General features: G+C 31.1%; 1 protein-coding gene and 1 long non-coding RNA gene across 5 annotated transcripts; one reads left to right on the top strand and one right to left on the bottom strand.

The window, feature by feature from the left end:
• Positions 1 to 77,875: 77,875 nt before the first annotated feature.
• Positions 77,876 to 94,564, bottom strand: LOC129959087 (uncharacterized). Of its 2 annotated transcripts, none has more exons than XR_008783392.1 (4): positions 93,852 to 94,564; positions 90,325 to 90,596; positions 81,706 to 82,374; positions 77,876 to 80,621 (listed from the first exon to the last, which is right to left on the bottom strand). It is a non-coding gene; the product is annotated as an uncharacterized LOC129959087 (long non-coding RNA). The 2 variants fall into 2 exon arrangements; XR_008783393.1 differs by lacking the exons at positions 90,325 to 90,596; positions 93,852 to 94,564 and adding exons at positions 83,449 to 83,607; positions 83,732 to 86,069.
• Positions 94,565 to 102,646: 8,082 nt separating this feature from the next.
• On the top strand, positions 102,647 to 214,982 carry LOC129959560 (sterol O-acyltransferase 1-like). Of its 3 annotated transcripts, XM_056072470.1 has the most exons (14): positions 102,648 to 103,090; positions 105,243 to 105,334; positions 109,924 to 110,015; positions 187,718 to 187,848; positions 190,446 to 190,508; positions 192,207 to 192,314; positions 194,395 to 194,546; positions 197,826 to 197,953; positions 201,132 to 201,207; positions 203,545 to 203,582; positions 208,303 to 208,401; positions 208,963 to 209,092; positions 212,096 to 212,238; positions 214,490 to 214,982. In XM_056072470.1, the coding sequence occupies exons 2-14, from the start codon at positions 105,250 to 105,252 to the stop codon at positions 214,553 to 214,555; spliced, it is 1,311 nt and encodes a 436-aa protein (XP_055928445.1). In that variant the 5' UTR covers positions 102,648 to 103,090; positions 105,243 to 105,249; the 3' UTR covers positions 214,556 to 214,982. The 3 variants fall into 3 exon arrangements, 2 of the variants coding, with proteins under 2 accessions (XP_055928446.1, XP_055928445.1); XM_056072471.1 differs by lacking the exons at positions 212,096 to 212,238; positions 214,490 to 214,982 and adding an exon at positions 205,659 to 205,834 and having other exon boundaries at positions 102,647 to 103,090; positions 203,545 to 203,644; positions 208,963 to 209,087; XR_008783456.1 differs by lacking the exons at positions 208,963 to 209,092; positions 212,096 to 212,238; positions 214,490 to 214,982 and adding an exon at positions 205,659 to 205,932 and having other exon boundaries at positions 102,647 to 103,090; positions 203,545 to 203,644.
• Positions 214,983 to 288,358: the final 73,376 nt, after the last annotated feature.

The following is a 288,358-nucleotide window of genomic DNA, read 5'->3' as shown; positions in this document are numbered from 1 at the left end:
TTAATATAGAAATATTTTGAAAATAAATTTTATTTTAGTAGTATAAGATTTGGATATGTTCGTAGTAAGTGTGTAATAATGGATAAAAATATCTAAAATAAATTTAAAAAATATATATATATTTAAAAATTTCACATTTTCCAGACTCGAACTGAATACCAGCAAAACCAGGTGGCTCGCGCTGCCGATCTTTCCACGACTCTTCTTACCAACAGTGCGTCTGAATGGTGTAACAATCTCATCATGATTATAAACTAAAAGTTTTAACATGGTGTCAATCTGGTATTAGAGCACAATGTTTTTTATAGGAATGACTTCTGCGCATGTGCATGAACTTGACTCCTAAAATTTCTCTTGAATATAGAAATATTTTAACATAAAATTTTATTTTAGTAGTGAAAGTTTTGGAAAAGTTCATAGTAAGTGTGGGAATAATGGATAAAAATATCTAAAATAAATTTTTAAAAAAAGAAAAGAACAATATATTGAAAATGTTCTCAGTTTCGAGACTCGAACTGAAGACCAGCAAAACAAACAGACTGGTGATGCCGATCTGGCCACGAAGCTTCGCACATTCAGAGCTTCTGAATGGTGTAAGACTCTCATTATGATTATAAACTAAAAGTTTTAACATGGTGTCAATCTGGTCTAAGAGCACAATGATTTGAATAGGAATGAATTCTGCGCATGTGCATGAACTTGACTCCTAAAATTTCTCTTGAATATAGAATTATTTTAACATAAAATTTTATTTTAGTAGTGAAAGTTTTGGAAAAGTTCATAGTAAGTGTGGGAATAATGGATAAAAATATCTAAAATAAATTTTTAAAAAAGAAAAGAAAAATATATTGAAAATGTTCTCAGTTTCGAGACTCGAACTGAAGACCTGCAAAACAAAGAGACTGGTGATGCCGATCTGGCCACGAAACTTCGTACACCCAGAGCGTCTGAATGGTGTAAGACTCTCATCATGATTATAAACTAAAAGTTTTAACATGGTGTTAATCTGGTCTAAGAGCACAATGTTTTGAATAGGAATGAATTCTGTGCATGGACGTGAACTTGACTCCTAAAATTTATCTTGAATATAGAAATATTTTGACAATAAATTTCATTTTAGTAGTATAAGATTTGGAAATGTTCATAGTAAGTGTGGGAATAATGGATAAAAATATCTAAAATAAATTTTTAAAAAAGAAAAGAAAAATATATTGAAAAAGTTCTCAGTTTTGAGACTCGAACTGAAGACCAGCAAAACCAGGTGGCTCGCGTTGCCGATCTGGCCACGACTCTTTTTACCAACAGTGCGTCTGAATGGTGTAACACTCTCATCATGATTATAAACTAAAAGTTTTAACATGGTGTCAATCTGGTCTAAGAGCACAATGTTTTGAATAGGAATGAATTCTGCGCATGTGCGTGAACTGGACTCCTAAAATTTCTCTTGATAATAGAAATATTTTGACAATAAATTTTATTTTAGTAGTATAAGATTTGGAAAAGTTCGTAGTAAGTGTGGGAATAATAGATAAAAATATCTAAAATAAATTTTTAAAAAAAGAAAAATATATTAAAAAAATTCTCAGTTTTGAGACTTGAACTGAATACCAGCAAAACTAGGTACCTCGTGCTGCATATCTGGCCACGACGCTTCGTACCCGCAGTGCGTCTGAATGGTCTAAGACTCTCATTATGATTATTCACTAAAAGTTTTAACATGGAGTCAATCTGTTCTAAAAGTAGAATGGTTTTCTTAGGAAAGAATTCTGCGCATTTTTCATGCACTTGAGTGCTAAAATTTCTCTTGAATATAGAAATATTTTGACATAAAATTTTATTTTAGTAGTGAAAGTTTTGGAAAAGTTCGTAGTAAGTGTGGGAATAATGGATAAAAATATCTAAAATAAATTATAAAAAAAGAGAAGAAAAATATATTAAAAAAGTTCTCAGTTTCGAGACTCGAACTGAAGACCAGTAAAACCAGGTGGCTCGGGCTACCGATCTGGCCACGAAGCTTCGTACCCGCTAAGCGTCTGAATGGTCTAAGACACTCATTATGATTATCTACTAAAAGTTTTAACATGGTGTCAATCTGGTCTAAGAGCACAATGATTTGAATAGGAATGAATTCTGCGCATGTGCATGAACTTGACTCCTAAAATTTCTCTTGAATATAGAAATATTTTAACATAAAATTTTATTTTAGTAGTGAAAGTTTGGGAAAAGTTCATAGTAAGTGTGGGAATAATGGGTAAAAATATCTAAAATAAATTTTTAAAAAATAAAAGAAAAATATATTGAAAATGTTCTCAGTTTCGAGACTCGAACTGAAGACCAGCAAAACAAAGAGACTGGTGATGGCGATCTGGCCACGAAGCTTCGTACATTCAGAGCTTCTGAATGGTGTAAGACTCTCATTATGATTATAAACTAAAAGTTTTAACATGGTGTCAATCTGGTCTAAGAGCACAATGATTTGAATAGGAATGAATTCTGCGCATGTGCTTGCACTTGAATCCTAAAATTTCTCTTGAATATAGAAATATTTTGACATAAAATTTTATTTTAGTAGTGAAAGTTTTGGAAAAGTTCATAGTAAGTGTGGGAATAATGGATAAAAATATCTAAAATAAATTATAAAAAAAGAGAAGAAAAATATATTGAAAAAGTTCTCAGTTTTGGGACTCGAACTGAAGACCAGCAAAACCAGGTGGCTCGCGTTGCCGATCTGGCCACGGCTCTTCTTACCAACAGTGCGTCTGAATGGTGTAACACTCTCATCATGATTATAAACTAAAAGTTTTAACATGGTGTCAATCTGGTCTAAGAGCACAATGTTTTGAATAGGAATGAATTCTGCGCATGTGCGTGAACTGGACTCCTAAAATTTCTCTTGATAATAGAAATATTTTGACAATAAATTTTATTTTAGTAGTATAAGATTTGGAAAAGTTCGTAGTAAGTGTGGGAATAATAGATAAAAATATCTAAAATAAATTTTTAAAAAAAGAAAAATATATTAAAAAAATTCTCAGTTTTGAGACTTGAACTGAATACCAGCAAAACTAGATACCTCGTGCTGCATATCTGGCCACGACGCTTCGTACCCGCAGTGCGTCTGAATGGTCTAAGACTCTCATTATGATTATTCACTAAAAGTTTTAAAATGGAGTCAATCTGTTCTAAAAGTAGAATGGTTTTCTTAGGAAAGAATTCTGCGTATTTTTCATGCACTTGAGTGCTAAAATTTCTCTTGAATACAGAAATATTTTCACAATAAATTTCATTTTAGTAGTATATGATTTGGAAAAGTTCGTAGTAAGTGTGGGAATAAAGGATAAAAAAATCTAAAATAAATTTTTAAAAAAAAGGAAAGAGAAATATATTTAATAATTTATCATTTTCGAGACTCGAACTGCCGTCCAGGAAAACTAGATGGCTCGTGCTGCCGATCAGGCCACGACGCTTCATAACCGCAGTGCGTCTGAATGTTCTACGACTCTCATTATGATTATCCACCAAAAGTTTTACCATGGTATCAATCTGGTCTAAAAGCACAATGTTTTGAATAGGAATGAATTCTGTGCATGGACGTGAACTCGACTCCTAAAATTTCTCTTGAATATAGAAATATATTGACAATAAATTTCATTTTAGTAGTATATGATTTGGAAAAGTTCGTAGTAAGTGTGGGAATAAAGGATAAAAAAATCTAAAATAAATTTTTAAAAAAGAAAAGAAAAATATATTGAAAATGTTCTCAGTTTCGAGACTCGAACTGAAGACCAGCAAAACAAAGAGACTGGTGATGCTGATCTGGCCACGAAGCTTCGTACATTCAGAGCTTCTGAATGGTTTAAGACTCTCATTATGATTATAAACTAAAAGTTTTAACATGGTGTCAATCTGGTCTAAAAGCACAATGTTTCGAATAGGAATGAATTTTGCGCATGTGCTTGAACTTGATTCCTAAAATTTCTTTTGAATATAGAAATATTTTCACAATAAATTTTATTTTAGTAGTATAATATTTGGAAAAAATTGTAGTAAGTGTGGGAATAATGGATAAAAATATATAAAATAAATTTAACAAAAAAAAAGAAAACAAAAATATGTTTACAAAGTTCTCATTTTCTGGAATCGAACTGAAGACCAGCAAAACTAAATGACTCGTGCCGCCGATCTGGCCACGACGCTTCATAACCGCAGAGCGTCTGAATGTTCTAAGACTCTCATTATGATTATCCACCAAAAGTTTTACCATGGTATCAATCTGGTCTAAAAGCACAATGTTTTGAATAGGAATGAATTCTGTGCATGGACGTGAACTTGACTCCTAAAATTTCTCTTGAATATAGAAATATTTTGACAATAAATTTCATTTTAGTAGTATATGATTTGGAAAAGTTCGTAGTAAGTGTGGGAATAAAGGATAAAAAAATCTAAAATAATTTTTTAAAAAAAAGGAAAGAGAAATATATTTAATAATTTATCATTTTCGAGACTCGAACTGCCGTCCAGGAAAACTAGTTGGCTCGTGCTGCCGATCAGGCCACGACGCTTCATAACCGCAGTGCGTCTGAATGTTCTAAGACTCTCATTATGATTATCCACCAAAAGTTTTACCATGGTATCAATCTGGTCTAAAAGCACAATGTTTTGAATAGGAATGAATTCTGTGCATGGACGTGAACTCGACTCCTAAAATTTCTCTTGAATATAGAAATATATTGACAATAAATTTCATTTTAGTAGTATATGATTTGGAAAAGTTCGTAGTAAGTGTGGGAATAAAGGATAAAAAAATCTAAAATAAATTTAAAAAAAAGGAAAGAGAAATATATTTAATAATTTATCATTTTCGAGACTCGAACTGCCGTCCAGGAAAACTAGTTGGCTCGTGCTGCCGATCTGGCCGCGACGCTTCATAACTGCAGAGCGTCTGAATGTTCTAAGACTGTCATTATGATTATCCACCAAAAGTTTTACCATGGTATCAATCTGGTCTAAAAGCACAATGTTTTGAATAGGAATGAATTCTGTGCATGGACGTGAACTTGACTCCTAAAATTTCTCTTGAATATAGAAATATTTTGACAATAAATTTCATTTTAGTAGTATATGATTTGGAAAAGTTCGTAGTAAGTGTGGGAATAAAGGATAAAAAAATCCAAAATAAATTTAAAAAAAAGGAAAGAGAAATATATTTAATAATTTATCATTTTCGGGACTCGAACTGCCGTCCAGGAAAACTAGTTGGCTCGTGCTGCCGATCTGGATACGACGCTTCATAACCGCAGAGCGTCTGAATGTTCTAAGACTCTCATTATGATTATCCACCAAAAGTTTTACCATGGTATCAATCTGGTCTAAAAGCACAATGTTTTGAATAGGAATGAATTCTGAGCATGGACGTGAACTCGACTCCTAAAATTTCTCTTGAATATAGAAATATATTGACAATAAATTTCATTTTAGTAGTATATGATTTGGAAAAGTTCGTAGTAAGTGTGGGAATAAAGGATAAAAAAATCTAAAATAAATTTAAAAAAAAGGAAAGAGAAATATATTTAATAATTTATCATTTTCGAGACTCGAACTGCCGTCCAGGAAAACTAGTTGGCTCGTGCTGCCGATCTGGCCACGACAGTTCATAACCGCAGAGCGTCTGAATGTTCTAAGACTCTCATTATGATTGTCCACCAAAAGTTTTACCATGGTATCAATCTGGTCTAAAAGCACAATGTTTTGAATAGGAATGAATTCTGTGCATGGACGTGAACTTGACTCCTAAAATTTCTCTTGAATATAGAAATATTTTGACAATAAATTTCATTTTAGTAGTATATGATTTGGAAAAGTTCGTAGTAAGTGTGGGAATAAAGGATAAAAAAATCTAAAATAAATTTTAAAAAAAAGGAAAGAGAAATATATTTAGTAATTTATCATTTTCGAGACTCGAACTGCCGTCCAGGAAAACTAGTTGGCTCGTGCTGCCGATCGGGCCACGACGCTTCATAACCGCAGAGCGTCTGAATGTTCTAAGACTCTCATTATGATTATCCACCAAAAGTTTTACCATGGTATCAATCTGGTCTAAAAGCACAATGTTTTGAATAGGAATGAATTTTGTGCATGGACGTGAACTTGACTCCTAAAATTTCTCTTGAATATAGAAATATTTTGACAATAAATTTCATTTTAGTAGTATATGATTTGGAAAAGTTCGTAGTAAGTGTGGGAATAAAGGATAAAAAAATCTAAAATAAATTTTAAAAAAAAGGAAAGAGAAATATATTTAGTAATTTATCATTTTCGAGACTCGAACTGCCGTCCAGGAAAACTAGTTGGCTCGTGCTGCCGATCTGGCTACGACGCTTCATAAGCGCAGAGCGTCTGAATGTTCAAAGACTCTCATTATGATTATCCACCAAAAGTTTTACCATGGTATCAATCTGGTCTAAAAGCAAAATGTTTTGAATAGGAATGAATTCTGTGCATGGACGTGAACTTGACTCCTAAAATTTCTCTTGAATATAGAAATATTTTGACAATAAATTTCATTTTAGTAGTATATGATTTGGAAAAGTTCGTAGTAAGTGTGGGAATAAAGGATAAAAAAATCTAAAATAAATTTTAAAAAAAAGGAAAGAGAAATATATTTAATAATTTATCATTTTCGAGACTCGAACTGCCGTCCAGGAAAACTAGTTGGCTCGTGCTGCCTATCTGGCCACGACGCTTCATAACCGCAGAGCGTCTGAATGTTCTAAGACTCTCATTATGATTGTCCACCAAAAGTTTTACCATGGTATCAATCTGGTCTAAAAGCACAATGTTTTGAATAGGAATGAATTCTGTGCATGGACGTGAACTTGACTCCTAAAATTTCTCTTGAATATAGAAATATTTTGACAATAAATTTCATTTTAGTAGTATATGATTTGGAAAAGTTCGTAGTAAGTGTGGGAATAAAGGATAAAAAAATCTAAAATAAATTTTAAAAAAAAGGAAAGAGAAATATATTTAGTAATTTATCATTTTCGAGACTCGAACTGCCGTCCAGGAAAACTAGTTGGCTCGTGCTGCCGATCTGGATACGACGCTTCATAACCGCAGAGCGTCTGAATGTTCTAAGACTCTCATTATGATTATCCACCAAAAGTTTTACCATGGTATCAATCTTGTCTAAAAGCACAATGTTTTTAATAGGAATGAATTCTGTGCATGGACGTGAACTTGACTCCTAACATTTCTCTTGAATATAGAAATATTTGACAGTAAATTTCATTTTAGTAGTATATGATTTGGAAAAGTACGTAGTAAGTGTGGGAATAAAGGATAAAAAAATCTAAAATAAATTAAAAAAAAAGGAAAGAGAAATATATTTAGTAATTTATCATTTTCGAGACTCGAACTGCCGTCCAGGAAAACTAGTTGGCTCGTGCTGCCGATCTGGCTACGACGCTTCATAACCTCAGAGCGTCTGAATGTTCAAAGACTCTCATTATGATTATCCACCAAAAGTTTTACCATGGTATCAATCTGGTCTAAAAGCAAAATGTTTTGAATAGGAATGAATTCTGTGCATGGACGTGAACTTGACTCCTAAAATTTCTCTTGAATATAGAAATATTTTGACAATAAATTTCATTTTAGTAGTATATGATTTGGAAAAGTTCGTAGTAAGTGTGGGAATAAAGGATAAAAAAATCTAAAATAAATTTTAAAAAAAAGGAAAGAGAAATATATTTAATAATTTATCATTTTCGAGACTCGAACTGCCGTCCAGGAAAACTAGTTGGCTCGTGCTGCCGATCTGGCCACGACGCTTCATAACCGCAGAGCGTCTGAATGTTCTAAGACTCTCATTATGATTGTCCACCAAAAGTTTTACCATGGAATCAATCTGGTCTAAAAGCACAATGTTTTGAATAGGAATGAATTCTGTGCATGGACGTGAACTTGACTCCTAAAATTTCTCTTGAATATAGAAATATTTTGACAATAAATTTCATTTTAGTAGTATATGATTTGGAAAAGTTCGTAGGAAGTGTGGGAATAAAGGATAAAGAAATCTAAAATAAATTTTAAAAAAAAGGAAAGAGAAATATATTTAGTAATTTATCATTTTCGAGACTCGAACTGCCGTCCAGGAAAACTAGTTGGCTCGTGCTGCCGATCGGGCCACGACGCTTCATAACCGCAGAGCGTCTGAATGTTCTAAGACTCTCATTATGATTATCCACCAAAAGTTTTACCATGGTATCAATCTGGTCTAAAAGCACAATGTTTTGAATAGGAATGAATTCTGTGCATGGACGTGAACTTGACTCCTAAAATTTCTCTGGAATATAGAAATATTTTGACAATAAATTTCATTTTAGTAGTATATGATTTGGAAAAGTTCGTAGTAAGTGTGGGAATAAAGGATAAAAAAATCTAAAATAAATTTAAAAAAAAGGAAAGAGAAATGTATTTAATAATTTATCATTTTCGGGACTCGAACTGCCGTCCAGGAAAACTAGTTGGCTCGTGCTGCCGATCTGGATACGACGCTTCATAACCGCAGAGCGTCTGAATGTTCTAAGACTCTCATTATGATTATCCACCAAAAGTTTTACCATGGTATAAATCTTGTCTAAAAGCACAATGTTTTGAATAGGAATGAATTCTGTGCATGGACGTGAACTTGACTCCTAACATTTCTCTTGAATATAGAAATATTTGACAGTAAATTTCATTTTAGTAGTATATGATTTGGAAAAGTACGTAGTAAGTGTGGGAATAAAGGATAAAAAAATCTAAAATAAATTTTAAAATAAAGGAAAGAGAAATATATTCAATAATTTATCATTTTCGAGACTCGAACTGCCGTCCAGGAAAACTAGTTGGCTCGTGATGCCGATCTGGCCACGACGCTTCATAACCGCAGAGCGTCTGAATGTTCTAAGACTCTCATTATGATTATCCACCAAAAGTTTTACCATGGTATCAATCTGGTCTAAAAGCACAATGTTTTGAATAGGAATGAATTCTGTGCATGGACGTGAACTTGACTCCTAAAATTTCTCTTGAATATAGAAATATTTTGACAATAAATTTTATTTAAGTAGTATAAGATTTGGAAAACTTCGTAGTATGTGTGGGAATAATGGATAAAAATATCTAAAATAAATTTTTTTAAAAAATATATATTTAAAAAATTCACAATTTCTATACTCGAACTGAAGACCAGCAAAACTAGGTGGCTCGCGCTGCCGATCTTGCCACGACGCTACGTAACAACAGTGCGTATGAATGGTGTAAGACTCTCTTTATGATTATCCACCAAAAGTTTTAACATGGTGTCAATCTGGTCTAAAAGCACAATGTTTTGAATAGGAATGAATTCTGCGCATTTGCATGAAATTGACTCCTAAAATTTCTCATTAATATAGAAATATTTTGAAAATAAATTTTATTTTAGTAGTATAAGATTTGGATATGTTCGTAGTAAGTGTGTAATAATGGATAAAAATATCTAAAATAAATTTAAAAAATATATATATATTTAAAAATTTCACATTTTCCAGACTCGAACTGAATACCAGCAAAACCAGGTGGCTCGCCCTGCCGATCTTTCCACGACTCTTCTTACCAACAGTGCGTCTGAATGGTGTAACAATCTCATCGTGATTATAAACTAAAAGTTTTAACATGGTGTCAATCTGGTCTAAGAGCACAATGATTTGAATAGGAATGAATTCTGCGCATGTGCATGAACTTGACTCCTAAAATTTCTCTTGAATATAGAATTATTTTAACATAAAATTTTATTTTAGTAGTGAAAGTTTTGGAAAAGTTCATAGTAAGTGTGGGAATAATGGATAAAAATATCTAAAATAAATTTTTAAAAAAGAAAAGAAAAATATATTGAAAATGTTCTCAGTTTCGAGACTCGAACTGAAGACCTGCAAAACAAAGAGACTGGTGATGCCGATCTGGCCACGAAGCTTCGTACACCCAGAGCGTCTGAATGGTGTAAGACTCTCATCATGATTATAAACTAAAAGTTTTAACATGGTGTCAATCTGGTCTAAGAGCACAATGATTTGAATAGGAATGAATTCTGCGCATGTGCATGAACTTGACTCCTAAAATTTCTCTTGAATATAGAAATATTTTCACAATAAATTTTATTTTAGTAATATAAAATTTGGAAAAGTTCGTAGTAAGTGTGGGAATAATGGATAAAAATATCTAAAATAAATTTTTAAAAAAAGAAAAGAAAAATATATTGAAAAAGTCCTCAGTTTCGAGACTCGAACTGAAGACCAGCAAAACAAAGAGACTGGTGATGCCGATCTAGCCACGAAGCATCGTACACGTAGAGCTTCTGAATGGTGTAAGACTCTCATCATGATTATAAACTAAAAGTTTTAACATGGTGTTAATCTGGTCTAAGAACACAATGTTTTGAATAGGAATGAATTCTACGCATGTGCATGAACTTGAATCCTAAAATTTCTCTTGAATATAGAAATATTTTAACATAAAATTTTATTTTAGTAGTGAAAGTTTTGGAAAAGTTCATAGTAAGTGTGGGAATAATGGATAAAAATATCTAAAATTAATTTTTAAAAAAGAAAAGAAAAATATATTGAAAAATTTCTCAGTTTTGAGACTCGAACTGAAGACCAGCAAAACCAGGTGGCTCGCGTTGCCGATCTGGCCACGACTCTTTTTACCAACAGTGCGTCTGAATGGTGTAACACTCTCATCATGATTATAAACTAAAAGTTTTAACATGGTGTCAATCTGGTCTAAGAGCACAATGTTTTGAATAGGAATGAATTCTGTGCATGGACGTGAACTTGACTCCTAAAATTTCTCTTGAATATAGAAATATTTTGACAATAAATTTCATTTTAGTAGTATATGATTTGGAAAAGTTCGTAGTAAGTGTGGGAATAAAGGATAAAAAAATCTAAAATAAATTTTAAAAAAAAGGAAAGAGAAATATATTTAGTAATTTATCATTTTCGAGACTCGAACTGCCGTCCAGGAAAACTAGTTGGCTCGTGCTGCCGATCGGGCCACGACGCTTCATAACCGCAGAGCGTCTGAATGTTCTAAGACTCTCATTATGATTGTCCACCAAAAGTTTTACCATGGTATCAATCTGGTCTAAAAGCACAATGTTTTGAATAGGAATGAATTCTGTGCATGGACGTGAACTTGACTCCTAAAATTTCTCTGGAATATAGAAATATTTTGACAATAAATTTCATTTTAGTAGTATATGATTTGGAAAAGTTCGTAGTAAGTGTGGGAATAAAGGATAAAAAAATCTAAAATAAATTTAAAAAAAAGGAAAGAGAAATATATTTAATAATTTATCATTTTCGGGACTCGAACTGCCGTCCAGGAAAACTAGTTGGCTCGTGCTGCCGATCTGGATACGACGCTTCATAACCGCAGAGCGTCTGAATGTTCTAAGACTCTCATTATGATTATAAACCAAAAGTTTTACCATGGTATCAATCTTGTCTAAAAGCACAATGTTTTGAATAGGAATGAATTCTGTGCATGGACGTGAACTTGACTCCTAACATTTCTCTTGAATATAGAAATATTTGACAGTAAATTTCATTTTAGTAGTATATGATTTGGAAAAGTACGTAGTAAGTGTGGGAATAAAGGATAAAAAAATCTAAAATAAATTTTAAAAAAAAGGAAAGAGAAATATATTTAGTAATTTATCATTTTCGAGACTCGAACTGCCGTCCAGGAAAACTAGTTGGCTCGTGCTGCCGATCTGGCTACGACGCTTCATAACCGCAGAGCGTCTGAATGTTCTAAGACTCTCATTATGATTGTCCACCAAAAGTTTTACCATGGAATCAATCTGGTTTAAAAGCACAATGTTTTGAATAGGAATGAATTCTGTGCATGGACGTGAACTTGACTCCTAAAATTTCTCTTGAATATAGAAATATTTTGACAATAAATTTCATTTTAGTAGTATATGATTTGGAAAAGTTCGTAGTAAGTGTGGGAATAAAGGATAAAAAAATCTAAAATAAATTTTAAAAAAAAGGAAAGAGAAATATATTTAGTAATTTATCATTTTCGAGACTCGAACTGCCGTCCAGGAAAACTAGTTGGCTCGTGCTGCCGATCGGGCCACGACGCTTCATAACCGCAGAGCGTCTGAATGTTCTAAGACTCTTATTATGATTGTCCACCAAAAGTTTTACCATGGTATCAATCTGGTCTAAAATCACAATGTTTTGAATAAGAATGAATTCTGTGCATGGACGTGAACTTGACTCCTAAAATTTCTCTGGAATATAGAAATATTTTGACAATAAATTTCATTTTAGTAGTATATGATTTGGAAAAGTTCGTAGTAAGTGTGGGAATAAAGGATAAAAAAATCTAAAATAAATTTAAAAAAAAGGAAAGAGAAATATATTTAATAATTTATCATTTTCGGGACTCGAACTGCCGTCCAGGAAAACTAGTTGGCTCGTGCTGCCGATCTGGATACGACGCTTCATAACCGCAGAGCGTCTGAATGTTCTAAGACTCTCATTATGATTATCCACCAAAAGTTTTACCATGGTATCAATCTTGTCTAAAAGCACAATGTTTTGAATAGGAATGAATTCTGTGCATGGACGTGAACTTGACTCCTAACATTTCTCTTGAATATAGAAATATTTGACAGTAAATTTCATTTTAGTAGTATATGATTTGGAAAAGTACGTAGTAAGTGTGGGAATAAAGGATAAAAAAATCTAAAATAAATTTAAAAAAAAGGAAAGAGAAATATATTTAGTAATTTATCATTTTCGAGACTCGAACTGCCGTCCAGGAAAACTAGTTGGCTCGTGCTGCCGATCTGGCTACGACGCTTCATAACCGCAGAGCGTCTGAATGTTCTAAGACTCTCATTATGATTGTCCACCAAAAGTTTTACCATGGAATCAATCTGGTCTAAAAGCACAATGTTTTGAATAGGAATGAATTCTGTGCATGGACGTGAACTTGACTCCTAAAATTTCTCTTGAATATAGAAATATTTTGACAATAAATTTCATTTTAGTAGTATATGATTTGGAAAAGTTCGTAGTAAGTGTGGGAATAAAGGATAAAAAAATCTAAAATAAATTTTAAAAAAAAGGAAAGAGAAATATATTTAGTAATTTATCATTTTCGAGACTCGAACTGCCGTCCAGGAAAACTAGTTGGCTCGTGCTGCCGATCGGGCCACGACGCTTCATAACCGCAGAGCGTCTGAATGTTCTAAGACTCTCATTATGATTATCCACCAAAAGTTTTACCATGGTATCAATCTGGTCTAAAAGCACAATGTTTTGAATAGGAATGAATTCTGTGCATGGACGTGAACTTGACTCCTAAAATTTCTCTGGAATATAGAAATATTTTGACAATAAATTTCATTTTAGTAGTATATGATTTGGAAAAGTTCGTAGTAAGTGTGGGAATAAAGGATAAAAAAATCTAAAATAAATTTAAAAAAAAGGAAAGAGAAATATATTTAATAATTTATCATTTTCGGGACTCGAACTGCCGTCCAGGAAAACTAGTTGGCTCGTGCTGCCGATCTGGATACGACGCTTCATAACCGCAGAGCGTCTGAATGTTCTAAGACTCTCATTATGATTATCCACCAAAAGTTTTACCATGGTATCAATCTTGTCTAAGAGCACAATGTTTTGAATAGGAATGAATTCTGTGCATGGACGTGAACTTGACTCCTAACATTTCTCTTGAATATAGAAATATTTGACAGTAAATTTCATTTTAGTAGTATATGATTTGGAAAAGTACGTAGTAAGTGTGGGAATAAAGGATAAAAAAATCTAAAATAAATTTTAAAAAAAGGAAAGAGAAATATATTTAATAATTTATCATTTTCGAGACTCGAACTGCCGTCCAGGAAAACTAGTTGGCTCGTGATGCCGATCTGGCCACGACGCTTCATAACCGCAGAGCGTCTGAATGTTCTAAGACTCTCATTATGATTATCCACCAAAAGTTTTACCATGGTATCAATCTGGTCTAAAAGCACAATGTTTTGAATAGGAATGAATTCTGTGCATGGACGTGAACTTGACTCCTAAAATTTCTCTTGAATATAGAAATATTTTGACAATAAATTTTATTTAAGTAGTATAAGATTTGGAAAACTTCGTAGTATGTGTGGGAATAATGGATAAAAATATCTAAAATAAATTTTTTAAAAAAATATATATTTAAAAAATTCACAATTTCTATACTCGAACTGAAGACCAGCAAAACTAGGTGGCTCGCGCTGCCGATCTTGCCACGACGCTACGTAACAACAGTGCGTATGAATGGTGTAAGACTCTCTTTATGATTATCCACCAAAAGTTTTAACATGGTGTCAATCTGGTCTAAAAGCACAATGTTTTGAATAGGAATGAATTCTGCGCATTTGCATGAAATTGACTCCTAAAATTTCTCATTAATATAGAAATATTTTGAAAATAAATTTTATTTTAGTAGTATAAGATTTGGATATGTTCGTAGTAAGTGTGTAATAATGGATAAAAATATCTAAAATAAATTTAAAAAATATATATATATTTAAAAATTTCACATTTTCCAGACTCGAAATGAATACCAGCAAAACCAGGTGGCTCGCGCTGCCGATCTTTCCACGACTCTTCTTACCAACAGTGCGGCTGAATGGTGTAACAATCTCATCATGATTATAAACTAAAATTTTTAACATGGTGTCAATCTGGTCTAAGAGCACAATGATTTGAATAGGAATGAATTCTGCGCATGTGCATGAACTTGACTCCTAAAATTTCTCTTGAATATAGAATTATTTTAACATAAAATTTTATTTTAGTAGTGAAAGTTTTGGAAAAGTTCATAGTAAGTGTGGGAATAATGGATAAAAATATCTAAAATAAATTTTTAAAAAAGAAAAGAAAAATATATTGAAAATGTTCTCAGTTTCGAGACTCGAACTGAAGACCTGCAAAACAAAGAGACTGGTGATGCCGATCTGGCCACGAAGCTTCGTACACCCAGAGCGTCTGAATGGTGTAAGACTCTCATCATGATTATAAACTAAAAGTTTTAACATGGTGTCAATCTGGTCTAAGAGCACAATGTTTTGAATAGGAATGAATTCTGCGCATGTGCGTGAACTGGACTCCTAAAATTTCTCTTGATAATAGAAATATTTTGACAATAAATTTTATTTTAGTAGTATAAGATTTGGAAAAGTTCGTAGTAAGTGTGGGAATAATAGATAAAAATATCTAAAATAAATTTTTAAAAAAAGAAAAATATATTAAAAAAATTCTCAGTTTTGAGACTTGAACTGAATACCAGCAAAACTAGGTACCTCGTGCTGCATATCTGGCCACGACGCTTCGTACCCGCAGTGCGTCTGAATGGTCTAAGACTCTCATTATGATTATTCACTAAAAGTTTTAACATGGAGTCAATCTGTTCTAAAAGTAGAATGGTTTTCTTAGGAAAGAATTCTGCGCATTTTTCATGCACTTGAGTGCTAAAATTTCTCTTGAATATAGAAATATTTTGACATAAAATTTTATTTTAGTAGTGAAAGTTTTGGAAAAGTTCGTAGTAAGTGTGGGAATAATGGATAAAAATATCTAAAATAAATTATAAAAAAAGAGAAGAAAAATATATTAAAAAAGTTCTCAGTTTCGAGACTCGAACTGAAGACCAGTAAAACTAGGTGGCTCGGGCTACCGATCTGGCCACGAAGCTTCGTACCCGCTAAGCGTCTGAATGGTCTAAGACTCTCATTATGATTATCTACTAAAAGTTTTAACATGGTGTCAATCTGGTCTAAGAGCACAATGATTTGAATAGGAATGAATTCTGCGCATGTGCATGAACTTGACTCCTAAAATTTCTCTTGAATATAGAAATATTTTAACATAAAATTTTATTTTAGTAGTGAAAGTTTTGGAAAAGTTCATAGTAAGTGTGGGAATAATGGATAAAAATATCTAAAATAAATTTTTAAAAAAGAAAAGAAAAATATATTGAAAATGTTCTCAGTTTCGAGACTCGAACTGAAGACCAGCAAAACAAAGAGACTGGTGATGCCGATCTGGCCACGAAGCTTCGTACATTCAGAGCTTCTGAATGGTTTAAGACTCTCATTATGATTATCCACTAAAAGTTTTAACAGGGTGTCAATCTGGTCTAAAAGCACAATGTTTCGAATAGGAATGAATTTTGCGCATGTGCTTGAACTTGATTCCTAAAATTTCTTTTGAATATAGAAATATTTTCACAATAAATTTTATTTTAGTAGTATAATATTTGGAAAAAATTGTAGTAAGTGTGGGAATAATGGATAAAAATATATAAAATAAATTTAACAAAAAAAAGAAAACAAAAATATGTTTACAAAGTTCTCATTTTCTGGAATCGAACTGAAGACCAGCAAAACTAAATGACTCGTGCCGCCGATCTGGCCACGACGCTTCATAACCGCAGAGCGTCTGAATGTTCTAAGAATCTCATTATGATTATCCACTAAAAGTTTTACCATGGTATCAATCTGGTCTAAAAGCACAATGTTTTGAATAGGAATGAATTCTGTGCATGGACGTGAACTTGACTCCTAAAATTTCTCTTGAATATAGAAATATTTTGACAATAAATTTCATTTTAGTAGTATATGATTTGGAAAAGTTCGTAGTAAGTGTGGGAATAAAGGATAAAAAAATCTAAAATAAATTTTTAAAAAAAAGGAAAGAGAAATATATTTAATAATTTATCATTTTCGAGACTCGAACTGCCGTCCAGGAAAACTAGTTGGCTCGTGCTGCCGATCAGGCCACGACGCTTCATAACCGCAGTGCGTCTGAATGTTCTAAGACTCTCATTATGATTATCCACCAAAAGTTTTACCATGGTATCAATCTGGTCTAAAAGCACAATGTTTTGAATAGGAATGAATTCTGTGCATGGACGTGAACTCGACTCCTAAAATTTCTCTTGAATATAGAAATATATTGACAATAAATTTCATTTTAGTAGTATATGATTTGGAAAAGTTCGTAGTAAGTGTGGGAATAAAGGATAAAAAAATCTAAAATAAATTTAAAAAAAAGGAAAGAGAAATATATTTAATAATTTATCATTTTAGAGACTCGAACTGCCGTCCAGGAAAACTAGTTGGCTCGTGCTGCCGATCTGGCCGCGACGCTTCATAACCGCAGAGCGTCTGAATGTTCTAAGACTCTCATTATGATTATCCACCAAAAGTTTTACCATGGTATCAATCTGGTCTAAAAGCACAATGTTTTGAATAGGAATGAATTCTGTGCATGGACGTGAACTTGACTCCTAAAATTTCTCTTGAATATAGAAATATTTTGACAATATATTTCATTTTAGTAGTATATGATTTGGAAAAGTTCGTAGTAAGTGTGGGAATAAAGGATAAAAAAATCTAAAATAAATTTTAAAAAATAGGAAAGAGAAATATATTTAGTAATTTATCATTTTCGAGACTCGAACTGCCGTCCGGGAAAACCAGTTGGCTCGTGCTGCCGATCGGGCCACGACGCTTCATAACCGCAGAGCGTCTGAATGTTCTAAGACTCTCATTATGATTATCCACCAAAAGTTTTACCATGGTATCAATCTGGTCTAAAAGCACAATGTTTTGAATAGGAATGAATTTTGTGCATGGACGTGAACTTGACTCCTAAAATTTCTCTTGAATATAGAAATATTTTGACAATAAATTTCATTTTAGTAGTATATGATTTGGAAAAGTTCGTAGTAAGTGTGGGAATAAAGGATAAAAAAATCTAAAATAAATTTTAAAAAAAAGGAAAGAGAAATATATTTAGTAATTTATCGTTTTCGAGACTCGAACTGCCGTCCAGGAAAACTAGTTGGCTCGTGCTGCCGATCTGGCTACGACGCTTCATAACCGCAGAGCGTCTGAATGTTCAAAGACTCTCATTATGATTATCCACCAAAAGTTTTACCATGGTATCAATATGGTCTAAAAGCAAAATGTTTTGAATAGGAATGAATTCTGTGCATGGACGTGAACTTGACTCCTAAAATTTCTCTTGAATATAGAAATATTTTGACAATAAATTTCATTTTAGTAGTATATGATTTGGAAAAGTTCGTAGTAAGTGTGGGAATAAAGGATAAAAAAATCTAAAATAAATTTTAAAAAAAAGGAAAGAGAAATATATTTAATAATTTATCATTTTCGAGACTCGAACTGCCGTCCAGGAAAACTAGTTGGCTCGTGCTGCCGATCTGGCCACGACGCTTCATAACCGCAGAGCGTCTGAATGTTCTAAGACTCTCATTATGATTGTCCACCAAAAGTTTTACCATGGTATCAATCTGGTCTAAAAGCACAATGTTTTGAATAGGAATGAATTCTGTGCATGGACGTGAACTTGACTCCTAAAATTTCTCTTGAATATAGAAATATTTTGACAATAAATTTCATTTTAGTAGTATATGATTTGGAAAAGTTCGTAGTAAGTGTGGGAATAAAGGATAAAAAAAATCTAAAATAAATTTTAAAAAAAAGGAAAGAGAAATATATTTAGTAATTTATCATTTTCGAGACTCGAACTGCCGTCCAGGAAAACTAGTTGGCTCGTGCTGCCGATCGGGCCACGACGCTTCATAACCGCAGAGCGTCTGAATGTTCTAAGACTCTCATTATGATTATCCACCAAAAGTTTTACCATGGTATCAATCTGGTCTAAAAGCACAATGTATTGAATAGGAATGAATTCTGTGCATGGACGTGAACTTGACTCCTAAAATTTCTCTGGAATATAGAAATATTTTGACAATAAATTTCATTTTAGTAGTATATGATTTGGAAAAGTTCGTAGTAAGTGTGGGAATAAAGGATAAAAAAATCTAAAATAAATTTAAAAAAAAGGAAAGAGAAATATATTTAATAATTTATCATTTTCGGGACTCGAACTGCCGTCCAGGAAAACTAGTTGGCTCGTGCTGCCGATCTGGATACGACGCTTCATAACCGCAGAGCGTCTGAATGTTCTAAGACTCTCATTATGATTATCCACCAAAAGTTTTACCATGGTATCAATCTTGTCTAAAAGCACAATGTTTTGAATAGGAATGAATTCTGTGCATGGACGTGAACTTGACTCCTAACATTTCTCTTGAATATAGAAATATTTGACAGTAAATTTCATTTTAGTAGTATATGATTTGGAAAAGTACGTAGTAAGTGTGGGAATAAAGGATAAAAAAATCTAAAATAAATTTAAAAAAAAAGGAAAGAGAAATATATTTAATAATTTATCATTTTCGAGACTCGAACTGCCGTCCAGGAAAACTAGTTGGCTCGTGATGCCGATCTGGCCACGACGCTTCATAACCGCAGAGCGTCTGAATGTTCTAAGACTCTCATTATGATTATCCACCAAAAGTTTTACCATGGTATCAATCTGGTCTAAAAGCACAATGTTTTGAATAGGAATGAATTCTGTGCATGGACGTGAACTTGACTCCTAAAATTTCTCTTTGAATATAGAAATATTTTGACAATAAATTTCTTTTTAGTAGTATATGATTTGGAAAAGTTCGTAGTAAGTGTGGGAATAAAGGATAAAAAAATCTAAAATAAATTTTAAAAAAAAGGAAAGAGAAATATATTTAATAATTTATCATTTTCGAGACTCGAACTGCCGTCCAGGAAAACTAGTTGGCTCGTGCTGCCGATCTGGCCACGATGCTTCATAACCGCAGAGCGTCTGAATGTTCTAAGACTCTCATTATGATTATCCACCAAAAGTTTTACCATGGTATCAATCTGGTCTAAAAGCACAATGTTTTGAATAGGAATGAATTCTGCGCATTTGCATGAAATTGACTCCTAAAATTTCTCATTAATATAGAAATATTTTGAAAATAAATTTTATTTTAGTAGTATAAGATTTGGATATGTTCGTAGTAAGTGTGTAATAATGGATAAAAATATCTAAAATAAATTTAAAAAATATATATATATTTAAAAAGTTCACATTTTCCAGACTCGAACTGAATACCAGCAAAACCAGGTGGCTCGCGCTGCCGATCTTTCCACGACTCTTCTTACCAACAGTGCGTCTGAATGGTGTAAAAATCTCATCATGATTATAAACTAAAAGTTTTAACATGGTGTCAATCTGGTATAAGAGCACAATGTTTTTTATAGAAATGAATTCTGCGCATGTGCATGAACTTGACTCCTAAAATTTCTCTTGAATATAGAAATATTTTAACATAAAATTTTATTTTAGTAGTGAAAGTTTTGGAAAAGTTCATAGTAAGTGTGGGAATAATGGATAAAAATATCTAAAATAAATTTTTAAAAAAAGAAAAGAAAAATATATTGAAAATGTTCTCAGTTTCGAGACTCGAACTGAAGACCAGCAAAACAAAGAGACTGGTGATGCCGATCTGGCCACGAAGCTTCGCACATTCAGAGCTTCTGAATGGTGTAAGACTCTCATTATGATTATAAACTAAAAGTTTTAACATGGTGTCAATCTGGTCTAAGAGCACAATGATTTGAATAGGAATGAATTCTGCGCATGTGCATGAACTTGACTCCTAAAATTTCTCTTGAATATAGAAATATTTTAACATAAAATTTTATTTTAGTAGTGAAAGTTTTGGAAAAGTTCATAGTAAGTGTGGGAATAATGGATAAAAATATCTAAAATAAATTTTTAAAAAAGAAAAGAAAAATATATTGAAAATGTTCTCAGTTTCGAGACTCGAACTGAAGACCTGCAAAACAAAGAGACTGGTGATGCCGATCTGGCCACGAAGCTTCGTACACACAGAGCGTCTGAATGGTGTAAGACTCTCATCATGATTATAAACTAAAAGTTTTAACATGGTGTCAATCTGGTCTAAGAGCACAATGTTTTGAATAGGAATGAATTCTGCGCATGTGCATGAACTTGACTCCTAAAATTTCTCTTGAATATAGAAATATTTTGACAATAAATTTTATTTAAGTAGTATAAGATTTGGAAAACTTCGTAGTATGTGTGGGAATAATGGATAAAAATATCTAAAATAAATTTTTTTTTAAAATATATATTTAAAAAATTCACAATTTCGATACTCGAACTGAAGCCCAGCAAAACTAGGTGGCTCGCGCTGCCGATCTTGCCACGACGCTACGTAACAACAGTGCGTATGAATGGTGTAAGACTCTCTTTATGATTATCCACCAAAAGTTTTAACATGGTGTCAATCTGGTCTAAAAGCACAATGTTTTGAATAGGAATGAATTCTGCGCATTTGCATGAAATTGACTCCTAAAATTTCTCATTAATATAGAAATATTTTGAAAATAAATATTATTTTAGTAGTATAAGATTTGGATATGTTCGTAGTAAGTGTGTAATAATGGATAAAAATATCTAAAATAAATTTAAAAAATATATATATATTTAAAAAGTTCACATTTTCCAGACTCGAACTGAATACCAGCAAAACCAGGTGGCTCGCGCTGCCGATCTTTCCACGACTCTTCTTACCAACAGTGCGTCTGAATGGTGTAACAATCTCATCATGATTATAAACTAAAAGTTTTAACATGGTGTCAATCTGGTATAAGAGCACAATGTTTTTTATAGGAATGAATTCTGCGCATGTGCATGAACTTGACTCCTAAAATTTCTCTTGAATATAGAAATATTTTAACATAAAATTTTATTTTAGTAGTGAAAGTTTTGAAAAAGTTCATAGTAAGTGTGGGAATAATGGATAAAAATATCTAAAATAAATTTTTAAAAAAAGAAAAGAAAAATATATTGAAAATGTTCTCAGTTTCGAGACTCGAACTGAAGACCAGCAAAACAAAGAGACTGGTGATGCCGATCTGGCCACGAAGCTTCGCACATTCAGAGCTTCTGAATGGTGTAAGACTCTCATTATGATTATAAACTAAAAGTTTTAACATGGTGTCAATCTGGTCTAAGAGCACAATGATTTGAATAGGAATGAATTCTGCGCATGTGCATGAACTTGACTCCTAAAATTTCTCTTGAATATAGAAATATTTTAACATAAAATTTTATTTTAGTAGTGAAAGTTTTGGAAAAGTTCATAGTAAGTGTGGGAATAATGGATAAAAATATCTAAAATAAATTTTTAAAAAAGAAAAGAAAAATATATTGAAAATGTTCTGAGTTTCGAGACTCGAACTGAAGACCTGCAAAACAAAGAGACTGGTGATGCCGATCTGGCCACGAAGCTTCGTACACCCAGAGCGTCTGAATGGTGTAAGACTCTCATCATGATTATAAACTAAAAGTTTTAACATGGTGTCAATCTGGTCTAAGAGCACAATGTTTTGAATAGGAATGAATTCTGCGCATGTGCATGAACTTGACTCCTAAAATTTCTCTTGAATAGAGAAATATTTTCACAATAAATTTTATATTAGTAATTTAAGATTTGGAAAAGTTCATAGTAAGTGTGGGAATAATGGATAAAAATATCTAAAGTAAATTTTTAAAAAAAAGAAAAGAAAAATGTATTTAAAAAGTTCTCATTTTCGAGACTCGAACTGAAGACCAGCAAAACTAGGTAGCTCGTGCTGCCGATCCGGCCACGAAGCTTCGTACCCGCTAAGCGTCTGAATGGTCTAAGACTCTCATCATGATTATAAACTAAAAGTTTTAACATGGTGTCAATCTGGTCTAAGAGCACAATGATTTGAATAGGAATGAATTCTGCGCATGTGCATGAACTTGACTCCTAAAATTTCTCTTGAATATAGAAATATTTTCACAATAAATTTTATTTTAGTAATATAAGATTTGGAAAAGTTCGTAGTAAGTGTGGGAATAATGGATAAAAATATCTAAAATAAATTTTTAAAAAAAGAAAAGAAAAATATATTGAAAAAGTTCTCAGTTTCGAGACTCGAACTGAAGACCAGCAAAACAAAGAGACTGGTGATGCCGATCTAGCCACGAAGCTTCGTACACGTAGAGCTTCTGAATGGTGTAAGACTCTCATCATGATTATAAACTAAAAAATTTAACATGGTGTTAATCTGGTCTAAGAGCACAATGTTTTGAATAGGAATGAATTCTACGCATGTGCATGAACTTGAATCCTAAAATTTCTCTTGAATATAGAAATATTTTAACATAAAATTTTATTTTAGTAGTGAAAGGTTTGGAAAAGTTCATAGTAAGTGTGGGAATAATGGATAAAAATATCTAAAATAAATTTTTAAAAAAGAAAAGAAAAATATATTGAAAAAGTTCTCAGTTTTGAGACTCGAACTGAAGACCAGCAAAACCAGGTGGCTCGCGTTGCCGATCTGGCCACGACTCTTCTTACCAACAGTGCGTCTGAATGGTGTAACACTCTCATCATGATTATAAACTAAAAGTTTTAACATGGTGTCAATCTGGTCTAAGAGCACAATGTTTTGAATAGGAATGAATTCTGCGCATGTGCGTGAACTGGACTCCTAAAATTTCTCTTGATAATAGAAATATTTTAACAATAAATTTTATTTTAGTAGTATAAGATTTGGAAAAGTTCGTAGTAAGTGTGGGAATAATAGATAAAAATATCTAAAATAAATTTTTAAAAAAAGAAAAATATATTAAAAAAATTCTCAGTTTTGTGACTTGAACTGAATACCAGCAAAACTAGGTACCTCGTGCTGCATATCTGGCCACGACGCTTCGTACCCGCAGTGCGTCTGAATGGTCTAAGACTCTCATTATGATTATTCACTAAAAGTTTTAACATGGAGTCAATCTGTTCTAAAAGTAGAATGGTTTTCTTAGGAAAGAATTCTGCGCATTTTTCATGCACTTGAGTGCTAAAATTTCTCTTGAATATAGAAATATTTTGACATAAAATTTTATTTTAGTAGTGAAAGTTTTGGAAAAGTTCGTATTAAGTGTGGGAATAATGGATAAAAATATCTAAAATAAATTATAAAAAAGAGAAGAAAAATATATTAAAACAGTTCTCAGTTTCGAGACTCGAACTGAAGACCAGTAAAACTAGGTGGCTCGGGCTACCGATCTGGCCACGAAGCTTCGTACCCGCTAAGCGTCTGAATGGTCTAAGACTCTCATTATGATTATCTACTAAAAGTTTTAACATGGTGTCAATCTGGTCTAAGAGCACAATGATTTCAATAGGAATGAATTCTGCGCATATGCATGAACTTGACTCCTAAAATTTCTCTTGAATATAGAAATATTTTAACATAAAATTTTATTTTAGTAGTGAAAGTTTTGGAAAAGTTCATAGTAAGTGTGGGAATAATGGATAAAAATATCTAAAATAAATTTTTAAAAAAGAAAAGAAAAATATATTGAAAATGTTCTCAGTTTCGAGACTCGAACTGAAGACCAGCAAAACAAAGAGACTGGTGATGGCGATCTGGCCACGAAGCTTCGTACATTCAGAGCTTCTGAATGGTCTAAGACTCTCATTATGATTATCTACTAAAAGTTTTAACATGGTGTCAATCTGGTCTAAGAGCACAATGTTTTGAATAGGAATGAATTCTGCGCATGTGCATGAACTTGACTCCTAAAATTTCTCTTGAATAGAGAAATATTTTCACAATAAATTTTATATTAGTAATTTAAGATTTGGAAAAGTTCATAGTAAGTGTGGGAATAATGGATAAAAATATCTAAAGTAAATTTTTAAAAAAAAGAAAAGAAAAATGTATTTAAAAAGTTCTCATTTTCGAGACTCGAACTGAAGACCAGCAAAACTAGGTAGCTCGTGCTGCCGATCCGGCCACGAAGCTTCGTACCCGCTAAGCGTCTGAATGGTCTAAGACTCTCATCATGATTATAAACTAAAAGTTTTAACATGGTGTCAATCTGGTCTAAGAGCACAATGATTTGAATAGGAATGAATTCTGCGCATGTGCATGAACTTGACTCCTAAAATTTCTCTTGAATATAGAAATATTTTCACAATAAATTTTATTTTAGTAATATAAGATTTGGAAAAGTTCGTAGTAAGTGTGGGAATAATGGATAAAAATATCTAAAATAAATTTTTAAAAAAAGAAAAGAAAAATATATTGAAAAAGTTCTCAGTTTCGAGACTCGAACTGAAGACCAGCAAAACAAAGAGACTGGTGATGCCGATCTAGCCACGAAGCTTCGTACACGTAGAGCTTCTGAATGGTGTAAGACTCTCATCATGATTATAAACTAAAAAATTTAACATGGTGTTAATCTGGTCTAAGAGCACAATGTTTTGAATAGGAATGAATTCTACGCATGTGCATGAACTTGAATCCTAAAATTTCTCTTGAATATAGAAATATTTTAACATAAAATTTTATTTTAGTAGTGAAAGGTTTGGAAAAGTTCATAGTAAGTGTGGGAATAATGGATAAAAATATCTAAAATAAATTTTTAAAAAAGAAAAGAAAAATATATTGAAAAAGTTCTCAGTTTTGAGACTCGAACTGAAGACCAGCAAAACCAGGTGGCTCGCGTTGCCGATCTGGCCACGACTCTTCTTACCAACAGTGCGTCTGAATGGTGTAACACTCTCATCATGATTATAAACTAAAAGTTTTAACATGGTGTCAATCTGGTCTAAGAGCACAATGTTTTGAATAGGAATGAATTCTGCGCATGTGCGTGAACTGGACTCCTAAAATTTCTCTTGATAATAGAAATATTTTAACAATAAATTTTATTTTAGTAGTATAAGATTTGGAAAAGTTCGTAGTAAGTGTGGGAATAATAGATAAAAATATCTAAAATAAATTTTTAAAAAAAGAAAAATATATTAAAAAAATTCTCAGTTTTGTGACTTGAACTGAATACCAGCAAAACTAGGTACCTCGTGCTGCATATCTGGCCACGACGCTTCGTACCCGCAGTGCGTCTGAATGGTCTAAGACTCTCATTATGATTATTCACTAAAAGTTTTAACATGGAGTCAATCTGTTCTAAAAGTAGAATGGTTTTCTTAGGAAAGAATTCTGCGCATTTTTCATGCACTTGAGTGCTAAAATTTCTCTTGAATATAGAAATATTTTGACATAAAATTTTATTTTAGTAGTGAAAGTTTTGGAAAAGTTCGTATTAAGTGTGGGAATAATGGATAAAAATATCTAAAATAAATTATAAAAAAGAGAAGAAAAATATATTAAAACAGTTCTCAGTTTCGAGACTCGAACTGAAGACCAGTAAAACTAGGTGGCTCGGGCTACCGATCTGGCCACGAAGCTTCGTACCCGCTAAGCGTCTGAATGGTCTAAGACTCTCATTATGATTATCTACTAAAAGTTTTAACATGGTGTCAATCTGGTCTAAGAGCACAATGATTTCAATAGGAATGAATTCTGCGCATATGCATGAACTTGACTCCTAAAATTTCTCTTGAATATAGAAATATTTTAACATAAAATTTTATTTTAGTAGTGAAAGTTTTGGAAAAGTTCATAGTAAGTGTGGGAATAATGGATAAAAATATCTAAAATAAATTTTTAAAAAAGAAAAGAAAAATATATTGAAAATGTTCTCAGTTTCGAGACTCGAACTGAAGACCAGCAAAACAAAGAGACTGGTGATGGCGATCTGGCCACGAAGCTTCGTACATTCAGAGCTTCTGAATGGTCTAAGACTCTCATTATGATTATCTACTAAAAGTTTTAACATGGTGTCAATCTGGTCTAAGAGCACAATGTTTTGAATAGGAATGAATTCTGCGCATGTGCATGAACTTGACTCCTAAAATTTCTCTTGAATAGAGAAATATTTTCACAATAAATTTTATATTAGTAATTTAAGATTTGGAAAAGTTCATAGTAAGTGTGGGAATAATGGATAAAAATATCTAAAGTAAATTTAAAAAAAAAAGAAAAGAAAAATGTATTTAAAAAGTTCTCATTTTCGAGACTCGAACTGAAGACCAGCAAAACTAGGTAGCTCGTGCTGAAGATATGGCCACGAAGCTTCGTACCCGCTAAGCGTCTCAATGGTCTAAGACTCTCATCATGATTATAAACTAAAAGTTTTAACATGGTGTCAATCTGGTCTAAGAGCACAATGATTTGAATAGGAATGAATTCTGCGCATGTGCATGAACTTGACTCCTAAAATTTCTCTTGAATATAGAAATATTTTCACAATAAATTTTATTTTAGTAGTGAAAGTTTTGGAAAAGTTCATAGTAAGTGTGGGAATAATGGATAAAAATATCTAAAATAAATTTTTTAAAAAGAAAAGAAAAATATATTGAAAAAGTTCTCAGTTTCGAGACTCGAACTGAAGACCTGCAAAACAAAGAGACTGGTGATGCCGATCTGGCCACGAAGCTTCATACACGCAGAGCTTCTGAATGGTGTAAGACTCTCATCATGATTATAAACTAAAAGTTTTAACATGGTGTCAATCTGGTCTAAGAGCACAATGTTTTGAATAGGAATGAATTCTGCGCATGTGCATGAACTTGACTCCTAAAATTTCTCTTGAATATAGAAATATTTTCACAATAAATTTTATTTTATTAATATAAGATTTGGCAAAGTTCATAGTAAGTGTGGGAATAATGGATAAAAATATCTAAAGTAAATTTTTTAAAAAAAGAAAAGAAAAATGTATTTAAAAAGTTCTCATTTTCGAGACTCGAACTGAAGACCAGCAAAACTAGGTAGCTCGTGCTGCCGATCTGGCCACGAAGCTTCGTACCCGCTAAGCGTCTGAATGGTCTAAGACTCTCATTATGATTATCTACTAAAAGTTTTAACATGGTATCAATCTGGTCTAAAAGCACAATGTTTTGAATGGAAATGAATTCTGCGCATGTGCGTGAACTTGACTACTAAAATTTCACTTGAATATAGAAATATTTTGAAAATAAATTTTATTTAAGTAATATAAGATTTGGAAAAGTTCGTAGTAAGTGTGGGAATAATGCATAAAAATATATAAAATAAATTTAACAAAAAAAAAGAAAAGAAAAATATATTTAAAAAGTTCTCATTTTCGAGACTCGAACTGAAGACCAGTAAAACTAGGTAGCTCGTACTGCCGATCTGGCCACGAAGCTTCGCCCCCGCTAAGCGTCTGAATGGTCTAAGACTCTCATTATGATTATGCAATAAAAGTTTTAACATGGTGTCAATCTGGTCTAAGAGCACAATGATTTGAATAGGAATGAATTCTGCGCATGTGCATGAACTTGACTCCTAAAATTTCTCTTGAATATAGAAATATTTTCACAATAAATTTTATTTTAGTAATATAAGATTTGGAAAAGTTCGTAGTAAGTGTGGGAATAATGGATAAAAATATCTAAAATAAATTTTTAAAAAAAGAAAAGAAAAATATATTGAAAAAGTTCTCAGTTTCGAGACTCGAACTGAAGACCAGCAAAACAAAGAGACTGGTGATGCCGATCTAGCCACGAAGCTTCGTACACGTAGAGCTTCTGAATGGTGTAAGACTCTCATCATGATTATAAACTAAAAGTTTTAACATGGTGTTAATCTGGTGTAAGAGCACAATGTTTTGAATAGGAATGAATTCTACGCATGTGCATGAACTTGAATCCTAAAATTTCTCTTGAATATAGAAATATTTTAACATAAAATTTTATTTTAGTAGTGAAAGGTTTGGAAAAGTTCATAGTAAGTGTGGGAATAATGGATAAAAATATCTAAAATAAATTTTTAAAAAAGAAAAGAAAAATATATTGAAAAAGTTCTCAGTTTTGAGACTCGAACTGAAGACCAGCAAAACCAGGTGGCTCGCGTTGCCGATCTGGCCACGACTCTTCTTACCAACAGTGCGTCTGAATGGTGTAACACTCTCATCATGATTATAAACTAAAAGTTTTAACATGGTGTCAATCTGGTCTAAGAGCACAATGTTTTGAATAGGAATGAATTCTGCGCATGTGCGTGAACTGGACTCCTAAAATTTCTCTTGATAATAGAAATATTTTAACAATAAATTTTATTTTAGTAGTATAAGATTTGGAAAAGTTCGTAGTAAGTGTGGGAATAATAGATAAAAATATCTAAAATAAATTTTTAAAAAAAGAAAAATATATTAATAAAATTCTCAGTTTTGTGACTTGAACTGAATACCAGCAAAACTAGGTACCTCGTGCTGCATATCTGGCCACGACGCTTCGTACCCGCAGTGCGTCTGAATGGTCTAAGACTCTCATTATGATTATTCACTAAAAGTTTTAACATGGAGTCAATCTGTTCTAAAAGTAGAATGGTTTTCTTAGGAAAGAATTCTGCGCATTTTTCATGCACTTGAGTGCTAAAATTTCTCTTGAATATAGAAATATTTTGACATAAAATTTTATTTTAGTAGTGAAAGTTTTGGAAAAGTTCGTATTAAGTGTGGGAATAATGGATAAAAATATCTAAAATAAATTATAAAAAAGAGAAGAAAAATATATTAAAAAAGTTCTCAGTTTCGAGACTCGAACTGAAGACCAGTAAAACTAGGTGGCTCGGGCTACCGATCTGGCCACGAAGCGTCGTACCCGCTAAGCGTCTGAATGGTCTAAGACTCTCATTATGATTATCTACTAAAAGTTTTAACATGGTGTCAATCTGGTCTAAGAGCACAATGTTTTGAATAGGAATGAATTCTGCGCATGTGCATGAACTTGACTCCTAAAATTTCTCTTGAATAGAGAAATATTTTCACAATAAATTTTATATTAGTAATTTAAGATTTGGAAAAGTTCATAGTAAGTGTGGGAATAATGGATAAAAATATCTAAAGTAAATTTAAAAAAAAAAAGAAAAGAAAAATGTATTTAAAAAGTTCTCATTTTCGAGACTCGAACTGAAGACCAGCAAAACTAGGTAGCTCGTGCTGAAGATATGGCCACGAAGCTTCGTACCCGCTAAGCGTCTCAATGGTCTAAGACTCTCATCATGATTATAAACTAAAAGTTTTAACATGGTGTCAATCTGGTCTAAGAGCACAATGATTTGAATAGGAATGAATTCTGCGCATGTGCATTAACTTGACTCCTAAAATTTCTCTTGAATATAGAAATATTTTCACAATAAATTTTATTTTAGTAGTGAAAGTTTTGGAAAAGTTCATAGTAAGTGTGGGAATAATGGATAAAAATATCTAAAATAAATTTTTTAAAAAGAAAAGAAAAATATATTGAAAAAGTTCTCAGTTTCGAGACTCGAACTGAAGACCTGCAAAACAAAGAGACTGGTGATGCCGATCTGGCCACGAAGCTTCATACACGCAGAGCTTCTGAATTGTGTAAGACTCTCATCATGATTATAAACTAAAAGTTTTAACATGGTGTCAATCTGGTCTAAGAGCACAATGTTTTGAATAGGAATGAATTCTGCGCATGTGCATGAACTTGACTCCTAAAATTTCTCTTGAATATAGAAATATTTTCACAATAAATTTTATTTTATTAATATAAGATTTGGAAAAGTTCGTAGTAAGTGTGGGAATAATGGATAAAAATATCTAAAGTAAATTTTTTAAAAAAAGAAAAGAAAAATGTATTTAAAAAGTTCTCATTTTCGAGACTCGAACTGAAGACCAGCAAAACTAGGTAGCTCGTGCAGCCGATCTGGCCACGAAGCTTCGTACCCGCTAAGCGTCTGAATGGTCTAAGACTCTCATTATGATTATCTACTAAAAGTTTTAACATGGTATCAATCTGGTCTAAAAGCACAATGTTTTGAATGGAAATGAATTCTGCGCATGTGCGTGAACTTGACTACTAAAATTTCACTTGAATATAGAAATATTTTGAAAATAAATTTTATTTAAGTAATATAAGATTTGGAAAAGTTCGTAGTAAGTGTGGGAATAATGCATAAAAATATATAAAATAAATTTAACAAAAAAAAAAAGAAAAGAAAAATATATTTAAAAAGTTCTCATTTTCGAGACTCGAACTGAAGACCAGTAAAACTAGGTAGCTCGTACTGCCGATCTGGCCACGAAGCTTCGCCTCCGCTAAGCGTCTGAATGGTCTAAGACTCTCATTATGATTATGCAATAAAAGTTTTAACATGGTGTCAATCTGGTCTAAGAGCACAATGATTTGAATAGGAATGAATTCTGCGCATGTGCATGAACTTGACTCCTAAAATTTCTCTTGAATATAGAAATATTTTCACAATAAATTTTATTTTAGTAATATAAGATTTGGAAAAGTTCGTAGTAAGTGTGGGAATAATGGATAAAAAGATCTAAAATAAATTTTTAAAAAAAGAAAAGAAAAATATATTGAAAAAGTTCTCAGTTTCGAGACTCGAACTGAAGACCAGCAAAACAAAGAGACTGGTGATGCCGATCTAGCCACGAAGCTTCGTACACGTAGAGCTTCTGAATGGTGTAAGACTCTCATCATGATTATAAACTAAAAGTTTTAACATGGTGTTAATCTGGTCTAAGAGCACAATGTTTTGAATAGGAATGAATTCTACGCATGTGCATGAACTGGACTCCTAAAATTTCTCTTGAATATAGAAATATTTTAACATAAAATTTTATTTTAGTAGTGAAAGGTTTGGAAAAGTTCATAGTAAGTGTGGGAATAATGGATAAAAATATCTAAAATAAATTTTTAAAAAAGAAAAGAAAAATATATTGAAAAAGTTCTCAGTTTTGAGACTCGAACTGAAGACCAGCAAAACCAGGTGGCTCGCGTTGCCGATCTGGCCACGACTCTTCTTACCAACAGTGAGTCTGAATGGTGTAACACTCTCATCATGATTATAAACTAAAAGTTTTAACATGGTGTCAATCTGGTCTAAGAGCACAATGTTTTGAATAGGAATGAATTCTGCGCATGTGCGTGAACTGGACTCCTAAAATTTCTCTTGATAATAGAAATATTTTAACAATAAATTTTATTTTAGTAGTATAAGATTTGGAAAAGTTCGTAGTAAGTGTGGGAATAATAGAAAAAAATATCTAAAATAAATTTTTAAAAAAAGAAAAATATATTAAAAAAATTCTCAGTTTTGTGACTTGAACTGAATACCAGCAAAACTAGGTACCTCGTGCTGCATATCTGGCCACGACGCTTCGTACCCGCAGTGCGTCTGAATGGTCTAAGACTCTCATTATGATTATTCACTAAAAGTTTTAACATGGAGTCAATCTGTTCTAAAAGTAGAATGGTTTTCTTAGGAAAGAATTCTGCGCATTTTTCATGCACTTGAGTGCTAAAATTTCTCTTGAATATAGAAATATTTTGACATAAAATTTTATTTTAGTAGTGAAAGTTTTGGAAAAGTTCGTATTAAGTGTGGGAATAATGGATAAAAATTACTAAAATAAATTATAAAAAAGAGAAGAAAAATATATTAAAAAAGTTCTCAGTTTCGAGACTCGAACTGAAGACCAGTAAAACTAGGTGGCTCGGGCTACCGATCTGGCCACGAAGCTTCGTACCCGCTAAGCGTCTGAATGGTCTAAGACTCTCATTATGATTATCTACTAAAAGTTTTAACATGGTGTCAATCTGGTCTAAGAGCACAATGATTTCAATAGGAATGAATTCTGCGCATATGCATGAACTTGACTCCTAAAATTTCTCTTGAATATAGAAATATTTTAACATAAAATTTTATTTTAGTAGTGAATGTTTTGGAAAAGTTCATAGTAAGTGTGGGAATAATGGATAAAAATATCTAAAATAAATTTTTAAAAAAGAAAAGAAAAATATATTGAAAATGTTCTCAGTTTCGAGACTCGAACTGAAGACCAGCAAAACAAAGAGACTGGTGATGGCGATCTGGCCACGAAGCTGCGTACATTCAGAGCTTCTGAATGTTGTAAGACTCTCATTATGATTAAAAACTAAAAGTTTTAACATGGTGTCAATCTGGTCTAAGAGCACAATGATTTGAATAGGAATGAATTCTGCGCATGTGCTTGAACTTGACTCCTAAAATTTCTCTTGAATATAGAAATATTTTGACATAAAATTTTATTTTAGTAGTGAAAGTTTTGGAAAAGTTCATAGTAAGTGTGGGAATAATGGATAAAAATATCTAAAATAAATTATAAAAAAAGAGAAGAAAAATATATTAAAAAAGTTCTCAGTTTCGAAACTCGAACTGAAGACCAGTAAAACTATGTGGCTCGGGCTACCGATCTGGCCACGAAGCTTCGTACCCGCTAAGCGTCTGAATGGTCTAAGACTCTCATTATGATTATCTACTAAAAGTTTTAACATGGTGTCAATCTGGTCTAAGAGCACAATGTTTTGAATAGGAATGAATTCTGCGCATGTGCATGAACTTGACTCCTAAAATTTCTCTTGAATAGAGAAATATTTTCACAATAAATTTTATATTAGTAATTTAAGATTTGGAAAAGTTCATAGTAAGTGTGGGAATAATGGATAAAAATATCTAAAGTAAATTTAAAAAAAAAAGAAAAGAAAAATGTATTTAAAAAGTTCTCATTTTCGAGACTCGAACTGAAGACCAGCAAAACTAGGTAGCTCGTGCTGAAGATATGGCCACGAAGCTTCGTACCCGCTAAGCGTCTCAATGGTCTAAGACTCTCATCATGATTATAAACTAAAAGTTTTAACATGGTGTCAATCTGGTCTAAGAGCACAATGATTTGAATAGGAATGAATTCTGCGCATGTGCATTAACTTGACTCCTAAAATTTCTCTTGAATATAGAAATATTTTCACAATAAATTTTATTTTAGTAGTGAAAGTTTTGGAAAAGTTCATAGTAAGTGTGGGAATAATGGATAAAAATATCTAAAATAAATTTTTTAAAAAGAAAAGAAAAATATATTGAAAAAGTTCTCAGTTTCGAGACTCGAACTGAAGACCTGCAAAACAAAGAGACTGGTGATGCCGATCTGGCCACGAAGCTTCATACACGCAGAGCTTCTGAATTGTGTAAGACTCTCATCATGATTATAAACTAAAAGTTTTAACATGGTGTCAATCTGGTCTAAGAGCACAATGTTTTGAATAGGAATGAATTCTGCGCATGTGCATGAACTTGACTCCTAAAATTTCTCTTGAATATAGAAATATTTTCACAATAAATTTTATTTTATTAATATAAGATTTGGAAAAGTTCGTAGTAAGTGTGGGAATAATGGATAAAAATATCTAAAGTAAATTTTTTAAAAAAAGAAAAGAAAAATGTATTTAAAAAGTTCTCATTTTCGAGACTCGAACTGAAGACCAGCAAAACTAGGTAGCTCGTGCAGCCGATCTGGCCACGAAGCTTCGTACCCGCTAAGCGTCTGAATGGTCTAAGACTCTCATTATGATTATCTACTAAAAGTTTTAACATGGTATCAATCTGATCTAAAAGCACAATGTTTTGAATGGAAATGAATTCTGCGCATGTGCGTGAACTTGACTACTAAAATTTCACTTGAATATAGAAATATTTTGAAAATAAATTTTATTTAAGTAATATAAGATTTGGAAAAGTTCGTAGTAAGTGTGGGAATAATGCATAAAAATATATAAAATAAATTTAACAAAAAAAAAAGAAAAGAAAAATATATTTAAAAAGTTCTCATTTTCGAGACTCGAACTGAAGACCAGTAAAACTAGGTAGCTCGTACTGCCGATCTGGCCACGAAGCTTCGCCCCCGCTAAGCGTCTGAATGGTCTAAGACTCTCATTATGATTATGCAATAAAAGTTTTAACATGGTGTCAATCTGGTCTAAGAGCACAATGATTTGAATAGGAATGAATTCTGCGCATGTGCATGAACTTGACTCCTAAAATTTCTCTTGAATATAGAAATATTTTCACAATAAATTTTATTTTAGTAATATAAGATTTGGAAAAGTTCGTAGTAAGTGTGGGAATAATGGATAAAAATATCTAAAATAAATTTTTAAAAAAAGAAAAGAAAAATATATTGAAAAAGTTCTCAGTTTCGAGACTCGAACTGAAGACCAGCAAAACAAAGAGACTGGTGATGCCGATCTAGCCACGAAGCTTCGTACACGTAGAGCTTCTGAATGGTGTAAGACTCTCATCATGATTATAAACTAAAAGTTTTAACATGGTGTTAATCTGGTCTAAGAGCACAATGTTTTGAATAGGAATGAATTCTACGCATGTGCATGAACTTGAATCCTAAAATTTCTCTTGAATATAGAAATATTTTAACATAAAATTTTATTTTAGTAGTGAAAGGTTTGGAAAAGTTCATAGTAAGTGTGGGAATAATGGATAAAAATATCTAAAATAAATTTTTAAAAAAGAAAAGAAAAATATATTGAAAAAGTTCTCAGTTTTGAGACTCGAACTGAAGACCAGCAAAACCAGGTGGCTCGCGTTGCCGATCTGGCCACGACTCTTCTTACCAACAGTGCGTCTGAATGGTGTAACACTCTCATCATGATTATAAACTAAAAGTTTTAACATGGTGTCAATCTGGTCTAAGAGCACAATGTTTTGAATAGGAATGAATTCTGCGCATGTGCGTGAACTGGACTCCTAAAATTTCTCTTGATAATAGAAATATTTTAACAATAAATTTTATTTTAGTAGTATAAGATTTGGAAAAGTTCGTAGTAAGTGTGGGAATAATAGATAAAAATATCTAAAATAAATTTTTAAAAAAAGAAAAATATATTAAAAAAATTCTCAGTTTTGTGACTTGAACTGAATACCAGCAAAACTAGGTACCTCGTGCTGCATATCTGGCCACGACGCTTCGTACCCGCAGTGCGTCTGAATGGTCTAAGACTCTCATTATGATTATTCACTAAAAGTTTTAACATGGAGTCAATCTGTTCTAAAAGTAGAATGGTTTTCTTAGGAAAGAATTCTGCGCATTTTTCATGCACTTGAGTGCTAAAATTTCTCTTGAATATAGAAATATTTTCACAATAAATTTTATTTTAGTAATATAAGATTTGGAAAAGTTCGTAGTAAGTGTGGGAATAATGGATAAAAATATCTAAAATAAATTTTTAAAAAAAAAAAAAGAAAAATATATTGAAAAAGTTCTCAGTTTCGAGACTCGAACTGAAGACCAGCAAAACAAAGAGACTGGTGATGCCGATCTAGCCACGAAGCTTCGTACACGTAGAGCTTCTGAATGGTGTAAGACTCTCATCATGATTATAAACTAAAAGTTTTAACATGGTGTTAATCTGGTGTAAGAGCACAATGTTTTGAATAGGAATGAATTCTACGCATGTGCATGAACTTGAATCCTAAAATTTCTCTTGAATATAGAAATATTTTAACATAAAATTTTATTTTAGTAGTGAAAGGTTTGGAAAAGTTCATAGTAAGTGTGGGAATAATGGATAAAAATATCTAAAATAAATTTTTAAAAAAGAAAAGAAAAATATATTGAAAAAGTTCTCAGTTTTGAGACTCGAACTGAAGACCAGCAAAACCAGGTGGCTCGCGTTGCCGATCTGGCCACGACTCTTCTTACCAACAGTGCGTCTGAATGGTGTAACACTCTCATCATGATTATAAACTAAAAGTTTTAACATGGTGTCAATCTGGTCTAAGAGCACAATGTTTTGAATAGGAATGAATTCTGCGCATGTGCGTGAACTGGACTCCTAAAATTTCTCTTGATAATAGAAATATTTTAACAATAAATTTTATTTTAGTAGTATAAGATTTGGAAAAGTTCGTAGTAAGTGTGGGAATAATAGATAAAAATATCTAAAATAAATTTTTAAAAAAAGAAAAATATATTAAAAAAACTCTCAGTTTTGTGACTTGAACTGAATACCAGCAAAACTAGGTACCTCGTGCTGCATATCTGGCCACGACGCTTCGTACCCGCAGTGCGTCTGAATGGTCTAAGACTCTCATTATGATTATTCACTAAAAGTTTTAACATGGAGTCAATCTGTTCTAAAAGTAGAATGGTTTTCTTAGGAAAGAATTCTGCGCATTTTTCATGCACTTGAGTGCTAAAATTTCTCTTGAATATAGAAATATTTTGACATAAAATTTTATTTTAGTAGTGAAAGTTTTGGAAAAGTTCGTATTAAGTGTGGGAATAATGGATAAAAATATCTAAAATAAATTATAAAAAAGAGAAGAAAAATATATTAAAAAAGTTCTCAGTTTCGAGACTCGAAGTGAAGACCAGTAAAACTAGGTGGCTCGGGCTACCGATCTGGCCACGAAGCTTCGTACCCGCTAAGCGTCTGAATGGTCTAAGACTCTCATTATGATTATCTACTAAAAGTTTTAACATGGTGTCAATCTGGTCTAAGAGCACAATGATTTCAATAGGAATGAATTCTGCGCATATGCATGAACTTGACTCCTAAAATTTCTCTTGTATATAGAAATATTTTAACATAAAATTTTATTTTAGTAGTGAAAGTTTTGGAAAAGTTCATAGTAAGTGTGGGAATAATGGATAAAAATATCTAAAATAAATTTTTAAAAAAGAAAAGAAAAATATATTGAAAATGTTCTCAGTTTCGAGACTCGAACTGAAGACCAGCAAAACAAAGAGACTGGTGATGGCGATCTGACCACGAAGCTTCGTACATTCAGAGCTTCTGAATGTTGTAAGACTCTCATTATGATTAAAAACTAAAAGTTTTAACATGGTGTCAATCTGGTCTAAGAGCACAATGATTTGAATAGGAATGAATTCTGCGCATGTGCTTGAACTTGACTCCTAAAATTTCTCTTGAATATAGAAATATTTTGACATAAAATTTTATTTTAGTAGTGAAAGTTTTGGAAAAGTTCATAGTAAGTGTGGGAATAATGGATAAAAATATCTAAAATAAATTATAAAAAAAGAGAAGAAAAATATATTAAAAAAGTTCTCAGTTTCGAAACTCGAACTGAAGACCAGTAAAACTATGTGGCTCGGGCTACCGATCTGGCCACGAAGCTTCGTACCCGCTAAGCGTCTGAATGGTCTAAGACTCTCATTATGATTATCTACTAAAAGTTTTAACATGGTGTCAATCTGGTCTAAGAGCACAATGTTTTGAATAGGAATGAATTCTGCGCATGTGCATGAACTTGACTCCTAAAATTTCTCTTGAATAGAGAAATATTTTCACAATAAATTTTATATTAGTAATTTAAGATTTGGAAAAGTTCATAGTAAGTGTGGGAATAATGGATAAAAATATCTAAAGTAAATTTAAAAAAAAAGAAAAGAAAAATGTATTTAAAAAGTTCTCATTTTCGAGACTCGAACTGAAGACCAGCAAAACTAGGTAGCTCGTGCTGAAGATATGGCCACGAAGCTTCGTACCCGCTAAGCGTCTCAATGGTCTAAGACTCTCATCATGATTATAAACTAAAAGTTTTAACATGGTGTCAATCTGGTCTAAGAGCACAATGATTTGAATAGGAATGAATTCTGCGCATGTGCATGAACTTGACTCCTAAAATTTCTCTTGAATATAGAAATATTTTAACATAAAATTTTATTTTAGTAGTGAAAGTTTTGGAAAAGTTCATAGTAAGTGTGGGAATAATGGATAAAAATATCTAAAATAAATTTTTTAAAAAGAAAAGAAAAATATATTGAAAAAGTTCTCAGTTTCGAGACTCGAACTGAAGACCTGCAAAACAAAGAGACTGGTGATGCCGATCTGGCCACGAAGCTTCATACACGCAGAGCTTCTGAATGGTGTAAGACTCTCATCATGATTATAAACTAAAAGTTTTAACATGGTGTCAATCTGGTCTAAGAGCACAATGTTTTGAATAGGAATGAATTCTGCGCATGTGCATGAACTTGACTCCTAAAATTTCTCTTGAATATAGAAATATTTTCACAATAAATTTTATTTTATTAATATAAGATTTGGAAAAGTTCGTAGTAAGTGTGGGAATAATGGATAAAAATATCTAAAGTAAATTTTTTAAAAAAAGAAAAGAAAAATGTATTTAAAAAGTTCTCATTTTCGAGACTCGAACTGAAGACCAGCAAAACTAGGTAGCTCGTGCTGCCGATCTGGCCACGAAGCTTCGTACCCGCTAAGCGTCTGAATGGTCTAAGACTCTCATTATGATTATCTACTAAAAGTTTTAACATGGTATCAATCTGGTCTAAAAGCACAATGTTTTGAATGGAAATGAATTCTGCGCATGTGCGTGAACTTGACTACTAAAATTTCACTTGAATATAGAAATATTTTGAAAATAAATTTTATTTAAGTAATATAAGATTTGGAAAAGTTCGTAGTAAGTGTGGGAATAATGCATAAAAATATATAAAATAAATTTAACAAAAAAAAAAGAAAAGAAAAATATATTTAAAAAGTTCTCATTTTCGAGACTCGAACTGAAGACCAGTAAAACTAGGTAGCTCGTACTGCCGATCTGGCCACGAAGCTTCGCCCCCGCTAAGCGTCTGAATGGTCTAAGACTCTCATTATGATTATGCAATAAAAGTTTTAACATGGTGTCAATCTGGTCTAAAAGCACAATGTTTTGAATAGGAATGAATACTGCGCATGTGCGTGAACTTGACTCCGAAAATTTCTCTTTAATATAGAAATATTTTGAAAATAAATTTTATTTAAGTAATATAAGATTTGGAAAAGTTCGTAGTAAGTGTGGGAATAATGCATAAAAATATATAAAATAAATTTAACAAAAAAAAAAAGAAAAGAAAAATATATTTAAAAAGTTCTCATTTTCGAGACTCGAACTGAAGACCAGTAAAACTAGGTAGCTCGTACTGCCGATCTGGCCACGAAGCTTCGCCCCCGCTAAGCGTCTAATTGGTCTAAGACTCTCATTATGATTATGCACTAAAAGTTTTAACATGGTGTCAATCTGGTCTAAAAGCACAATGTTTTGAATATTAATGAATTCTGCGCATGTGCTTGAACTTGACTCCTAAAATTTCTCTTGAATATAGAAATATTTTGAAAATAAATTTTATTTTAGTAGTATAAGATTTGGAAAAGTTCGTAGTAAGTGTGGGAATAATGGATAAAAATATCTAAAGTAAATTTTTAAAAAAAAAAGAAAAGAAAAGTATATTTAAAAAGTTCTCATTTTCGAGACTCGAACTGAAGACCAGCAAAACGAGGTGGCTCTCGTTGCCGATCTCGCCACGACGCTTCGTACTCGCAGAGCGTCTGAATGGTCTAAAACTCTCATTATGATTATCTACTAAAAAATTTAACATGGTGTCAAATTGATCCAAAAGTGCAATGTTTTGAATAGGAATGAATTCTGCGCATGTGCGTGAACTTGACTCATCAAATTTCTCTTGAATATAGAAATATTTTGACAGTAAATTTTATTTTAGTAGTATAAGATTTTTAAAAGTTCGTAGTAAGTGTGGGAATAATGGATAAAAATATCTAAAATAAATTTAAAAAAAAGAAAATAAAAATATATTTAAAAAATTCTTTTTTTCCAGACTTGAACTGAAGACCAGCAAAACTTTGTGACTCCTGCTGCCGATCTGGCCATGAAGCTTCGTACTCGCAGAGAGTCTGAATGATCTAAGACTCTCATTATGATTATGCACTAAAAGTTTTAACATGGTGTCAATCTTGTCTAAAAGCACAATGTTTTGAACAGGAATGAATTCTGCGCATGTGCGTGAACTTGACTCCTAAAATTTCTCTTGATAAAGAAATATTTTGAAAATAAATTTTATTTTAGTAGTATAGGATTTGGAAAAGTTCGTAGTAAGTGTGGGAATAATGAATAAAAATATATAAAATAAATTTAACAAAAAAAAAGAAAAGAAAAATATATTTAAAAAGTCCTCATTTTCGAGACTCGAACTGAAGACCAGCAAAACTAGGTAGCTGGTGCTGCCTATCCGGCCACGAAGCTTCGTACTCGCAGAGCGTCTGAATGGTCTCATTATGATTATCTACTAAAAGTTTTAACATGGTGTCAAATTGATCCAAAAGTGCAATGTTTTGAATAGGAATGAATTCTGCGCATGTGCGTGAACTTGACTCATCAAATTTCTCTTGAATATAGAAATATTTTGACAATAAATTTTATTTTAGTAGTATAAGATTTTTAAAAGTTCGTAGTAAGTGTGGGAATAATGGATAAAAATATCTAAAATAAATTTTAAAAAAAAGAAAATAAAAATATATTTTAAAAGTTCTAATTTTCCAGACTCGAACTGAAGACCAGCAAAACCTAGCGGCTCGCGTTGCCGATCTGGCCACGAAGCTTCGTACTCGCAGAGCGTCTGAATGGTCTAAGACTCTCATTATGATTATCCAATAAAAGTTTTAACATGGTGTCAAATTGATCTAAAAGTGCAATGTTTTGAGTAGGAATTAATTCTGCGCATGTGCGTGAACTTGACTCCTAAAATTTCTCTTGAATAAAGAAATATTTTGAAAATAATTTTTATTTCAGTAGTATAAGATTTGGAAAAGTTCGTAGTAAGTGTGAGAATAATGGATAAAAATATATAAAATAAATTTAACAAAAAAAAGAAAAGAAAAATATATTTAAAAAGTTCTCATTTTCGAGACTCGAACTGAAGACCAGCAAAACTAGGTAGCTCGTGCTGCCGATCTAGCCACGAAGCTTCGTACTCGCAGAGCGTCTGAATGGTCTCATTATGATTATCTACTAAAAGTTTTAACATGGTGCCAAATTGATCCAAAAGTGCAATGTTTTGAATAGGAATGAATTCTGCGCATGTGCGTGAACTCGAATTCTCAAATTTCTCTTGAATATAGAAATATTTTGACAATAAATTTTATTTTAGTAGTATAAGATTTTTAAAAGTTCGTAGTAAGTGTGGGAATAATGGATAAAAATATCTAAAATAAATTTAAAAAAAAAAGAAAAGAAAAATATATTTTAAAAGTTCTAATTTTTCAGACTCGAACTGAAGACCAGCAAAACCTAGCGGCTCCCATTGCATATCTCGCCACGAAGATTCGTACTCGCAGAGCGTCTGAATGGTCTAAGACTCTCATTATGATTATCCAATAAAAGTTTTAACATGGTGTCAAATTGATCTAAAAGTGCAATGTATTGAGTAGGAATGAATTCTGCGCATGTGCGTGAACTTGACTCCTAAAATTTCTCTTGATAATAGAAATATTTTGACAATAAATTTTATTTTAGAAGTATAAGATTTGGAAAAGTGCGTAGTAAGTGTGGGAATAATGGATAAAAATATCTAAAGTAAATTTAACAAAAAAAAAAAAAAAAGAAAAGAAAAGAAAAGAAAAATATATTTAAAAAGTTCTAATTTTCGAGACTCGAACTGAAGACCAGCAAAACTAGGTAGCTCGCGTTGCCGATCTGGCCACGAAGCTTCGTACTCGCAGAGCGTCTGAATGGTCTAAGACTCTCATTATGATTATCTACTAAAAGTTTTAACATGGTGTCAATCTTGTCTAAAAGCACAATGTTTTGAATATTAATGAATTCTGCGCATGGGCGTGAACTGGACTCCTAAATTTTCTCTTGATAATAGATATATTTTGACAAAAAATTTATTTTAGTAGTATAAAATTTGGAAACGTTCGTAGTAAGTGTGGGAATAATGGATAAATATATCTAAAATAAATTTAAAAAAAAAGAAAAGAAAATTTTTTTTAAAAAGTTCTCTTTTTCCAGACTCGAACTGAAGACCAGCAAAACTAGGCGACTCGTCCTGCCGATCTGGCCACGAAGCTTCGTACTCGTAGAGCGTCTGAATGGTCTAACACTCTCATTATGATTATCTACTAAAAGTTTTAACATGGTGTCAAATTGATCCAAAAGTGCAATGTTTTGAATAGGAATGAATACTGCGCATGTGCGTGATTTTGACTCCTAAAATTTCTCTTGAATATAGAAATATTTTGAAAATAAATTTTATTTCAGTAGTATAAGATTTGGAAAAGTTCGTAGTAAGTGTGGGAATAATGGATAAAAATATCTAAAATAAATTTTAAAAAAAAGAAAAGAAAAGAAAAATATATTTAAAAAGTTCTCATTTTCGAGACTCGAACTGAAGACCACCAAAACTATGCAGCTCGTACTGCCGATCTGGCCACGAAGCTTCTTCCCCGCTAGGCGTCTGAATGGTCTAAGACTCTCACTATGATTATCCAATAAAAGTTTTAACATGGTGTCAAATTGATCTAAAAGTGCAATGTTTTGAGTAGGAATGAATTCTGCGCATGTGCGTGAACTTGACTCCTAAAATTTCTCTTGAATATAGAAATATTTTGAAAATAAATTTTATTTCAGTAGTATAAGATTTGGAAAAGTTCGTAGTAAGTGTGGGAATAATGGATAAAAATATCTAAAATAAATTTTAAAAAAAAAGAAAAGAAAAATATATTTTAAAAGTTCTAATTTTTGAGACTCGAACTGAAGACCAGCAAAACCTAGTGGCTCGCATTGCGTATCTCGCCACGAAGATTCGTACTCGCAGAGCGTCTGAATGGTCTAAGACTCTCATTATGATTATCCAATAAAAGTTTTAACATGGTGTCAAATTGATCTAAAAGTGCAATGTATTGAGTAGGAATGAATTCTGCGCATGTGCGTGAACTTGACTCCTAAAATTTCTCTTGATAATAGAAATATTTTGACAATAAATTTTATTTTAGAAGTATAAGATTTGGAAAAGTGCGTAGTAAGTGTGGGAATAATGGATAAAAATATCTAAAGTAAATTTAACAAAAAAAAAAAAAAAAAAAAAAAAAGAAAAGAAAAATATATTTAAAAAGTTCTCATTTTCGAGACTCGAACTGAAGACCAGCAAAACTAGGTAGCTCGCGTTGCCGATCTCGCCACGAAGCTTCGTACTCGCAGAGCGTCTGAATGGTCTAAGACTCTCATTATGATTATCTACTAAAAGTTTTAACATGGTGTCAATCTGGTCTAAAAGCACAATGTTTTGAATATTAATGAATTCTGCGCATGTGCGTGAACTGGACTCCTAAATTTTCTCTTGAATATAGAAATATTTTGACAATAAATTTTATTTTAGTAGTATAAGATTTTTAAAACTTCGTAGTAAGTATGGGAATAATGGATAAAAATATCTAAAATAAATTTTAAAAAAAAGAAAAGAAAAATATATTTTAAAAGTTCTAATTTTCCAGACTCGAACTGAAGACCAGCAAAACCTAGCTGCTCGCATTGCCTATCTCGCCACGAAGCTTCGTACTCGCAGAGCGTCTGAATGGTCTAAGACTCTCATTATGATTATCCAATAAAAGTTTTAACATGGTGTCAATCTGGTCTAAAAGCACAATGTTTTGAATAGGAATGAATTCTGCGCATGTGCGTGATTTTGACCCCTAAAATTTCTCTTGATAATAGAATTATTTTGACAATAAATTTTATTTTAGAAGTATAATTTTTGGAAAAGTGCGTAGTAAGTGTGGGAATAATGGATAAAAATATCTAAAGTAAATTTAACAAAAAAAAAAAAAAAAAAAAAAAAGAAAAGAAAAATATATTTAAAAAGTTCTCATTTTCGAGACTCGAACTGAAGACCAGCAAAACTAGGTAGCTCGCGTTGCCGATCTCGCCACGAAGCTTCGTACTCGCAGAGCGTCTGAATGGTCTAAGACTCTCATTATGATTATCTACTAAAAGTTTTAACATGGTGTCAATCTGGTCTAAAAGCACAATGTTTTGAATAGGAATGAATTCTGCGCATGTGCGTGAACTTGACTCCTAAAATTTCTCTTGAATATGGAAATATTTTGACAATAAAATTTATTTTAGTAGTATAAGATTTGGAAAAGTTCGTAGTAAGTGTGGGAATAATGGATAAAAATATCTAAAATAAATTTTAAAAAAAGAAAAGAAAAATATATTTTAAAAGTTCTCATTTTCCATAGTCGAACTGAAGACCAGCAAAACCTGGCGGCTCGCATTGCCGATCTGGCCACGAAGCTTCGTACTCGCAGAGCGTCTGAATGGTCTAAGACTCTCATTATGATTATCCAATAAAAGTTTTAACATGGTGTCAAATTGATCTAAAAGTGCAATGACTTGAGTAGGAATGAATTCTGCGCATGTGCGTGAACTCGACTCCTAAAATTTCTCTTGATAATAGAAATATTTTGACAATAAATTTTATTTTAGAAGTATAAGATTTGGAAAAGTTCGTAGTAAGTGTGGGAATAATGGATAAAAATATCTAAAATAGATTTAAAAAAAAAGAAAAGAAAAAAATATTTAAAAAGTTCTCATTTTCGAGACTCGAACTGAAGACCAGCAAAACTAGGTAGCTCGTACTGCCGATCTGGCCACGAAGCTTCGTCCCCGCTAAGTGTCTGAATGTTCTAAGACTCTCATTATGATTATGCACTAAAAGTTTTAACATGGTGTCAATCTGGTCTAAAAGCACAATGTTTTAAATAGGAATGAATTCTGCGCATGTGCGTGATTTTGACTCCTAAAATTTCTCTTGAATATAGAAATATTTTGAAAATAAATATTATTTCAGTAGTATAAGATTTGGAAAAGTTCGTAGTAAGTGTGGGAATAATGGATAAAAATATATAAAATAAATTTAACAAAAAAAAAAAAAAAGAAAAGAAAAATATATTTAAAAAGTTCTCATTTTCGAGACTCGAACTGAAAACCAGCAAAACTAGGTAGCTCGTACTGCCGATCTGGCCACGAAGCTTCGTCCCCGCTAAGAGTCTGAATGGTCTAAGACTCTCATTATGATTATGCACTAAAAGTTTTAAGATGGTGTCAATCTGGTCTAAAAGCACAATGTTTTGAATAGGAATGAATTCTGCGCATGTGCGTGATTTTGACTCCTAAAATTTCTCTTGAATATAGAAATATTTTAAAAACAAATTTTATTTTAGTAGTATAAGATTTGGAAAAGTTCGTAGTAAGTTTGGGAATAATGGATAAAAATATCTAAAATAAATATTAAAAAAAGAAAAGAAAAATATATTTTAAAAGTTCTCATTTTCGAGACTCGAACTGAAGACCAGCAAATCTAGGTAGCTCGTACTGCCGATCTGGCCACGAAGCTTCGTCCCCGCAAAGAGTCTGAATGGTCTAAGACTCTCATTATGATTATGCACTAAAAGTTTTAACATGGTGTCAATCTGGTCTAAAAGCACAATGTTTTGAATAGGAAGGAATTCTGCTCATGTGCGTGAACTTAACTCCTAAAATTTCTCTTGAATATAGAAATATTTTGAAAACAAATTTTATTTTAGTAGTATAAGATTTGGAAAAGTTCGTAGTAAGTTTGGGAATAATGGATAAAAATATCTAAAATAAATATTAAAAAAAAGAAAAGAAAAATATATTTTAAAAGTTCTCATTTTCGAGACTCGAACTGAAGACCAGCAAAACTAGGTAGCTCGTACTGCCGATCTGGCCACGAAGCTTCGTCCCCGCAAAGAGTCTGAATGGTCTAAGACTCTCATTATGATTATGCACTAAAAGTTTTAACATGGTGTCAATCTGGTCTAAAAGCACAATGTTTTGAATAGGAATGAATTCTGCTCATGTGCTTGAACATAACTCCTAAAATTTTTCTTGAATATAGAAATATTTTGAAAATAAATTTTATTTTAGTAGTATAAGATTTGGAAAAGTTCGTATTAAGTGTGGGAATAATGGATAAAAATATATAAAATAAATTTAACAAAAAAAAAAAAAGAAAAGAAAAATATATTTAAAAAGTTCTCATTTTCGAGACTCGAACTGAAAACCAGCAAAACTAGGTAGCTCGTACTGCCGATCTGGCCACGAAGCTTCGTCCCCGCTAAGTGTCTGAATGTTCTAAGACTCTCATTATGATTATGCACTAAAAGTTTTAACATGGTGTCAATCTGGTCTAAAAGCACAATGTTTTAAATAGGAATGAATTCTGCGCATGTGCGTGATTTTGACTCCTAAAATTTCTCTTGAATATAGAAATATTTTGAAAATAAATATTATTTCAGTAGTATAAGATTTGGAAAAGTTCGTAGTAAGTGTGGGAATAATGGATAAAAATATATAAAATAAATTTAACAAAAAAAAAAAAAGAAAAGAAAAATATATTTAAAAAGTTCTCATTTTCGAGACTCGAACTGAAAACCAGCAAAACTAGGTAGCTCGTACTGCCGATCTGGCCACGAAGCTTCGTCCCCGCAAAGAGTCTGAATGGTCTAAGACTCTCATTATGATTATGCACTAAAAGTTTTAACATGGTGTCAATCTGGTCTAAAAGCACAATGTTTTGAATAGGAATGAATTCTGCTCATGTGCGTGAACTTAACTCCTAAAATTTCTCTTGAATATAGAAATATTTTGAAAACAAATTTTATTTTAGTAGTATAAGATTTGGAAAAGTTCGTAGTAAGTTTGGGAATAATGGATAAAAATATCTAAAATAAATATTAAAAAAAAGAAAAGAAAAATATATTTTAAAAGTTCTCATTTTCGAGACTCGAACTGAAGACCAGCAAAACTAGGTAGCTCGTACTGCCGATCTGGCCACGAAGCTTCGTCCCCGCAAAGAGTCTGAATGGTCTAAGACTCTCATTATGATTATGCACTAAAAGTTTTAACATGGTGTCAATCTGTTCTAAAAGCACAATGTTTTGAATAGGAATGAATTCTGCGCATGTGCGTGATTTTGACTCCTAAAATTTCTCTTGAATATAGAAATATTTTGAAAATGAATTTTATTTTAGTAGTATAAGATTTGGAAAAGTTCGTATTAAGTGTGGGAATAATGGATAAAAATATATAAAATAAATTTAACAAAAAAAAAGAAAAGAAAAATATATTTAAAAAGTTCTCATTTTCGAGACTCGAACTGAAGACCAGCAAAACTATGTAGCTCGTACTGCCGATCTGGCCACGAAGCTTCGTCTCCGCAAAGAGTCTGAATGGTCTAAGATTCTCATTATGATTATGCACTAAAAGTTTTAACATGGTGTCAATCTGGTCTAAAAGCACAATGTTTTGAATAGGAATGAATTCTGCTCATGTGCTTGAACTTAACTCCTAAAATTTCTCTTGAATATAGAAATATTTTGAAAATAAATTTTATTTTAGTAGTATAAGATTTGGAAAAGTTCGTATTAAGTGTGGGAATAATGGATAAAAATATATAAAATAAATTTAACAAAAAAATGAAAAGAAAAATATATTTAAAAAGTTCTCATTTTCGAGACTCGAACTGAAGACCAGCAAAACTAGTTAGCTCGTACTGCCGATCTGGCCACGAAGCTTCGTCCCCGCAAAGAGTCTGAATGGTCTAAGACTCTCATTATGATTATGCACTAAAAGTTTTAACATGGTGTCAATCTGGTCTAAAAGCACAATGTTTTGAATAGGAATGAATTCTGCTCATGTGCTTGAACTTAACTCCTAAAATTTCTCTTGAATATAGAAATATTTTGAAAATAAATTTTATTTCAGTAGTATTAGATTTGGAAAAGTTCGTAGCAAGTGGGGGAATAATGGATAAAAATATCTAAAGTAAATTTAAAAAAAAGAAGAAATGAAAAATATATTTAAAAAGTTCTCATTTTCGAGACTCGAACTGAAGACCAGCAAAACTATTTAGCTCGTGCTGCCGATCTGGCCACGAAGCTTCTTACTCGCAGAGCGTAAGATTGGTCTAAGACTCTCATTATGATTATCTACTAAAAGTTTTAACATGGTGTCAAATTGATCCAAAAGTGCAATGTTTTGAATAGGAATGAATTCTGCGCATGTGCGTGATTTTGACTCCTAAAATTTCTCTTGAATATAGAAATATTTTGAAAATAAATTTTATTTTAGTAGTATAAGATTTGGAGAAGTTCGTATTAAGTGTGGGAATAATGGATAAAAATATATAAAATAAATTTAACAAAAAAAAAGAAAAGAAAAATATATTAAAAAAGTTCTCATTTTCGAGACTCGAACTGAAGACCAGCAAATCTAGGTAGCTCGTACTGCCGATCTGGCCACGAAGCTTCGTCCCCGCAAAGAGTCTGAATGGTCTAAGACTCTCATTATGATTATGCACTAAAAGTTTTAACATGGTGTCAATCTGGTCTAAAAGCACAATGTTTTGAATAGGAAGGAATTCTGCTCATGTGCGTGAACTTAACTCCTAAAATTTCTCTTGAATATAGAAATATTTTGAAAACAAATTTTATTTTAGTAGTATAAGATTTGGAAAAGTTCGTAGTAAGTTTGGGAATAATGGATAAAAATATCTAAAATAAATATTAAAAAAAAGAAAAGAAAAATATATTTTAAAAGTTCTCATTTTCGAGACTCGAACTGAAGACCAGCAAAACTAGGTAGCTCGTACTGCCGATCTGGCCACGAAGCTTCGTCCCCGCAAAGAGTCTGAATGGTCTAAGACTCTCATTATGATTATGCACTAAAAGTTTTAACATGGTGTCAATCTGGTCTAAAAGCACAATGTTTTGAATAGGAATGAATTCTGCTCATGTGCTTGAACATAACTCCTAAAATTTTTCTTGAATATAGAAATATTTTGAAAATAAATTTTATTTTAGTAGTATAAGATTTGGAAAAGTTCGTATTAAGTGTGGGAATAATGGATAAAAATATATAAAATAAATTTAACAAAAAAAAAAAAAGAAAAGAAAAATATATTTAAAAAGTTCTCATTTTCGAGACTCGAACTGAAAACCAGCAAAACTAGGTAGCTCGTACTGCCGATCTGGCCACGAAGCTTCGTCCCCGCTAAGAGTCTGAATGGTCTAAGACTCTCATTATGATTATGCACTAAAAGTTTTAAGATGGTGTCAATCTGGTCTAAAAGCACAATGTTTTGAATAGGAATGAATTCTGCGCATGTGCGTGATTTTGACTCCTAAAATTTCTCTTGAATATAGAAATATTTTGAAAACAAATTTTATTTTAGTAGTATAAGATTTGGAAAAGTTCGTAGTAAGTTTGGGAATAATGGATAAAAATATCTAAAATAAATATTAAAAAAAAGAAAAGAAAAATATATTTTAAAAGTTCTCATTTTTTAGACTCGAACTGAAGACGAGCAAAACTAGGTAGCTCGTACTGCCGATCTGGCCACGAAGCTTCGTCCCCGCAAAGAGTCTGAATGGTCTAAGACTCTCATTATGATTATGCACTAAAAGTTTTAACATGGTGTCAATCTGGTCTAAAAGCACAATGTTTTGAATAGGAAGGAATTCTGCTCATGTGCGTGAACTTAACTCCTAAAATTTCTCTTGAATATAGAAATATTTTGAAAACAAATTTTATTTTAGTAGTATAAGATTTGGAAAAGTTCGTAGTAAGTTTGGGAATAATGGATAAAAATATCTAAAATAAATATTAAAAAAAAGAAAAGAAAAATATATTTTAAAAGTTCTCATTTTCGAGACTCGAACTGAAGACCAGCAAAACTAGGTAGCTCGTACTGCCGATCTGGCCACGAAGCTTCGTCCCCGCTAAGTGTCTGAATGTTCTAAGACTCTCATTATGATTATGCACTAAAAGTTTTAACATGGTGTCAATCTGGTCTAAAAGCACAATGTTTTAAATAGGAATGAATTCTGCGCATGTGCGTGATTTTGACTCCTAAAATTTCTCTTGAATATAGAAATATTTTGAAAATAAATATTATTTCAGTAGTATAAGATTTGGAAAAGTTCGTAGTAAGTGTGGGAATAATGGATAAAAATATATAAAATAAATTTAACAAAAAAAAAAAAAGAAAAGAAAAATATATTTAAAAAGTTCTCATTTTCGAGACTCGAACTGAAAACCAGCAAAACTAGGTAGCTCGTACTGCCGATCTGGCCACGAAGCTTCGTCCCCGCTAAGAGTCTGAATGGTCTAAGACTCTCATTATGATTATGCACTAAAAGTTTTAAGATGGTGTCAATCTGGTCTAAAAGCACAATGTTTTGAATAGGAATGAATTCTGCGCATGTGCGTGATTTTGACTCCTAAAATTTCTCTTGAATATAGAAATATTTTAAAAACAAATTTTATTTTAGTAGTATAAGATTTGGAAAAGTTCGTAGTAAGTTTGGGAATAATGGATAAAAATATCTAAAATAAATATTAAAAAAAGAAAAGAAAAATATATTTTAAAAGTTCTCATTTTCGAGACTCGAACTGAAGACCAGCAAATCTAGGTAGCTCGTACTGCCGATCGGGCCACGAAGCTTCGTCCCCGCAAAGAGTCTGAATGGTCTAAGACTCTCATTATGATTATGCACTAAAAGTTTTAACATGGTGTCAATCTGGTCTAAAAGCACAATGTTTTGAATAGGAAGGAATTCTGCTCATGTGCGTGAACTTAACTCCTAAAATTTCTCTTGAATATAGAAATATTTTGAAAACAAATTTTATTTTAGTAGTATAAGATTTGGAAAAGTTCGTAGTAAGTTTGGGAATAATGGATAAAAATATCTAAAATAAATATTAAAAAAAAGAAAAGAAAAATATATTTTAAAAGTTCTCATTTTCGAGACTCGAACTGAAGACCAGCAAAACTAGGTAGCTCGTACTGCCGATCTGGCCACGAAGCTTCGTCCCCGCAAAGAGTCTGAATGGTCTAAGACTCTCATTATGATTATGCACTAAAAGTTTTAACATGGTGTCAATCTGGTCTAAAAGCACAATGTTTTGAATAGGAATGAATTCTGCTCATGTGCTTGAACATAACTCCTAAAATTTTTCTTGAATATAGAAATATTTTGAAAATAAATTTTATTTTAGTAGTATAAGATTTGGAAAAGTTCGTATTAAGTGTGGGAATAATGGATAAAAATATATAAAATAAATTTAACAAAAAAAAAAAAAAGAAAAGAAAAATATATTTAAAAAGTTCTCATTTTCGAGACTCGAACTGAAAACCAGCAAAACTAGGTAGCTCGTACTGCCGATCTGGCCACGAAGCTTCGTCCCCGCTAAGTGTCTGAATGTTCTAAGACTCTCATTATGATTATGCACTAAAAGTTTTAACATGGTGTCAATCTGGTCTAAAAGCACAATGTTTTAAATAGGAATGAATTCTGCGCATGTGCGTGATTTTGACTCCTAAAATTTCTCTTGAATATAGAAATATTTTGAAAATAAATATTATTTCAGTAGTATAAGATTTGGAAAAGTTCGTAGTAAGTGTGGGAATAATGGATAAAAATATATAAAATAAATTTAACAAAAAAAAAAAAAGAAAAGAAAAATATATTTAAAAAGTTCTCATTTTCGAGACTCGAACTGAAAACCAGCAAAACTAGGTAGCTCGTACTGCCGATCTGGCCACGAAGCTTCGTCCCCGCAAAGAGTCTGAATGGTCTAAGACTCTCATTATGATTATGCACTAAAAGTTTTAACATGGTGTCAATCTGGTCTAAAAGCACAATGTTTTGAATAGGAATGAATTCTGCTCATGTGCGTGAACTTAACTCCTAAAATTTCTCTTGAATATAGAAATATTTTGAAAACAAATTTTATTTTAGTAGTATAAGATTTGGAAAAGTTCGTAGTAAGTTTGGGAATAATGGATAAAAATATCTAAAATAAATATTAAAAAAAAGAAAAGAAAAATATATTTTAAAAGTTCTCATTTTCGAGACTCGACCTGAAGACCAGCAAAACTAGGTAGCTCGTACTGCCGATCTGGCCACGAAGCTTCGTCCCCGCAAAGAGTCTGAATGGTCTAAGACTCTCATTATGATTATGCACTAAAAGTTTTAACATGGTGTCAATCTGTTCTAAAAGCACAATGTTTTGAATAGGAATGAATTCTGCGCATGTGCGTGATTTTGACTCCTAAAATTTCTCTTGAATATAGAAATATTTTGAAAATGAATTTTATTTTAGTAGTATAAGATTTGGAAAAGTTCGTATTAAGTGTGGGAATAATGGATAAAAATATATAAAATAAATTTAACAAAAAAAAAGAAAAGAAAAATATATTTAAAAAGTTCTCATTTTCGAGACTCGAACTGAAGACCAGCAAAACTATGTAGCTCGTACTGCCGATCTGGCCACGAAGCTTCGTCTCCGCAAAGAGTCTGAATGGTCTAAGATTCTCATTATGATTATGCACTAAAAGTTTTAACATGGTGTCAATCTGGTCTAAAAGCACAATGTTTTGAATAGGAATGAATTCTGCTCATGTGCTTGAACTTAACTCCTAAAATTTCTCTTGAATATAGAAATATTTTGAAAATAAATTTTATTTTAGTAGTATAAGATTTGGAAAAGTTCGTATTAAGTGTGGGAATAATGGATAAAAATATATAAAATAAATTTAACAAAAAAATGAAAAGAAAAATATATTTAAAAAGTTCTCATTTTCGAGACTCGAACTGAAGACCAGCAAAACTAGTTAGCTCGTACTGCCGATCTGGCCACGAAGCTTCGTCCCCGCAAAGAGTCTGAATGGTCTAAGACTCTCATTATGATTATGCACTAAAAGTTTTAACATGGTGTCAATCTGGTCTAAAAGCACAATGTTTTGAATAGGAATGAATTCTGCTCATGTGCTTGAACTTAACTCCTAAAATTTCTCTTGAATATAGAAATATTTTGAAAATAAATTTTATTTCAGTAGTATTAGATTTGGAAAAGTTCGTAGCAAGTGGGGGAATAATGGATAAAAATATCTAAAGTAAATTTAAAAAAAAGAAGAAATGAAAAATATATTTAAAAAGTTCTCATTTTCGAGACTCGAACTGAAGACCAGCAAAACTATTTAGCTCGTGCTGCCGATCTGGCCACGAAGCTTCTTACTCGCAGAGCGTAAGATTGGTCTAAGACTCTCATTATGATTATCTACTAAAAGTTTTAACATGGTGTCAAATTGATCCAAAAGTGCAATGTTTTGAATAGGAATGAATTCTGCGCATGTGCGTGATTTTGACTCCTAAAATTTCTCTTGAATATAGAAATATTTTGAAAATAAATTTTATTTTAGTAGTATAAGATTTGGAGAAGTTCGTATTAAGTGTGGGAATAATGGATAAAAATATATAAAATAAATTTAACAAAAAAAAAGAAAAGAAAAATATATTAAAAAAGTTCTCATTTTCGAGACTCGAACTGAAGACCAGCAAATCTAGGTAGCTCGTACTGCCGATCTGGCCACGAAGCTTCGTCCCCGCAAAGAGTCTGAATGGTCTAAGACTCTCATTATGATTATGCACTAAAAGTTTTAACATGGTGTCAATCTGGTCTAAAAGCACAATGTTTTGAATAGGAAGGAATTCTGCTCATGTGCGTGAACTTAACTCCTAAAATTTCTCTTGAATATAGAAATATTTTGAAAACAAATTTTATTTTAGTAGTATAAGATTTGGAAAAGTTCGTAGTAAGTTTGGGAATAATGGATAAAAATATCTAAAATAAATATTAAAAAAAAGAAAAGAAAAATATATTTTAAAAGTTCTCATTTTCGAGACTCGAACTGAAGACCAGCAAAACTAGGTAGCTCGTACTGCCGATCTGGCCACGAAGCTTCGTCCCCGCAAAGAGTCTGAATGGTCTAAGACTCTCATTATGATTATGCACTAAAAGTTTTAACATGGTGTCAATCTGGTCTAAAAGCACAATGTTTTGAATAGGAATGAATTCTGCTCATGTGCTTGAACATAACTCCTAAAATTTTTCTTGAATATAGAAATATTTTGAAAATAAATTTTATTTTAGTAGTATAAGATTTGGAAAAGTTCGTATTAAGTGTGGGAATAATGGATAAAAATATATAAAATAAATTTAACAAAAAAAAAAAGAAAAGAAAAATATATTTAAAAAGTTCTCATTTTCGAGACTCGAACTGAAAACCAGCAAAACTAGGTAGCTCGTACTGCCGATCTGGCCACGAAGCTTCGTCCCCGCTAAGAGTCTGAATGGTCTAAGACTCTCATTATGATTATGCACTAAAAGTTTTAAGATGGTGTCAATCTGGTCTAAAAGCACAATGTTTTGAATAGGAATGAATTCTGCGCATGTGCGTGATTTTGACTCCTAAAATTTCTCTTGAATATAGAAATATTTTGAAAACAAATTTTATTTTAGTAGTATAAGATTTGGAAAAGTTCGTAGTAAGTTTGGGAATAATGGATAAAAATATCTAAAATAAATATTAAAAAAAAGAAAAGAAAAATATATTTTAAAAGTTCTCATTTTTTAGACTCGAACTGAAGACGAGCAAAACTAGGTAGCTCGTACTGCCGATCTGGCCACGAAGCTTCGTCCCCGCAAAGAGTCTGAATGGTCTAAGACTCTCATTATGATTATGCACTAAAAGTTTTAACATGGTGTCAATCTGGTCTAAAAGCACAATGTTTTGAATAGGAATGAATTCTGCTCATGTGCGTGAACTTAACTCCTAAAATTTCTCTTGAATATAGAAATATTTTGAAAACAAATTTTATTTTAGTAGTATAAGATTTGGAAAAGTTCGTAGTAAGTTTGGGAATAATGGATAAAAATATATAAAATAAATTTAACAAAAAAATGAAAAGAAAAATATATTTAAAAAGTTCTCATTTTCGAGACTCGAACTGAAGACCAGCAAAACTAGTTAGCTCGTACTGCCGATCTGGCCACGAAGCTTCGTCCCCGCAAAGAGTCTGAATGGTCTAAGACTCTCATTATGATTATGCACTAAAAGTTTTAACATGGTGTCAATCTGGTCTAAAAGCACAATGTTTTGAATAGGAATGAATTCTGCTCATGTGCTTGAACTTAACTCCTAAAATTTCTCTTGAATATAGAAATATTTTGAAAATAAATTTTATTTCAGTAGTATTAGATTTGGAAAAGTTCGTAGCAAGTGGGGGAATAATGGATAAAAATATCTAAAGTAAATTTAAAAAAAAGAAGAAATGAAAAATATATTTAAAAAGTTCTCATTTTCGAGACTCGAACTGAAGACCAGCAAAACTATTTAGCTCGTGCTGCCGATCTGGCCACGAAGCTTCTTACTCGCAGAGCGTAAGATTGGTCTAAGACTCTCATTATGATTATCTACTAAAAGTTTTAACATGGTGTCAAATTGATCCAAAAGTGCAATGTTTTGAATAGGAATGAATTCTGCGCATGTGCGTGATTTTGACTCCTAAAATTTCTCTTGAATATAGAAATATTTTGAAAATAAATTTTATTTTAGTAGTATAAGATTTGGAGAAGTTCGTATTAAGTGTGGGAATAATGGATAAAAATATATAAAATAAATTTAACAAAAAAAAAGAAAAGAAAAATATATTAAAAAAGTTCTCATTTTCGAGACTCGAACTGAAGACCAGCAAAACTAGTTAGCTCGTACTGCCGATCTGGCCACGAAGCTTCGTCCCCGCAAAGAGTCTGAATGGTCTAAGACTCTCATTATGATTATGCACTAAAAGTTTTAACATGGTGTCAATCTGGTCTAAAAGCACAATGTTTTGAATAGGAATGAATTCTGCTCATGTGCTTGAACTTAACTCCTAAAATTTCTCTTGAATATAGAAATATTTTGAAAATAAATTTTATTTTAGTAGTATAAGATTTGGAAAAGTTCGTATTAAGTGTGGGAATAATGGATAAAAATATATAAAATAAATTTAACAAAAAAAAGAAAAGAAAAATATATTTAAAAAGTTCTCATTTTCGAGACTCGAACTGAAGACCAGCAAAACTAGGTAGCTCGTACTGTCGATCTGGCCACGAAGCTTCGTCCCCGGAAAGAGTCTGAATGGTCTAAGACTCTCATTATGATTATCTACTAAAAGTTTTAACATGGTGTCAAATTGATCTAAAAGTGCAATGTTTTGAGTAGGAATGAATTCTGCGCATGTGCGTGAACTTGACTCCTAAAATTTCTCTTGAATATAGAAATATTTAAAAATAAATTTTATTTCAGTAGTAAAAGATTTGGAAAAGTTCGTAGTAAGTGTGGGAATAATGGTTAAAAATATCTAAAATAAATTTTTAAAAAAAAGAAAAGAAAAATATATTTAAAAAGTTCTCTTTTTCCAGACTCGAACTGAAGACCAGCAAAACTGGGTGACTCGTGCTGCCGATCTGGCCACGAAGCTTCGTACCCGCTAAGCGTCTGAATGGTCTAAGACTGTCATTATGATTATCCAATTAAAGTTTTAACATGGTGTCAAATTGATCTAAAAGTGCAATGTTTTGAGTAGGAATGAATTCTGCGCATGTGCGTGAACTGGACTCCTAAAATTTCTCTTGATAATAGAAATATTTTGACAAAAATTTTTATTTTAGTAGTATAAGATTTGGAAAAGTTCGTAGCAAGTGTGGGAATAATGGATAAAAAAATATAAAATAAATTTAACAAAAAAAAAAGAAAAGAAAAATATATTTAAAAAGTTCTCATTTTGGAGACTCGAACTGAAGACCAGCAAAACTATTTAGCTCGTGCTGCCGATCTGGCGACGAAGCTTCTTACTCGTAGAGCGTCCGAATGGTCCAATACTCTCATTATGATTATCTACTAAAAGTTTTAACATGGTGTCAAATTGATCCAAAAGTGCAATGTTTTGAATAGGAATGAATTCTGCGCATGTGCGTGAACTGGACTCCTAAAATTTCTCTTGATAATAGAAATATTTTGACAAAAAATTTTATTTTAGTAGTATAAGATTTGGAAAAGTTCGTAGCAAGTGTGGGAATAATGGATAAAAATATCTAAAGTAAATTTAAAGAAAAAAGAAATGAAAAATATATTTAAAAAGTTCTCATTTTCGAGACTCGAACTGAAGACCAGCAAAACTAGGTAGCTCGTGCTGCCGATCTGGCCACGAAGCTTCGTACTCGCAGAGCGTCTGAATTGTCTAAGACTCTGATTATGATTATCTACTAAAAGTTTTAACATGGTGTCAAATTGATCCAAAAGTGCAATGTTTTGAATAGGAATGAATTCTGCGCATGTGCGTGAACTGGACTCCTAAAATTTCTCTTGATAATAGAAATATTTTGACAATAAATTTTATTTTAGTAGTATAAGATTTTTAAAAGTTCGTAGTAAGTGTGGGAATAATGGATAAAAATATCTAAGATAAATTTTTAAAAAAAGAAAAGAAAAATATATTTTAAAAGTTCTAATTTTCCAGACTCGAACTGAAGACCAGCAAAACCTGTCGGCTCGCGTTGCCGATCTGGCCACGAAGCTTCGTCCCCGCAAAGAGTCTGAATGGTCTAAGACTCTCATTATGATTATGCACTAAAAGTTTTAACATGGTGTCAATCTGGTCTAAAAGCACAATGTTTTGAATAGGAATGAATTCTGCTCATGTGCTTGAACTTAACTCCTAAATTCTCTGTTGAATATAGAAATATTTTGAAAATAAATTTTATTTTAGTAGTATAAGATTTGGAAAAGTTCGTATTAAGTGTGGGAATAATGGATAAAAATATATAAAATAAATTTAACAAAAAAAAAAAGAAAAGAAAAATATATTTAAAAAGTTCTCATTTTCGAGACTCGAACTGAAGACCAGCAAAACTAGGTAGCTCGTACTGCCGATCTGGCCACGAAGCTTCGTCCCCGCAAAGAGTCTGAATGGTCTAAGACTCTCATTATGATTATGCAATAAAAGTTTTAACATGGTGTCAATCTTGTCTAAAAGCACAATGTTTTGAATAGGAATGAATTCTGCGCATGTGCGTGATTTTGACTCCTAAAATTTCTCTTGAATATAGAAATATTTTGACAATAAATTTTATTTTAGTAGTATAAGATTTGGAAAAGTTCGTAGTAAGTGTGGGAATAATGGATAAAAATATCTAAAATAAATTTTAAAAAAAGAAAAGAAAAATATATTTTAAAAGTTCTAATTTTCCAGACTCGAACTTAAGGCCAGCAAAACCTGGCGGCACGCGTTGCCGATCTGGCCACGAAGCTTCGTACCCGCTAAGCGTCTGAATGGTCTAAGATTCTCATTATGATTATGCACTAAAAGTTTTAACATGGTGTCAATCTGGTCTAAAAGCACAATGTTTTGAATAGGAATGAATTCTGCTCATGTGCGTGAACTTAACTCCTAAAATTTCTCTTGAATATAGAAATATTTTGAAAATAAATTTTATTTTAGTAGTATAAGATTTGGAAAAGTTCGTATTAAGTGTGGGAATAATGGATAAAAATATATAAAATAAATTTAACAAAAAAAAAAGAAAAGAAAAATATATTTAAAAAGTTCTCATTTTCGAGACTCGAACTGAAGACCAGCAAAACTAGGTAGCTCGTACTGCCGATCTGGCCACGAAGCTTCGTCCCCGCAAAGAGTCTGAATGGTCTAAGATTCTCATTATGATTATGCACTAAAAGTTTTAACATGGTGTCAATCTGGTCTAAAAGCACAATGTTTTGAATAGGAATGAATTCTGCTCATGTGCGTGAACTTAACTCCTAAAATTTCTCTTGAATATAGAAATATTTTGAAAATAAATTTTATTTTAGTAGTATAAGATTTGGAAAAGTCCGTAGTAAGTGTGGGAATAATGGATAAAAATATATAAAATAAATTTAACAAAAAAAAGAAAAGAAAAATATATTTAAAAAGTTCTCATTTTCGAGACTCGAACTGAAGACCGCCAAAACTAGGTAGCTCGTACTGCCGATCTGGCCACGAAGCTTCGTCCTCGCTGAGCGTTCGAATGGTCTAAGACTCTCATTATGATTATCTACTAAAAGTTTTAACATGGTGTCAAATTGATCTAAAAGTGCAATGTTTTGAGTAGGAATGAATTCTGCGCATGTGCGTGAAGTGGACTCCTAAAATTTCTCTTGATAATAGAAATATTTTGACAAAAAATTTTATTTTAGTAGTATAAGATTTGGAAAAGTTCGTAGCAAGTGTGGGAATAATGGAAAAAATATCTGAAGCAGATTTTTAAAAAAAAGAAATGAAAAATATATTTAAAAAGTTCTCATTTTCGAGACTCGAACTGAAGACCAGCAAAACTACGTAGCTCGTGCTGCCGATCTAGCCACGAAGCTTCTTCCTCGCAGAGCGTTCGAATGGTCTAAGACTCTCATTATGATTATCTACTAAAAGTTTTAACATGGTGTCAAATTGATCCAAAAGTGCAATGTTTTGAATAGGAATGAATTCTGCGCATGTGCGTGAACTGGACTCCTAAAATTTCTCTTGATAATAGAAATATTTTGACAAAAAATTTTATTTTAGTAGTATAAGATTTGGAAAAGTTCGTAGCAAGTGTGGGAATAATGGATAAAAATATCTAAAGTAAATTTAAAGAAAAAAGAAATGAAAAATATATTTAAAAAGTTCTCATTTTCGAGACTCGAACTGAAGACCAGCAAAACTAGGTAGCTCGTGCTGCCGATCTGGCCACGAAGCTTCGTACTCGCAGAGCGTCTGAATTGTCTAAGACTCTGATTATGATTATCTACTAAAAGTTTTAACATGGTGTCAAATTGATCCAAAAGTGCAATGTTTTGAATAGGAATGAATTCTGCGCATGTGCGTGAACTGGACTCCTAAAATTTCTCTTGATAATAGAAATATTTTGACAATAAATTTTATTTTAGTAGTATAAGATTTTTAAAAGTTCGTAGTAAGTGTGGGAATAATGGATAAAAATATCTAAGATAAATTTTTAAAAAAAGAAAAGAAAAATATATTTTAAAAGTTCTAATTTTCCAGACTCGAACTGAAGACCAGCAAAACCTGTCGGCTCGCGTTGCCGATCTGGCCACGAAGCTTCGTCCCCGCAAAGAGTCTGAATGGTCTAAGACTCTCATTATGATTATGCACTAAAAGTTTTAACATGGTGTCAATCTGGTCTAAAAGCACAATGTTTTGAATAGGAATGAATTCTGCTCATGTGCTTGAACTTAACTCCTAAATTCTCTGTTGAATATAGAAATATTTTGAAAATAAATTTTATTTTAGTAGTATAAGATTTGGAAAAGTTCGTATTAAGTGTGGGAATAATGGATAAAAATATATAAAATAAATTTAACAAAAAAAAAAAGAAAAGAAAAATATATTTAAAAAGTTCTCATTTTCGAGACTCGAACTGAAGACCAGCAAAACTAGGTAGCTCGTACTGCCGATCTGGCCACGAAGCTTCGTCCCCGCAAAGAGTCTGAATGGTCTAAGACTCTCATTATGATTATGCAATAAAAGTTTTAACATGGTGTCAATCTTGTCTAAAAGCACAATGTTTTGAATAGGAATGAATTCTGCGCATGTGCGTGATTTTGACTCCTAAAATTTCTCTTGAATATAGAAATATTTTGACAATAAATTTTATTTTAGTAGTATAAGATTTGGAAAAGTTCGTAGTAAGTGTGGGAATAATGGATAAAAATATCTAAAATAAATTTTAAAAAAAGAAAAGAAAAATATATTTTAAAAGTTCTAATTTTCCAGACTCGAACTTAAGGCCAGCAAAACCTGGCGGCACGCGTTGCCGATCTGGCCACGAAGCTTCGTACCCGCTAAGCGTCTGAATGGTCTAAGATTCTCATTATGATTATGCACTAAAAGTTTTAACATGGTGTCAATCTGGTCTAAAAGCACAATGTTTTGAATAGGAATGAATTCTGCTCATGTGCGTGAACTTAACTCCTAAAATTTCTCTTGAATATAGAAATATTTTGAAAATAAATTTTATTTTAGTAGTATAAGATTTGGAAAAGTTCGTATTAAGTGTGGGAATAATGGATAAAAATATATAAAATAAATTTAACAAAAAAAAAAGAAAAGAAAAATATATTTAAAAAGTTCTCATTTTCGAGACTCGAACTGAAGACCAGCAAAACTAGGTAGCTCGTACTGCCGATCTGGCCACGAAGCTTCGTCCCCGCAAAGAGTCTGAATGGTCTAAGATTCTCATTATGATTATGCACTAAAAGTTTTAACATGGTGTCAATCTGGTCTAAAAGCACAATGTTTTGAATAGGAATGAATTCTGCTCATGTGCGTGAACTTAACTCCTAAAATTTCTCTTGAATATAGAAATATTTTGAAAATAAATTTTATTTTAGTAGTATAAGATTTGGAAAAGTCCGTAGTAAGTGTGGGAATAATGGATAAAAATATATAAAATAAATTTAACAAAAAAAAGAAAAGAAAAATATATTTAAAAAGTTCTCATTTTCGAGACTCGAACTGAAGACCGCCAAAACTAGGTAGCTCGTACTGCCGATCTGGCCACGAAGCTTCGTCCTCGCTGAGCGTTCGAATGGTCTAAGACTCTCATTATGATTATCTACTAAAAGTTTTAACATGGTGTCAAATTGATCTAAAAGTGCAATGTTTTGAGTAGGAATGAATTCTGCGCATGTGCGTGAAGTGGACTCCTAAAATTTCTCTTGATAATAGAAATATTTTGACAAAAAATTTTATTTTAGTAGTATAAGATTTGGAAAAGTTCGTAGCAAGTGTGGGAATAATGGAAAAAATATCTGAAGCAGATTTTTAAAAAAAAGAAATGAAAAATATATTTAAAAAGTTCTCATTTTCGAGACTCGAACTGAAGACCAGCAAAACTACGTAGCTCGTGCTGACGATCTAGCCACGAAGCTTCTTCCTCGCAGAGCGTTCGAATGGTCTAAGACTCTCATTATGATTATCTACTAAAAGTTTTAACATGGTGTCAAATTGATCCAAAAGTGCAATGTTTTGAATAGGAAGGAATTCTGCGCATGTGCGTGAACTGGACTCCTAAAATTTCTCTTGATAATAGAAATATTTTGACAAAACATTTTATTTTAGTAGTATAAGATTTGGAAAAGTTCGTAGCAAGTGTGGGAATAATGGATAAAAATATCTAAAGTAAATTTAAAGAAAAAAGAAATGAAAAATATATTTAAAAAGTTCTCATTTTCGAGACTCGAACTGAAGACCAGCCAAACTAGGTAGCTCGTGCTGCCGATCTGGCCACGAAGCTTCGTACTCGCAGAGCGTCTGAATGGTCTAAGACTCTGATTATGATTATATACTAAAAGTTTTAACAGGGTGTCAAATTGATCCAAAAGTGCAATGTTTTGAATAGGAATGAATTCTGCGCATGTGCGTGAACTTGACTCCTAAAATTTCTCTTGAATATAGAAATATTTTGACAATAAATTTTATTTTAGTAGTATAAGATTTTTAAAAGTTCGTAGTAAGTGTGGGAATAATGGATAAAAATATCTAAAATAAATTTAAAAAAAAAGAAAAGAAAAATATATTTAAAAAGTTCTCATTTTCGAGACTCGAACTGAAGACCAGCAAAGCTATGTAGCTCGTACTGCTGATCTGGCCACGAAGCTTCTTCCGCGCTAAGCGTCTGAATGGTCTAAGATTCTCATTATGATTATGCACTAAAAGTTTTAACATGGTGTCAATCTGGTCTAAAAGCACAATGTTTTGAATAGGAATGAATTCTGCTCATGTGCGTGAACTTAACTCCTAAAATTTCTCTTGAATATAGAAATATTTTGAAAATAAATTTTATTTCAGTAGTAAAAGATTTGGAAAAGTTCGTAGTAAGTGTGGGAATAATGGTTAAAAATATCTAAAATAAATTTTTAAAAAAAGAAAAGAAAAATATATTTAAAAAGTTCTCTTTTTCCAGACTCGAACTGAAGACCAGCAAAACTGGGTGACTCGTGCTGCCGATCTGGCCATGAAGCTTCGTACTCGCAGAGCGTCTGAATGGTCTCTGACTCTCATTATGATTATCCAATTAAAGTTTTAACATGGTGTCAAATTGATCTAAAAGTGAAATGTTTTGAGTAGGAATGAATTCTGCGCATGTGCGTGAACTGGACTCCTAAAATTTCTCTTGATAATAGAAATATTTTGACAAAAATTTTTATTTTAGTAGTATAAGATTTGGAAAAGTTCGTAGCAAGTGTGGGAATAATGGATAAAAAAATATAAAATAAATTTAACAAAAAAAAAGAAAAGAAAAATATATTTAAAAAGTTCTCATTTTCGAGACTCGAACTGAAGACCAGCAAAACTATTTAGCTCGTGCTGCCGATCTGGCGACGAAGCTTCTTACTCGCAGAGCGTCCGAATGGTCTAAGACTCTCATTATGATTATCTACTAAAAGTTTTAACATGGTGTCAAATTGATCCAAAAGTGCAATGTTTTGAATAGGAATGAATTCTGCGCATGTGCGTGAACTGGACTCCTAAAATTTCTCTTGATAATAGAAATATTTTGACAAAAATTTTTATTTTAGTAGTATAAGATTTGGAAAAGTTCGTAGCAAGTGTGGGAATAATGGAAAAAAAATATAAAATAAATTTAACAAAAAAAAAAGAAAAGAAAAATATATTTAAAAAGTTCTCATTTTCGAGACTCGAACTGAAGACCAGCAAAACTATTTAGCTCGTGCTGCCGATCTGGACACGAAGCTTCGTACTCGCAGAGCGTCTGAATGGTCTAAGACTCTGATTATGATTATCTACTAAAAGTTTTAACGAGGTGTCAAATTGATCCAAAAGTGCAATGTTTTGAATAGGAATGAATTCTGCGCATGTGCGTGAACTTGACTCCTAAAATTTCTCTTGGATATAGAAATATTTTGAAAATAAATTTTATTTCAGTAGTATAAGATTTGGAAAAGTTCGTAGTAAGTGTGGGAATAATGGATAAAAATATATAAAATAAATTTAACAAAAAAAAGAAAAGAAAAATATATTTAAAAAGTTCTCATTTTCGAGACTCGAACTGAAGACCAGCAAAACTATTTAGCTCGTGCTGCCGATCTGGCCACGAAGCTTCTTACTCTCAGAGCGTCCGAATGGTCTAAGACTCTCATTATGATTATCTACTAAAAGTTTTAACATGGTGTCAAATTGATCCAAAAGTGCAATGTTTTGAATAGGAATGAATTCTGCGCATGTGCGTGAACTGGACTCCTAAAATTTCTCTTGATAATAGAAATATTTTGACAAAAAATTTTATTTTTGTAGTATAAGATTTGGAAAAGTTCGTAGCAAGTGTGGGAATAATGGATAAAAATATCTAAAGTAAATTTAAAGAAAAAAGAAATGAAAAATATATTTAAAAAGTTCTCATTTTCGAGACTCGAACTGAAGACCAGCAAAACTAGGTAGCTCGTGCTGCCGATCTGGCCACGAAGCTTCGTACTCGCAGAGCGTCCGAATGGTCTAAGACTCTCATTATGATTATCCAATAAAAGTTGTAACATGGTGTCAAATTGATCTAAAAGTGCAATGTTTTGAGTAGGAATGAATTCTGCGCATGTGCGTGAACTGGACTCCTAAAATTTCTCTTGATAATAGAAATATTTTGACAATAAATTTTATTTTAGTAGTATAAGATTTTTAAAAGTTCGTAGTAAGTGTGGGAATAATGGATAAAAATATCTAAAATAAATTTTAAAAAAAAGAAAAGAAAAATATATTTTAAAAGTTCTAATTTTCCAGACTCAAACTGAAGGCCAGCAAAACTATTTAGCTCGTGCTGCCGATCAGGCCAGGAAGCTTCGTACCCGCTAAGCGTCTGAATGGTCTAAGACTCTCATTATGATTATCTACTAAAAGTTTTAACATGGTGTCAATGTGGTCTAAAAGCACAATGTTTTGAATAGGAATGAATTCTGCGCATATGCGTGAACTTAACTCCTAAAATTTCTCTTGAATATAGAAATATTTTGAAAATAAATTTTATTTTAGTAGTATAAGATTTGGAAAAGTTCGTAGTAAGTGTGGGAATAATGGATAAAAATATATAAAATAAATTTAACAAAAAAAAAAGAAAAGAAAAATATATTTAAAAAGTTCTCATTTTCGAGACTCGAACTGAAGACCAGCAAAACTAGGTAGCTCGTGCTGCCGATCTGGCCACGAAGCTTCGCACTCGCTGAGCGTCTGAATGGTCTAAGACTCTCATTATGATTATCCAATAAAAGTTTTAACATGGTGTCAAATTGATCTAAAAGTGCAATGTTTTGAGTAGGAATGAATTCTGCGCATGTGCGTGAACTGGACTCCTAAAATTTCTCTTGATAATAGAAATATTTTGACAAAAAATTTTATTTTAGTAGTATAAGATTTGGAAAAGTTCGTAGTAAGTGTGGGAATAATGGATAAAAATATCTAAAATAAATTTTAAAAAAAAGAAAAGAAAAATATATTTTAATAGTTCTAATTTTCCAGACTCGAACTGAAGACCAGCAAAACCTGTCTTCTCGCGTTGCCGATCTTTCCACGAAGCTTCGTACTCGCTGAGCGTCTGAATGGTCTAAGACTCTCATTATGATTATCCAATAAAAGTTTTAACATGGTGTCAATCTGGTTTAAAAGCGCAATGTTTTGAATAGGAATGAATTCTGCGCATGTGCGTGAACTGGACTCCTAAAATTTCTCTTGATAATAGAAATATTTTGACAAAAAATTTTATTTTAGTAGTATAAGATTTGAAAAACTTCGTAGCAAGTGTGGGAATAATGGATAAAAATATCTAAAGTAAATTTAAAAAAAAAAGAAATGAAAAATATATTTAAACAGTTCTCATTTTCGAGACTCGAACTGAAGACCAGCAAAACTAGGTAGCTCGTGCTGCCGAGCTGGCCACGAAGCTTCGCACTCGCAGAGCGTCTGAATGGTCTAAGACTCTGATTATGATTATCTACTAAAAGTTTTAACATGGTGTCAAATTGATCCAAAAGTGCAATGTTTTGAATAGGAATGAATTCTGCGCATTTGCGTGAACTTGACTCCTAAAATTTCTCTTGAATATAGAAATATTTTGACAATAAATTTTATTTTAGTAGTATAAGATTTTTAAAAGTTCGTAGTAAGTGTGGGAATAATGGATAAAAATATCTAAAATAAATTTTTAAAAAAAGAAAAGAAAAATATATTTTAAAAGTTCTAATTTTCCAGACTCAAACTGAAGGCCAGCAAAACTATTTAGCTCGTGCTGCCGATCTGGACACGAAGCTTCTTACTCTCAGAGCGTCCGAATGGTCTAAGACTCTCATTATGATTATCTACTAAAAGTTTTTACATGGTGTCAAATTGATCCAAAAGTGCAATGTTTTGAATAGGAATGAATTCTGCGCATGTGCGTGAACTGGACTCCTAAAATTTCTCTTGATAATAGAAATATTTTGACAAAAAATTTTATTTTTGTAGTATAAGATTTGCAAAAGTTCGTAGCAAGTGTGGGAATAATGGATAAAAATATCTAAAGTAAATTTAAAGAAAAAAGAAATGAAAAATATATTTAAAAAGTTCTCATTTTCGAGACTCGAACTGAAGACCAGCAAAACTAGGTAGCTCGTGCTGCCGATCTGGCCACGAAGCTTCTTACCCGCAGAGCGTCCGAATGGTCTAAGACTCTCATTATGATTATCCAATAAAAGTTGTAACATGGTGTCAAATTGATCTAAAAGTGCAATGTTTTGAGTAGGAATGAATTCTGCGCATGTGCGTGAACTGGACTCCTAAAATTTCTCTTGATAATAGAAATATTTTGACAATAAATTTTATTTAAGTAGTATAAGATTTTTAAAAGTTCGTAGTAAGTGTGGGAATAATGGATAAAAATATCTAAAATAAATTTTTAAAAAAAGAAAAGAAAAATATATTTTAAAAGTTCTAATTTTCCAGACTTGAACTGAAGACCAGCAAAACCTGTCGGCTCGCGTTGCCGATCTGGCCACGAAGCTTCGTACCCGTTAAGCTTCTGAATGGTCTAAGACTCTCATTATGATTATGCACTAAAAGTTTTAACATGGTGTCAATCTTGTTTAAACGCGCAATGTTTTGAATAGGAATGAATTCTGCGCATGTGCGTGAACTGGACTAATAAAATTTCTCTTGATAATAGAAATATTTTGACAAAAAATTTTATTTTAGTAGTATAAGATTTGAAAAACTTCGTAGCAAGTGTGGGAATAATGGATAAAAATATCTAAAGTAAATTTAAAAAAAAAAAAAGAAATGAAAAATATATTTAAACAGTTCTCATTTTCGAGACTCGAACTGAAGACCAGCAAAACTAGGTAGCTCGTGCTGCCGATCTGGCCACGAAGCTTCGTACTCGCAGAGCGTCTGAATGGTCTAAGACTCTGATTATGATTATCTACTAAAAGTTTTAACGAGGTGTCAAATTGATCCAAAAGTGCAATGTTTTGAATAGGAATGAATTCTGCGCATGTGCGTGAACTTGACTCCTAAAATTTCTCTTCGATATAGAAATATTTTGAAAATAAATTTTATTTCAGTAGTATAAGATTTGGAAAAGTTCGTAGTAAGTGTGGGAATAATGGATAAAAATATATAAAATAAATTTAACAAAAAAAAGAAAAGAAAAATATATTTAAAAAGTTCTCATTTTCGAGACTCGAACTGAAGACCAGCAAAACTATTTAGCTCGTGCTGCCGATCTGGCCATGAAGCTTCTTACTCTCAGAGCGTCCGAATGGTCTAAGACTCTCATTATGATTATCTACTAAAAGTTTTAACATGGTGTCAAATTGATCCAAAAGTGCAATGTTTTGAATAGGAATGAATTCTGCGCATGTGCGTGAACTGGACTCCTAAAATTTCTCTTGATAATAGAAATATTTTGACAAAAAATTTTATTTTTGTAGTATAAGATTTGGAAAAGTTCGTAGCAAGTGTGGGAATAATGGATAAAAATATCTAAAGTATATTTAAAGAAAAAAGAAATGAAAAATATATTTAAAAAGTTCTCATTTTCGAGACTCGAACTGAAGACCAGCAAAACTAGGCAGCTCGTGCTGCCGATCTGGCCACGAAGCTTCGTACTCGCAGAGCGTCCGAATGGTCTAAGACTCTCATTATGATTATCCAATAAAAGTTGTAACATGGTGTCAAATTGATCTAAAAGTGCAATGTTTTGAGTAGGAATGAATTCTGCGCATGTGCGTGAACTGGACTCCTAAAATTTCTCTTGATAATAGAAATATTTTGACAATAAATTTTATTTTAGTAGTATAAGATTTTTAAAAGTTCGTAGTAAGTGTGGGAATAATGGATAAAAATATCTAAAATAAATTTTAAAAAAAAGAAAAGAAAAATATATTTTAAAAGTTCTAATTTTCCAGACTCAAACTGAAGGCCAGCAAAACTATTTAGCTCGTGCTGCCGATCTGGCCAGGAAGCTTCGTACCCGCTAAGCGTCTGAATGGTCTAAGACTCTCATTATGATTATCTACTAAAAGTTTTAACATGGTGTCAATGTGGTCTAAAAGCACAATGTTTTGAATAGGAATGAATTCTGCGCATATGCGTGAACTTAACTCCTAAAATTTCTCTTGAATATAGAAATATTTTGAAAATAAATTTTATTTTAGTAGTATAAGATTTGGAAAAGTTCGTAGTAAGTGTGGGAATAATGGATAAAAATATATAAAATAATTTTAACAAAAAAAAAGAAAAGAAAAATATATTTAAAAAGTTCTCATTTTCGAGACTCGAACTGAAGACCAGCAAAACTAGGTAGCTCGTGCTGCCGATCTGGCCACGAAGCTTCGTACTCGCTGAGCGTCTGAATGGTCTAACACTCTCATTATGATTATCCAATAAAAGTTTTAACATGGTGTCAAATTGATCCAAAAGTGCAATGTTTTGAATAGGAATGAATTCTGCGCATGTGCGTGAACTGGACTCCTAAAATTTCTCTTGATAATAGAAATATTTTGACAATAAATTTTATTTAAGTAGTATAAGATTTTTAAAAGTTCGTAGTAAGTGTGGGAATAATGGATAAAAATATCTAAAATAAATTTTTAAAAAAAGAAAAGAAAAATATATTTTAAAAGTTCTAATTTTCCAGACTTGAACTGAAGACCAGCAAAACCTGTCGGCTCGCGTTGCCGATCTGGCCACGAAGCTTCGTACCCGTTAAGCTTCTGAATGGTCTAAGACTCTCATTATGATTATGCACTAAAAGTTTTAACATGGTGTCAATCTTGTTTAAACGCGCAATGTTTGAATAGGAATGAATTCTGCGCATGTGCGTGAACTGGACTAATAAAATTTCTCTTGATAATAGAAATATTTTGACAAAAAATTTTATTTTAGTAGTATAAGATTTGAAAAACTTCGTAGCAAGTGTGGGAATAATGGATAAAAATATCTAAAGTAAATTTAAAAAAAAAAAAAGAAATGAAAAATATATTTAAACAGTTCTCATTTTCGAGACTCGAACTGAAGACCAGCAAAACTAGGTAGCTCGTGCTGCCGATCTGGCCACGAAGCTTCGTACTCGCAGAGCGTCTGAATGGTCTAAGACTCTGATTATGATTATCTACTAAAAGTTTTAACGAGGTGTCAAATTGATCCAAAAGTGCAATGTTTTGAATAGGAATGAATTCTGCGCATGTGCGTGAACTTGACTCCTAAAATTTCTCTTCGATATAGAAATATTTTGAAAATAAATTTTATTTCAGTAGTATAAGATTTGGAAAAGTTCGTAGTAAGTGTGGGAATAATGGATAAAAATATATAAAATAAATTTAACAAAAAAAAGAAAAGAAAAATATATTTAAAAAGTTCTCATTTTCGAGACTCGAACTGAAGACCAGCAAAACTATTTAGCTCGTGCTGCCGATCTGGCCATGAAGCTTCTTACTCTCAGAGCGTCCGAATGGTCTAAGACTCTCATTATGATTATCTACTAAAAGTTTTAACATGGTGTCAAATTGATCCAAAAGTGCAATGTTTTGAATAGGAATGAATTCTGCGCATGTGCGTGAACTGGACTCCTAAAATTTCTCTTGATAATAGAAATATTTTGACAAAAAATTTTATTTTTGTAGTATAAGATTTGGAAAAGTTCGTAGCAAGTGTGGGAATAATGGATAAAAATATCTAAAGTATATTTAAAGAAAAAAGAAATGAAAAATATATTTAAAAAGTTCTCATTTTCGAGACTCGAACTGAAGACCAGCAAAACTAGGCAGCTCGTGCTGCCGATCTGGCCACGAAGCTTCGTACTCGCAGAGCGTCCGAATGGTCTAAGACTCTCATTATGATTATCCAATAAAAGTTGTAACATGGTGTCAAATTGATCTAAAAGTGCAATGTTTTGAGTAGGAATGAATTCTGCGCATGTGCGTGAACTGGACTCCTAAAATTTCTCTTGATAATAGAAATATTTTGACAATAAATTTTATTTTAGTAGTATAAGATTTTTAAAAGTTCGTAGTAAGTGTGGGAATAATGGATAAAAATATCTAAAATAAATTTTAAAAAAAAGAAAAGAAAAATATATTTTAAAAGTTCTAATTTTCCAGACTCAAACTGAAGGCCAGCAAAACTATTTAGCTCGTGCTGCCGATCTGGCCAGGAAGCTTCGTACCCGCTAAGCGTCTGAATGGTCTAAGACTCTCATTATGATTATCTACTAAAAGTTTTAACATGGTGTCAATGTGGTCTAAAAGCACAATGTTTTGAATAGGAATGAATTCTGCGCATATGCGTGAACTTAACTCCTAAAATTTCTCTTGAATATAGAAATATTTTGAAAATAAATTTTATTTTAGTAGTATAAGATTTGGAAAAGTTCGTAGTAAGTGTGGGAATAATGGATAAAAATATATAAAATAATTTTAACAAAAAAAAAGAAAAGAAAAATATATTTAAAAAGTTCTCATTTTCGAGACTCGAACTGAAGACCAGCAAAACTAGGTAGCTCGTGCTGCCGATCTGGCCACGAAGCTTCGTACTCGCTGAGCGTCTGAATGGTCTAACACTCTCATTATGATTATCCAATAAAAGTTTTAACATGGTGTCAAATTGATCCAAAAGTGCAATGTTTTGAATAGGAATGAATTCTGCGCATGTGCGTGAACTGGACTCCTAAAATTTCTCTTGATAATAGAAATATTTTGACAAAAAATTTTATTTTAGTAGTATAAGATTTGAAAAACTTCGTAGCAAGTGTGGGAATAATGGATAAAAATATCTAAAGTAAATTTAAAAAAAAAAGAAATGAAAAATATATTTAAACAGTTCTCATTTTCGAGACTCGAACTGAAGACCAGCAAAACTAGGTAGCTCGTGCTGCCGATCTGGCCACGAAGCTTCGTACTCGCAGAGCGTCTAAATGGTCTAAGACTCTGATTATGATTATCTACTAAAAGTTTTAACATGGTGTCAAATTGATCCAAAAGTGCAATGTTTTGAATAGGAATGAATTCTGCGCATTTGCGTGAACTTGACTCCTAAAATTTCTCTTGAATATAGAAATATTTTGACAATAAATTTTATTTTAGTAGTATAAGATTTTTAAAAGTTCGTAGTAAGTGTGGGAATAATGGATAAAATTATCTAAAATAAATTTTTAAAAAAAGAAAAGAAAAATATATTTTAAAAGTTCTAATTTTCCAGACTCAAACTGAAGGCCAGCAAAACTATTTAGCTCGTGCTGCCGATCTGGCCACGAAGCTTCGTACCCGCTAAGCGTCTGAATGGTCTAAGACTCTCATTATGATTATCTACTAAAAGTTTTAACATGGTGTCAATCTGGTCTAAAAGCACAATGTTTTGAATAGGAATGAATTCTGCGCATATGCGTGAACTTGACTGATTAAATTTCTCTTGAATATAAAAATATTTTGAAAATAAATTTTATTTTAGTAGTATAAGATTTGGAAAAGTTCGTAGTAAGTGTGGGAATAATGGATAAAAATATCTAAAGTAAATTTTTAAAAAAAAGTAAAGAAAAATATATTTAATAAGTTCTCATTTTCGAGACTCGAACTGAAGACCAGCAAAGCTATGTAGCTCGTACTACCGATCTGGCCACGAAGCTTCTTCCGCGCTAAGCGTCTGAATGGTCTAAGATTCTCATTATGATTATCCACTAAAAGTTTTAACGTGGTGTCATTCTGGTCTAAAACCACAATGTTTTGAATAGGAATGAATTCTGCGCCTGTGCGTGAACTCGACTCCTAAAATTTCTCTTGAATATAGAAATATTTTGACATAAAATTTTATTTTAGTAGTATAAGATTTGGAAAAGTTCGTAGTAAGTGTGGGAATAAAGGATAAAAATATCTTAAAAAATGTAAAAAAAAGAAAAGAAAAATATTACTCCTAAAAGTTCTCTTGAATATAGAAATATTTTGAAAATAAATTTTATTTCAGTAGTATAAGATTTGGAAAAGTTCGTAGTATGTGTGGGAATAATGGATAAAAATATCTAAAATAAATTTTAAAAAAAAGAAAAGAAAAATATATTTAAAAAGTTCTCATTTTCGAGACTCGAACTGATGACCAGCAAAACTAGTAGGCTCGCGTTGCCGATCTGGCCACGAAGCTTCGTACTCGCAGAGCGTCTGAATGGTCTAAGACTCTCATTATGATTATCCAATAAAAGTTTTAACATGGTGTCAAATTGATCCAAAAGTGCAATGTTTTGAATAGGAATGAATTCTGCGCATGTGCGTGAACTTGACTCCTAAAATACTCTTGAATATAGAAATATTTTGAAAATAAATTTTATTTCAGTAGTAAAAGATTTGGAAAAGTTCGTAGTAAGTGTGGGAATAATGGTTAAAAATATCTAAAATAAATTTTTAAAAAAAGAAAAGAAAAATATATTTTAGAAGTTCTAATTTTCCAGACTCGAACTGAAAACCAGCAAAACCTGGCGGCTCGCGTTGCCGATCTCGCCACGAAGCTTCGTACTCGCAGAGCGTCTGAATGGTCTAAGACTCTCATTATGATTATCCAATAAAAGTTTTAACATGGTGTCAAATTGATCTAAAAGTGCAATGTTTTGAGTAGGAATGAATTCTGCGCATGTGCGTGAACTGGACTCCTAAAATTTCTCTTGATAATAGAAATATTTTGACAAAAAATTTTATTTTAGTAGTATAAGATTTTTAAAAGTTCGTAGTAAGTGTGGGAATAATGGTTAAAAATATCTAAAATAAATTTTTAAAAAAAGAAAAGAAAATATATTTTAGAAGTTCTAATTTTCCAGACTCGAACTGAAGACCAGCAAAACCTGGCGGCTCGCGTTGCCGATCTCGCCACGAAGCTTCGTACTCGCAGAGCGTCTGAATGGTCTAAGACTCTCATTATGATTATCCACTAAAAGTTTTAACGTGGTGTCATTCTGGTCTAAAACCACAATGTTTTGAATAGGAATGAATTCTGCGCCTGTGCGTGAACTCGACTCCTAAAATTTCTCTTGAATATAGAAATATTTTGAAAATAAATTTTATTTCAGTAGTATAAGATTTGGAAAAGTTCGTAGTATGTGTGGGAATAATGGATAAAAATATCTAAAATAAATTTTAAAAAAAAGAAAAGAAAAATATATTTAAAAAGTTCTCATTTTCGAGACTCGAAATGATGACCAGCAAAACTAGTAGGCTCGCGTTGCCGATCTGGCCACGAAGCTTCGTACTCGCAGAGCGTCTGAATGGTCTAAGACTCTCATTATGATTATCCAATAAAAGTTTTAACATGGTGTCAAATTGATCTAAAAGTGCAATGTTTTGAGTAGGAATGAATTCTGCGCATGTGCGTGAACTGGACTCCTAAAATTTCTCTTGATAATAGAAATATTTTGACAAAAAATTTTATTTTAGTAGTATAAGATTTTTAAAAGTTCGTAGTAAGTGTGGGAATAATGGTTAAAAATATCTAAAATAAATTTTTAAAAAAAGAAAAGAAAATATATTTTAGAAGTTCTAATTTTCCAGACTCGAACTGAAGACCAGCAAAACCTGGCGGCTCGCGTTGCCGATCTCGCCACGAAGCTTCGTACTCGCAGAGCGTCTGAATGGTCTAAGACTCTCATTATGATTATCCACTAAAAGTTTTAACGTGGTGTCATTCTGGTCTAAAACCACAATGTTTTGAATAGGAATGAATTCTGCGCCTGTGCGTGAACTCGACTCCTAAAATTTCTCTTGAATATAGAAATATTTTGAAAATAAATTTTATTTCAGTAGTATAAGATTTGGAAAAGTTCGTAGTATGTGTGGGAATAATGGATAAAAATATCTAAAATAAATTTTAAAAAAAAGAAAAGAAAAATATATTTAAAAAGTTCTCATTTTCGAGACTCGAAATGATGACCAGCAAAACTAGTAGGCTCGCGTTGCCGATCTGGCCACGAAGCTTCGTACTCGCAGAGCGTCTGAATGGTCTAAGACTCTCATTATGATTATCCAATAAAAGTTTTAACATGGTGTCAAATTGATCCAAAAGTGCAATGTTTTGAATAGGAATGAATTCTGCGCATGTGCGTGAACTGGACTCCTAAAATTTCTCTTGATAATAGAAATATTTTGACAAAAAATTTTATTTTAGTAGTATAAGATTTTTAAAAGTTCGTAGTAAGTGTGGGAATAATGGTTAAAAATATCTAAAATAAATTTTTAAAAAAAGAAAAGAAAAATATATTTAAAAAGTTCTCAGTTTCGAGACTCGAACTGAAGACCAGCAAAACTAGATGGCACGTGCTGCCGATCTGGCCACGAATCTTCGAACCCACAGTGCGTCTGAATGGTCTAAGACTCTCATTATGATTATCCACTAAAAGTTTTAACGTGGTGTCATTCTGGTCTAAAACCACAATGTTTTGAATAGGAATGAATTCTGCGCCTGTGCGTGAACTCGACTCCTAAAATTTCTCTTGAATATAGAAATATTTTGACATAAAATTTTATTTTAGTAGTATAAGATTTGGAAAAGTTCGTAGTAAGTGTGGGAATAAAGGATAAAAATATCTTTAAAAAATGTAAAAAAAAGAAAAGAAAAATATATTTAAAAAGTTCTCAGTTTCGAGACTCGAACTGAAGACCAGCAAAACTAGATGGCTCGTGCTGCCGATCTGGCCACGAAGCTTCGTACCCACAGCGCGTCTGAATGGTCTAAGACTCTCATTATGATTATCCAATAAAAGTTTTAACATGGTGTCAAATTGATCTAAAAGTGCAATGTTTTGAGTAATAATGAATTCTGCGCATGTGCGTGAACTTGACTCCTAAAATTTCTCTTGACCATAGAAATATTTTGACATTAAATTTTATTTTATAAGTATAAGATTTGGAAAAGTTCATAGTAAGTGTGGGAATAAAAATACCGAAAATAAATTTAAGAAAAAAGAAATTAAAAATATAAAAAAAATTCCTTGATTTCGGGATTCGAACTGAAGACTTGCAAAACGCAATTTCAATATGTCAATAAAAATTATGAATGCAGTTTAAATTCCAAATTATCTAAAATATCCCCTTCGGTATCTCACATTTTTATGGTATTACTTTTTTGTCCATAATGTTAAGACAAAACAAGAAAATATTTTAAAGTAGTATTAATACATACATTTATTTTTACATTGGAATCATTTTTTTTCGTGAATTAAAATATTTGCTCTTGTAGTAGTATATTATATATATATTCTGCATACAAAATAGAATTTTCATAGTATTAGAAATAAACCTCTTATTTTCCTTTTCTCCTAAAATAAAATCTGCCATTATGTAAGCTGTCCAAGTCGCATATGCGTCAGATATTGGACCTTTGCGTCATGGATGCTTCTTTATTGAGAATCATTCCGATACCGTTCCTAACCTTCTTCAGTTTTCTTTTTAATTAATTTACTATAATGTCTCCGTGTATTTTTTGTACATAATAAATGCTTTAAATGCTTTGAAATAATCCTTCAGAAATCTCCCTTCCATTCGTATAAATTTAAAGCCGAATTATTTTCCCCCTATGATATTTTATGGCTGTTTAGAATAGTACACTCGGAGAAAGCTGTTCCCGGTGAGAGCTTTAATGGTAGTTTTTTCCTCCAAAATTGCAAATATTTTTTAAAATAAAATTTAGATGAATTATAAATAGAAATACGATTTCAATTCATTGAAAGATTTTCTACCTATACCTCGCACATTTACCATTTTTGTTTTGACTTCCAGATTCAATAAAATTATTTTTCTGTTCATTATTTGATAAAATATTTAAGTTTATAATAATGCAATTTTCATTTATGTGACATTTCGCACTCTTAGGATCGTTTAATAGTTAGTCATTTAATCTAGAACGAAGACCAGAAGATATTCATAATATAAAATATTACAATTCTTTAACTGACAAAAAGAAAAAATTTTCACTACAATAAAAATTCGCTATCTGTCACAATTTACAAAGCGGAAAAGAGTAGTAATCAGGATATCAAATTAAAAATAATATTTAAATGATATATACTATATGTAATATTTAATAACAGATTTTAAGAAAGTAATAAAAGAACATTTTAATTTATTTTCAGATAAATTAATATGAAAAATAACAACGAAACTTCAAAGCAAACTTTAAAATTCACATCTAACCAGTTCAAAGTACCTAAAAATGCATTCTTCAGCAAGATCTTAAATTTACCCTTTCACTATCAGGAACGAACATACTATTAGTTTTTAGTTTGAAATTCGAAAGCAGATGAATACGACAAACATAATGAAATTTCTATGAACACATTGTTAAAAAGCAGACAAAAGTTCCAATTTGTCAAATTCTACTAATGCATTTCTAGAGCATGGCCTATTTCTAACTTTTTATCTATACTCTTTCATTAAACTAGCGAATTAAATCCCAATGATTTACATGCAACTAATTTACGTTTGAAAATAATGAAATCATTTAAGGTAAAGGATGGAAACAAATCTATTCATTCATCTTGTGCTTTTCTACTTTAAATTAACTCAATATTCTTCAAAGGACTTGGATGTATGTATGTACGTCTTATATTCAGTTCACGGATTTGTTATAGGAGTGGCTTTCAAGAAATTTAATACGTTTATCGAAACAATTATTCGAAAGGAGACAAGAATATTTGGCAATTAAATACAAAATGAATTCTAAATACACAAACTTTATTTGCAAGTTTAATATACAACAATTGATCGTTTACAAAATTACTACAACATAAAAAGTAGGACAAACGCATTGAATTAAGAATTCAGTACAGATATCAAATTAAACAGGTATCAAACTGCTGTCTTATACAAAAAGCTTAAAAGGAATTCAAACAATTTTGAAAATAAAAGTACTCAGTTAACATAAAATTGACATACTTGAAATGGAAAATTTAATACAAGCATTGATTATTAAAATGTAATTAAAGAAACACATTTATATAAATTATTATTTAAGGATAGTATATAAATTGAACATTCATTCTAAGATTTTTCCAATGCATAATTCAATTTAGAATAAGTGATAATTTAATATTTTATTAAATAACTTGGAATAAAAATTGAAATTAAAATCTTCTGAAAAGCTCATAAAACTTAATTTACTCGTATTATTAATAAAAGAAAGCAATCTTACCTACATTATTCAACATTCATCGCATCCATTCACTTTTTTCCCCTCAACTAATATTTTATTATACTCGAGTAGATTTTTAGAAATTTTGATTCTTGCTAATCAAGCGCGAGAATCATTTTCTTCTAAGGTACATAGATCATTGTGATGATCAGGCACAATGATCAAATGCCTTCGAAGAATCGAAGGACATTTTGATTGGCTGGCCGGCCGAGTCAATCAAAGTATCCTCTATCCGCGGATGGAAGTAAAATTGAAGGCCAAAATGGCGAGATTTAGAAATCATTACTTATTATAAGATTAATGGTGAACTTGAAATGCTAACTTTTTTTTTAAATAAATTTATCATTAATTTACTTAAAATAAATTTAACAAGAATAAAATATTTTTTAAAAGCCTAACTGCAAATGGATGCAATGAACAGATGCTTATTTAATATAATTACAAATACTATGTTAAAATTTTTCTGAAAGTATTGAAATTAGGTTACAAATTAACGATCATTGATATGTTTTTAAATTTCTGTTCAGGAAAAATGAATGCTGTGCATTTTACGATTATTCAAATGTGAAAGTTAATGAAAAGAGAAGAAAGCACTATCATATCGCATTATTTAAGAATAATTACAGTTCCAATAATTAATATTACCAAATTCAATATATAAACATAAAATATCTTTGCAATGCACAATACTGTTTCACGTAGGCAAACATAAATTTCAGCCATATTTATGGGAAAATATTTAAATTTCAAATAATCTTTAAGAAAACAAAGTAGACATGTGGACAACGCATTTTTTTTTGCCATTTCTTTCATACAGGATACAGACGCGTTTCTCCCGCCATTGACAGCAGTGATTTTTGATATATTTTAAACTAGATAAACATGCAGATACATATTAAAGCAAATTTCATTTTCACAAATTTTGCTTTCAGATCAAAATTTTAATAAAAAAATTATAAAACAATATTTCAAAGGCTAATGTTAAGACCCTTATAGAAAAAAAAAATATTTCCTAAATCAGAATTATACGCACATAGCCATTACACTAAATATACTGAGTTTGTGGTAACTTATTTCATAGTCACAAAGTGAAGTTCTATTAATCATTTATTATCACCAATTTTTAATAAATTTAATAAGAATAGAATCTTGATTTAAAAAAATAATTGAAAATGGATGCAATGTACAGATATTTGATTAATATAGCTACAAAAATCGTGATAAAATTTCTCAAAGTGTTGAAATTAAATTTCAAATAATGATCTTTGACACTATATTTAAATTTCTATTCAGGAAAAATGAATGAAATTGCTTTCGCGATCTTTGACATTCAGTAATAAATGAAAATAAAGAAAGACTACTTTGTAAAATCTGTCAAAAAATTGAAAACTGTCTACAAACAATTATGTTGATGAGAAGGAATAACACCTAATCGGTTGACAAAAAATTAAATTTTTAGAATTTTAATAATGCAATCGATGATGAAAAAGAATGTTAACAAATCATCCAATATCATGAAAGTGTATTCTCCGTTGACAATGGAGAAATGTCAAATGCAAATTAAGGCGTTATATATTTTTTTATTTCAATTCTGTGACAGTGGTTGAGATCACTGGCTATATTGCTGGGAGAGTAACAAAAGTTCGACTTGTTAACTTCTAATAAGAGTATGGTTACAAATGAAATTTTGAAGTCAATTTTATACGCGTTGAAAGAAAAATTGATGGAAATTGGTTTTAGATATTCAGCAAAAAATCAAACACACTATCAAATTTTAATTTATCCATAAAAATGTTTCATATGTCTATAATATTTAAAAAAATACTTGTGTCTAAAAGAGTAGAATACAAATATCCACTTTGAAGGAAATATAATGTACCAGAAGCTATTAAAATGGACATATGCATAACAATTTCCAGAACAGTTAAGAAATATTGATTCATATGCCAAACACAGGCTTTGAACGATTTACATTCCATGCACTTCAACCTTTTCCAAGTTCCAAGAATTCCAAGTTCAAGAACAATTACGCATTGATTGAAAGAATTCCCCAAAAATATATAAATATTCAACACCTTAAAATAGAAGAACAAAGTATTTCAGAGATGTATTGATATCCTCAAGTAATGTTAACTACATATACATTTACATTTCCACCATGCATATCATTGATAATATATTGGCACAAAATACTCATTTTGGGTTTGCTCTAATATCAGACCAAAGACACAAGCTGCATCTGTTGGATCGCCATCCAATATTTCCTTTTAAAGGCACCGAGTTCTAATATTCGCTTGATGAAGATTCTGAATGCCATCCGTTTTACCGCTATCATTTCGGCCAACTCCTGTTAATATCTGAAAATATTAAATATTTGAATTAATATATATCTGAAAATATCTAGAATATCTTTAAATTCTGGAGTAGAAGTGACTTAATTTTGCACTTTAAATCAATTATCCAGTTGTTCCATAAAAGAATTTGCTTACAATTTTGTTATACATAGAAATGAAAATAAAAATTTTAAAATGTAGATTAATTAACACTTCGGCTTACTTACCATTTCGCTTTTTGAAATTTACATTTATATTAAAGTTTCACTTAAATCATTAGCTAAATAAAAAATATTTCGTTCCTGAATTTTCCGAAAAAGTTTATTCTCCAAGGATTAGAAGTGGCGCTAATAATGGATGCTGAAACAACCGTCCAATAACTGCCGTCACTGGTTATTCTTCTGAATACAGTAGGTTATTTTGCAAAGTCGTCAAAATGTTCTCAAAAGCCACTTAGGCTCCAAAGCAGACGCTTTCGTGCATAAGACAAAACATAGTCCAAAGTTTTGCTTGAAAAGTATTTCTTTCGTAGGTTTGTAGATGAAATTTTCTGGTTTATTTAAATACTTGAAAATAACCTAACTGATACAAGTATGTACCGATTACTTACTACGATTAACTAAGATAATATTTTAAATATCAACTGCAATATGTTTGATTCGTTCTAAAAAATGAGTTAATTGGAGGATGAAATAAGACTTGAAACAAAATTACACTGGAACATATTTTACTTATTTATCACATCCGTAGGTTTGAAGAGATTTCTGGCCATGCAACATATCTCTTGAAAATCTCAAATAAAATGATCAAATGTCAAATCTGAGATTTCTATTATAATTCAGGAATTTAGCATGTCATCTTGAGAATATTTTCCATGAAATAAGCACAATTAATGTGTATTGAGGGCGTGAGTATGGAATCGAAAAAGTCGTAACATACCAAGTGCGGATGCGTTTTTTCCCAGAAAAATTGCATCGGTAAATTGTCTAACTTATTAAAATAACTAACAAAATGAAAAAGTACATTGTTAGTTATTTGACAGTCGATTCAAATGATTGGATACAATCTTCATTTTAATACGACAGTTATCTTAATTTGCAAAACTTACCGAAATCACTTCAGTACCGTTCTTTCCTGTGCATCCAGACATCCTTTGTATATAGAGTTTGTAGCTGGAACTGAAAAGGCCTTTCATTCCACAGATGGAGTTTCGTTATTCAAATAGATGACATCAGATGTATTCTTTGCACAGTGCGCTGCTGTAGAATCAAATGCAGATTAGTTGATCTTTGTTTGCTTTATATGACGTTCTATTTCACCCAAGTATTTAAGTACAAGTAAACTGGAGCAAACGGATGTTATCTCACAAGTTCTTGCTGTCATTGCACAAAAAAAAATCCTCCAAATTAACATTGATTCCATAGTTTAATAAGAAGAAATCTTCATGGTTATTTTCTTCTATCACGGATTACACATGTTAAATCCACATGATTTTGCCCTCGTTTCTTTGAAACCACTTGTCTGGTATATGGAGAGATCATAAACCTTTCACTTTCAATCCACTGTGCAGACTGAATTTAAGTCTTGATAATTTGCGAGTATTAAAGGCGATGCATTTTGAACTTGGTTTAATATTCCTAGCTTTTGAAACTATCAATTATATCTGTTGGATCTCTGACCATAATTTAATTTGAAAAGGGTCCAAATTCCAAAATCCACTTGTAGGTTCCAGATATTTCCTGTTGAGCCATGGTCATTTCGGTCAAAACATGTCAATCTGAAAAAATTAAATAATTTAAATCAACAGATATGAAACTATCCATCAAGAATACCATGAAATGCAGGAGTATATGCAATTACAATTTTGCACTTTTAATCTGCACCGGTAATTCAAACTCTCGAAAAGAATTTGCCAGCGAGTTTATTTATGGAAAAAAATTAACTGTTTTTTAACTAAGAAAATTTTAGTTAAAGGAAAAATGACTTGAAAATTTTTAAATCTTTTCGTATTTGAAATACATTAGTAAAACATTTCACCCACCCATTTCATTTATTCTTTTAAAAAAGACGATTCTAATTATTTTTTTTTCTAGCGATACGCCTATTCATTTAGAGAAAATAAATGGAGCATCCAGTTTATTAATTATTCTTCAAGCAGAATTATTGATTATACTTTATATCATAAGGTTTATATGAAAACGAATTTTAGTTAGAATGCTCTTCTAATAAAAAGCCATATTATGCATCGAGATAAAATATGCAATTTCATTTAAAAACAAATCAATTTTAATTTTGTAAGGCTGCAATTTTAATTTTATAAAATTTCTTAAATAGATGCTTAAACAAGAATTTAATGATCTTAAACATCTACTGTTACAACAAATGAAGAATCTGAAAGAAAATTAATATATTTTTCTTAATAGCAATACGTTTGGTCATACTAGAAAGAAAGTTTCACTTTGGCCCATACAGAAACAATACAAAATTACCTACAAATATTTTTACCTTTTCATAGGTGCTGGAACCGGTTATTTGAAAGGGTTCCTGGCCAAGCAATATTTTTCTAGCGATGATGACATGCAGATGACCATTCCAAGCAGACTCCCCTTTCAGGCGAGTAATTACTTGGAAACACAACTATCGAAATTTGGCTCATGGATTACACGCATTTAATATTCAAATTCTTGTAGTTCTTATACTAGGAGGAATCAATTTTGATAAATGCTTTCAAATAATTATATTTCGCATCTTTTTTTCCCACCAGAAACTTGCTTTCTTGATGAACAAATTAAAATAACTTCCAAATGCCATATCGTTTTGTCAGTTTCATTAATAAAATTCGAGTACTTACTGTGCCTTTGGATACATAGACGTATCTTAAGCGAATACTTCCTCGCATCCAGCAAAATTGATATAGATGACATGTGTATGGAACTGAGAAAATACGGTGTTTGGCATCATATCTTTATCACGCAAATTAGTATCTATTAAGCGTCAAAAGTTATCCAGCCTATGAATAAATGATGCAATAAAATGAATACATTTTTATAGTTCCTTTTACCATTGCATAAAATCAAACGATTTTATTTAATCTTCATTTCGATATAACAATTATCATAAATAGCATAACTTACCGATATTACTTTGTGTGAAACAAAATTTTTTTTTGGCCATCTGGACAGCTACTATCCGTGCTTTTTGCCAAAAGCTGTAAAGGCAGTCCCTCCCTCTTCTTATGGTGAATGACGTTGTGCAATTGTTCCCATTAAACGGCTAATCTGCTTCTTTAATGATTTCTGTGACTTTCCATTTCACTCAAATGATTAAAAAATGTAATGAATCTAACAGAAACTATGTGGTTTAGTGAAACAGTTTAAATTCAAGATCTAATGTTCCAATCATTTTTACACATTGAAGATGCCAACTTAACATTCATTCAATCGGCACATTTGTAGAAAAAGGCACAAGAAAACAATCACCATGGTTCTTGTCTCTGTCATTAGCCTTTACCATGTAAAACCCATATAATTCTGGCACTCACGTCGTTTAGAAGCCACATGCATGGAATATCCAGAGACTATTAATGTTTCTTCCTCATTCTATCTAAGCGTCCATCAAGCGTGTATATTTTAATTCATCTTAGAAAGTTTCAAATAGTTAAAAATAGTTCAGCGGCAACTCATTGCTAGCGATTACCGTTTTTATATAGATATTATTCTAGTACAAGATACTTTTGTAGGATAATCTGCGCTGAAGCTCAAGGTTCAAAACATAACTGTAATTCAATTCAGAAAGTAAAGATTACCGTTTTTAAATTTTTGAAGGTGAATTGCAGAAAAGTGATCAAATTGTGCTTTTTTTGTTTACAACAAGCAACGTTGCTTTCAAACTACGTCTTTGTCTTAAAACATTTCATATTTTTAAAAATTTTATGAAAATGATTTTTTTTACATGTTTAAGTTCAAAGAGGTTCAATACCAAATTTGTATAAATAAAATTAGAATAGCTACATTTAAAAATGTTTATTTTTTATCTCTAAAGCTCGATTACCCAAGTTTTCCTATCGATGCTCCAGCCAATTACTTATTTTCATTGAAAGTTAGTGAAATTCTCCCCGCATTCGATATATGAGGTTATTCAAACTTCCTTTCTGTTGCGATATGGAGCGAACTAAATTGTTTCTAAATTCTGGGAGGAGAGAAGTTCAAATAAGCCGAGCTACTCTATTCAGAAGAAATGACATGCCTTCAACATCAGAAATAGCTTATCAGTTTACGGTTGATCGACAATGCAAGCCTCAATCAAAACTTTTTTTCATGGGATGTGAAATTGTTATATCAATTAGAAGAATAATGAATATATAGAATATTAAATAGCCGAGGCCCACAAGATTACTTTTCATATTAGATAGGGATTTTAATTCCAAGACGGAGAAAGAAGGGTGGTTAAAAGAGCGAAATGTTTCATAATTGAACATTATGGAAAAGGAGCAATTATTGTTCTATATTGCAAGAACTGCGCGTTTAAATTTAAAATACAATTAAAATAAACTTACTTGAAAGTATAGAAATTTTGAAATTAACCTAAGCTTCATTCCAGTTAAAAGTCCTCTTAAGCCCTTCCAAATGAGAATAAGTATTATTCGAAGAAATTTTCTAGAAAATCTGTAACGTCCATGAAATAAATATTTTTATTTTAATAGTATTTGAAATTTTATGGGGAAAAGAGCGAATTTTTTTAGGACTCCTATCAAATTTAACGAAATATGAATTTAATTTATTTCTGCTCCTCAGAATGTAAGCATTAAAATGCTATGTGTCGATACTACTCAACCATTAAAAATTTACTACATTTATTGGCTACAATCTTTATGAATTGCATTTGTTGTCTTGAGCTGAGAGTTCTCATTATGAGAGATTTTCGGAAATAATGTCACGAAGCAAATTTCATTAGTTCACTCGATTTATCTGTTAATTGATTGTTCAATCTTTCTTCTGACGGGAGAATATTCCAAGGCAGAGTGGGAACTCGGCATTATTAATCAGTCATATACCCATAAAAAAATCCATAACTGCTGGATTGGTGGAATTCAAATTCAAAATGTTTTTGTTTTAATTATTAACAAAGGCCTTCAGAAATGAACTGGATTTAACATTTAAGAATTGACTAAGCATTCTGTTAAGCTTCATTTCGCATTACTTTTCTACTTCGAATTGTCTTGCGTTCTATCGAAATATTGTTCGTAATGTCAAACTAAGCTACGCTGAAATAGATGAAGTAGCTTATTCTTATGAAATACACAATATCGGCACCATTTTTCCATTTAACATTTTCTATTTTCACAATTCTGACACACACATTTCATACACTGCGCCAAAACTTCAAAATCACAATTTACACACGCAATACCCATGCCGCTTCCAATACCACCCTCGACATTACAATCCACACTCACACGCATTACCCACGCCGCTTCCAACACCACCCTCGACATTACAATCCACACTCACACACATTACCCACGAGTCTTCCAACACCACCCTCGACATTACAATCCACACTCACACACATTACCCACGCCGCTTCCAACACCACCCTCGACATTACAATCCACACTCACACACATTACCCACGCCGCTTCCAACACCACCCTCGACATTACAATCCACACTCACACACATTACCCACGCCGCTTCCAACACCACCCTCGACATTACAATCCACACTCACACACATTACCCACGCCGCTTCCAACACCACCCTCGACATTACAATCCACACTCACACACATTACCCACGCCGCTTCCAACACCACCCTCGACATTACAGTCCACACTCACACACATTACCCACGCCGGTTCCAACTCCACCCTCGACATTACAATCCACACTCACACACATTACCCACGCCGCTTCCAACTCCACCCTCGACATTACAATCCACACTCACACACATTACCCACGCCGCTTCCAACTCCACCCTCGACATTACAATCCACACTCACACACATTACCCACGCCGCTTCCAACTCCATCCTCGACATTACAATCCACAGTCACACACATTACCCACGCCGCTTCCAACTCCACCCTCGACATTACAATCCACAGTCACACACATTACCCACGCCGCTTCCAACTCCACCCTCGACATTACAATCCACAGTCACACACATTACCCACGCCGCTTCCAACTCCACCCTCGACATTACAATCCACAGTCACACACATTACCCACGCCGCTTCCAACACCACCCTCGAAATTACACAACCCGCTTCTAGCACCACCCTCGAAATAGATTGCAATCCCACACACATCTATGCCGTCACCCCCCCCCCGTGTTCCGAAACCAGAATTCGCAAGCTACTCCACCGCTCCATGATTCTCTCAAAGCAACACGTACTGCTAACACCAGCCTCAGGCCACAATTCCCATACTCTCACACACGCCATTACTCATGCCGATAACTCCATAAATTTCCGCTTCTCAATTTTACATACATCATCCGAATAAGGACGAGTGAATCATTTCTGTTTTACAACACAATAGATGGCGAAATGACTTGCCACGCTTTCATATTTCCCATTGACCCTTTCCACATTCGATTATGTTGTATTCATTGCTTTCTCCATTCACTGCATAATTCGCCATTGCAAAGATTAGGCTTCAGACACAATATACTCCAATAAAGTGCATTAATTCTCTTCCTCACAATATATCTGTGCGTAACATGAGACGTGAAAAATGTGCAGCACTAGGCAATTTTCTCATTCGCATTATGCATTTCAAAATGAGAACAAAACGAACGACAATACTCCTCATTGCGTCAAGGAGATCAAATATTTTGCATTGAAATGAACACGAAAACAGAATTTAAAAAATACCGAACCCAGGGTTTCTTTATGATGGTTTTGATGAGCTACATATTTACTAAAGCAGGGAAATCTATACTTATATAAAGCTCAATGTGTGTGTGCGTGTTGGCGCTCTACAGGCCAGACCGTTTGACCTACAACTACCAAATTTGGTACATGTATACCTTGGTGTATGCACCTGAAGTCCCGTTTTTGAATTTTTAATTAGAATTTTAATTATTAATTAAAAACTTGCTTTCCCGCCAAAAAAAATTCTCATTTTCCCCACCTCCAAATGAGTAAGGCTTAAGTTTTCCCATGCTAATGAGGCTAGGCTAAAGATTTTTCGACCGATTATTTCAAACGATTCATTTTATTTTCTTAATGTTTGATGCATTTAAAATTAAGCACTGTTAATTAATTTGCTCATGATGAATCTGAGAACATTTTGTTGACAAATTCTTGAGATATTACATAAATTAAGAAAGGTATTTTTTTAGTGTCCATTAAATTTTAAACCCTCAGTGACTGTTTTTAGTAATCATATTATAAAAAAAATGCTTCGTTTCAGTAAAAAATATTGTTATATTAATTGCCAATTAATCCTTTCCAGTTTAATTTAAGGCATAAATTCTAGAGGAGCTAACAGAAAATTAGAGAGATATATATTACATTATGACTGAAGGCCTTTATAATATTACGAGTGAATTATATGACTATCAAAATTTGAAGTTTTAAAATATTTTGATGAAGAAGCTATTAAAGTAGGAATTGGATAAAATATTTAATTATTAAATTTTAACGAACATTAAGATTGGCGAACCGGCTGACAGCCAAAGGTGGCTAGTAGTAAATAAAACAGGATTCGTCATATGCAAATGAGTATTAACTTTCGAAATTCCATAAAAATATTTCCTATACTCTATACGGCTTTCCCAGACAATTTATGAATTTTAATATTGGATTTCTCTCAATACCAGCTTGTCCAAATCTGATCTCCATCAATTCCCGATTATGTCTCTGAACTCAGAAAAATTCGGCTCATTGCAATCAAATTACATTATGAATAAATCAAATTTTAATTAAAATGCTGTTTGCTTTGGATAATACACGAATGGTTCGACACTTAAATTTAAAAGCACGTATTTGGATGCACGAATCTGACGTAAAGCATGGAGCACTATTAACATTTTCCTTGGAATTGCTTTAAAATTACACTTTAAAACATACAAACTGAAATTTCAGATATTAGTGGCACTTAAATGACAAGACAAAGTATTTTTTAAAATTTCAGCTAATAACATTGAATTTTAACGTTTATTTAACAAAGTAATTTTCAGGCGGAAAACGATAAAAATACACCCTCTGAAATGTTAAAACATCTCATTTCAAGTAATAGCATGTCCGAGAATTCATGATTTGATTGAATAAAGACAATTCCAACGAAATGAAAGCGGACAATATTAACCAAATAGCTCTTAGTATATAAATATTCAAAAATATCAAATATGTTGATGCAATTTAGATTTTTTCCATTAATATAAACTTACATGAATGATATCAAAATAAAAAGGGGAGACCTACACTACTAATAAAAAGGAATTTCATTTTAATGTGAAACAGTAGTGTGCCATTGAAGAAAATTTAAAGAGAAAGAATTAGTTCGAACAGAGAGAGAATGTTGAAGGTAACGATCGGCAATATCAGGCACTACGGATTCGAAATTAACGAAAAGCACTTCATTCATCCTCAATAACACCTACTACAAAGTAATGCTATTTCACATCCTATGAAATGTTAGGGAAATCAGAATTTCAATAGAACAGAATTGGAAAATGGCCTTATCACTCAGAAATTTATCATTTCAAAAAAAAAAAAATCGGTTAAAGTATTTTTTCCAATTTGCTTTTATATTTTTACCATTCAGAAGAAAAGTTTCATTTACAACACGCATATTTTTACCTTGAATTTTCGAAATGTTCTTAAGCATTTAACACTAAATCATTTCTCTAAACATAGGAAATTTGAAATTTTTCAGTTCTATAGTGCAGGAAATTGTTTTAATGCTTGGAGTTTTAAAATATGTACCAACATTTTATTCCTTTTCTTACAAAACAATTAATCTTGGATTCAATTAAATTCTGCTTTGGCCCTAACATCAAGTATCAACTATGAAATTAAATTTTAAGCGCAACAACATCAAAATTCCCCTTTCGATTAAATATTAATTTACTTTGACAACAAATTTATCCAGATGAAAAATTTAATTTTTACTGCTCAATCCGCGATTTACCATATCACAATGCATAAGCAAAAGTTGGAATAACAGCATATAATCAGCAAACCTAGATCACGTTTGAATATTAGGTAGAAACTACAGGAATTATTAATTAGAAATATACCGAAATGAAACTAAACCGGGATTTAAATGAAAGCATTTTATGAAGAATCCATATTTAGAGAGCGTTTGATATCCGAATAAGAAAAAAATAGCGAAAATTACTGGCATAAAAATGAACAACATTTTCTGTGATTTTGGAAAATTCCCTTTAATGATTTTAATAATTATTGTATCAGAAAATATTTAATTTTCGTTTTTAACTTCTGGGAATTTTAATTATTGCCAGGTTACTCTTGCTTTGCGGTTCATTCATTTTTGAAAGAATTCCATTGCTCCGTATTCAAACTGCCTTTCGTGTTCTTTTAAAATTATCTTGATTGGAATTAAATTTGCTCGATTTGTAAATTCTTGGAAGGCAACAAAATCTGAATCTAGTATTTTGAAAGAATAGGGAAGAAACATTGATACTTTCTGAATATTCGATGCATGTAATCTCTAAGCGGGTAAGATGCCACAATTATATAGACATACCTGGTTAGTCTAATGCGATAGAATGGGAAATCCAAGAGAAAATATCTTCCTCTTCCATCTAAAAATGGCTTGGTTCAGTGTGGTGCGATTCAGATGGGGATCTTTTCCGAAACCAGCTTGGATCCAGTATTGTATTTTCAAAAAGAAATCGAAAGGACGACACTTGGCAGCGACGATAACTTCGATATATGAAATCCATCACATCAGGAGAGTTGGGTATAAAGATGAAGGTGTCGCTTCTACTTCACACTTAATCTTTGCGGAATGATGAGCTATAAGAGAAAATGCAATTTATAATATTTACGCAAATTATAAACAAACTGCAGAAAATTTTTTCTATTTTTTTTCGAATTGGAACATATTTTATATTGATTCATATCGAAAATTCTTTTTCGCTTTACGGTCATTTCGCATTACGAATAAAATTTTGGAATGAACTAAACTTGAGAAAGTGCAATTTCACTGTCTCTTATCTAGGCCACCGAACCACTATTTATAATAGTAAACATTCCTCCTCGAGTTGCTTTATTTAGCTTTACAATAACATAGGAAATGTGACAGAATGAATGAATAATTTTTCATTGCACAAGGGCTAGAGCTGACCAAGCTGCACCAAATGAGAATGCAACGTGCATGTTAAAGACGCAATAGAATATTAAAATATATGAACATCCCACTGCATGGCAGAAAACGTGATCTTGCCCTAACATAACGATGTTACAGTCCTGTGCGTTTAATAACATTTTACGTAAGATGAAGGAAATATAACTTTCATTGGCATTACTACATATATTTTCGCATATGTACATTTAAAGAGTTTCTTCTTAGCACCTTTGAAAGCGTTACTAGTTTTACAGGGTTTTTCTGTGGCACCACAGTGAGCTGTTTTATGCCACAAATGTTACTTGTTGTAAATAATATTTCAAAGTAAGCTGTGGTAATAATATAATTTTATTGCACAAGATTCATCGGTCACGCCTACGGCTCTGAATGCGTTTACAAAATGTTATAGTAATAGAATTGAAGAAATAGAAATCTCAATTTCAAGTGTTTTTTTTAAAGAAAACTACGACACGAAACGGTTTTGCATGATGTGCTATCAAAAAAATAAAACTATAGAATGCAAATGCAAAAAATTAAGGGTTTATATTTTAAACATAAACAAAACTTTGATATGTTTTATATAGCATTACTTTTTTTTCACAGCTTTGTATTTACGATGGTAAACGGTAAAAATTTATAAAGATTCATATTCTTTCAAATCTTGTATTTCAGAAAACCTCTTCGAGCCAGTCTTAGCATCGCAGCCAAGTCGAGGATCTGTCACCTCTAATCCCATGTCATACAACGTATTAATTTAGTGCTATTAGAAGCATGGACTGTTAAAATTTACATCCTACATTATGCTGCTCATTAGAAATTTTCCAGTAAGCTTTCCATAAATTGTGAGGATTGATGACGCTCATTATGCATTGAATGTAAAGCTCTTCGTGCAGACATTTGGACCTGAAATGATTAAATTTGGCTAATAGTAACTTACCGAGGCGTGGCATTTACAAAAAGATTCATTCTCCCCCCCCCCATATTTTAGATTTTTAACTAAAATTTAAATTTATTCCCATATTTATTTCTACTAATAAAAAAATGTTTCTTCAGCCATTCTGGAACAAATAACAAACCTATTTTTATACGAAATCAAAATTTTTTTTTCAATGATACTCTATTTTTTCAGCGTGTTTCATTTTTTCAAGTTTTTTTTAGTTTTAAGAAATAGTAACAACGCTTCTTTTCTGTATACTAATTCAGCTTACTAATGATTTTCATCTTTATTAGTAGTATAAATACAGATAATTGTCATCTAAATTATTTTGAATTAAGGAATACATTGCTTTGCTCATTTTATATCAGTTTGATACTAAGCTGCCACAAACAAATTCATTTGAATGCTGGTGGATATCAAATCCTTGATACAAGAACCTAACATTATTTCTCATTTTATCTTGCGAAAGACATGCACAAGTTTTTAATTTGCTCAAAAACAGATGTATTCGAAATGCGGAAAAGACTAGAAATGCGGAAAAGACTAGAAATGCGGAAAAGACTTGAAATGCGGAAAAGACTTGAAATGCGGAAAAGACTTGAAATGCGGAAAAGACTTGAAATGCGGAAAAGACTTGAAATGCGGAAAAGACTTGAAATGCGGAAAAGACTTGAAATGCGGAAAAGACTTGAAATGCGGAAAAGACTTGAAATGCGGAAAAGACTTGAAATGCGGAAAAGACTTGAAATGCGGAAAAGACTTGAAATGCGGAAAAGACTTGAAATGCGGAAAAGACTTGAAATGCGGAAAAGACTTGAAATGCGGAAAAGACTTGAAATGCGGAAAAGACTTGAAATGCGGAAAAGACTTGAAATGCGGAAAAGACTTGAAATGCGGAAAAGACTTGAAATGCGGAAAAGACTTGAAATGCGGAAAAGACTTGAAATGCGGAAAAGACTTGAAATGCGGAAAAGACTTGAAATGCGGAAAAGACTTGAAATGCGGAAAAGACTTGAAATGCGGAAAAGACTTGAAATGCGGAAAAGACTTGAAATCAGGGGAATTTTACAGTCCACTTTTTTTTACACTTATATTGAACGAGAGGCAATAATGTGCCAAAGCAAAGTAATTTCGAATAGAAGTGAAACTACAACTATCTGCAACATTATAGATTTTTTTAACTTTGAAAAGAATACGAATTATTCACTAAAAAGTTAAATAAACAAGTAAAACTACTTGGACAATGGTGAAATGATGAACTGGATTATTCTCATTTTTTGTATCTAAATCATATTCAAAGTCATGAAAATAAATTATTTCTTTAATAGAAATTAGTTATTTGAAAGTATTCGTGAACTTCAATAACAGTTATACACAAAACTAGCTTGAATGATTTTTTTATTTACTTTCCATTCAGATTTCTTCCGTTTTATGAAAACTAAGAACTGTGTCAAGTTTGGTGCTTTTTCAAATCTGATATTTTTTTATAAAAAGAAAGTTCTAAAATTTTCTATTATATGAATTTTTTGTACACTTATTTATAAGATGAATCTCGAACATTCTTCGTTTTTGATAGAATTTTGAATTAAATATTCCCAAGAAAAACTGAAACGCTTGACTTTATCCTAGTAGAATAGTATTGTCGAATTTTTAGTTGAATTTCCCGAATCCAGAAACTAATTCAACAAAAATTTAAACTATGTAATATTATTACACTTCATAGTAATTAAATTCCATAAAGTTAATGAACAACTTTCACATTTTAAATTGATTCATTTCAATTTAGTAAACGACAGCAGTCATGGTATACTCATTAATTATATAAATTGTGATACACATTCAAAATAATGCAATAAACCTGTTCAGAAAAAAGAAATTTATTGAGAATGGATATTTCAGTCGAAAAAGTGTTCGAATCTTCAGTAAATAAAATACTCGTATTTCTTTATTATATTCATGTGAACTCGGGAAAAAAAACACAGCTTACCCATTATCATCTAGTCCAGCATCTATAGTGAACAGGTTTTAAAAATGGTACCTGCTAGTACTGAAGACTTCGGGATATTTAAAACATTCAGTAGTACCATAGACATTAATAAATTGCATTATCTTTCGAGTTCGAATATATACAGACATTTTCTATAATTTACAAAATCAGTCTTCAACCTTATACAAGGAACAACAAAATGAGAAGTAGCAAATCTTCAGAATATTTATCGGTTTTTGAGAGTCTTGAAATGTCTCATCAATCCTTCTCTTCTTCCAAAGATAAATGCAAGGTGGCTACTCAACAAGCCGATATTAAAAAAGGGCTACAAAAATAATTATCCAAATTTGAACCCTAAAGAGGCAAACGCAGTAAATATAAATATTTTTAAATAGGCAAGAATAATTTCGATATATTTGAAAAGAAATCTTTCGGATTTTGTAGAAAATGAGGGCAAAGTGAAACAAAGGTAGCCTGTAAAATGGTTAGCAATCACAGGTGATCATTCCATGTGCTATAAGCGGATTTTCACTTAAGGAACATCAAAAAGTGAGGACTCAGTAGCATAGGCGTCAATGAAGGTACACCATGATACTGTTTGGCTCCGAATCCTAACTAATATTTTCTGACATGTTCCGGAAAAACTTTATTAAATACTTCAAAGAGCTGGTTATGTAGTCTTCGTCCTAGCTGGATTTTGTTACTCGTCTTCTTTCTTCCGTTTCCCGAATGGATCATACAAAAGTGATGTAATTAATACTAAGCCACACAATATTTCCAACAAAAAAGTAGGAAGCCGAAGACCGCCAATATTTGATCGAAAATATAAGAAATGTAAGAATACAGAACTGACGATACATTATTTTAACTTTTCTGTTCCGTAATTTAATTATATGAAGTACTATTTTAATGCAACACGAGACTTATTTTAGGACTGATTTTATAAATTTGGTCTTATAATGAGGATGACGTTCCTGCCTGGAAGTTTCTCTGGAAGTTATTGATTGCGTGATTTTAATAAAAAAAATAATTACAACATTTTATTATGAGTAATCGTGTAAATATAAATGTTTAAATATTTTATTTCAAATCTGCTATTCATGTGCTGATTGCAGAATGTCTATTTGTGTACAGGAATTTCGAATAGTTCAACTATCCCAAATGGATTCTTATAAATATTGAAGGGTATATAATATAATAATTAATATTAATAAATATATAATTATTATATAATAATTAATAATAATATAATAATTATAATTAATATAATAATATAATAATTACGCACACTCCCGCCTCAGTGATTATTATAAACAAAAAAGAAAAAAAAAATGTGTTAAAAATATATTCTATCTCGCGGAAAAAGTGTTTTATTCTGAGAATTTACATTTATTGCATTTATTTGAAAATTTCGATACACCAGAAAAATAATGACTCTTAAGTAAATACTAGACTCGATGGAAATGAATCTAAGCTCTAGTTTGAAGGCATGAACTTTTTTGTTGGGACCTCAAAATCGTGAGTATTGTTCAGCAGACAGGATCCAAGCATCCTTTTAGCAGAAACTGAATCCAACACAAGCTGAAGACGCTTAACCCAGGTGGATTGGATTCATCAGGATCATAAATTGAATTGCACTTGTCATTCTACGATGGCGAAGATGAAATTTTATCCTCTAAAATTATAATGCCATATTATCCATATAAGATTCCAGTTTCCTACGGGAAGTTTACTTAAATTTGATATGACTCATTTCTTCTATTTACAAAACATCGAACAGATTATCGATTTTAAAAGGGCTATCTTAAAAGTACCGAAAAATAAAATATTTTTAAAAATACTATGTCTGAAAATTTATGATAATATTTCATTGTTTTAGATATCAGTTTCATCCCTCTCAGTATCCATTTTTACTTGTCAGAGTAAATTTTGAGCATCAGTCATTTTGAATATTGTTAGAGTTGTTGGAGATACATCTTTTACAGCATCTTCTATGACGTTCAAACATAAGAATTACTTTAAAATGTTGAATTTTCATCTGGCAACTTTCTATATCATGAAAGGGGGGGGGTATTTTTTTCGCGAAACTTAGACTTTATAATCAAACACTATAATAAAAAAAATCTTTGATCAAATAGTTCTGCTTTCAGAGAATATTTGAAGCAATTTTTGCAAGTAATTCAGATTCATCTAATTCTGAGGCAAATATTTTTTTAAACTCAATTACAGGAAAATTATTATCATTTTATCATATAAAATCTGTAACCTTTACTTCCATTTGCTGATATTTCACGCCAGAATCTTTTTAGAATAACCTGACATTCTAGTATGCAAATGCTATTTCGTCACTTTATCGTTTCCCACTTTTCAACCTTTTCCTTGGAATTGTTTATAAGCGACTATCGTATATTTATTTGATTTGTCACAAAAAGTTTACAATTCAATGTAAGTAAATAAATTTCAAAATCTTTTCATAGTACACGTAGATAATACGTATAAAAAAAGTTTTGAAATCGATAATGTTATCAAAATTAAACTTTAATGAGTATATTTGAGAATCGAATTATCCAAGTAAAAAACAGAATGTTGTGCTACTTGTTTAAGGTTTTTGTATTGCATGTTTTGATAAATTATTTCCAAAATGCAAATTTGTGATTCGATTATAATAAAATGAGTTTCTATTGAATTTTCAACTAAAAACATTTAATTTCATGGTTGCGGACGATTTTTAATTTATAAATGTTCTTTTGATTAATTATTCTTGCAATGACTGCTTAAACTATACGGGATCATTAAGATTAACAATGTATGAATTTCAGACGTAAACTATCTTGTTTCTAAGAATCTCAACTTTTTGAATGAGTTAATCTGTTTATAATTTTAGAATGAGTAACGCCTGCATATTTATTTCTTTTAACCTACAATAATACGATATTGTAAATACTATCTATATCATCTGCTTTGCATTTCAATTTCTTATATAGGCTTACTATTTTATTGAAAGTGTTAATAAATGTATATAAACAATACTCAAAATATGTTTGCGACTATGTTAATATATCCAAATATTCATTTCGACTAATAAGATTGAATTGCTTTCATTGGAGAGTTCATTCCTTAATATTTGGAAATGGAATTCTGCTTTTGAATGTATGAATTTAATTCAAAAATGTTGAAAAATTGTAATCTATATGCTTTTAAGGATATTCCAGGGGTTTTTAATTCTGAGATTTAGATGTAACTTTTTTTCTGTTGGAATGTCATTTGAAATGCAAGAGTCGCCTTTATTGAAGGGTCCCAAAAGGCATTCTACTGAAATATTCATGTAAATTTCTTTTGTATCATAATTATGGAAATGCTACAGAAATTTGTACAGAATTCATTTTTCTCATAATTAATGTTTCATCTGAGAATTTTACTATACTTTCAATATTTAACCGCGATCTAGAAGTCTGGTAGGAAAAAAAATTACAATGTTTTTATAAAAATTTCAAAACATTCTACTTGGAATAAAAAGTTCTTGCAAATATCACGTGGTCATAAAAATTTCTGGTTCCGACTCATCAGTATCATTTGAATCTGTAGAAATATTTTAAATTCATGACGTGAAATCACACTCCGTCTTTTTGGAAGTGGGATTTAAGTATTATCTGCATACCTGAAATGATTTCGTTGAAATTCTATTTTAAGAGTTAATAAACTAGTTAAAGAATAAAACTCGTATTTGGTGTTTTAATTCAAAGATTTAAAGTAAAAAATGTTAGTTTTTGTGGTAATTCCAAATAATTTAATTACAGAATAAAGTACAGAATAATTTCTAAATACAGAATAAAGGAAATTAAAAATTTCTAATCTGTATAGCGTTACCCCAACTGGCGTAGAAAAATTCACGCATTTGCGTTACCGTAACTGGCGTTGAAAATTCACGCATGCGCATTGCGTTCTGATTGTTGACAATATTATCAACGGATGATTCTTGATTTAAATTATTTTTAGGTTAGTTTCATGCTTTTGTAATTAAATTGTATTTATGTTAGTTATATATTATTTGCATATGCTTATAATTTTAAGTAGTACATCGTTTTTTAAGTAGTTTTTTAAACCTGTTTTCGACCGATTATTTTAAACGATTCATTTTATTTTCTTATTGTTTGATGCATTTAAAATTAAACATTGTTAATGAATCGATCCGTTCATGATGAATCTGAGGAAATTTTGTTGACAAATTCTTGAGATATTACATAAATTAAGAAAGATATTCTTTAGTGCCCTAAAGTTTAAACGCTCAGTGACTCTGTTATCAGTAATTATATTATAAAAAAGTGCTTTGTTTCAGTAAAAAATATTATTATATTAATTGCAGATTAATTCTTTCCACTTTAATTTAAAGCATAAATTCTACGGGAGCTAACAGAAAATGAGACTTATACATATTACGTGATAACTGAAGGCCTTTATAATATTATGAGTGAATTATATGACTATCAAAATTTGAAGCTTTAATATTTTGATGAAGAATCTATTAAAATAGGAATAGCGTAAAATATATAATTATTAAAATTATAAAAGAACATTAAGATTGGCGAACCGGCTGCTCGCCAAAGGCGGCTAGTTCATAAATAAAAATAGTAATTGTTGACTTAATTGCAATCAATCGAAATTGCAATTGGTGTTAATTGGTGAATTATTTATCAGTTTTCAATCTTTATGTGTAATTTTTATCGATAAAAAAGAACTTAAAATGTTATAGTTCTCAAAGAAGAATTATGCTCTATTACTTTGCAATAGAGATTCCCTTTAAAATGCAGCTTCCTGTTTGAAGAAATACGGTTGATTCGAAGCTGACGAGGTCATAATTAAAACTTTATTTGCCTTACTAAACAAAATTGACTGAAATGAATACAAGAGGAAAAATAATTAAAACTAAAGAAATTGTAGTTGGGATTTAATTTTAATATGTTAGTTTAATTATGCACTATTTGAAATAATTAATATAGAATTCTGATTTTTTAATAATTTTAAAAAATAAGTAATTTTAAGTGCTATTAAACAGTCATTTGAATACCACATTTAAAAAGAAAAACTTAAAGCAAGTAATATATTTTACATCTAATATGTTTTCATTTTCGTAAAATTCTTTATTGAATTCCATGCACAATAATGAAATCCTTTGAACACAGCAAACAGTGTGTGTGTACACAGCAAATGATATTTTAGTCACACACACACACACAAAATGGAATACAAAGAGTTTTTATTTGGATTGCATTATGTTCGAATTTGCTTTGTTTGCATTGTGTATTTTTAACTGTTACTCAATATGAACTCATAAAGCATACACAGCTGCCACGGCCCAAACCAAATATTCGGACCACCTATTTAATTAGATTATCCTTTCTTTTCTATCTCTTAATTATAATTAGGGATTGCAATACCATTATTCGGTATTTTTTAAATCTTAATACCAGGATACCGGTTTTAATACCGGTATTAGAAAATTTAGAAAAAGAAAGAAAACACAGGTGTTTCTTTGTTTTATTTGCCAGTTTTGTTAGAGAGTGTAAATATCACAAAAAATAATTTTTAACTTATAAATTATAACAGTATATAATCGCCAAAAAGTAAAGAAACATCTTATTTATTTAAATCACAAGAAAGTGTAAATATCACTATTCAGTCTGGAGTACTATTACAACTTTTTGAAATCTGATCTTAAAAAACATAATGCACGCTAGTTGGTGGTACTGTTAGCAATGCGCAATATACTTTTCCTAAGTATTTACCTCTAAATCCCTCATCTTCAAATAAATCGATTTCTCGTCGGATGGTTTTGGATATAGCTGATTTCTGTATTGTATTTTGGTTCGTTGAAATTTTTTTATTTATCGCTAATTCTAATTTTTGTTCAAGAGACAATTCCTTTTCACTATCGACAGTAGTGACATCATAATCTTAGATAATTGAACCGAATTCTTCTGAATGTGGATAGGGTTGTGGGTAAAAAGTTTTAAGAAAATTTACTCTAAACTTAATCAGATTTGAATTGGTCATTTTCTTTTCTTTTTCATTTTCATTTTTAAAATCATTATAATTATGTAAATACCATAAGACATTTTCTATTTCGGTATGCTTTTCTTCTGTGCGATTTTTCAATGTAATAGATAATTCTTCAAATAGTGATGTGCGCTGTTCTTTCAGTGACTGCAACTTGAAATTTATTGTTGCATTAGCTGTTAATATATTAGAATCTCTCCGACATAATGCCTCAATAGTCAGTTTTATTGGAAGTAGAGCTGATATAGTTCTGGATATTAAGTCGAATTCACTCTCTGAAAAATTAATTTACATGTTTAAGTCGATCATTGCTTTTTGGATTGAATTTCTCAGTTTCAAAAATCGTTCCATCATTTGGAGTAAACTGTTCCAACGTGTTTTAGAATCTAATATTAACATATATTCTGTTTTATTTTCAATTAGTATATATTTTAGTAATATGTCATTTTTTATAGGGAAACGTTTAAATATCTCATCAATTTTTCTAACTTTATAAATTATAGGAAGGCATTCTTGATGGGTAAATATTTCATTCTTATTAGCAATATCTTCTTCAACAATTACATTGTTATTATCTTCATGGTCGATATCACTCACTCTTACTCTCTTCAAATTTGGAATCCGAATTTTCTATATCCACATTATTTGAATTCTTCTGTTCTTTCTTTCTTTTTTTTTCGATATAATACATCTATTACTCCTAATTGAATTCCATGAGCATAACACAATTGCTGATTTGCACCAATCAACTTTCCAACTTTTTTCATAATTGCTGCCCCCTGAGTCGTTATGGATACAGTATCGTCTTTCAGGGATAATCCATGTTTCGCTCATTTAGATTTAAGCAATTAATTAAGCCATTAATTAGCTAATTAATTTCGCCCGTTAGGGAGACATAAAAACAAAAACTTATACTATTTTGCTATGTTGGCGATCCCTGAACAAGCAGTGGAGACAATTTAAAAAAATTCTAATAAATACCGAAAAATCGGTATTTAAACTAGTGAATACCGGTATTACAAATTTGTTCAAATGGCTCAAAATGCCGGTATTCGGCATACCGGTATTGCAATCCCTAATTGTGATGTAAAATAAAATTCCGAAAAAAAAGAAAATTAATTAAAATTTGTATTACTACAATCAGCAAAGATTTAATAAAAAGTCATTTTAATAGATTTTGTATTTGTTGATAGATATTATAAGAAATTTTAAAGCAATAAAATAGCGCATAATAATATCTATAATCGAATTCCTTTTATTATTTCTGTGCGTTGTTGTACTCTTTAAAGCTTTTAGACATCTGACTCCTGTTGATAATTTTAATGGGTCCCGAACTCGTATGAAAATTATTTTTAAACCGCATTTTTCCAACATGGAAAATCAGATAGTTGTTGAAGATGATGTCGTGTCCGCGTTACCACGAAAGGAGGTGCAGTAGCTTCTGAGGGTAAAAACCCCTGAGCACCCGAGGGCAGAAGTCTGACTTCTAGCTCATATGAAGATGAAACTCACACATTCGTTTGCACAACCCCTTTTTACAGGGGGGTGCATTCACACACGTTACAGATAGAACACAGATGAAGAACAACCATGTCCGAGCGGGGATTCGAACCCAGGACGCCCAGATTACGGGGAAGATGCGCTACCCCTATGCAAGGACGCCGGCAGACTGTTGTTTTAACATTGTTATGATTTGGAAGGATTATTTGTATAGGTGTTATTCTAACTAAACGATCTCAATTAAAAATGCATCCCTCGTCTTGATTTTCTTTGCTTTCATGTACGAATTAATTTCATAACTGAACTATTTGTAAGATTAATATATGCAATCGCAAATTACGATGCAAGGTTAAAATATTAAATTAGGTTCAATCGGTCTGATATATATATTTATTCACATCTGAAAATTTTATGAATTTTATGTAAAGTTGAAAGATGATTAGTAATTAAGTGATACAAAGATAAACTCTCTTATTTTAATAAGAAATATAGCAAATTCTTGTTATACGAAATTCGGTAAAATCCTAGAAGGGCCCACCTGTTGGCGACTTATTTGAAATCTCACCAAGTTGACTACTAATTGAATATTTATTATTATTTTTCAATTAAGAAATGATACTTGAAGGCCAGAAATAATAATAAATAAAATATAATAAAAAATAAATATAATAAATAAAAATAAATAAAAAATATAATAAATAAAAGAAATAAATACAATGAAATAAATATAATAAAAAATAAAATAAAAATAAAGAAATCCGTCTAGCTTGCCACATTGGCAAGGTTATCACCACTCGTTTGGCAAGAATTCAAAAAAGCGCCAAGAGGTGGGCTGTGCTAGTATCCACCCCGAAATTCAATTGCGTAGTTATTAAAACAAAAAAATTCAGCGATTAATCCCGAATTTTCTTTATTTATTTATTTGTCTAACATATGAATTTGATCTGAACTGAAATGTTGTGTTTTATTAAATTTTAATAATTATTAGAACGGATTATATTTCCTAATTAAGTTTAAAATATCGTGAACTTGAAAACGATTTTTTATCAAACACAAAAATTCTTCATAAAATGAAATGCAGAAAGATATTTTGGCCACGCTTTTGAAAACAAATTTCGCCAAACCGACGAGAATCTAACTCAGAAGTTTGTTCTACATTCAAATAGGTGATAAACATTTAATTTGATTAAAAAAAACATTTATGCAAAAAAACCAGACGGTTATTAGAAATTATTCTTTGAAAACATCACTCGTTCCCGATTGGATAATATGTGATGCAGATTTCATTATGTTTTATCATCCTTGAAAACCATTTGCTGAATTTGTAAAGAAGTTTCTGGAAACTGTGACGTCAAAATTCTGATTAACATATTGTCTGCGCATTACACTTTGCTTTCGCATTTTTAATCCTTTTGTTATGTCGTGGTGGTGGGAGAAGTGTCACAGATATTCGTTTATTAGATTCCGATTCAATTTGCAATTGCTATACGATTCTTTTCAAGAATTTTTAATTTCCTAAGGATTGCAAGAAATATGCCTTTAATTATCAATTGAAACAATCAAGGGACATCAAGATTAATTTAATCTTCTGTGGATTTCGTTAAAATATCGGACAAAGAAAAAAAATGGCATCTTCGAACTTCTAGATTATCGGCCATCTTGACGTTCTCTTGCATGCGTATTTGGTAAGTTTTAACATTTTTCTAGTCTTAGTTCTTTGATGGTTGCTATAACGCTGTTTAATTTTGCGATTTTTTTAATAAGTATCGGATACAGAAGTGTTTGATGTATTGATTATTTAATAATTTTTATAACTGAATGCAATTTTTATTGCTAGATGTAATTTAAGACTAAAAATGTGTAATTAATAGGTATTGGAGAAATTATTCTTGCATGGACAGTAAAGAACGACTGTACGTCTTTCAAAGAAAGACATTAAGCTTATTATGTTAAAACCCATGTTTGACTACTTTTATTATTAAAAATTAAATGTAACAAAATTAATTTAAATGTAGTAATTTTATAATTATTGGAAATAATCGGAATTTGAAATAAAATATTTATCGTTAGAGAGGAAAATCATCAGTTTTATTGATGCATTTATTTTATTGTATTTATATGCACGCCATTAGATATTTAATTTGAAATACTTTATACTTGACATGATATGCTGATCATTTGTGATTATATACAATTACTGTACTAAAAATCGTGTTAAGCTCTTTTAAAATTTCTCAATTTTTAGAAAAAAGAAAAAAATATGGTATTTTTTTAAATGGCACTCTTTGAATCTTCAAAGATAGGTGAAATATTGTCATTTATTTTTCATTAAATTATTGTTCCATAATTTTCTGTTAATTAATTTATCAGTTGTCAAAAATCCTGAAGTCGTGATGTTTAGTTTTACTTTGTCGCCTTTTCTGATATACATTATACTTTCATATTCGAGAGCATACTCATGATTAAAGCCAAGCGCTCTTGTAACACAGTATTGACGATAATAATTAAATTCCATTTAACGCAAATTTTCATATCCGAGTACATCAGATGAAAAATAAAACAATTACCATTCAATATTATGAGTGAATGGCTGTTTTTATCAATTATTTTCAGATGCGATTTCTTTGTTATCGTTTCTATCTTATAATTATATGAAAATGAGTTAAATTCTTCTCTATTTTGATGTTTAGTTTCTTTAAAAAATATATGTAATCGGGATATAATTACATTTTAAAGATATCTTGGTTATTTTTTAAACTGTACGAAATTTGTGTAATTTGTCCTACGAAATTAAAATAACCTGAAAATTGTGTGTCAGACTATTAATAATTTTTAGGGGGGGGGAACTCGGAAGATTCCCATTGGAGTCCCTTACGGCATATATTAGTGCATTTAATATTTATACTCGTATCATCATAAATGAAAAAATATGAAATTTTATTAAAAAAATTAATCAAATTTTGACGTTGTGAAATGCATTTTGATCTCAGGCGACACATTTCAATTCTTTTTCGTAATGTTTTTTCTTTTATGTAATTCAAAATATTTTGTTTATTATTCGTTTTATTGTTCAATTAGTCATACTTATTTTATTTCTTAGTATTTGTTGCCAGGTCTCAATATGCTAGGAATTTTTTTTTTCGTTTTTGCCTGTGTAAAAATATACAAACCAATTAATCTGTATATGTATTTGAACTTGGTGAATTATACATTTTCTTTTTCTGTCCCCCCCCCGCTTATTGTATTTTGGAATGGAATTGAAATTGAGTTTTATAGCACTTTTAGAATAGCAAAAGCATATTTGTTTAGATTGTTATGTAAGTATATTGAATTGAAAAATTTGCAGTGAGATGGAGTACCAAAAAGTAGTAGGTAGGCTAAATAGTTTCATTTAGAAACATTATGAAATTATTCACTAAAGATTTGTAATTCATTAGAATTTCTTAAAATACATTTCTGTAGATTTCAGTACAATCGGCTGGATGAATCATTTTTCTGTTGGTTAATAAAAATGAATAATTAAAGTGTAATGATATGAAAGATAATCAGTATGTCTAAAGCAATCGCTTGCATATATATATGTGCAAATGTAGCATCTAATTATATATGAATTACAATTCAAAGGTTTCTAAGAATTTCCACCAAAAAAGATAACATATTCGTGATGAATAAACTATATATTTGCATAACAAACTTTACTCGTGTCATCGGTATACAGCTAAAATAATTGTAGAAGCGAAAAGGCCATCTCTATTACAGTATAAAATGTTCTTGTAAATTTGTAACATTTTTTGCATGCCGACAATTTATTGATATTTGCTGTTTTACCTTATACAGATATTTTATGACAAGAACATCTCATTTTTCTTTTTTAATGGGATCACTTTTAGCCAAATATCTGCAGGTCGCAAAATTGAAAAATATTAAGGGTAAGAATACCATTTTTCTTGACTATATAAACCAACGACCATTAAATGCAACATCTATTGCATACAACGTCTCTTACAAAAAAATTATTTTATTGGATAGTGATGTAAATTTTACAACTTAAGTAGATAATCGTTTTAGTAATTTACTTTTATTTCGATTTCCAAGTTACGGAAATGACTAGAAACTTATTCGGCTTTTAGAATCAACTTCTACTATTTATTGATGTGAATGAATCAAATGCATGTTTATACTTGACCTCTTTAAATGACCAGATTTTTAAAACAATCTTTAATGAAACGATTCATATGAAAATGAATGACGTCTGTATTTAAAATTGTTTATTCAGAATCTTAAAAGAATGTTGTACGCGAGTTTTACGTTGTCACTAGAAATGATATTCGAAACTTTAATATTTTCCCAATTTTGCGACATGGGATGAAGTGAAGAATAGTGTGCCCCTGAGTTTGTCACCAATATGGCAACCCATTGGAACGCTCTTCCAGCAACCCTAATGCTGTTTTTATTACTTTTTGCAATGGTTGAGTTGTACATGAACTACAACTATATTTTGAAAAATGTCAAATTAAAAATATTAAAGAAATATCGATTAACGATTTTAATTTTGTTTTTTATTATAATTAAAAGTTTATTAAAGTTAAGCTTATAATTAAAAGTTATTTTCTTTCTTTTTTTAATGTGAATACGAACAGAAAATATTTATTCTTTTGTAATTTTTAATTGTCAGTATGCGCTTTAAAAATCGTCTGAATTCCTACTTTATGAAATCGTCTGTATTCTCACTTTAAAAGACAGCTGCAATGGAATTCTTCGCAGTTATAGTTATTCTTTTGGTGTTCTAACGGTTGGTTCCCTTCATAATTTATGATGGCAATTGTGCAAGAATAGATGTGAAGTAAATGGGATGGAAGACAGTATTTCGAACCTGCAGAATGGATGAAGGGGAGCGAAATATATATATAATTAAGATTTGATGAAGTTCGGAAAGGATGCTTGTTTGAAATTTTATATGGATAATGGTTTGATATCGAACCGGCAGAATGGATGAAGGGTGAGTGGAATATATTTTTACGAGTTGATGAAGTTGGGAAAAGGATCATTGAAATTTTGCATGGAGAATGTTCCGATTGCTTATTTCTCCGTTTTTTCTTTTCCTTTGGTTATGTACTGTTCCTGTTATCCTCAGTCCTTATGTTCCATGTGCTAGTGAAGCTACTAGGTTCCCGCTCGCGCTGCTAGCGAAGCCGTAGGATGTTTTTTTTAGTTAAAATTCTGCCCGGTGCCTTCTACAGATTTGTGGAAGGCACCGGGCAGTCTGGAAAAAATACTTATCAGTAAAAAGTCCTAATTATATGGCGGGAAATGGTAACCGTAACTGTTCCGCGGAAGTATTTGTTTATTTTGTCCGCCATATTTATTGGCGACATGGTATTGTTGGCTCAGCAAAGGGCACACTTTTACCGCGACTTGTTTTCTGGAGCAAAGTATTCATAATTTTTTTGCAATATTTGTTTTTGAAAGTAATTTCTCAGTGGACTTCTAAAAAGCTTCGTTTTAGTGGAGTAGTGCATCGAAATGTCAAGTATAATGTAGACATGTAAGTAAAAGGAGACATGTAAACAGCCCCACGAATTTGATTAAATAAAGGCATTTGTTGTATAAGCAGATTTTATTAATTCATAAATATTATAGGTAAAATTACTTCGTTTCGAATTAAAATTTAAAAATAAAAGCTCAATAACTTGATTTCATTTATTGCATTACAACTTTCTTTTTGTCCTACATTTGAATATTACCCCTTATTCGCATATATTATAAGCAAGCAATTTATTGAAATGTCGTGTTTAAAGCATTAAGTTTAATGAATTCCCTTTCTCAATTTTCTTTATACACAGAGTATGATTGCCTATTTACCAATGCAATTGAGATTAAATACTTCAGTAAATAGCCGCGTTTTTTAAAATCATATTTCGATTAATTCGACAAATTTTTTTAATCATTTCTATCAGCTGAAATATTCTGTTTGTACATTTTCTTAAAAACTTTGAAGATTTCCAAAATAGATGTTAAATGTGAAAGACCGAATGGTTGAAATTATTTAGAACAATAGTCTGCAGTTGCCTCATTTATTTAGTCTTTTCTGTAATCTCTTCCAGCAGCAGCATTGGCAAAAGTAATTCCAACGCCTACTAATCGTAACATTTCTTGACGGGAAGTTTGGCTCGAATCTCATGAATAATAAAGTCAAAACTTCTGCAAATCGAACCCTTTTTTTTCATCTGCGCCTGTCAAATTGTTTTAAAAAAAAGTTGGCCTGAGATAAATAGCGATGGGATCTGCCGATTAGAAGTTTCATGAAATTATATTTACTTTATACAAACCTCGCGCAGATGAATCAAGGGAGGGGACAATTAAGTCATAAAAATACAAGCGAAACTATGTATTAAAGTGAGTATTTATGCATTACTTTTGCCCAATCCAGAATTCACCCTTATCTGTAAGTATACGAGATGTTATGACTAGATATTGCTTAGGAGCGGTATACAGAAGTCAAAATTGAACTTTACTCTGAATTTTTCAGTCTGGCTAGGAGTTGTTTTATCTTTCATATTTCATGGAGTGGCACCTGGAGCTTTCTGGCTGCCTGCTATGTTCTTCCCTTTTTTATTCAGAACGGCAGATGTTATTTGAAGAGCAGTGTGAAATCTTTTGACGTTTATTTCGCTTTTAAGTCGCGAGCGTTCATATTCGTACGTAACATGGATACGTTAGTATAAAATTCTCCGATATTGTGTTTTGTTCGTCTTAGCATGCATTGTCGCAGTATGTAAAAATTAGTGTATATTAATTTAGACCAGATTTCCATAAGTATATGGATAATTCTTGGATCAAGTAACGTTATTCAGAGATGAGGTTTGGGCTAAATCCGAAAAATAATTTTTAAAAAATTCTCCGAAATCCTCTGTGCAAAGAAATGACTGAAATTTTTTCGAAAATAGAAAATCGCCTGTAAGCGATTGCATTAGGTAATTTATTCTTTTAAAAATTATATTTTTCAATATTTTGTTTAAATTTTGTCAATATTTTGTTTAAATTAAATTTTTTAAAAAGAACAGAAGGACGTTTTTGGAAAGTTTTTAAGTATTTATGGAAGTACGCATCTTTATATAAAATGTATTGTAATTTTTTTTTACATCTATGTCAAATTTAAATACCTTACATTTTTGAAAATAAAAATCTGTTATTTGAAAAAAAAATACTTTAAGTAATAGTAAAAAAATAAAATTACAGATGTATCATTAAACGCATAATATATACAGTTTTGATTTTTTTTTTTTTTTTTTTTTTTTTGTGCGACGTGCCGTTTACCACTTTTGATTTTATGTTAGCGTGCAATTTATCATTTTTAAAAACTTAGACATGCACCTAACCAGTACCCTATTTGTCATGCTTTAATTTATTTCTTTTATAGGTTGACATTTTTTTGTTCGTTTTCAGTTTTAAGTTAATATAAAATAACTTCCAGACTTTCTTTTTTTTTTTTTAACGGTTTATGGTAAAGGAATTTGATAATATATCACTCTGAAATTTTCTAGTTTTAAATGTTACATTAAAGTGAATGCAAAATGTAAGAAAAGAGGACTGCAAAAGAAACTTAATGAAAATAGAACAGTTTTGTAAAAATAGATTAATCAATTTATGGATGATTTTTAAGTATGTGACTAGAGGACTGCAGGTTCGAAATGAGATTCCAACCAACATCCTATGTATTTAGTAGTAGAATTCCGGATTAGGCCGGTGGACTGAGATGAGAGCTTTAACTCCTTGACGTACGAATTTATTTAGCTAATTAGAGGAGGCATATCCTACCTGGGACAGAAATTATTTTAATTCCTATAATAATATTAGAAACTTTGACATATTGCGGCATTTTTAGGTGATTTTTTGCATTTTAAATTCATTACTTTAACTTAATTATGGATTTAAAATTAAAAATTCAGTAATTCGATGCGAAAATAAGAGGCGTCATTGAAGGGGTTTATTAAAACGATATTATTTGCCTAGTTGCTAAATTAGTTAAATATTACGAATTCTTTAGAATATAAATGACAATTATTAATTCCTTCACAAATAGAATTGCTCTGTTTTCTATTTGCTTCATTATGCTCAATTTGTTTTTCTAATATTCGTAAAGAACTGGGCATCAGCTTGAATAATGTTTATTTCCAAATGTTTTCATAATTAAAATAAACATAAAATTACATTTTCATAGAATGAGTGAAGGAAAAATAAGTATTAAAATGTTAAGCTGAATTGATCATTTGCTTTTGTCTAAAACTATGAAACGAGAAGCCTAAAAATGCCCACTGCATGCTGTTATGTCTTAATCCATAGCATTTTGTATCCATTTTTCTTCGTTATTTTTTCTTCAGTATTGTATTGAAAGTAGCTGCCACTTCTTAAATGTCTTTAGTTTTATTAATGTGTTTTATTATTTTTATAAATGTTTTTTTAATACTTATACCCAGTCACTGGCATTTGTTTTTATTAATAAAACTTATTCTTTCAGACAAGTGGCATCATTTTGTCGACTTATTTCATCCATTCATCTCTACATCATTTTGTGGATTCATCATTTCATCCATTCATCTCTACATCAATGTAAGTTTTATTCAAATTTCATTTTTTTTTTGTGATGGATTGGCCAAATATATAAGTGCACTTGACTAATAAAAAAAAAATATTTCAAGTAGTTACTATATAAAAAAAGCATTTACTAGTATCTACCGAAATGGGAAGGCGGTATCGGTTTTGTTTTGGGGAATTTTCTTACGCAAGAGTCTGCTGAAATCGTTGTTGCCTAATTGCACTAAAAAGCTTTAGATAGGCGGATAACATGTTTTAGGTCCAATCCCGACAGAAAGTTATTTGTAAATTTAGAAGTATGGCCTTATAAAAGGCCTTAGATGGCGTACTCTTTTCTTAAATATAAAATTGTCTTGTTTATGTAGCGTGCAAAATTTTTAATTGATTTTCGGTCATAATTATGTGGTCCAATTGCAATAATCATCGGATGATTTAACAATGAATTAAGAATGCAATAGATTAATTGGCTTGTGTGCTTGAAATTTTCACATATTCTGTAATATGTGGGGGTGATTTCTTTCCTTAAACCGCATTAATACTACACCTTGGGACAGGTTAGACCTGCCACGTGTGTTTAATGTCTTTATTCCCAGGATTTGTTTATGGGCGTTTTGTGATTCGTCGTATAATGAATAAACCCGAGTATGCATTTTAAATGGCTTTTATTTAGACGTTTGAAACTACACTTTGACACAGAATTACAAGGTCATATACCAAATTTAATTTATATAGATTATTTTTTGAGTTATTGCGTGAGAATGTCACAAAAGACGGTCAAGCATTAAACAGGGTTCAGTCGAAATCGAGTACGGATCTGCACTGTAAGAGCGCCAATTATGTATCAGATTCGATATATGGAACTCGCTATATTTTATAATTGTTTCTTTGTCCTCAAACTTCAGTTAACGGATTTTGAATAAAAGTTGATATAAATTAATAAACTTGATTTACAAACTTCACGCGAATTTTTTTTTCATTTGGCTTTAAGTATTTTTGGGTTATACGAGTTCAAAAAGGATTTCATCGGACTAGAAGTATGAAATGTGGGGGATTCTCCAAAATGTCGAGCATGAACTTTCTAATAATTGCAATAAATTCGGTTTGCTTACTTCTTATTCAAGAATGTAAAAAAATTGATTGGTACGATTTTTGTTGCTGTTAAATACATAATATTTTTAAAATTCGATAATTTGTGGAATTTTTTAAATCAATTTGATATTTGGTTCCAATTTATGAGCATTTAGTGATTACTTGGCTTGAAACCATTTCTGCTATTTATGAAAGTCAAGTCGTTGTTAGACTGTATCAAAGTATATGACTCCGAATCGGAGAATAGCATTATTTTGGAATGCAGTCGTTAAATAGTTTTTGAAAAACTGACAGATTTTGTTAGAACCCAAAGACGAATTAAAAGCATAAGCAAAAATATATACGCATATTTTTAAATTTTGTTTCCTGGTAAAGCTTGTAACATTTTTCCTCTTGTTTAATGCAAATTATTGTCGGATTAATAATAAATTCAGAAAGAATTTTGATAAAGTGGAATTTCGGAGAATATGAAATAAATGGCGGATAATCCATCAAAATATTCAAAACATTGTTACTTCTGTTTTAATTTTGACTTAGTTTTATTGTTTTTACGTCATCATATAAATATTAAATATAATTTATATTTGCTTACTTAATAGTTTTTATACTTTTTCTATTGTTTCTATATTTATTTTAGCCAAGATTATTAGATGATATTTTACTGAAAACAATAGGTTTTTTGTTTATTAGTGTATTTTGTAATTTTGTATTTCTGAAATTTTTGATTAGATGCTTAAAAAAATGTCATTAGATCACTAGTTTCAAATGATATTTATTCTAGACTGTTCTCTAGCACTTTCTGTAATTATGCGTTATTTTAAAAGATAGAATAATCAATTTAAATCTAATCTTCGACAAATTTATTTTCAAAAGTTTTAGGAGACATAATGACGCAACATATTTTTTTACATAACTTGGTCGCTTCTTAGTATGATTTTAGTCTCGCAAAATTTCGGTACTAGTTATAATGTCCCAATTATTTTCAATTGTCCTGTTGTAAATATGCTTTTATTTGACAGTGAATTTTAATCATAAAGTGAATAATTACAAAATTTCATGCAAAAGAACATTGATGAAGGTAAGTAGTTGCATACTGTGTAAGCTTCCTAGACTGTATGAAAGCAGTTTATACCGTCATGTGAGTATTTTGAATTACAGCTTTAATTGTGGATATATGCTTTTTGCATTTCTATGGCCACTGTGATAAATAAGCGCCATTCATAGATTCTAATTCCCTTAGTTAAAAAATACCATCGACTAAAGCCAAACCCAGTCCTCTAAAATACATTATATTCATTATTTTTCTTTATATTGTTGAATTCCCGGATTGACTTTCATTTGGCGCATTTTTTTTCCCTTAATCGTCATTGGTGATAAAACAAATTCATACTATTTAAGCATTTATATTCTTTACCAAGACGCACTCATAGATTTCACACACATTTTCTTTTGTGAAGTCGGGTATTTCTCGGTATTCTGTTTAATTTCGGTTCGAATTCATTGTTTCCATCGAGTTTCGGTCTTTTTATATTGGGTTGAAGAATGATGCATTATTAAAACTGGTATATTTTGGAATAATTTATTTCTATTTTTTGATTCGAGAGGTTAAACTATTACATTAGACTGCAAGCTGATCAATAGAAACGTTTTTTTACGAATTTGATAGAAGAAATTTCATGAACTATTAGAATATATTGATAGTGTATCAAATACAAATAGTCAATTCTTATCCGTTTCCTTACGTTCACATAAATCTTGGATAAATTTACTAAAACTGAGCCTCCGCTTAAATAATACAAACGTCAAGACCGCGCAGTCGTGGTTTACTATAAATAATTAAAAATAAGGATACCTTCACAAAGCTGCTAAAATAAAAATGTAACCTAAAATAAAGCATTAATATTCTAAGCTAAAAATATGAGGTAAAGGTAATTTACTGAGTTAGAACGCCCATGCTTAGGGACACAAAAGGTTAAATTCGTCACTGGAATGAGTCATATTAAAAAGTTTCAGATATTAAATTTTAAAATTAATTTATATGTGAAGATCATATATAAAGGACATCGTTAAAATCACATTTTCTAAACACTAATGAATGAGTGAATTTGGTGTTCGAGGAATCTCCTGTTAATAATAAAAAGATCAGATAAAAATAAACTAGTTTCTACTTAAAAATAAGATGCATTTTGCGTAAAATCTTTTTAATATTCATTTACAGTGATTATTAAACTGGAAAAACTTGAAAAGAGGATTTTCTAAATTAACTTTCAAAAAACAATTACGCCTAGTCATTTTTTGATAATGAGCACTATTTTATAATATAAGGACAATTCAAGATTCTTATTAAATATAGGAACAAATAATAGATATATATACAATTTTAAGATAGAATTCAGGACAATCATAGGCGTCATCATAAATTGTCCCAATTTATATTTTTCAAAAATATCTTTCGAGCAATAAACAACTCGGTTATCGGCAATAGGTACGAATTCTGTTTTTCGGTCATTTCTTTGAGGACTTTTTTAATTGCTGTGATTGAATTGCTGCTTACTTTTTTTTTTCTATTTAAATAACCTAGAAAGTCCATTAAGGAACTATTTTATCATTGAAGGTTCAAGAGTTTTAGTCGGTAATAATTTTGCTGTTGAGCTTACCAAGATCCCAAGCGTTTTTCCTAGTTTTTGTTTAGCCTCTTTCGTGAAAATTGAGCTAATTTGATCAGAAATGTAATAGAATGAAGTCATACATTTTATCGATATTTAATTGCTCTATGCCATCAGCAAAGATGAAACATCCAAAAATTTCTTTAAACGCATATATACTTGTATCAATATAAACCATTCACTAGAGTACTTTTTCAGTTGTATTTAACGATGAATTGCTGCAGAATGTTAGCTGGAAAAAATATTTTGCCGTTTGAATTGTTTTAAGTATGTTTAAAATGACCAATGGAATACCAAAATGAAAACTGTTTATCCTATCGTATTCAATATTTTTTTCAAAAAGAGTTAAATATTATATACAATATTTTTAATTAATATTAATTTTATTCAGTTATTGTCTCTTTCCTTTGCATATGCAGGAAAAATTGAGTCCTCAATTCGTAAATGAGTATTCATTATTGTCAAATTCATAGTTACACTCAGTTATATTCATTGATTTTTCATAAAAGTTGGCTTTATTAAAATAATTACAAGGTGATATGTATCAATCTACAAAGATAGTAAAATCATTAATTTAAAGCACTTTCTAGGCTGTATGTTTAGCCGAAGTTTCAAGATCAAAACGTTTAGCATACTTTCGCATCAGGAATAGATAGTTGCGGTTTAAAAGACTGCGTATACGTATTTGATGCTTTTAAAACTATTTAGCTCTTAAATTAGGTGAAAACTACAATGTTACCTCGTTTAAGGAAAAATTTCTTTTTGATGATAGTTTGGATCAAATTTGCTTTGTTTTGCAATAATTGCATCTAAATTGTGCAATAACTAATATTTTCAAATATTTTTCATATTTAGAAAATTAAGATTAAGAACTTTAAAAAAAATAGCCCTTTTTAAAAAATTTTCCGTTAATATTTAATTTTGCTGTACATTTTTTTAAAATTTTTATAAAATCTTCATTAAAATTAGATTTGATTTTGGAAGCCGAGAATTTTTTTTTTTTTTGTAAAATTTCAATCGGTCAAAAATTGAATGCTCCATTTTTATTCTTAAAACTTTTTACTGCTACGATTTTTGACATTTTACTGGAGACGATTTCGAAAAACTGAAATTGAGAACTTTCAAGGTTTAAACACAAATTTTATAATACCGGTTTATATAAAATGTAATAAACTATATATCTCTAATAACTCTATAATAAACAAGCATGTTTAAATCGGAAAGTAGCAATTTAATAATTGTTACTATATCAATATAATTAGTAATTGTTAAGCAAAAATTAAAAAAAAACTTTTTATTTGATAACATTTTTCTAGTCGACGAATTTACAAAGTCATTCTCCTTTATATTAAATTCTTTTAAAAGCAGTGAAATAATTGTAAGCTATTAAAAAAAAATAACGAAAGTCTTGAAACAGGTCGGCTGTTTTCAGGAAGACATGGAATAAAAAAACACTGCAAAAATTTTAATCGCAAAATTTTTTGCTGGAAACAGTGCTGTAATGTAAAGAGCTATTCCAAATATTGACTTCGAAATTTTAGTTGTATCCGCAGTGTCTTTAATTTTGGTTTAAATTAACGAATTTGACTCTCAGATTTTGAAATCTCTTATAAATTGATTTATTTGAAACATCCGATTTATCGTCTTAGTCTTGACATTTCACATAAAATGTTTTCATTGAAAATCTTTTAATTGACATTTTATTAAATTAAAAGAACATTTTCAAACCTTTTCGAAATTTAAGTAATAAAGGAATTGTGTTGATACCTTAAAAATGCTAGCTGTTTTTGTTTTGTAAAATTATCCCAAATAAGGAGAGACGATAAAACCTACCAAAACAATTGCATCACTGACTAAATATTTTTTCGAATTTTTCGAAGACTTAATTTTCAAACCATTTCTAAACTTTTGATTTTCATTCCAACCCTTTTTAGGGTATCAAGTTCCATACAGATATGACCTTAACAATTTAAAAATTTTAATCTGTAAATAATATTTTGAATTATAAATATATCAGCGCTTGCATTTAATTTTTGGACCCTGTTTTCTTCAAAAAACGAACGAATGAATGTATCTTAATCTGCGTTGCCTTTTAAATGACTGAATCCTTTCTCTTCTGTTAAAATGAAACAAGGATTTTAAATGTAAAAATTTCATGTTTAAATATCTATTACTGGAAATAATAGTATAGTTTGAGAACTGTTTAAAATTCTTTTCAACATATTCTTTTTGAAAAATGTAGATCAGTTTTGCATAAGCTTTAAGAAATCTTTTATTTTCCTTGTTTGTAAAATTTTGCAAGTTTCAAGTTATCCTTTTGATCGGAGTGCAGGCTAAGAAAATGCCATGCATTAGTTATTTCAAAGAAGTTGCGAGTTTTTTAGTAAACTGAATTAAAACAGTAGAATTAATCATTTTCTCAAGTGTCACTTGTGCTTGATTGATATTTGGAGCTTATAAAATAAAATTTATAAACAGCAAATAAATCATTTGTAGATGTTAAACTTCGTTAAAAAATATTCAAATTTTCCAAGGCTTACTCACTTAAACTAAAATTTTTAACTCTGTAATCTAAATAGAATACTAAGAAATCTCAACTATTATCATCTAATGTAAACGGTATATAATTTTTTGCTGGCAATTTTATCGTTAAATTATTTGTATAAGCTATGAAAGGGGGGGGGGGAATAAACATGATTTAAAGAAATGACTGAGATGTCTCTCTATATGTAAGAGAATAATATCACAACAATATGTTAATAAATATCGGAAAATTCGCAAAAATAAAGAACTTGATTCGCTAGTGAAGAAATAATTTGATTTCAAAAATGTTTTGTAAGTCTTAATCGAATGAATACTTAAATGAATGAAGAACGGTTAATTAACCCTCTTACCAAAACGACTCTTAGTGTAGGATTTTGTTACGACAGTAAAGTCAGAAATTAATTAATGTAAATCTGAAGTTATATTTTTGTGCATGATGAAAATCCTACTCAGAATTATCAGCTAACATTTAGGGAATGTAGCTTCAAAATAAGCAGTAATTCAGCAGAAAATAACAAAAATGCACAAATGAGGGGAAAAAAACCTATCGTAAATTTACACACACTCAAAAACAACATAAAGTCTACCCAAATTAATTGAATAATTATTATACTACATTTGTATAATTAGTAATTGTACAAGCAGACCTAAAGTTTTTCGATTTAAGACTAGTTGATTAGAAACAGGGAAGAGATTGTAAATGTCTATCCATGGGAAATGATTTTACAAAAAAAATTTCCGAAAATGATTTGCTCCATTTCTGTAGTTTTAGTATTTGCATTATTTCCCTGTGGCCATCGGAATGCAAAAGGTTTATTTTGTGATAGTGTCAATACATTTATTTGTAGTGGAATCTCATTTAAAAATATATGTAATGCAGTGTGTATTTTTAATGCAGCTATTTAACTACGCATGAGTAAGTAAAAGGAAATTCTTTCTCTAATCAGTGTGACGCTCCTACCCGTGTCGCTCTGTTGTTGTTCTCGTTCCGTTGGAAAGATTCATTCGACGCGACAGTCCTCGAGAAGGAACAAATCGATTTCTAAGTGTTGGTCAAGCATGAACTTCTATTTCTGCAACGCGTTTTATCTAGTGGGAAGGGCTGAAAATTTGAGATGACACAAAGGTAGAACGAATTTGAATCTCGTATTTTTGCAAGACATTGGGCTACAGTCTTGGATCAGAATTTGGAACCATTTTTGACTCATTCACTGCTAGATATGTTAAGAATGTTTTTCTAATGTGTAGTCATCTGAGAATTATCGAAAATAATGCATTCTGCGAAACCCTCACTTTACTTGAATTCCGCCTTGGTTGAATTTATATCCGAAATGAAAATTTGAACTTTTCTCATTTAATTTCATTGGGAGGATAAATTTGGTTTCTATTGGAGGAAAAAATTAGCCTGTAAAGTGTTGATCCTTTAATGAATTTCATGTTATAGTTACGCTGCATGTAAATTTGTTGATCGTTTAAAATATTTATATTTTAAATTTGATATTTAAAATATTTTTTAAATTATTTCAGATTTGTATTGAAAAATAAATACGATTGCTTATTAATAGCCGTGAATTTTACTCACGGTTTAGGATCAAACGTTTTCTCTCCAACACTCAAAATTTAGGAAGGAATCGAATGAATATAACAGCTTAAACTAATTTTTTTTCTTACATGAATGATACATAATACTCTATTTTATTTTGAATTTTATAATATTAATGTATATATGCAATACGCAAAGCAGCATCTCTTAAAGTAACTTTAGAGTTGCTTAGGAAGAGACGTGTTATTCTTTCTGCAACTGTTTATAGAGATCTTGTTTCTTATATCACCAGCGTATTTTTTTTACTTTTCCTATACAGTTTAAAAATAAAGCAAATATAACTGAACAGAACTCGGGTTGGAACAATTTAACATGGCAGGGATTTGAATTTAAAAACAGATATATATATATGTTAATTTTTCTCTGCTGTTTTGTTGTCTACGATATTTAGCAGCTGTATTAGTAGTTCTAGTAATAAATTTATCTGAATTCATGTAATTAAAGGAATAACTATTTCAAAAAGTATTCGAATCTCTTAATTAAACTGAGAATTCAAAAGCACAATTTGAAGAAATTTATGGGAATTATTATTGGAAAAAATTAACTCTAGAGAGGAAACTCTCTCTCGAACTCTCAAGAAAGGTTTGCGATGGTTTTGAGAAACCCACAAAAGCTGACGAATTTTCGATTCTTATGAGCCCAGTGTTATTCATGTATATATTTAGTACTTAAATAATATTGACTATTTCAAAATAAAAAAAATACCATACAGTAGCAGGAAGATCTAAGTGTTATGTAAACAAAATTACCTTGCAACACTGATATCATAGGATGCAACGTCTTTGGTAAATGTATTAATCGTAAAAAGGTTTCACTTCATAAATTTTCTATTGCGCATTCATTCTCATGCTCGACACCCACTTTTAAATCATGTGATTAATGTAAACAAAAAATAGTACAATGGGAATAAACTCAACGGAAGCCACAGTGATGTGGCGATTTGCGTGAAGCTGTCTAATTTGAAGACGCATTTTTTGCATGGCACCCATGATCGACTAGAAAGGTAAATAATGTTAAGGAGACACACCGGTCCTTAAAGAAAAGGAAGAAAACAACGCAATTTTGTTTCTGGAAATTTTCTCGATAAAAAAAATAATTGAAATACAAATAATTATTAATCTGAGAACGAATTATAGTCTGAAAGGATGGTTCGTTGAATGCATTCCTTCTGCTTTATATACATGAGAAACTAAAGACACGTTGAAACTGAACTTTGACGAGTACAATTATAAAGCATAAAACAGCAAAATCTTTTACCTATCCTTTTTTCGGAAGATCTTATTTTCCCATTTAGGAAAACACACTGCTCAATCATTCTGAAGTTTGGTTCAGTCCATCTCTGCCCTCCATAAAATATTTTTAGTTCATGAAATAGGTCAACTGATTTCTTCTAAGCAGTTGCGTTAATGATAAATTTCCTGATGAACTGAAGACTGATCGGAAAAGATTGCATAGTTGTTTGGTTATTATAAAAATAAAAAGAATAATTAAGATTATTTTTTTCCGACACTCTATGAACCTTTTGTATGTGTACTTCTGGTTCGTGAAAAGCAGAAGTAAAAATTTTGCTAAATCCAACAGTAGCAGTGAATGAGTTAAAATTGGAATTTCTTTTACAGTTCCATGCTAGTTGTTGATTCCTAAGAAACATCTGGTATTTGAAAATTTTACCTGAATTCTTACCGCAGCTCTCTGTAGCATCCAAACCTTATTCCAAAGCTGATGAATTCTTTCTTTGAATGACGTACAATTCTTACATAAGATTTGAATAAATGTAATCTTTCCATTTCATCAGTTCATTGCAATATTCACTGATGTCTAGACATTCAGATACAAGACTTTGAAGATGTATTACATCGCTTAGAATAAATTTACATCTAAAAATCAAAAGTTAGCACATTCAATAATTAAGTTAATAGTTGCTTATTAAAATAGTTAACAAGATCCAATTATTGAAGCCAAGAGAAATGATGGATTTATTTGGCGAAAATAGGCAGTTGTGTGGTGCAAATTTTTTAAATGCATATCGAATTATAAATCTGTCCAGATTAAATGTTATACGAATTCCGTACAGGCAGCAACTGACATGAGATGAAGTTCTTGAGAATATTTCGAACTTAAACGAGCGCTGTCCTGAACTGTAAAAATTTGCGATGAAGAGAAATTATCGCTATAGTACAATAAAATTGTCTGAGCATGCACTATGTAATACTACACTGAATATTGTCACAGTGAAGGCATGTTAGCAAATACAAATTAAAAGAAAACTAAATTTAGAACTAATTTGAAAGACAAAAACGAAACAAAATCATAAATAACCGATCTGCTAGTAAAAAATCAATGATTTTGAAAGAAAATTTGAAAAATACCTGGCAAGTTAAAAATGTAAATACAAAAAAAAAATCGAACCCTGAATCGTAAGTCTTTGATGTTCTTTGCAAAAGCGAAAAAAAAGTAGCAAAACTTTTTTCAAAAATTCCGATTATGTCGTTTCTGTAGCGTTTTAAAAGCCTAAAGACTCGTTTGATTCAGGGATGATAGGTGTATTCTGATCAAGACTGTAGTTCATACACACTGTTTGCTTTAGTGATTGTACAACTGACATTTGATTTTTGTTTTTTGTACTGAAAAATTTCTGACCAGCTCTGGTAGTTTTTCATTTAATCAAGTATTTTGGGGAATAATTTTACTAAAACCAATGATTGATGCCGATGCATGCGCTCTTCTGGAAATGTTAATTCAAACAATGGAGTTCATTCGGACTCTTTATGAAACCGAATTCCCAAGTATTCTTCTATCTTGGTTTGAATTATTTTGCTTAAATAGAAAATACATTATTAATCTAATTGGTTAGTTTTTATTCGAAGAATTTCGATTAATATTTTTGTTGGAAATCCCTAAAGTTGCTTTTTCCGAATTTGAAGGTGGCGTATGTTTTTCGACAAAATATTAAGTCTCGCCGTTGGCTTCTGTAGATGATATAGAAGTTTACAATAGATGGCATATTCATTTCCTTTATTTAATAATAGAATTGTACACGCTGCCTGCAATATTTAAGTTTTGTCCTTGAAGATCTAATTTTTCATAAAATGTGAGTTTAAGACTCGAAAGACTTTGAATTCCACATAAAATTTTGGTTTTGTTTCTCTTTCTGGTTCAAAAAGAAATTTGAATAAGATAATACTAATATTATGTAGTTTCCATATTTCTAACTTCGGGGAAGTATTTCAGATGACCTTTAAAAGTATAGAAAGTCATAATAAGCGATTTTAAAGTACCATTGACAGCTTATAAGAATTTCATCCTTTTTTGAATTTCATTCTTATCGAGAATGCTGAATATTTCTTCTTTCAACATACATCATTTAGACTTAAAACGAAATGTAGTGGGTCTCATATAACCCTAAAATTATGACAAATAATGGAATATATATAATTAAATACTGAAATCTATACAATTAACATTGTAGAAAATAGTTGGAAATTATACTTTACTTAATTATAAAGCAAATCGGGATTTTTCAGCTCACATATTGGAAGTAAATGTAGTGACAGGTATTGATATTTTTAAATCGCATTGATGTTAAAACACTGAAACATTTTAAAGAAAATAAATTTGCCCTAAATATTTGCTTGCCATCACATATAAAAAAAGTTTAAAGCAGAAGTTTGGTATCGTGAAGAAAAGTTCAGTAGAAATAAAAGAAACTTGAAATATTTTAAATTCATGATGCAATGGAGTATATGCACAACGGGTGAATGGTTGAAAAGTAGAGACACGCATATGTTTCTGATTATTTAAATAGGTTTTGTGGCATTTCATTAGAATGTAGTAAAACCTCTTCCCTGCGACTTTTTTAAATAAAGTAAAAATTTATTCGAAATGCAATCCATAATCAAAAAACAAAGTTCTTCAACAGAAGTTTTTCTTATAAGGTAAAAAGAAACTCGTTTCTAGTGATGCGGTTATCTTCGGATTCTTTACATGCTCGCTTGCTAACACGGGAGATGTTAGCAAACAATCCTTCGTGATGTTTCAATATAATCCACTAGTTTATTTTCAATTGGATGGATTTGAGACACTATTTAAGCAGTTCTCATTTTCAATATAAAAATACTAAATTATTTGTTGAGTGTTCATAAATTGAACAGATTGAGCTAATGAATCCAAACAGTCAAATAATCAGTTAAGCATCGACCGATATTTTTAGGTGCTTTGTTTTAAATTGTGGCATATTTTGTACTGTATTTCTTATCGAAAATTTTTATTTTTGCCATGTTATCCAGCCTCTTGATTAATTGGCAACTTGCATGTTTCAGTAATTATGAATTTCAAAGGAAAGTAACTTCGTAACATTTTTCAATATTATGAATTATCGCTGTAATTTATAATATTTTAAACATAGATAACTTTGATAGAAATTTCCTTATTCGACTTGTTGTCATCTCTTTCCTACAATATAGTCTTGAGCTCAAAAGTAGGTTTCTGGTTATGCCTTTATGGGCCACGGTGGCCTTGTGGTAAGGTGTCAACTTCGGAACCGGATGGTTTCAGGTTCAAGACCCTATTTCATCGAAGAACAGTCGTGTAAGCGGGTCTGGCGCACGTTAAATCCGTCCTCCAGCTGTTGTGGCATTGAGGTTTGGAGAGAGAGAGGGAGGGGGTGCCACCTCAGGTTCGGCCTCGTCATCTGACCGTAGTTCAAAATTACCAGAACCGTTACAAAATAGCCCTAAAGTTGCTTTTAAACGGAACGTTAATGTAACTAAAATTGTTTATGCTTATCTTAGAAGAGGAAGATTTTGGTTGTTTAGAGGGATATTTTTTAAATGGGTTGAAAATATTGATTTTTATTTTTTATTTTTAATGTAATACTCTTTGCGTGTTAGGAGAAAAGTGTATCTTTGGGGGGGGGATGGAAATCGAGCTATTCATAGGAAAGCTTTTTCTTGTCTTCATTGGCTATAAATAGTTTATTTTTTATAGAAAAATACTTCTAGTCTCGCATAATATAGCTTTTCTTTTGGAAAAAAAGACTAAGCAGAAACCTGAAATTCAGTTTACCCCTGTATTTAAGTTGAGGATGAGACGCTTTGTTTCTGTAAAGTTCATCTAATAAACGTACCGTTTCAACATTCCTCTTATCTATAGAGATTTAATGTAGGTGTATTTTATTATATAAGAATTTAAGAATATAAAAAATGTCTGAACGCTAAAAGTTTTTATAGCCTTTGGCATGTATCTTCTCGAGAAGTGGAATATATTCTTTGAAATAATTTCAAACTTACCGAATGAACAATTTGATTCATAGGAATGCATGAATACATATCGATTTACGCCCGAATCAAACGATTTATTGCTTTATCTTCAAATCTTAATAGTGGTTCAGAGTGTTGCATACAAATATTACTAAAAATAGTGGAGTGTCTTTAGCAAAATTTGAGATCACATTTTCCCTCTTATTTCTCAAGTTTAACTAGAAAGTGCTGTTTGCGATTTAGATTTTCTTTCGATATCTGTACTTGGAAAAAATTCTCACTAATTAACTCAAAGAATGTTTCTTTAACAAATTCGAAATACTGTCTAAAAAATTTGAAAAATTAAATTAAAATGAATTTGAAACATTGATTTTTTTTTTTATTTAACAAAAAAAAAAATGGAAATTTGTTATATTTACAAATAACGTTTAAAATTAAAAACAACTTCTTGAAATAATTAAAGGCCTGCCGAGAGAACAAAATATTTCATACAAAAATGTAAAAGATGCAACTTAAAAAAAAAATCCTTAGCGCATTCGCCATTTATCCAAAGAAAATTCGTTTAGAATTTCCAGATATCTTAAATGTACTAAAAAGTGAATATTAAATTATTGATAAATAATTTGTATTAAATATTGATTTGCTGTTATTCTTTTAAGATTTTGAACGGTGTTTCATTTCCAAATCTGTAAATTGTATTCGGTATAAATTAACAAGACAAAAAATAATCTAATCCATGTATTATTTTTAAAAATTAATGTTGTAAAAGAATCGGCTTAAAAAGTTGATTCAAGTTTGATTTCTCTTCAAGATTTTAAAAATCATTGCCTGAAAATTAGACGAATTTTTTTGAAAGCCTATTTCGCTATTCTTTTTATTGTATCATTGACAGTGTCTTTAGTATTTAAATAGTTACTTTAAATTTTAATTGACTATGATAAAGGAAGTGCATTCGATAACGACTATTTTAAATTGAACTTTCACCATGTTAAGGTTTTTTACAATTTGATGCTTAAAAAATGCTAAGGCCTTTATCCTATTTAAGATGTGCTTACAATTCATGCATAATTATCTATATAAATTTCTAAGTAAAATTAGAACAAAAAATTCATATTTAAAAAAATAATTTAGAAATTTAAAAATAATATTTTGAGGGAAAAAATTGACTAAAAAGATAAATCAATTTTCTTTTCAAGCTAGTTTTTTTTCTATTAAATTGCAATACTATAAAATTGTCCCGTAAGTCAAAATAAGTTAATGGGGTATTTTACTCTTAATGAAAGAGATGTTTAAGAACTAGTTAGCTGCTGCTGAGCTTTCATAAATAAAATATGTAATCAGTATTAAGGTATATGCATTTTATGATAAGTAAAAACAATGAAACCAGAATTGCTGCTGATACAGAACAGGAACTTTTAAAAAGAATACCAAAATGCTTGCATATGCCTATCCAATAAATAAAAATTATGGGAAAATAGTGCCTTTCAAATGAAACCATCTTCTCTAGCTGAAAACAAAAAGATTTCAAACGCTTATTACGACAGGAAAAACCCTTAATAAAATCCAGTTTTGAGATAGGTTTTCAGAAAAGAACGCTGAATAATACATTTTTAGTGTAATGATAAAGAAATTCGTGTAAGTATTATTTCAGATTCCAACAATTTAGACAGTTAACTGAATATCTTGATTCTTTATATTCCATGTCGGAAACTTTTTAGATTTTAACCTGTAGCATAAATGTTCTATATTTCGTTTTTCCGAACTTTCTTGAAAGCAGTCAATGAATGCATTTGATAAAATGTGTAGTTTTATTAGCACGGTTTTACTTCAAAGAAGGCTGGTGAACTGATTGAGAAAGGTTGTGGTTCGGCTGATAGTTAGACACCCAATTCCACTTGAATACAAATCCTTTCATAAATTTTTATTAATTTCGAACCGGCAATTTTTGTCGGTCAAGAGTGAATCATCTGCCTACGAATCATAATTATATAAGAAACAATTCACTTTTCACTTCAATTCACTTTTGAATATTATTTTTAATTTTCATCGAGTTTCAGAAAGTCTTCTGATGAATGTGTTTATCAACAGTATCCCGAAGGGGCAAATATGTGTTCATATTTTATTTGACTATTGAAACTTATCAAATCTTTTTAAATGCAGGTGTATCACATTGGCTTTTGGATATTTACTTTGATTATTTGAAAAGGTCTCAGTCTTTATTATCACAAAATATAATGTTATCGCTCCGCATAAAAATTTTTGAAAAGTAAATACAAATTTAAATAAATCTATTCTTTTCATAAATTCTTCCAATCTTGTAAAGACTGAAATACGTTACTTTCAACGTTTTCTAGAAATTAGTTCCCTCGTATTGTATAAAAATTCCTTTGGATTTCTTGTGAAGATTTTTTAAATCTCTTCATAAACATCTTTTGTTTTCATTATTTTTCGTAAGATTTCCAATATGCCATGTTTCCTTAGTGATCATTGATTACAGAATTCGCTGTAATCTTCATCAATATGAAGAAAATCGGACTGTTCTGTATAATCTTAACAGATGCCCTGCTTTTCAATTCCAACTAATTAATAATGCAATCTATTTATTTTGTTTAAAACAATAGTAGGTGAAAAGTTTCGAAACCTTATATAAGTAAATACAAATTAAGATTTTGTTATATCAAAATTCCTCTTGTAATATAGGGAATAATAACGTGTAAATATAATTTAAAGTCAAGATACTCAAGAAAATAAAAATCATTAATTTATATTAAAATAAATTTAATTTATATAAATATAAATTATGTAAATTATAAATTTTATTGGACTCAATCGTTACTGATGTAGTTTCCAAATGGCAATGTATTATTCTCACTTTCCTCCAAAAATAAGTGGTCTGAGATGAATTTATAGGGTACCTTTTAGCAAATACATATCTGCGCTATGTGTGCTTATTCTATTTAATATACTGCATTCTTGTTTTCTGCTTTGCGCACGTTGTATTTTAAATCTTGATGCTGTTTTGCATCATAACTCGAGACGTAACTAAATAAATAAGAACACTTTTTGTTTGATTTATTGAATTTGTTGTGAATGAATATCCAATGTCATTAAAGAAAGGTGAATCAGTCTATATTTCTTTTTCGAAATTTCATTACTGAATCTGATTTTACCCATTTTTGTGCAACATTTAATTCTGGAAGAACTAGTATTTTAAAGCTAAGATAGATCATTGACTTCGTTAATTGTTTAAAGAATTTTTTCTCATGTTTAAATAAACTCCTGTATTCCGCTTGTAGTCGTAAAGCAAAATTTATAACTTCGTGTTCTGCAGATTATCTTACTATTTCGTAGAACTTATTTCTTGAAGATAGATGCATAAGTTTAAATTATTTTTAGTTCACCGTACTTTGAACAGTTTTGTAGTGAACTGTATCTTGAATTTAATTTTTAATTTTCTCAAGATCAAGGCGTTTGAATAATTCGGTCACTTCCGTTTTCGCACTCTCAGAGAGTTGCAAATTACTGTCTTATGTTCCATTTTTAATTTGTTTCCAAAGGAAAATATTTGTCATTAATTCTAGCCAGCAAGAAATTTAAAAATGTTTTCTATGCAAGATGAAATACTTTAGCTGCAAATAAATGCCTGCTTTCAAATTTTAAGACCAGAAAGACTAATAATTATACCAAAATATGCTGTATAGCGATCCTGAATTTTGAAATATGAATGTGGCTTTGTAATATAAAACAATGAAAAATATTCTAGTGAAAATTCTCACCCCCTACCAATTAATAAGCAGCCAATAAAAATACACTAAAAGGATTTCTTATTTGTCATTGGACGGATAATGTCTCATACAATAAACTGGTAACTGAATAAAGATTGCCAAAAAAATATAATTTTAACAAGGAATCCTTATATTTTTAAATATAATTAGTATTATTTGTTTTTAAAATTTACGTTCTTTATAAAATAGACGGTTGCTCATTTATATAAAATATATTCAACTGTTGTTCTTTTAACTCCGCAGCTGATTTAACAGTGGGAGTAAAAAAATGGCATTTCATTCAAATAAAATTGGATCAGTTTGCAAAAGTTCGGATAAAATCTTCCAACCTTCTGATAAATTGAAGATAATGTGAAGGATATTTTTTAAATTTATTAATATCTCTCCTATCAAAATGTATATTTTTGTCATTTAATTATTTACCATACTATCTTTTAAAAGCAAACATATAACTTTATTTTCAGTAAAAAAATACGATGAAACGCATTTTGCATAATTATCATTCTCATTTAAAATTGAGTTAAAAATTGCTCGTTAAATTGCATTTAAAAAAAAAATATTTTTAAAACAAAAATAACCTAATTGAATAGCATGATTCCAAAATTTTAAGTTATGTGTGTATATAATATGTATGTATATTTACGTATGTTTATAATATATATATATTAATGATATATCAAGTATCGCAACATTTTCCTCGAATTTTACTGAAGAGTATTGATATTATGTCTGTATGATTATTTTTTGAAAAAACTGAGACTTTAAATTGTAATATTTTAGATTCTGAAAATGTCTAATTTTTGCGCCAGTGCATAGATAGGCAATTTTATTATTTTATCTTTTGCATGAGCGAACTGAGATTATCTATGAAATTTAAAAAAAAAAAAAAAAACAATTAATTATTCAAAAATTTCGTATAAAGTTCAATTTTAAATGATTTTTATAATTTTTTATATAATTTGAATTAGAGATCGCTCCCTGTTTAAAAACAGTGCTCACATGAAGTTAGAAACGAGCGCTTAAAAATAATAATAATAAAAAAAAAAAGCGCGCGCTTGAAATAAAAATAAAAAATAAAGCGCGCGCTTGAAATAAAAATAAAAAATAAAGCGCGCGCTTGAAATAAAAAATAAAAAAAATAAAGCGCGCGCTTGAAATAAAAAATAAAAAAAATAAAGCGCGCGCTTGAAATAAAAAATAAAAAAAATAAAGCGCGCGCTTGAAATAAAAAATAAAAAAAATAAAGCGCGCGCTTGAAATAAAAAATAAAAAAATAATAAAGCGCGCGCTTGAAATAAAAAATAAAAAAAAAAAATAAAGCGCGCGCTTGAAATAAAAAAAATAAAGCGCGAGCTTGAAATAAAAACAAAGCGCGCGCTTGAAATAAAAAAAAAAAAAATCGCTTGAAATTTTAAAAAATCCCAAGATGTACTATGTAATGTTATGTAAGTTACATGTATTCAAACTTCGCTATAAATCCGAAAATATTCTTTAACTTATTTCAAATACTGAATTTTGTATATATTTTATATTTATTCTGTGTTAAAACTACGCTAGTAATTTGGTCAGATGTAAATATAAAGCTATTTTTCCATTTATTAACACAGCATTTGGTAGAACACTTGCCTTAACTTTAAAAATTTGATAATGAAATATATACTGTTTTTCGAAAACTGCAACATCATTTTAAACTGTTCAAATGACTCATGAAGTTCTGTGTGCCTATACAGTCATTGTTATGTACCTGTGCCAAGACATTTTCAAACTTTCATTGATGCTAGATCTGTTTGCAACTTGAGAATAACAATCGCTCTTCTGCATAACATCGTATGTACTCTCACGTGAAAGCTTCTGTTAGAACCTATGCATCGAGACTTACTATTTTCCACAAGAAAATTAAAACGACTCCCTTTCAAGGACCTGGATAACCTCATCAACCTATATATAAACTTAATGCTATAGTAATAAGTCTCGCTAGATGACACAACGTTCCAATCGGTCCAAGATTCTTCTTGTTCCAGTGCAAAAAAAAAAAAAAAAAAAAAAAAATGTGCAGTTACTGTTTAGCAGTGTTCGTCCTTAGGAAAATCTGCAGGCAAAAGCAAGACAAATTTTTATGGACTAGCTTCTTAGCACTAATTACGAGGATTCCTGTAAAATTGAAGTTTCGGAAGCCGTGGAGGCCTTTGCGTGATACGGGATACCTTTTTGTTAAATGAATCTACTTGCGTAATTATCAAATTACAATCATTTTATAGACAATCTCCCGTGTCCACCAAAAACCACAAGCTGGCAACTTCAAAAATTCTCCAAGAAAAAGCTCTTGGATTCAGAAAGGCAAAGAGATGCAGTTAATCTCATATTTGAGAAATGGAGTCCGGCAAGCTGTACTGATTCATTCCGTGACTTCGATGAAACATGTCTTTGCTGACCAAGTCGAAGCATATAGTCTGTCTTCAAATGATAATCTGCTAACGATGTGTTCAAAATGTGCAAACCAAATACTTTTAACTAATAAAATACACTGAAGGCAGCTCTGAGACTCTGGGAATAGTTGGACCTAAGCACCTGGCACATCCGCTGATATAGAATGGCCTTCACGCTTCGGCTGACTGTTATACCATATCCGATGACCTTCTCCGCTTGACCCAAGACCCGCTTTCTCCACCATTCTGATACATGTGGGGTTAAAGAGAGCGAGCATAGAATGACTGGAAAGATCGAAGTGCGAGACTATTCAAAATCATATGCCCTAAGATACTACGTAATCTACAGCAAAAAATATCTCCTAAATCAACTCTGGGAATTTCTGAAAAACTTTGTTACCTTCAATAAAAAAAAAAGTCGTTGAAAATTGAACAAATATCATTCACTTGCATTCTGTGTATTCATTGCCATGCCGTTTGAAAAGAAAATTTAAAAGTTCGATTATCTACTGAACGTCTCTCATGCAATCTAAAAACTTGGTACAAACGAACTTTTCTCGGAACTTTAAAATTGGACGAATGGATTTCCCACAAGATGAACAGCTTCTCTTGAACACGTGGTAACCTTTCTCTTCTGCAATATCCAGCAGTTGTCATTGAAGACTGTAATGTGATCAGAAGATGCAGAACTGATTAATATGAAATTTCCAAACAGTGAATGAAAATGACTTGTTATTCAGTATCTATTGTACAATTTCTCTATGGTGATGCAGTTTTCAAAGAGGCAGTTTTTCCACAAAATAAATGGCGTATATTAAATATAATGTTTATAAGAAGAATTAAATTCAAAAAGTATTCATGAAAAGAAATTACCTAAATGGATTTAAAATTTATTCACTTTCTTGGTAAACTTCGATATCTTAAAATATTCAGTCTCTCTAAGTATTGGCGCAAAATTTATTTAACAAGCTATCTAAAGCAATCCCGATATTTTACCAGGTAAATTTCAGTGTACTCTTCTTAATAGCTCTGATTCTTAAATGTATAGAAATGCTGTAATTTTATTTAAACTTCCTGGGTGGTCGGAGAAAGTACATCAAATTGTTTTAGAAATAGAAGAGAAAAAAATCCGACTCTCTATATAGAAAAAATCCGTCTTAAAATTCTTATTATTCTAAATTATTTACAAATTGTTCAAACGAATTGTGATTGCATTTTGATGTCTCAGTCCATAATTCATATATAGTAATGCATAAACCTATTGCTTATTTTATTTTATTTCATTTATTGATATGAACTGCACGAGTTATTCTTCATTTTCTGAGCTAGCTACCACAGTAAAATTTCGGAAACTTCTCTTACATTTCATTCAAAAAATACCTCTGTCTGGATTTATAAAATGCTTTATTTCTATCATAGTCCTATTTCCATATTTGTGTTTTTTCAAATTATTAAAGTATTTACAAGAAAGATATTAAAATTTCGTATGCTAATTTGAAACACAAGTCCCATGTTGGGACTAGTAACATTTTAAATGGTTGTAAAAGGAACTGTAAGATTTATAACATCTATGCGTTTAAAAATGAAAAAAAAATAACTATTGGTATTTAGCCAAATTAATGCAACTAGAACAGTTTAATTTTTTTTTACTGGACTAAATAAATTAATTTTGTTTCAATTATTTTATTCAGATATTTATTTTTATTGCACAAGATTTAAAAAAAATGGAAATAAGGAGTGGGGAGAAAAGAAAAAAAAATCTCCCTTTCCCAATAAAAGGAAAAAAAAAGCAATGATAAATACAGAGCATTTCTTTAAGTTTTATTAATTAAAAATTATTTTGATGGCTTTTTGCATTTTTGAATATATGAACTGTATTTGGAATACTGCAAAATTATGAATATGTTAATGTAGAGTTTCCATATATAAATTGTAAATATGTAACTTTTTAAAAACTTTGACTGCCACAAATTTTCATTACATTTCAAAAGATTGCACGTTACAAATTGAAGTAATAGTGCTTATTAGCAAATAATAATAATAATAATGAAAACTGAAGTTTATTTTGTAAATAACCAACTATAATAATGTTAGAAGTTGAAGGTTTCAGTCATTGTTCAGTGTAATCTTTCTGTGCATTATGTTTAAATATATAATTGAAATTATTTATACCAATAATATTTCTTGGTTATAAATTCTTGTATTAATACTAGTTTTAATATATGGTATGTACTTCCAATAATATAATTATGAGAATTAAATGTACTACTTCAGTGTATTGTCTCGAATTCCAGTGTAATGGCAGTCAATTTTTACATTGTGTAAAAAATTTTGGAATCCCACTGGTGATTATTTAAAAAAAATTATAAATGGAATAAATATTATTCTATTTATGAGGCTATTTGTATTCGATTTTAAATAATTTCTTCTAAACACGATAAATTTTCAAAGGTGCTTGATATTCCTTATATTCTTGAAAATCCAAAAACGTATGGAGATGAGCAATGAAAAGATGCACAAATCTGAGTCAAAAGTAAATTGGGTTGAAAAATATTTCCTATAAATTTTAAAATTAAATGAATTTTAGAAATTTTAAAGCTAATGAATAACTTAATAAAGTACTTAATTTTTACGGAATTTCCATTGTTAGAGATACGACTACCTATTTGAGCAACCTGAAATTTTTGTTTGCTAAATTTTAACTTTCGTATGCACCACTAACGTATATACGAAAGTTTTACTTTATTCTATTAGATAAGTTATGCTGAACTATATTACGTTATTCCCTATTGTAACGTATTTCGTATATTAACCACTAACTGTAAATAAAATGCAGGTCTTGCATCACGAGTGCTGAAATATTCTGATGATTAGGTGTATGCCAAATTTGGCATTACACCTGTAAAAAGCTCATAATTAAAATAAATAAATCGAATTTAAATAGCTATCAAAGCTGAAATATAAAAAAATCACTTTTCTGCAGCAATTTCGTCTTGTATTGGTTAGTCACCTTGTGAGATTTATCTGGAATTACTTTATGGTCACAACTGAGGAACTTTTTTCGTTGGTAAAAACGCTTTATGCTGATTTGGGATTGGTTGAAATTTATTTATTGCAACTTCTTTTATTCATAAGATCATAATATATCTTGAGAATGCATGTATATTTTGCAGATGTTTGATAATTTTAATATTCATTTCCCTTTAAGTCCCTTCACTTCCTTTGATTACAAATTCTATACTGTAAGATGAGCGAATGCATTTCGCCGAAATATGCTGAATTAAAATGAAGTGATTTGCTGTTACAAATCTTGTTGAAATGAAATGAAAGGAATTATGTTATGGAATCAACCTTTTTATTTTTCAAAATACAGCTAATAACTGTATTTAAACCTACTTTCTATAAAATTGAATTATTTACGTTTACAGCATATATAACGGTTGTACTATTAGTATGTTACAATTATAAATACTGCCTATTCTGATGAATAGTCATCTGATTAAATAAATACATAATTATGGTTGCTCTTTTAATTTTCCTAAGTCATTTGACGGCATATGTAAAGAAAATGGTATACTGATTTGCTTAAAATATATGCTGTTGAATGATTCAGTTAAAATCTTTGTTAAATTTTAAATGAAAAATTTTTTTTGTCAATGTCTTGTTTTTTAATATTAGTTTAGAATTACTGACATTAAACTGTTTATCTTTTAACAGCAGATTTTAATTTTTTTTAAAATTAAAGTAAATGCATGTGCTTTCTTAAAGATTACCATTTAAAAATTTAATTAGAAAGTTGCAAAGTAAACAGGTTTTTAAAAACTATTTAAAACCTAAATGTCTTTACGAAGAAAATGATTCCAAAGTTTTTGTTAAGCTTATTAATATTGAATGTTGTAATATTTATATAGGCATCTGGAATGTCACTAAAGAATTCATTGATATTATGTCTGCATAAATATTCTGAAGAAACTGAGATGTCAAAATGCAGTACGTTAGATTTTGTGAATAGAACTTTTTTGCGTTTGTGCCTAGGTTGCAAATTTGGAAATTGGTTTCTTTATCATTTATGTCAATGAATTGAGCGTTTCTGTGAAATTTTGAATATATATATATATATATATATATATATATATAAATTTGCTTGTTAAACTCGAAGTAATCTGTAAAGGCGTAAACTGGAAAATCGATTTCGATCGATTTTCGGTATCTTGAATTTTTTTAATTTCAAGATACCGAAAAACTTTTAATCGTTATCTTGAAATTAAAAAAGATACTTAAATTCAAAGAAAAGTTTAAAAATCGAGTAAAACTGTATGCAAACTTAAAAGAAACCCAGCTGGAAATAAAAAAAAAACAGCTGGAAATTAAAAAAAAACAGCTGGAAATAATAATAATAAAAATAAAAAAAAAAACAGCTGGAAATAATAAAAAAAAAACAGCTGGAAATAATAAAAAAAACAGCTGGAAATAATAAAAAAAAAACAGCTGGAAATAATAAAAAAAAACAGCTGGAAATAATAAAAAAAAACAGCTGGAAATAATAAAAAAAAAACAGCTGGAAATAATAAAAAAAAAACAGCTGGAAATAATAAAAAAAACAGCTGGAAATAATAAAAAAAAAACAGCTGGAAATAAAAAAAAACAGCTGGAAATAAAAAAAAAAACAGCTGGAAATAAAAAAAACAAAAACAGCTGGAAATAAAAAAAACAAAAACAGCTGGAAATAAAAAAAACAAAAACAGCTGGAAATAAAAAAAAACAAAAACAGCTGGAAATAAAAAAAACAAAAACAGCTGGAAATAAAAAATAAAAAACAGCTGGAAATAAAAAATAAAAAACAGCTGGAAATAAAAAATAAAAAACAGCTGGAAATAAAAAATAAAAAACAGCTGGAAATAAAAAAAAAAACGGCTGGAAATAAAAAAAAAAACGGCTGGAAATAAAAAAAAAAACAGCTGGAAATAAAAAAAAAAACAGCTGGAAATTTTTTTAAAAAAAAACACCCGGAAATTAAAATGGCTGTTAATTGAAATAAAGCTGGATGAAAAATTAAAATTATATATAATTTAAAGTTAAAAAATGGCTCGAAATTAAATGAAAAGGCTTGAAACTGAATAGTTTAAAATCGAATGAAACTTGGAAGCCTTAAAATAGCCTGTTTTGAAATTTTAAAGTGCGAATTTAAAAATAAAGCAAAGTAACATTACTTTAGAAAATGTTGTTGAGCTGTTTCATAATTTTTTCTTAACTTTATCTTAAAATACCTCACAGAAACGCTCATTTTGCTTGCTTGTATACATGCATTTATTTTATTCTGAAATGCAAATAGAAAATAATTAATATATATATTTGTAAGCTTTAAATATATATTTGTAGTGCCTTTGAGTCATAAAAAAATCGTATGCAATATTGTATTGTACGTATTAAAAATTCTAAATAGAATATATCACTATTTTTAAAGTGTTATACGTATCATTAGATATTCAGCTATGAATGCAGAAACCATATCTGTAAATATTTCGTTTCATATTTGAAGTACTGTCGTTAATATGTTAAAAAGTGTTTTGAATTATATTTGTAAACCTTTAAATAATATTTTGAGTTCTGTATTTAAAAATAACATGAGTTATTTATGAGATGCATGCATAAAAAGCATTTCTTTATTGACTTTCTTAGAATGTTTTCAAAAATTTTAAACTTGCATATAGTTATGTAGGAAATATACTGTTTTTCAAAAACTGCAGCATCCTAAATTGATGGATATTATTTACTTTGCCAAAATACCTTTTCATCGCAATTTATTAGATATTTGTAGCTTGTGAACAGTATTAGATTTACTGAACATAACATTGTGTGCACTCTCACGTGAAAACAGCATCTGGAACTTTGCATCTTTTGAACTTGTTTGTCATCAAAGTTAAAACTCCCAATGCTGGGATCTTTATTGGATAGCCTTATATATGTGTAACTGATCAAAAATAACTTTCAAAGTTTTAAGCAGTCAGTCCAATGTTCGTGTTCCAAGTACAAAAAAAAAAGTGTTTACAAAACTGCCATTTTTCTGATAACGCCATATCTGTTGGTATCCAGCAGTGTCCTTACTTTCGAATCTGCAGAAATATGTAGGAAACTTCTGTGGTGCAGAAGTCTTTTTAATCGCTTAAGCTCATGGCAAGTACTGGACATCTTTTGGATAAATGAATTCAGCCATGCAAGCTCAAGGAATTACTAATCTGCATAGACAAACTTGCCATCCAGGACCATATTCCAGCCTGCTTATCAGTCTTGCTTGTTCGTCATCGAGTACAATTTATATGGGCTCCACACAGGGATATGTCATTTTCATATTAAGGATCCAACATTGTCTGCATTAAATGTATCAAATAGTTTCCACTGAGGAAGTCCGATAAAACTGTCTATTTGCCAACCCACTAAAGTAAATAATTTGTCTTCAAACCATTCTGACAGTGATATGGTCAGTATGTGCAGACAAAGATTTCCATCTACAGTTTTTGGCAATTATAGTTCGGGATATCAGTGGTGTCGAATTCATTGGATCAGAAGTCTTCTCCATTCAAAGAAATGGACGAAATAGCCTATTTGCCAGCCAAATTAAAGCGAACAGTCCGTCTTCAAATGATTGACTGCCAATGATATGATATGTGTGTGCAAACTAAACATTTGATCTACAGCGTGTGCCTACCTACTAAGCCAGTGCCTGCCTTGAGAATAGTTAAACTTAAAGCCTGATATTCCAGCTGGGCAAAGAATGGCCTTCACTCTTGAATTGACTATACTGGATTTGCCCAATGTACTTCGTCGCCAATAATTACCTTTCTTCATCATAATGGTGCCGGCGAACTTAAGGGAAGAGCGCAGCATAACTTTCTTAATCGAAGTGCGAGACTGTTCTAATGCGTATGTTCTATGAAACAATATTCAATAGCAGGAAAAGTCGGACACATAAACACTGCTAACATTTGAAAAAAACAACCGAACTGAAGACTATCTTCCTGCATTCAGTATATTCATCTGCTATGTGTTTTGAAGGTGACTTCGGAAATTTATCAAGCACCTTTCAAACCAATTGAAAACTAGTAGAAACTAACTTTAATTAGAACTCTGATGCGGGAATTTATTCAATCAATTTGATAAATAGCCAGCTTTAAAAAAAAAACTTTTGGTTTTGTATTGGCATTTATAAACTGATGCTACAGGCTGAAATGTGTTGGAAGATAGAGAGATGAATAAAGTAATTGACATGTATAACAAATCATGTTGTATGTTTATATGATGTTGCAGTTTTCAAAAATAGTATTTTTCACAAATGAATGTCAAAGTATTGAAGATAATATTTATAATCTAATTAGTTGGAAAAAAAACTTTATAATTGTTTATTCGAAAAGAGTAAACTCACTAAATAAGATTAAATTATATATTTGTTCAACAATGCAATACTAATGCTCACATACTTTTTAAATATGCAATACTAAGTACTGGCGCAAAATTTAACAGTATTTATACTTTCATATTTGGTAAATGAAATGTCGTAAATAAATCTGTGAATGTTACCTAATAGTTTTGATTTTTCAATTTTTTTTATTAACGGATAAAAATGTTCCAATTTTATTTAAATTTACATAAAATGGGGGTCAGTAAATAAAAACTACATTCGAGGATTGTTGCATTAATTAAAAAAAATTGTCTGCACAAATTAAAAATTCGATTTCACTAAATATTCTCTTCTGTATTGCTCACAAGCTGTGTAATGATTGCGTTTTGACATCTCAATTTGCTATATTTTGTTTATTCCATAAATTTAGTGAAATTTGAATATAATTCATTGAAATAGATTGCACGGACCGAGCTGTTCAGAACGTAGCTCTTCCTAGCAATTTTCTGGGCAAGCTCGGATACCATTGAAATTTCGAAAACCTTTTATGAATATCAGTTATGAAATCCTCTGTATAATCTGAAATTCATAGAATGCCTCCTTTCTGTCGTGGCTCCTATAATGTCCAAGTTTGTATTTTGTTAAACTCTTAAGAAATATTAAAAAAAATAGAGAAATGTTATGTTTTAATATCCGGTGTGAAATTTCTCAAATCGTGCATATACCAAATCTAAAACTGGATCCCATTCAGAGATTGGTAATGTTTTAAATGGTTGCTTTTAGAGCTGTTTGATCCTATGCCTTTAAAAATGAAAAATATCTATTTTTATGCAATTAATGAATATTGTATATTTCACTGCTGTTCTTGTCTCTTGAAATTAAAAAAACAGAAGGAAGGAGGGAAAAGAAGAAAAAAAAAATCCCTGCTCCCCAAAGAGACACTAGAAAATAATGTAGAAATTTTTATGAAATCTCATTACAAATGCTTTTAATATGTATGCACTTAATTGTGAAATTTTTAAAATTTGGATTTTCAACATGTATGAAATTATAAATGAGTAAATGTGTATTTTGCATATTGAAATTTTACATTTATAATTTAAAAATCTGATTAAAAGAATTTTTTAAGATTCAGAGAAAACACGTAGTGTAACAAAGTGCCTGTTAAAATCATTTTTTACCAATGAACTGGAAGAAATTTTAAGAAATTGAATTCTTAACACTTGTTAGAACTTAAGAAATGTTTGTAAAGTTTTTTAAGATGTAATAATCTGTACTTTGTGCTTAAAAATTGAATTCAAATTACATTTACCAACATTATTTTATGGTAATAATTCATTATAATAATTTATAATGAATAATTTATAATTGGTTATGCATATTGTATTTCATTCTCTTGTATATTATGTACAAGGAATATTCTAATATTGCTTTGCTTGAATTTTAGTGCATTTTCATTGGAAAAAATTTTTGAATCGTATGTCAGTGGTTCATTAAAAATAATCCTTAAACAATTAGGCGGATAGAGATAAGCAAATTTGACATTATGCTCTATTTGTGTACATTTAAATTTTATTTAAAATTTTCTAAGAAGCTTGATAAAAAGCACATTTCAAACTGTTTTATATTATGCATTTAAGAGATTCAGTCGCACTTCTATGAAGATAAGAAGATAGTTTTTGTGAGTTGAAAAATGCATATATTAAAGATTGAATTGAGAAATACTTTTTTTATGAATTTTTATTTAAATACCAATATTTTTTTACAATATTTAACAAACTTTTTAAAGTAGTTAGTCTTCGTAACTTTAGTCTGTCATTACGACAGAGCATTTGAGCAACCTGTATTCTTTCTATACTAAAGTATGATTTTTGTTTTAATGTAGTATTTATAAGGCATACTAAATAAAATATTTATTTAGTATATAGATTTATAATTGTAAATGCATCTGTTTGTATTTTCTCTGAAATGCTGTAAACGTAAATTAATATTTCACAAACTTCATCTTATATTGAGGTTTTGCCGTATGTGATGACGATACAGTAATTCCATATGTAACTAAGGAAACATTTTTGTCCGAAGAAATGTTTCTAATTTTTTGACATTGTTTTCAGTTATTTTCTGAGATTTTTTTCCCTTCCTAAGAGCATGAAATATCCTGTGAATACAGGAATATGAACTGATCGTGCATCCACAAAATTTAAATTCCTCTTAAGACTTTCCGTTTCCATTTATTGCTTATTCAGTTCACTACAAGACTGGGCAAATATATTTAACTGAAATTTGCAAAAAATAAGGTCACTTCGAATTAAAGTTTTTATAAAAGTTTGTAAAAGAAAGATTAATAACCATTTAATACCGCCTTACGCCCCTTGATTTTACTAATGCTTCGTGTTATGTTTCTCAGTGCATTAAAGGTGCCCCCAAACCCTTCATTTAAAATTGCCCCCAAACCCTTCATTTAAAATTGCCTTGTTTAAAACTAGTTTCATTTGTCTAAAGCTACGAATTTTGTTCAGTCCATTAGAAACCGAAGTAAAGTTAGTTTTTCATGGGAAGTTGTAGAACATTGAAAATAATTTTGAATTTTGAGGGAAGTGAGAAGAATGCATCAATTAAAATTATGCATAGTTCTGAATTATCAACAAAAATATTCTTATAAAAAATCTGATTCATTTTCTACAAAAGTTTATCAAAATGAAATGCTGGCCTTTCGTTTGATAGGTCACGAATTCTACATTTAGCCTGATATACAGGGTGTTCATTAATTATTGCCTGGGTTTCCGTACCTCATAACTTTCGAATAAAAAATATTACTCAAAAATTGATTACGTATTCTTAAATTACAACTCAAAGAATTTTATTAATGATATTAAAGTGTAAAGCTTGCACAATTTGCACTTTGTAGGCATTCAGCTGAAGGCGATTATGTATTCGTAAATTCGCTGAACAAATTTCGACTCGAATTGAGGATGATGAAAATTATCTTCGGAAAAGGTTCTTCAGTGACGAATCCACTTTTCATGTGTCAGAAAAAGTGAATAAACATAACTGTAGAATATGAGGCTCGGAGCATATTATCAAAAGTCAAAATTTGTTCAGCGAATTTACGAATACATAATTGCTTTCAGCTGAATGCCTACAAAGTGCAAATTGTGCAAGCTTTACACTTTAATATCATTAATAAAATTCTTTGAGTTGTAATTTACGAATACGTAATCGGTTTTTGCGTAATATTTTTTACTCGAAAGTTATGAGGTACGGAAACCCCGACAATAATTAATGAACACCCTATATATAATACTAAAATAAAGCCCTTTATTATGGTATCTTCTTTATTTAAGTGGTATAATAGATTATTAATACAAGGTCACTAAATAAAACTGTTCTGAAATTTTTATATTTTCAAATTGGAAATTTAATATATGCTTCTATTTTTATAAGATTTTGATTCTTTGCAATATGTCTGTGTCATATTAATAATGTTGGGCATTTTTTTAATATTTAATTTCTGGTAGAAACATCTCATTCACTTTAATAAATTTTGTGACTTCTGGTGAAAAGAAACCTGAAAACTTTAACCAGTTTCTTTATTTTGTGAAAGACGTTATAGTGGTAGGATTTCGCCATCGGAGCGGGAACGTTTCAATTTCAAGACTCGATTCAGCCGAAGAGCCGTAGTATTAGTTGGTCTAGTACTCGCTAAATCTTTAGTTTCTCCCATTGGCGCTGGCAGAGATTCCAGCTCGCGTCTCATCCTTTTCATCTGACTGTAGTTCACAATTTCTACATCTTCATAATGGGAAATTAAACTAAACTTCATTCTCTAAAGAAGTAATTAAAAATAGAAATTATTACCACAATGTGAAAAAAAATATGATCGACAGGTTAGTGATTCATAGGCAGATGATTAGCATTACATTTTGATTAGACCACATCACGTTACTTGGATAATTATTTTTATTTGAACTTGAGAAAATTTTCTTCTTTAGTTGAATTATCCATTGATCTTACCTTAAATATTTTATACAATGAATGAAATTTCATAAGTTTTTTTGAATCTGCGCATGTTGAAATGCGGTAAAATCGAAACATCAGAAATGGAATATGAAGATTGAAAATTTAATTTTCTCAAATACTTATCTTTTTGGCTGAACGATAATTTTAAAATGACAAGTTCTTTTTTCCTTTCGTAAATATCATATACAGCATTTGCAATCATAAAACAAAATACTATTTCTAAATATTTCATGGTTTTTTACTGTATGCTAAGAAAGAATTTAGAGTTCAACTCTTTTAGAGTTCTGATTTATCTCAGCAGTTATCTTCTGAACAGTCGTGATTACAGTTCAGAAATTTTTTTAGTTCATTTAAAATTTAATCCAATAATTAATTTACAAATTAGATTCGCGAAATTAAATCTACTGGGGAAAATATTTTCTGCATAATTTCCCTCTAACTCTGGAGGTTAAACATCACTAAGAGTTTCGGAGCAGTTATGAATAAAACTCGCTTTTTTCATATGAAAGTAATACCCCTTATAGCTTCACCAAATTGTGATAAAAATAGTATATTTTTTAAGATTTTTACATTCTGATCAGCAGCAACGCAGGATGCTTATTCTGGTAATGGTAGCCAAACGTACAGATATGAGCAACGCGGTACAATAATGTAATTATTAATATATACCCCGTGATTTTATCATTGTTACATAGTATATACTTTCTGATATGGAGTTAAAATAGAAGTATCTTGCATTTATTTCGTGTTGAAATAAAGAAAATACTTGTATTCAATTTTGAAAGGATTTTAACGTCTAGAGTTAAAAATTTAGATGTCTGTGTTTCAGATCTGCGCCACAAAGCTATAAATCCCCGAGGCTAGAAAAGGCAACATTCCATTTTTTTAGAGTACTATAAGTACTATTTTTGATACTATTAAAACAGAATTTATTTGCTATATCGATATTTTTAATTTTATTCATGAAGTCATTACATAATAGGTAATAACTCGAGAGAAGAATAAATTATGATAAACAATAAATGTATCCCGCCACATAACTCGCCGATTAACCTGTTGATCTTGAAATTAAAATGAATTTTAAAAAAATTCATTCGATTGTAATGTTTACTATTCAATATTGCACAATCAAAACTGCTAAGAAATCAAATTATTTTAAATTGGAGATATTGAAATGATTCTTTGTCTCATTTCAATGCATTGAATTCTTTCCTAATCATATTTTGTTTCGCTTTTTGTTCATAGAAAAATGTATTAGTTAAAGTCTGGAAAGTCGCAAAAACGGTGATAAATATATAAAAAGATATGGTGCAGTAACTTGTCATTATTTCTTTATTAGAAAATATTAGCAGTGAGAGAAGAGATTATAGCAATGTCCCTTAACAATTTTGTGAGTTAGGCGTGCAGATAGGTATTAGAGCCGTATAGAAGGAATGGTTACTGTCCTTAACGAAGCGCTTCAAAAAGAGCGAATCATATACAAAAGAATTTTGAAGTTTCTCTTATATTATATGAGAATAGATAGAACTTTTCACTAGACAGTTCTGAACCAAGTTGACCCAAATGACAATATTCTGTTAATAAATATGAGAACCTTTCGAAAAGAAATTCCACTGTTCGAAAAGAAACTATTCCTTTGCACACTAAAAATGGCGGACCAAATTGCATTGAAGCTTGATATTTTGATATGGATGTTCGCTTTTATTCAAATTACCTGCACGTTTAATGTCAAGTTTCTTTAAGGTAATAAATCTGTTACTCCTTCCTTATCTGGGGAAATGACCCTTCGAATAATTTATCAAAACAGAAATGCAGGTCATGCAACTCAATAGTGTCCATTTTGAAGAGCTCCTTGAATATAAGCAAAGCTCATTCGATTTTAATTTTACAAATACAATTCTACAATTCGATTTCGACGTATTCTACAAAAGTTTTCCTCTTTTATTAATTATTGATTTTTTTTTATTTTACTTAAAAGAACAAGAAAAATATTTCTTTACGTTAATTTATAAAGAAATCTGAATTGAATGAGCTGTACTAATTTTAGATTTCCTTTTTATAAAGTGACGCATATTTATCTAGTCAAGCAATTAGTCTCAAGTTAGATGCGGAATTACATAAAAATTTCATTATTTCTTTGATCGTATAATGTTTAGACAAAAAGTTTGAGTATATCTCTATTTTTATTTGTTCTAAGATATTCTTCATTGCAAGATCACCAGTTGCATTGCGGCTTGATACAAAATAATAATAAAAAAAGAAGTTTTGAAAGTTCTAAGCGTTTAAGAACATTGAAATTGTATTAAAAGCAAATTTTACAAGTATTCTAAGGCATTTAAAATATTTAGGAATACGAATATCAATGTTAAGAAAATTTTGTGAAATTCAAGATTTAGAGAGTCAATGCAATAAAATGAACACAATTTTAAGCAAGCCACTGTCTCTGAATTTAAGTTCGGTAGAAAAGTAAATAAGCGACTGTAAATTGTCATTGCATTCTTTCGGTCTTGTAGTAAATTACGAAGAAAGATTCCTAGGCTTCCTTTTTATAATGTTGCTGTCTGGGATTTCTGTTCAAGCAGTGTAAAGAATAATATGAAATTAGATTCGATTTAGATCTTCACTAATTATTCTTTATAACTGCTCTTTATCTTGGATGACATGTATAGCGAATTGGAAACCGGATGTTATTAATACAAGAATTAAATTAAAAGAATTTTTTTTAAAAAAAAAAATCAGTCTTAGTTACGCACTTTCTAGCATTTAGCGCGTATCCTCAACTATGGAAAAATTTGTAATCGTACCTTGTACTATGTTAAGTATAACACAATTTCCATTAAAATTTTCACACTTTTTTTTTAATGCTGATATTCGCTTTCGAAATTGAGACCCTGGCATTTATTTTTAAAATAAATACTTCGTTACAATTTTCATAACACACTGTAGTGTCATTATACTTCGTAACATTTCGCGGTCTGTCTTAGCATTGAAAGGGGAGTTTGCAATCAGTGTAAAGAAAATAATGAGAGTTATTGCATATTAGAAAATGCCATTCTTTTTACAGCAGTCGGTTTGTTTGGTTCTATTAGGAATTGACAAATGAAAAATCGCCAAATATTGGAATAAAAATGAGTCGAGCTGAACTTCGTTGGATAAAGAATATCTTTCACAAAGGCGAGTTTAAGTAACGCGCAAATGCCGTTTGAAGTCGGAGTCCTGTAGAAAATTTCATTAAATGGAAGCGGGTTGTATATAGACTCTAATAAAGTACTTTTGAGCTCAAGATTTATGGTTTCTGCATTTTTCCTTAGAAAAAATCAACTTCTTTCTTAAACTCTTTTTACTTTTAAAAATGTCGAAGCTATATTTTTTTCACTTTGCCTTGCTTTTAAGAAGTGCTTTCTTTTTGAGAGAGCAACCAACTCTTCCTTATTTTGTAGTTCAAGTGCTTTCCTCTTTTTGATGAATTTCTGTTTGAGTAAGCTAAACTGCGAAGCATTTGGGGAAAGTAAATTTTTTAAGATGTAATGGTTTAAATCTTTGATGTGCAGCTCTCCTGAATGTCGATTTTTATTCCATCATAAATATATTTGAAAGAAATGCAACACTTAATTTTTCCCACTTGAAAAGACTTAATAGCTCTTTCCCGATGTTACATTTGCTTCGATCACATTTGCATACATTTTTCCGAAATTACAAATGCTCAGATAATTTAATTGTATTCAAAATATTAAAAATCCAAAATTATAAAGCAGTGAACTTTTTTTCTCAAGTTAAATCAATGTTTCTTCAATCACTGAAGTAAAACTGTCATAACGTTGCTTTCTTTTTTATTTCAGTTTTGAAAAGAATGTATGCCATCATTTAAATCCTCGGATATATGAATTTTTATAAAATTTCGTTTTAAGTAAATAGTTTAAAGAATTATCCTGCGATGAATCTTAAATTTTTCATGCGAAAACCCATTCGGGTAGAGGCCAGTGATTTAATTATTCCATTTTCTTTCATCTCCTTAATCCTCTGAATACCGATTTTTTAGAAAGTTTTTTTCGTTTCAAACATAATTAATTTGGTGATGCGCGGAATAGTATTCAAAAGGCAACAGATATTGCAAAGTTTTATTGACGAAATAATTTGCTATTTTAACCGAACCTATTCAAAACGAATTATGTCAAGGAGTAAAAAAATATTTCTTTCGCGTTTGCCTGAAAAACACGTAAATCTGGTTTCATGCCTACATCATAAACAGTTTTTTCACAAATAAAAGCTCTCCATTTCTATTGAAAATGAAATATTTTTCTTGGAATCTAAAATTTTGATAACTTTAAAAAGGATATAGAAATTTATGAAATATTACAAGCAAAAACCCGTTCTAATAATAATTAATATAGTTTTAGAACTTTATCTAGTGTACTGCAGTTGTGATTTAACGAGACCCTTCAGAACTTCAATTTTTTAGAGACGTGAAATGACCCCAGTCTTTAAAATTAACTTGTGTGGCAGATGAGGCATAATTTTCTCTATTTCTATCCATGTATCATATAATCGAACTTCAACCTTAAATCCAAATACGAGTTGGATTTTTCTTTGTCTGAATGTTCCAAAGGATTTCTTTAGCGTTTTCATGTTTGGACTTTTAATCATGCTACAAAAATTAAATTTTATTTCATTTTATGAGTAATTTTCAACGAATGAATTTGTAATAAATACTGTCGATCAAACCTTTAAATGTTATAATATTTTTAATAAGTGCAGTTTCTACTTACCATTGTATCTGTCATTGTTTTATGTATACCTATTTCGAACAGAAAATGTCTTTTGACATATTTGCTTTAAATAAAATACGGTGCACACCTTGTTGCATAATGTTTCATTTTGTGTATCCAGTTTGATTAGATACATGTTTGAAAAGATGGCTTTACAGAAGAGCATGTTGTTTCATGCTCCTCTTCTGGATATCACTATCTGTTCTGTCAATAGTAACTTCAATATCTTGTTTTTCATTGCTTCCGTCAGTGTCCTCTTCAAGACCTATCAACAATCTCATTCTATTCCGCCATCTGCTTGTATTTAAACTTTCCTCCTTTTTATTAGTGCATAGCAAGTGATGTTCATAATAGACATCGAATTCGACATTTTTGAAAGAATTATTCAATTCTTCACTTCCAGATTGTAAGCTTTCATCAATTTCAGAATGTTTTTAATTTTTACAATAACTTCTCCCTACCTGAAATGCGAAACATCCGAAGAATCAGAACTAAAATGAATAAGGCAGTAATTTGAAATGTATGTAAAAAATATATTACCTGTATTATTTCTACTATTTGCATATCTGAATACTAATTTCAATACTGAGTTTTGTGTTTTTACAAATTTTCACGAGTGAAAACACAATTCATGGAGTACATTCAGATAGCGAAATCGCTACCAAAGTTAGAGGATTAAATCTTTACATTTTTGTAGAATTAATGCCTAAATTGCAACTTTGTTGAGGGGGGGGAATGCGAAAATAAAATTTATACAGCAATTTCTGTATTTTCCCGTTGCAACTGAAACAGGGATTTTCCAATCTAATTATATTTAATGGTGCTACAAAATGGTGTTATATTTTTAGTTTTAGTGTATGACCTATCTCAAAAGAGAATTTACGGATCAAATGCTAACCCCTCGTCCCCAATTTTATTGTTATCAATTCATCGTTTCTCCATCTAATGAAACCGTAACTTTACATACAAAATCATGGTGTAATCCTTAAAGTACCAAAAGATACATGCTAGAAATAGTTATAACTTAAGCACAATTTTAGATCTCAGCAGGATGATCTGGAGGAAATTATTGCTGAATTATTTAACAAATCAAAATTAATTGTAGAGAAATGGCTAAACTTTGAAAACAGTTTTAAGTAAAAATTTGAAAAGTATCTTTGTAATCTCTTAGATAAAAAAAGTTAAATGCATTTTTCTCAACGATTTAGCTTAGGATTCAGATGTTTACTGAAGAAATTATAACCACTGTTCAAATAATACCCAAATTTTATTCATAAATAAATCAACTGATTATTTTTCATGCTTTGTGGAAAGATTCATATCGTATGACTAAGGATCTTGACAAAGTATGGATATTGGTTTAGACCAAACACTTATAAAATGGGGGGGGGAGGAGATAAATGGGTGCGTTATCGTGATAGATGTATTAATTGACGCTGACCCTATATGAAAAGAGAATTTTTAGATCAAATGCTCATTTTTCGTATCCAAGTTTTCCGATACCGACTCATCGATTCTGCATCAATAGAAACCAAACTGGATCAGTAACGATCTCAAACCTGAATATTGGAGTCCTACTAGAACTAGCTTCTCTCTCCACTAATGTGAGACTGAAGATGTTGGCATCATTCGTTTATCTACGTATAAACCATCGTTTCGTCCCCGAACATCTGTAAAATTTTGCAGATTGTTTCTATTTGGGAATCGCCAAACATCCCGCAAAATTTAATATCTTTCAATACCGTCAGCGGCATTGTTAAGTTTCATATGGAGAATGGGAGGTTACGTAAAAGTCAAGGAAGTTATATATTGTTGAAAATAGATTTTCAGAACTGAAACGCACTCAGCTCCAGAATTTTTTTTAAGAAGTTGAAACTGTCCCCCTCCCCAATGCTGAAATATATAGAAGTGCCCACACCAAAATCCAACGCCGAATTTACAACTGTTTAAAAATTTAAATCTTTGCACTTCGGTCCAATGTCTTCGGACCGTGGTGGCCTGGTGGTAAGGTCTCGGTTTCGGAACCGGAGGGTTTCAGGTTCGAGATCCGATGTCCCCGAAGAACAGTTGTGTGAGGGAGTCTGGTACAGATTAAATTCGACGAAGCCAAAGTCCTCCCTCTGGTGTGGTGTGGAAGTATTGAAGAGTGAGGTGCCAGCTCAAGTGTCGCTTTCGTCATCTGATCGTGGTTCAAAATTACGATGTCCGAATCAAAATAGCCCTAATGGTGTTTTAAAACTGGGCGTAATAATAACTAAACTAAAATCGTATTTCTTCTCTCAATCACTATTCAAGACAGTGTATCATTTAGGCATTTTATTTTAATTTTAATTATTAGCAATACCTACAGGGTAGTAAAATGATGTAGATAAATTTTTCTGGAAAACTCAACTCAAATTAATTTTTTTTGAATAACTTACAAGTCCCTGCATTTAGTGAATAATAATGCATCGAATTACTTTTCCGGGGCATAGGGTTAAAACTTCCTATTTGGAACCCTCTCTGCTTGACACCTGTTGTGCCTCCCCATTGATTTTCTTCTACACTTGTCACTCGCTACTATACTCGTGCCGCTGATGGGTGTTCATTTTTCATATGAATGATAATCACTAAAGCAGGATGTTATCTGAACGAATGATTACAAATAAATCGTTGTCATTAAAAATACGGTTTCAAATCCTTTACGCCTTTGTGCAATATCCGTTTTCACCCCTTCCCACCAATAAAACGTGTTGCAGGAACAAAAGTTCTTGCTTGGTCAACACTGCGAGATCGGTTTGTTCCTTCTCGAGGACTATCTCATCGAATGAATCGCTCCAACGAAATGAGAACAACACCAGAGCGACACCGGTACGATCGTCACATTGATTAGAGGAAGAATTCCTTTTACTTACGCATGTGCAGTTCGATAACTGTGTAAAAAAAATTCACATTTGCATGTTTATATTTAATAATGCGATTTCATATTCAATCTCTGTATTGCAATTTTGATATTTAATGAATGATATTTAATGAATGCTTTCTTTTGAATGTAAGTAATGCTTACAGGTGAATTAATTGGTACATTTTGCTTTAATATTTAAATTTCCACGGCTTTAGGTAAGTATTGAAATCTGCACGTGTTTCTGTTAATCATAATTTCATAAAATTTCAAAAATCATGAGGTAATCATAAAATTCTTTGAGAGTAATTGTGTCTAAGAAGCTTTAAATTTGAAAGTTTTCGCATTTATTTTAAAAGTTGAAGACTGATAAAGAAAATTCATTAATGCCAGGTTAAGCTTATGCATTAGATTAATAAGTATGTAACAAGGAGTGCCAGTGATGCAAGAGCGCCTAAAAATTCACTGTATTGATTCTGAAATTGATTGTACAAATATTGTAGAATATTTTATGTAATCATATTTTTTACTTATTATTATTTATTACTTATATTTATAGAATATTTTATGTATATGTATTATTTTATGTATTCGTAGAATGTTTATGTAATTATATACTTATTATATATATTTAACGAATATGGAATTTGTTTTAATGATACTTTTTCATACTATATGTTAAATGGCATATTTTTGAATCGTGCAAGTTTATTAGTGTTATGTAAAATGCCAGGTGTTTGTTTTATTATATTCTATGTATTAAAAATATTGTTCAATATTATTATTAAATAATTTATAGAACACTTTCTGTAATATAGCAAATAAAATTTATATCTTAGATAGTGGAGAAAATAAATTATGTCATTTTAATTTGAAAAGACAACGATTTGCAAGATATATAAGCCTTGATCAAGATACTTTCTTTCTCTATTCTATTATGTTTTTTTTCATTCATTTCTCATTGCTATCTTGATTGGTGCCCAAAATTGTTAAGACGGCTTAAATTAATATTCTCAAGTAGAAATATGGATTGGAATTATATATAATAATGGTGCTTTAAAATCTAATTTAAATCTTAATTTCCAAATTTTTATCTTAATTTAACCCATATTAACTTCATTCTAAAATGTTCGCTTATTTCCTGATCCAATTCTTACTTTGTATTCAATTAATGCTACACGCACTCTTGAGAAATGCTCATTTCTGCATTTTCTCACGCTCAGAGAGAAGGGAAAAAAATCCTTAATGTTTAGAAATTTCTTTTAAAGATACCTAAATTTCCCAGTCCTAAATCGACACGTGTCAAAGAAATATCTATTAAAATGTCAATGTAAAAATCACTGAAGGAAACATTTCGGTATCTTTTGCTCTTCTGTTCTTGGGCCGTGATATAGACTGATGTATTTACCATTTATTCTTGTACATAAATTATGCCTCCCAGGATGGAGTAAATCGAAGCTCAAGATTTTCTTCTTCTATTCGGCCAAGCATCTGATAAAATATGTTTACACTGTTTAAAAATCTTTTATATAATATAGTGGAAAATGAGTATTATAATAATATACATTTAGATTCGTTCATTAAAATGTTCCAAGTGCAATAGTCGGTCCATTTCAAGGAAATGGGCATCTGGCATTGCTTATATATTTTGGAATGTTTTCATCTTAAGGCTTCGAAATAGCGTAGTCATCAGCGCTGTCAACAATCGGGTTGTCAGGGTTCAGTCCTTGATAAACAATTTTAACGAAACTTGAGAAACTTATCAAGTGAAGTATAATTATTTGTAAATCGTAAGTTTTAATATTTATGAAAAAATAAATGCCCACTCTCCTAATACTTTAAAAATTAAATTTTAACTAGAATTAAACTAAAATAATTAAATATCTTTAAAGGCGGTAAATAATGTAAATAAATATCTAAAAATCATTAAGTTTTAAATTTTAATACATTCTAATAATTGATAATAGCTCAGAATTTACTAAATACAAACATTACAATCTTCAATAATTGAAAGGAAATAGTAAGAAACGGGTTTTATGGAATGCGTAGACAGATGGTCTGAAGAAGGCAAAGAAAGTGAAGCATTTTCATAAACATTTTAACATTTAGATTTCATACGAACATTAAAAATCTCAAACAAAAATTCAAAAGAGGAAATATTACCTGAAGGTATTGGTAGAATTCCGGGTTAAAAAAAAAAAAAATAGGCCACCTTAATTGTACTTTGCTCTAGTTGTCCAATTCCTTTGAGCAAACGTGCAAGTTCCTTGGAATCGAATTAAATATTAGTTTCTCGTAAAAGAATATGCAGAATAATTTATATATAATACAGAAAGGAGCCAAATTTCACACATTTACATTCCTTAATATCTCGAGTGTGGCGAGGATTAGCCAAAGATATTTTGCCATAAAACAGAAACTCCTTAGGATGAGAGGCATTTACTGCGTTATTGAAATTTCTGCCGTGGTTGAGATGAAAATATAATTTTACCTTATAACGTCATAATTATTAGACATAATACAAAAATTTTCACAACCTATTGCAATTCAAAATTTTAAAAATTCAGTGACATAAAATTTACTTCTATACAACTATTTCTCTACTTTAAGCAGTTATCAGTATTAATTTACACGTAACTTAGAACACTTCCTTTTTTCTTTAAAATAATAAGCCTAATTAAGGGGACTCGGTACCCTGTGGATTTCGGAAAGTCGATGAATATATCGATTTTTCCAATTTTGAGTGAAAAATGGCCTTTGAACCTTTAACTTATTAATTCGACTACCCTTAGAACTACCTATCTAGCTATCATCAGACCTTTACTTGAATATGGATTCCCAATTTATTGCTGTGCCTTCGTTTCCAACTTGAAGAAACTTGAACAGGTTCAGCTGAGTGCAGCTCGTATAATAACTGGTCTGAAACGAAGTTGCCCCTCAGACATTGTCCTTTATGAAGCCGACCATAAACCTCTCCATGTTATAAGGCATGCCAACCTTATCAAATATTACAATAAACTTTCCAGTTATGGCATTCAAAACAACACCTCAAAATACCTAAGAAATTGGACTAACCTCCAGAGACTCAAGAAAAACAGTCCCTTTAGTCAAGTCTTGTCTCAGAATATAATTCCTAAAAATGTAGAGCCACATTCTCTTCACTCCTGTATGAATCCTACTGAAGAACTTACCAGGGTTCACTTTCATTTCAACCTTCCTGTTCCCATTAATAAAAAGGAAAATGCGTCAGAATACCTTAGACAATTGGCCTTGGAAGTCATTAATAAAATCCCTCAATGTGACATTAAATTGTATACTGACGGCAGCAAAATCGACAATTCTGCAAGTAGTGGCATCTATATTGTAACTCCTCAGTCTAGTTTTGCTCTATGTCAGCGAAATCCAGACTTTTGTTCCGTTTTTAGAAACGAACTTTTAGCAATCGATGAGGGACTTAAGAAAATTTTACACGAAAATAATTATAAGAACCTTTGGATTCTTACTGATAGCCGCAGCTCAATGGAACACCTTAACAATTGGACCTATGTTGGAGATAAAGCAAGTGTGTCTATTCTTCAGAAGTTGAAGCTCATTTCATTTCAACATGATATTCATTTCCAGTGGATCCCATCTCATGTGGATCTACTTGGTAACGAAATAGCAGATAGGCTTGCAAAGAAAGGAAGCAGCCTAGCGACTTCCTCTTCTGCTGAGCTCACACACTTAGAACTGTTCTCTCAGGCGAAATTCCTAAATAAGAAGAACTGGATGGTTCCCCCTACTCATGATTGGTATAGAGCCAATAAGCCGGGGCAGTCCTTAAATCTTCCTTGTGATAGAAAAACCAACACTTGCCTGTCGCGCCTTGCCAGTGGCCACCTTAAATGTCTTTTCTTTTCTCAGGGTAAAAAATTTTACCCTCTTTGCCCGAAATGCTGCCAGCATCAGGCCTCTGCTGAACATATTCTGGACTGTTTAGGACTTCATTGGGGAGAAATTTATTCTTCTCCCTTCCTCGTTTTTGACTTTCTTCTTGTCAACGGATTTTTGGATTTGGTCTGACTACGTCAGACCATGGAGATTAGCAACAACAACAACAACTTAATTTGAAAATTTCAAAACCGTTGGGCAAGTATTTAGTGAGGTATGGAATTATTTTGTCTAACGTGATATCCTGTGCCACGACCACTTTTAGTGTTTACGTCAAAAATATTTCATGTGCAAGTAGCCAAGCCGCTTAATTTTTTACATGAAATAAAAAGCAGGACAGTTGTTTCATACAGTAACGGTTAAATCATTGTTTATAGTCTTAATGCTCTCTTTTCGATTGAATTTCTTGCTGGTTATAATAATCTTCAAAATTCCGAACTTTTATTTGAATTTTAATCAAATGGTCTAGAGTTTTCGCAGTGTATTAAGATATTTGATAAATAGAACTGCAGATAATTTAATAAATATTTTGACGTAAAAATTTTTATCTAATAAAAAAAAGTGATTTTTTTTTCTAATAATCCCTATATACGATAATGGTCCTTAAAAATATAATATATACTAACGAAATTGATATCTTAGAACTTAAAAATGTCACGTTATTGCTCTGATGAAAAAAAAAACCAGTTGACTTACGTTTTTTTATTGTGTTGAAAATTTTAAAGCTGTTTATCTTTGTTTTCTTCTAAAATTCTATCTGTTGCAAAATGTTAAGTCAATCACATTTTATTGCAATTTCAGGAATTTTTCTGTTCGCTGTTAAATGCATGCTTAATAGAATTGGAGATAGGTTTGTAAAAAATTTGATTAGAATTTTTTTCCCAAAAAATTTCAGAATATTTTGAGCAATTTTTCTTATCTCCAAAACTAATATAGATATTAAAAATCTCCTCCCTAATTCTGTTAAATACATTGTGAGGCCCCTTTGAAAAAATTTGGGGAAAAAATATTGAAAATCGTAGAAGCATTTTTAAAAAAAGGGTAAATATTTTTTTTAATTCAAAATATTTAAATTTGTAACTTTTGAATCTGGAAACTATTTTAGAAATTTTAATATCTGCACAATTAACATCAATTACAACATTTGAAAAGTATGTTGAAAATTTTGGAAAGAATTTTGGGGGTATTGAGTCCTTTTAACTGTTTATAAATCGCATCTCTCATACGTACTTTTTGCCAATGTTTAAAATTATTTTTTCTTCTGCCTTTTGGTTTCTTCGAAAATGCAGTCTATCTTTAAATACTGTTGTTCAAAATTGTCCGAATTTTTCTTTTATTGTTTGCATCATTTTTGCTCCATATTTTAGTGTTTTGAAAATTTTAATGTCCTATTTGACATATTCCTTTACATGATTGTTTTTTTTTAAATTTAGCCCAATGAATAAGAACTTCACTCGATAAATTTTTGTTATATTGCGTCTCATTAACTTTATATTTTATTGCAACGGTTTCACATTTCTTACACGTCTTCCATTTTAGAAACCTGTAACGGACATTCTTTTCTAGCTTTAACAAACTATAGTTTCGGCCTCTTTTTAACTTGGGGATATTTTCGGTTGAGGCATTTTCCCTCGCTGTTAACCAATATCAGAGGTCAAGATTCAAACACTAGAATGTGAATATTTAGTTAAGTTAAAAGAATTGAATACCATTCTTCCTAAATCAATATAGGTGTGCATGTAAATAAAGGAATTTCTGCGAAATCAGAATATTCCCACAAAAAAATTTATGAATAAACGCAGCTATTTAAAAACAAAAACATTAATTTCATGTTTCGTGTTGGCATTCCGCTGAGTGCGCGTTGGTCCTTGCTCCATAAAATTGTTTACTTATTTGAATTTTGTAATTATCGGAATTCTATTTAAGTTGCATTTAATATTTAGAGATTTGTATGTATTGTTACGCGTCTTAACTTCTAAATTAGAAAGGTCCTTTTCTTTTTACGTTGAAATACGTATTGAAGAGTTCTACAGTGGGAAGTCCAAGGAAGCTTTACATAAGACAAATGAAAGACTCAGTGTAAATGTTTATCCAAAATCTTTAATATTAATTGCTAATGAAATTAATATTGAGGACTCTAAAGCATCTTAAAGGATTGAGTATGCGATTTTAAAAATTTTACGACGTGAAATTATACATATTACGTACATGCAAAAACAGAACAAATAAACGTAGCTGGAGGCGTGGCTGCTACGGCTACTTTAACATATCATAGATAGTTGAAATAGCTGAGTATGGACACTGTATGCGTATCAGAATCAAATGATTGGAATTATTTTAAATTGCTATCATTAATTTAAATTATACTTATTTCATTTATTATTAGTATAAATTATTTAAACGTAAATTAAAATTTAAGTTGTAAATTTGGAAAAGTCATTCAAGACCGAAATCTTTTCTCCGGTTACTAAGCGATTACCTTGACGACCGCGATGTTTGGCAGCTGAAAGAGTCGACAGTCTTAATCTAAGGTGTGTGTCTGTCGAAACGATTAAACCAATTTTCACCAAACTTTACACATTTGTTCCTCAAAACAGGAGAAAGAATACTGCATTTTTTAAAGTTCAGAAGTTAATTAAATGTTAAATTAGAAATTAAATGAAATTTTTACCTTTTTTTTTTTCTGCAATAATTTCGGATCGAACTTTATAAAAACTATTTCGGTAATTTTTTTAAAATTAAAAATGTAACTACTTTAACGAGATCAATTATATTTTGCACATTATTTCTGTATTTAAAAAAAATTAAATTCAAATTATTTTACCATTTTAAAATTTTGTTTTAATGCATATCATTTCATTAAGTTTTCATTTGTTTGCATCTAGTGATTTAGCAATGCTTAAAAGCAAACATAAGTCAATCACTCACAGGGATTCAAGAAAAATAATTTGAAACCTTGCAAGTAAAATGAAACAATGAACGCTGATAGCAACCGCTTCAGGGTATTAATTTAGATTTTGCCTCTTTTTTGCCACAGAATTTCGGAAGAAATTAACTGTAAATTGCATAATGAAATGTTACTTTTTTAATCTCACAAGTATCATTATTTTTGCCTATATTTTCTTTCAATTATTATTGTTGAGAAACTCAGTCGCAGAGAATATTGATGTAAGGATATTTGTAGATACATTTCTGAGCAACTTTTGATTATTTTGATTACCACTATTTTTATAAATTATTTTATTTTGTATATAAATGTTAACATTTTTAATGCAAATTAAATAATTTAACGTTCTGAAACGTAAACGTACTTCAATCTCTGACACGGAAGCAGGGAAAAGAAAGCTTTCGTCAGTAATTGAAAAAGATAATCAATGGCAATTTCAGCTTCTAGCTATGAGAAAAAAAAACACCAAAATTGAGTGTGCTTTCTATAATAACTTCAGAGCAAATTATGCCAGAAAATATTCTTGTTGCATTTTAAAATTCAAACTTTAACTTTACTTTTTTCTTATACAGATGCGAAAAATTGAACTAATATGGTTTCCATTCGCCAAAGATTCCTATTTAAAAAGGACTTTACATATTCTAAAAAAATTGTCGTTTTTTGTAGTCATTACATGTAAATTGTTCAGAACCTTAAATATTAAACATGTTCAAACACTTGGAATTAAAATTTTTAATTTACAATATTTAATCACCAAATTTTTTTAAAGAATCCCAATGTACTTATTTGAATTTAGGATCCTATTCTCACTATCTAAATTAACTTCGAAAAAAATATATTCCCCAAAAAGTGGGGGTTTGTTTTGGAAAATTGATTTTTTTTTTCACGATCACCATTCTTTAAATTTTTTTTATTTAATAACTTTAAAAATAGGGGTCTATTTTTATTTAAAAATAGACCCCTTTCTCTTTTAATTTTATATTTGTGTGAAACTTTCAAGTTATTTAAATAAAATATGACTTCAGCTTTTTGTTAGAGACACGTTTTCAAACAAAAAAACAGAAACTTGTTTAAAGATGCAAACAGTAATATTATGATTAAACCAGATTAATCAAACCAATTATTTTTTTCAATTGTAGCGGAGCATATAATCTAGAAGTAATTATTTCATAGAATTTTATCGTTTCTCTAGTAATTAATATTCCTTTAGTTTAACTATATTAACTATGTCAATTTTATTTCTAATTTTTTGATCGATATTGACTTTTAAGAACGTTTAGCGGAAGCTATGGATATTTATAGGTACTTCTCCAGGAAATATAAAGGCTTTTCTAATATATTTTGTTAATGTCTCACGTTAATACATAACTGTTGATACTGTTTCTTGTTTGTTTTAAAGTACTGATTTAACGATGACCGTAAAAGAACACAAGTTATTTGCTCAAATTCGAGCGAATAAATGCAAAAAGAAATATTTTACGAGCAAATGAAATGTGTTTTTATCGTTGATAAAACAAGAATATGTACAAAGAGCTGTTGCCAAAATACATTATCCATCATTTAAGAGAACTTTAAAAGTAGAGGGAATTAATAATTGATATCAGGAAAACTGACATATTTTCAAGTTTTGTTATGAATGGAAAATTATTCAGTTCTCGCAAAATGATCTTAAAAGTTTGTTCTATATTTGAGCATCCATGATTAAAATTTGCTGGACTAATATAATAAATATTTCAAACTTAGGGGCTAAAAACCTATTGATAGTTTTTAAAATCGTCTGTGCTATAGATATTTTAAAGAAACGTTTCAGAAAAAATTTTTGTGCTATTATTACTGCAAATAGAAGGATGTAGTACGCAAAAATACAGAGCTGAAGATGATAAAAAATATTTTGTAGAAAGACAGTTTTTATGTTACAAAATAATAACCCTTATAATATTTTTTTACTAATATATAAGCAGTCAAAAGTTTGAAAACTGCGTTTTCTCTGCATTGGCTGGCTGTTGCGATTTACGTTGTACATTCGTTGAAATATTAAACGAATAGTAGTTCGGGAATGTGATCCCGAAATCATTTTCATCCTGCTCCTTCCCTCTAACCCAAACAATTGTGGTTTTTCAGTATGTTAGGATAGATATCTTAAATATATTTAAGATACCTAAAAATTGTTTAAATTTTGATTTCTTTAGTATTGAAGGCAGTTTGTAATTAAAGTATTCACTGGAGCGTTAGTTATATAAATATTACTTGCTACAGATAATCTACAATTCATAACCGAATTAACAGTGCTGCTCATTTGAATGGATTATTGTCTTGAATGTTCAGATGGTTATCAATTGAATTAACGTTTTGAGAGTTGAATTTAAATGACGTCTGTAATGCTAATATCTTTGAACAGCGTCAAAATTTCCAATGACAGCTCTGTTGTAAAGATGGCGAGGCTGTTATTGGAAACTAATATTTCTGATTAAATCATTTTGCAACTGAATGAATTTAATTTCTTTTCCCGTTCACTTGTAATCATATTAATAGAAGACAAAGAAATTCGGAAACGCTAAGATTTATTTTTAATGTCGGGAATAGATGTTTCAAAGAAAAATTCGTGCATTTCGTAAGATTTGCTAAATTACTCCTGAATTCTTGTGTAATAATTGAAGAAATTAATGATTTGATGTTAAAATAAATTATCAGTAGAAATTGCGCAATAGGAAGCATTTTGCATTTAAATAATTGAGTTATCGTGATTAAAAAAACAGTTAATATATTTTTGATGGAAAATTATTCCTCCGAGATCAAAGTTTAGTGGATTTATCAGTGTATTTCAACTTGAAGATAGAAGTTATAAATGATTTCTTATACTATCTTCATTGAAAAGAATTAACGTTTTAGACTACTGTAAAACATTCTTTAATATTTTTGAAAATAACTTAACGGAATAAATTTTTAATTTTAAGACCTAAATCTTTCGTTTTAAATAAACATTGTAATCGAAAAAATGTTATTAGAAACCTATTGGATGTGTTCATTTTCGTACTCTTCGGATTGCAGTTTTCAGTTCTACGCATCTGTCTTGAGTTCTACGTATGAGTAAAATACCATATTGAATATTTCGAATTGAATATTTGAATATTGTTTTAAAAGTAGACTTCAAATTTTTCACCTTGAAGCAAAGCTTTTTATTTAGTTTGTGAAAGGAATGACGTAGAAATTATTAACAATAATCCCCTTGCCGAAACCATTTATCGATGCGGATAAATCAGGAATACCGTTAAGGAAATGAAGATAATTGAAAAAGAATGATTAATAAATAGATTTATTGCAATTAAATATTGAATCTAAATATTTAAAACTACGTGAAGGAAATTATTTGAATATTTAGGCTAACTTCTTTTTTCTTTCTAATCTGCGAGAACCTTTATTCTGTCATTTCATTTTCGGATTCTGTTATTTAATAGTCAAAGGCTGAATATTGCTATTCAGAAAGATTTTTCAGGCTTTTTAAATAGAAATAAACAAAACTATAAAGATTACAATAAATGTTATGAGGGATGACAGAAGCAAATTAATGATGAATGATAATAATAAAAATAACTTAAATCAACGTAAAGATTATTTGATTGTTTAAAAGAAATATTAAATAGTTCCCTTTTATCACTAATTTTAGGCGAGTCACCCCAATCCTCTAGAAATAAGGAAGTATAATAAAGTGTCCTAAATGTTAGTATGATGAATTCGTTGACCCATATTTCATATCTGGACCAAAAAATATTCGGAAAAAAATGTTTATACGCTTTCTTTCTCGAATTTTTTGGGAAGATTTTCCGAATCACTCTTGAAATTCGGCCATGTACATTTTGTTGTGCAATGTTTGGCCATAGAAAATTGGATTTTCTTCAAGAACTTCTAAGCTTATTTTAAACTTTTTTGTCAAATATATATTCAAAGAGAAAGTGTTGTAATTGTCATTTTTTGAACTCGAAATTTTGATGAATCGCCAGATTTTCACCATCTTCAAATCAGAATTATGTATGGCTGTGAACCTCACTCAAAAATGTTTTGAGCAAGATTGATGAAGATTGGCTTTTGCATTTAGCATTACATTTATTGATTCGTATCAAATTTTGATGAAAGACGTTTAGAGGTTTGTCTATCCGATTGTTCGAATATAAGGTAAAACGCTAACTAAAACAAAAGAGCTAGAGGGATAAAATGTTGTGCATAAATTTAGTATGTAAAGTAGATCTCTATTGTGAATTTGTACTAAATTTCTTCAAGGTTCGGTAGTTTATTGATCTATACTTACGTACGTACACCAGTGCGATAAATCAAAAAGGCAACGACTTATATGATATTTATTAATTTAGTTATATAGGTGTCAAATTTTGCTTTCAAACTTGTGGAGAGAAAAAAGTTCAAAATGCATACACGGTTTTTCACTATATTATGAACTGAAAAATAAAACATTTCTATGGTATTACTTCTAATATGAAAAAATTGAGACCTGGAACTCTCGGTTGTTCTCTGTCACTTTTTTTTATAGACTGTATTCGAAAACGCTTGGGGAAAGCCTTTCTAGTTTATTCTCAAAACAATAATAAACTGAATAATCCAATTTGTGACATGTGCTAATGCCACCACTGTCAAATGATCTTTCTTTTGATCTTCCTTTGTCTCTGTGTTTCAGTCTATCTCTGCCAAATGTTGCGACTGTAATGATACGCGTTAGATAAAAAAAATTGAAGTATTCAATATGAACTTTCGAAATTCCAAAATTTTCGTTTTCTTTTGTATAGCATGTTTAAGCGTGCAAAATTTAAGGATTCTTTTTAATTTAATGTACTATTATATTAAATTAAAAGTAAATGATTCGAATATTTAAAAATGTGTTTGTATTAAATGAATAGTTTAATTGCACATATGCCAAGCATAACAGAGTACTTTTCTTATAGTTTCAAAATCGGGGTGAATAAGGCAATTTCTATAAAACGTTCAATTGAAAGATTCTGAATTCAATATTCTGAAAATGACTGGCATTGTAGCGAACTAATTTTTTTTTTTTTTAAATTCTGCCCGAAGCAAGCATAATAAAGGCGTATTTGTTAAAAATTGATATATTTTAAGCTTTAATCTCCAAATAAATTGTACTGAATTGTATGAGATTATGAATATTGAAAGATAAAGCATATTTTTAAATATATAATTTATATTGCAATAAATGAAGCATCAGTAAACGAAGTTAAAAATTTAACGGTGTATTATTCAAATTATTTTTTGAAATATTTCAATTGTCTGCGGATTGAAATTCTGAATGAGATTTGAACTCTGAGCAGGTTAATGCAATGCCTCAACATCTATTCGATTCCCGATATGTGAAATGAATTGGAATATCAAATTCCATGTAGACAAAAAATTATCCCTCATATTTAACAAGGCTTGACTTTTCCTTTTTACAAGAATGGCATGCATTCTTTTATATTAGTAATGAACGCATCGGCAGGAAAAGTGAAGCGTCAAAGTGTGCGGAAACTTTTAATTGTTTAATGTAATGATTTGCAAGTAGTTAAACAATTCTAATATTTGTACTATTGTGAATATGTGAGTGAACCGGAGAGTGACTGTTGGTACATGATTTTTCCGACATGGTGTGCCCCTAGAGAGGAGAAGGGGAAGGAATGGGTCGGACCGGACATAAGACTGTGTTCAGGTTTCGAGAATTGGCTGCTTGTGAAGCTGGATAGTGAGTGGCATAACAATTAGTCACGACAAATATTGTTTATACGGCTTAGCTCTATGGTAACAGCCTGGCTGTAACAAGACGTATGTTTGAATCGCAACACCACTATAAGGATTAAAACGAAATTTAGTATACGTATTCCTTAGCAGCTGAGAGGACTTTTTATTCTGTCAAAAGGTTTCTACGACCCTATAAAGGGGAGGAGGTGATATAAGGGTAAAAAAATTTTAATTTTCCCACCATAAATGTTGAAGAAGTCTTTGTAGAAAATTTTCTAAAATCTTAAAATTTAAGCTTTATAGTGACATAAATTTCCTTTCTAAAAGACCATTTCTCTAATCAGATTTTTTTTAAATGTTGCACATTTTATATTGCCTTTATTTTCATTTGAGGTATTAAGTTTTATTACGTTTATCAATCGCGCGGTTTTCTAGTGTTGTCGGTAATTTTTTTTTTATTTGCTTTTGTTATACAGCTGTTTTAGTTGGATTTTTTATCGTGTATTTTTGAAACGACGTATTAAATGTAAATACAATCTTTGAAACGACGTATTAAATGTAAATACATAGACAGAGTAAATATACGACCTACAATGTGTTTTGCTTTAATAGACGCCGGTGTATCCGCAGATACAGTTCATAGTAACGTAATAAATTTTACTGTTAGTTATAATGCCCATTTTACATTCGTATGTGCTTAATTTATAAGTGTTCAAGAATTTTTAGCGCATTTCAAACCTTAATTTAAATCTGTATTTCTCAAGATACTTAAATTCCTTTTATTTCATTATGGTCTATTTTGGGTTCCAGAAAAGTACTTGATTTTTCGTTGGATTCTGTAAAAGTCCTTACAAATGTAGTCGAAATGTGTTTTTCTAAGAAGGAAGAGAAAACCAGTATGAGACTTGGTATTACCCGGACTGTTCCGCAAATGTAAAAGAATGGATACTGATGCAGTATCAGTGTCAATTTCTTGTCTCTTCTTTGTACTTTCGATTAATAAGGGGATAATTGGGGGTTGAAGAATGAATCCAGCTGTATTACCACAGCTTCCAAAGAATTTTCAAAAGACTTTGAAGCTGGAGATAATACTTGTTACTCCATTTAATTTTTTGAACGATTTTTGTTATAAGTTGTCGAAATTCGATGGAAGTATCCTATATCAAACTCTAAATAATATAAATTTATTGCAAAGTGTAATAAACCAATGCAAGAAAATATAATAGAAAATCTATTTTAATAGAATTTAACACCGTTTTTCGTATAATATGGCTCGCATTTTAATAGATTTAATGAATTTGAATTATCCAGGAATCTAAATTCTTTGATAAAAAATTTTTTCAAAAGTCGTATCTGAAATATTTGGGATTGATAATTAAGATTCTGATGATACTATTCCATTGAGAGGCTATAGTTGGTTTTTTTCCGTTTAATCAAGGAATTTTCAGGTTAAAAACATTGAAAAAGAAACATGTATAGAAAAATGTTTGGTTTCTGTTGGTCTGAAAAACTGTTGGCAGAATACAGCCAAATCACGAAGGAATTGACATATTGGACAATTTGTACATATAATTTATTTATGAGCAAAAATTGTAATCTGAAATAAATAAAAAGAATTTGAAAATAGAATACATTACTGAGGAGATTAAGGTTTTAACATTTAGAATTGTTGGAAACTGAGTAGATGCAATCTACACTTCAGTAGTTTGTGAACAAATTTATTGTAAAGTCAGAAAATATGCGAAATTTTAAATCTATAATAGAATTTTAGAGGTTGACAATTTAACAGAACAGAATTTTTAAAAAGTCTTTTTAATGTTTCAACTGTTTGCAGTTCGTTTGGTTAAACGTAACTGAAGATTTGTGGATTTTTATCTGTCCCATGTGCATTTCGGTTCGTTCTGCCAATAACTTGGAAAAATAAGGCTGCAGACTTTTTACAAATGATTTTTGTTTCATCTCGAGTGTGAATGTGCTAGCGAAGTGAATATACAATTTTAATTTGGGTGAAATTCCATCTAATAGTTGGTAACCAAAGTGTAGTTAACGGTAGTGGTGCTTGTATCGTAATTCAAAAGAAAGCTGCAGATTTTTGTTCGACTTTTTTTTTAAATGATTGTTTCGTCTCAAGTGTAAATGAATTTCTGAATAGGTTTCCTTTAGATCTTTTAGTGAATGCAAGAGTTTTCTTAAAGTTAAAATACTAGCTTAACTAGTTAACTGCGGAATTTAAAGTCCCTCAAGTCAAGTCAAGCCAAGCCAAGCAATGCCGCATATACATGTCGAACGTAATGCAAAAATATGATTTTATTAGAAAAAAATTACATTTCGACCGTGCCAAAATGATTTGTATTGACGGTTATACACATCAAATGTATTTAACTAGTTCAATAAGATTTTTATTATGCGGAATCCTAATATATCATTGATATTGATTTGGTAAACTGTCCAAACCGTCTATATAAGCAAAAGCATGCAGTTTGTAAATTATGTCGGTATGTATTAATGAATACGATGCATTAACTTGTTGATCCGGGATCAAGGACGTCTCTTAGAGCAGCAGAGCTGCAGCATCCCCTTAAATAATTTTTACCGGTTGTGTTTTCTTTTATTTCATTTGCTTACTTTCAAGTCTAGGGGTTCGAGTTCTGTGCTTTTTTTTACATGCTTGAGACTTAAGATAAGCTAAGAAAATGGGAAGAAAGCAGTGAAAATATAAGACAGAAAATGAATCAACAAAAAGACAAAATAAGGTGGAGGCAAAATAGAATGGATTGCCACAATTAATTTATTTATCAAAATAAAAAAAAGCAATTCTTTATCCCTTAGAATTGAGGTATTAAAGCTGTAATCAGATCAGACCTAGCGTGGAGCGAGACCAATTGATCTCTCTATTTCCATCAAAAGTACCCATCTCTCCATTTCCATCAAAAGTACCCATCTCTCCATTTCCATCAAAAGTTCGTCTTCGTTGTCTCGGTGTTTTTGCTTTTTCTCAATGGCTGTTCGGTTTCGATTCTTGTTGCCTCAACAGAAATATTTCTGATTTATTGAATGTTTATATCCTTTTGTATTAGAAGTCTGTCTAATAAAAAAAAACAGTATTTAGATAATTTTTTGAAATATTCATTTTTAAGGCCGTATTTGTTAAGTTTTAAAAAAAAAATTGAGACTTTTTGGTAACTTTGGTACTTTTTTTTGTATCAGTGCTAATCTAAGAAGCTAAAATCTCCCGTTTTGTCATCTCTACCTCCATATGTGGTTATATTGCCATTTTGATCAAAGTTTGTTGAAATTATATAATACAGAAAAGCGTAATTATATATAATTATACTAGATTATATATATATACTATATATAAAATTGTGCTAGATTATTTTTCTGGATTTAATATTAAAGTGAAAGAATATCTATAATGGAAACTTCAGATTTCTCTTAAGATTAAGTTTTTAAAAATATGAGCAGAAGATACGGGAGAAATCAGTTTTCATTAATTTTTTAAAGGCATAAGTGACCCCAGCATACTGGTAGTTGATTTTTATTTTACATAAAATAAATATAATCTATAAAATTAGTTCAAATTGAATTTTATCAATTCGAAAACCTTGCACAATTTGTGCTTCTTTATATAAAACAGAAAAGCATGATTCGTCAGGGAAAAAATAATTCTTCCTATATTTACTCTTTCCTCTTTCGTATTATTTTCAAAGTTTTCAGTTATGGATTAGAAATCTTTTCTAGAAGAATTTACTGGATGTCCTCAATGGTTAATTTAGAAATGGGTGCACGCTTCAATTGTAAAAATACTTGTCCTGAAGTAAACAATTTTTTTAAAACATAGTTTTAGTCAATATATGTACAGGTAAATAAGTTTCAAAAATATAATCTTTTAAATTTCCGTAAACTGCCCTATTAAATAAAATATTGCCATAATATTTTCAGTTCCAATTTTTGCAACTAAACTTGATATGGATATTGAAGCTTTGAATTTTATACTTTAATATATGGTAAATCAGTAAATTCTGCTTATTATTTACGTAATAATAAGCAGAATTTTTACATCATTCTTATAAGCACATATTGTTTATTTTTTCGCGTTGTTATAGTAATTGAAAATATTTGTTAAATCGGATCACAACTTCACCATGTCTGGAATCTTTTAGAAGCCGTTAGTTGTGGGAAAATCCAAAAAATAAAACGATGAACTATTTAAAGATTATATTTTAGTATTTGCATATAATATGTATAAATGTCTGAAAATTACTTCTCGTGGGAGTACGGATACAAAGACTCGTTTATGAGCAAAATATAACTTGTCTGGCAGAAGTGAGATGAGAGATAACTTGCGATAGTCATATGGGAAGAAATCTAAATAAACCAAAAAGAATTGTGAGTAAGCTAGTGACATCACTTTCTAAATGAATAAACTTAGAAATGCGGAACATCTCTGTATAAAATTTATCTTCTCAAGAATTGGATTATTGAAGGGGAGATGGATTAGTTTCACAATCAGTCTTAGCCATCCAAATTGTTATTACGTAAATTAATCCATAATCTTTAGGATTAGACTCAATAACTTTGCCTGCTCGTTTTTTAATTCTAAGCAATATCTTTGATAACCGCAGCGTTATTCAGTTGAATTTTTTACGTCTACATTGTACACTTTTTCCGCGATTGCACGAATGATATATAGGCAAGGCATTCCTGGATTCCCTGAAATCATGAAACCTTTTTCAGTAAGTCTTGCCAGCAAGAACTCGAAACATTGAAATGAATATAATCATTGAGAGGACTGATAAGAACCTATCCGATAAGGACGTTAGCAGAGGTGAGACAAAGTTATTGGAGTTGTCACTCAAAGCAATGAAAAATATAGGCTTGGTACAAGATTCTGTTTCTATGGTGAAGATGATGAATTTCTCAAAAGTCAAATATATTTCACGATTATCGCGCATGAGATGGAACTTTATGGATTTTACAGCTGCTCTCCACTGGACAAATGTGTAAGAATGAATTTAGCAGATTTAGAAATTTTGTATTTGCAATACGGTTACTGCCACAAGCTTAAAGATAAAAGCCTTTTTTATTGAGGATTTCCAGATTTTTTTTTTCTTCAAATGAAGTAAACTTTTTATCGGCAATTGGCAAAGGCTTTGAGCGATGGATTTCAGAGTTGAAATTTTATAATAAAATATAAATTAACTGAGGTTATCTGTTGGTGGCTTTTTGTTAAGGGATTTAAAACCTGCATTATTTCACCTCTCATCGTCAATGATACGGAAATTGGATGCAATAAATTGAATAATATCCGGTTTACCAATGGTAGTTTTAACTAAGGACTGTGATAGCTTTCTTATCTTAAAGGAATTGTTTTTGTTTTTTTATCAGAAATTCAGAATATGTTTTAATATAATTGTTTCATTAGTTAAAAGGCAAGAAATATAATTGAATTTTTGAATATTAAAAACAGTTTCATTTTCTTGAATCATTGAAGCATATAGTTTTGAAGTCTAACTAGTGATTTTATTTGCTATTGAATGATTTAATATTTATTCTAAACTACTCAAAACTGCAATTGGCGGTATTATCGCCATTCATAGTACTCATTAATGCTTGCATATTAAAATAAGCAACAAATTTCTATAGATTTTAAGAATCTAATCCTACAATCAGACAAATTTTCTTTTCTGAACTCGACTCGTGTCTATATGCAAATGTTGAATCAAAACCAGACTACTCATTTTCTAATCTGTGAATTCTGCTCACATTTTTCCCACAGATTCAGACTAATCCAATGATATATGTTGTGAATTAATGCCAATCTGGCACGATGCCTTTTATTCTTAATAGTTTCTATATCTTTTGCCGTTTTTCGTGAAACCAAAGATAATTTTTTGGAATAAAATGCAACAATACTTAAGCGGATAACTTCCAGTCCTAGGTAATTTAGCCGGTGCTGTCGCAAGATATTGTGGCGCTTGTGGTCTTTTTAGCAAATATTTTCAATTTAATATGTTTATGAATGAAAAATTCCAATAAATTAAACGATGCCTGATGAAAAGATATTTTAATATTTACATATAATATAAGCATATTTCTGAAAACGCTATTTGTGCAGTGCAATTACAAATACTCGTTTAAGAAACAACTCGGAACCTGCGTTTTTTAAGAGTAGGGGGATAGATTGCATTACTTTCAGGTCATCTTGGCTTCTTTTTTCATTCAGAGTTTAAGGAGCACCAGCTTCGAGATAGGGTATCTTCTGTCAAGGAGCCGACTGTTAAAAACTATGTAATTCGTGGTTAGCATGGACTTTTACTATACCTGTGAATCTTCAACTGAACTGCAGGCTCTGATGAAACTGGATGGGTAAGTGGAAAGGTGAATACTCAGTCACTGTGAGAGCTTAATCTTCAGGAATGTACGATTGAATTGAAAGTAATTTTTCTGAAATTTTGGAAGTTTCCAGGAATTTTTCATTGTTTCTGAACTGCTAATCACAACGGGTCTAGTAATTAACGATAGGTGTGAAGTTATGAGAACTCTTTCATTAATGCATTAATCCGATTTTTTTATTCTCATTATTTGTTAAATTGTGATTGCTTTTGAGACCTGAGAATCCATTTGGGGGGTGGGGTATGGATTTCTTTAAATACCTCCAATTAGTTTTTTTTAAATATCTTTTGACATCAACTAAGCTATTTTCGTCTGAATATGAGTTGTTTAGCTTACCCAGTTTAAATTCTAAATGTGGTCTGTTACTTTTTGATATGGAAAATGAATAAAATTCTCTTCTATTTTCTTATCAGGAAGGTTGTATGCTATTTAGTGGATTGTTATGAGCGTTTATCTCACAAAACCAGATGGCCTTTCTCTTTGCTAATGTTCAGGTGTTTTTCCTTAATTTGTCGGTGATAGAATGTCTGCCTTGAATTTTATACAACGCGAATTGCATTTGCAATACTAATTGGTATGGTAAAACCTGACACGGTTAAAACACGTTCTAACTATAGTTGGAATTCTGTAGGTTTCGATTAGTGCTTTTGATACTGAGGTTTTGATATTGGGATAATCGTACATTTTCTTTTAATTTTCCAAGGATTGTATAATAGCATTCTTGTCAATAATTTCTAAGTCGAAAAAGTTCTTAGTATTTTAAATAATTGTAATCCCTTCATTCTCATTTCATCTTTACAATAGTTTGAAAGAAAGAATTTAGTAATTGTCAGCGATGTTTCTTCTGGGGTACCAGACAGTATGAATTCGTCTTTTCTTTATTTCCTGTTTTTCAGTCATCTTAATACTATCTTATGCGTTTTCATGTTTTATTCTGATGAATCATTTGTATAAATATATTCGGTGACCTGAAGATTCCGAAAAATATTTTGGTTCGTGATGTTATGGTCGTCTGAGACATTAAGTTTATTTCTGAGACTGAGTTTTCTTTGATAGGAATTTCATCTAAAGCTAAATATATAAACTGTAAAAAAATAAATAAAAAAAAAATAAAACTAGTAATAAAAAAAATCCCCTGAAGATTGCGGCTTTAGTAAACATGACACTTAGGGCACGCCCATCGAAAAATAAATTCAATAAATCGTGAAAATGAAATTACCTGTGCAATCACAAGAAATCACACAAGACATTAAAGTTTTCCAAATTATCATTTACCTCTTGACTTTATATTGGAAATATATTTCCTAGTAAAATGACTTGTTTTAGTAAATTTCATTTATCTATTTCATATACAGTCTCTTATGTTTCCTTAGTATGGCGCTTAGATTTCCTTAGCATGGCCCTTTGTCCTATAATGAAGATAAGTAAACCTTCAAAATGCATTTAATTTAGATCGATTGGATCGAAATTTTGGTTGGTCTGCAATTCCTGTGAAACACCAGTTTCTGTGAATGCCAGTTCTCATCTTTGAAACAGATTGACATATTTAATTCTATAAATGCCTATTTCGAAATTGGATTGTTTTGAAATATAAAGCAATCAATTTTGAGGTTTGAATTTCTAGCAATGCAATAGTATATTTACTTTTGCATTTAATATAAGGGATTGACTTCAAAATTAAGAAAATTTAATCAAATAATGAATATTAAAAGCTTTCAGACTTGCTTTTATCAGCAAACTACGTAGTTCAAAGTAATATTTGTTAATTAAAAATATGAATCTTACCAAAAATTGTATAATGTACTTAAAATTCGGTATATTTAAACCTAATTTGTAGGTTTCTATCATTTTGAATAATGAAATTCATAAAGGGAAACCTTGCTTTTTTGTCCAATTAGAAATGAACGTGGTAACTAAACGAAATGAGTTATAATTTGATAGATGACTCACCTTGTAGTGCAGATTAATATCGGATTCTGAAGCAAATTCTTCAAGCAGATGGCCATCTGTCAGTCTGTATAATCGCATACATGTAACCGCGACAATCCAAATGCAAAACTGAGATAAATGAATTTGATTATGTCATTTTGCTACTTAAAATTGTTAATTTCTTTTTTGATCAGATGGGAAAATGGCATAACCGATTTTTTTTTTCTGTGCGCTGTTAAGTGCAAAACGCTTATGGGATTCTAAAAATAGAAGTCTTGAGTTCTCGTAATCTTGACGGTCTTGCCCAAGGTTTATAATTCTTATTGGGGGAGGGGAGGGGGGTTGATAACATCTTTAACGGCACTACAGTTTTTTAAAAATGCGGGCGTGTTATCGGATGTATAGTAGAAGAAAATACGGATGATGTTATAGTTATTAAGGCTTTATTTTGTGCAACTGCTCCCAACGGATTACAGCATTTCAATGTCCAAGATCATATTTGTTATAGGTGGCGCTCTTACATACCATGACATAACAGTGGGTTAATGCATGAAATGCTCAGTGATATTTCTAATTAAAACCACCTGTTATGAGGGATGATTGGGGTAAATTTGTTTGTTTTTTGTGGCGACCTTGACGAGCCAGATGTTTCATTGCTTACATTAAGTTGCTCCTCGCCGCCTGGAAGGAGCGTACTTCTGGGTTTGGTATCGAAATGGATCAAAGAATTATGGCCCGATTTTCGACAGCTTCGGCAGATGAATGTGGATTTGCAGGGTGGCTTATGCAATTTCAAACAGTTCTTACAAATGTTATATTTTTCTAAAAGTTCAATTCTTTTAGAAGCACTCAATTTTAAAAATTCAGGTCATCTTTGCAAAAGATGTTCAATTTTACATAAAATACATGGTTTTACATTACTTAATTAATTCAAATTAAGGAGAAAGTTTTTTGGCTTATTTATATTGCGCCTTGAAATTCTATGTGGAATTTGTTATTTGTAGGGGTTTACCCTAATTGATCGAGTACTTTCGCTCTTGATTCTAAAAATTGCAAGAGCTCCTTCAATGAAGGTATTTGTTTTGATTGTATGGACATTTCTTGTCAAGTCTTTCTAATGTTATATTTACTAATAGAGCATTTAAGTTATTGCATTCTATATTCAAACTTTTTAAAGCTCTGACTTTTGTTTATTGTATCTGATATTTTGTAAGCCTTTTGCAGACTCAAAATTTAATTTTTCTAGTTGTTGATATTCACATTCAAAATATGCTACAATTGCTCGCTTATTTTCAAAGCGTTCTTTGAGACCAGCAAATAGTGACTCAAATGCATCGTCACTTGTTTCTATAAATTTAGCTTCACCTCGGAGGGCATCTTTTAAATAAAATAACTTTTAATCATTCGTTAATTCGGTATTATCGTTTATTAGACACATGAATTGATTTTTGAAATTATTGAATTCTTCCATTTTTTTTTTCCGTAAAATAGTGGTAAGGGAATTTCCGGAAGTTTCGATTTTAATTCAATATGATCGATATAAGCTTTCAAATTTGAATTTTGATCATTTTTATTATGCATTACATTTTCCTTAACTTTATAATGAGAGAATAAGCATTTCAAATTTACCACTATTTCGTTTCTTTCTTCTTTGATATCCAACAATTCTTGATCGCACTTCTGGATTAGTGTTTCTTCTTCGTTGATTTCTAAATAATCCTTGAATAAATTTCTAATTCATTTATTTCTGGCAGCTGAATATAAATTTTTCTTCTTCAACCGTTGAACTACTTTTAACAAACCTCTTAATACTTGTTAATTTGGCTTTTATTCTTCCACGTATGCTATTTAACTCTTTGGCTGTTTCAGCTTTATTTTTATCCATATTTTCGCTAATCCGTCTCCGGGTCGCTAGGGCCAGAATGGAGAGGTTCAACAATGACGGACCTTTTTAGAATTTTAAAGATTTTGTTTCTCCTCTTTCGGGAGTTCCTTTGAGCTTTGCCTTTCGGCGTTGCTGCTACATCTATCAATTTAGAAATCTGATTGTTTTTCACATATACCGCTTGAGGGCGTTACAAGTAAGAGGCGGAGCAATATGCTTACGTAACAATGATCTGATTTAGCAAATATTTTCATAGTTATATTAATATATATTGGGGAATAATTCAATGCCCTGTAATGTGTAGGAAAAATCAGAAGTAAATTGCTTGATTTCAAGATTACATTGTGCATAAATATCAAAATATATACAGATTTCTGAAAACACTGATTTGCAGGAGAGCAATTACGAAGACTCATTAAGAAGCAGTTCTGAACCTACGTTTTGTAAGAGTGCAATGGTAACTGCGGGTAGATAATTTACATTAATTTCAGCTCATCTTTTTACACTTAGACGACTTTTAAAGAGCATCTACTTGCGGAAAAAGTATCTCTTGTGAGGGCTGATTGTGGGAAGCTTTGCACTTCCAGATGGCATGGGCTTTTGCTATACTTGTGGTGGGAGAAATGAACTGGATCGTTAACTGAATTACAGGCTCTGATGAAGCAGGAGGGGTAAGAGAGCTTCATCTTCAGGAATAGAAGAGGGAGACGAAAATAATTTTTCTGAAATTGTAAGTTTTCGGGGATTTCCTATTGCTTCTGAGAGGCCAGTCGTAGCAGGTCTAGTAGTTAACGATAGGTATAAAGTTATAAGAACTATTCCATTAGTGAATTAACCCTCCAACTGCTTATCCCGATATTTCCGCGGGTTAGCAATCAGTCCATTGTTGTTGTTGCATCCCGCGTTTTTCGCAGTTTAGTGTGTCTTTTTACGATTCGATTTTTATTATGTCATATTATTATCGTGTAATATATAGTATCAAGTCACTTTGTTTGAAATTTTTTTAAACTTATTTGCGAAGAACGCATCTAAATATTGATTTTAAAAAATTACGTAATCAGAGTATCGAGCAGTTTTTCTTTATTTGTTTTTTCATTATGATTGCATTTTTTAAATACTTCCAAATATTTTTTATTATATTTGATATCCAGTAAACTCCTTTCGTCTGGTTACGAGTTTTCAGCTTTCTGTTTGATTTCCAACCTTGGTCTTTTGTTTTGTGATATTTTGATATGGAAAATAGCAAAATTCTCAAATTTTCTTGTTTATCAAGGAGGATGTGTATTTTCTAGTGGAATGATAAGTGCGTTTATACCCACCACGAAACTAACTGGCTTTTCTTTTTACAAATGCTTTTCTGTTGTTTTTCTTTAATTTGTCAATGAATGGTGGAATGCCTGCTATTGAATTTGATGCAGCGGGAATTGCATTTGCAATGCCAATTATTATGGTAAAAACTGGCACTTTTAAAACACATTGCAGTTATAATTGAAGTTCTGTAGGTTTCGATTTGTACCTTTGTTACAGAAGTTGTGATATTGTAGATATTGAAATAATCATACATGTTTCTTTAATTTCTCAAAGAAATAAAAATTAAATAATAGCATTTCTGTTCTGTAATATCTAAGCCCATAAATTCCAGGTATTTTAAAGAATTGTAATCTCTTCATTCTTTTTTCATCCTTACAATGGTTTGAACGAAAGCTTTTAATAATTTTTAGATGTTTCTTCTTGGGGCGTCAGACAGTACGATTTCGTCTTTTATTTCCTGTAGTTCAGATATCTTAATTCCATCTTACGCATTCTCCTGTTTTATTCTGATAAATTATTTGTATAGATATTTTCGGTGACGTGAAAATTTTGATAAATATTTTGACGGGTGATGCTATGGCCATCTAGGACTTTCCTTTTATTTCTGGGACTGATTTTTCTTTGATAGGAATTTCGTCTAAAGCTAAATATGTAATTATAAGAAACTATAAAAAAAAACTGGTAATAAAACATCTAAAGATTGCGGCTGTAGTAAACATACCTGACACGTGGGGTTCGCCAATCGAAAAACTAAATTCTTCAGTAAGCGTGTAAGTAATTTAAAGTAAAGCGTGTAATGAATTTACCAGTGTAATCATATGTCATACAAGTCATTAAAGTATTACAAATTACCATTTACCTTTTGACTGTATATTGAAAATCCAAAAATTTTTCAAGTAAAATGACTACTTTTACTTAAATTTTTCTTTCTCTCTCTCTAATACAATGTCTTATATTTCCTAAATTCGGTGCTAAGAATTTTGTCCAGTAAATCCTTACAGGATAATTGCACTTTCACAATTGCATTTAATTTTGACCGATTTGATCGAAATTTAAGTGATCTGTAATGTCTGTGAAAGCCATATGCTACTTCCATTTTTGAATCAGACTGACATATTTAATTCTATAAATTCCTCTTTCGGAATCGGGTTGGTCGAAATATGAAGTAATAAATTTTAATGTTCGAATTTTTAACAATTCAATAGAGTATTTAGTTTTGCGTTTCATAATGTAATAACTTCTAAGATTAAGAAATTTAAATTAAAACCTTTTGATGTTTATTATTTAAAGTTGCTTTTATAAGTTGAAAGCTACGTAGTTGAAAGTATATTTGTAAATCAAAATATGGATCTTAGCAAAAATTGTCAAAACGTAAGCATAGAAAAGATACAAGTCGATTAAAATTCTTATTCCATTTATAATGTACTTAAATTCGGTGTGAGATTTTTAAACCAAATTTGTAGATTTCTAACTAATTTTCAATCATGAAATTAATACAAAATAAGCTTGCTTGTTTGCCCAATTAGAAGCGAGCAATAGTAGCAAAACGTGAAGAATTATAATATCCTATTTTTTTCTTATTCTTATTTTCTTATTTCATGTTGCTGGATTGTACGAAATAAATTGTTGAGCATAATAGAAAATTTCGAAATACTTTTTATGTTAATCCACTTAATTAAACAACTTATTAATTTAAAAATAATCCTAGTTTTTGTAAAGAAGCGATAGTAAATACTCCAGTATACAGCTGTTCCATTTTTACGTTCTCGTATATGATATATGCAAAGAAAATCGAACATGAGATTTCCTTCCCCTCACCCCTCCCTCCAACGTTGGAATGACGTCTATCTGGCGTCTCTCTGCTGCTGGTCACCGAACACGATAACACAAAAGCGTTTTTAATGGTTTAAATTTTATGTGTGATCTTAATACGAATTTTTAAAAAATTCTACCGAACTTTGCTCTACATCGACGCAGAAATTCTGGCTGGTTGTCTGTCTGAATGCAAAGGTGGTAATGTCACGGCTTCGGAACCGGAAGGTTTCAGGCCGATTCCACCGAAGAACCATCGTGTAAGTGAGCCTGGTGCACGTTAAATCCGTCAGAACCAAACGTTCTCCCACTGGAGTGGTGCGGAAGTTTGGAGAGAGTAGATGTCGTCGTAATTTCTGTCTTCATCTCAGGTGTCGTCTTCTGACCGAGGTTCAAAATGACGAGGGCCGTTCCAAAATAATCCTGGTATTGCTTTAAAACTGGATGTTAATTTATCTATACTGTCCTAATGCAGGTGAACAAAATAACTAAACACAAAGCGATAGATAAATTTTAATATGCAGATTTTGTATCTGAAGCATAAATTAGTATCAAAATTTGAACCAAATCTGTCAAAGCTTTGACCGTCAATCGATCAGTACATTCACATGCAGGTAAATGGGACGACTCCCAAAAGCAGAGGTTTATAATTAAATGAAATTTGGTATGTGACCTTGTGACTAAAATTGTTTTTTGTAGAGTCTGGATTTTAATCGGTTAGAAAAAAAGATGTCCGATGTTTTTCTTTACTGTACCATGAAGCAGAAAATCTCATCTAGTTGCTGAAAATAAGAATCTAGGTGCTCGTGCGAATCGCGGTGTTACCGAAGGTCAGTAATTTTATAAAGGGAGATTAATATATTATTAGATTACAGAGCACGTGGATAAGAAAGGAACAGTCCCATTCTTCTTTGTTTTTGGCTACTGCAGTTTTGTATCTTTGTGTAAATGTTTAAATTTACACCATAGTTCTCCCAAAAACGGCCTTTTATCGAAAGAAAAAATATCTATTTTTGTAATCTTAATTGCTAACTTTAAAAGTTGTTTCCTTTCATCATTTTTTTTAAAAACCTTTTTACCTTGCCTATAACTACCAATAATTAAATGCCATGTTTCAAAATCTGATTTTAACCCTCCAGTTGCTTATCCCGTGATTCCAGAGGACTGAGAGTCAGTCCATTTTCAATTGCGTCCCGTGCTTTTGGAAGTTTAGAGTGTTTATTTTTAAGATTACAGACCGTGTAACATAAAGTATCAATTCACTTTATTTAAAACTTAAATTATTTAAACTTATTTGCAATAGTAATAAATAGTAATTTTAAAAAATTACGCAGTCAGAGGGTTAAAAGGAATATGACCATTTCTGATTCAAAATCCAGCAGTGAAACTCTATTTTCAGTCTTGTAATTATTGTAGGGCTCTATGAAACTGAAATCTAAAATTATTTGAATTCAGTATCTTTTTTATTTCTTTTTGAGAATATGTTTGATGCTAGGACTAAGCAATATTTTTTGTAAAATCACTTTTCACTATTTGCAAAATCACTTTTCGTGAAAGCATATTTTTAAGTGCCTAGTGTTTTGTAATTATGAATACGAGAAAATATTTTTAAAAAGATATTTTTGGGCAAAATTCGTTTTTATGTGTATTCCACCTGTCGCTTCAAACTGGAATGTTTAACATGGGATGACAAACTACGTTCGTCTTTTTTCTATTTGAAATGTATGTAAACTAGACTTAAATTTTCCTATGTATCAGAGTGATTAACAAATATAGTTATACTTGTGAGGCAAAAGATTAATCGTGAAATAATTTTTATTTAATTTTTTTTAGATTAAGGCCTTTTGAACCTTTGCACTCGGATGGCTCTTCTCTGGCACAAATCAAACCGTTGCATCATTTTGACGTTTCATATATACAGAGGTTAAAAATGTTTCCGTACGCAGTTATGACTATTAATGAAAGTTTAATTTTTGACACTAAGTATTTTGTTATGAAAATGAAAATTTGAAAGTTGGTTTAACACAATTTTATTTATCATTTATGAATTTTTTAAAGAAAAACTATGGAGAAAATTAAATACGTAAATTGAAAGAATCGGAAAATGCCACTAATAAGGAACAAAAAAAGTTTCCGTACGGTATTTGCATAGTACATTTAAGATCTTTTTTGTGCTAGCCAACTTGCATTTAATGATCGGTACGCCTTCCTTTGAGCTTTATCACTTCTCTTAAACGTTGTGACATTACCCCCACAAGTCTTTGTGTCAGATATTTGTTATCTCCGTAAAACAAATATCTGACACCAGCAGCACTCATACACCCCCATACCATGTTCCCGCCATCACCATGCTTCACAATTCCATATAAATTCCTAATTAACATATGATGCTTTGGATCCTCCAGACCATATCTCGACCATCTGACCCACGGATATTGAATTTTGATTCATTACTAAAAAGGACTGATTCCCAAAAATATAGAAGCTTGCTTATATGCTTCTTTGTAAATTCGAGACACTTTTTTCTGTTGCTGAGATTTATAACAGACTTCTTACGGGCCGCACACCCATTATAATCCTTTTTTCAATCACATTTCTCACCATTTGTGCTGCGACTTTAATGTTGTAATCAACAATTAAATCAGTTGCAAGTTGAGGTGCATTAATCGGCGGAATTACATTGCCCCTTGCACATGCTATTTCTTTTATGCAAGCAAATTGACTACACAGGTCTTCTAGATCGATCTCTTGCTTTTAAATATTTACTGCTCACGGTATCTTTTAATAATATACTGCACTGTAGACTTTGGTTTGTTAATGATTTCTCTGATTTTTTTCATAAATAACCTATCTTTTTAACAACCGAATCACTAACTCTCAAATGGATTTCTGAACTTCCATTTTAAGACGATCTTCTACAAATTGTAATTAAACAACTGTTATGTCGTATTCTTCACTCTGACAAGCCATCAAATTTCGAATATTTACTGCTAGTCAGTTATAGAACACGTCAGGAAGAATTTTCATATTGCGTGCGGAAACTTTTTTTTTGCATGTTACTTCATCAGTTATCTTAAAACTTGCAAAAAAAAAACTTGCTGCGTTTTGTAAAAATATAAATTTATTATGAAACTCCCTTTTAAAGACTCATATTAACCATATATAAGTAGTTTACAAAGATAAAAAACAAAGTTTAGAAATTATGCTAATTTATTTTTATTTTTGTCTTCCACACGGGAACTTTTTTTACCTACTGTATATATATTTCAATTTTGATTGTTTGAATATTCAAGAGTAGTAAAATGATGTAGAATTAATTTTTCGAGGATATTCTATTAAAACAATTGTGTTTATTTTTCGCAGAGGTTAACAAATAGATGTATATTTATGCATCAAGTTACTTTTATAAATGCAAATGGTTAATTTGTCAAATTTAATTTAAGAATTATAATAAATTCCTACTTTTATTGTTACAGTGTGGTAAGGAATGCGATGCTATATTAAAGTGTTATTACAGGTCAAATGTTTTCACAATCTTCTTCAGTAAAATTGGATTAAAAGGTGGAACGAACTGGAGAATGCACTTCTTGCATAGGTTTATTACTCTCTGAGCCATGGCTAGTGCTTAAGTATTGTGGCATAAAAATTTAGAAGAAAAGTTTTTATTCTATTGAAGATACACATTTCATATCTATATCATTAATATATATCTATATCTTTAATACTCAATCTAACGTTAAGTAAATTAGAAAATATCACTCATTTTGAAGTCTTTTGCATAAATTTAGTTTGTAAAATGTGTAAGAAAATTTTGAATTCTATTTTAATGGGCAATTTTTTTATCTATAATATCTGAATGTTGGAGATATTTCTTCGAATCTCAATCGCAGTTTAATAAAATAAATGCCGATGAATAAATTCATAAAATCTGCTTAGAAATCTTTTATTTTCTCTCCTTTATAGTTTTTATCTCACAAAAATTGATGGAAATACTATATCAAATTTTAAAAGTAATCAATTTCCCAAGAGTTTTAAAAATAACTTTAAATATATTGTGTTAAAAATTAAGCTGTATATTTTAAAAGATCGCATTGTATTCTCTATAAAAAATACAGTTCATATTTGAAATGAAAGAATATTATTTATTAATTTCTACTTAAAGATTCCTTCTAGTTCGAATAGTAGTAGCTCGATAGTGTTCGAAGTTCAATTCTTCTTTTGTATAAAATTTATAATTTAAAAAAAAAATGTAGCAATCATAATGCACGCGAACAGAAAAGAAATGCATCTTATTTCTACAGTTGAAGAAATAAACATATTTAAATATATATAAAAGTATAATTAAATATGCTAAATGCTTCTTAAATTATTAAAATTGGAGAAAGAATTAAATAAAAATTCTAGCTAATTTTTTTAAAGCCTTGCGCTAAGGTTTTTGTACTATAATTTGCTTCTGTCGTTTTGGGGAAAATCATTTTAACTTCCGTAAATAATTATTTCATTTTTTAAAATTTTAAATATAATTTTTATTGTGTACTTATCACCGAAGAATAATTATGTGCTGTATGTGGTAGCTCGAAATCGAAAGGACTCGGTGATTGTTTCTATTTAAAATAATTTTATTCACTATGAGCAAACAACTTGCCCTGATAGAATTTTCACAAATCTACTTTATTCAATGAACTCGCTAGCTGTCGGTTTACCGTAATAATGCAATTAAAAATTGTGTATCATTGCATTGCTATATGATGGATTATATTTAGGGTTATTAATTTGAAAGCATTTATCGTAGTTGTGAAAGGAATTAAACTGCACAGGAAAATAACTTTCGCATAGGATATCAATTATAAAAAACAGAAGTTGTGTAAGTAATTAACATTGGATTTTTAGGGGAATTCAAACATAAGTACGACTCTTTAAATTTTTGATGTCTGGTTCAAACTGATTATAAACTTTTTCAAAATAGATTGATTTTTATTTAAGAAAATGGTTATGGTATCTTCAAAGATTTAAATCAATTACTTCCCAGTTACTTCCAGAAAAATCATAAATAATGTGTTATTTCCCGTACAAATCGGACAACAATAGTCTCATTGTAACAAATCAAAATATAGCGTGAGTAAAGTCTCCATTTTTAAATAAGTATCAATCGGTGAACACGCTTATTTTCCCACAAAGGCAGATAATTCCGTTGGGCGGTTTCTGTCTCGATATATTAATGATTTGAAAGTTTAGTTTGTTTATGGCTTGTTTCTTGTCGACAGCATCCGCTACTGAAATACCATTGTAGAATTATCGTTCGTGAGACGTATTCCTGTTTTATGAGGTAAATATTTTTAAAGAAAGTAATTAACAAAAATCTAAACCATACTCGCGTAGCATATAGATAGATCGCGAGCTGGTATTTGGCCAACCTTATCGTGTTGAGAAACTTTCACTTCATAAAAACAATTAAAACATTTAAGTTTCAATATCTTGTTAATGATTTCAACGTCTGAAATTAATACTTAACTTTATTTTGACATACGAATAATCTGTGTTAACCAATCTAATGCGGTCTTTTAGTCCATTATTTGTCGTTTTAATATATTTTTGATATCTTTTTATATGCATTGTTATTAATATTTTTCGTCCTTTATCCATACAATTGGAGTTACCATTCAGCGAGAGTGAAGAACATTCAGCTGGGCTGAAGAAACTTTTGCTGGTCATACCGGACAGGAGTGCAGGTCTGAAACTCCTCTCAATGAAGGACCTTTTACAAGTGACTGAATTGATAGTGTATTAATCAAGGACACCTGTTGACATTTGAAAGGACAATCTGCTGAATTTGTTACTGATCCATGAACAATGGACATTTTTTTTTTCTCAGAAGACTTAAACACACTTTCTTCTCCACTTTCTTGGACTTTTTCCTTTGCTTGTTCTTCGGAATGAGACTATGTTGAAATATCTTTTGTGTTGGATTTCTTCATTCTTTAAATCATTAGGACTTATCACAGATATAGACATTGGACTTTCACAATATGCAAGAATATCTTTTTGTAAAAACATGCAAGAGCTTCCACATTATTTTGTAATTTAAATTTAACTATTATCTATTTTTAGTAAGTGACGAAAGAAAAAAAAAAAATATAACTTCATCTTTCTCCTACAAAAGAAAAGGGGATATAGACAGCCGCCAAAAGGCACCCATAAACCCGCATCGCTCGCATCCAGACGCCGTTTTATGAGCTGGCATGCGACTGCTGTGTGGTCAGTAGGTCTGTGTTGTGTTCTTTTATTTGCGCTAAAGCTCCTTCAATTATGGAAATCTGGTATTATTCTAAATTTGTAGTTGTAGTTTCTACTTCCTGTTTCAAGCGAATTATCTTCTTCCCATTTAAAGAAATTAGTTTGTTGACTTTTAAGACAAATTTGCCATCTTATATAGGGAGTATATATACATATGTTTTATCTTAGGTTTAGAAAAATTTAAATAATTATCAAAATCAAGCCTTATATTCTTATTTTAAATTGTCATTTAAATGAGATTGGAGTAGTGGGATTCTATTTAAACATAGTAAATTGAGTTGGTTTAAACTGCATAAATGATAATTATTATCACTATAGTACGATTAATATTTTCACTTCTCTATTTGAGCATTATTGCATTTAATATTTTATACCAGGTACTTCCGAATGGTTTTTTTTAAAATTTTAATTTCACAAAATTCCTAGCTTGAACGAAAATGGTCAACCACACAATGTTTTCATATCATCGATGTCAAAACTCTATTCTAAAAACTATCATCTTTCAAATCACTAAAGTAAAGGTGGCTTAGACAGGAATTTGCGCTGATGATGGAAACTTGAATTTGTTAAATGAAAAAATAGAATAGAAACTATCTCTAAAACACTTTCTCGCAAACTTTTAATAATGGTGCATTTGTTTATATATACGCCTTTTTCCCAAACGCTTGAAATCAAAATTGCAGTTAAAATTAAAACGTACCAAAATTTAATATATTTAAAAGGTTGCATTTTTGAATTGGCTCTTTTACATGCTTCTGAAAGTACAAACCGGTGGACGTTGAACCTCTCTCGTGGAAATTTAAAATTTTATCTGCGTCAAAGCGACTAGAATTATAAATCTGTGGTATTCATGCTGAATTTAGACGTTTAGTTTTAACTAGGACTCTCCTCTTGCAAAGAAATTTCGTGAAATCTCTTTTTCAAAACAAAACATTTTCTTTAAATTTTTTAAATAGAGCTCCCCAAAGTCACAGGGAAGGAGTATAAAAGGCCCAAATGCTTAGTCTTATTAAAATCATTATACAAATAATTTGAGCTCACCGCGACGATAAAAGCGGGCCTTTTTAATTAGTTTAAATGGTTATTTAAAATAGATTTAAGTAGTGGATTTATATTTAAATACCGTAAAATGAGTAATTGTCCGTTATCTCTTTTAAAGCATGTTCTCTGGTGTACGACGAGTTCATTGTTCACATCCCTGTATTTTTTTAAAACATGTAATTGATTGGACTTCATGACAGAAACTTGACGCGTAAGCCCCGGAAGATTGCTCCTTGATCTCGAATAGGATAGTTTTCAGACTTTAATTTTGTTATTTTGCGAAAATTCCTGGTTAAGTTTTAAAAGCAATAATGCACAAAGATCTCTAAATATCGGGCAACGTTACTTTAAATGAAAGTCGAAAAAATGATGTTATAGAACACCATGAATGTTGACCAATTTTCGAATCGTTGTCAACCATAGAGGCTGCTCAGTACGTAGCAGAAAAACCGGAACTGTTTTCTGCAGTCGATTTTTAAATCTTTAGAATAAATGAAACTTGGATAGAAATTCGCGCTAATGTTGAATAAGACGCGTGACAAGCGTAAAACAAGTGCAGAAAAAAAAATGCGAATTTCAACCTTCAATTAATTACTATTGAATTATATAATATCCCGTAAATAATGGTCAGTTTACTGAATACTATCCAATTTCAGTTTCTTGAATTTTTAAATAGTTTGTAAATTTGAAAAAATAATTACGATATCATCGGAAATACTGGTAAAACTGACCGCTTGGCCGATACACTTATAAAATTTAACTGGTTTGATCATGGTCGTAAAAAGGTTAAGTTCATTAATTATAAATGGTTTATTAAAAAGAACGGAAACAATGTAATAAAATGATCTGAAAATAATTGAAATTTCAAATATAATCCATATATCGTAAATGACCAACGGTCTAGTAACGGGATGTGGCCTTTTGTAGTAAAAATCATTAGAAGGAGAATTTTTTTAAAAAAAATTTCGGGTTTGGTAAATTTTAAATCTTCTCATTAGCAAAATAACGGTTATGGGAATAAGAAAACGATTAAAATTTAGATATGAATAAAAAGCCAAGATTGGGTTTCAGTATTCAATTCATTGCATAGTTGCAATTCAAGTAAACACGTTTCGAATGCTCAAAACATAAAATTCAAAACATACCATCTATAAAATCACTTGGCAGTAATCGCAGATCTTTTAGAATAATATGGCAATTGATTGTAAGTAAATTTTTAAAAAAATAACCGCACTACTTGAGCACGAACTTGATTCAAGGATCGTGTGTATATGTGATATAAACATAATTTTTTTTTTTAATTCTGAAATTCCAAACTTCAATTAAAAGCAGGAAGAATAGTCGCATTTGTGATTTCTTACTGCCCTAATGTTGAAAGTTAAATGAAATTATACTTTATTATAAATTCTGTTATACGCGCTCCCGCTGGAATGTTAAGAGTTGGCAGAAATTCGAAATGGTGTGCATTACTTTTCCTTGCCGCGCGAAATTTCCATTAAAGGATAATATACGTTCCAAATAAAATTGCAAGGTGGGAAAAAAAAAGGAATAATTTAGAACTTTAAATTGTAATACTTTTTGGATTTTGTGGAATACTTTTTGGAATACTATGTGGATTTTTCTCGATAAGCTGGTAATTCAATTAATTAAAAACTTGGAGAATTGAACAATTTCTCTTTATGGACAGTTTAAAGGACAATTGAAACTGCATTTCGTTAATAATTTTATTTAAAGTTAGATGTAATAGAGGTTCGAAGTTAATATCCAAAACGAGGTATTAGTCATCCGTTGGGAATCCATGTATTTTCTCTTTTATTACCATCTAAATGCTAGATAACCTGAAGTGATCGAATGGAAAATGTCTTCCATTACTTCCAGCTGAATTCTCCTCGATTATTTAATTATTTATTCGTTAATTGAAGCAGAGTCGATACAGACAGTGGCTAGGTATATATATATGTAAAAAGGCAATTTCTGATGTTGCATTCATTTTTATGTTCTGTCTTGATCGTTGGTGGGGGGGAGGGGTCGATTTAATTTTCAGTACCGTATTCACTTCGAATTTTGAAATATTTATATGTATGTAACTATTTTGAAACTTCAAAAGCTAAAATGTTAAGATAAAATTATCATTTGGTCAGGTTCCTACATATCAATTTACGTTCATTTAATTATAAGAATATATATATTTGAAATTTTAACTTTGATTTATTATACCACGAGAGTCGTATTATGAACATCGAAAATGTGATAGAATTTCGTCTATCTACATCGCGACATAAGAGCAAAATGTTTCTGTTCAATGATTTTACTATGACATTTTGATAGGGATTTTTTGGACACGTGCAGACATGGGAAGGATAATGTTGAAAAGAATATAAAATTTTTTATCCCTTCGTTGTTATGGAATCGGCAGTTTTACTTCGAATGTGTTATAATTCAATAAACAAAGCAAAAAGTAAGAATTAAATCAGGATGCAAGAGAATGTTTCGGAAGAAAAATAATGTGGGCTGAATTAAGATAAAATTAAGAAATCATGTTTTAACTAGATATCATTACATATATATATATATTAGCATAAAAATTTAAGTCTCTTGTAAAGCTTAGAATAGAAATTTACATGGATTAAATTAAAATTATCCGAATGTCCCGAAATCGGTATGAGCGCCATTATTTATAATTTTATGCATTTATGAAAAGAATTTTGTGTTCTTATGAATAAGAATATAATAATATAGTGATTTCTAAATTATTATCCCCAATGTTAAAAGAAATTTTATATATTTATTCCATTTAAAAAGCAAAATTGCATTGCATTACATGGTAAGCTTTATAAGAACACAAATTTTGTGTTTTGCTTTCATAAATTGTAATCAATAATTCATTCTCTTTGTTCTCCATCGTAGAAAAATACTAAAACTTTAGAGGATTTGTTGGTGAGTAGAAAAAACTTCCTCAGTGTAGCTTCATACATTCATAAAAGCAAGCTGGCTTGCAAATGAATAAGTAATCAAAACTTTTTTTTTTTTTTTAAGAAAGAAAGAGATGAAGGTGATGGTATCTTCTTTTAATAACATTATACCGATCGAAAGACTACGAAACGTATTGTTTGATAGATAGCCCCCCCACACACATAGAATCTAATTTTTTTTTAAATCAAAAAACTAAATGGGAACGTTGATTTGCATCTTTAAGTATTGTTCTGTTTCTTCAATCATGTAGTTAAATTTGTATCTCTCTTCCTTGGCGTTGATTTAATTTTAGTTTGTTCAGAAAAGTGTTTGGAAATAACGTCGCATCTTAATTGCCTTCATAAACTTTCAAATTGCCAAAAAGGCATTTATATCCAGATAAGAACAATGTGATTGTTTTGAAATTGCTTATTTAAAGAGGTATTTTAATATTAAAATTTAAAGTTTTGAAAATCTGGGAATGCAGTGATATTTGTAATTGCCGTTATCATCTATTCAAAATCTTTTTTCATTGAATAATAAGTTGCTCAAGTTTCAAAAATATGCCTTATAAATTTTTAATGCAAATAAAATCAAAACACAGGACCTTAGCTTTATTATAATTACTGAAAGGAATAAATGTAAAACTGAACACAGATATTTGCTATTTAAGAGCAGACGATTGTTTCGTCGTGAAAAGGATTTTAACCGGACACGTATTCTGTCTAAAATTGTTTGCTTACTGCCGTCGAGCTCGCACCTGTTGTGCACTTCTTGTATTTGCTTTTATGTTGATCGTTCTGTATGAAATTTATCACATTCAGGGTTGGTGTTCAAGAGTAGAGGGTTGAGGATCATGTCTAGCAGGGTGGAGATCGGAAAGAAGGCTCGAGATATAGAGCCTTGGGAACTAAGGCAAATGCTGCAGGTAAATGAATCAATTAATTACTATACTTTCTGGACTGAGGAATATTTCATGAGTGTTTTCCAATTGATTAAAAATTTTCAAATTTATTCTTTAAAAATATATCTTTTCTGTTTGAGGTGGAATGACTCGAATTAAAAGTTTTATCTGAAAATTTCCGTTTCGGAAATACGGAAACAATCGGTGGAGAGTAATTTTAGGCAACAGACATTTTTCAGATTCTTTACATATCTTGCTAGTAGTTTTGGTGCTTTCAACAAACTGGATGGCATGCAAGTAGCATAAGTTCAGTTTTGTTTACATAATATTCCATTATAATGATCAATAAATATGTAAAATAATATCCTGCAGCATAAATTCCTTTCAAATAGCATTGAATATTTCAACAATGCGCTAGTTTCTCAAGGCCTTTTTATATTGTTAAAAAATTCACTGAATTTTTCATGAAATCTTTCTATGCTGTTTTTATTGTTCGAATCTTTCAATGTACCATAGAGATGTTTCATATTCTTTTGAAAAAACTGGTGTAATTTCGCCAAGCGTCTTATTTGCAGAATATGCATGGATTAGAAATTCTTTTGCAACTTCTTTTTACTTGCATTTGCTGAATGAATGCGAAAGGCATCGAGTCAAACTGGAGAGTATTTTCTTGGTTGGTTTCTCATTGGTATGAAAGAGATAAATCCAGATTTGTGATTTGCGTTTATTTTTTAATCCTCATCGGCTTAATCTCAATAAATGTGTGCCATTACTGTTCGCTGCCACTGTCTCTTCTGTTCCATTATAATGCCTTTAAGGAATGGTGTCTCTTGTAGTTCGGATCTTGGAAATATAGATAGGATAATTCTTTAATTGTCTCATTCACATCTCCTTTTATTTACAAGTAAAAGTTTGTATTTATAAAAAGTGTTGAGGAAATAGAGTTCCTTTAACTCTTTAAATGGCCATTTTTTTAGTCATATTATGTTAAAATATTTTTAGGCTTGAAATTAGAATAAGAAAAGGGATTCATGTAGCTTATTAGATAAATTTAATTTGATTAATTAATTAATTTGGTTATCAATAATTAAGTAACAAATCAAGACGCATCATTTTGTCTGAGATAAAGAACTGAAGTATCTAAGTTTCTGACTTACTAAAAAAATTGTCAGAACTTATGCCAACCTACATAAATTCATACAAAGATTGATAAATTTGGTGAGAAGCATATTTCCCACTGCCCTAGAAAGGGTTAAATTGACAGAAACCAGCATAAACCATCAAGAAAGGCTTTCTTTCTATTTACTTTTATGGATTTAATTTTTATTTATCGTCTTTTAATTCTATCTTAATTGGGAATCTATTTTTTAAAAATTTCAATGTGTTATTCGATACGCCTGAAAAGATTATTTAAATTGAATCTGCCTATTAAAAATTTCTGGCACGAATATTAAAAGAAATGTACATACTTTGAAATAGAATCGGAAAGGAATCGATAATAATATTGGTGGACGCATGCGACTGAAATCAAAGTAAATTTTTAAAAATATCGAAAAAATGTACGCAAGTGAAACTGACATCATTATAAAGGTAATTTTTAAAAAAAATTTAGTAACACACACACACACACACACAAAAAAAAAAAACATGGAATACTTCTAGAAGATATGAGCATCAGTTTTCATAAGCGAGATATAGCAACCATCAATCAAGCGGCGGTTCAGCCTGCTTTCGCACTCAATTCAATTGGTTTATAACGTCTTGACTTCTTTTATATGTTTTTTCCTGGGACTGTACACCGTATATAATGACACAGCAAACCCAAAAATTCTAATACTATTTTGTTTTTCTATTAATTATTTGAACTCCATAAATTGAAAATTGCAGCTCCGTTAAAATGCGAAGTTTTGAATTAAGTGCAGCTGTACAAACGTTCAATAAAGTAGTCTGAAACCTTTGCATGTCGCTTTGTTTACATTAGACTGTTGCCATTCGATGATAAGTAATAAGAGTGATTTCTATGACACGTTAGCGTTATATATATATAGAGAGAGAAAGAGAGAGATTCTGTTAATTTAATTTATTAAATGAAACTTAAAGTGATTTTTTTTTCATTTAAATATCCTTAATATATGCATTGCTTCATTAGGATCCGAGTATTGATATTTTGAATGATGTTGATGCCAAGTTCGAGAAAGACCCTGATAGAATAATCACGGAACTTGAATTAAAACATAAAAAACCTCAAAACGATTTTATGAATAAGCTATCTTTACCCAAGTAAGCATCTTTATTATTTTTAGTTTTTTTTATGGCTCTTAAAACAGAAAATTATTTTTATATTTATGCAAAACAATTTAATCTCAAAGAAAATCAAAACTGTTTCTATACATTTGAATTTTGAAAGATTTTCAGAACACATAAAAGGTGTTATTTCTTAAAAAAGCGGATATTTATTTTAACATGTAATCAGAAAGTGGAGTATTTTTTGCTAAATTATTTTGTTATAATATAATATTATGTATGTTTTAGTGACTTAGAATATCGAAGCAGCGCTTAGATATTTTCTTTAATTTTCTTTTTGATTTAATATATTGAAATATGCCAGATTTTTTTTAGTTCATTAATAGTGAAGAAAAATGCCTCTAAAATGCAAAGAACGAAATAGACAATGTTAATCTAGAAATCTTTTGTATGTATTAGTTTATTATTAGTCTTCCATTAATAAATAAATTTTACATTAATCATATTTTGTTTGCATTTTTATTTCCATTATATCGCTTTTCCTAGTGAATTTTTATGTCCTTCGTGCTTTTCCTCTCAATATCTTTTTAGTATACAAAGTGTCTCAAAAACGTTCTAGTATTATAGTTCCGTGTCTTCAGCGAACTCCACCCTCTCAAGGGTCAGTCGAAAGCAATAACAGTCCTTATCATTGTGACCCAAATTTCTCGCTGTAATTTTCTGACTCGATAGATTTAATGTGGGTATATTTATAATGATGCACCTAAATGATGCAATTTAATGAACTTTAAGGAATATTTACTATTATTTTTAGTTTAAGGATGTAAGAAATGTAGAGATATTTTCTTGTAAAACTGTAAAGAAATTATTGATAATGACAACTAACAACTATGAATATTTATAATTGTATACTATTTCTATCTTGTTATGAAATATTTTATCCCTGATTAATTTCAGCTTAAGGTAAGTGTTTAAAATCTGATCAAACTTAAATTTTAAAACTTTAATAGACATTTAATATATAATTAAATGCCTTGCTGTCAGATTCATAATGTAAATAGTATTAAAAGTCAATTTTTCTTAACATTTTCTGCATTAAATTTTTTAGAAAAACAATACATGATTTCAATTAGTATATTTTTGGCAAAATAAATGAGTTACAGGGTGACAACAAAATTATTTAAAAAATTCAATACATATTAATTCTACAGCATCAAATCTTTCAATCACAGATAAGGTTTTTCCCTATGTCTCAAAACAGTAATTATATCTCTTATTAATATACTGTATGTGAAATACACTATTGTTCTCTTTTGCCTTATTTGACGATGATTATAATACTGTAAAGGGAATCGGTATCATTTCAAAACCAAAAAGTACCTCAAACATTCAAATCCGTCATACAAACAGAATACTGCAATATTTTTAAAGCTGTTGCATGTGTGGTAAAATCCAATTAATATAAGGTAGCTTGATTTTAAAATATGTTCTAATATTTATCACAAGTTTACATTTTCTTTGAGAAACATTTACTATTTGTAACATGCGGTTCAAATCTTCAAATTATGTGGATCTAAAGTATACAAAAAGTAGTTAAAAGAATAAATGTTAGTTGCGTATTACACGAGTGTGACTTAGAAACATAAAAAGTTTGAAAATTCTAACGATAAATGATTCTTTGAGACGCGAAATTGATTAATTAAAAGTAAGAAACCAAACGGTGAACTAGTACCGCTCTGTGAAAGGTCTTAATTAAGAAACCAAACGATAAATTAGTAGCTCTACCTGTCGGAAATGTCTCTTCATAGAAACGACGAGCAAAAAGCATTAAATCGAAAATTTATTCTTCAAGAAATTTCATCTATGAGATAAAAAGCACGATATGGATTCATGAAAGAATCCATATCGTGGATTTAAAACTGGAATGAGTCGTGAACTCTATTCTAAATAGCTAATTTCATAAATTGATTAAATTAGTTTAAAAATCTGATTCTGTTAATGACCTTCCAACAAGTTAAAAGAAGAAGAAGACAGGTTAAAAAAAGTAATATATTTCTGGATCTTGTTTATTATTTTTTAGCGCAATCCTACAAAATAAATTCGTATTGCACCAAAAGAAACATTTCAGGCATCTAGGACTGACACGTTTCAAGGAGACCTGAATTGTATGCCTATACAGAACAAACTTTTCAGACTTTTCAAACATTGTTCCTGAGACAAGAATTTGAAATTGAGATTCCCCGTGGAATAAGTAACGACAATCATCACTTAAATCGGATTTGTTCTTATAAATCATCCTTTCATGGCGTCGGAAGGGGTAAAAATGCAAGTAGTGTCCGAGTCTGAGAATTCGAGAATCCATAGGTAGTTCCATAGATAAAGTATATAGCGCTAAGAAATTTAATGCTTAACGAAAGATATATAGCAGAATTTCACTTTTACACTAGCAATAAAAATTATGTTGCAATTAACTAAGGCAATTTGCCTATAAACTTATACTAATTATTTACAAACAATAGTAGTTTGTTTAAATATAATATTTCTTTGCTTAATGAATTTTCATAACCAGGGAACGACGCCATATTCTGCCTGCAGTTTTCCATCCACATTTATTCATCTAAAATATTTTTCAGAGGTTCTGAAGCTCCGAGGGAATTACGAAGAAAAGAATTTGTTTTAAGAAATTCAACTTTAACGTAAGTCATAAGATTATTACTTTAATTTAAATATATTTCACTCCATTCAGATAACCATGAAAATGATGTTTTATTTTAGATGCCATGCCATTAAATATTTTTGCTAAAGTATCATTAATTCTTATAACTTTTAAGTTTAATAAATACTATTGTTTCAAAATATTTAAAATTACGAGGAAAACCAAAGAATAGTTCCTTGACTACAACCACTTAATATATATATATATATATATATATATATATATATATATATTATTTCAAATGAAAGTTCATTATTCCTAGATTTGTATATAAGTCACCAGCCATCTTGGCTTAGTTGAATATTGAACTCGATGTGATTAACCATGGTTCAAATCTTTTTAATGGTAGCTTGGTTCAATCTTTCATTTTAAATGTTGTTTATTGCTAATTTATGTTTCTAGAGAATAATAGATCTTTTTTTACATTTCTGAATAATTATTCCCGAATATTCTTCGAATACATAGAAGAATTTTGAGATGCCCTACAAGTTGTGGACAGTTTTCCTATTCTCGTATGTTACGATATGCTTCAAAATAATAAATTTTATTTTATCGTTAAATTGTATTCTGATTTCTTTGCAATTTTTTTTTCCATTTTTCACTAAACCTGAGGTCATTTCGAAGTCACTTAACTCGATAATCGAAAATATTTGCAATGTTTTTCATTTAACTTGTATGTCAATAGATATTTCAAAAAAATTTGTGAATATCGCTCAGTTATGCTGACTTCATAATAGAGTATAGAAGACTTGAGTCAGGTTTCAAAACAGGGACTTTTTTCTTTTACGAAATTCCTGCAAAATCATAATTTATATTCTATGGATGCATGCAGTTTCGTTGTGTTTATATTATTTTCTTAATTCTCATTTATAGTACACGATAAAACATATGCTATTTTACAAATAAGAAAATGTCTGCAGAAATAATTTCAAAAACGAATTTTTATTCAATTTAAATTTGATTTATTTCATGTTAAGAAGGACTGACGATTGTTATTCCTTTTTAACACGCATTCTGATATGCTGGAAATTAGAAAATTTTAATTCCTGAGTACTTCGAAAAAATGCAATATTTTAATACTTCGAAACTTAATTTCTTATTTTATCAATCAATTCAACTAAATTTGAGTTGAATTTAAATGTGTGGGAAAATGCGAAATATGTGGCTTCACAAATTCAAACTCCCTTTGCGTTGTAAATAATTTCAGAAAAATAATTACCTTATTACACGATAATTTTAATTATGAATGAAAGATTAATAGGAAGAGTAAAAAAAATTAAATGAAAGCTATTCTGAGTTTAAATATATTAATAAAAGTAGCTCCAAAGAATAGTTTTATTCGGTTCATTGTTAAATTTGACGATATCTAATATGGCGAATTTTTAGCGAATCTTAATGCTGTTTAATTTTTAATAAAAATGTCTATACTTGCGCATACGAAGAAATAAAATTGCTAGCATGTTGATACCACCTGAAATGTTAACATGGTTTTTTTTAAACAATATTCTTTTATTGATCAAAATATGTAATTTTAAATAATTTTGATTTCTAATAAAATGTATCAAGAAATTCTTAAGAATCTCTATCTGATTTTATGTTTAAATGTTAAAAATTTAAAACATTAAGCATTTTAAAAAGTTATTTTTATTATTATTATTGATTTTCCGTTTCTATTCAGAAATCTTTGGAGAAGTCCTAATGTACGCTCTTTATACAACTTAATTCTTGCTTTTTTTGTATTCCTGTACCTGCACATCGCTATCTTCTATTACTTTAATGTTGAACGGTAAGTACCAGATATTTTTTTCTTTTCTTTCTTAGATTCCGTTTGCATTCAGTTTCTAGAAATTACTATGCTGTAATCTTCATTTGAAAAAAATGTATATATAAGCATACAATTCTTTTATTTTAATCGTCTACCATAGACTTGTTTATTAATCACAATACGTAAGCATACCATTACTTAACCCATCTTTGCATGATGATAGAAATTTCCATCATAACATCTAGTGAACAAAAAATGAACTCAAAACAGGTGTACTGTAAATTTATTGACTTTTTCGCACCTATTGCGTAATAAGGAACGTAGCTGTCAAAGAATTTAAATGTCACAATCATTATAGGAGGTTTGAACTTGCCATTTCGCTGCTTGTTGTGGTTGGAAGAAACTTTCTATTTCTTGAATATTTTTTATAACACATCTGATTTCTTTTTCTTTTCTTTTCTTTTTTCCTAATAAATACGATAATGAGTGGAGGAATTTAGAAGAGAGGGACATTGAAGATTTCCTTTAATCTAGAGCAGGAATTATCCTGATTTATTTCACAAAAAAAAACATACAAAGGAGGGTTGAAAATCAGTAAACAATGTGATCTGAATCATGCCGCAGAATATAGAAATGCGCCAGTTGATCATTTATGATATGCACAAATTTAAACTGGATCACTGATCAATTTATAATAAAGGTTTTTACTTTTAAATATCATATAAAGCCTAATGATGATAATCCGCATGGAAAAATTTTAATATTGTTATAAACCTAATTCAATTTTGAAAGGTATTCACTGATTAACAATTTAAAGTAAACAATACAGCATGATATCCATATTTTCCTCCCTTTTGTTCAGGGCAAATTATCATTTGCATTATTTTATTCGTTTATTGACAATATTTTTTCTATTATTAATTGGACGATAAATTCTTATAAATTGAATTTTAATCGTTTTTTCTTCTTTTTTATTACTCTGCTTCCATTTATTTAAAATATTTGGAATAATCCCTTTTTTATTTTTACTGATTTTATGAAAATTTCTATTCGCTCATATTTCTTCACTCTTTATGACATATACTTTATTTTATGTCTTCATATATGTGATGGATTTTTACACTTTTGTGACGCAAATTTTTATGTGAATTTTATTATGATATTTGGATAATCTAAACATTTTAACTGTACAGAGTTGACGAAATAAATTCACTGAACGCAGATTTTATTGTTGATTATTTATATTTAAGCACAATAATATACATAATTAACTTTTTATAAAACATATTACATTAATACAATGTCATATGTTCTGTATCATTTTTTTTATTTCTTTCTCGAATTATGTTCTAAAATCACATAGCCACATTTTTTTATGTTCTCTGGATAAACATTTGAAATTTTTAATTGAAATAGTGTGTTCGTGTTTTGCCTTCTTCTCAGTCTAGCTTTTGAGGAATACTATTTATTATAACTGCATTATAACTATTTTCTGTGCTATTCCGATTCAAGAAGCTATTTGTGTTCCAGTCAGGTGCAGTTTTTATAATTATAATTAAATTTAATCTTATTTTAAAAATATGTTAGTAAATTGTTTATAGTTAAACATATTTCTACCTTTAAAATTACATATTTTGCTACTTTTTATTCATTTGATCATGGTTCAAAATTGAGAAATCTGTTCCAAATAATCTTTTGTAGTAACATTATGCAAACAAAACTAAATTGAACTATTTTTTAATTTTACATTTGTTCTTTTATTTGCTAAAAATTGAGAAATCTGTTCCAAATAATTTCTTATAGTAACATTATTCGAACAAAGCTAAATTGAACTATGTTTTAATTTTTCATTTGTTCTTTTATATAAACCTTTACTCCCATTGAGACTTTTAGGTCGACCCAACTACCTTAATAAAAAAATATGTTTAAAAAATAGTTGATACTTAAAAAACTAAGGGATATATTCGATCAGGTTGCGTAAATATTTTTTAAGTCCATAATCCAACTCAAATAAAGTTTTTTTTTTAAATTTAAATTATGATTTTATGAATAATTGTGGCATTCTATTCGTTATTTTATTTTATTGTGATTTAAATTTTAGGTTAAAAAGAGATTTAGCATTGGTTTCATGGTCATTTGGTCAGTTTCACATTGTTACTGCCGTATGGATTGGCATCAACTTATCGATTGTTTTCTTTTTACATCCTGTCTTTCGATTCTGGGCTTCTTCTAGAGCATTTGCGAAGAAGAAGGGTAAGTATTAAGTATTTTTGGGTATCTTAAATAAATATGCCATTGAAATAATGAATAGTCCAGAAAAATATGGGATAAAGTAGAAATGAAATGATTTGTGTTGTCTCAAGTGAAAGATATGATGATAGTAAGATAATATTCATATGATTCAAGTGATACTATTCATCCTCTTTATAAAAAGTTAATTTGTATTTTAGTTATTATTTTATATTTTTAAGCTTTCTAAAAAGAAATATTTTCCAAAATGTTCAAAAACATTTTGAAATAAACATATTTAATTTTGAAGTCAGTGTTGCTTTGCTAGATCTTTGATCATTTTTCAAAGCATGTTACATTTAAAAGGAAAAAATCAGCATATTTTATGACTTTCAAATTCAAAGTTTAGTGTTAAGTTGCAAATGGAAAAACTGATTGTTATATAGTTCCTTAGAAAATATATAATTTAATTATTTTGTGATTAAGATCTTATATTTAAAATTTCTATAACGAAAGAGAACGTTGTGCACAAAAGACAAAGGCTTCATATGATGATAGAATTTTTCATATGCTTGTGAAACTGGTAGAATCGAGAGCTGAATGTGTTTTCTGCTCGGAACATTTAGACATAATTTTTATGAAATATGAAATTTAAATTTCCAGATACTTTGGTGTCATATTTTTGATCTTAAAACGCACTAACTTCTTTGAACTGTGATTTACATTTTATATTTTGCTTTTGGAAGTAATTTTTAACTAATCAAATAAGACTTTAGAAAACTCTTAAGATATTTATTTTTAGTTATGAGATTCAGGTCTTTAAAATGATCTCAAATACCTTAGCTAAAACTTAGTCCTTCCAGTTATTCTCGCTTTGTGTATAAAGAAATACAAAAGACCATGTTAGCACTATAAAATTCAGACTCCGACTTCAAGTACATCTTTCCAAAAATGATGATTTGAATAAATCATTTTTAGGACTTGATTCAGCAAATATACTTATGCTACTTCATTCATCTTTACAGGATTTGTATGCCACGATGCGCTGTATTTCTCTCTTAAGCGTTCCCTATTCTATTTGAATTTTTTTTTAATTCCCTAAAATTCTAATTGGATTTTTTTTAATCCTTTAAATTCTACTTGGATTTTTTCGTGTATTTTTTTTGTTGTTGTTATGTGTGAACTTTCCATGACAAAAATAATTTTTTTTGTTTGAAATTAAAAAAAAAAACTATGAAAAAACTAACTAAATTACATTCCAATATTTCCTTCATACCGAATCGTCGTTTATTGCCAAGAGTTCAGTTTAAAGATTGATTGTTGTTGTTTTTCTGTAGTTTATTTGGCGCAAGAGTCATATTTGGCTTAAAGATTGAAAAGGTTGCTGGATAGAGATTCGATTGACCGCTGGGCTGTTGTATGGCAAACCTCCGTCCACTCCTGCTAGATTTGGACGGAGGTTTGAAGAGGATATGGTGGTTCACTTTTCACCTGCATTTTTTAATCGCGTTCTAAATTGAAAGTTGAATCCTAAAAGAGCTCCAATATAGTTTCAAAACGGGTCGTTATTTTGACAAAAGCTGAAAATCTCAGTTATTGGTTATGTACTTATGCAATTTGATTACGCTTTTATTGAAAGGATTTAAAATTTGAATGCAAAAACATAACATTGCAGATTATTTTTTTTTAATATTTTGTCAAACTCTTTTATCTTAGGGAATTTCTCATTTTTAAATCTGTATTTAACCATAAATTTATTTTAGCTTTTAATTAAATGCTACGTTTTATTTTTTACTTCTATTGCTATTGCTTAAAAAAGAAAAGAGCATCTCATATTCTTAAGAGAATTTAATTGATTTTTGTTTTTTAAATTAATATTTTTATTAATTTTAAATAAGCGTATACAGAATTAAAGAACGTAAATTCTGTATTTAATGCATGATACGTCGTTAAAGGATTCAGTTAAAATAGTAATTCATTTAAAAGATTTAAAAAAAGAACGCTTGTGTGTGACTTTAAATTTCTCAGTTGTCATGTGAATGGAAATGACCATAACCCCCCCCCCCCTAAAAAAATTTCTTTTAAGACCAAAAATGAATAAGCTTTGAGGATGTCGTAATTAGGGTTACGTGCAGTTGTGGTTGACTCCAATTATTGCAACATGTTAGAAAAATAATTTTATTTACTTTTAAACTTAAGAAATGAAACAAATAATTTTGATTCACTACAAGCTTCACCGAGGCGAGTGCGCGAACATTCCGAAGAAAACGGAGAGAATAGCTTTTTAGAAGCATCGTGCGTGTCAATACCCGGATGATGTGCAGCGCGCCATTACGTCACACACAGCCTCGACGGAGACTGTAGTTTACAGATTCATATGGAAAGATGATAGGCATTCGCTACAAGATCTTTGGAGGAATAATGTCTGAAATGCGTGCCCCATAACACTAGATTTGAGACTGAATAGCCATTGGATATTTTACGTATCACCAATGTAGCGCATATCTAACTTTTTTAAACTCATTATTTGATATAAAGGAAATAACTCGCAATTTCTTCGCAAAGAAGATATCAAGTTTACACCAGTACTATAATTTACTCATCCTTTATTCAATCCTGAAAGGTGTTTTATAATTCTGCTTTTCAGTACCAAAGGAATGTAATTTAAAAAAGACGATTTTCCAGTTACAACAATTTTGTATACAAAATCTGATATTACATCAAGTCATAACTAGGTAAATTTATTAAGAATACACTTTTTATAATTTATTCTGGTTAATATGAATATAAATCCTCAAATAACGAATTGAAGTTTTTCCATTTTTATTTTTCATTTTTCTGGAAAATTGGTATAAAGTGGCTTACGTTTAAATTAAAGAATTAATTTTAAATTAAATTAAAGAACGTTTCTGAATTAAAGAATTTATGATCGTTCAATATTTAGAACTCTGTATGTATAACGATGGATACTTTAATCTCTTTATAGATTTTGTGATTCAATATTTTGCACTTTATTCATTTCGTATGAAACAAAAACAATGGATAAACATGAGTAGATATGAAAGTAATAGATATTTGAATCTTTTTATAGGCCTTTATGATTTGATGCTTTGCACTTTATTCATTTCGTATAAAGCAAAAGCAATGGATAAGTATGAATGGATATGAAAGTAATGGATACATTAATCTCTTTATAGGCCTTTATGATTTGATATTTTGAACTTTATTCATTTCGTATAAAGCAAAAACAATGGATTAGTATGAATAGATATGAAATTAATGGATATTTTAATCTCTTTATAGGCCTTTATGATTTGATGTTTTGCACTTTATTCGTTTTGTATGAAGCGGCTTTGCTGATAATTCCACCAAAAATAATCATAGACTGCAATATACCACCCGCATCATCTTGCGCGTTAGTAATGGAACAGGTCAGTATTGTATTCTTTTTTTATAAACCAAGTATACATAAATATGAGTTAATAGAGTATACAAGTTAAGAGTTAAATAAGAATTTAATGTTGTCTTTATTTCTCTTACATTTACGTTATGTTATAATTAATACTTCTCTCATTCGGTGAAACATCAGAAATCTATTAATTAATAAATTGCAAAACCATTTAGGGATGATATTCTAAATATATAAAAGATCTGGTTTATCTTTCTGCTCGTTTTAATCGTCGCTTTACACTCTTGGATCGTTTTATATATCGAGATGAAATATGGGTCACAGATGGATTATCCCAAATGGAAATTTTTTTAAAGCTATTTTAAAATTCGAATTAATTTTTATTAACTTGATTCTAAATGATAAATTAGAATTAATAGTTGGGAAATTTTAGGAATCATCATAATTTTGTTTGCAATTGGAGAGCTATAATTTTTGTATCATTCTAGAGTTCAGTACATTTCTAATTATCGTAACTTGAAGTTTGTAACTGAAAATTGATCTGTGCAACTTTTCTAATTTTAGTGTGTTTTCTATTTATTTATTTTACTGAATAAACTTTTTTTCCAAGTTGACCTACGGGACTTAATTATTAATTAAACACCAGGCTTATGCATTAGCATTTCGCGCAATATTTGAGTTCCACGTGTTGCCATTCAATAAAAATAACAATTGAGAGTAAATGAATTATTATTGCATACGAGTTCTTTTCATATTTTTATGTGGTTTTAAAGAATTCTTTTTTTCGCTTCTGTATTATTTAGCTCAGTGGTATCTTGATATGATACTTGATAGTAATTGAATTATGCCTTCGGAGGCATTATTTATTTTTATTTCGCTGATAGTATACATAATAGGCAATATAATGTGGTAACTAAACTACAAGTGTTCAATATTCAATTCTAAGGGTCATTAATTATTACATGGGACCAGTTTAAATATCAAGATCAGAAAAAAAAACATTTATGTATATAGTTTGTAGATTATAAATTTCTTTTTCAAGTTAATTATTTATGGTTATAAGAAAGTAGTTTTTTTTTACAAATCTGAAATCCAGTAAAAATCGCTTATCTAGTAAAATGGTTAAACGTTTAACAGATAATGGTTTCAGGTACCATATATCTGCTATAGTTATAAATAAATTTGTTGAAATTAAACAGAGGAATAAAACGTTAGGTTTAGTAGATAGTTGAACTAAAGATTGAAACAACAATATTGAGATTGAATCAAGTAATAGTACTGAATTATTGCTTTCCAAAGGAGCTCAGAACTGAAATTTATGGAAATTCCAAGTAAAAGTAATTTTACAGAGCGAAGAACTATTTTAGAATATTTAAAAAAATTGCTCCAGCAATAAATGACGATTTAGAGGAAGACATAAAACAGCTAACTGAATGCAAGAAAAGTTATTTAAATTCATAAGATATCACAGCTAGCTGGAATGAAAATGGACCTGTAATATTGCTAAAGTAATATGTTTTTTGTATCAGCACAAATCCAAAGTGAATACTCACTTTGGATTTGTGCTGATGTATGTTACAAAAAGATGTTATGTTACAAAAAGATGTTATGTTACAAAAAGATGTTATGTTACAAAAAGATGTTATGTTACAAAAAGATGTGTATGTTACAAAAGATGTGTATGTTACAAAAAGATTTTTAATGCTACTTGCGATGGAAAACAAATGACGGAATGTATTCCCAGTTTAAATGAAATTAGAACGTAAAACTAAAGCAATCTACGGGAAATATACGTGACCATATGCTCATCACTGAAGTTTTCGATGATTTGCTTCCAGATTATCAGTATTTCCTTAGTGTCTGTGAATATGTACCTCCTGATAAACAAGGTATTAATGACTTTATTAATAGATTATCAATTGATAGATAAAAAAAGATTGAAAATGCACAGACTCAATAAGGAAATGCTTTCATAAGTAAGAAGTTATAGAAGAAGAAACAATATGAGTCAAATGCATGCAAGCTGTAATATCTATCAAAAAAGTGCTTTTCAAAGACTTTGATTTAAACTTATGTTTTCTATGTGGGAAGCAAATTATAGAGCCAAAACTTTTGACAAAGGCCAATTCTCGCCTACAAGCAAAGAATAATTTAACCAAAAGAAAAAATATAAGATTTCATCAGTATTGTTTAGCTGTTGAAAAATGAAAGTAAAAGCAGTTGGCATTTCATTTTTATTGGTCTAAATTCTGTGGTTAGGCAGCACATGATATACGACAAAGCATAGATTTATAAAAGAATGCTAAGTCTTATAAAAATAAAGATTGTATTGGAAATACAATAGATGCTTTTGGCAGAGATAGTTTTCAAAACAGAGCATTTGATGAAAGGAATTATATTCCAGTGAGTTGAAAAATGTTTTATATTTTCTTAATTTAAAACGAATTCTCATTTTCGTTAGCTCAATAAAAGAGAAAGTCTGTTCAATCGAATTAGATAAAAAATTTGCAGAATCATGAACGACGAAAAAAAAAAATTGGAAATAGAGCGGATAAGTTATGCAAATTAATCCAAAACAAGTCTTTTTGGAACATATAGTGATAGATTATTCGTAGTCATCACAGTTTTTTAATACAAGCTAATAATATCATCTGCATTTTTATAATGCATTTATTCATTTAAAAATGTTTTATACATCTAAAGAAAACGAACTTTATTTTCCTTATGCTCTCTAAATTTTTAATTCTCATAATATTTATTGACGTCCAATTAAAAATGGTTTATATCCTTTGATGTATAGTAAGAAATATTCAACATTTTGGAACTATCTGATGAAGATAAGCCAATAATGACAACGTAAAATACAGAGCAACATAGACTACAGCGTTGATAGCAGATATTGATTGATAAGACAGATCTATTGCTTAGTATAACATACTGATGCCTGGATAAAAAGCATTTTGGCAAGTAAAAATATAGTTAAGACAATTATGATTTTCAAATTATTCGATCTTTCATAGTCTTGAAATATCTTTTTTATATTTTAACTGCAAATTTCATTTTCATCGTTTCATTCATTGTCATTGATATTAAACTGTAAAGGAAAAATATTAGCATTTTTTGTATCAATTTTTACTTATATATATTTTATTTCGCTTTATATCTATATTGACATATGTTTTGTATTTCTTCCATTTCAGTTTAGACTTTTTATGAAGAGTTATGCATTTGTTCGAGAAAACATTAACAGAGTTTTAAAGTATAAGCTCCATCAAGGTATTGTGAAATCTCAATTGATTCGTAATTTTCGTGATTCAATCCTGATAAATCCATAAAATTATACAATGCCGTTAAAAATTAAGAAAATTTTTGTTTCTGGTGTTTATCGTTAGAATGACAATTTTAATAAAGTTAGATTGCATATACGATATAAAAAAATAGCTATACAACTGTAATTTATGTATAAATTATCGTGTGCAACCATCATTAACATCAAAAGATTTAAAAGAAAATCAGAATAAAGCACAGACTGGCAAAAAATGTGGCCCTCTCCTAATCTATAGCTCTCGCAATATTAATTCAAATTTCAGTTTTTATAACATAAGGTTTGGTTAGATTTAGTTTGAATAAGTTATATTGACTTTTTCTTTAAATGCATCACGAGGTCCTCTTGTGTACAAGGCCGGCCACCCTGCCAACCACTGTACGAAGGAGTATTGACAGGAGCATCACGTGGGTTATTTGGGATGCAGAATACTTGAAAGATTTGGTACTTACCTGCTCTAAATGTCACCATATTATTCAGAGGATGTTCGGTTCTCGATGTCATATTCAACGTGACTAAGTCCACTTGCACAGAATCTGGAATTCCTTGCCACGAATCCAGATCTTAAACCTTTCCTCAGGCCACCGCAGTCTAATCCAAGATTGATAATCCAGTTTCTAATATGTCAGTTGCTGCCGGAAATATACTTGAAATGCTCAAGATCTCTAGTAGAATCAATTCATTCAAAGCAATATAAATCTTCTGATATTGTTGATGCTTGCCTTTAACAGTACCTATCATTAAGAATTGAATTACCAATGTCTCTTTTGATTTCACTTTTTAATCAGTCATTTCTACTTTGTGTATGTGTAACACTAGCTACACATTTCTACCTGCGTTTTTCGATAAAAATCTGCTTAGTTTAATTTCATCTACTCGTTTTTACATTTTTGTCAGATAGCTTAGAATCTTTACCTAATATAATACAGAACACGATCTAAGTGTAGAATTCTCCCAAACAACATCAAATTTGAAACACCATTAGCTGATATTTAATGTCAAATCTTGATAAAATATTTCACTTACTACAGGTTACAAGGATGACGATGATTCATTCAGTTGCTTTCCCAGTGCGCAAATCTTAATTGCGTTCGAATATTACACTATTTAGTATTTCAGTAGCAAAAATGTGTCCCACTGAAAATTTTAATACTACAAATAAGATGATTATAAGAATTCCCAAGACTGTTAATCCTATTGTGATATCTCGGCTTTGAGAAGAAAAGATTATAAATATGAGACTCGATTTTTCTGAATATTCACTGTGGGTGTTGGCTAGCATTTATGTGAAACTTGCCGTCGATATTCAAGACATTCTCAAATGTGTGTGGTGTTAAAGTGTGGGGTGTGGCTCTGATGTTTTCCTAATCATCTAATTACGATTCAAAACAATGAGATCCTTTCTCAGTGTAGTCATTGTGCATAACATTCTTTTCATAGTTAAAATCTGGAAAAAGCATTTATTTAAAACACCTACAAAAAATAAATTCAACTTAAACTAAACGTTAAAGCTTCACTAGAATAAATCCGCTGTAATCGTGCGCATTATGAATATGACAATTTTTTAAAAATTCTTTTGACTTATTTAAAATATTGATAGTGATTTATTAAAGAGCCTTCCATTAATAAACAATAAATAAATCTAGAATCGAACATTGGTATTGTGATAATACTTTAAGCATCTTTACTTTACGCAATTGCATCATTAATTAAAATTGGTATTACTGAAAAATCAACTTTTTGAAATTTAAAGCATTGCAAAAGTTTATTGCATTATCATACGCCAAAGCTGCCTGGGAAAAAAATAGATTTATTAATGAATTTTTATTTAAAAATAGAATTAAAAGTTTGATAAATCCCTTTCAGAGAACTTACTACTGAAAAACATATTAGATCTGATTGTTCAGGGTGAAATAATTTGCCTGATCATGAAAATTTTGAATAATTTTTAAATTTGCATGTTGCACCAAATAATATGCAGGCAATATTCCAACCAACAATCATTATCATGTTAAAAGTAATAAAATCCTTAGTACCGTGGATGAATCGTAACAAGCAATTATGACAAATGTTAAAAATGCATTCCAGTTTTTTGAATTTCATCATTTTTTAATATTTTATATACGTTAAGAAGTTAAAATAAGCCTGCATGAAAGTAATTACTAAAGAAATTTCATAATTTTGGTAGCTCTTAATGATCTCTATTTTTTTCTGTACTTTTTATAAAATATGTACTGCTTTTGTTTTTCCATATTGAAAAATTAAAAATCTCTACGATTTTTTTTCAGATGATGATGAGGAATCAAACTCACCTCCTTGTCTAGAAGTAGGAAAACTGATATATTTTTTATTTGCACCTACATTAATTTACAGAGATAGCTATCCAAGGTACAAAAAGGAAAAATCCTTGCATTCATTCTTTCATTTATGATATTTTACGAATTTTGCAAGTCAGTTATGCATATGTTTATATATATATCATCAATAAAATTAGACAAATTCTTGAAAAATGCTTTAACATATTTCTGTCGCTTTAAAATATCATCTCTATAATAGAAAAAAATTACATTCGTTAATTTACGTGCAATGTACTGCGACTGACAAGATAATAACCACATACCTCTGTTTTCCAAATTTCATCATGAAATAAAAAAAAACTGATTTTTTTTTTTTTTTTGCAAGCATGAATGAGTGTGGGGGATTTTTTTTTTCTTTTTTATATTTAGTATGAACATGAGACCTACATGCTATGTCTATGTAATAAAAATCATACCATATTCGCTACTGATTGCAAAAAATTCAATTATTTCCTCCAGTTTTAATATTTGGAAAACAGAAATAAAGGACGATATTGCTTGCTATGCAACGGTATGTTGTTTACAAACAATATATCCATTTGTGCGAATTTTTCTGTTGCATAGATGAGATTTTAAAATAGCATGAACACATTCATTCATTTTCATTTATTCAATATAATAAATAAAAATACACGAAATCGTAGTAGAAATAGTATTAAGAAATCATTTCCTTAATTTGATAAATGTTTTAAAATTCTAAATATTGTAATTATTCATAAATTCATTCGATATTGAAATAAAATTCATCTGCATATCAAATGAGATGTTAAAACTTTAACTATTTACTCAATCTCATCAGTGGCGAATAGTTCTTTTATGAAGCATCGATGTAAATTGATTTCTTTTTTTTTTAAAAAAAAAAACTTTGATTTAAAATAAATTTAAGTAAAAAAATTATTTCGGAAGTGATCTTGTATGAATGTACTAAAAATGAATTTTCTAATTTTAATTATTTTATAATTCATTAACACAAACATCAGAGAATTTTGAGACAAATTTTTTTCTCAAATTCACTATCAGATAGTGATACTATAGCAAAAAAAAATGCATCAGATGATAATTATATTCTGAAATAATTAAATATTGCATAATTTACTAATTTATAAGTATACTTAATTTGAAAACTCTATAATGCGTTCAAAATTGATTATAAAGTTCCATTTTTATTTCCTCACGTAGAAAAAGTATTGTAATCGTTAAAAAAAAATTTTACTCGAGATTTAAATGAATATATGTTAAACTGAAAACTTCCTGAGTTTGTAAAACACATTTTTGGCATTACGTCTGTCTGTGACAAATATAACTCAAATAAGCTTTGAGCTAAAGGGTTGAAATTTAGTATATAGTGTTTGCACAAAATTTGTGTATTTTTTCGAACGGATTTTTTTTCAAAATACGTTCGAAAAATTCTAAATTACTAATACAATTAAAAAATATCTGGCCATCTGTCAACTTTTCAGTAAAATCCGTTCTGAGGAAGTCTGTCTGTACGGCTGTTTGAGGACAAGCTAACACAATAACTACAAAACGAAGAGAGATGTATAAAACTCAGTACATAAATTTAGCAACTGTATTGTAATTACGTATCTAGTTTGGAGAGAAATTCAACAAGAGGTTGACTACTTGTTGGCTTGTATTTTCAGAAACAAATAAACGCAGTGACTTAAAAATATCTAATTTAGCATGGGATTTGTAACTACAAAAAGCAGTTTTTAGCAAATTTCTGTTTGAATCGGTTGAGAAAAACGTGTCAAAAATACAAATTCGATTTTCGGATACTTTTAACACAAGTCAGAGATTTGTCGCCAAAAAAACTCGCCAAGAATGACACGATGCATTCAGTAAAAATGGTAAATTCACGACAATGTTGAATAGATCATAATTAAAATAGGTCAATACCATGCAGGGTGCTCTCTGGGTTAACAGCTTTATTAGGGACTGTGAGTGAAAATTTTTGAAAGACTACTCCCTCTGGTTAAAAATAGGGAAAAGTCACGTTTAAATAAAAGTTTATAACAGTGTTTCACTTTTTCTTTTATTTTCAGAACATCTGGTATTCGCTGGGGTTTCGTTGCCTGGAATCTTTTGCAATTATTTCTTATTGTATTGGGTGACTATATTGTCTACATTTGTTTCTTAGCGAATAGCTTCAACAAGGCGGGCATTGAACCCATACCCATCACTCATTTTGTGTGTTTGATGGCTATTGCAATCTTCGCAGGTAGTATGATCTCGTTCGTAACGTTTTAACCCATATTACACTGTTTGCCGAATGCTTTTGCTGAAATGCTGAGGTTTGGCGACAGATTGTTTTATGAAGTAAGTATCTTTCTAGTTGCGTGCTGATTTCATATGTTTATAAATGTTCATAATAACTGCTGATGGAGTGACTTCTTTTAAGATTTTTTCTTAAGCAGATTTTAAACACGGTTTTTTTTTGTTTGTTTTATGTGAGTGATAAATGTAATTTTCAAAATTCTTTAAAAAAAATCAATCTCACTTGTTAGATGAGTCAGGTATTTCTCATGACTTTGTTTGAATTTCAGTATTCAGTTTTATCATGATTAGTTTTGTTAATGTAACGAGATTTCCCGCTTTCACAACCAGGAAATCCCACGTGGGAGCACCTCGTAATTGAAAGTGAGAAGCGTTTGGCATGGTGGTTGGTTCTCGCCACCCTTGTAGGTATACGAAAATGTGGGGGTGGCTACTTCCTATCGATGACGGGAAGGGCTTCTTAGGGAAGGGTTGTACCGTAGCCGGTGATGGCCCTTAGGAAACAACCCCAGTTCCCGACAGTGTTGCTATCACGGCAGTCCAATCATTCTTTTTTCCGTATGCCTTCGAACGGGTCGGAGTAATTAGTCTATGATTCACCACCAAAAAAGTAATATAGCTGACAACAATTAGTTACTTGCTTCCTTTTTGAGTTTATTCCAATGCAGTAAATGAAATAAACAAAAAAAAAAAAAAGAACCATCTTACTGGAAGCTTCATACAATTTTTGAGGATGAACAAAAAAACTCCTACTTACATTAGCTGTCCTAGTTTTAAACATCGATATTTTATAAGATTAAATACCGTTTTCTATGGATACATCCTAATATTAGCGAACAATTTAAAATTTTCATTGCTAGAAATCCAATACAGATATTTATTGTATATTTCTTTCCCATAAAATTCTGAATAACTTGATTGATTTCCTTAAATATTAAACTCCATTTTTTGTTGTGGTGGTTAGAACTTTGGAAAAATAAGCTTACTTTATTAAATTTAAGCGAATTTTTTTATTAAATTTAATTGCAAGGACTATTTTTATATATACCAATTTTATAATTTCATTTATAATTGTTATATGTAGATATCTTTTCTTTTCCAATATTTTTTTGATATATTTACAATAAATGTTTACAATTTTTAAAATTATAATAGATTGGAGTGTTCATTTAATTGACAATTAGCCGCCTTCGGCGATTAGATGTTTCGTTCAGTATGTTGGTTGTATTTAACTTCAATTAAATATCTTATAATAATTATATTTATGATTTTCTCAAAAATAATTTGTTAACTTCAAATTGTTAGAGATATTAAAGCTTTCTTTAATACCCCTCCAAGGTTTTTTGTATGTTGTATAAGTGAAATTTTCTAATAAAGTCTCAAGGCTTCCTCGCTGAAAACAGAGCTGTTAGTGTAATGGACCTTCTAATGTACATCGTATTTCACAGTGATATCCTAGTCATTTCGGTTTATTCCTCATGTGAATCCCATCTCTACTATTGATATGGATGAATGTGGGCGCGCTCTAAATGACCTCGAGTTACTAAATTTTGCTCAGATTTTGAGAAGTATGAATGGGCATTTCAGAGTGATTTCTATGAAATTTTAATTTAAATTTAAATTAATTAAAATAATTTAGATTTTTGAGGTAACTTCTGAAAAAAATATTTGTTTTGCATCGTTTTAATGTCCAGACAATTATCTTTTTTATCTTTTCAATGATTCAGAATTTAATTCCTGTAAGATTTTTAGATCTATATGTATATAATTAGGCTTTAAATCTATTTTGAAGAATATTTGACAATAATATTTCCATTGCTGTGAATGAAACGGAAATCGGTTTCATTGTTTCTTCCAGTACGTAATCGCATGATTTTCTTTCATTGTTTCATGCTTGAGAAGAAGGATTTTAATTAATAGCTGAGTAGTTTATAGACGAATAAAAAATGAAAATCGCGTCATTTAGAAGATGAATGAACTGGACATAATAGAGCTCTGACGTCATGGAGCTGAATTCCATTAAAAAGGTTCTTATACATGATGAACATAACTTATGTAAGACTATTAAAACTACACTGTTTGAAATCTAGATTCTATTTAGTATTGTGCCATTTTTCCTGGAATTGAAAGTGATATCTTCAAAGTTTGGCTCGGAACATTTCTATGAAGTTAAATCTTATGAATGCACGTTTGCTTTAGGAGAACGTTTCTTATTGAGGCAGTAAACTACAAGCGTGTATGCCTGTGAAAAAGAACATCCCTTGCTTTTTCAAATTAAATTTTGTTTTCTTTGATGCTTGTCTTTATCTATTTTACTCTGCTACTAATAACTGAAAGAACTGACGAAATAATGTATTTCTGAAAGTTACTTGCACCCAGAAAAGATGATACCTCGTGTATTTTTATTTAAAGGATTGGTGGAACTGTACTTCCTATACAAAATTTTACCGATCTTGGAATATACTTGTACATGATTGGCTGTACTTCTACATATATTGTGATATGTACGCTGTAAGTAACAAATTTATTTGCATATTTAAATGAACCACATAATGCATAAATGTAATAAGTTCTCTGTTTCGAGAACAGCGTTAGTTCATTTGGAAGACAAGCTGAATGATACGTTTGTGTTTGTATTTTGTGGCAAAAATTCCTCTAGAATTAATCTGCACGACACTGATGGTATTTAAATATTTATATCAAAGAAAAGAAAAGAAATCTTTAATAAGCGTTTTAAGAATTCAGTAATAAGTTCTAAGCTGAAATTCACATATATTATTCTATATATAAACTTAACAAAAATCTTAGATATTATAAGTTGAAAAAGAATTGAAGTGGATATTTGTTTCCAAATTCATAATTAAAAAAAAGCCTATTAATAAAAAAATTTAGTGAAGAAACAATAGTAAATATTAATTTCTTTCTACATAAAATATAACGCTGTATAATTTCTAGATTGTATTAAATCTTTAATATAATCTAATTAATTGTATTAAATCTTTTTTAAAAGCATCAGAATATTTAGCTTTTTAAAGGTATTTGATTATTTATCGCCGTTTATCTTTTGTTTAGATTTTGAAAAGCAGAACTGTTGCTATGTTGTCAGTTTTTCTGCTATCTGCAATTGTTCATGAATATATCGTAGCCGTTTCTCTCAGATTTATATTCCCTCCTTTATTCACATTATTTTACATAGCTGGTAGTAAGTATCCTTTTATGAATTACTTTTTTATTATTCTAAATAAAAACATATTTAAAGCACGTTTATATCTGTGTACTGTACTGCTTAAAGCACGTTTTTTTATAGGAACATCAGAATACAAGATATAATAACCGTAACCGATTATATGTCATATACATAATTTTTTAAATCTGTAATGAATACCCAGAAACTTTCTTCATTTTAATTTGCAATTTCTTTTTCTTTTAATATTAATTTTGCTTCTGTTTCTTTATAGTATTGTTTTCACTACTTCATGATTACACGATTTTGTTTTCACCTTCACATTTTAAAATTATTTTCAAATTTTCAACAAACTAATAAAAGCGTATTTAGAAATTTTTTAATTAACCTTTTAATAAATATTTTGTAATTAGCTATTGTAAATATTATGAAATCTGAAAATCCTTTTTTCTTGAAGATTCAATATATAAATTGAGCCATGCATATGGAGTCAAAACTAAGTATAAAATCGATTTTTCAGTATAACTGAGTATAAAAGTGATTATAAATTTCACGTTTATAGAAGGAATCAAATAAAGCTAATACAAGTATTTAAAACTGCTTTGGCATGTTTTAACAAAACTAAGAATGCTTTTTTTTGTAGAATTGAATACTTTTGAATACGCCTTATTTAAACCGTTTATAAGTGAAATTATTTTGGGATTCCTCAAAATGGATTTTAAAATATCAATATAAAAGTTGAAAGTATTTTAATTAATTTAAATTAAAAAACATTAATACTGAACATTAAACTTTGTCAATAAATATATTAAATTATCTAAATTCAGTAGAAATATTAAATTGAAAAATAACATTTATATCATATCGAATAATAACAGATATGGATTAAACTTCTTTTTTCCTTTGGAGTGGAAATTTATAATAAAGATTTCCTATATAAAATTTGGGATATTTTTACAGTGAGATCTGAGTATAAGTAGGACAATGAAAATTGACTTTGAAAAATAAAAAATAAAGTTCAAAAGTTGACTGATTCGGCCCTGAAAGGCCCTCTATTCGTCATAAAGTGCTAATTAAAAATCCTGACATGTTGTCGAGGTACTCTTTGTTCCTTATCCGTTGTGGCACCTTCCCGATAAGGTGGGAAAAATCGATTTTTAGCTGTCTTTAGACTAAAAACCGTAAAAAAGTAAAAATGAAATCGGTTTTTAATAGTCCCTATGCTAAAAAAAAATTGAAATCTGTTTTTAACTGTATCTAACCAGAAACTGTAAAAAAAAAAAAAAAGCAAAAATGAAATCAATTTTTAACTGTTTCTAAATCAAAACTGGTAAAACCTTCAAGAAAAGGAAGTTTGGGGATGATTTGCTTGAGAAATTTTCAGTATACTGTCCACCGTTTCCTCCTGCCAGCTGAAAGCGTAAAAACTGCATGTTTCACAACATATCGGAGTGTTTCAGTGGTGATAATATAAATGTGTTGCATAATGCATGTTTGCAATTCACCTAAGACCGCATTCGGACGTCTGTACACAACATTTATAGGTAACTCCACAGGGTTCAAGTATGTTGATCGTAACGGCCAAGCTGTTGGAAAATGGCGACTGATAATTTTGTCATTTCCAAAGTGAAGAATCAAGAGCTGCTTTGCTGTGTTGAAATGTCCTGGGGAGTGCTACCCAGCATAAAAATTGTGATGTCCACATCCACTCTGTTGCAGTGTTGAAATGAGTTGTTGCGCAAAAGAGATTCATAACGTATCCTATTGACTGTACCGGTTATAGGATTCAAAATATCAATCTGTTCAAAAATTAAGCAATCAATAATAAAGCCTGCCGTAAGCTCTCACCACACGGTGCCCTTTTGAAAATGAAGAGGTGATGGTTGCATTTGGAACATATTCTCTCTTACCAGTGTTTTGGAATTGTGAATGTCGACAGAACTTTGGAGAATTAAATGGGCTTTTTTGTCTACAAAATGATTTATGGCTATGCATTGTCCATTTCCTTTGAAGCAAAAAAAAAAAAGAACCGGCTTCAGTAATAGCTCCTCGTTTTGACAGATCAATAGGAAGTAACTCCTGAAAATGTGTAATTTTGAATGGGTAGTATTGCAAGATTGGCAAATTTTTACGAATCATGCACACACATATGTCTGAAGTCTGGAAAATTCCCTATATACTGCGCATTACCAGAGCAGTACTTGGCACTTTCTATAGTGGTGTAGCCACATCCTCCCCTGATGTCGAAGCAATTGCTTTCCTCTCTATGCCACATTTCACTTCAAATGAGCCCGTCTCTTCAGCTTTATCAATCATCTTCTTCAGACCGAATGCTGTTATTTTACCGGAACCGCTTCTAAAATCCCGTAACGTCCGGGATTACTTGAAGGTAATTTTCGCATAGTCACCATTCTTGTAAAAATATTCATAGTAGAGACACGACTATCTTCTGAAACGCAGAAACTGCTTGTTCCTTATTTTTATCACAAGAATAATGTGAGCTGCGCATATCATGTCTCTGAATTTGCACCTTTAAATTAACACATCCTTTAAAGCAACAGATTTCAACATACTGTGAAGAATACAGCCCCATATATCGGTAAACTTTTGAATTTTTTCATTCATAAAACGAATTTTTCAATATGAAATATTGTGTCATTCTGACCAGTAGTTCTTTATTAACAGCCTTTTGAAAGTGCAATTTTAATTATAATCAACCGATACATTGCTTTACTATTTAAGAAATATTAGCTCCAGTATGCTTTATTTAAGCTCATATTATTAAATACTCTTTTTTATAGGCATAAGAATGATTTAGCCTCTCTTTTAACCCTTATTATATGAATAATCATAATTTATTAAATTTTGGCATGTTATATCTAAATCAAAGTTACATAAATATCTAGTTTTAATTTATTCAAATTTTTCCAATTTTTGTATTCTTTTGTAACTGTCTCGATCTTAATTTTTTTTTTAAATTTGCACCAAACTATTAATAAAAATCCAATATTTTTTTTTCAGTTATATTCATTTTTATGACTCGAAGAAGAACCTCAAACTTCTGGAACTTTTTCCTTTGGTTTACTTTGTTGCTAGGATATGGACTTTTACTAGTTTTCTACTCTTTGGAAATGTCTGCCAGGATCAACTGCCCGAGGATTTTAGTAGGTTTTTCCTCCTTTAACTTAGTTTTACTTCCTACACACGAAGTATAGAAAGAGAAAATATTATACACGTCAAAAAATTGCAAGTCGAGATTTCGTTGAAACTCAACGTTTCAGAACTGCCTGAATCCGAAAAACACGTTTCTGGAAGTATACTTGTCTGTCTGTGAACACGATAACTAAAAAATGGTTTGAGCTAGCCGAGCGAAATTTGTTGTATGGTTTTTACAACAAATTTGAAGATTTCTGTCAAAGTTTGAACAAGATCATTTCAAACGAAGGTCTGTCCCTTCAATTGTTCCAGTATATCTTAACACGATAAATATCAAACAAAAAAGCTGGATGGATAAAATTTGGTACCCAAATTTAAAATTTAAAGTGTAGACCTGCATTTAATTTAGAACCAAATCCGTGCAGGGCTTAACCATCTTTCACAAGCTTTTCTTTACTTTTTTCTACACTTTAACGTGATGACTAAAAGATTTTAAATATGATATGTGATTTTGAAACTATCATTGAAGTTTTATGTCAAATTTCATTTTTAATTGGACGGGAAAAAAGTATATACATTCGATTTTCTGGTACTTTGTACTAACCAAATCCTGGCGATTAATCGCCAAAAATCGCATGCTCTTTCGTAATCATTGTCTAATATCTATTCTCTATCTTTCCAATTGCATTTAAACAGAATTCAAAATCCCAAAAATCTGGACTGAAATTTGATTTATGGTTTTATTATCATAATCACAAATCTATATCCCTTTTTTTAGATTAAATCTATCAAAGAATGAAATGCTTGTTGGTGTATCCGTTTGCTCGTATGTGAATTCGAAAATTTATAAATGCTTTAAGCTAATTTGCGATCAAACTTGCAAATCTGTATAAATTAAAGAATCTAATTGCTCTACTGGAAGTTGACTTGCAAAAGAAGTGCTCGATTCTTTTCTTTACGAGACGGAACTAAGCACAGAACGCGATATATTAGATTGTTGAGATGATACTTCCGTTAGTTGAAAGTTGGGGTATAACGCATCCACATCTCAGACATCAATGTTAATGACATGCACTGTTGCATCCTTGTTACTTTTTTCCTTTATAAATTAATATCTAGAAAAAAGTATCTAGAGTTTTTTTATCACTCAGCATGATTATTTTCACTATCACTCAATGTCTTTCTATCACTTTCAATTTATCACTTAGCATTTTATCTTGTGAGAAAATTATGTTGTTTTGGTTTGGGGTGTTTGAAGCCTCGAAATGCACGGGCAGAAAATCGGCGATTTATCGCTTTTGAGGCACCAGTTTTTTGCTTTTAGGGTTGTTAGAAAATGATAATGATGATTGTCACATTTGGTGACTTATAGCCAACAAAAGGTATAAAATGGCACGAATGTTTGCCATGTACCCGATTCTCCGGTCTGGCCAATAAAGGGGAGAGACGTTGGAAGTTATCGTCCGGAAAAGCGCATAGAAGAAAAGTGAAATGAACGCGGAACAGTGAGAGAAGTATCGAAAGCTATATAATATATGTTTGTTTTTTTTCTTAGTTTTCAATTTTTCTGGCTAGCAAAAATTTTTGGAGCTCGAACGATTTTGAGAATTAAAAAAAAGTCGTTTTCTAAATATCGACGTATATGCGTAATCTGATAGTTACGTAATTTTTTAAAACCGGTTTAAACTGGCTTTGCAAGAAAAAAATCTGGCCTCGCGAAAATTTTTTATTGATTTTAAGATTTATTTATTGATTTTAAGATGGTCAAAAACCATCGCTTTCCTAAATGTTGGTGATTGCGAGATATGAGTCATGTGAGAACATATTTTTCTATCGGATCGATACCACTTTATTTAAAACAAATAATGTTATCATATGATTACTTGAAATTTGCGATAGCAGATTTCAATTTTTTTTTTTTTCCCCTTCTTTTCTTTCTACGAGTTCTTTTAAAAATGGATCACATATAATTTTTTTAAAAAGTTATATTATGATGAAATTCATTTCAGATTTAGAAATAATTATATTTTAAAACATTTCATGCTCGCATTGACAGTAGGTTCGTAGTAATAAACTAATTAGCATAAACTTTCTGCTTTAGATGCGTAAAAAATTTTGAGTTGTATTAAATATATTTCTGATTTCCAAAAATTCCAAACTAAAATGATGGATATAATAAGATTAATTGTGATCGATTACTTTATACAATATCATGTTCCTCAATAATGAATAATTTATTATTTTTAATTTCCTTTACAGGATTCTTGGCTAGACTATGCAGTTCCTCGGTTTCTCCATTGCAATGTGATATCTTTCCCAGTTTAGCGTAAAAGTTTAGTTAAAAAGTTTTTTAGTAAAAATATAACAATCTAACTCGACCTGTATTCTAAATAAATAGAATTCCAGACAATCCAATGAAAATTTAATTTTGGATATATGTCTAACATGTATTTGGAAATAGAGTGCCTCTAATTTTGGGAGACTTATTTAAGTAATATTGTAAATTAGAAATTTTCGAATATGTCCAAACTTATTTGAATATCATTAAGAGTGTATCTCACTTTCTTTAATTATTTTAAACAAACTTTTAAATCGATGAAATTAAGTATGTCTTACTACTGTAGATGTAGAATTCTAGAAACTTTTACAGAAATGGAAGCTTTCAGGTTTACTAAATCTTTTTTAAAATATTTTAAATCAGTTATATCTGATTAATAATTATTAAAGAAAGATAATTCAACTAAAAAATACATTTTCTTTAGAACCGATTTTTTGCTATTGGATAAAAACTTATTTGTCACTTTTTTTTACAATATGATGAATTTCTAAGCAAAAAAATCTTTATTCTAAAATGTACCGCTGTTGTGATATTAATTTTCTGAAAATCTTGAAATTAAAATATATTTTCTTTGAACTCACTTTCCTCTCTTTCTAGGATATATGGATTATTTTCTTGAGAATATTTTTTCACTGTATTATGCTTAGTCTCTGTTAATACTAGGCAGATTTGTCTGATTTGTATGTGGAAATTTATAATGTGTTCAGTTGAGTTTTTGAGAATAAACTTTTATTTTTAAAAATTGTGGTTTGTGTTAAATGGTTTTATTCTGCTTATTCACAAAGCTTATTGAAAATGGAATAATTTTCCTGTTCGCAGTACCAAGTTTCCTTCTTTTTTTCTGTTTTTTTTTTTTTTTCTTTTTTTGCTTTTTATTAGATTTAAATTATTTTGCAAAAAATTAACATATATCATTATCTATACTTATATAAAGCTCAATGTGTGTGTGTGCGTGCGTGCGTGTGCGTGTGTGTGTGTGTGTGTGTGTGGGTGGGTGGGTGGGTGGGTGCTCTACAGGCCAGACCATTTCACCTACACCTACCAAATTTGGTACATGTATACCTTGGAGGTCGGGAATGTGCACCTGGGGTTCCTTTTTTTGAATTTTTAATTAGAATTTTAACTTTTAATTAAAAACTAACTTTCCCGCCAAACAAATTATTTCTTTCCCCACCGCCAAATGAGTAAGGCTTCAACATTTTTTCCCAACAGCAATGAGGCTTAGGCGTAACATTTTCCTGCCGATTAATTCAAACGATTCTATTCATTTTCTTAATGTTTTATGCATTTAAAATTAAAGATTATTAATTAATCGATCTTTCAGATTCATTCTGAAGTACTTTTGAATTAAAATAACTCAGATTAAAGGAAATTAAAAATTTCTAATCGGCATAGCGTTACCCCAACTGGCGTAGAAAATTCAAGCATTTGCGTTACCATAATTGGCGTTGAAAATTCACGCATGCGTATTGTGTTCTGATTGTCGACAATGGATACGATCTTCGTTTTGAAGGTTTAATATGTTTTCGACAGATTATTTCAAAGGATTGTGTTTATTTTCTTAGTGTTTGATGCATTTAAAACTAAACAATGTTAATTAATCGATCTGTTCATGATGAATCTGAGAAAATTTTGTAGAAAACTTCTTAAGATATTACATAAATTAAGAAAGATATTCTTAATTTTGCATAAGGTTTAGCTTAAATGCAAAGCGACTGTGTTTTTAGTACTCATATTTTAAAAGAAAAAAAATTCATAGTTTCAGTAAAAAATTTCCTGATTTAAATTGCAATTTAACCATTTCCACTTTAATTTAAAGCATAAATTCTACGGGGGCTAAAAGAAAATTAGGGAGATACATATTACGTTATAGTTGAAGGCATTTATAATATTATGAATGAATTATATGACTATCAAAATTTGTAACTTTAAAATATATCCATGAAGAAACTATTAAAATACGAGTTACATAAAATATTTAACTAATAAAATTTTAACGAGCATTATAATTGGTGAACCGGTTGGTCGCCAAGTTTTTTCCCCCACTCTAATGAGGCTACGGTTAACATTTTTCGGTTACAACATTTCTGTATTTTCCGTAAATTTATGCTTTAATTTTATTTTAGAAGTATAATATTTGGAATAGTTCATAGTAAGTGTGGGAATAATGGACAAAAATTACTAAAATAAATTTTAAAAAAAAGAAAAGAAAAATATATTTAAAAAGTTCTCATTTTCGAGACTCAAACTGAAGGCCAGCAAAACTAAGTGGCTCGTTCTGCTGATCTGGCAACGAAGCTTCGTACCCATAGAGCGTCTGAATGGTCTAAGACTCTCATTATGATTATATACTAAAACTTTTAACGTGGTGTCATTCTGGTCTAAAAGCACAATGTTTTGAATAGGAATGAATTCTGCGCATGTGCGTGAACTTGACTCCTAAAATTTCTCTTGAATATAGAAATATTTTGACAATAAAAATTTTTTTTAATAGTATAAGATTTGGAAAAGTTCGTAGTAAGTGTGGGAATAATGGATAAAAATATCTAAAATAAATTTAAAAAAAAAAAAGAAAAGAAAAGAAAAAAATATTTAAAAAGTTCTCAGTTTCGAGACTCGAATTGAAGACCAGCAAAACTATGTGGCTCGTGCTGCCGATCTGACCACGAAGCTTCGTACTAGCACAGCGTCTGAATGGTCTAAGACTCTTATTATGATTTTCCACTAAAAGTTTTAACATGGTGTCAATCTGGTCTAAAAGCACAATGCTTTGAATAGGAATGCATTCTGCACATGTGCGTGAACTGGACTCCTTAAATTTCTCTAAAATATAGAAATATTTTGACAATAAATTTTATTTAAGTAGTACAAAATATGGAAAAGTTCGTAGTAAGTGTGGGAATAATGGATAAAAATATCTAAAATAAATTTTAAAAAAAAGAAAAGAAAAATATATTTAAAATGTTCTCATTTTCGAGACTCAAACTGAAGACCAGCAAAACTAAGTGGCTCGTTCTGCTGATCTGGCAACGAATCTTCGTACCCATAGAGCGTCTGAATGGTCTAAGACTCTCATTATGATTATCCACTAAAAGTTTTAACACGGTGTCAATCTTGTCTAAAAGCCCAATGTTTTGAATAGGAATGAATTCTGCGCATGTGCGTGAACTCGACTCCTAAAATTTCTCTTCAATATAGAAATATTTTGACAATAAATTTTATTTTAGTAGTATAAGATTTGGAAAAGTTTGTAGTAACCGTGGCAATAATGGATAAAAATATCTAAAATAAATTTTAAAAAAAAGAAAAGAAAAATATATTGAAAAAGTTCTCAGTTTCGAGACTCGAACTGAAGACCAGCAAAACTATTTGGCTCGTGCTACCGATCTAGCCACGAAGCTTCGCACCCGCAGCGCGTATGAATGGTCTAAGACTCCCATTATGATTTTAAACTAAATGTTTTAACATGGTGTCAATCTGGTCTAAAAGCACAATGTTTTGAATAGGCGTGAAGTGACACAAAAAATTTCTCTTGAATATAGAAATATTTTAGCAATAAATTTTATTTTAGTAGTACAAGATATGGAAAAGTTCGTAGTAAGTGTGGGAATAAAGTATAAAAATATCTAAAATAAATTTTTGAAAAAAGAAAAGTAAAATATATTGAAAAAGTTCTCAGTTTCGAGACTCGAACTGAAGACCAGCAAAACTAGGTGGCTCGTGCTTCCGATCTGGCCACGATGCTTCTTACACACAGAGCGTCTGAATGGTAAAAGACTTCCATTATCATTTTCCATTAAAAGTTTTAACATGTTGTCAATCTGGTCTAAAACCACAGTGTTTTGAATAGGAATGAATTCTGCGCATGTGCGTGAACTCGACTCGTAAAATTTCTCTTGGATATAGAAATATTTTGACATAAAATTTTATTTTAGTAGTATAAGGTTTGGAAAAGTTCGTAGTAAGTGTGGGAATAAAGGATAAGAATATCTAAATTAAATGTAAAAAAAAGGAAAGAAAAATATATTAAAAAAGTTCTCAGTTTCGAGACTCGAACTGAAGACCAGCAAAACTATGTGTCTCTTGCTTCCGATCTAGCTACGAAGCTTCTTACACACAGAGCGACTAAATGGTCTAAGAGTCCCATTATGATTTTCCACTAAAAGTTTTAACATGGTGTCAATCTGGTCTAAAAGCACAATGTTTTGAATAGGAATGAATTCTGCGCATGTGCGTGAACTCGACTCCTAAAATTTCTCTAGAATATAGAAATATTTTGTCAATAAATTTTATTTTAGTAGTACAAAATTTGTAAATTTCGTAGTAAGTGTGGGAATAAAGGATAAAAATATCTAAAATAAAATTTAAAAAAAAGAAAAGAAAAATATATTTAAAAAGTTCTCAGTTTCGCGACACGAACTTATGACCTTCAAAACTAGTTGTCTCGTGCTGCCGATCTGGCCACGAAGCTTCTTACACTCGGAGCGTCTGAATGGTCTAAGATTCCAATTATGATTTTCCACTAAAAGTTTTAACATGGTGACAATCTTGTCTAAAAGCACAATGTTTTGAATAGGAATGAATTCTACGCATGTGCGTTGAACTCGACTTCTAAAATTGCTCTTGAATATAGAAATATTTTGACATAAAATATACTTTTAGTAGTATAAGATTTGGAAAAGTTCGTAGTAAGTGTGGGAATAAAGGATAAAAATATCTAAAATAAATGTTAAAAAAAAGAAAAAATATATATATAAAAAAATTCTCAGTTTCGAGACTCGAACTCAAGACCAGCAAAACTAGCTGTCTCGTTCTGCCGATCTGGCCACGAAGCTTCTTACACTCGGAGCGTCTGAATGGTCTAAGATTCCCATTATGATTTTCCACTAAAAGTTTTTACACGGTGTCAATCTGGTCTAAAAGCACAATGTTTTGAATAGGAATGAATTCTGCGCATGTGCGTGAACTCGACTCCTAAAATTTTTCCAGAATATAGAAATATTTTGACAATAAATTTTATTTTAGTAGTATAAGATTTGGAAAAGTTCGTAGTAAGTGTGGGAATAAAGGATAAAAATATCTAAAATAAATTTTTAAAAAAAGAACAGAAAAATATATTGAAAAAGTTCTCAGTTTCGAGACTCGAACTGAAGACCAGCAGAACTAGGTGGCTCGTGCTGCCGATCTGGCACCGAAGCTTCGTACACGTATAGCGTCAGAATGGTCTAAGAATCTCATTATGATTATCCACTAAAAATATTTAACATGGTGTCATCCGTTTCTAAAAGCACAATGTTTTGAATAGGCGTGAAGTTGACACATAAAATTTCTCTTGAATATAGAAATATTTTGACAATAAATATTATTTTAGTAGTATAAGATTTGGAAAAGTTCGTAGTAAGTGTGGGAATGAAGGATAAAAATATCTAAAATAAAACTTAAAAAAAAGAAAAGAAAAATATATTGAAAAAGTTCTCAGTTTCGAGACTCGAACTGAAGACCAGAAAAACTAGATGGCCCGTGCTGCCTATCTGGCCACGACGCTTCGTACACGCAGTGCGTCTGAATGGTCTAAAACTATCATTATGATTATCCACTAAAAGTGTTAACGTGGTGTCATTCTGGTCTAAAAGCACAATGTTTTGAATAGGAATGAATTCTGCGCATGTGCGTGAACTCGACTCCTAAAATTTCTCTTGAATATAGAAATATTTTGACATAAAATTTTATTTTAGTAGTATAAGATTTGGAAAAGTTCGTAGTAAGTGTGGGAATAAAGGATAAAAATATCTCAAAAAAATGTAAAAAAAAGAAAAGAAAAATATATTTAAAAATTTCTCAGTTTCGACACTCGAACTGAAGAACAGCAAAACTAGATGGCTCGTGCTACCGATCTGGCCACGAAGCTTCGTACCCGCAGTGCGTCTGAATGGTATAAGACTCTCATTATGATTATCCACTAAAAGTGTTAACGTGGTGTCATTCTGGTCTAAAAGCACAATGTTTTGAATAGGAATGAATTCTGCGCATGTGCGTGAACTCGACTCCTAAAATTTCTCTTGAATATAGAAATATTTTGACAATACATTTTATTTCAGTAGTACAAGATTTGGAAAAGTTCGTAGTAAGTGTGGGAATAAGGGATAAAAATATCTAAAATAAATTTAAAAAAAAAGAAAAGAAAAATATATTAAAAAGTTCTCAGTTCCGAGACTCGAACTAACGACCAGCAAAACTAGGTGGCTGGTGCTGCCGATCTAGACACGAAGCTTCGTACTCACATAGCGTCTGAATGGTCTAAGACTCTCATTATTATTATAAACTAAAAGTTTTAACATGGTGTCAATCTGGTCTAAATGCACAATGTTTTGAATAGGAATGAATTCTGCGCATGTGCGTGAACTCCACTCTTAAAATTGCTCTTGAATATAGAAATATTTTGACATAAAATTTTATTTTAGTAGTATAAGATTTGGAATAGTTCGTAGTAAGTGTGGGAATAAAGAATAAAAATATCTAAAGTAAAATTTAAAAAAAAGAAAAGAAAAATATATTGAAAAAGTTCTCAGTTTCGAGACTCGAACTGAAGACCAGCAAAACTAGGTGGCTCGTGCTGCCGATCTGGCCACGAAGCTTCGTACACACATAGCGTCTGAATGGTCTAAGACTCTCATTATTATTATAAACTAAATGTTTTAACATGGTGTCAATCTAGTCTAAAACCACAATGTTTTGAATAGGAATGAATTCTGCGCATGTGCGTGAACTCGACTCCTGAAATTGCTCTTGAATATAGAAATATTTTGACAATACATTTTATTTTAGTAGTTCAACATTTGGAAAAGATCGTAGTAAGTGTGCGAATAATGGATAAAAATATCTAAAATAAATATTAAAAAAAAGAAAAGAAAAATATATTGAAAAAGTTCTCAGTTTCGAGACTCGAACTGAAGATCAGCAAAACTGGATGGCTCGTGCTGCCGATCTAGCCACGAAGCTTCTTAAACGTACAGCGTCTGAATGGTCTAAAATTCCCATTGTGATTTTCCACTGAAAGACTTAACATTTTTTCAATCTCGTCTAAAACCACAATGTTTTGAATAGGAATGAATTCTGCGCATGTGCGTGAACTCGACTCCTAAAATTTCTCTTGAATATAGAAATATTTTGACATAAAATTTTGTTTTAGTAGTATAAGATTTGGAAAAGTTCGTAGTAAGTGTGGGAATAAAGGATAAAAATATCTAAAAAAAATGTAAAAAAAAGAAAAGAAAAATATATTTAAAAAGTTCTCAGTTTCGAGACTCGAACTGAAGACAAGCAAAACTAGATGGCTCTTGCTGCCGATCTGGCCACGAAGCTTCGTACCCGCAGCGCGTCTGAATTGTCTAAGACTCTCATTATGATTATCAACTAAAAGTTTTAACGTGGTGTCATTCTGGTCTAAAAGCACAATGTTTTGAATAGGAATGAATTCTGCGCATGTGCGCGAACTCGGCTCCTAAAATTTCTCTTGAATATAGAAATATTTTGACATAAAATTTTATTTTAGTAGTATAAGATTTGGAAAAGTTCGTAGTAAGTGTGGAAATAAAGGATAAAAATATTTAAAAAAAATGTAAAAAAAAAAAGAAAAGAAAAATATATTTAAAAAGTTCTCAGTTTCGAGACTCGAACTGAAGACCAGCAAAACTAGATGGCTCGTGCTGCCGATCTGGCCACGAAGCTTCGTACCCGCAGCACGTCTGAATGGTCTAAGACTCTCATTACGATTATCAACTAAAAGTTTTAACGTGGTGTCATTCTGGTCTAAAAGCACAATGTTTTGAATAGGAATGAATTCTGCGCATTTGCGCGAACTCGGCTCCGAAAATTTCTCTTGAATATAGAAATATTTTGACATAAAATTGTATTTTAGTAGTATAAGATTTGGAAAAGTTCGTAGTAAGTGTGGGAATAAAGGATAAAAATATTTTTAAAAAATGTAAAAAAAGAAAAGAAAAATATATTTAAAAAGTTCTCAATTTCGAGACTCGAACTGAAGACTAGCAAAACTAGATGTCTCGTGCTGCCGATATGGCCACGAAGCTTCGTACCCGCAGCGCGTCTGAATGGTCTAAGACTCTCATTATGATTATCCACTAACAGTTTTAACGTGGTGTCATTCTGGTCTAAAAGCACAATGTTTTGAATAGGAATGAATTCTGCGCATGTGCGTGAACTCGGCTCCTAAAATTTCTCTTGAATATAGAAATATTTTGACATAAAATTTTATTTTAGTAGTATAAGATTTGGAAATGTTCGTTGTAAGTGGGGGGATAAAGGATAAAAATATCTAAAATAACACTTAAAAAAAAGAAAAGAAAAATATATTGAAAAAGTTCTCAGTTTCGAGACTCGAACTGAAGACCAGAAAAATTAGATGGCTCGTGCTGCCGATCTGGCCACGAAGCTTCGTACCCGCAGTGCGTCTGAATGGTCTAAGACTCTCATTATGATTATCAACTAAAAGTTTTAACGTGGTGTCATTCTGGTCTAAAAGCACAATGTTTTGAATAGGAATGAATTCTGCTCATGTGCGAGAACTCGACTCCTAAAATTTCTCTTGAATATAGAAATATTTTGACATAAAATTTTATTTTAGTAGTATAAGATTTAGAAAAGTTCGTAGTAAGTGTGGGAATAAAGGATAAAAATATCTAAAAAAAATGTAAAAAAAAGAAAAGAAAAATATATTTAAAAAGTTCTCAGTTTCAAGACTCGAACTGAAGACCAGCAAAACTAAATGGCTCGTGCTGCCGATCTGCCCACGAAGCTTCGTACCCGCAGCGCGTCTGAATGGTCTAAGACTCTCATTATGATTATCAACTAAAAGTTTTAACGTGGTGTCATTCTGGTCTAAAAGCACAATGTTTTGAATAGGAATGAATTCTGCTCATGTGCGTGAACTCGACTCCTAAAATTTCTCTTGAATATAGAAATATTTTGACAATACATTTTATTTTAGTAGTATAAGATTTGGAAAAGTTCGTAGTAAGTGTGGAAATAAAGGATAAAAATATTTAAAAAAAATGTAAAAAAAAAAAAAAAGAAAAGAAAAATTTATTTAAAAAGTTCTCAGTTTCGAGACTCGAACTGAAGACCAGAAAAACTAGATGGCTCGTGCTGCCGATCTGGCCACGAAGCTTCGTACCCGCAGTGCGTCTGAATGGTCTAAGACTCTCATTATGATTATCAACTAAAAGTTTTAACGTGGTGTCATTCTGGTCTAAAAGCACAATGTTTTGAATAGGAATGAATTCTGCTCATGTGCGTGAACTCGACTCCTAAAATTTCTCTTGAATATAGAAATATTTTGACATAAAATTTTATTTTAGTAGTATAAGATTTAGAAAAGTTCGTAGTAAGTGTGGGAATAAAGGATAAAAATATCTAAAAAAAAATGTAAAAAAAAGAAAAGAAAAATATATTTAAAAAGTTCTCAGTTTCAAGACTCGAACTGAAGACCAGCAAAACTAAATGGCTCGTGCTGCCGATCTGCCCACGAAGCTTCGTACCCGCAGCGCGTCTGAATGGTCTAAGACTCTCATTATGATTATCAACTAAAAGTTTTAACGTGGTGTCATTCTGGTCTAAAAGCACAATGTTTTGAATAGGAATGAATTCTGCTCATGTGCGTGAACTCGACTCCTAAAATTTCTCTTGAATATAGAAATATTTTGACAATACATTTTATTTTAGTAGTATAAGATTTGGAAAAGTTCGTAGTAAGTGTGGAAATAAAGGATAAAAATATTTAAAAAAAATGTAAAAAAAAAAAGAAAAGAAAAATATATTTAAAAAGTTCTCAGTTTCGAGACTCGAACTGAAGACCAGAAAAACTAGATGGCTCGTGCTGCCGATCTGGCCACGAAGCTTCGTACCCGCAGTGCGTCTGAATGGTCTAAGACTCTCATTATGATTATCAACTAAAAGTTTTAACGTGGTGTCATTCTGGTCTAAAAGCACAATGTTTTCAATAGGAATGAATTCTGCTCATGTGCGTGAACTCGACTCCTAAAATTTCTCTTGAATATAGAAATATTTTGACATAAAATTTTATTTTAGTAGTATAAGATTTAGAAAAGTTCGTAGTAAGTGTGGGAATAAAGGATAAAAATATCTAAAAAAAATGTAAAAAAAAGAAAAGAAAAATATATTTAAAAAGTTCTCAGTTTCAAGACTCGAACTGAAGACCAGCAAAACTAAATGGCTCGTGCTGCCGATCTGCCCACGAAGCTTCGTACCCGCAGCGCGTCTGAATGGTCTAATACTCTCATTATGATTATCAACTAAAAGTTTTAACGTGGTGTCATTCTGGTCTAAAAGCACAATGTTTTGAATAGGAATGAATTCTGCTCATGTGCGTGAACTCGACTCCTAAAATTTCTCTTGAATATAGAAATATTTTGACAATACATTTTATTTTAGTAGCATAAGATTTGGAAAAGTTCGTAGTAAGTGTGGGAATAAAGGATAAAAATATCTAAAAAAAATGTAAAAAAAAGAAAAGAAAAATATATTTAAAAATTTCTCAGTTTCGAGACTCGTACTGAAGACTAGCAAAACTAGATGGCTCGTACTGCCGATCTGGCCACGAAGCTTCGTACCCGCAGCGCGTCTGAATGGTCTAAGACTCTCGTTATGATTATCCACTAAAAGTTTTAACGTGGTGTCAATCTGGTCTAAAAGCACAATGTTTTGAATAGGAATGAATTCTGCGCATGTGCGTGAACTTGACTCCTAAAATTTCTCTTGAATATAGAAATATTTTGACATAAAATTTTATTTTAGTAGTATAAGATTTAGAAAAGTTCGTAGTAAGTGTGGGAATAAAGGATAAAAATATCTAAAAAAAATGTAAAAAAAAGAAAAGAAAAATATATTTAAAAAGTTCTCAGTTTCAAGACTCGAACTGAAGACCAGCAAAACTGAATGGCTCGTGCTGCCGATCTGCCCACGAAGCTTCGTACCCGCAGCGCGTCTGAATGGTCTAAGACTCTCATTATGATTATCAACTAAAAGTTTTAACGTGGTGTCATTCTGGTCTAAAAGCACAATGTTTTGAATAGGAATGAATTCTGCTCATGTGCGTGAACTCGACTCCTAAAATTTCTCTTGAATATAGAAATATTTTGACAATACATTTTATTTTAGTAGTTCAACATTTGGAAAAGTTCATAGTAAGTGTGCGAATAATGGATAAAAATATCTAAAATAAATATTAAAAAAAAGAAAAGAAAAATATATTGAAAAAGTTCTCAGTTTCGAGACTCGAACTGAAGATCAGCAAAACTGGATGGCTCGTGCTGCCGATCTAGCCACGAAGCTTCTTAAACGCACAGCGTCTGAATGGTCTAAAATTCCCATTATGATTTTCCACTAAAAGACAACATTCTTTCAATCTGGTCTAAAACCACATTGTTTTGAATAGGAATGAATTCTGCGCATGTGCGCGAACTCGGCTCCTAAAATTTCTCTTGAATATAGAAATATTTTGACATAAAATTTTATTTTAGTAGTATAAGATTTGGAAAAGTTCGTAGTAAGTGTGGAAATAAAGGATAAAAATATTTAAAAAAAATGTAAAAAAAAAAAAAAAAGAAAAGAAAAATATATTTAAAAAGTTCTCGGTTTCGAGACTCGAACTGAAGACCAGCAAAACTAGATGGCTCGTGCTGCCGATCTGGCCACGAAGCTTCGTACTCGCAGCGCGTCTGAATGGTCTAAGACTCTCATTATGATTATCAACTAAAAGTTTAAGGTGGTGTCATTCTGGTCTAAAAGCACAATGTTTTGAATAGGAATGAATTCTGCGCATGTGTGCGAACTCTGGCTCCTAAAATTTCTCTTGAATATAGAAATATTTTGACATAAAAATTTATTTTAGTAGTATAAGATTTGGAAAAGTTCGTAGTAAGTGTGGAAATAAAGGATAAAAATATTTTTAAAAAATGTAAAAAAAAGAAAAGAAAAATATATTTAAAAATTTCTCAGTTTCGAGACTCGTACTGAAGACTAGCAAAACTAGATGGCTCGTACTGCCGATCTGGCCACGAAGCTTCGAACCCGCAGCGCGTCTGAATGGTCTAAGACTCTCGTTATGATTATCCAATAAAGTTTTAACGTGGTGTCAATCTGGTCTAAAAGCACAATGTTTTGAATAGGAATGAATTCTGCGCATGTGCGTGAACTCGACCCCTAAAATTTCTCTTGAATATAGAAATATTTTGACATAAAATTTTATTTTAGTAGTATAAGATTTAGAAAAGTTCGTAGTAAGTGTGGGAATAAAGGATAAAAATATCTAAAAAAAATGTAAAAAAAAGAAAAGAAAAATATATTTAAAAAGTTCTCAGTTTCAAGACTCGAACTGAAGACCAGCAAAACTAAATGGCTCGTGCTGCCGATCTGCCCACGAAGCTTCGTACCCGCAGCGCGTCTGAATGGTCTAAGACTCTCATTATGATTATCAACTAAAAGTTTTAACGTGGTGTCATTCTGGTCTAAAAGCACAATGTTTTGAATAGGAATGAATTCTGCTCATGTGCGTGAACTCGACTCCTAAAATTTCTCTTGAATATAGAAATATTTTGACAATACATTTTATTTTAGTAGTATAAGATTTGGAAAAGTTCGTAGTAAGTGTGGAAATAAAGGATAAAAATATTTAAAAAAAATGTAAAAAAAAAAAAAAAAAAAAGAAAAGAAAAATTTATTTAAAAAGTTCTCAGTTTCGAGACTCGAACTGAAGACCAGAAAAACTAGATGGCTCGTGCTGCCGATCTGGCCACGAAGCTTCGTACCCGCAGTGCGTCTGAATGGTCTAAGACTCTCATTATGATTATCAACTAAAAGTTTTAACGTGGTGTCATTCTGGTCTAAAAGCACAATGTTTTGAATAGGAATGAATTCTGCTCATGTGCGTGAACTCGACTCCTAAAATTTCTCTTGAATATAGAAATATTTTGACATAAAATTTTATTTTAGTAGTATAAGATTTAGAAAAGTTCGTAGTAAGTGTGGGAATAAAGGATAAAAATATCTAAAAAAAAATGTAAAAAAAAGAAAAGAAAAATATATTTAAAAAGTTCTCAGTTTCAAGACTCGAACTGAAGACCAGCAAAACTAAATGGCTCGTGCTGCCGATCTGCCCACGAAGCTTCGTACCCGCAGCGCGTCTGAATGGTCTAAGACTCTCATTATGATTATCAACTAAAAGTTTTAACGTGGTGTCATTCTGGTCTAAAAGCACAATGTTTTGAATAGGAATGAATTCTGCTCATGTGCGTGAACTCGACTCCTAAAATTTCTCTTGAATATAGAAATATTTTGACAATACATTTTATTTTAGTAGTATAAGATTTGGAAAAGTTCGTAGTAAGTGTGGAAATAAAGGATAAAAATATTTTAAAAAAATGTAAAAAAAAAAAAAGGAAAGAAAAATATATTTAAAAAGTTCTCAGTTTCGAGACTCGAACTGAAGACCAGAAAAACTAGATGGCTCGTGCTGCCGATCTGGCCACGAAGCTTCGTACCCGCAGTGCGTCTGAATGGTCTAAGACTCTCATTATGATTATCAACTAAAAGTTTTAACGTGGTGTCATTCTGGTCTAAAAGCACAATGTTTTGAATAGGAATGAATTCTGCTCATGTGCGTGAACTCGACTCCTAAAATTTCTCTTGAATATAGAAATATTTTGACATAAAATTTTATTTTAGTAGTATAAGATTTAGAAAAGTTCGTAGTAAGTGTGGGAATAAAGGATAAAAATATCTAAAAAAAAATGTAAAAAAAAGAAAAGAAAAATATATTTAAAAAGTTCTCAGTTTCAAGACTCGAACTGAAGACCAGCAAAACTAAATGGCTCGTGCTGCCGATCTGCCCACGAAGCTTCGTACCCGCAGCGCGTCTGAATGGTCTAAGACTCTCATTATGATTATCAACTAAAAGTTTTAACGTGGTGTCATTCTGGTCTTAAAGCACAATGTTTTGAATAGGAATGAATTCTGCTCATGTGCGTGAACTCGACTCCTAAAATTTCTCTTGAATATAGAAATATTTTGACAATACATTTTATTTTAGTAGTATAAGATTTGGAAAAGTTCGTAGTAAGTGTGGAAATAAAGGATAAAAATATTTAAAAAAAATGTAAAAAAAAAAAAGGAAAGAAAAATATATTTAAAAAGTTCTCAGTTTCGAGACTCGAACTGAAGACCAGAAAAACTAGATGGCTCGTGCTGCCGATCTGGCCACGAAGCTTCGTACCCGCAGTGCGTCTGAATGGTCTAAGACTCTCATTATGATTATCAACTAAAAGTTTTAACGTGGTGTCATTCTGGTCTAAAAGCACAATGTTTTGAATAGGAATGAATTCTGCTCATGTGCGTGAACTCGACTCCTAAAATTTCTCTTGAATATAGAAATATTTTGACATAAAATTTTATTTTAGTAGTATAAGATTTAGAAAAGTTCGTAGTAAGTGTGGGAATAAAGGATAAAAATATCTAAAAAAAATGTAAAAAAAAGAAAAGAAAAATATATTTAAAAAGTTCTCAGTTTCAAGACTCGAACTGAAGACCAGCAAAACTAAATGGCTCGTGCTGCCGATCTGCCCACGAAGCTTCGTACCCGCAGCGCGTCTGAATGGTCTAATACTCTCATTATGATTATCAACTAAAAGTTTTAACGTGGTGTCATTCTGGTCTAAAAGCACAATGTTTTGAATAGGAATGAATTCTGCTCATGTGCGTGAACTCGACTCCTAAAATTTCTCTTGAATATAGAAATATTTTGACAATACATTTTATTTTAGTAGTATAAGATTTGGAAAAGTTCGTAGTAAGTGTGGAAATAAAGGATAAAAATATTTAAAAAAAATGTAAAAAAAAAAATATATATATATATATTTAAAAAGTTCTCAGTTTCGAGACTCGAACTGAAGACCAGCAAAACTAGATGGCTCGTGCTGCCGATCTGGCCACGAAGCTTCGTACTCGCAGCGCGTCTGAATGGTCTAAGACTCTCATTATGATTATCAACTAAAAGTTTAAGGTGGTGTCATTCTGGTCTAAACCACAATGTTTTGAATAGGAATGAATTCTGCGCATGTGTGCGAACTCGGCTCCTAAAATTTCTCTTGAATATAGAAATATTTTGACATAAAATTTTATTTTAGTTGTATAAGATTTGGAAAAGTTCGTAGTAAGTGTGGGAATAAAGGATAAAAATATTTTTAAAAAATGTAAAAAAAAGAAAAGAAAAATATATTTAAAAATTTCTCAGTTTCGAGACTCGTACTGAAGACTAGCAAAACTAGATGGCTCGTACTGCCGACCTGGCCACGAAGCTTCGTACCCGCAGCGCGTCTGAATGGTCTAAGACTCTCGTTATGATTATCCACTAAAAGTTTTAACGTGGTGTCAATCTGGTCTAAAAGCACAATGTTTTGAATAGGAATGAATTCTGCGCATGTGCGTGAACTTGACTCCTAAAATTTCTCTTGAATATAGAAATATTTTGACATAAAATTTTATTTTAGTAGTATAAGATTTAGAAAAGTTCGTAGTAAGTGTGGGAATAAAGGATAAAAATATCTAAAAAAAATGTAAAAAAAAGAAAAGAAAAATATATTTAAAAAGTTCTCAGTTTCAAGACTCGAACTGAAGACCAGCAAAACTGAATGGCTCGTGCTGCCGATCTGCCCACGAAGCTTCGTACCCGCAGCGCGTCTGAATGGTCTAAGACTCTCATTATGATTATCAACTAAAAGTTTTAACGTGGTGTCATTCTGGTCTAAAAGCACAATGTTTTGAATAGGAATGAATTCTGCTCATGTGCGTGAACTCGACTCCTAAAATTTCTCTTGAATATAGAAATATTTTGACAATACATTTTATTTTAGTAGTTCAACATTTGGAAAAGTTCATAGTAAGTGTGCGAATAATGGATAAAAATATCTAAAATAAATATTAAAAAAAAGAAAAGAAAAATATATTGAAAAAGTTCTCAGTTTCGAGACTCGAACTGAAGATCAGCAAAACTGGATGGCTCGTGCTGCCGATCTAGCCACGAAGCTTCTTAAACGCACAGCGTCTGAATGGTCTAAAATTCCCATTATGATTTTCCACTAAAAGACAACATTCTTTCAATCTGGTCTAAAACCACATTGTTTTGAATAGGAATGAATTCTGCGCATGTGCGCGAACTCGGCTCCTAAAATTTCTCTTGAATAAAGAAATATTTTGACATAAAATTTTATTTTAGTAGTATAAGATTTGGAAAAGTTCGTAGTAAGTGTGGAAATAAAGGATAAAAATATTTAAAAAAAATGTAAAAAAAAAAAAAAAAGAAAAGAAAAATATATTTAAAAAGTTCTCGGTTTCGAGACTCGAACTGAAGACCAGCAAAACTAGATGGCTCGTGCTGCCGATCTGGCCACGAAGCTTCGTACTCGCAGCGCGTCTGAATGGTCTAAGACTCTCATTATGATTATCAACTAAAAGTTTAAGGTGGTGTCATTCTGGTCTAAAAGCACAATGTTTTGAATAGGAATGAATTCTGCGCATGTGTGCGAACTCTGGCTCCTAAAATTTCTCTTGAATATAGAAATATTTTGACATAAAAATTTATTTTAGTAGTATAAGATTTGGAAAAGTTCGTAGTAAGTGTGGAAATAAAGGATAAAAATATTTTTAAAAAATGTCAAAAAAAGAAAAGAAAAATATATTTAAAAATTTCTCAGTTTCGAGACTCGTACTGAAGACTAGCAAAACTAGATGGCTCGTACTGCCGATCTGGCCACGAAGCTTCGAACCCGCAGCGCGTCTGAATGGTCTAAGACTCTCGTTATGATTATCCAATAAAGTTTTAACGTGGTGTCAATCTGGTCTAAAAGCACAATGTTTTGAATAGGAATGAATTCTGCGCATGTGCGTGAACTCGACCCCTAAAATTTCTCTTGAATATAGAAATATTTTGACATAAAATTTTATTTTAGTAGTATAAGATTTGGAGAAGTTCGTAGTAAGTGTGGGAATAAAGGATAAAAATATTTTTAAAAAATGTAAAAAAAAGAAAAGAAAAATATATTACAAAGTTCTCAGTTTCGAGACTCGAACTGAAGACTAGCAAAACTAGATGTCTCGTGCTGCCGATATGGCCACGAAGCTTCGTACCCGCAGCGCGTCTGAATGGTCTAAGACTCTCATTATGATTATCCACTAAAAGTTTTAACGTGGTGTCATTCTGGTCTAAAAGCACAATGTTTTGAATAGGAATGAATTCTGCGCATGTGCGTGAACTCGGCTCCTAAAATTTCTCTTGAATATAGAAATATTTTGACATAAAATTTTATTTTAGTAGTATAAGATTTGGAAATGTTCGTTGTAAGTGGGGGGATAAAGGATAAAAATATCTAAAATAAAACTTAAAAAAAAGAAAAGAAAAATATATTGAAAAAGTTCTCAGTTTCGAGACTCGAACTGAAGACCAGAAAAACTAGATGGCTCGTGCTGCCGATCCGGCCACGAAGCTTCGTACCCGCAGTGCGTCTGAATGGTCTAAGACTCTCATTATGATTATCAACTAAAAGTTTTAACGTGGTGTCATTCTGGTCTAAAAGCACAATGTTTTGAATAGGAATGAATTCTGCTCATGTGCGTGAACTCGACTCCTAAAATTTCTCTTGAATATAGAAATATTTTGACATAAAATTTTATTTTAGTAGTATAAGATTTAGAAAAGTTCGTAGTAAGTGTGGGAATAAAGGATAAAAATATCTAAAAAAATGTAAAAAAAAGAAAAGAAAATTATTTTTAAAAAGTTCTCAGTTTCAAGACTCGAACTGAAGACCAGCAAAACTAAATGGCTCGTGCTTCCGATCTGCCCACGAAGCTTCGTACCCGCAGCGCGTCTGAATGGTCTAAGACTCTCATTATGATTATCAACTAAAAGTTTTAACGTGGTGTCATTCTGGTCTAAAAGCACAATGTTTTGAATAGGAATGAATTCTGCTCATGTGCGTGAACTCGACTCCTAAAATTTCTCTTGAATATAGAAATATTTTTACATAAAATTTTATTTTAGTAGTATAAGATTTGGAAAAGTTCGTAGTAAGTGTGGGAATAAAGGATAAAAATATCTAAAATAAAACTTAAAAAAAAGAAAAGAAAAATATATTGAAAAAGTTCTCAGTTTCGAGACTCGAACTGAAGACCAGAAAAACTAGATGGCTCGTGCTGCCGATCTGGCCACGAAGCTTCGTACCTGCAGCGCGTCTGAATGGTCTAAGACTCTCATTATGATTATCAACTAAAAGTTTAAGGTGGTGTCATTCTGGTCTAAAAGCACAATGTTTTGAATAGGAATGAATTCTGCGCATGTGTGCGAACTCTGGCTCCTAAAATTTCTCTTGAATATAGAAATATTTTGACATAAAAATTTATTTTAGTAGTATAAGATTTGGAAAAGTTCGTAGTAAGTGTGGGAATAAAGGATAAAAATATTTTTAAAAAATGTCAAAAAAAGAAAAGAAAAATATATTTAAAAATTTCTCAGTTTCGAGACTCGTACTGAAGACTAGCAAAACTAGATGGCTCGTACTGCCGATCTGGCCACGAAGCTTCGAACCCGCAGCGCGTCTGAATGGTCTAAGACTCTCGTTATGATTATCCACTAAAAGTTTTAACGTGGTGTCAATCTGGTCTAAAAGCACAATGTTTTGAATAGGAATGAATTCTGCGCATGTGCGTGAACTGGACCCCTAAAATTTCTCTTGAATATAGAAATATTTTGACATAAAATTTTATTTTAGTAGTATAAGATTTGGAAAAGTTCGTAGTAAGTGTGGGAATAAAGGATAAAAATATCTAAAATAAAACTTAAAAAAAAGAAAAGAAAAATATATTGAAAAAGTTCTCAGTTTCGAGACTCGAACTGAAGACCAGAAAAACTAGATGGCTCGTGCTGCCGATCTGGCCACGAAGCTTCGTACCTGCAGGGCGTCTGAATGGTCTAAGACTCTCTTTATTATTATCCACTAAAAGTGTTAACGTGGTGTCATTCTGGTCTAAAAGCACAATGTTTTGAATAGGAATGAATTCTGCTCATGTGCGTGAACTCGACTCCTAAAATTTCTCTTGAATATAGAAATGCTTTGACAATACATTTTATTTTAGTAGTATAAGATTTGGAAAAGTTCGTAGTAAGTGTGGAAATAAAGGATAAAAATATTTAAAAAAAATGTTAAAAAAAAATATATATATATATTTAAAAAGTTCTCAGTTTCGAGACTCGAACTGAAGACCAGCAAAACTAGATGGCTCGTGCTGCCGATCTGGCCACGAAGCTTCGTACGCGCAGCGCGTCTGAATGGTCTAAGACTCTCGTTATGATTATCCACTAAAACTTTTAACATGGTGTCAATCTGGTCTAAAAGCACAATGTTTTGAATAGGAATGAATTCTGCGCATGTGCGTGAACTCGACTCCTAAAATTTCTCTTGAATATAGAAATATTTTGACATAAAATTTTATTTTAGTAGTATAAGATTTAGAAAAGTTCGTAGTAAGTGTGGGAATAAAGGATAAAAATATCTAAAAAAAATGTAAAAAAAAGAAAAGAAAAATATATTTAAAAAGTTCTCAGTTTCAAGACTCGAACTGAAGACCAGCAAAACTAAATGGCTCGTGCTGCCGATCTGCCCACGAAGCTTCGTACCCGCCTGCGCGTCTGAATGGTCTAAGACTCTCATTATGATTATCAACTAAAAGTTTTAACGTGGTGTCATTCTGGTCTAAAAGCACAATGTTTTGAATAGGAATGAATTCTGCTCATGTGCGTGAACTCGACTCCTAAAATTTCTCTTGAATATAGAAATATTTTGACAATACATTTTATTTTAGTAGTTCAACATTTGGAAAAGTTCATAGTAAGTGTGCGAATAATGGATAAAAATATCTAAAATAAATATTAAAAAAAAGAAAAAAAAAATATATTGAAAAAGTTCTCAGTTTCGAGACTCGAACTGAAGATCAGCAAAACTGGATGGCTCGTGCTGCCGATCTAGCCACGAAGCTTCTTAAACGCACAGCGTCTGAATGGTCTAAAATTCCCATTATTATTTTCCACTAAAAGACAACATTTTTTCAATCTGGTCTAAAAGCACAATGTTTTGAATAGGAATGAATTCTGCGCATGTGTGCGAACTCTGGCTCCTAAAATTTCTCTTGAATATAGAAATATTTTGACATAAAAATTTATTTTAGTAGTATAAGATTTGGAAAAGTTCGTAGTAAGTGTGGGAATAAAGGATAAAAATATTTTTAAAAAATGTCAAAAAAAGAAAAGAAAAATATATTTAAAAATTTCTCAGTTTCGAGACTCGTACTGAAGACTAGCAAAACTAGATGGCTCGTACTGCCGATCTGGCCACGAAGCTTCGAACCCGCAGCGCGTCTGAATGGTCTAAGACTCTCGTTATGATTATCCACTAAAAGTTTTAACGTGGTGTCAATCTGGTCTAAAAGCACAATGTTTTGAATAGGAATGAATTCTGCGCATGTGCGTGAACTCGACCCCTAAAATTTCTCTTGAATATAGAAATATTTTGACATAAAATTTTATTTTAGTAGTATAAGATTTGGAAAAGTTCGTAGTAAGTGTGGGAATAAAGGATAAAAATATTTTTAAAAAATGTAAAAAAAAGAAAAGAAAAATATATTTAAAAAGTTCTCAGTTTCGAGACTCGAACTGAAGACTAGCAAAACTAGATGTCTCGTGCTGCCGATACGGCCACGAAGCTTCGTAACCGCAGCGCGTCTGAATGGTCTAAGACTCTCATTATGATTATCCACTAAAAGTTTTAACGTGGTGTCATTCTGGTCTAAAAGCACAATGTTTTGAATAGGAATGAATTCTGCGCATGTGCGTGAACTCGGCTCCTAAAATTTCTCTTGAATATAGAAATATTTTGACATAAAATTTTATTTTAGTAGTATAAGATTTGGAAATGTTCGTTGTAAGTGGGGGGATAATGGATAAAAATATCTAAAATAAAACTTAAAAAAAAGAAAAGAAAAATATATTGAAAAAGTTCTCAGTTTCGAGACTCGAACTGAAGACCAGAAAAACTAGATGGCTCGTGCTGCCGATCCGGCCACGAAGCTTCGTACCCGCAGTGCGTCTGAATGGTCTAAGACTCTCATTATGATTATCAACTAAAAGTTTTAACGTGGTGTCATTCTGGTCTAAAAGCACAATGTTTTGAATAGGAATGAATTCTGCTCATGTGCGTGAACTTGACTCCTAAAATTTCTCTTGAATATAGAAATATTTTGACATAAAATTTTATTTTAGTAGTATAAGATTTAGAAAAGTTCGTAGTATGTGTGGGAATAAAGGATAAAAATATCTAAAAAAAAATGTAAAAAAAAGAAAAGAAAAATATATTTAAAAAGTTCTCAGTTTCAAGACTCGAACTGAAGACCAGCAAATCTAAATGGCTCGTGCTTCCGATCTGCCCACGAAGCTTCGTACCCGCAGCGCGTCTGAATGGTCTAAGACTCTCATTATGATTATCAACTAAAAGTTTTAACGTGGTGTCATTCTGGTCTAAAAGCACAATGTTTTGAATAGGAATGAATTCTGCTCATGTGCGTGAACTCGACTCCTAAAATTTCTCTTGAATATAGAAATATTTTGACATAAAATTTTATTTTAGTAGTATAAGATTTGGAAAAGTTCGTAGTAAGTGTGGGAATAAAGGATAAAAATATCTAAAATAAAACTTAAAAAAAAGAAAAGAAAAATATATTGAAAAAGTTCTCAGTTTCAAGACTCGAACTGAAGACCAGAAAAACTAGATGGCTCGTGCTGCCGATCTGGCCACGAAGCTTCGTACCTGCAGGGCGTCTGAATGGTCTAAGACTCTCTTTATTATTATCCACTAAAAGTGTTAACGTGGTGTCATTCTGGTCTAAAAGCACAATGTTTTCAATAGGAATGAATTCTGCGGATGTGCGTGAACTCTACTCCTAAAATTTCTCTTTAATATAGAAATATTTTGACATAAAATTTTATTTTAGTAGTATAAGATTTGGAAAAGTTCGTAGTAAGTGTGGGAATAAAGGATAAAAATATCTAAAATAAAACTTTAAAAAAAGAAAAGAAAAATATATTGAAAAAGTTCTCAGTTTCGAGACTCGAACTGAAGACCAGAAAAACTAGATGGCTCGTGCTGCCGATCTGGCCACGAAGCTTCGTACCTGCAGCGCGTCTGAATGGTCTAAGACTCTCATTATGATTATCAACTAAAAGTTTAAGGTGGTGTCATTCTGGTCTAAAAGCACAATGTTTTGAATAGGAATGAATTCTGCGCATGTGTGCGAACTCTGGCTCCTAAAATTTCTCTTGAATATAGAAATATTTTGACATAAAAATTTATTTTAGTAGTATAAGATTTGGAAAAGTTCGTAGTAAGTGTGGGAATAAAGGATAAAAATATTTTTAAAAAATGTCAAAAAAAGAAAAGAAAAATATATTTAAAAATTTCTCAGTTTCGAGACTCGTACTGAAGACTAGCAAAACTAGATGGCTCGTACTGCCGATCTGGCCACGAAGCTTCGAACCCGCAGCGCGTCTGAATGGTCTAAGACTCTCGTTATGATTATCCACTAAAAGTTTTAACGTGGTGTCAATCTGGTCTAAAAGCACAATGTTTTGAATAGGAATGAATTCTGCGCATGTGCGTGAACTGGACCCCTAAAATTTCTCTTGAATATAGAAATATTTTGACATAAAATTTTATTTTAGTAGTATAAGATTTGGAAAAGTTCGTAGTAAGTGTGGGAATAAAGGATAAAAATATCTAAAATAAAACTTAAAAAAAAGAAAAGAAAAATATATTGAAAAAGTTCTCAGTTTCGAGACTCGAACTGAAGACCAGAAAAACTAGATGGCTCGTGCTGCCGATCTGGCCACGAAGCTTCGTACCTGCAGGGCGTCTGAATGGTCTAAGACTCTCTTTATTATTATCCACTAAAAGTGTTAACGTGGTGTCATTCTGGTCTAAAAGCACAATGTTTTGAATAGGAATGAATTCTGCTCATGTGCGTGAACTCGACTCCTAAAATTTCTCTTGAATATAGAAATGCTTTGACAATACATTTTATTTTAGTAGTATAAGATTTGGAAAAGTTCGTAGTAAGTGTGGAAATAAAGGATAAAAATATTTAAAAAAAATGTTAAAAAAAAATATATATATATATTTAAAAAGTTCTCAGTTTCGAGACTCGAACTGAAGACCAGCAAAACTAGATGGCTCGTGCTGCCGATCTGGCCACGAAGCTTCGTACGCGCAGCGCGTCTGAATGGTCTAAGACTCTCGTTATGATTATCCACTAAAACTTTTAACATGGTGTCAATCTGGTCTAAAAGCACAATGTTTTGAATAGGAATGAATTCTGCGCATGTGCGTGAACTCGACTCCTAAAATTTCTCTTGAATATAGAAATATTTTGACATAAAATTTTATTTTAGTAGTATAAGATTTAGAAAAGTTCGTAGTAAGTGTGGGAATAAAGGATAAAAATATCTAAAAAAAATGTAAAAAAAAGAAAAGAAAAATATATTTAAAAAGTTCTCAGTTTCAAGACTCGAACTGAAGACCAGCAAAACTAAATGGCTCGTGCTGCCGATCTGCCCACGAAGCTTCGTACCCGCCTGCGCGTCTGAATGGTCTAAGACTCTCATTATGATTATCAACTAAAAGTTTTAACGTGGTGTCATTCTGGTCTAAAAGCACAATGTTTTGAATAGGAATGAATTCTGCTCATGTGCGTGAACTCGACTCCTAAAATTTCTCTTGAATATAGAAATATTTTGACAATACATTTTATTTTAGTAGTTCAACATTTGGAAAAGTTCATAGTAAGTGTGCGAATAATGGATAAAAATATCTAAAATAAATATTAAAAAAAAGAAAAAAAAAATATATTGAAAAAGTTCTCAGTTTCGAGACTCGAACTGAAGATCAGCAAAACTGGATGGCTCGTGCTGCCGATCTAGCCACGAAGCTTCTTAAACGCACAGCGTCTGAATGGTCTAAAATTCTCATTATGATTTTCCACTAAAAGACAACATTTTTTCAATCTGGTCTAAAAGCACAATGTTTTGAATAGGAATGAATTCTGCGCATGTGTGCGAACTCTGGCTCCTAAAATTTCTCTTGAATATAGAAATATTTTGACATAAAAATTTATTTTAGTAGTATAAGATTTGGAAAAGTTCGTAGTAAGTGTGGGAATAAAGGATAAAAATATTTTTAAAAAATGTCAAAAAAAGAAAAGAAAAATATATTTAAAAATTTCTCAGTTTCGAGACTCGTACTGAAGACTAGCAAAACTAGATGGCTCGTACTGCCGATCTGGCCACGAAGCTTCGAACCCGCAGCGCGTCTGAATGGTCTAAGACTCTCGTTATGATTATCCACTAAAAGTTTTAACGTGGTGTCAATCTGGTCTAAAAGCACAATGTTTTGAATAGGAATGAATTCTGCGCATGTGCGTGAACTCGACCCCTAAAATTTCTCTTGAATATAGAAATATTTTGACATAAAATTTTATTTTAGTAGTATAAGATTTGGAAAAGTTCGTAGTAAGTGTGGGAATAAAGGATAAAAATATTTTTAAAAAATGTAAAAAAAAGAAAAGAAAAATATATTTAAAAAGTTCTCAGTTTCGAGACTCGAACTGAAGACTAGCAAAACTAGATGTCTCGTGCTGCCGATACGGCCACGAAGCTTCGTAACCGCAGCGCGTCTGAATGGTCTAAGACTCTCATTATGATTATCCACTAAAAGTTTTAACGTGGTGTCATTCTGGTCTAAAAGCACAATGTTTTGAATAGGAATGAATTCTGCGCATGTGCGTGAACTCGGCTCCTAAAATTTCTCTTGAATATAGAAATATTTTGACATAAAATTTTATTTTAGTAGTATAAGATTTGGAAATGTTCGTTGTAAGTGGGGGGATAAAGGATAAAAATATCTAAAATAAAACTTAAAAAAAAGAAAAGAAAAATATATTGAAAAAGTTCTCAGTTTCGAGACTCGAACTGAAGACCAGAAAAACTAGATGGCTCGTGCTGCCGATCCGGCCACGAAGCTTCGTACCCGCAGTGCGTCTGAATGGTCTAAGACTCTCATTATGATTATCAACTAAAAGTTTTAACGTGGTGTCATTCTGGTCTAAAAGCACAATGTTTTGAATAGGAATGAATTCTGCTCATGTGCGTGAACTCGACTCCTAAAATTTCTCTTGAATATAGAAATATTTTGACATAAAATTTTATTTTAGTAGTATAAGATTTAGAAAAGTTCGTAGTATGTGTGGGAATAAAGGATAAAAATATCTAAAAAAAAATGTAAAAAAAAGAAAAGAAAAATATATTTAAAAAGTTCTCAGTTTCAAGACTCGAACTGAAGACCAGCAAATCTAAATGGCTCGTGCTTCCGATCTGCCCACGAAGCTTCGTACCCGCAGCGCGTCTGAATGGTCTAAGACTCTCATTATGATTATCAACTAAAAGTTTTAACGTGGTGTCATTCTGGTCTAAAAGCACAATGTTTTCAATAGGAATGAATTCTGCTCATGTGCGTGAACTCGACTCCTAAAATTTCTCTTGAATATAGAAATATTTTGACATAAAATTTTATTTTAGTAGTATAAGATTTGGAAAAGTTCGTAGTAAGTGTGGGAATAAAGGATAAAAATATCTAAAATAAAACTTTAAAAAAAGAAAAGAAAAATATATTGAAAAAGTTCTCAGTTTCCAGACTCGAACTGAAGACCAGCAAAACTAAATGGCTTGTGCTGCCGATCTGGCCACGAAGCTTCGTACCCGCAGCGATTCTGAATGGTCTAATACTCTCATTATGATTTGCCACTAAAAGTTTTAACGTGGTGTCATTCTGGTCTAAAAGCACAATGTTTTGAATAGGAATGAATTCTGCGCATGTGCGTGAACTCGGCTCCTAAAATTTCTCTTGAATATAGAAATATTTTGACATAAAATTTTATTTTAGTAGTATAAGATTTGGAATAGTTCGTAGTAAGTGTGGGAATAAAGGATAAAAATATCTAAAATAAAACTTAAAAAAAAGAAAAGAAAAATATATTGAAAAAGTTCTCAGTTTCGAGACTCGAACTGAAGACCAGAAAAACTAGATGGCTCGTGCTGCCGATCTGCCCACGAAACTTCGTACCCGCAGCGCGTCTGAATGGTCTAAGACTCTCATAATGATTATCAACTAAAAGTTTTAACGTGGCGTCATTCTGGTCTAAAAGAACAATGTTTTGAATAGGAATGAATTCTGCGCATGTGCGCGAACTCGGCTCCTAAAATTTCTCTTGAATATAGAAATATTTTGACATAAAATTTTATTTTAGTAGTATAAGATTTGGAAAAGTTCGTAGTAAGTGTGGGAATAAAGGATAAAAATATCTAAAAAAAAAGAAAAGAAAAATATATTTAAAAAGTTCTCAGTTTCGAGACTCGAACTGAAGACCAGCAAAACTAGATGGCTCGTGCTGCCGATCTGGCCACGAAGCTTCGTACCCGCAGCGATTCTGAATGGTCTAATACTCTCATTATGATTTGCCACTAAAAGTTTTAACGTGGTGTCATTCTGGTCTAAAAGCACAATGTTTTGAATAGGAAAGAATTCTGCGCATGTGCGTGAACTCGACTCCTAAAATTTCTCTTGAATATAGAAATATTTTGACATAAAATTTTATTTTAGTAGTATAAGATTTGGAAAAGTTCGTATTAAGTGTGGGAATAAAGGATAAAAATATCTAAAAAAAATGTTAAAAAAGAAAAGAAAAATATATTTAAAAAGTTCTCAGTTTCGAGACTCGAACTGAAGACCAGCAAAACTAGATGGCTCGTGCTGCCGATCTGGCAACGAAGCTTCGTACCCGCAGCGCGTCTGAATGGTCTAAGACTCTCATTATGATTATCCACTAAAAGTTTTAACGTGGTGTCATTCTGGTCTAAAAGCACAATGTTTTGAATATGAATGAATTCTGCGCATGTGCATGAACTCGACTTCTAAAATTTCTCTTGAATATAGAAATATTTTGACATAAAATTTTATTTTAGTAGTATAAGATTTGGAAAAGTTCGTAGTAAGTGTGGGAATAAAGGATAAAAATATCTAAAAAAAAAGAAAAGAAAAATATATTTAAAAAGTTCTCAGTTTCGAGACTCGAACTGAAGACCAGCAAAACTAGATGGCTCGTGCTGCCGATCTGGCCACGAAGCTTCGTACCCGCAGCGATTCTGAATGGTCTAATACTCTCATTATGATTTGCCACTAAAAGTTTTAACGTGGTGTCATTCTGGTCTAAAAGCACAATGTTTTGAATAGGAAAGAATTCTGCGCATGTGCGTGAACTCGACTCCTAAAATTTCTCTTGAATATAGAAATATTTTGACATAAAATTTTATTTTAGTAGTATAAGATTTGGAAAAGTTCGTATTAAGTGTGGGAATAAAGGATAAAAATATCTAAAAAAAATGTTAAAAAAGAAAAGAAAAATATATTTAAAAAGTTCTCAGTTTCGAGACTCGAACTGAAGACCAGCAAAACTAGATGGCTCGTGCTGCCGATCTGGCCACGAAGCTTCGTACCCGCAGCGATTCTGAATGGTCTAATACTCTCATTATGATTTGCCACTAAAAGTTTTAACGTGGTGTCATTCTGGTCTAAAAGCACAATGTTTTGAATAGGAAAGAATTCTGCGCATGTGCGTGAACTCGACTCCTAAAATTTCTCTTGAATATAGAAATATTTTGACATAAAATTTTATTTTAGTAGTATAAGATTTGGAAAAGTTCGTATTAAGTGTGGGAATAAAGGATAAAAATATCTAAAAAAAATGTTAAAAAAGAAAAGAAAAATATATTGAAAAAGTTCTCAGTTTCGAGACTCGAACTGAAGACCAGGAAAACTAGATGGCTCGTGCTGCCGATCTGGCCACGAAGCTTCGCACCCGCAGTGCGTCTGAATGGTCTAAAACTCTCATTATGATTATCCTCTAAAAGTGTTAACGTGGTGTCATTCTGGTCTAAAAGCACAATGTTTTGAATAGGAATGAATTCTGCGCATGTGCGTGAACTCGACTCCTAAAATTTCTCTTGAATATAGAAATATTTTGACATAAAATTTTATTTTAGTAGTATAAGATTTGGAAAAGTTCGTAGTAAGTGTGGGAATAAAGGATAAAAATATCTAAAATAAAACTTAAAAAAAAGAAAAGAAAAATATATTGAAAAAGTTCTCAGTTTCGAGACTCGAACTGAAGACCAGAAAAACTAGATGGCTCGTGCTGCCGATCTGGCCACGAAGCTTCGTACCTGCAGGGCGTCTGAATGGTCTAAGACTCTCCTTATTATTATCCACTAAAAGTGTTAACGTGGTGTCATTCTGGTCTAAAAGCACAATGTTTTGAATAGGAATGAATTCTGCTCATGTGCGTGAACTCGACTCCTAAAATTTCTCTTGAATATAGAAATGCTTTGACAATACATTTTATTTTAGTAGTATAAGATTTGGAAAAGTTCGTAGTAAGTGTGGAAATAAAGGATAAAAATATTTAAAAAAAATGTTAAAAAAATATATATATATATATTTAAAAAGTTCTCAGTTTCGAGACTCGAACTGAAGACCAGCAAAACTAGATGGCTCGTGCTGCCGATCTGGCCACGAAGCTTCGTACGCGCAACGCGTCTGAATGGTCTAAGACTCTCGTTATGATTATCCACTAAAACTTTTAACATGGTGTCAATCTGGTCTAAAAGCACAATGTTTTGAATAGGAATGAATTCTGCGCATGTGCGTGAACTCGACTCCTAAAATTTCTCTTGAATATAGAAATATTTTGACATAAAATTTTATTTTAGTAGTATAAGATTTAGAAAAGTTCGTAGTAAGTGTGGGAATAAAGGATAAAAATATCTAAAAAAAATGTAAAAAAAAGAAAAGAAAAATATATTTAAAAAGTTCTCAGTTTCAAGACTCGAACTGAAGACCAGCAAAACTAAATGGCTCGTGCTGCCGATCTGCCCACGAAGCTTCGTACCCGCCTGCGCGTCTGAATGGTCTAAGACTCTCATTATGATTATCAACTAAAAGTTTTAACGTGGTGTCATTCTGGTCTAAAAGCACAATGTTTTGAATAGGAATGAATTCTGCTCATGTGCGTGAACTCGACTCCTAAAATTTCTCTTGAATATAGAAATATTTTGACAATACATTTTATTTTAGTAGTTCAACATTTGGAAAAGTTCATAGTAAGTGTGCGAATAATGGATAAAAATATCTAAAATAAATATTAAAAAAAAGAAAAAAAAATATATTGAAAAAGTTCTCAGTTTCGAGACTCGAACTGAAGATCAGCAAAACTGGATGGCTCGTGCTGCCGATCTAGCCACGAAGCTTCTTAAACGCACAGCGTCTGAATGGTCTAAAATTCCCATTATGATTTTCCACTAAAAGACAACATTTTTTCAATCTGGTCTAAAAGCACAATGTTTTGAATAGGAATGAATTCTGCGCATGTGTGCGAACTCTGGCTCCTAAAATTTCTCTTGAATATAGAAATATTTTGACATAAAAATTTATTTTAGTAGTATAAGATTTGGAAAAGTTCGTAGTAAGTGTGGGAATAAAGGATAAAAATATTTTTAAAAAATGTCAAAAAAAGAAAAGAAAAATATATTTAAAAATTTCTCAGTTTCGAGACTCGTACTGAAGACTAGCAAAACTAGATGGCTCGTACTGCCGATCTGGCCACGAAGCTTCGAACCCGCAGCGCGTCTGAATGGTCTAAGACTCTCGTTATGATTATCCACTAAAAGTTTTAACGTGGTGTCAATCTGGTCTAAAAGCACAATGTTTTGAATAGGAATGAATTCTGCGCATGTGCGTGAACTCGACCCCTAAAATTTCTCTTGAATATAGAAATATTTTGACATAAAATTTTATTTTAGTAGTATAAGATTTGGAAAAGTTCGTAGTAAGTGTGGGAATAAAGGATAAAAATATCTAAAATAAAACTTAAAAAAAAGAAAAGAAAAATATATTGAAAAAGTTCTCAGTTTCAAGACTCGAACTGAAGACCAGCAAATCTAAATGGCTCGTGCTTCCGATCTGCCCACGAAGCTTCGTACCCGCAGCGCGTCTGAATGGTCTAAGACTCTCATTATGATTATCAACTAAAAGTTTTAACGTGGTGTCATTCTGGTCTAAAAGCACAATGTTTTGAATAGGAATGAATTCTGCTCATGTGCGTGAACTCGACTCCTAAAATTTCTCTTGAATATAGAAATATTTTGACATAAAATTTTATTTTAGTAGTATAAGATTTGGAAAAGTTCGTAGTAAGTGTGGGAATAAAGGATAAAAATATCTAAAATAAAACTTAAAAAAAAGAAAAGAAAAATATATTGAAAAAGTTCTCAGTTTCAAGACTCGAACTGAAGACCAGAAAAACTAGATGGCTCGTGCTGCCGATCTGGCCACGAAGCTTCGTACCTGCAGGGCGTCTGAATGGTCTAAGACTCTCTTTATTATTATCCACTAAAAGTGTTAACGTGGTGTCATTCTGGTCTAAAAGCACAATGTTTTCAATAGGAATGAATTCTGCGGATGTGCGTGAACTCTACTCCTAAAATTTCTCTTTAATATAGAAATATTTTGACATAAAATTTTATTTTAGTAGTATAAGATTTGGAAAAGTTCGTAGTAAGTGTGGGAATAAAGGATAAAAATATCTAAAATAAAACTTTAAAAAAAGAAAAGAAAAATATATTGAAAAAGTTCTCAGTTTCCAGACTCGAACTGAAGACCAGCAAAACTAAATGGCTTGTGCTGCCGATCTGGCCACGAAGCTTCGTACCCGCAGCGATTCTGAATGGTCTAATACTCTCATTATGATTTGCCACTAAAAGTTTTAACGTGGTGTCATTCTGGTCTAAAAGCACAATGTTTTGAATAGGAATGAATTCTGCGCATGTGCGTGAACTCGGCTCCTAAAATTTCTCTTGAATATAGAAATATTTTGACATAAAATTTTATTTTAGTAGTATAAGATTTGGAAAAGTTCGTAGTAAGTGTGGGAATAAAGGATAAAAATATCTAAAATAAAACTTAAAAAAAAGAAAAGAAAAATATATTGAAAAAGTTCTCAGTTTCGAGACTCGAACTGAAGACCAGAAAAACTAGATGGCTCGTGCTGCCGATCTGCCCACGAAACTTCGTACCCGCAGCGCGTCTGAATGGTCTAAGACTCTCATAATGATTATCAACTAAAAGTTTTAACGTGGCGTCATTCTGGTCTAAAAGAACAATGTTTTGAATAGGAATGAATTCTGCGCATGTGCGCGAACTCGGCTCCTAAAATTTCTCTTGAATATAGAAATATTTTGACAAAAAATTTTATTTTAGTAGTATAAGATTTGGAAAAGTTCGTAGTAAGTGTGGGAATAAAGGATAAAAATATCTAAAAAAAAAGAAAAGAAAAATATATTTAAAAAGTTCTCAGTTTCGAGACTCGAACTGAAGACCAGCAAAACTAGATGGCTCGTGCTGCCGATCTGGCCACGAAGCTTCGTACCCGCAGCGATTCTGAATGGTCTAATACTCTCATTATGATTTGCCACTAAAAGTTTTAACGTGGTGTCATTCTGGTCTAAAAGCACAATGTTTTGAATAGGAAAGAATTCTGCGCATGTGCGTGAACTCGACTCCTAAAATTTCTCTTGAATATAGAAATATTTTGACATAAAATTTTATTTTAGTAGTATAAGATTTGGAAAAGTTCGTATTAAGTGTGGGAATAAAGGATAAAAATATCTAAAAAAAATGTTAAAAAAGAAAAGAAAAATATATTTAAAAAGTTCTCAGTTTCGAGACTCGAACTGAAGACCAGCAAAACTAGATGGCTCGTGCTGCCGATCTGGCAACGAAGCTTCGTACCCGCAGCGCGTCTGAATGGTCTAAGACTCTCATTATGATTATCCACTAAAAGTTTTAACGTGGTGTCATTCTGGTCTAAAAGCACAATGTTTTGAATATGAATGAATTCTGCGCATGTGCATGAACTCGACTTCTAAAATTTCTCTTGAATATAGAAATATTTTGACATAAAATTTTATTTTAGTAGTATAAGATTTGGAAAAGTTCGTAGTAAGTGTGGGAATAAAGGATAAAAATATCTAAAATAAAACTTAAAAAAAAGAAAAGAAAAATATATTGAAAAATTTCTCAGTTTCGAGACTCGAACTGAAGACCAGAAAATCTAGATGGCTCGTGCTGCCGATCTGGCCACGAAGCTTCGTACCCGCAGTGCGTCTGAATGGTCTAAGACTCTCATTATTATTATCCACTAAAAGTGTTAACGTGGTGTCATTCTGGTCTAAAAGCACAATGTTTTCAATAGGAATGAATTCTGCGGATGTGCGTGAACTCGACTCCTAAAATTTCTCTTGAATATAGAAATATTTTGACATAAAATTTTATTTTAGTAGTATAAGATTTGGAAATGTTCGTAGTAAGTGTGGGAATAAAGGATAAAAATATCTAAAAAAATGTAAAAAAAAGAAAAGAAAAATATATTGAAAAAGTTCTCAGTTTCGAGACTCAAACTGAAGACCAGGAAAACTAGATGGCTCGTGCTGCCGATCTGGCCACGAAGCTTCGTACCCGCAGCGATTCTGAATGGTCTAATACTCTCATTATGATTTGCCACTAAAAGTTTTAACGTCGTGTCATTCTGGTCTAAAAGCACAATGTTTTGAATAAGAATGAATTCTGCGCACGTGCGTGAACTCGACTTCTAAAATTTCTCTTGAATATAGAAATATTTTGACATAAAATTTTATTTTAGTAGTATAAGATTTGGAAAAGTTCGTAGTAAGTGTGGGAATCAAGGATAAAATTATCTAAAAAAATGTAAAAAAAAGAAAAGAAAAATATATTTAAAAAGTTCTCAGTTTCGAGACTCGAACTGAAGACCAGCAAAACTAGATGGCTCGTGCTGCCGATCTGCCCACGAAGATTCGTACCCGCAGCGCGTCTGAATGGTCTAAGACTCTCATTATGATTATCCACTAAAAGTTTTAACGTGGTGTCAATCTGGTCTAAAAGCACAATGTTTTGAATAGGAATGAATTCTGCGCATGTGCGTGAACTCCACTAATAAAATTGCTCTTGAATATAGAAATATTTTGACATAAAATTTTATTTTAGTAGTATAACATTTGGAAAAGTTCGTAGCAAGTGTGGGAATAAAGGATAAAAATATCTAAAATAAAATTTAAAAAAAAGAAAAGAAAAATATATTTAAAAAGTTCGCAGTTTCGAGACTCGAACTGAAGACCAGCAAAACTAGATGGCTCGTGCTGCCGATCTGGCCACGAAGCTTCGTACACACAGAGCGTCTGAATGTTCTAAGACTCAATTTATGATTTTCCACTAAAACTTTTAACATGGTGTCAATCTGGTCTAAAAGCACAATGTTTTGAATAGGAATTAATTCTGCGCATGTGCGTGAACTCGACTCCTAAAATTTCTCTTGAATATAGAAATATTTTGACATAAAATTTTATTTTAGTAGTATAAGATTTGGAAAAGTTCGTAGTAAGTGTGGGAATAAAGGATAAAAATATCTAAAAAAAATGTAAAAAAAAGAAAAGAAAAATATATTTAAAAAGTTCTCAGTTTCGAGACTCGAAATGAAGACCAGCAAAACTAGATAGCTCGTGCTGCCGATCTGCCCACGAAGCTTCGTACCCGCAGCGCGTCTGAATGGTCTAAGACTCTCATTATGATTATCAACTAAAAGTTTTAACGTGGTGTCATTCTGGTCTAAATGCACAATGTTTTGAATAGGAATGAATTCTGCGCAAGTGCGTGAACTCGGCTCCTAAAATTTCTCTTGAATATAGAAATATTTTGACATAAAATTTTATTTTAGTAGTATAAGATTTGGAAAAGTTCGTAGTAAGTGTGGGAATAAAGGATAAAAATATTTTTAAAAAATGTAAAAAAAAGAAAAGAAAAATATATTTAAAAAGTTCTCAGTTTCGAGACTCGAACTGAAGACCAGCAAAACTAGATGTCTCGTGCTACCGATCTGCCCACGAAGCTTCGTACCCGCAGCGCGTCTGAATGGTCTAAGACTCTCATTATGATTATCAACTAAAAGTTTTAACGTGGTGTCATTCTGGTCTAAAACCACAATGTTTTGAATAGGAATGAATTCTGCGCATGTGCGTGAACTCGACTCATAAAATTTCTCTTGAATATAAAAATATTTTGACATAAAATTCTATTTTAGTAGTATAGGATTTGGAAAAGTTCGTAGTAAGTGTGGGAATAAAGGATAAAAATATCTAAAATAAAATTTAAAAAAAAGAAAAGAAAAATATATTTAAAAAGTTCTCAGTTTCGAGACTCGAACTGAAGACCAGCAAAACTAGATGGCTCGTGCTGCCGATCTGGCCACGAAGCTTCGTACACACAGAGCGTCTGAATGTTCTAAGACTCAATTTATGATTTTCCACTAAAACTTTTAACATGGTGTCAATCTGGTCTAAAAGCACAATGTTTTGAATAGGAATTAATTCTGCGCATGTGCGTGAACTCGACTCCTAAAATTTCTCTTGAATATAGAAATATTTTGACATAAAATTTTATTTTAGTAGTATAAGATTTGGAAAAGTTCGTAGTAAGTGTGGGAATAAAGGATAAAAATATCTAAAAAAAATGTAAAAAAAAGAAAAGAAAAATATATTTAAAAAGTTCTCAGTTTCGAGACTCGAAATGAAGACCAGCAAAACTAGATAGCTCGTGCTGCCGATCTGCCCACGAAGCTTCGTACCCGCAGCGCGTCTGAATGGTCTAAGACTCTCATTATGATTATCAACTAAAAGTTTTAACGTGGTGTCATTCTGGTCTAAATGCACAATGTTTTGAATAGGAATGAATTCTGCGCAAGTGCGTGAACTCTGCTCCTAAAATTTCTCTTGAATATAGAAATATTTTGACATAAAATTTTATTTTAGTAGTATAAGATTTGGAAAAGTTCGTAGTAAGTGTGGGAATAAAGGATAAAAATATTTTTAAAAAATGTAAAAAAAAGAAAAGAAAAATATATTTAAAAAGTTCTCAGTTTCGAGACTCGAACTGAAGACCAGCAAAACTAGATGGCTCGTGCTACCGATCTGGCCACGAAGCTTCGTACCCGCAGCGCGTCTGAATGGTCTAAGACTCTCATTATGATTACCAACTAAAAGTTTTAACGTGGTGTCATTCTGGTCTAAAAGCACAATGTTTTGAATAGGAATGAATTCTGCGCATGTGCGTGAACTCGACTCATAAAATTTCTCTTGAATATAAAAATATTTTGACATAAAATTCTATTTCAGTAGTATAAGATTTGGAAAAGTTCGTAGTAAGTGTGGGAATAAAGGATAAAAATATCTAAAAAATATGTAAAAAAAAGAAAAGAAAAATATATTTAAAAAGTTCTCAGTTTCGAGACTCGAACTGAAGACCAGCAAAACTAGATGCCTCGTGCTGCCGATCTGCCCACGAAGCTTCGTACCCGCAGCGCGTCTGAATGGTCTAAGACTCTCATTATGATTATCAACTAAAAGTTTTAACGTGGTGTCATTCTGGTCTAAAAGCACAATGTTTTGAATGGGAATGAATTCTGCGCATGTGCGCGAACTCGGCTCCTAAAATTTCTCTTGAATATAGAAATATTTTGACATAAAATTTTATTTTAGTAGTATAAGATTTGGAAAAGTTCGTAGTAAGTGTGGGAATAAAGGATAAAAATATCTAAAATAAAACTTAAAAAAAAGAAAAGAAAAATATATTGAAAAAGTTCTCAGTTTCGAGACTCGAACTGAAGACCAGCAAAACTAAATGGCTTGTGCTGCCGATCTGGCCACGAAGCTTCGTACCCGCAGCGATTCTGAATGGTCTAATACTCTCATTATGATTTGCCACTAAAAGTTTTAACGTGGTGTCATTCTGGTCTAAAAGCACAATGTTTTGAATAGGAATGAATTCTGCGCATGTGCGTGAACTCGGCTCCTAAAATTTCTCTTGAATATAGAAATATTTTGACATAAAATTTTATTTTAGTAGTATAAGATTTGGAAAAGTTCGTAGTAAGTGTGGGAATAAAGGATAAAAATATCTAAAATAAAACTTAAAAAAAAGAAAAGAAAAATATATTGAAAAAGTTCTCAGTTTCGAGACTCGAACTGAAGACCAGAAAAACTAGATGGCTCGTGCTGCCGATCTGCCCACGAAACTTCGTACCCGCAGCGCGTCTGAATGGTCTAAGACTCTCATAATGATTATCAACTAAAAGTTTTAACGTGGCGTCATTCTGGTCTAAAAGAACAATGTTTTGAATAGGAATGAATTCTGCGCATGTGCGCGAACTCGGCTCCTAAAATTTCTCTTGAATATAGAAATATTTTGACATAAAATTTTATTTTAGTAGTATAAGATTTGGAAAAGTTCGTAGTAAGTGTGGGAATAAAGGATAAAAATATCTAAAAAAAAAGAAAAGAAAAATATATTTAAAAAGTTCTCAGTTTCGAGACTCGAACTGAAGACCAGCAAAACTAGATGGCTCGTGCTGCCGATCTGGCCACGAAGCTTCGTACCCGCAGCGATTCTGAATGGTCTAATACTCTCATTATGATTTGCCACTAAAAGTTTTAACGTGGTGTCATTCTGGTCTAAAAGCACAATGTTTTGAATAGGAAAGAATTCTGCGCATGTGCGTGAACTCGACTCCTAAAATTTCTCTTGAATATAGAAATATTTTGACATAAAATTTTATTTTAGTAGTATAAGATTTGGAAAAGTTCGTATTAAGTGTGGGAATAAAGGATAAAAATATCTAAAAAAATGTTAAAAAAGAAAAGAAAAATATATTTAAAAAGTTCTCAGTTTCGAGACTCGAACTGAAGACCAGCAAAACTAGATGGCTCGTGCTACCGATCTGGCAACGAAGCTTCGTACCCGCAGCGCGTCTGAATGGTCTAAGACTCTCATTATGATTATCCACTAAAAGTTTTAACGTCGTGTCATTCTGGTCTAAAAGCACAATGTTTTGAATAAGAATGAATTCTGCGCATGTGCGTGAACTCCACTAATAAAATTGCTCTTGAATATAGAAATATTTTGACATAAAATTTTATTTTAGTAGTATAACATTTGGAAAAGTTCGTAGTAAGTGTGGGAATAAAGGATAAAAATATCTAAAATAAAATTTAAAAAAAAGAAAAGAAAAATATATTTAAAAAGTTCGCAGTTTCGAGACTCGAACTGAAGACCAGCAAAACTAGATGGCTCGTGCTGCCGATCTGGCCACGAAGCTTCGTACACACAGAGCGTCTGAATGTTCTAAGACTCAATTTATGATTTTCCACTAAAACTTTTAACATGGTGTCAATCTGGTCTAAAAGCACAATGTTTTGAATAGGAATTAATTCTGCGCATGTGCGTGAACTCGACTCCTAAAATTTCTCTTGAATATAGAAATATTTTGACATAAAATTTTATTTTAGTAGTATAAGATTTGGAAAAGTTCGTAGTAAGTGTGGGAATAAAGGATAAAAATATCTAAAAAAAATGTAAAAAAAAGAAAAGAAAAATATATTTAAAAAGTTCTCAGTTTCGAGACTCGAAATGAAGACCAGCAAAACTAGATAGCTCGTGCTGCCGATCTGCCCACGAAGCTTCGTACCCGCAGCGCGTCTGAATGGTCTAAGACTCTCATTATGATTATCAACTAAAAGTTTTAACGTGGTGTCATTCTGGTCTAAATGCACAATGTTTTGAATAGGAATGAATTCTGCGCAAGTGCGTGAACTCGGCTCCTAAAATTTCTCTTGAATATAGAAATATTTTGACATAAAATTTTATTTTAGTAGTATAAGATTTGGAAAAGTTCGTAGTAAGTGTGGGAATAAAGGATAAAAATATCTAAAAAAAAAGAAAAGAAAAATATATTTAAAAAGTTCTCAGTTTCGAGACTCGAACTGAAGACCAGAAAAACTAGATGGCTCGTGCTGCCGATCTGCCCACGAAACTTCGTACCCGCAGCGCGTCTGAATGGTCTAAGACTCTCATAATGATTATCAACTAAAAGTTTTAACGTGGCGTCATTCTGGTCTAAAAGAACAATGTTTTGAATAGGAATGAATTCTGCGCATGTGCGCGAACTCGGCTCCTAAAATTTCTCTTGAATATAGAAATATTTTGACATAAAATTTTATTTTAGTAGTATAAGATTTGGAAAAGTTCGTAGTAAGTGTGGGAATAAAGGATAAAAATATCTAAAAAAAAAGAAAAGAAAAATATATTTAAAAAGTTCTCAGTTTCGAGACTCGAACTGAAGACCAGCAAAACTAGATGGCTCGTGCTGCCGATCTGGCCACGAAGCTTCGTACCCGCAGCGATTCTGAATGGTCTAATACTCTCATTATGATTTGCCACTAAAAGTTTTAACGTGGTGTCATTCTGGTCTAAAAGCACAATGTTTTGAATAGGAAAGAATTCTGCGCATGTGCGTGAACTCGACTCCTAAAATTTCTCTTGAATATAGAAATATTTTGACATAAAATTTTATTTTAGTAGTATAAGATTTGGAAAAGTTCGTATTAAGTGTGGGAATAAAGGATAAAAATATCTAAAAAAAATGTTAAAAAAGAAAAGAAAAATATATTTAAAAAGTTCTCAGTTTCGAGACTCGAACTGAAGACCAGCAAAACTAGATGGCTCGTGCTGCCGATCTGGCAACGAAGCTTCGTACCCGCAGCGCGTCTGAATGGTCTAAGACTCTCATTATGATTATCCACTAAAAGTTTTAACGTGGTGTCATTCTGGTCTAAAAGCACAATGTTTTGAATATGAATGAATTCTGCGCATGTGCATGAACTCGACTTCTAAAATTTCTCTTGAATATAGAAATATTTTGACATAAAATTTTATTTTAGTAGTATAAGATTTGGAAAAGTTCGTAGTAAGTGTGGGAATAAAGGATAAAAATATCTAAAATAAAACTTAAAAAAAAGAAAAGAAAAATATATTGAAAAATTTCTCAGTTTCGAGACTCGAACTGAAGACCAGAAAAACTAGATGGCTCGTGCTGCCGATCTGGCCACGAAGCTTCGTACCCGCAGTGCGTCTGAATGGTCTAAGACTCTCATTATTATTATCCACTAAAAGTGTTAACGTGGTGTCATTCTGGTCTAAAAGCACAATGTTTTCAATAGGAATGAATTCTGCGGATGTGCGTGAACTCGACTCCTAAAATTTCTCTTGAATATAGAAATATTTTGACATAAAATTTTATTTTAGTAGTATAAGATTTGGAAATGTTCGTAGTAAGTGTGGGAATAAAGGATAAAAATATATAAAAAAATGTAAAAAAAAGAAAAGAAAAATATATTGAAAAAGTTCTCAGTTTCGAGACTCAAACTGAAGACCAGGAAAACTAGATGGCTCGTGCTGCCGATCTGGCCACGAAGCTTCGTACCCGCAGCGATTCTGAATGGTCTAATACTCTCATTATGATTTGCCACTAAAAGTTTTAACGGCGTGTCATTCTGGTCTAAAAGCACAATGTTTTGAATAAGAATGAATTCTGCGCACGTGCGTGAACTCGACTCCTAAAATTTCTCTTGAATATAGAAATATTTTGACATAAAATTTTATTTTAGTAGTATAAGATTTGGAAAAGTTCGTAGTAAGTGTGGGAATCAAGGATAAAATTATCTAAAAAAATGTAAAAAAAAGAAAAGAAAAATATATTTAAAAAGTTCTCAGTTTCGAGACTCGAACTGAAGACCAGCAAAACTAGATGGCTCGTGCTGCCGATCTGCCCACGAAGCTTCGTACCCGCAGCGCGTCTGAATGGTCTAAGACTCTCATTATGATTATCCACTAAAAGTTTTAACGTGGTGTCAATCTGGTCTAAAAGCACAATGTTTTGAATAGGAATGAATTCTGCGCATGTGCGTGAACTCCACTAATAAAATTGCTCTTGAATATAGAAATATTTTGACATAAAATTTTATTTTAGTAGTATAACATTTGGAAAAGTTCGTAGTAAGTGTGGGAATAAAGGATAAAAATATCTAAAATAAAATTTAAAAAAAAGAAAAGAAAAATATATTTAAAAAGTTCGCAGTTTCGAGACTCGAACTGAAGACCAGCAAAACTAGATGGCTCGTGCTGCCGATCTGGCCACGAAGCTTCGTACACACAGAGCGTCTGAATGTTCTAAGACTCAATTTATGATTTTCCACTAAAACTTTTAACATGGTGTCAATCTGGTCTAAAAGCACAATGTTTTGAATAGGAATTAATTCTGCGCATGTGCGTGAACTCGACTCCTAAAATTTCTCTTGAATATAGAAATATTTTGACATAAAATTTTATTTTAGTAGTATAAGATTTGGAAAAGTTCGTAGTAAGTGTGGGAATAAAGGATAAAAATATCTAAAAAAAATGTAAAAAAAAGAAAAGAAAAATATATTTAAAAAGTTCTCAGTTTCGAGACTCGAAATGAAGACCAGCAAAACTAGATAGCTCGTGCTGCCGATCTGCCCACGAAGCTTCGTACCCGCAGCGCGTCTGAATGGTCTAAGACTCTCATTATGATTATCAACTAAAAGTTTTAACGTGGTGTCATTCTGGTCTAAATGCACAATGTTTTGAATAGGAATGAATTCTGCGCAAGTGCGTGAACTCGGCTCCTAAAATTTCTCTTGAATATAGAAATATTTTGACATAAAATTTTATTTTAGTAGTATAAGATTTGGAAAAGTTCGTAGTAAGTGTGGGAATAAAGGATAAAAATATTTTTAAAAAATGTAAAAAAAAGAAAAGAAAAATATATTTAAAAAGTTCTCAGTTTCGAGACTCGAACTGAAGACCAGCAAAACTAGATGGCTCGTGCTACCGATCTGCCCACGAAGCTTCTTACCCGCAGCGCGTCTGAATGGTCTAAGACTCTCATTATGATTATCAACTAAAAGTTTTAACGTGGTGTCATTCTGGTCTAAAAGCACAATGTTTTGAATAGGAATGAATTCTGCGCATGTGCGTGAACTCGACTCATAAAATTTCTCTTGAATATAAAAATATTTTGACATAAAATTCTATTTTAGTAGTATAGGATTTGGAAAAGTTCGTAGTAAGTGTGGGAATAAAGGATAAAAATATCTAAAATAAAATTTAAAAAAAAGAAAAGAAAAATATATTTAAAAAGTTCTCAGTTTCGAGACTCGAACTGAAGACCAGCAAAACTAGATGGCTCGTGCTGCCGATCTGGCCACGAAGCTTCGTACACACAGAGCGTCTGAATGTTCTAAGACTCAATTTATGATTTTCCACTAAAACTTTTAACATGGTGTCAATCTGGTCTAAAAGCACAATGTTTTGAATAGGAATTAATTCTGCGCATGTGCGTGAACTCGACTCCTAAAATTTCTCTTGAATATAGAAATATTTTGACATAAAATTTTATTTTAGTAGTATAAGATTTGGAAAAGTTCGTAGTAAGTGTGGGAATAAAGGATAAAAATATCTAAAAAAAATGTAAAAAAAAGAAAAGAAAAATACATTTAAAAAGTTCTCAGTTTCGAGACTCGAAATGAAGACCAGCAAAACTAGATAGCTCGTGCTGCCGATCTGCCCACGAAGCTTCGTACCCGCAGCGCGTCTGAATGGTCTAAGACTCTCATTATGATTATCAACTAAAAGTTTTAACGTGGTGTCATTCTGGTCTAAATGCACAATGTTTTGAATAGGAATGAATTCTGCGCAAGTGCGTGAACTCTGCTCCTAAAATTTCTCTTGAATATAGAAATATTTTGACATAAAATTTTATTTTAGTAGTATAAGATTTGGAAAAGTTCGTAGTAAGTGTGGGAATAAAGGATAAAAATATTTTTAAAAAATGTAAAAAAAAGAAAAGAAAAATATATTTAAAAAGTTCTCAGTTTCGAGACTCGAACTGAAGACCAGCAAAACTAGATGGCTCGTGCTACCGATCTGGCCACGAAGCTTCGTACCCGCAGCGCGTCTGAATGGTCTAAGACTCTCATTATGATTACCAACTAAAAGTTTTAACGTGGTGTCATTCTGGTCTAAAAGCACAATGTTTTGAATAGGAATGAATTCTGCGCATGTGCGTGAACTCGACTCATAAAATTTCTCTTGAATATAAAAATATTTTGACATAAAATTCTATTTTAGTAGTATAAGATTTGGAAAAGTTCGTAGTAAGTGTGGGAATAAAGGATAAAAATATCTAAAAAATATGTAAAAAAAAGAAAAGAAAAATATATTTAAAAAGTTCTCAGTTTCGAGACTCGAACTGAAGACCAGCAAAACTAGATGGCTCGTGCTGCCGATCTGGCCACGAAGCTTCGTACACACAGAGCGTCTGAATGTTCTAAGACTCAATTTATGATTTTCCACTAAAACTTTTAACATGGTGTCAATCTGGTCTAAAAGCACAATGTTTTGAATAGGAATTAATTCTGCGCATGTGCGTGAACTCGACTCCTAAAATTTCTCTTGAATATAGAAATATTTTGACATAAAATTTTATTTTAGTAGTATAAGATTTGGAAAAGTTCGTAGTAAGTGTGGGAATAAAGGATAAAAATATCTAAAAAAAATGTAAAAAAAAGAAAAGAAAAATGCATTTAAAAAGTTCTCAGTTTCGAGACTCGAAATGAAGACCAGCAAAACTAGATAGCTCGTGCTGCCGATCTGCCCACGAAGCTTCGTACCCGCAGCGCGTCTGAATGGTCTAAGACTCTCATTATGATTATCAACTAAAAGTTTTAACGTGGTGTCATTCTGGTCTAAATGCACAATGTTTTGAATAGGAATGAATTCTGCGCAAGTGCGTGAACTCTGCTCCTAAAATTTCTCTTGAATATAGAAATATTTTGACATAAAATTTTATTTTAGTAGTATAAGATTTGGAAAAGTTCGTAGTAAGTGTGGGAATAAAGGATAAAAATATTTTTAAAAAATGTAAAAAAAAGAAAAGAAAAATATATTTAAAAAGTTCTCAGTTTCGAGACTCGAACTGAAGACCAGCAAAACTAGATGGCTCGTGCTACCGATCTGGCCACGAAGCTTCGTACCCGCAGCGCGTCTGAATGGTCTAAGACTCTCATTATGATTACCAACTAAAAGTTTTAACGTGGTGTCATTCTGGTCTAAAAGCACAATGTTTTGAATAGGAATGAATTCTGCGCATGTGCGCGAACTCGGCTCCTAAAATTTCTCTTGAATATAGAAATATTTTGACATAAAATTTTATTTTAGTAGTATAAGATTTGGAAAAGTTCGTAGTAAGTGTGGGAATGAAGGATAAAAATATCTAAAAAAAATGTAAAAAAAAGAAAAGAAAAATATATTTAAAAAGTTCTCAGTTTCGAGACTCGAACTGTAGACCAGCAAAACTAGATGGCTCGTGCTACCGATCTGGCCATGAAGCTTCGTACCCGCTGCGCGTCTGAATGGTCTAAGACTCTCATTATGATTATCCACTAAAAGTTTTAACGTGGTGTCATTCTGGTCTAAAAGCACAATGTTTTCAATAGGAATGAATTCTGCGCATGTGCGCGAACTCGGCTCCTAAAATTTCTCTTGAATATAGAAATATTTTGACATAAAATTTTATTTTAGTAGTATAAGATTTGGAAAAGTTCGTAGTAAGTGTGGGAATGAAGGATAAAAATATCTAAAAAAAATGTACAAAAAAGAAAAGAAAAATATATTTAAAAAGTTCTCAGTTTCGAGACTCGAACTGAAGACCAGCAAAACTGGATGGCTCGTGCTGCCGATCTGGCAATGAAGCTTCGTACCCGCAGCGCGTCTGAATGGTCTAAGACTCTCTTTATGATTATCCACTAAAAGTTTTAACGTGGTGTCATTCTGGTCTAAAAGCACAATGTTTTGAATAGTAAAGAATTCTGCGCATGTGCGTGAACTCGACTCCTAAAATTTCTCTTGAATATAGAAATATTTTGACATAAAATTTTATTTTAGTAGTATAAGATTTGGAAAAGTTCGTAGTAAGTGTGGAAATAAAGGATAAAAATATTTAAAAAAAATGTAAAAAAAAGAAAAGAAAGAAAAGAAAAATATATTTAAAAAGTTCTCAGTTTCGAGACTCGAACTGAAGACCAGAAAAACTAGATAGCTCTTGCTGCCGATCTGGCCACGAAGCTTCGTCCCCGCAGTGCTTCTGAATGGTCTAAGACTCTCATTATTATTATCCACTAAAAGTGTTAACGTGGTGTCATTCTGGTCTAAAAGCACAATGTTTTCAATAGGAATGAATTCTGCGCATGTGCGTGAACTCGACTCCTAAAATTTCTCTTGAATATAGAAATATTTTGACATAAAATTTTATTTTAGTAGTATAAGATTTGGAAAAGTTCGTAGTAAGTGTGGGAATAAAGGATAAAAATATTTTTAAAAAATGTAAAAAAAAGAAAAATATATTTAAAAAGTTCTCAGTTTCGAGACTCGAACTGAAGACCAGCAAAACTAGATGGCTCGTTATGCCGATTTGCCCACGAAGCTTCGTACCCGCAGCGCGTCTGAATGGTCTAAGACTCTCATTATTATTATCCACTAAAAGTTTTAACGTGGTGTCATTCTGGTCTAAAAGCACAATGTTTTGAATAGGAATGAATTCTGCGCATGTGCGCGAAATCGGCTCCTAAAATTTCTCTTGAATATAGAAATATTTTGACATAAAATTTTATTTTAGTAGTATAAGATTTGGAAAAGTTCGTAGTAAGTGTGGGAATGAAGGATAAAAATATCTAAAAAAAATGTAAAAAAAAGAAAAGAAAAATATATTTAAAAAGTTCCAGTTTCGAGACTCGAACTGTAGACCAGCAAAACTAGATGGCTCGTGCTGCAGATCTGGCAATGAAGCTTCGTACCCGCCGCGCGTCTGAATGGTCTAATACTCCCATTATGATTATCCACTAAAAGTTTTAACGTGGTGTCATTCTGGTCTAAAAGCAAAATGTTTTGAATAGGAATGAATTCTGCGCATGTGCGTGAACTCGACTCCTAAAATTTCTCTTGAATATAGAAATATTTTGACATAAAATTTTATTTTAGTAGTATAAGATTTGGAAAAGTTCGTAGTAAGTGTGGGAATAAAGGATAAAAATATCTAAAATAAAACTTAAAAAAAAGAAAAGAAAAATATATTGAAAAAGTTCTCAGTTTCGAGACTCGAACTGAAGACCAGAAAAACTAGATGGCTCGTGCTGCCGATCTGGCCACGAAGCTTCGTCCCCGCAGTGCTTCTGAATAGTCTAAGACTCTCATTATTATTATCCACTAAAAGTGTTGACGTGGTGTCATTCTGGTCTAAAAGCACAATGTTTTCAATAGGAATGAATTCTGCGCATGTGCGTGAACTCGACTCCTAAAATTTCTCTTGAATATAGAAATATTTTGACATAAAATTTTATTTTAGTAGTATAAGATTTGGAAAAGTTCGTAGTAAGTGTGGGAATAAAGGATAAAAATATCTAAAAAAATGTAAGAAAAAGAAAAGAAAAAAATATTTAAAAAGTTCTCAGTTTCGAGACTCGAACTGAAGACCAGCAAAACTAGATGGCTCGTGCTGCCGATCTGGCCACGAAGCTTCGTACCCGCAGCGATTCTGAATGGTCTAAGACTCTCATTATGATTATCCCCTAAAAGTTTTAACGTGGTGTCATTCTGGTCTAAAAGCACAATGTTTTGAATAGGAAAGAATTCTGCGCATGTGCGTGAACTCGACTCCTAAAATTTCTCTTGAATATAGAAATATTTTGACATAAAATTTTATTTTAGTAGTATAAGATTTGGAAAGGTTCGTAGTAAGTGTGGAAATAAAGGATAAAAATATTTTAAAAAAATGTAAAAAAAAAAAAGAAAAGAAAAATATATTTAAAAAGTTCTCAGTTTCGAGACTCGAACTGAAGACCAGCAAAACTAGATGGCTCGTGCTGCCGATCTGGCAACGAAGCTTCGTACCCACAGCGCGTCTGAATGGTCTAAGACTCTCATTATGATTATCCACTAAAAGTTTTAACGTGGTGTCATTCTGGTCTAAAAGCACAATGTTTTGAATAGGAATGAATTCTGCTCATGTGCGTGAACTCGACTCCTAAAATTTCTCTTGAATATAGAAATGCTTTGACAATACATTTTATTTTAGTAGTATAAGATTTGGAAAAGTTCGTAGTAAGTGTGGAAATAAAGGATAAAAATATTTAAAAAAAATGTTAAAAAAATATATATATATATATTTAAAAAGTTCTCAGTTTCGAGACTCGAACTGAAGACCAGAAAAACTATATGGCTCGTGCTGCCGATCTGGCAACGAAGCTTCGTACCCACAGCGCGTCTGAATGGTCTAAGACTCTCATTATGATTATCCACTAAAAGTTTTAACGTGGTGTCATTCTGGTCTAAAAGCACAATGTTTTGAATAGGAATGAATTCTGCGCATGTGCGTGAACTCGACTCCTAAAATTTCTCTTGAATATAGAAATATTTTGACATAAAATTTTATTTTAGTAGTATAAGATTTGGAAAAGTTCGTAGTAAGTGTGGGAATAAAGGATAAAAATATATAAAAAATTTAAAAAAAAGAAAAGAAAAATATATTGAAAAAGTTCTCAGTTTCGAGACTCGAACTGGAGACCAGCAAAACTAGATGGCTCGTGCTGCCGATCTGGCCACGAAGCTTCGTACCCGCAACGCGTCTGAATGGTCTAAGACTCTCATTACGATTATCCACTAAAAGTTCTAACGTGGTGTCATTCTGGTCTAAAAGCACAATGTTTTGAATAGGAATGAATTCTGCGCATGTGCGTGAACTCGACTCCTAAAATTTCTCTTGAATATAGAAATATTTTGATATAAAATTTTATTTTAGTAGTATAAGATTTGGAAAAGTTCGTAGTAAGTGTGGGAATAAAGGATAAAAATATCTAAAAAAAACGTAAAAAAAAGAAAAGAAAAATATATTGAAAAAGTTCTCAGTTTCGAGACTCGAACTGGAGACCAGCAAAACTAGATGGCTCGTGCTGCCGATCTGGCCACGAAGCTTCGTACCCGCAGCGCGTCTGAATGGTCTAAGACTCTCATTACGATTATCCACTAAAAGTTTTAACGTGGTGTCATTCTGGTCTAAAAGCACAATGTTTTGAATAGGAATGAATTCTGCGCATGTGCGTGAACTCGACTCCTAAAATTTCTCTTGAATATAGAAATATTTTGATATAAAATTTTATTTTAGTAGTATAAGATTTGGAAAAGTTCGTAGTAAGTGTGGGAATAAAGGATAAAAATATCTAAAAAAAACGTAAAAAAAAGAAAAGAAAAATATATTGAAAAAGTTCTCAGTTTCGAGACTCGAACTGACGACCAGCAAATTAGATGGCTCGTGCTGCCGATCTGGCCACGAAGCTTCCTACTCGCAGCGCGTCTGAATTGTCTAAGACTCTCATTATGATTATCCCCTAAAAGTTTTAACGTGGTGTCATTCTGGTCTAAAAGCACAATGTTTTGAATAGGAAAGAATTCTGCGCATGTGCGTGAACTCGACTCCTAAAATTTCTCTTGAATATAGAAATATTTTGACATAAAATTTTATTTTAGTAGTATAAGATTTGGAAAAGTTCGTAGTAAGTGTGGAAATAAAGAATAAAAATATTTAAAAAAAATGTAAAAAAAAAAAAAGAAAAGAAAAATATATTTAAAAAGTTCTCAGTTTCGAGACTCGAACTGAAGACCAGCAAAACTAGATGGCTCGTGCTGCCGATCTGGCAACGAAGCTTCGTACCCGCAGCGCGTCTAAATGGTCTAAGACTCTCATTATGATTATCCACTAAAAGTTTTAACGTGGTGTCATTCTGGTCTAAAAGCACAATGTTTTGAATAGGAATGAATTCTGCGTATGTGTGTGAACTCGACTCCTAAAATTTCTCTTGAATATAGAAATATTTTGACATAAAATTTTATTTTAGTAGTATAAGATTTGGAAAAGTTCGTAGTAAGTGTGGGAATAAAGGATAAAAATATCTAAAATAAAACTTAAAAAAAAAGAAAAGAAAAATATATTGAAAAAGTTCTCAGTTTCGAGACTCGAACTGAAGACCAGAAAAACTAGATGGCTCGTGCTGCCGATCTGGCCACGAAGCTTCGTCCCCGCAGTGCTTCTGAATAGTCTAAGACTCTCATTATTATTATCCACTAAAAGTGTTAACGTGGTGTCATTCTGGTCTAAAAGCACAATGTTTTCAATAGGAATGAATTCTGCGCATGTGCGTGAACTCGACTCCTAAAATTTCTCTTGAATATAGAAATATTTTGACATAAAATTTTATTTTAGTAGTATAAGATTTGGAAAAGTTCGTAGTAAGTGTGGGAATAAAGGATAAAAATATCTAAAAAAATGTAAGAAAAAGAAAAGAAAAAAATATTTAAAAAGTTCTCAGTTTCGAGACTCTAACTGAAGACCAGCAAAACTAGATGGCTCGGGCTGCCGATCTGGCCACGAAGCTTCGTACCCGCAGCGATTCTGAATGGTCTAAGACTCTCATTATGATTATCCCCTAAAAGTTTTAACGTGGTGTCATTCTGGTCTAAAAGCACAATGTTTTGAATAGGAAAGAATTCTGCGCATGTGCGTGAACTCGACTCCTAAAATTTCTCTTGAATATAGAAATATTTTGACATAAAATTTTATTTTAGTAGTATAAGATTTGGAAAGGTTCGTAGTAAGTGTGGAAATAAAGGATAAAAATATTTTAAAAAAATGTAAAAAAAAAAAGAAAAGAAAAATATATTTAAAAAGTTCTCAGTTTCGAGACTCGAACTGAAGACCAGCAAAACTAGATGGCTCGTGCTGCCGATCTGGCAACGAAGCTTCGTACCCACAGCGCGTCTGAATGGTCTAAGACTCTCATTATGATTATCCACTAAAAGTTTTAACGTGGTGTCATTCTGGTCTAAAAGCACAATGTTTTGAATAGGAATGAATTCTGCTCATGTGCGTGAACTCGACTCCTAAAATTTCTCTTGAATATAGAAATGCTTTGACAATACATTTTATTTTAGTAGTATAAGATTTGGAAAAGTTCGTAGTAAGTGTGGAAATAAAGGATAAAAATATTTAAAAAAAATGTTAAAAAAAATATATATATATATTTAAAAAGTTCTCAGTTTCGAGACTCGAACTGAAGACCAGAAAAACTATATGGCTCGGGCTGCCGATCTGGCCACGAAGCTTCGTACCCGCAGCGCGTCTGAATGGTATAACACTCTCATTATGATTATCCACTAAAAGTTTTAACGTGGTGTCATTCTGGTCTAAAAGCACAATGTTTTGAATAGGAATGAATTCTGCGCATGTGCGTGAACTCGACTCCTAAAATTTCTCTTGAATATAGAAATATTTTGACATAAAATTTTATTTTAGTAGTATAAGATTTGGAAAAGTTCGTAGTAAGTGTGTGAATAAAGGATAAAAATATATAAAAAATTTAAAAAAAAGAAAAGAAAAATATATTGAAAAAGTTCTCAGTTTCGAGACTCGAACTGGAGACCAGCAAAACTAGATGGCTCGTGCTGCCGATCTGGCCACGAAGCTTCGTACCCGCAGCGCGTCTGAATGGTCTAAGACTCTCATTACGATTATCCACTAAAAGTTTTAACGTGGTGTCATTCTGGTCTAAAAGCACAATGTTTTGAATAGGAATGAATTCTGCGCATGTGCGTGAACTCGACTCCTAAAATTTCTCTTGAATATAGAAATATTTTGATATAAAATTTTATTTTAGTAGTATAAGATTTGGAAAAGTTCGTAGTAAGTGTGGGAATAAAGGATAAAAATATCTAAAAAAAACGTAAAAAAAAGAAAAGAAAAATATATTGAAAAAGTTCTCAGTTTCGAGACTCGAACTGACGACCAGCAAATTAGATGGCTCGTGCTGCCGATCTGGCCACGAAGCTTCCTACTCGCAGCGCGTCTGAATTGTCTAAGACTCTCATTATGATTATCCCCTAAAAGTTTTAACGTGGTGTCATTCTGGTCTAAAAGCACAATGTTTTGAATAGGAAAGAATTCTGCGCATGTGCGTGAACTCGACTCCTAAAATTTCTCTTGAATATAGAAATATTTTGACATAAAATTTTATTTTAGTAGTATAAGATTTGGAAAAGTTCGTAGTAAGTGTGGAAATAAAGAATAAAAATATTTAAAAAAAATGTAAAAAAAAAAAAAGAAAAGAAAAATATATTTAAAAAGTTCTCAGTTTCGAGACTCGAACTGAAGACCAGCAAAACTAGATGGCTCGTGCTGCCGATCTGGCAACGAAGCTTCGTACCCGCAGCGCGTCTAAATGGTCTAAGACTCTCATTATGATTATCCACTAAAAGTTTTAACGTGGTGTCATTCTGGTCTAAAAGCACAATGTTTTGAATAGGAATGAATTCTGCGTATGTGTGTGAACTCGACTCCTAAAATTTCTCTTGAATATAGAAATATTTTGACATAAAATTTTATTTTAGTAGTATAAGATTTGGAAAAGTTCGTAGTAAGTGTGGGAATAAAGGATAAAAATATCTAAAATAAAACTTAAAAAAAAAGAAAAGAAAAATATATTGAAAAAGTTCTCAGTTTCGAGACTCGAACTGAAGACCAGAAAAACTAGATGGCTCGTGCTGCCGATCTGGCCACGAAGCTTCGTCCCCGCAGTGCTTCTGAATAGTCTAAGACTCTCATTATTATTATCCACTAAAAGTGTTAACGTGGTGTCATTCTGGTCTAAAAGCACAATGTTTTCAATAGGAATGAATTCTGCGCATGTGCGTGAACTCGACTCCTAAAATTTCTCTTGAATATAGAAATATTTTGACATAAAATTTTATTTTAGTAGTATAAGATTTGGAAAAGTTCGTAGTAAGTGTGGGAATAAAGGATAAAAATATCTAAAAAAATGTAAGAAAAAGAAAAGAAAAAAATATTTAAAAAGTTCTCAGTTTCGAGACTCTAACTGAAGACCAGCAAAACTAGATGGCTCGGGCTGCCGATCTGGCCACGAAGCTTCGTACCCGCAGCGATTCTGAATGGTCTAAGACTCTCATTATGATTATCCCCTAAAAGTTTTAACGTGGTGTCATTCTGGTCTAAAAGCACAATGTTTTGAATAGGAAAGAATTCTGCGCATGTGCGTGAACTCGACTCCTAAAATTTCTCTTGAATATAGAAATATTTTGACATAAAATTTTATTTTAGTAGTATAAGATTTGGAAAAGTTCGTAGTAAGTGTGGAAATAAAGGATAAAAATATTTTAAAAAAATGTAAAAAAAAAAAAGAAAAGAAAAATATATTTAAAAAGTTCTCAGTTTCGAGACTCGAACTGAAGACCAGCAAAACTAGATGGCTCGTGCTGCCGATCTGGCAACGAAGCTTCTTACCCACAGCGCGTCTGAATGGTCTAAGACTCTCATTATGATTATCCACTAAAAGTTTTAACGTGGTGTCATTCTGGTCTAAAAGCACAATGTTTTGAATAGGAATGAATTCTGCGCATGTGCATGAACTCGACTTCTAAAATTTCTCTTGAATATAGAAATATTTTGACATAAAATTTTATTTTAGTAGTATAAGATTTGGAAAAGTTCGTAGTAAGTGTTGGAATAAAGGATAAAAATATCTAAAATAAATACTTAAAAAAAGAAAAGAACAATATATTGAAAAAGTTCTCAGTTTCGAGACTCGAACTGAAGACCAGAAAAACTATATGGCTCGGGCTGCCGATCTGGCCACGAAGCTTCGTACCCGCAGCGCGTCTGAATGGTATAACACTCTCATTATGATTATCCACTAAAAGTTTTAACGTGGTGTCATTCTGGTCTAAAAGCACAATGTTTTGAATACGAATGAATTCTGCGCATGTGCGTGAACTCGACTCCTAAAATTTCTCTTGAATATAGAAATATTTTGACATAAAATTTTATTTTAGTAGTATAAGATTTGGAAAAGTTCGTAGTAAGTGTGGGAATAAAGGATAAAAATATATAAAAAATTTAAAAAAAAGAAAAGAAAAATATATTGAAAAAGTTCTCAGTTTCGAGACTCGAACTGGAGACCAGCAAAACTAGATGGCTCGTGCTGCCGATCTGGCCACGAAGCTTCGTACCCGCAACACGTCTGAATGGTCTAAGACTCTCATTATGATTATCCACTAAAAGTTTTAACGTGGTGTTTTTCTGGTCTAAAAGCACAATGTTTTGAATAGGAATGAATTCTGCGCATGTGCGTGAACTCGACTCCTAAAATTTCTCTTGAATGTAGAAATATTTTGACACAAAATTTTATTTTAGTAGTATAAGATTTTGAAAAGTTCGTAGTAAGTGTGGGAATAAAGGATAAAAATATCTAAAAAAAATGTAAAAAAAATAAAATAAAAATATATTTAAAAAGTTCTCAAAATGGAGACTCGAACTGTCGACCAGCAAATTAGATGGCTCGTGCTGCCGATCTGGCCACGAAGCTTCCTACTCGCAGAGCGTCTGAATTGTCTAAGACTCTCATTATGATTATCCACTAAAAGTTTTAACGTGGTGTCATTCTGGTCTAAAAGCACAATGTTTGAATAGGAATGAATTCTGCGCATGTGCGTGAACTCAACTCCTAAAATTTCTCTTGAATATAGAAAAATTTTGACATAAAATTTTTTTTTACTAGTATAAGATTTTTAAAAGTTCGTAGTAAGTGTGGGAATAAAGGATAAAAATATCTAAAAAAAATGTTAAAAAAAGGAAAGAAAAATATATTTAAAAAGTTCTCAGTTTCGAGACTCGAACTGAAGACCAGCAAAACTAGATGGCTCGTGCTGCCGATCTGGCCACGGAGCTTCGTACCCGCAACACGTCTAAATGGTCTAAGACTCTCATTATGATTATCCACTAAAAGTTTTAACGTGGTGTTTTTCTGGACTAAAAGCACAATGTTTTGAATAGGAATGAATTCTGCGCATGTACGTGAACTCGACTCCTAACATTTATCTTGAATATAGAAATATTTTAACATAAAATTTTATTTTACTAGTATAATATTTGGAAAAGTTCGTAGTAAGTGTGGGAATAAAGGATAAAAATATATAAAAAAATGTTAAAAAAAAAAAGAAAAATATATTGAAAAAGTTCTCAGTTTCGAGACTCGAACTGGAGACCAGCAAAACTAGATGGCTCGTGCTGCCGATCTGGACACGAAGCTTCGTACCCGCACCGCGTCTGAATGGTCTAAGACTCTCATTATGATTATCCACTAAAAGTTTTAACGTGGTGTCATTCTGGTCTAAAAGCACAATGTTTTGAATAGGAATGAATTCTGCGCATGTGCGTGAACTCGACTCCTAAAATTTCTCTTGAATATAGAAATATTTTGACATAAAATTTTATTTTAGTAGTATAAGATTTGGAAAAGTTCGTAGTAAGTGTGGGAATAAAGGATAAAAATATATAAAAAATTTTAAAAAAATAAAAGAAAAATATATTGGAAAAGTTCTCAGTTTCGAGACTCGAACTGGAGACCAGCAAAACTAGATGGCTCGCGCTGCCGATCTGGCCACGAAGCTTCGTACCCGCAGCGCGTCTGAATGGTCTAACACTCTCATTATGATTATCCACTAAAAGTTTTAACGTGGTGTCATTCTGGTCTAAAAGCACAATGTTTTGAATAGGAATGAATTCTGCGCATGTGCGTGAACTCGACTCCTAAAACTTCTCTTGAATATAGAAATATTTTGACATAAAATTTTATTTTAGTAGTATAAGATTTGGAAAAGTTCGTAGTAAGTGTGGGAATAAAGGATAAAAATATCTTAAAAAAATGTAAAAAAAAGAAAAGAAAAATATATTAAAAAAGTTCTCAGTTTCGAGACTCGAACTGAAGACCAGCAAAACTAGATGGCTCGTGCTGCCGATCTGGCCACGAAGCTTCGTACCCGCAGCGCGTCTGAATGGTCTAAGACTCTCATTATGATTATCCACTAAAAGTTTTAACGTGGTGTCATTCTGGTCTAAAAGCACAATGTTTTGAATAGGAATGAATACTGCGCATGTGCGTGAACTCGACTCCTAAAATTTCTCTTGAATATAGAAATATTTTGACATAAAATTTTATTTTAGTAGTATAAGATTCGGAAAAGTTCGTAGTAAGTGTGGGAATAAAGGATAAAAATATCTAAAAAAATGTAAAAAAAAGAAAAGAAAATATATTTAAAAAGTTCTCAGTTTCGAGACTCGAATTGAAGACCAGCAAAACTATATGGCTCGGGCTGCCGGTCTGGCCACGAAGCATCGTACCCGCAGCGCGTCTGAATGGTCTAAGACTCTCATTATGATTATCCACTAAAAGTTTTAACGTGGTGTCATTCTGGTCTAAAAGCACAATGTTTTGAATAGGAATGAATTCTGCGCATGTGCTTGAACTCGACTTCTAAAATTTCTCTTGAATATAGAAATATTTTGATATAAAATTTTATTTTAGTAGTATAAGATTTGGAAAAGTTCGTAGTAAGTGTGGGAATAAAGGATAAAAATATCTAAAAAAAATTAAAAAAAGAAAAGAAAAATATATTTAAAAAGTTCTCAGTTTCGAGACTCGAACTGAAGACCAGCAATACTAGATGGCTCGTGCTGCCGATCTTGCCACGAAGCTTCGTACCCGAAGACCGTCTGAATGGTCTAAGACTCTCATTATGATTATCCACTAAAAGTTTTAACGTGGTGTCATTCTGGTCTAAAAGCACAATGTTTTGAATAGGAATGAATTCTGCGCATGTGCGTGAACTCGACTCCTAAAATTTCTCTTGAATATAGAAATATTTTGACATAAAATTTTATTTTAGTATTATAAGATTTGGAAAAGTTCGTAGTAAGTGTGGGAATAAAGGATAAAAATATCTAAAAAAAATTAAAAAAAGAAAAGAAAAATATATTTAAAAAGTTCTCAGTTTCGAGACTCGAACTGAAGACCAGCAATACTAGATGGCTCGTGCTGCCGATCTTGCCACGAAGCTTCGTACCCGAAGACCGTCTGAATGGTCTAAGACTCTCATTATGATTATCCACTAAAAGTTTTAACGTGGTGTCATTCTGGTCTAAAAGCACAATGTTTTGAATAGGAATGAATTCTGCGCATGTGCGTGAACTCGACTCCTAAAATTTCTCTTGAATATAGAAATATTTTGACATAAAATTTTATTTTAGTATTATAAGATTTGGAAAAGTTCGTAGTAAGTGTGGGAATAAAGGATAAAAATATCTAAAAAAAATAAAAAAAAGAAAAGAAAAATATATTTAAAAAGTTCTCAGTTTCGAGACTCGAACTGAAGACCAGCAATACTAGATGGCTCGTGCTGCCGATCTTGCCACGAAGCTTCGTACCCGCAGAGCGTCTGAATGGTCTAAGACTCTCATTATGATTATCCACTAAAAGTTTTAACGTGGTGTCATTCTGGTCTAAAAGCACAATGTTTTGAATAGGAATGAATTCTGCGCATGTGCGTGAACTCGACTCCTAAAATTTCTCTTTAATATAGAAATATTTTGACATAAAATTTTATTTTAGAATTATAAGATTTGGAAAAGTTCGTAGTAAGTGTGGGAATAAAGGATAAAAATATCTAAAAAAAATTAAAAAAAGAAAAGAAAAATATATTTAAAAAGTTCTCAGTTTCGAGACTCGAACTGAAGACCAGCAATACTAGATGGCTCGTGCTGCCGATCTTGCCACGAAGCTTCGTACCCGCAGAGCGTCTGAATGGTCTAAGACTCTCATTATGATTATCCACTAAAAGTTTTAACGTGGTGTCATTCTGGTCTAAAAGCACAATGTTTTGAATAGGAATGAATTCTGCGCATGTGCGTGAACTCGACTCCTAAAATTTCTCTTTAATATAGAAATATTTTGACATAAAATTTTATTTTAGTAGTATAAGATTTGGAAAAGTTCGTAGTAAATGTGGGAATAAAGGATAAAAATATCTAACAAAAATGTAAAAAAAAAAGAAAAGAAAAATATATTTAAAAAGTTCTCAGTTTCGAGACTCGAACTGAAGACCAGCAAAACTAGATGGCTCGTGCTGCCGATCTGGCCACGAAGCTTCGTACCCGCAACGCGTCTGAAAGGTCTAAGACTCTCATTATGATTATCCACTAAAAGTTTTAACGTGGTGTCATTCTGGTCTAAAAGCACAATGTTTTGAATAGGAATGAATTCTGCGCATGTGCGTGAACTCGACTCCTAAAATTTCTCTTGAATATAGAAATATTTTGACATAAAATTTTATTTTAGTATTATAAGATTTGGAAAAGTTCGTAGTAAGTGTGGGAATAAAGGATAAAAATATCTAAAAAAAATGTAAAAAAAAGAAAAGAAAAATATATTTAAAAAGTTCTCAGGTTCGAGACTCGAACTGAAGACCAGCAAAACTAGATGGCTCGTGCTGCCGGTCTGGCCACGAAGCATCGTACCCGCAACGCGTCTGAATGGTCTAAGACTCTCATTATGATTATCCACTAAAAGTTTTAACGTGGTGTCATTCTGGTCTAAAAGCACAATGTTTTGAATAGGAATGAATTCTGCGCATGTGCGTGAACTAGACTCCTAAAATTTCTCTTGAATATAGAAATATTTTGACATAAAATTTTATTTTAGTAGTATAAGATTTGGAAAAGTTCGTAGTAAGTGTGGGAATAAAGGATAAAAATATCTAAAAAAAATAAAAAAAAGAAAAGAAAAATATATTTAAAAAGTTCTCAGTTTCGAGACTCGAACTGAAGACCAGCAATACTAGATGGCTCGTGCTGCCGATCTTGCCACGAAGCTTCGTACCCGCAGAGCGTCTGAATGGTCTAAGACTCTCATTATGATTATCCACTAAAAGTTTTAACGTGGTGTCATTCTGGTCTAAAAGCACAATGTTTTGAATAGGAATGAATTCTGCGCATGTGCGTGAACTCGACTCCTAAAATTTCACTTTAATATAGAAATATTTTGACATAAAATTTTATTTTAGTAGTATAAGATTTGGAAAAGTTCGTAGTAAATGTGGGAATAAAGGATAAAAATATCTAAAAAAAATGTAAAAAAAAGAAAAGAAAAATATATTTAAAAAGTTCTCAGTTTCGAGACTCGAACTGAAGACCAGCAAAACTAGATGGCTCGTGCTGCCGATCTGGCCACGAAGCTTCGTACCCGCAACGCGTCTGAATGGTCTAAGACTCTCATTATGATTATCCACTAAAAGTTTTAACGTGGTGTCATTCTGGTCTAAAAGCACAATGTTTTGAATAGGAATGAATTCTGCGCATGTGCGTGAACTCGACTCCTAAAATTTCTCTTGAATATAGAAATATTTTGACATAAAATTTTATTTTAGTAGTATAAGATTTGGAAAAGTTCGTAGTAAGTGTGGGAATAAAGGATAAAAGTATCTTAAAAAAATGTAAAAAAAAGAAAAGAAAAATATAGTTAAAAAGTTCTCAGTTTCAAGACTCGAACTGAAGACCAGCAAAACTAGATGGCTCGTGCTGCCGATCTGGCCACGAAGCTTCGTACCCGCAGCGCGTCTGAATGGTCTAAGACTCTCATTATGATTATCCACTAAAAGTTTTAACGTGGTGTCATTCTGGTCTAAAAGCACAATGTTTTGAATAGGAATGAATTCTGCGCATGTGCGTGAACTCGACTCCTAAAATTTCTCTTGAATATAGAAATATTTTGACATAAAATTTTATTTTAGTATTATAAGATTTGGAAAAGTTCGTAGTAAGTGTGGGAATAAAGGATAAAAATATCTAAAAAAAATGTAAAAAAAAGAAAAGAAAAATATATTTAAAAAGTTCTCAGGTTCGAGACTCGAACTGAAGACCAGCAAAACTAGATGGCTCGTGCTGCCGGTCTGGCCACGAAGCATCGTACCAGCAACGCGTCTGAATGGTCTAAGACTCTCATTATGATTATCCACTAAAAGTTTTAACGTGGTGTCATTCTGGTCTAAAAGCACAATGTTTTGAATAGGAATGAATTCTGCGCATGTGCGTGAACTAGACTCCTAAAATTTCTCTTGAATATAGAAATATTTTGACATAAAATTTTATTTTAGTAGTATAAGATTTGGAAAAGTTCGTAGTAAGTGTGGGAATAAAGGATAAAAATATCTAAAAAAAATAAAAAAAAGAAAAGAAAAATATATTTAAAAAGTTCTCAGTTTCGAGACTCGAACTGAAGACCAGCAATACTAGATGGCTCGTGCTGCCGATCTTGCCACGAAGCTTCGTACCCGCAGAGCGTCTGAATGGTCTAAGACTCTCATTATGATTATCCACTAAAAGTTTTAACGTGGTGTCATTCTGGTCTAAAAGCACAATGTTTTGAATAGGAATGAATTCTGCGCATGTGCGTGAACTCGACTCCTAAAATTTCACTTTAATATAGAAATATTTTGACATAAAATTTTATTTTAGTAGTATAAGATTTGGAAAAGTTCGTAGTAAATGTGGGAATAAAGGATAAAAATATCTAAAAAAAATGTAAAAAAAAGAAAAGAAAAATATATTTAAAAAGTTCTCAGTTTCGAGACTCGAACTGAAGACCAGCAAAACTAGATGGCTCGTGCTGCCGATCTGGCCACGAAGCTTCGTACCCGCAACGCGTCTGAATGGTCTAAGACTCTCATTATGATTATCCACTAAAAGTTTTAACGTGGTGTCATTCTGGTCTAAAAGCACAATGTTTTGAATAGGAATGAATTCTGCGCATGTGCGTGAACTCGACTCCTAAAATTTCTCTTGAATATAGAAATATTTTGACATAAAATTTTATTTTAGTAGTATAAGATTTGGAAAAGTTCGTAGTAAGTGTGGGAATAAAGGATAAAAGTATCTTAAAAAAATGTAAAAAAAAGCAAAGAAAAATATAGTTAAAAAGTTCTCAGTTTCAAGACTCGAACTGAAGACCAGCAAAACTAGATGGCTCGTGCTGCCGATCTGGCCACGAAGCTTCGTCCCCGCAGCGCGTCTGAATGGTCTAAGACTCTCATTATGATTATCCACTAAAAGTTTTAACGTGGTGTCATTCTGGTCTAAAAGCACAATGTTTTGAATAGGAATGAATTCTGCGCATGTGCGTGAACTAGACTCCTAAAATTTCTCTTGAATATAGAAATATTTTGACATAAAATTTTATTTTAGTAGTATAAGATTTGGAAAAGTTCGTAGTAAGTGTGGGAATAAAGGATAAAAATATCTAAAAAAAATAAAAAAAAGAAAAGAAAAATATATTTAAAAAGTTCTCAGTTTCGAGACTCGAACTGAAGACCAGCAATACTAGATGGCTCGTGCTGCCGATCTTGCCACGAAGCTTCGTACCCGCAGAGCGTCTGAATGGTCTAAGACTCTCATTATGATTATCCACTAAAAGTTTTAACGTGGTGTCATTCTGGTCTAAAAGCACAATGTTTTGAATAGGAATGAATTCTGCGCATGTGCGTGAACTCGACTCCTAAAATTTCACTTTAATATAGAAATATTTTGACATAAAATTTTATTTTAGTATTATAAGATTTGGAAAAGTTCGTAGTAAATGTGGGAATAAAGGATAAAAATATCTAAAAAAAATGTAAAAAAAAGAAAAGAAAAATATATTTAAAAAGTTCTCAGTTTCGAGACTCGAACTGAAGACCAGCAAAACTAGATGGCTCGTGCTGCCGATCTGGCCACGAAGCTTCGTACCCGCAACGCGTCTGAATGGTCTAAGACTCTCATTATGATTATCCACTAAAAGTTTTAACGTGGTGTCATTCTGGTCTAAAAGCACAATGTTTTGAATAGGAATGAATTCTGCGCATGTGCGTGAACTCGACTCCTAAAATTTCTCTTGAATATAGAAATATTTTGACATAAAATTTTATTTTAGTAGTATAAGATTTGGAAAAGTTCGTAGTAAGTGTGGGAATAAAGGATAAAAGTATCTTAAAAAAATGTAAAAAAAAGAAAAGAAAAATATAGTTAAAAAGTTCTCAGTTTCAAGACTCGAACTGAAGACCAGCAAAACTAGATGGCTCGTGCTGCCGATCTGGCCACGAAGCTTCGTACCCGCAGCGCGTCTGAATGGTCTAAGACTCTCATTATGATTATCCACTAAAAGTTTTAACGTGGTGTCATTCTGGTCTAAAAGCACAATGTTTTGAATAGGAATGAATTCTGCGCATGTGCGTGAACTCGACTCCTAAAATTTCTCTTGAATATAGAAATATTTTGACATAAAATTTTATTTTAGTAGTATAAGATTTGGAAAAGTTCTTAGTAAATGTGGGAATAAAGGATAAAAATTTCTAAAAAAAATGTAAAAAAAAGAAAAGAAAAATATATTTAAAAAGTTCTCAGTTTCGAGACTCGAACTGAAGACCAGCAAAACTAGATGGCTCGTGCTACCGATCTGGCCACGAAGCGTCGTACCCGCAACGCGTCTGAATGGTCTAAGACTCTCATTATGATTATCCACTAAAAGTTTTAACGTGGTGTCATTCTGGTCTAAAAGCACAATGTTTTGAATAGGAATGATTTCTGCGCATGTGCGTGAACTCGACTCCTAAAATTTCTCTTGAATATAGAAATATTTTGACATAAAATTTTATTTTAGTATTTTAAATTTTGGAAAAGTTCGTAGTAAGTGTGGGAATAAAGGATAAAAATATCTAAAAAAAATGTAAAAAAAAGAAAAGAAAAATCTATTTAAAAAGTTCTCAGTTTCGAGACTCGAACTGAAGACCAGCAAAACTAGATGGCTCGTGCTGCCGGTCTTTCCTCGAAGCATCGTACCCGCAACGCGTCTGAATGGTCTAAGACTCTCATTATGATTATCCACTAAAAGTTTTAACGTGGTGTCATTCTGGTCTAAAAGCACAATGTTTTGAATAGGAATGAATTCTGCGCATGTGCGTGAACTAGACTCCTAAAATTTCTCTTGAATATAGAAATATTTTGACATAAAATTTTATTTTAGTAGTATAAGATTTGGAAAAGTTCGTAGTAAATGTGGGAATAAAGGATAAAAATATCTAAAAAAAATGTTAAAAAAAAGAAAAGAAAAATATATTTAAAAAGTTCTCAGTTTCGAGACTCGAACTGAAGACCAGCAAAACTAGACGGCTCGTGCTGCCGATCTGGCCACGAAGCTTCGTACCCGCAACGCGTCTGAATGGTCTAAGACTCTCATTATGATTATCCACTAAAAGTTTTAACGTGGTGTCATTCTGGTCTAAAAGCACAATGTTTTGAATAGGAATGAATTCTGCGCATGTGCGTGAACTCGACTCCTAAAATTTCTCTTGAATATAGAAATATTTTGACATAAAATTTTATTTTAGTAGTATAAGATTTGGAAAAGTTCTTAGTAAATGTGGGAATAAAGGATAAAAATTTCTAAAAAAAATGTAAAAAAAAGAAAAGAAAAATATATTTAAAAAGTTCTCAGTTTCGAGACTCGAACTGAAGACCAGCAAAACTAGATGGCTCGTGCTACCGATCTGGCCACGAAGCTTCGTACCCGCAACGCGTCTGAATGGTCTAAGACTCTCATTATGATTATCCACTAAAATTTTTAACGTGGTGTCATTCTGGTCTAAAAGCACAATGTTTTGAATAGGAATGATTTCTGCGCATGTGCGTGAACTCGACTCCTAAAATTTCTCTTGAATATAGAAATATTTTGACATAAAATTTTATTTTAGTATTTTAAATTTTGGAAAAGTTCGTAGTAAGTGTGGGAATAAAGGATAAAAATATCTAAAAAAAATGTAAAAAAAAGAAAAGAAAAATCTATTTAAAAAGTTCTCAGTTTCGAGACTCGAACTGAAGACCAGCAAAACTAGATGGCTCGTGCTTCCGGTCTTTCCTCGAAGCATCGTACCCGCAACGCGTCTGAATGGTCTAAGACTCTCATTATGATTATCCACTAAAAGTTTTAACGTGGTGTCATTCTGGTCTAAAAGCACAATGTTTTGAATAGGAATGAATTCTGCGCATGTGCGTGAACTAGACTCCTAAAATTTCTCTTGAATATAGAAATATTTTGACATAAAATTTTGTTTTAGTATTATAAGATTTGGAAAAGTTCGTAGTAAGTGTGGGAATAAAGGATAAAAATATCTAAAAAAAATGTTAAAAAAAAGAAAAGAAAAATATATTAAAAAGTTCTCAGTTTCGAGACTCGAACTGAAGACCAGCAAAACTAGACGGCTCGTGCTGCCGATCTGGCCACGAAGCTTCGTACCCGCAACGCGTCTGAATGGTCTAAGACTCTCATTATGATTATCCACTAAAAGTTTTAACGTGGTGTCATTCTGGTCTAAAAGCACAATGTTTTGAATAGGAATGAATTCTGCGCATGTGCGTGAACTCGACTCCTAAAATTTCTCTTGAATATAGAAATATTTTGACATAAAATTTTATTTTAGTAGTATAAGATTTGGAAAAGTTCTTAGTAAATGTGGGAATAAAGGATAAAAATTTCTAAAAAAAATGTAAAAAAAAGAAAAGAAAAATATATTTAAAAAGTTCTCAGTTTCGAGACTCGAACTGAAGACCAGCAAAACTAGATGGCTCGTGCTACCGATCTGGCCACGAAGCTTCCTACCCGCAACGCGTCTGAATGGTCTAAGACTCTCATTATGATTATCCACTAAAAGTTTTAACGTGTTGTCATTCTGGTCTAAAAGCACAATGTTTTGAATAGGAATGATTTCTGCGCATGTGCGTGAACTCGACTCCTAAAATTTCTCTTGAATATAGAAATATTTTGACATAAAATTTTATTTTAGTAGTATAAGATTTGGAAAAGTTCGTAGTAAGTGTGGGAATAAAGGATAAAAATATCTAAAAAAAATGTAAAAAAAAGGAAAGAAAAATTAATTTAAAAAGTTCTCAGTTTCGAGACTCGAACTGATGACCAGCAAAACTAGATGGCTCGTGCTGCCGATCTGGCAACGAAGCTTCGTATACGCAGCGCGTCTGAATGGTCTAAGACTCTCATTATGATTATCCACTAAACGTTTTAACGTGGTGTCATTCTGGTCTAAAAGCACAATGTTTTGAATAGGAATGAATTCTGCGCATGTGCGTGAACTCGACTCCTAGAATTTCTCTTGAATATAGAAATATTTTGACATAAAATTTTATGTTAGTAGTATAAGATTTGGAAAAACTCGTAGTAAGTGTGGGAATAAAGGATAAAAATATCTAAAAAAAATGTAAAAAAAAAAAGAAAAATATATTTAAAAAGTTCTCAGTTTCGAGACTCGAACTGAAGACCAGCAAAACTAGATGGCTCGTGCTGCCGATCTGGCCACGAAGCTTCATACCCGCAGCGCGTCTGAATGGTCTAAGACTCTCATTATGATTATCCACTAAAAAATTTAAAGTGGTGTCATTCTGGTCTAAAAGCACAATGTTTTGAATAGGAATGAATTCTGCGCATGTGCGTGAACTCGACTCCTAAAATTTCTCTTGAATATAGAAATATTTTGACATAAAATTTTATTTTAGTAGTATAAGATTTGGAAAAGTTCGTAGTAAGTGTGGGAATAAAGGATAAAAATATCTTTAAAGAATGTAAAAAAAAGAAAAGAAAAATATATTTAAAAAGTTCTCAGTTTCGAGACTCGAACTGAAGACCAGCAAAACTAGATGGGTCGTGCTGCCGATCTGGCCACGAAGCTTCGTACCCGGAGCGCGTCTGAATGGTCTAAGACTCTCATTATGATTATCCACTAAACGTTTTAACGTGGTGTCATTCTGGTCTAAAAGCACAATGTTTTGAATAGGAATGAATTCTGCGCATGTGCGTGAACTCGACTCCTAAAATTTCTCTTGAATATAGAAATATTTTGACATAAAATTTTATTTTAGTAGTATAAGATTTGGAAAAACTCGTAGTAAGTGTGGGAATAAAGGATAAAAATATCTAAAAAAATGTAAAAAAAAGAAAAGAAAAATATATTTAAAAAGTTCTCAGTTTCGAGACTCGAACTGAAGACCAGCAACACTAGATGGCTAGTGCTGCCGATCTGGCCACGACGCTTCGTACCCGCAGCGCGTCTGAATGGTCTAAGACTCTCATTATGATTATCCACTAAAAAATTTAAAGTGGGGTCATTCTGGTCTAAAAGCACAATGTTTTGAATAGGAATGAATTCTGCGCATGTGCGTGAACTCGACTCCTAAAATTTCTCTTGAATATAGATATATTTTGACATAAAATTTTATTTTAGTAGTATAAGATTTGGAAAAGTTCGTAGTAAGTGTGGGAATAAAGAATAAAAATATCTAAAAAAAATGTAAAAAAAAGAAAAGAAAAATATATTTAAAAAGTTCTCAGTTTCGAGACTCGAACTGAAGACCAGCAAAACTAGATGGCTCGTGCTGCCGATCTGGCCACGAAGCTTCGTACCCGCAGCGCGTCTGAATGGTCTAATACTCTCATTATGATTATCCACTAAAAGTTTTAACGTGGTGTCATTCTGGTCTAAAAGCACAATGTTTTGAATAGGAATGAATTCTGCGCATGTGCGTGAACTCGACTCCTAAAATTTCTCTTGAATATAGAAATATTTTGACATAAAATTTTATTTTAGTAGTATAAGATTTGGAAAAGTTCGTAGTAAGTTTGGGAATAAAGGATAAAAATATCTAAAAAAAATGTAAAGAAAAGAAAAGAAAAATATATTTAAGAAGTTCTCAGTTTCGAGACTCGAACTGAAGACCTTCAAAACTAGATGGCTCGTGCTGCCAATCTGGCCACGAAGCTTCGTGCCCGCATCGCGTCTGAATAGTCTAAGACTCTCATTATGATTATCCACTAAAAGTTTTAACGTGGTGTCATTCTGGTCTAAACGCACAATGTTTTGAATAGGAATGAATTCTGCGCATGTGCGTGAACTCGACTCCTAAAATTTCTCTTGAATATAGAAATATTTTGACATAAAATTTTATTTTAGTAGTATAAGATTTGGAAAAGTTCGTAGTAAGTGTGGGAATAAAGGATAAAAATATCTTTAAAGAATGTAAAAAAAAGAAAAGAAAAATATATTTAAAAAGTTCTCAGTTTCGAGACTCGAACTGAAGACCAGCAAAACTAGATGGCTCGTGCTGCCGATCTGGCCACGAAGCTTCGTACCCGCAGCGCGTCTGAATGGTCTAAGACTCTCATTATGATTATCCACTAAAAGTTTTAACGTGGTGTCATTCTGGTCTAAAAGCACAATGTTTTGAATAGGAATGAATTCTGTGCATGTGCGTGAACTCGACTCCTAAAATTTCTCTTGAATATAGAAATATTTTGACATAAAATTTTATTTTAGTAGTATAAGATTTGGAAAAGTTCGTAGTAAGTGTGGGAATAAAGGATAAAAATATCTTTAAAGAATGTAAAAAAAAGAAAAGAAAAATATATTTAAAAAGTTCTCAGTTTCGAGACTCGAACTGAAGACCAGCAAAACTAGATGGCTCGTGCTGCCGATCTGGCCACGAAGCTTCGTACCCGCAGCGCGTCTGAATGGTCTAAGACTCTCATTATGATTATCCACTAAAAGTTTTAACGTGGTGTCATTCTGGTCTAAAAGCACAATGTTTTGAATAGGAATGAATTCTGTGCATGTGCGTGAACTCGACTCCTAAAATTTCTCTTGAATATAGAAATATTTTGACATAAAATTTTATTTTAGTAGTATAAGATTTGGAAAAGTTCGTAGTAAGTGTGGGAATAAAGGATAAAAATATCTAAAAAAAATGTAAAAAAAAGAAAAGAAAAATATATTGAAAAAGTTCTCAGTTTCGAGACTCGAACTGAAGACCAGCAAAATTAGATGGCTCGTGCTGCCGATCTGGCCACGAAGCTTCGTGCCCGCAGCGCGTCTGAATGGTCTAAGACTCTCATTATGATTATCCACTAAAAGTTTTAACGTGGTGTCATTCTGGTCTAAAAGCACAATGTTTTGAATAGGAATGAATTCTGCGCATGTGCGTGAACTCGACTCCTAAAATTTCTCTTGAATATAGAAATACTTTGACATAAAATTTTATTTTACTAGTATAAGATTTGGAAAAGTTCGTAGTAAGTGTGGGAATAAAGGATAAAAATATCTAAAAAAAATGTAAAAAAAATAAAAGAAAAATATATTTAAAAAGTTCTCAGTTTCGAGACTCGAACTGAAGACCAGCAAAACTAGATGGCTCGTGCTGCCGATCTGGCCACGAAGCTTCGTACCCACAGCGCGTCTGAATGGTCTAAGACTCTCACTATGATTATCCACTAAAAGTTTTCACGTGGTGTCATTCTGGTCTAAAAGCACAATGTTTTGAATAGGAATGAATTCTGCGCATGTGCGTGAACTCGAATCCTAAAATTTCTCTTGAATATAGAAATATTTTGACATAAAATTTTATTTTAGTAGTATAAGATTTGGAAAAGTTCGTAGTAAGTGTGGGAATAAAGGATAAAAATATCTAAAATAAAACTTAAAAAAAAGGAAAGAAAAATATATTTAAAAAGTTATCAGTTTCCAGACTCGAACTGAAGACCAGCAAAACTAGATGGCACGTGCTGCCGATCTGGCCACGAAGCTTCGAACCCACAGAGCGTCTGAATATTCTACGACTCTCATTATGATTATCCACTAAAAGTTTTAACGTGGTGTCATTCTGGTCTAAAACCACAATGTTTTGAATAGGAATGAATTCTGCGCCTGTGCGTGAACTCGACTCCTAAAATTTCTCTTGAATATAGAAATATTTTGACATAAAATTTTATTTTAGTAGTATAAGATTTGGAAAAGTTCGTAGTAAGTGTGGGAATAAAGGATAAAAATATCTAAAATAAAACTTTAAAAAAAGAAAAGAAAAATATATTGAGAAAGTTCTCAGTTTCGAGACTCGAACTGAAGACCAGCAAAACTAGATGGCTTGTGCTGCCGATCTGGCCACGACGCTTCGTACCCGCAGAGCGTCTGAATGGTCTAAGACTCTCATTATGATTATCCACTAAAAGTTTTAACGTGGTGTCATTCTGGTCTAAAAGCACAATGTTTTGAATAGGACTGAATTCTGCGCATGTGCATGAACTCGACTCCTAAAATTTCTCTTGAATATACAAATATTTTGACATAAAATTTTATTTTAGTAGTATAAGATTTGGAAAGGTTCGTAGTAAGTGTGTTAATAAAGGATAAAAATATCTAAAACAAATGTAAAAAAAAGAAAAGAAAAATATATTGAAAAAGTTCTCAGTTTGGAGACTCGAACTGGAGACCAGCAAAACTAGATGGCTCGTGCTGCCGATCTGGCCCCGAAGCTTCGTACCCGCAGCGCGTCTGAATGGTCTAAGACTCTCATTATGATTATCCACTAAAAGTTTTAACGTGGTGTCATTCTGGTCTAAAAGCACAATGTTTTGAATAGGAATGATTTCTGGGCATGTGCGTGAACTCGACTCCTAAAATTTCTTTTGAATATAGAAATATTTTGACATAAAATTTTATTTTAGTAGTATAAGATTTGGAAAAGTTCGTAGTAAGTGTGGGAATAAAGGATAAAAATATCTAAAATAAAACTTTGAAAAAAGAAAAGAAAAATATATTGAGAAAGTTCTCAGTTTCCATACTCGAACTAAAGACCAGCAAAACTAGATGGCACGTGCTGCCGATCTGGCCACGAAGCTTCGAACCCACAGAGCGTCTGAATATTCTACGACTCTCATTATGATTATCCACTAAAAGTTTTAACGTGGTGTCATTCTGGTCTAAAACCACAATGTTTTGAATAGGAATGAATTCTGCGCCTGTGCGTGAACTCGACTCCTAAAATTTCTCTTGAATATAGAAATATTTTGACATAAAATTTTATTTTAGTAGTATAAGATTTGGAAAAGTTCGTAGTAAGTGTGGGAATAAAGGATAAAAATATCTAAAATAAAACTTTAAAAAAAGAAAAGAAAAATATATTGAGAAAGTTCTCAGTTTCGAGACTCGAACTGAAGACCAGCAAAACTAGATGGCTTGTGCTGCCGATCTGGCCACGACGCTTCGTACCCGCAGCGCGTCTGAATGGTCTAAGACTCTCATTATGATTATCCACTAAAAGTTTTAACGTGGTGTCATTCTGGTCTAAAAGCACAATGTTTTGAATAGGAATGAATTCTGTGCATGTGCGTGAACTCGACTCCTAAAATTTCTCTTGAATATAGAAATATTTTGACATAAAATTTTATTTTAGTAGTATAAGATTTGGAAAAGTTCGTAGTAAGTGTGGGAATAAAGGATAAAAATATCTTTAAAGAATGTAAAAAAAAGAAAAGAAAAATATATTTAAAAAGTTCTCAGTTTCGAGACTCGAACTGAAGACCAGCAAAACTAGATGGCTCGTGCTGCCGATCTGGCCACGAAGCTTCGTACCCGCAGCGCGTCTGAATGGTCTAAGACTCTCATTATGATTATCCACTAAAAGTTTTAACGTGGTGTCATTCTGGTCTAAAAGCACAATGTTTTGAATAGGAATGAATTCTGTGCATGTGCGTGAACTCGACTCCTAAAATTTCTCTTGAATATAGAAATATTTTGACATAAAATTTTATTTTAGTAGTATAAGATTTGGAAAAGTTCGTAGTAAGTGTGGGAATAAAGGATAAAAATATCTTTAAAGAATGTAAAAAAAAGAAAAGAAAAATATATTTAAAAAGTTCTCAGTTTCGAGACTCGAACTGAAGACCAGCAAAACTAGATGGCTCGTGCTGCCGATCTGGCCACGAAGCTTCGTACCCGCAGCGCGTCTGAATGGTCTAAGACTCTCATTATGATTATCCACTAAAAGTTTTAACGTGGTGTCATTCTGGTCTAAAAGCACAATGTTTTGAATAGGAATGAATTCTGTGCATGTGCGTGAACTCGACTCCTAAAATTTCTCTTGAATATAGAAATATTTTGACATAAAATTTTATTTTAGTAGTATAAGATTTGGAAAAGTTCGTAGTAAGTGTGGGAATAAAGGATAAAAATATCTAAAAAAAATGTAAAAAAAAGAAAAGAAAAATATATTGAAAAAGTTCTCAGTTTCGAGACTCGAACTGAAGACCAGCAAAATTAGATGGCTCGTGCTGCCGATCTGGCCACGAAGCTTCGTGCCCGCAGCGCGTCTGAATGGTCTAAGACTCTCATTATGATTATCCACTAAAAGTTTTAACGTGGTGTCATTCTGGTCTAAAAGCACAATGTTTTGAATAGGAATGAATTCTGCGCATGTGCGTGAACTCGACTCCTAAAATTTCTCTTGAATATAGAAATACTTTGACATAAAATTTTATTTTACTAGTATAAGATTTGGAAAAGTTCGTAGTAAGTGTGGGAATAAAGGATAAAAATATCTAAAAAAAATGTAAAAAAAATAAAAGAAAAATATATTTAAAAAGTTCTCAGTTTCGAGACTCGAACTGAAGACCAGCAAAACTAGATGGCTCGTGCTGCCGATCTGGCCACGAAGCTTCGTACCCACAGCGCGTCTGAATGGTCTAAGACTCTCACTATGATTATCCACTAAAAGTTTTCACGTGGTGTCATTCTGGTCTAAAAGCACAATGTTTTGAATAGGAATGAATTCTGCGCATGTGCGTGAACTCGAATCCTAAAATTTCTCTTGAATATAGAAATATTTTGACATAAAATTTTATTTTAGTAGTATAAGATTTGGAAAAGTTCGTAGTAAGTGTGGGAATAAAGGATAAAAATATCTAAAATAAAACTTAAAAAAAAGGAAAGAAAAATATATTTAAAAAGTTATCAGTTTCCAGACTCGAACTGAAGACCAGCAAAACTAGATGGCACGTGCTGCCGATCTGGCCACGAAGCTTCGAACCCACAGAGCGTCTGAATATTCTACGACTCTCATTATGATTATCCACTAAAAGTTTTAACGTGGTGTCATTCTGGTCTAAAACCACAATGTTTTGAATAGGAATGAATTCTGCGCCTGTGCGTGAACTCGACTCCTAAAATTTCTCTTGAATATAGAAATATTTTGACATAAAATTTTATTTTAGTAGTATAAGATTTGGAAAAGTTCGTAGTAAGTGTGGGAATAAAGGATAAAAATATCTAAAATAAAACTTTAAAAAAAGAAAAGAAAAATATATTGAGAAAGTTCTTAGTTTCGAGACTCGAACTGAAGACCAGCAAAACTAGATGGCTTGTGCTGCCGATCTGGCCACGACGCTTCGTACCCGCAGAGCGTCTGAATGGTCTAAGACTCTCATTATGATTATCCACTAAAAGTTTTAACGTGGTGTCATTCTGGTCTAAAAGCACAATGTTTTGAATAGGACTGAATTCTGCGCATGTGCATGAACTCGACTCCTAAAATTTCTCTTGAATATACAAATATTTTGACATAAAATTTTATTTTAGTAGTATAAGATTTGGAAAGGTTCGTAGTAAGTGTGTTAATAAAGGATAAAAATATCTAAAACAAATGTAAAAAAAAGAAAAGAAAAATATATTGAAAAAGTTCTCAGTTTGGAGACTCGAACTGGAGACCAGCAAAACTAGATGGCTCGTGCTGCCGATCTGGCCCCGAAGCTTCGTACCCGCAGCGCGTCTGAATGGTCTAAGACTCTCATTATGATTATCCACTAAAAGTTTTAACGTGGTGTCATTCTGGTCTAAAAGCACAATGTTTTGAATAGGAATGATTTCTGGGCATGTGCGTGAACTCGACTCCTAAAATTTCTTTTGAATATAGAAATATTTTGACATAAAATTTTATTTTAGTAGTATAAGATTTGGAAAAGTTCGTAGTAAGTGTGGGAATAAAGGATAAAAATATCTAAAATAAAACTTTGAAAAAAGAAAAGAAAAATATATTGAGAAAGTTCTCAGTTTCCATACTCGAACTAAAGACCAGCAAAACTAGATGGCACGTGCTGCCGATCTGGCCACGAAGCTTCGAACCCACAGAGCGTCTGAATATTCTACGACTCTCATTATGATTATCCACTAAAAGTTTTAACGTGGTGTCATTCTGGTCTAAAACCACAATGTTTTGAATAGGAATGAATTCTGCGCCTGTGCGTGAACTCGACTCCTAAAATTTCTCTTGAATATAGAAATATTTTGACATAAAATTTTATTTTAGTAGTATAAGATTTGGAAAAGTTCGTAGTAAGTGTGGGAATAAAGGATAAAAATATCTAAAATAAAACTTTAAAAAAAGAAAAGAAAAATATATTGAGAAAGTTCTCAGTTTCGAGACTCGAACTGAAGACCAGCAAAACTAGATGGCTTGTGCTGCCGATCTGGCCACGACGCTTCGTACCCGCAGAGCGTCTGAATGGTCTAAGACTCTCATTATGATTATCCACTAAAAGTTTTAACGTGGTGTCATTCTGGTCTAAAAGCACAATGTTTTGAATAGGACTGAATTCTGCGCATGTGCATGAACTCGACTCCTAAAATTTCTCTTGAATATACAAATATTTTGACATAAAATTTTATTTTAGTAGTATAAGATTTGGAAAGGTTCGTAGTAAGTGTGTTAATAAAGGATAAAAATATCTAAAACAAATGTAAAAAAAAGAAAAGAAAAATATATTGAAAAAGTTCTCAGTTTGGAGACTCGAACTGGAGACCAGCAAAACTAGATGGCTCGTGCTGCCGATCTGGCCACGAAGCTTCGTACCCGCAGCGCGTCTGAATGGTCTAAGACTCTCATTATGATTATCCACTAAAAGTTTTAACGTGGTGTCATTCTGGTCTAAAAGCACAATGTTTTGAATAGGAATGATTTCTGGGCATGTGCGTGAACTCGACTCCTAAAATTTCTTTTTGAATATAGAAATATTTTGACATAAAATTTTATTTTAGTAGTATAAGATTTGGAAAAGTTCGTAGTAAGTGTGGGAATAAAGGATAAAAATATCTAAAATAAAACTTATAAAAAAGAAAAGAAAAATATATTGAGAAAGTTCTCAGTTTCCATACTCGAACTGAAGACCAGCAAAACTAGATGGCTCGTGCTGCCGATCTGGCCACGAAGCTTCGTACCCGCAGCGCGTCTGAATGGTCTAAGACTCTCATTATGATTATACACTAAAAGTTTTAACGTGGTGTCATTCTGGTCTAAAAGCGCAATGTTTTGAATAGGAATGAATTCTGCGCATGTGCGTGAACTCGACTCCTAAAATTTCTCTTGAATATAGAAATATTTTGACATAAAATTTTATTTTAGTAGTATAAGATTTGGAAAAGTTCGTAGTAAGTGTGGGAATAAAGGATAAAAATATCTAAAAAAAATGTAAAAAAAAGAAAAGAAAAATATATTGAAAAATTTCTCAGTTTCGAGACTCGAACTGAAGACCAGCAAAACTAGATGGCTTGTGCTGCCGATCTGGCCACGACGCTTCGTACCCGCAGAGCGTCTGAATGGTCTAAGACTCTCATTATGATTATCCACTAAAAGTTTTAACGTGGTGTCATTCTGGTCTAAAAGCACAATGTTTTGAATAGGACTGAATTCTGCGCATGTGCATGAACTCGACTCCTAAAATTTCTCTTGAATATACAAATATTTTGACATAAAATTTTATTTTAGTAGTATAAGATTTGGAAAGGTTCGTAGTAAGTGTGTTAATAAAGGATAAAAATATCTAAAACAAATGTAAAAAAAAGAAAAGAAAAATATATTGAAAAAGTTCTCAGTTTGGAGACTCGAACTGGAGACCAGCAAAACTAGATGGCTCGTGCTGCCGATCTGGCCACGAAGCTTCGTACCCGCAGCGCGTCTGAATGGTCTAAGACTCTCATTATGATTATCCACTAAAAGTTTTAACGTGGTGTCATTCTGGTCTAAAAGCACAATGTTTTGAATAGGAATGATTTCTGGGCATGTGCGTGAACTCGACTCCTAAAATTTCTTTTTGAATATAGAAATATTTTGACATAAAATTTTATTTTAGTAGTATAAGATTTGGAAAAGTTCGTAGTAAGTGTGGGAATAAAGGATAAAAATATCTAAAATAAAACTTATAAAAAAGAAAAGAAAAATATATTGAGAAAGTTCTCAGTTTCCATACTCGAACTGAAGACCAGCAAAACTAGATGGCTCGTGCTGCCGATCTGGCCACGAAGCTTCGTACCCGCAGCGCGTCTGAATGGTCTAAGACTCTCATTATGATTATACACTAAAAGTTTTAACGTGGTGTCATTCTGGTCTAAAAGCGCAATGTTTTGAATAGGAATGAATTCTGCGCATGTGCGTGAACTCGACTCCTAAAATTTCTCTTGAATATAGAAATATTTTGACATAAAATTTTATTTTAGTAGTATAAGATTTGGAAAAGTTCGTAGTAAGTGTGGGAATAAAGGATAAAAATATCTAAAAAAAATGTAAAAAAAAGAAAAGAAAAATATATTGAAAAATTTCTCAGTTTCGAGACTCGAACTGAAGACCAGCAAAACTAGATGGCTTGTGCTGCCGATCTGGCC

Source organism: Argiope bruennichi, chromosome X1, assembly GCF_947563725.1.
Source record: "Argiope bruennichi chromosome X1, qqArgBrue1.1, whole genome shotgun sequence".
NCBI lineage: Eukaryota > Metazoa > Arthropoda > Arachnida > Araneae > Araneidae > Argiope > Argiope bruennichi.
Note: the sequence above shows the minus strand (reverse complement) of the source record. Positions and strands in the feature narration are given on the sequence as shown.

What these genes read in the sequence shown, in the direction of transcription:
- LOC129959560 (XM_056072470.1), top strand. Translation starts at nt 105,250, where the DNA reads ATGACAAGAACATCTCATTTTTCTTTTTTAATGGGATCACTTTTAGCC. An exon ending in GCGCGTTAGTAATGGAACAG is followed by an intron (nt 197,954 to 201,131) that starts GTCAGTATTGTA and finishes CTTCCATTTCAG; the next exon opens with TTTAGACTTTTTATGAAGAG. An exon ending in ATTATTTTACATAGCTGGTA is followed by an intron (nt 209,093 to 212,095) that starts GTAAGTATCCTT and finishes TTTTTTTTTCAG; the next exon opens with TTATATTCATTTTTATGACT.